Here is a 284,336-nt window from a genome sequence, read left to right on the forward strand (position 1 = left end):
ATTTTAAAGGTCAGCCTAAGTAAACTTAATATAAACAAAAACAAAGAAAGACTACGTGGACTGGATCCAAAAGAACCCTAAGGCAAATTGTCTATTTCCAAATTGCTTTTCCTTTTACCTTTAAGAGATGAAAAACAACATCAGGAGAAATCAACAAAGGCAACGTAGTGAATGTTGCTTAAATTAGAGGCAGTTAAAACTGCAGCATTTTAGGAGGATTACAACGCCCCTGAGAGCTTAACACACTGAAACTTAAGAAGAGCACATTTCTGTATTGTCGTAACAGCAAAGATGTTTTCCTAATGTTTTGAGCTCCCAGTGCCATGGTAATTATTTAAGAAAGAGAGTCCTAAATAACCTTGAGAGTTGAACTTAATCTGCCAGATAGATACATCAACATCAATTAGTTCTTTCTAATTATTAATTTTTTTCCATCAGCACTTTTGGGCAAGATAATTGCTGCCCTTAAGAGCAACCATGTTTAAAAAAGGTTTTGTGCTTCTATAACACCAATCTCCATAAAGATATTGCATAATGGATAATGCTGCAGGATATCTGGAGAGCCTGTATAGAAAGATAGCAGAGTGTCACCCTCACTTTCCCCCCCAGAGCAGTTATTTTGTAGTGGAATATTTAAATGTACTGGCAGCGGCATAAATAAAAACTACACAACCAACTTCAATACTAACGTGCATCCCACACAACATCAAACACAGCTACACAGGTGGATCACATTAACTAGAATGTAAACTAACTTTGAAGTTACTCCATCTTATTAATTTCAAATAAAATCCCACCCACATTTTTCCGTTCTTTGTTTCCTACTGTGATTCACAAGTCCCTGCTCTACTTAAAGGAAGTGCCAATTAGCTGTGTATGTCTTCTTTTAGAGATCTGACAATTACCATGTTAATATGGGCAGGGAAGTAAAGGGAATTCATGAAAACATAGACCAGACAAACCACATCAGCAAAGAGGATCAGAGGCTGTTACTCAAAGCTCACAGACAGGGATAGAGGGATTACAGCCCAGGGTTCGCTGGTTCACCCTCAGGGATATATGGAGGCTCTGGTTAGCGGGGTTTCAAAATTAGCAGTTTGTTTGAACTTAGTAAAAAGGTAAAGCCCATACAGAGAGAGTATATTTGATCAAGGAAAAATGTCTGCTCTATATTATTAGCACCTCTGTTTACCTTCCAGAGACCACACGCACACACCCATGTGTGTTTTCCAACATGGTTTACCTTTTAAATGAATAAATACCTCTTGGACTTTATTGGCCTTTTGGAGAAGGAGTTCTGGGTTTTTTTCTGTGGATGTACCATTCGGTTTGACAGGTGATCCAGCTGCGCAGCACATCATAGCTTGACGACATCACTTAAGATTGACGCTGTGTAACCAAAGCTTTCCCGTTTGGCAGCTTTGGGTCCTTCATCCCTACATCTCTTCCTTACATCATTCTGTCAAATCCCTGCTAAGAATAGCAAACACATAAGCATGTGACACAGGTGAAGAAAATGAGGCATCTGGCATAATTAGAATATATCTAATATAATATCTAATATAATATCTAGGCGAACATTCACAGTATGTCAATGAACTATAGCAAAAAAACAAAACAAAAATCGTCATCACATCCTTCTTGACCCTCTACAATTTGCACAGAACCCCAGTAGCTGTACAAATGAAGCCTTACCCAACTCACTCCCCTCTACTCCACTCCACCCCACCCACTTGGCCACCAGGTGAGAGGCTTATATTAAGCTTGCTAGTTATTGATTATGGCTCAGCATTTAACACAATAGTCCCTTTGGGGTCACTCGCTAAACTGAGTTACCTTGGCCTGTACTCCTCTGACTCAGGAACTTGTGGTAGCTGAAGTATCATCACCTGGATGGGAAGCTTTACCCAACAGGACCGCTTGGCCCTCAGGAAGGCGGGTTACTCAGCTGATAAAACAATCAAGGCCACTCCCCTCAAGTCTGAAAGGCATCAACAATGTAGAACAAGAGCCAAGAGGATTGCTGGGAACCCCAACTCCCAACAACAGATTGTATTCTCTGTTGTTATCAGGGAGACGCTATGGTCTACTGGTGACCAAGACAGAGGAACAGGAGGAGCATCTAGCTCAGACCATTAGACTGTTAAATGAGACAGAGACTTAAGCTCCTCCCCCACTACACCAATATTCAGTCATTGACGTCTCTTATGATTGCACTGTTGTTTATTTTGGTTTATTGTTTATGTTGGTTGTTTCTTTCTTTTTTTCCTCATGCACAGTCAGTTAGGTACATACGTGACTATACTGTGTGCGACAAATAAAGCTTAACCTTAAACTTGTACTGCATTTGGTAGCATTTTGCAGTATGTAAGTGAGTGAGTACACTCTTTGGTCAGTCTGACCCACAGTCCTCTGTGCTACAGCTGCAAGGTCATGTTATGACAAATTGGTATGTCTTAGAGAATACATATTACACACTTTGTAAGGCCAGCGGTACTGAGAACAAAAAGAAGATGTAGTTGCAGAAGTATGAGATTTAGACTTGGGGGTGATAGATGATTGTGAGCTAGTGCAAACAATATTTTTCTGTTGCCTTTCCTATTGTAACATTCCGAATTGATTCCACGTGCAAAGTTTTACTCTCTGAGAGAGATATCTTGTCTTTTTAAGACCTCTAATGAGCCGGAACTACTTAAATCACCTAAATGGGCTTAACATGGGTGTGCATAGAGTTAATTAAAATGTGATTATAAAGTATCAGACAGATAAGGATGATCTATATGCAGAATAGTGGTGATACAGTTTTTATATATCAGCTTTACTATTTAGGGCAGCACAGTGGGGTGGTAGTTAGCACTGTCGCATCACAGCAAGAAGGTCCTGGGTTCAAATCCACCATCTGGCCGGGGCCTTTCTGTGTGTGTGAAGTCTGCATGTTCTGTCTGGGTACTCCAGCTCCCTTCCACAGTCCAAAGACATGCAGTTAGGAGGGCTAGGCTAATTGGTGATTGTATATTTGCCACAGGTGAGATTATGAGTGAAGCTTTAGTATGAGCACTAATATCACACAGGGCAGAAGACAGCTTTGCTGTTGCTCTCTGTAGATTTTACCATGTTGCACCTCGCACCTACTTGGAATTTTCAGTCACTGGTTTCTATTTTCTTATAAATAGACATACCAAATCTGTCTATTTTTTTCCCCAGACATTAGTAATAAAATAAACCTGTGGGCTGTATGTCTGCAGCTCTTCATCAATAACATTCCAATTTCTCATGATGAGAAAAACACCCAAATCTCAGATGGCTTCCACATTGCCTCACTTCTCCTCTTCATAACTTCATTTCACAAGTTCATCCAAATTATTTCCTAGTAAGAGGAGACCGGCTCTGAGGGATGGGAGTAAAAGAGCATTAGTGAAAAAGCATTGGTATCCTCAGACAGATGTCTTCCTTGTGTGCACTTGCCATTGCCTTTTAAGACACTTCAGTCAAAACTCAAACTAGGAAACTAGCAGCAGCCTATTTCCAAACTTGGGTGAAACCTGGGTACAATAACTTTATAGATAATTCCTAAATACCAAAAGTTACTGCCTCACAAATTTTCCAGAGATCTGAAACCATATCTCTAGGCACTGTCTCAAAGGAAAAAGAAAAAATAAAACACAGAGAGCTTCCCAAAGCTTGCAGAAATGGCACAGTTTTCATTAAAGGCTGAACAGAGTTCTGTTGCACTAGAAAATCAAAAAGGAAAAATCCATCATTAATGTCTTCTTGTTACTCAAAAAACACAACTCCTTACAAACACAGCATCCAAAAAAGTGCAAATATTTTCAGGGCCATATAGAGAACCTATACTGCAATACGAGATATATGCAGAGAAGATGTATGAGGAGCGTTCTCTGAGCTCCTATCTAAATTGTCACAACACCGAGGTATTGTTTGGCGTAATCAACTCTGCTATCAACCCTCTGCAGCACAGAAGGCCTCCCAGGAGAAACATGCTGATTCTTCTGTCTGTCTCCAAAAGCTCACGAGTACAGGATTCCAAATGTACTACCATTTTAATTCTATTTTGAATCGCAGCAAACCTATTTTATATGATACATAAATGAAGCACTTCATCCTGAAAAGTTGTTGCAACTGATTTACTTCAGGTGGTCTTGGATATTGTTAAGGCTGAACAGAGAACCAAAATGAAGAATACAGGAAGAAGAAGTAGGGTGTAGCAATAAAGAGCAAGCTATTCACATGTTAAGTTAATACTGAGTCCAGGGGCCAGGAAGAAAGGTTGAAGTTGGCAGCTTATGGATTTACCAATGCAGGACAAGGGAGGGGAAATGGAGCCCAGCGGTGTCAAGCCCAGCCAGAGAAAGACAAGAGAGGGGCAGTCAGAAGAGGGAAATACGTACAAGGAAAGTACAATGAGAGGGCATCAGTAGCTGGACTCAGGCTGGTGAAGATGGATTGTCTACAGTCTGGTAAAGTAGGGAAGTCAGAGACCCGTACGTAAGGCTGGAAAGATTACAGATGATTTGCAGCTGGTTAGCACTTCTCACACACCTGATTCCACTTAGTAGAGACAGCGAGAGTCAAAAATCAACAAGCTTTAGAGCTGGATATTTGTCTCCAGATCAAGTGAAAAATAATACACTTTCCCAGTGAAAAATACCAGACCAGAGGAATGGAAAAGAAAACAGCTATTGTTAGCAGCAAAATTTTCCTCCGGGAACTGCTCCCTGATGCTGGTACTCTGAGTTTATGAGGTAACTTCCTCTGGCATTCTGGTGGTTGTGTGGTAAATGTTCCAAAATACTGCAAAAGTCTATAAGCACTAGAATAGTACCTCTGCAAAACATCACATGACTGCACATGGTGTACCAGCAGCACAAAATCCCATGACGTCTATGATATATTTCTCATGATATTTCGGAGGTTTTTATTTGTAGGTGTGTCAATTCTTACTGCTTTGGGATGACAAAAATCAGCCCTTGTTTCGTTCTCCAGCTAACCTGGAAAATCAGTCATGGTTTCTTTTCATCTCGATGTCTTCGATATCTTGGCGTCTATCTCTTTACACACTCAGAAACGTGTTCCCTTTTTTGGATGCTGTTTTGTTGAACGTCTGCTCTGATTACGAACATTATCCCGCTACTATATACATTTTATGAACTTTCTTTCATTTTGCAGAAGTGGCCCGTGCTATATTTGGTTCATTATCTCTGGGGGGAAAAATGCATTTATCTTTCATTCTTGAGCTCACATAGGTCTAGGCATTCCACTGAAGCTGTTTAGGTGATTTAGTTGTCTGATAATGATATTGTTATGTCTTTCCCCACTTCCTGTATGTCTTAAATGTGCTGTTAAGTTTCTTTGAACTGCCACAGAAGCTCTCAACCACTAATGTCACCCAGGATGATGTGAACATTAGAGTGCGCATTAAGGAAAGTACCACACCACATATACTCACCTCTGTAATGAAGTACAATTTTTAGATTACATAGCTTTAGTTTGGTCATTTTATACTATTTTGTAGATATTTTTCCCTTTCCTGCTTCATAGGCGTATCTTTTTTCCTTCAGTGCCCAAAGAGATACTGCTTCTTTAAATCTCCTAGCCATTCACCTTTAAATATGATACACAGTGTTTCACAAAACATCCACAGATTTCTCTTTTGATTCTTTGGATGGCAGCAACATCTAAGCAGTTACTACTGAAAATGTTGCATTGGTATTAACCACCTAGGAAATCAGTATTTTAATTAATAGTTTCTTATAATGGATCTTGTTAGGTATTTTAGTACCATGGGAGCATTTACTGGATATTGTTTTATAGTGACATTATGCAGGAAAACTCTGTCATTCAATAAGGCCCCTTTGTTTTAGTTATTTTTCTCTTTGACCCAAGAATTGATGTGTGAGAATCACAGGCTGGTACAAGGTTGAAATACCACAGAGATCACTCCCTCAGCTACATTAGTTTCTTAATCTTTTAGACGCCTGTTGAAGGCCAAATGGTTTGTTTCAGATTTCACTAATGAAAGAACTCTTTGTTTTGTGCCTTGAAAATATGTCGCTGAGATAATCACAATTGTAGCTGAACTAATAAACTACACAAAGGATGCTTCTTCACCCAAGGGCAGGAAGACGCTCCCTTATCTTGGTCTGTACTGGTTTAAACTGATAATCTGCTGTCTCATGAATTTTACCCTCTATATAAACTGTTGTACTTGTGAATAAAGTTGAGTCAATTTGGGAAGACAATCTGAAGCAGTCTCTGTTTTCTTGTTCTCCCAAGCTGCTCCCGAGCTCGTACTAACACGCTGAATGGCATGCTTGAATATTACTTGAGAATATATTTGACTGTGTTACAGACTAAGGGACATTCTCTGCTGATAGACGTCCACGCCTCGAAGGAAGTCGATCCACGGATTAGGCCTTGGAAACCGTTTCCTTCAGATCTATTCTTTAATTTTGTGGGATTTTGAATATGGGGCTTTAGTAAGTGAATGAATATATTCTCTTTAGACTGTTTAGCCTGTCCTTTTTTACTCAGTAGGATTCAAATCCAAAAATATGTGAAGGATAATTATCTTTGAGGACAGTGTAACAAGAAAGAGGGGCAAGGTGAAAAATATCCCAGATAATTATCTGAAGGACAGCACTGTGGTCTGAGGGAAAGGACGGTGATAAAGTGTTGCTTTATGTCTCTCAAATGGACTTTATAATTCAGGTGAACTTTAGATCTGCCCTTCATCACCCACACGGTGCATTGAATCATAGTCTTGCTTCTTTGATGGCTGATAATTGGATTGAATTCATTCAATCCAATTCTGTTTGAACAGCTGAGTAGCTTACAGCTGTGGGTAATGAAACAATGGTTTGAAGATATTGTACTCATCATCTTTAATATTTCCTCCATGAAGTAGCTTATATCAATGAATATTTTAAAAAAAAAATGCTTGCTCCTTATAATTTGCTGTTTTTATTAAACAAAGCTGCTCAGAGCATTCATTTTGAAGATTTATTACTACTGTCCTAACTTTCTCATACTAATGCCACCTGGGCAATGCACTGTTGTTACAATATATTGCAGCGGTATTTCATGCCCTGCTTTTTTTCTTTTTAAATTTAAACACTACATATTACATCTTATGCAGGTTTATGGTTCCCTGATGGACTTAAACATTCACCTTCACTGACAATGGATTTCAAATTGTTCCCACGACCGAACATTTGATGGCTTTCAATATACTATAAGCTTCTCCTAGAAATTAAATTGGCAAGACATCAAGGTTTTTTTTTTTTGTTACAAAAGGTGTATTCCACTTATAATGTCAAACATAAAAAATTAAATGAAGCTTAAATTTCATGACAGAATTTCTCTTAAAATATATTACAGTGAAAGAAGGTCATCAATACAGGTTTTCTTTGTCATTTTTGTTCCTTGGCCTGTGTTTTTGTATTCTCTTTCAAGAACATGAAATGTAAATGTATTGCACTGTAGACTGTATTTCACTTTGATGTCCTCCATGATCCTGTCCATATATCATACAGCGCCTAAATCCTGAATTGAGAAACCTGTAAGCTAATTTTTAATTTTTATTGCCCCACAGCTGCTTCATGCCAGCCGTCCATCAATTATGAAGCAGCACAAATTAGATGAGTCACAGCATCTGATACGGTCTGATACCACAAACGCCTACAGCAAGGCCCTTCATATAGAATCAGCAAATACCTCGCAAATCAAACGTTTAATGTGATGTAAAATAGCTCTGTCAGAGAAAAACATAAACTTTTACAGTTTGGTCCTCTGGTGGCCAACAAACTTTGTATTTAAAGCATGTTTTTAGTTTTATTGGAGAAACACTATTCTGTGGAAGTAGATGAAATCACCAGCAAGAGGCTGAACTTCATCGGTTTTCTGATTTACCTTTAAATTCTGTAATGCAAAGTTAACAGCTTGTCATAAAGAGATAGCTCTTCCATGCTGCATATAGTCCCCCAACCATTTATCAGTATAGGCTCTACTGAGAGTTTGTCAGGGCTTCTTTCCAGACTAAATGAGACATCATTATATGTGCCAAAATAAGGGAAAATGTCCATCACATTTCCCCAAACAGCTTGTGCAGCATAATCCAGAAGCTGTAAGCAAACTGTCGGACCATAATTCGTAACTGTCTTTATTTTCCTCCTGAGGAGGATCAGCTATTTGCTAATAGGTGCAACCAGAGCGATACCAAAGAGGGGGAAGCATATCAGAAGGTAATGAAACAAATAATTTGTGGTTCTATGGTAAACGCAGAAGATGCTGTTTGGGGGATTCTGCTGATCATTAAAGCACAGCAGAGGTGTGTGCTCAACTTCCAACTCCTGAGCTACAAATGACACTTTCTTTCCTTGCACAATTTACACATTTACACACCAGTTCATTCATTGCCATCTGATATGGAAGTTAATTAGCAGACTCTCACATGGATGCTTAAGCTGGTGTGATGCTCTGTAGACTGATTTCAAAACGCTGTACTGGCAGGATCTTATATTTAGACTTTTATAGCTTATGTACATGAGTGTAAACAAGTAAAAATGATGGATTGCATTGTTTTTTATAAAGAATCTGACATCCGGTGGAATATCTCACAACTAACAAGGTTAATTAGAAACATGGCTGGGTGTAAAAATCATACAGACGTCAAGTCTTTTAGAAGTAAAGCTAGGAGGGGGGTGCTTCACCAGCCTGTGAATTCAGCGTAAGGAACAATGCAACAATGTGACTGTAATATTATCAAGTAGAAATGGGAAAATGGCAAATAATTCCTTATCTGTGGCACATAATATCATTAAAGGATTAAGAGAATCTGAAAAAAAAATCTCTGCAGGCGAATGCCAAAAACGCTCAAATAAATAAATAAATAATAATAAAAATCTTCACAGCTTCATATCCTGAGGCAGCACTACACTGAAGACTGACAGCTGCGCAGTGGATGCTATCCAATATCTACTGTCAATATTAATTGTATTTGGAATTACTGCCTCAAAGCAAAGAAGGTCCTGGGTTTGAATCCATCTTGCTGGGGTCTTTCTGTCTGGACTTTGCATGTTTTCCTCTCGTCTGTGATTCTGGCTTCCTTCTACAGCTCAAACCCACGCAAAGTGGAGAGGTCCCATTCAGCTTGCTACCACCTGGTACTGGGATGCAGTGACATAATGATAAATCACTATTGCCAAACGATTCCACCATTTTCAGCAACAGGTTTGCTTATTTCAGCAAGGCAATGCCAAATTACATTCTCCACATATAACAGCAGCATGTCTCTGTGGTGAAAGACTTCAAGTCTCAGCTGGCCTGCCTGCAGTCCAGACCCGTCACCCACTGTGATCATTTGATGCATAATGAAACAAAAAGATATGACACAAGCATGCCGTTGAACTGTTGAGAAACTGAAATAGGAAGAATAGGAAAAGATTTCACTTTCAAAACTAGAACACAACTGGCCACCGCAGCTCAGAGCCTTACTGCATGTTGTCAAAAGGAGGGATGATGTAACATAGTAGTAAACAGGCCCCTGTCCTCCCCAAATACCTACCTACCTTCAAATAAGCGTTTTCGTTAAAAAAAAAAAAAAAAAAAAAAAAGGGGGGGGGGGGGGGGGGGGGGCAAAGTCATGATTATTAACATTTAATGTGTTTTTGTAGTCATTTTTGTTGGTTGGTTGCCAGTTTTTTTGTATTGCATTTGCTAAGAAATGAAAAACAGGATCATTTATGGTGGACTTCCTTGCTTGAGGGGTTAAACTCAAAAACTTCAGTTACCTGATCAGAACTATTATATCAAACCAGTCGTTTCATTATGATGAATAGTGACAGTCCGTTTCATTTCCATTAATTCATTGTGGACCTCTTCTTCCATGTCATTACCCTGCACGCACACACATGTGTTTTACTTCAGCTTAATATGCTTGTGATTCACAAGTAAAGCTGTCTGCCTCACTATCAGTACCTAACTGGGTCCCAGCACTTTATTTGATTAATTAATTAATTAATTAATTAATATTTCCATGGAAGTCTATATGATGTCGAGGAAACAAGTGTTGGTATTCAAAGAGTTATTATTACATGGCTGTTCAGCTATTTACATCACTTTTTATTAGTTAAGAATATTTTTTCTCAAATACAAATATAATATAGAATCATAATACCATATAATACAAGGTTAAGAAAATGCATAATGTAAAATTTAAAAAAAACTACTGCTATATTTGTTACAATGCTTTTACAATATGACATATGAAACTATTAGTCTGTTTTCGAGGTTGTGTTCTGCCATCTAGCGGTCACGCTGGGTAGCACAGTGGCGCCTCGCCCTACGTCATATAATAATAAGGAAGTAGTGGCCAGATAAACCGCACTAGTCTAGGTGGAGGTTATTTTGGGACGGTATTCTTCTGTATGTATTGTAAAAAAAATCCCTGTACGATCACACGCGGCTTAAAAAAAGCAGTGATGTGAAGGGTCGGCTCCATCGGCTCATCCCGCTGTAGTTATTTCCCCCAGTGTGCTCTTTCTCTTTCCCTCTTTGTCTTTTATGTGGAGAAGATCGATGGAGAAATACTCACTTGTTAAAGTGATCGGTGAAGGCTCGTTTGGCCGGGCCGTGTTAGTGCGGTGTAAAAGCAGTCAGGAAAAATATGTGGTGAAGGAGATTCAGCTGCCAAAGGTATGTGCAAGGAAAGGAGGGAATGTCCTCACCTGTTTGGAGCAAACGGATCAGTCTGATTCAAATCTTCCCCCGAAACTGTGATGATTATAAAACATTCAAGTAAAATAAGACTTGTTGGAATTCCAGGCGTGATGTTGCAGCCTGGGGTCGGATATGGAAATTTTTTATTTTATTAGAGTTTAGTTTCGTTTTTTGCGCCTTGCTGATAACCTGCCAGATTGCTGCTTACACTGAGACATGGAAGCTGTTTGTTGTCAGCCTGCCTTTGTTTGTTTGTTTTGTTTCGCGCTGTATGGAATACAATCATGTTTGCATTTGCATTTTTATAGAATCAGTCCAAACTGGAGAATTCGAGGAGGGAAGCCATCCTGCTGTCCAGAATGAAACATCCTAATATTGTGGCTTTCAGGGAGGCATTCGAGGGTAATCGTACACACGAATATCACTCGCTTTAAAAGTCATTGCAAACCTTTATGAGCATACAGTTACGATTGTTTGGATTTCAAAATAGCATGTGTGATTGTGTTTGTTTAGCTGATGAACTCCTGTGGATTGTTATGGAGTACTGCAGCGGAGGAGATCTGCTCCAGAGGATTAAGCAACAGAAGTCAAACCAGTTCAGTGTTGATAATGTACGTCCTGACTTCCTGCACTCATGATCACAATTACCCTTCCCTACTTGTGTTTCATTGGGTTTTTAAATTCTTTTTTCAGATCTTGAAGTGGTTCGCTGAAATGTGCGCAGGTGCAAAGCATATCCATGATCAGCGAGTTCTGCACAGAGATCTGAAATCCAAGGTACAGTCACGTCTAGGTTTTCTAGCTTATGCATTTTACTTTGTTCAGGGTACATTAATGAATGTGTCTTCTGGTTCATTCAGGTCAAACCTGCCTTCAACATAGAGAGAAGAATCAGATTTCCTATGTTTGTTCTCTCAGTTCTCTCAGTTTGAACACTCATGTCACTCGGTAGCATTTACTGAACAAATTCAGCTCTGTAATTCCAGATTTCAGCTAAATTACATCTTAAAAAAAGGTATCCATGATCAGCATATTTTAGCCCAGTGTGTAAAAAATATGCAACAGACCTATAGACAGTGACTGTGCTTAGGAGTCACTGCACCTAGTCCTCCGATTACCACTTGGACCACTGTTACCTTCACCCTTCTCATCTTCTTGAGCTCTTCTCTGACCCCGTGCTACTTCTCTAGCTTCTTGTGTTCCTTCTTCCTGATTTTACTGCCATTTTGTCCGTCTGTATCTGGAAGTCCCACAGGATCTTAGCTCGCCCTAGGGGGCGTGTCTGATTTTGACCTCGGAACTTCCAGGCCATATTCGGCACAGATGTTTCTGTATACTATTCAATTTCAATTCAATTTTATTTATATAGCGCCAAATCACAACAAAAGTCGCCTCAAGGCGCTTCATAGATACAGAGAAAAACCCAACAATCATATGACCCCCTATGAGCAAGCACTTTGGCGACAGTGGGAAGGAAAAACTCCCTTTTAACAGGAAGAAACCTCCGGCAGAACCAGGCTCAGGGAGGGGCGGCCATCTGCTGCGACCGGTTGGGGTGAGAGAAGGAAGACAGGATAAAGACATGCTGTGGAAGAGAGACAGAGGTTAATAACAGATATGATTCAATGCAGAGAGGTCTATTAATCAGTGTTGGGTAAGTTACTTTAAAATAGTAACTTAGTTACATTACTAGTTACTTCTCTCAAAAGTAACTCAGTTACTTCAAGTTACTCGTTACTTTCAAAGTAACTAGTTACTAGGGAAAGTAACTTTGGTTTTACTCAGAATTCTCTTGTTAATGTGTTTCTTCCATAACTTTGCCAGTCTTCTAGCTTGCTTACTTGCCACAAGTGCACTGTGCCACCTACCAATAGAAAGGATATGATAACGTGCATATTTCCACGAGAGAAATCCCACGCCTGGACCGTCATTGACTGCTGCCATGATTCTAGCCTACGTCACAGAGTCATGTGCGCCTTTTACATCCAACACAAAAACTGCAGTCGTAGTGCTTTCGATTGTACTCAGAACTCAGAAATTCTGCCTTCTGAATAGGAAGATGTAGGTAACACCAGACTGCAGATGAGCTGCATACAGGGCTGGACTGGGAAAGAAAATTGGCCCGGGTATTTTAACTAGAGACCGGCCCACCATTATAGGAAAAATCATAAAGCCTTTGAATGAAAACAAACACTGTTGTGACAGTGATGTACACTGTTTTGATGGTATATATGCATCAATCTATCAATCGTTTGTTGTAAGATTCATATAATTATTTTTTAAAAGCTAGACATTTTAAATGAGAATAAGAAAGAAAAGTATTTCTTTGTGCCCCCCATTCCCTGTTAATGCCCTACATGCCCCCTTGGCCACACTTTGCTAGATCCGCACCTGCACAGTTACCAGCTGTCAGCTACCTAAAAAAGGATCCTGGGGTTATTTGTCTCTCAGAAACAGTTCATAACTTCCCTTCAACTCATTCATGTCACCTAAAAGGTAAACCTGTTTCTCCATCACCTGCTCAGCTCTGATGATCCAGTAAGGACATCTCCTGGTTTCATCTTCATGTTTCCCTCTCACCAGATAACCAAACCATATCATGACCAGCAGCTTTTTTTTTACAGCTGTGGCTCCAGCAAACATCAGCTGATACTAGAAATTAATATTAAATAAATTCTAACAGCAGCTGATCAAGCTTAAACGTGCTGCTGTTGTTTAGCGCGACATCCGCTGGTTTCCTCTTTCGGCGCAAAGTGGGCGATAAACAAACAAGAGAGCCGATCAGCTGATCATTGATCAGTTTTCATGACTGAAGTAGAAACGGGAGAGGGAGGGGGGAGAATGAGAGAAGAAGAGGCAGCTGTGCAGCGTAAAGACACAGAATAACTCCAGCTTTGTGCCTTTTTCATTGTAGCTGAATTACGGGACAAACTGTTCCTTTTCACCTCAATAAGAAACGCGTAATATTTTCTCTGAATACCAGACGGGACGGCTGGCAACTCTAATAACTTATGAACAAAATAAGGTTCAACATCATTAACTTCATAGCACCACCCAGCTGTGTAGAAACTCCGTCATGCTAGCTAGCACGCAGTACGGAAAAAGTCAGAATAACGAAAATAAACTCCACCTAAGCTTGGTTTATATCTGACCCAGAGAGACTGCAGGTCATAACTTCTTACCTGAAGTTCAGTTCACACTTGGACCGGCGGCCGCCTCGGGTCTCTTTTCCTTCTGCGTCCCTTTTCCTTCATCCACCTGCTGCCTCCACCACTTGCTAATGTTACTGAATCTGTGGAAACTCCGCGATGCCACCACACGAAGTAACGAGTAACGACCCTATCTAAATCCCAGTAACGAGTAACGCGTTCCTGATTTTGGCATAATAACTAGTTACCGTGCTCGTTACCACAATAATAACGTAGTTACTGTAACGCGTTACTTAATAACGCGTTAGTCCCAACACTGCTATTAATACATAGTGAGTGAGAAAGGTGACTGGAAAGGAAAAACTCAATGCATCATGGGAATCCCCCGGCAGCCTACATCTATTGCAGCAGGCTACTAGCATCTTGCACCCTGCTGTTATGTGCTGGATTGTCTCAGAGGCATCTTTACACAGCCTGCACCTGGGGTCTTGCCTGGTGTGATAGACCCCAGCCTCTATGGATCTTGTGCTCAGAGCTTGTTCCTGTGCTGCCATGATTAGTGCCTCTGTGCTGCTTTCAGTCCAGCTTTGTTCAGCCACTTGTAGGACTTCTCGATGTCAGCCACTTCCTCTATCTGCCTCTGGTACATACCGTGCAGGGGCCTATCCTTCCATGGTGGTTCCTCTTCTTCCTCCTTTTCTTGGGTTTCTGCTGCCTGGTATTCACTGAGCACGCGGTGAGTTGGGGCCATCTTCCTGATGTATTTGTGGATGTTCATTGTCTCATCCTGGATTGTGGTACTGACACTAACCATTCCCCGGCCTCCTTCCTTCCGCTTAGCGTATAGCCTCAGGGTGCTGGACTTGGGGTGAATCCTCCATGCATGGTGGGGAGCTTCCTGGTTTTGATGTCAGTGGCTTCTATCTTCTCCTTTGGCCAGGTACCTGCTCACGGGCGGAGCGTAGGTGTTGATAGCCCGGATCTTGTTCTTATTGTTCAGCTGATTTCTCAGGACTTGCCTGACTCTCTGCGGGTACTTCATGGTTGCAGCTTTCCTAGCAGCCTCTTCATGGATAAACATTTGCCTGTGGGATCCCCAGATACTTGTAGCTGTCCTCTATGTCTGCAGTGTTGCCATCTGGTAGTGTGATTCCCTCAATTCTGACTACCTTCCCAGTCTTTGTTACCATCTGAGTACACTTCTCCAGCCCGAATGACATTCCAATGTCATTGCTGTATATCCCGGTGGTGTGGATCAGTGAATTTCATGTCAGGCAAGCACAATTGAATCCAAATTGGAATCATTTTGCTTGGTTGTGTGTTGAATGAAATGAACAAAAATGAAACTGCTGATCCAGATCAGAAACATTACAACCCATCTATGTGATATAATCTCATTTTGCCATAATTGGCTGTACTTATAGCTTGTGTCATGTTAAATCATCACTTATCTTTCATCCTCACCCAGAACATTTTCCTGACCGATAATGGGACAGTCAAGCTTGGAGACTTTGGCTCAGCCTGTATTTTGAACAGGTAAAGAACCTGATGCTGTTCAGCTTTTTAAAGTTAATGTTGAGTTTGTCGATTTTAAATTTGATTGTAAATTTGTTCCAGCTCGAAGGCTTACGCTCATGCATATGTTGGAACTCCGTATTATGTGGCACCAGAAATCTGGGACAATAAGCCGTACAACAATAAGAGGTATGCTACTGTGAGCGTTCGGCTGGATCCTCCGGTTTATATTAAACAATATAAAGATGAAATTATGTTTCTTCTCCATAGATCAGTGTCTGTGCTTAGAAAATGTGTGCCATTGTAACAAGAAATGTTAAAAGCAGAAATGTAAATATACACTCACCAACCACTTCATTAGGTACAGCTTGCTATGACTGGGTTAAAACCCCTTTTACCCTCAGAACTGCTTTAATTCAATAGGAGGGTGGAGGGTTTCTCAAAGTTTTTGTCCATATTAACATTATAGCAACACAGTTGCTGCAGATTTGCCAACTGAACACCTGTGCTGCAAATCTCCTGCTCAGCGTGCTGCTGAACAGGAGATTAGCATGTTTTCATGCTGCTCATGCCAGATTCAGATCATGCCATCCAAATGTGGCAGCAGAAATTGAGACTTGTAAGACCGCACAATATTTTCCTAATCTACAGTGGGGCAAAAAAGTATTTAGTCAGCCACCGATTGTGCAAGTTCCCCCACTTAAAATGATGACAGAGGTCAGTAATTTGCACCAGAGGTACACTTCAACTGTGAGAGACAGAATGTGAAAAAAAAAATCCATGAATTCACATGGTAGGATTTGTAAAGAATTTATTCGTAAATCAAGGTGGAAAATAAGTATTTGGTCACCTCAAACATGGAAAATCTCTGGCTCTCACAGACCTGTAACGTCTTCTGTAAGACGCTTTTCTGTCCCCCACTCGTTACCTGTATGAATGGCACCTGTTTGAACTCATCATCTGTATAAAAGACACCTGTCCACAGCCTCAAACAGTCAGACTCCAAACTCCGCCATGGCCAAGACCAAAGAGCTTTCGAAGGACACCAGGAAAAGTATTGTAGACCTGCACCAGACTGGGAAGAGTGAATCTACAATAGGCAAGCAGCTTGGTGTGAAAAAATCAACTGTGGGAGCAATCATCAGAAAATGGAAGACATACAAGACCACTGATAATCTCCCACGATCTGGGGCTCCACGCAAGATCTCATCCCATGGGGTCAAAATGATCATGAGAACGGTGAGCAAAGATCCCAGAACCACACGGGGGGACCTGGTGAATGACCTGCAGAGAGCTGGGACCAAAGTAACAAAGGTCACCATCAGTAACACACTACAACGGCAGGGAATCAAATCCCGCAGTGCCAGACGTGTTCGGCTGCTGAAGCCAGTGCATGTCCAGGCCCGTCTGAAGTTTGCCAGAGAGCACATGGATGATACAGCAGAGGATTGGGAGAATGTCATGTGGTCAGATGAAACCAAAGTAGAACTTTTTGGTATAAACTCAACTCGTCGTGTTTGGAGGAAGAAGAATACTGAGTTGCATCCCAAGAACACCATACCTACTGTGAAGCATGGGGGTGGAAACATCATGCTATGGGGCTGTTTTTCTGCCAAGGGGACAGGACGACTGACCCGTGTTAAGGACAGAATGAATGGGGCCATGTATCGTGAGATTTTGAGCCAAAACCTCCTTCCATCAGTGAGAACTTTGAAGATGAAACGAGGCTGGGTCTTCCAACATGACAATGATCCAAAACACACCGCCCGGGCAACAAAGGAGTGGCTCCGTAAGAAGCATTTGAAAGTCCTGGAGTGGCCTAGCCAGTCTCCAGACCTCAACCCCATAGAAAATCTGTGGCGGGAGTTGAAAGTCCGTGTTGCTCGGCGACAGCCCCAAAACATCACTGCTCTCGAGAAGATCTGCATGGAGGAATGGGCCAAAATACCAGCTACTGTGTGTGCAAACCTGGTAAAGACCTATAGTAAACGTTTGACCTCTGTTATTGCCAACAAAGGTTATGTTACAAAGTATTGAGTTGTATTTTTGTTATTGACCAAATACTTATTTTCCACCCTAATTTATGAATAAATTCTTTACAAATCCTACCATGTGGATTCATGGATTTTTTTTTCACATTCTGTCTCTCACAGTTGAAGTGTACCTCTGGTGCAAATTACTGACCTCTGTCATCATTTTAGGTGGGAGAACTTGCACAGTCGGTGGCTGACTAAATACTTTTTTGCCCCACTGTATGTTGTTCAATTTTGGTGTGAATTGTGGCCTCGGTTTCCTGTTTTTTGCTGACAAGAGTGGCACTCGGTGTATTTATTCTCCTGCTGTGGCGCAGCATTTTCATGTTCAACATTTTGCACGTTCAGAGATCCTGTTCAGCATACTTTGGTTGTAGTAAGTGATTATTTGATTTACTGTTGCCTTCCTATCAGCTCAAAGCAGTCTGGCCATTCTCCTCTGACCTCTGGCATCAATAAGTCATTCTGACCCAAGGAAATTATGCTTGCTAGATATTTTCTCTTTTTTCTGACTATTCTCTGTAAACCCAGAGGTAGTTGTGTCAGAAAAATCCCAGCAGATCAGCAGTTTTTAAAATATACAGTATAGTCTGTCTGGCGCTAACGTGCCACATTTACATTTAAATCTCCTTTCTTCCCCATTTTGATTCCCGTTTTCAGCAGGCCGTCATGTACCCACTAAAATAGCCGGTGAGTGTATGAATTGACTAAAATGTGCTAACAAGAGTTTCTGGGCATGTTTTCTACATGAATAAAATTTGTGAATACGGATTAATAGTAACTAGATCGATGAGAAAAGAAACAGGAACCTATGCTAGAATAGTCTACAGTTGTGTGCAAAAATTGTTGGCAGTGCTGTCACTGCCCATACTAAATTTTTATTTGTTTGCCAATAAAAATGTTTTGAATCTCACAGAACCCTTGTGTTATTCACAATATCAAAAAAAACATGTAAAAATAATCTAAAGAAAATCTGAAAAATCAACTTTGTGCCATGACTGTACATACAAATAATACATCTGTTTAACCAACTGTGTGGTTTTTATTTTTAAAAAGGGACATGCCAGAACCAAATCTGGTCAAACTATGGTGACAGTAGAGCACCTGCAGAGTGTGTGTACATATTTGTGCGTTTATGCGGAATTACTGTATGTGATAATTATAGTTCATTGGAATGCCTACAGTAGTTATTGAAAGTATGTGTGAAATCTGCACTACAAAAATATCCAGAGATCTTAAAGGACTTGGATCACCAAGTGCTAGCCCTCAAGTGGCCCTCGAGTCTGCCGCTGCACATTTCATTCAGCCACACTTCATGTCGTGTTACGATAGAGCAGGGCAGAATGATACCAAGGGATCATCTCTTTTCAAACCCAACTCTTCTGTTCTTGCCATCATAGCCGACTGAACATTCCTAACACTGACGTATACAGCTAGCATCAAGCACTGTAACACTCACTTGAGTAATACATGAATAACAACTATGTACCAGAACAAAAAGTGACTGAATAAAATGAAGAAATAGCAACATAAAATACTGTCATCCTCTGTAGAGAGACAGTGCAAAGACTAACTAAAAGTTAAGTCATATTCTGGCTTCTTAAAGTGGGACTAAGTCATTAAAACTTTGAGAACCCCCGGCTTAAAGTCTCTCTGCAGGCTTTTTTTCCCTGACAGCATACATTTACATGTTATTTTCAGTCTCTGATTTAGTTTGAGTTCTCTGACTAAAGGGGCTCAGCAGTGATTGTGTAACTCATGCATGGGTTAACCAGTTCTCTCTGACTCTGCCAGTACATGATGAAATGTCTGGTGTGAATGAATAACCATTTCTCCCTTTGTGTGTTCTGCAGTGATGTGTGGTCTCTAGGCTGCGTCCTGTACGAGCTCTGCACCCTGCGACACCCGGTACTCCCTCCTCCACACTTCATGCACAGTGTGGTTTGTTGTGTCTTCACGCTTTTCTCCTGTGTCCAGTTCCAGGCATCCAGCTGGAAGAGTCTGATTCTTAAGGTGTGCCGGGGTGCATACCCTCCCCTCCCCAGTCATCTTCCTTATGAGTTGCAGTACTTGGTCAAGCAGATGTTCAAGACAAACCCGAAAGACAGACCGTCCCTGCACACCATCCTGACCTCTCACAGGGTTTCTAAACTCTTGCGTACACACCTGCCCTCCCAGGGAAAATCAGTATGTTGAACCTGATTTTAGGGCTGCACATTCATCACAGTCACTTGCTGTTTTGACCTAATGGTAGCATGAGAATTTAAACTCTTACGCAACTTTGCCAGCTGTGGTAATCCAATGTGGACCCTTTGTTTGTTCAGATGGCCGCAGAGCTCGTGCTGTGCATTTGATTCAGGGCGGTGTTTTGAATCTTTTACAGGCCTCAGAGAGGGAGGAGCAGGCGAGGCATACAGGTCGATGGAACAGAGAGGAGGGAAAGAATGTGGCTCGTCTTCTGGGAGAGAAGAGTTTAATAAAAACATCAACATCTGAAGGTGGAGTCAAAGCTAACAATGTTATGTTGAAGAAAATGATCTACTGTTGCACTGCTGGCAGGGTTACATTACTGAATTTGTTCTTAAGACTGTATGGTTTGTCATCAAAATATGTCCTAAATAACCCTTTAAATCAGGTATGGACTTATCAAAAAGCTGCTTCGAAAACAGAGACCCCGCCCCTCGAAAGCAGTGGTCTACTGAGCCATCAGACACCGTGCTGCAGGTGTTAGCTAATGCCAGTCTGGTTTCATCTGACAGCGTGACATCAACTGGCTGGACCTTCACAAGTTCTACTCATGAAGGTATGGTAGCAGCAGAATTTCATTTCCTGAAAGGTGCAAAAATAAGCGGCGGAGACTGAAATGCCAAACCAAAGCATTCTGTTGCAGGGGAGCCAGAGGACAGCAGGCAGAGAAGACGATGGGAAAGGAATCCTCCTGAGAGGCTTCTGAGTCTGCTGGAGAAGGCTCAGCTGAGCAAAGCCTCCAGCACCTTCATAATAAACAGAGGTCTGCTGATCTGTGAGCAGACTCTTATCTCAATATAAGCTGTAGATAGCCCAACTGAAATCTTTAATGTGTTCATCATTGTGGTGTTGTTCAGGTGAAGACCCTCTGTTGGGACCACTCTCCCATCCTCAGGGTGATGACACGGATGGGCCCGAACAAGAGCTGGTTATAGACGAGGACCGACTGCAGCCACGCTCTGATGATGAAGACACGTAAGTAACCCTGACATATTGTTGTTTAATATCCCAGCATTAATGCAGAGCATATTAGATGATGTTGTACAGCATCTGGACATAAAGGGAAATAGTTACAGCAGTGTTTTAATTGATTTTAATGTGAACAGGGTGAGAAAAAGACTGAAATGGGAAGGATACTGAATGAAAGTATAGTTCTTAAATTGTGTTGACTTTGTTGGTCCTCTCACTGCAGGGACTTTGAAGAGGAATCTCCATGTGACTGGATGGATGAAGCTGAGAAAATATTTTTGGAACACTAAGACCTTTTTTCCTTCTGAGCCTGTAAAAAAGGAAAGGTTAACTTTTAAATGCTGCAACAACACACTAAAATTTTAACTGTGTTTATTTTTCAGCTTGCTGTCAGAAAACCTTGTGCACATAAAGATGTTTAGAAGTTTTGTGTGCTCTGTTTAATAAGTTGTGTTCGCCTCAGGTTAGCAGTGATAAACATTCCTTGCAATTTGAGGCCACTGGGAAGCTTCTGTTTGGCTTGTTCGGAAAACAGGAAATATTAGAGTCAGAAAGGTTATGTCTCCATGCAGTCGCACCAATTTGAGCCCGCCTGCACCTTTTGAAGTCTGTTTCTTTTGCGATATCAAAAGCAGACTAAACATCTTGTTGCTGTTATATGGCTTTTATTCTTGTGACTAAACAAACCACATATCTGGTATTTTCAGCTGCTTTGTTGTTTTTTCATTTTCTAGTGAGTGCTTACAGGGCCCATCCTTCCTGCACTCTATTTGATTTATGTACCACTAGGTGGAGTTGGAATCCCTTTGGGATCCCATTGTGTGGAATGGGAAACGCTATCGTGTGGTTCAGATCAGGGTAATTAAAGTTTGGTAAAATAAACTAAAAACTAAAATTAGATGTGAAAAAATGTGTTTAGGTAACAAAATAAGATTAAAAACCAGACTTATGGGAAAAGAAAAAAATAACTGAAATGGTTTTGTGAACTTAGAAGACTAACCAGAATAAAATAAAATATGGGAAAATATGTAGAAAATAGCTTTAGTTTCAGACTTTCTTTGTTTGGTAAAATTTGTTATCAGTTCCCCTGATGAGGCTTTGATGGACTTGTCTATTGAGATTTTGTATTCTTATAAGATGTCTGTCAACTGCTTTCATAAAGGGTTTTTTTTTTAATCCCCGTGCTGATTTTCCTCAGTTTACCTCTGACATATGCACTCCATACAATAATACTACTTATCTTAACACTGACCCAAAAAAAAGAAGCAATTTTCAAACAAAACAAAACCCGAACTGAAACAAGCAAACCCACTCTGGATACTAAATCTAAACTGAAGTGAAAACAAAAAGTCAAAAATGAAATAAAAATAAAAACGAATTAGAAAATACAAAATGATAACCATTGTTTCAGATGCGATTAAGCTTCTAATTAGCAGTGGCAGTGAAATAAATCAGTGAGTCCCCATGCTGCATAAAGACGTTATAAATACAAAGGAGCAAGTGGAACATGTTACTGTATTTGGTTTGCCAAATGAGAAGCCTGACGGAATAGGACCAGACAATAGAACAGCCACATGTTTGGCTACAGACAGACTTAACCCAAGCCTTGCCCATTACAGTTTGGGCTGAGCAGGATAGGGATACTACAGCCCGTTGAGTCAACAAAACCACAATGATTCACCAACAGTCACACCAGAGCTGGATTATCCAGCTGCTAAAGTTCTTTCAGTAACTTAGAACTCCTAGTGGCTGACATGAGCGCTCCATGGTATCTTTTACCAGATATCTGCCCACGATGTGTTTCACTGAGGAAGCTCAACCCTTATCACGAGGGCACAATGAATCCCCTCTCCAGTGCTCACAGTTCATCCCCCCCCCCCCTGCTTTTTAGAAATAGAAAAAAAAGCACCTCCATAGCATAGATGTGCATGTTTGGAAAAGATACATGTAATGTGATGTATCATAGCAGAGCTGCAACTTCATCATGGTCTGTGTCCTGCAGATAGAAGGGTCTCCCACCACTGGCCATGATGAACCGGGAAGTGTCTTTATGTATTGGTCTTATAAACTGAGGGGTTGGAGGTGTATGAATTTGTCTAAAAGAGTTTATACTGGCTGTTTGAACTTCTGCCACCTCTGAGAATTTAGGATTAACAGTAATAGCTATAAATATAATATAAGTATTTCCTTATGAACATCCAATATGAGTACAAAGACTGAACTCAGACTGAAACTCAGAGGTTTGCAGCAAATGATCACTTGCTTAGTTTCAGTTTACTTCAGTTTACTGAAACTAAGGTGAGCAAACCTATGACTTCCAGTTAATCTCACATGAGTGATATCACAAAGACAGAGGATGCACGAAGATCAGTGACTAACTAGAAATCAGTCAAGAGGGGAAGCAAAGTTGCAGGAATACTAAGGAGGTGAAGTAAATGTACCGCTCAGTAGTGCAGCAGTGGTAATGCACATAAAGTAAAATTTACAACCAGTGAATTACATGTACAATATTGCTTGGAAAAACATATCTGGAAAATTGAGCTTTGCTATAAGCAAACAAAACTTTCTTCAGTGGAAATAAAAAACATGTTTGGCAGGAACCTGGCCAGGCCTCACACAGGGAAATAATAGCCCAGTTAGTCAAGTATGGACGTGAGGGGAGCAATAATACAGGCATTCATTCAAGGTGTTGGCTAGATCAGAGATTGCATCTTAAATCATGTCTTTTAAAAAAATATCCACAAAGATATCCACAAAAATATCCGAGCCTGATTATGATCAAGTGCAAGCTGCCAATACCACACAAGAGGTTTTAAGGAAGAAGAAAAAAAGTGAAATTGGGCAAGTATCTTGCCTAACTTCCATACATATCAGATTATTATTATTCAGTATTTAAAAGAGGAAGGTAGACTAACACAGGCCCTGAAGCAAGAAATAATGTCTGGGGAAAAGGAGGAACAGCCTTCAAGAAATATGTGAAACACTGCAAAAGGATATAAACAATCCCGAAAAATGTTCACGTTTGAACAATGAAAAGAGCACCTACTTTTGCAGCAACGAGATATGATTCTCTACACTGCATTGAATCACTTGTAAGTTACTGCAGTCTCTTTTCTCATGCCATGTAAGTGTGTCCTCTACCTGCTGTATTCAAATTTCCTTATAAATTATTTCATTTTTTAAAAGTTTCTTGCCAGTATAATTTTTTATAATATTAAAACAAAAATTGCATTTAAAACCAGAGTTTCAAAGAAATCTAAACAATAAAGCATTGTTTGTTTGCAAGTGCCAGGTATACCTGATTTGTCCACCTCATTTAACTACTGGTGCAAAAGGAAATGAACATGAACAGAGGTTTCCTCTTGCAGGAAGGACGTATGTGCTGTCTCCAACAGACATGTCTGCTGTATAAATGTGCCAGAAAAAAAAAGAAATAAAAAAGCTGTTTAAATAAATTGTTCAAAACTCCTGCACTTAAGATTGGGTTTGTGAGGTCATTGTGAAAATAGTGTGTCTGCTGCTGTGACTCAGTGGTTTGACTAAAACATACACCGAGAAGGGCAACTATCTACAGTGATTTCCTATCACTTTTGTAACCTGCCACCTTGGTGCAGTGTGTTTGTGAACATTTGGTGACACCTTTTTTGTTGAAGTATGATCAAAACCACAAGGCCCTAGTTTGTTCCTTGCACGCAAGCTGAGCACCACATATGAAAACATCAGAAAATACCGAGGCGTGCATAGTGATGTAGCATTTCCTTGCTCTCATTCTAATGTACTCACTTTGAAACGTGCTGTTTCCGGTTTTTCATTATATGCTCGGATCTGTAGTGAAGCTGCACTTCTAGCTATTGTTCAGGCCCTAATCTGAGTTCCCTCACCGATTTTCTTCCTGCTCATCCGGGTGACCTGATAGCAAACAATCCAGAAGCACGTATGTCTGTGTAGGTTGTCAGTCATCCAGGTCATGGTCAAGAAAAGCGACTGGACTTCTTTAAGTTTCTTCAAGATATTTCTTAACTCTCATTTGAGAAGCTTCTTCAGTTCCAAGACCAAATCGTTGACCTGTTATTGATAATGTGCCTCATCACATGACCCAAGGTGTGGTGTGGTGTGGTGTCATTATACACATTATCGTCCAGTACCACCCATTCTTATCAAATGATGCACAAAAGACCTTTCATTATGCCTGGTTGGGAGATTGTCCACACTTCGACCCTCAGCTGCTGTCATCACCCTTGATGAAAAATTGACTTCCTATCTGCCGCTGTCCCTTATTCCCCTTTTGTCTCCCTGTTTTTGTGGCCTCCTTTTTGAACACCCCCAGTTTCACTCAGGAAGAGCTGTGCAGATGCAAGATGACCCAGTGATCTCAGTCTGGCTACTGATGCTTAGAAAGGCATTTTCTGATAGATTCCTCTCTCAGTTTTCTTATTCAGAGCAAACTATCAGAGCAAAAACAGTAATAATAATTTGCTGTTTTACTCTTTGTTTGTTTTATATAAATGTAGCAACGTTTCTGCGCTATAGCTAGTGGACATTTGTAGCCTCAGTGCATAGCAGCAGACCATGAAACCTTCTGTCATGACTCACCCAGTAAAGAGGAGTATTGTTTATTCTTCATGGGGAGCCGCTCTTCCTGTTAATAACAAAGCACTTAGGCGCTGCAGTTGGGAGTCTCTTTGCAACTATAAATATGGAAGCTGTCATTGTTATGATTATTTCAAGCCCTTTGCAGTGACCCTCCATTGTCTTTTGCCTGTGTTTTGTAGTGATGTATCAGACAATATGAGACTGGCGTAGCCAAGCAGGGCTTTGTCATGGAGCTGCACAATTCATCAGCTGCTCAAAGTAAAAAGGTCAAGAACAGTTAAATCTGGATCCCGGGTTATGTGAAGTGGGACACTGCTGGCTCCAGGCAGGTTGGAGAGTCATTCGTTGTTATAAATGCTGCTATTGTTCGTAACTTAAACGCCTGTTAACTCCTGATGAGTTGGACCACCTTTAAGTAAGGTCATAGGCTCTGCTGTCTCCTCTCTCATCCTCTCATCAGCCACTGCTAGGCACGTTTGTTCAACCGCTCTTAAATTCGAACATCTATACCAGCCAATCATATGGCAGAAGAACTGTAGGTTTAGGTGTGTAAACGTGGTTTAAATGACCATCTGAAGTTGAAGCTAGCATCTGAATGAGCAAGGAAGGTTATTTAAATTATTTTGAATTTTCAGTTATTTAAATGTGGCATGGTTGCTGGGGCCGGACAGGCTGCTCTGAATATTTTAGAAAATGATGTGGTTTTCCAATTAGAGTTTGGAGAGAATGGTCCAAAATAAACACAAATATATATGCTACCTAAAAATATATAACACTTTTTTATTCTAAGTGCTTTTTATCTAACATTCATACTCCAACAGATGCATCAGAGAGCAACTTGGTGTTAGTATCTTGCCTAGGGATATTTGGCATGCAAACTGAAGCAGCCGAGGATCAAACCACCAACCTCCCAGTTTGTAGATGACATGCTCTACTTCCTGAGCGAAAGCTGACCATGTCCATCCATTTATGGATCACCACAGTGTGCCCATCTTCCGATGACTGCTTCCAGCACAGTCCGTGTCACAAAGCTCAGACCAACTGGTTTGTTGAAGGCAAAAGAGGGGCCGACCCATTATGAGCAAGGTGTCCCTAATACTCACATATTTGCATGTTGCATGTTGCAATCATACATAATGTTTATTATGTGGCTGTTGTTTTGTGCACTGGTCTCCCTTGACAAAAAAGAACAACACTTCTGATATTGCGGAAATAGCACTGTTGAAAAAACACTGTCGAAACAACACCTTCAACAACGCTCTTTTTTTCCACCTCACTGACCTTAACGTTACACTTATGTTTTTGCATACTCTACATCTCTTGAATGAAGCAGCATGTATCACCCACTGCTTAGCCTATATCATGTGACTAACCGAATTGTGAAGATGATTCATTGTGAACACCCACAGTGAAGAGGGCCTCAGACCTATATGTTTGACACTGAATTCGATGAATGAGAAAAATACAAACATTTCTTCAGGCATGAAAAACAACTGATTCCCATAGATTCTCATACACTACTGGACTTTAAAAAATGAATATTATACAAATTACTGACACAACTAAGATACTCTCATTAATCATAGTGATAGAATCACTGTGATCAACAATGGATTTGAATCATATTTGTGTTTTCTTCATAGTTAAGTCTGCAGTTCACAGGGATAGCTTAAAAGGGGAAAAAACTGAGCAGTAATTGCAGCATCATCAGCAAGATTGCAGCCTCTGGTATTTAGTGTTTTTGTTCATTTCATGAACTGCAAAGACACAAATCATACTGATTCAAATATCTTGTCCCAACAGTTCACAAGTCTTTTCATGAAACATTAATAAAGCTTGAAGTTGAATCTGAAGTCAGAATGATTTCCATATAATGCTAGCTGGTGGTGACATACACAGTTTTAGCTAAAACATCTTAAGCTTAGCTTAAGAATGTGCATTCATCTGACTATAGGTAACAATTTTCATTTACCTTTAAATAAGCTTTGGGTTGGCTTTCACATAAAAGTTTTGTTAGCTAAGAAAAACTAAAGTTGGTTTAATGTGTCAAACAGATCCATTCAAGTATGAAAGCACTTCGTGTGAAGTGAAACATTCGTTGCTTTGATTGTGTCAATGTGTGTTATGTAAGTTTAGAATAGTGCAATCTCCTGCACAAATTGGTAAAGAAAGACAGTTAATGGCTAAGCTCTTTTATCAGTCATGTAACTTTGGTGACACATTGCTTGAGTAGTGTTTGCATCAGAGCAAATGTTTTACAATAAGAATGTACTGTTCTGTGTGAGGATTTGCTTAAAAATAGTGGTTGAGATGCATAACAAGAATGCTTCAATGTTTCAGGTTTTCTTGTGTATTTCTTCAGTCTCCACCCATTTCCATAGACAATTTACTTTATTCAAATGATATAAGCCAGCAATGAAGAAGCTAAAGAAAAACTCAGACTAGGCTACTCGTGCAGTGGAAATGTACAACAAGCAGAAATGATCGTGCGCATTATGATGCTTCAGGTCACTATTGTGACCGCTGGAATTATTTTCGTCTCATCTGTCTTTTAGCTTAGGTTAATTGTGTCTCATGTTTCTGAAGCAATGACTATAACCTCAGCAAGATCAATGAGCCTAATTTTCACAATCTGAAGTCAGAATATCTGTTGTCTCCGCAAGATCGCAGCTAAAAAGGGTGTGGAAGCTGTATTTTAAGCTTTCCATGCTAAATTCGATGGGGAACTTGAAATGTTTTTGTATGACAAATGAATCATTGCTAAAAATAATAATAATAATAAAATAAAAAAATAACTCCAACACTTAAACAATAAACCTAACAGGATCTTACTAAGAACTGTAACAATTCTTAGTAATTAAATTTAGCAATTCAGTTCAGCTAAATGTGGAATTGGATAGTGATTTTCTGTGGCTCCAGCACACTAAATTCTGCTGAGGAAGAGAGGGAAGGTATTGTGTGCTCTGAGAGGCTCTGGGGAAATTCCTTATGTGGAACACGGTGACCTCAAAGTTGACCTGTCAGTGTCAGCTTTTATGTGTGGATGTACTGGGGAATGAGCTACAGGGATGTGTTTCGAGAATGCCTACTGAGGTATTTGCAGGGCTATTGATAATAGCAGTGTCATGTGCGTAATGGAACTAAGGTGTAAAAGTTCATGGTGGATTTCAGGTCAGTAAAACTTTTGCAGATCATCTCCTTTTTGCAGCTCTGTTTAGAATTTTGAGTCCTCTCATGGACTGAACCACATAACAAAATTGGTATGGCCCAGATCTGGCCCACACAATGTGCTTACTAAAGGCCCACATACTGCAAAGAATGTGGGCCCTTTAGTGGCCCAGATCTGGTTTGCCAGAGGTGGCCCACACATGGGCCAGCACAAGGGCAGTTGCAGACACACTGGTGGTCCTGTACTGGCCCATGTGTGGACTACCTCTGGCAAACCAGATCTGGGCCACCAAAGGGCCGTCATTCTTTGCGGTATGTGGGCCATGTGTAAGTTGTGTGCAGCCACGGGCCAGTTGCAGACACACTGGTGGCCCTGTGCTGGCCCAGAACAGTTTCAGCTCTGGACCCAGATGTCAGCCTAGTTTGTACCTTAATCAAGTCATGTAATAACAACATGTGCCGGAACATAATAGTGCAAAATAAACATGACGAAACTCTGTTCAGACAGTGAATGGCTGAATTCTTATATAGCGCTTTTTTACTCTCCCGGATTACTCAAAGTGCTCTATATAACATGCCATATTCACCCAATCACACACTTTCTCTAAACTGAGTGCTTCCTAACTACATTCATACACATTCACACTCTTGACATGCAGACTGGAGCAGCATTTGAAACGTTGGCTACCATATCATTATAGTATTGCAACATAGCATTTGAGTCTTCTAACTAAAATAATAAAATAGGAACATAAATAGTGCCATCATTGTCAGACCTGGCCCACGTCTGGTTGACATACACCCTGCCATGACACCAGTCAGTCAGCAGTGCCAGCTTGATGCCGGATTCAGGCCAGACCTGTTTTCTATGAGCCTGGGCAACATACACCAAACCACAAACAATTTATTTTTTAAAAAGCTCACAGATATTAGGACATTCACACCAGTGATGAGCACATGCAATCTTCTTACCACAGCTGTTAGTGTATAGCAGGGCTCTCAATTTCACAAACTTGTGAAAAAAAAAGTAACCATATGCTTCTTAAAAAAATGTTCCAAACTAAATAAACCTGTTACTACAAAAAGCTAAATAAACTAATATATGTTCAATCTATAGAATGTACTATGAAATTCAATAATGTGCTGATAAGTATACATACAGAAGATTAAAGGAAATGAAAGATGCACATGATGAACAAATGACATCACCCACAGGTTTGTGGGCTGTTTTGTTTTTTTTTTAACTTAGACTTCCAGTTTTGCAATGAGAGTACAGTGTGCCAAGTTTGCAAGCTGATTAGTAAGTTGCATCCATAGAATACATGGATGCATGGCACAGATGTGCTCCAGATACCTGCTAATTAGTACCAGTAACTCTAATGAATTAGCTGAGGTGAAGCCTAGCAGACAGCTAAATACCTAGTTAGCGTGCACCTGTCGCTTAGCAGGCCACCTGAATAATGAAAATTTGTTTTATGTCTGCTCTAAATTTGGGCATATGTGCAGTCACTCATTTTGGAGCCTTCCTCAAATAGTAGGCTGAGGAACTAAAGTTTCTTGTATGTGATTGCTTGCTTTATTCGTGAACCGCAGAGGTTGCTTCACTTCACTGACAGAATTTAAAAGGACAGAGCTACTATTATTTTTTAAAATTGTAATGCTTTAGGAAAACTTTGCTTTTTCTAACAGAAAATTATAGTTTGCAACAGTTAAAAAAAAGGATTCAATAACGACATGAAATCATTTTGAATGTCTTTAAGTGCACATTATTATTTGCTATATGGGCACTTTAAAAGTACATACAGTCTTGTGTGTGGCATGGCCCAGTGACCTTTACTTTCTCCCACAAGATAGTCAGTTGCAACAGTAAGCAGTTTCCTTTGGTTAGAAGCTGTAGGTGGGGATTAATGCCTTTACACTGACTGATCAGACATTGCCCGTGCCCCCAGAAGTCACCAGGGGAAGGTCTTCCAGCAAAGGAAACCCAAACTTATCCCATCAAGCAGAACACACCCAGTGTTAATGTCTTGTTTATCGTTCTCAAAGACACTGTAACACCATGTTAGATCAGGCTTAAGACACAAAGGCTGAAAATTGAATGTTTTGTTACAGCTTACATGTATGTGCACTTATTGCATGGGAAAGGGACAAACTTTACTGAGCTTTAGAGGCAGTAGGGTGTGTCCAAGATATTAATCTGTCAGCCCAAACTATGAAATACTTGATTGTCACCAACCAGTCTAAGCAAGTGATTTAATGTTTACAGGAATTTCCAGGTGATTTTGTCAGAATGTTAACCCTTCCCAAAAATGTCTCTTGTCCTGCTGGGACTTGCTTCTGGTCTTACAGGAAATTGAACTGTGGCTTCATTTCTAATGTATTTCAACATTTTTTAAGGGACCATCACACTTCCACCAGCATCTTCCCACACATAGAAACAAAAAAGTAAAGAAATGTAGTAACAGAATTTGCTAACCCTTTCGTATTCTCCCAAAACTCCTGGCATGGTTTTCCCAGTTTGAGCAATAGAGTTTTGTTGTCCATGAATCATCTTGCATCAGGGTTCCTGCCACCTGTACTAATGCAAAACAAGCTGCAACAGGCTGTATTCATTCCTAGAGGTAGACTCATGCAGTCATTAAAGACAAGAACAGTGATGTGACTTGTGCACACGCTTTCAGTTAAATCCAGTCGAATTGTCTCTATTTAATTTCCTGCCTTCATTCCTGAAATATACGGGAGACCAGAATGAACTTTCCTCCCCTAATGAGCCAAATGCTATTTGTGCTGCATGTTTTGCTAGACACCATGGTACCCTGACGAAGGGAGTGTTTTATCAACATGCTGGTCATGCTTTGTTTCATTCCCAAGACGTTACTGCCAAGACATTATTCAACCAAAAGCTGATTTGGACACAGAACTCCTCCAAGGGTTGATAACGCCTGTTTATAGTCCAAGGTGACAAGAGAGTGAAGGAAGATAATTTCTGTCTGGTTATTTAGCCTGCTTGCCTGCCTCCCTGCACACACTGTACTCATTCCACATTTGGTTATTAGTTAAGTGCTGCTTCTGATTTTAGATAAGTGAGTGAAGTTCTTGTGTAGTTATGAGTAACATTCTTTTTTTCAAACCACATCCTGGCAACTCATTAGCTAAAACTTTGCTTTTATTACCATCTCCTTCCCAGGCAGGAAAAATGCCTTGAAGACAAGTAGCCTGGTGCCCACCCCACCTTCTCTTATAATGATGATAATGCCAATTTTCCAAGAAAAAAAGCAAACCAAGATGAGTTTGAAAATATAAAATATGATATATATGGTATATGAGGCTGATTCAGAGAGAATTGTGGGAAACTGGAGTAGATACAACAGGCAGTGTCCATATCACGACAGCGACTTCCTTTTTAAATGTTTCCTGTAAGACATGCAGGGGGGAAAACGGCTGATGATCCTCAACAGAGACCCTCTTTCCTCACATCCATTTAGTCACTGTCATGTGACAACTTCACCCAAATCTCACTACAACCCCACCCAAAAAGCACACACACACACATACACACAGTGAAGCCTCTGTAGGTGTCCGAGCAGAAATGACTCTCAAAACAGACTGAGAGAACATCAACACAGCCCCTTCAGAGGATTATTTTAAAAACAGTTGGATTTCTCACATGGGAACATGAACCTAAAGCTAAAGTGTAGATCCAGACTCATTTTTGTCTCTACTAAGACTTGCAGTTTGACATTAACTGTAATGACCCTGATGCAGGCAGTACAACAGCCCAAACATTGTTGCTGTTTTGTATGACCTTGGACGATACCACTAGTCCTAAATTACTTGTTTACATTATGGTATCTCTACTTTATGGTAAATGTGAAAACTTGTCAAACTTTCTTTGCACGTTACAGTCTAAGACTCAGTGGTACTGCTATTGATGCATTATCTTTGCATCAATGGCATAAGAAACTCACAGGTCACACTGCAGTATGCTTTGATGAATGCTCCCATGCAAAATTACCAGAGCAATCCTGAACAGTTTGTGTTGACAAGCAGTGCCGTGTCTGTGTTTTCTCATCCTGCAGCCTGCTGGGAAGGAGAGGTCAAGCTGATTAGATAACTGCTGTGGAGAGGATCCTGCTGGGATCATGTGAGGGGTTTAATCCCTGACACAGTGACTTTGCACCGGCGTTTGACTTTTTTTCTTATACACAACCCATGAGATTAAGCAGCATACTTAGAAATTTTCAATAAAATGGCAAGTTGCATCAGTCACTGATACAGAAAGACAAAGGTGTGAAGCAATGTGCAAAATGTATGCTTATAAAAATATGAGACGTTTAAATCAGGTTTAAATATGTGACTTCCTGTATGGCTTCCTACATCACTGTTCTATCTGTGCTGACCTTTGCTTCGTCTATCAAGTGCTGTGAAAACCTGATGGTTAGAGTGCATTAGCTAATTACACAACCTTATACAGTCATGCACAGTGACAGATCCATAACGTGCCGTTGTGGTTTTTTGACTGTTACAATGTTGCTCAGTAAGCATGTGGTCATGTGTTCATGATGACGGCCTTCTGCGTAGATACTTGTTTGTCTTCATAACATCCCAGGTTTTTAATCCTGGCCTTGACTCAGTCACATGGCCTCAAAAGCGGAGATGGGGTATGGGGCGTATAAATAAAGTGCAGTCGACTGACCTTCGAATTCAGGCTATGTCAATAAAGTTAGGGGGCTGTGTGCTGGCTGTTCTCACATGCTGTGCGTGCTCCTCGCTCATGTCTTATCAACGGTGCAGTTGCTCACAGCAAGAGTGAGCATGTGTGAAAAATATTTCACAGGCTTTGTATTTACACAAATGTGTGAGCGATTATTTGTTATGCTGCCTGGCTGGTAGAAATGTAATCTCATGTTGAACAAAGACATCCTGATTCACTATACAAATTGCACGATTCTGTGGCAGACCTCTGGGTTGTATTATAGTCACTTTGTGCCCTTGTAGATGAGGAAAATAAAATGTTCCAAGATGATAAAATGTAATCTCTATTTAACTTTAAAAAAGCCTAAATGGCATTCGTTGAACCCCTGTTGATCCTCTTACAGTGTTTAAACATTGATCATTTTGGCACACACAAGCTTTGATGTTCTTAATGCTTCTGAATACAACATTTCCTTGTATTTCTTTTACAAGTTGTTTGGTGACAAATTTTAAGAGTATGTTTTTGTCAGTTAGCAACAAAAACACTTCTTCTTTTTACCGATCTCCAAAAGACTTTCTGCTTCCACAATTGTACAACCTCTTTGCGTGCAAGACTAATCCTCGAAACATGTTTAGCAACAAGAGGTTTTGCTCTGTTTTGCTTGGTGCAGGATGCTACAACAGTTTTTAACTTTTTAGTCACCACTGGAACTGGAACTGGAACTGGAAGTCCGATGTCACGACAGTTAAATGCAAATAAGCGTGTAATGTGCCAGTAACATATTTGTATATTCCGGAGCTGCCACGTTTAACAATACAAACCACAGAAATTTTAGCATTAAGAGCATGTTGTTGATTCAAATGACAAAAAGTTTCAGATGCAATCATTTGTTTTAGGTATTACATAACTTTTATTCATTGCTGTGGCATGAGTGCAGCATGAGGAACTCAGTCAGTGCATTTAAGGTCATTAAAGACATCGAGTCCAAACATGAAATACCAGCCAAACACAACAGGGCGCTTATGTGATCTATCTGTACATTTAAAGAAAAAAAAAGCCCTGCACATTTATAGCTTGATATACCTTTATGTTAATTAAATAGATAACAGTCTAAAGTTAGCACCACAACTTACCACGGAAATGTACAAACGCACAAGCATATGAAGCAGTCAGTTTCATAACTGTCCTGCTGTTCAGTGATCACTTTCCCTTAAACGTCATAGACGACTTTAATTGTGCTTTACATAATTACATTTCACTCCACAGGAAATGAAAATTAGAAAGTAGTAACATTAAAACCACAGTTGTGAAAAAGTTCATATGTTAATACTGCAAAACAGAGGCTGTGAAGACCAGATCCGGACATTTGCCCTGAGACTAAAACAGATAAAGCGCTCAACGAAACAAAAAAACAACAAAAAATCAGATCTGTCTTTTTTTTTAATGGATGGATGAGTTTTATCTTTTACCCTGGACGTAGCGACCCCATTTTCACACTGAAGACTCACCGTGAAAGACTTTAGCTTTTAGATGACTTAGACTACACTGCAGATTGGTGGTGGATTCTGAGTGCAGAGCCTCAGAGAACTTGCTGTCATATTTACAAGTGGTCTGAGACTTCCTCTTGAAGCTATTCTGAATGGTCTCTGAGGTGAAGTAATAAACAATGGGATCAAAGCAGCAGTTGGATACAGCAATGCAGAGGGCTACTGGATAGATGGTTCGAACCACCGACTCCTCATAACAGCCTCCTAAAATTTTAGTACGGACTAGAGCATAGAAAACCAGGTTTACATTGTAGGGGATGAAACAAAAACAGAAAATAGTAAGGTGCACGATTATCATACGCAGGATCTTTTTCTTGTTAATGTTCCCACCACGGCTGATAGTTTGGGGACGGCGCAGAGTCTGTAACACCATGATGGAGCAAAATACGTTGAGTAGCAAGGGGATGAGGAAGCCTACTGTCTCTATGAAAATCACCACTTTAGAGAGGGATGATTTCCACTGCTTGGATGAGAAATTCTCAAAGCAGTAAGTGGCATTTCCTTTTTCATTTGAGGTGGTATCCAACAAGAATCCTGTGGGGATACTGCCTGAAAGCACCAGCACCCATACACCAACACATACTATTTTAGCATTGCGCTTGGTCCTGAGCGTCCTTGAGCGAAAGGGGTGCACAATGGCCAAAAACCTGTCCACGCTAATGCAGGTGAGGAAGAGAATACTGCCATACATGTTGGTGTAGAAAAGTGACACAGACAATTTACAGAGAATCCCTCCAAAAGGCCAGTTCTGGTTGATGAAATAGAAGACCCGTAGCGGCAGGGTGAAGACAAACAGAAGGTCAGACAATACCAAGTTTATCATGTAGGTTGTGGTCTCATTCCTCATTTTCAGAGAGCAGGAGAATATATAGATGGCCACAACGTTGGTGATAAGTCCAACAACAAATACAATGCTGAAGACCGTACTGTATAGTGGATATTTGAACCCATCATTCTTGATGCATGAGTTGGATATTGAAGAGTTGTTGTACATTATCATTATCAGTTTTAAGATTGCAGGGATGGGAAGTGTTTGTTATGCAATAGCTCTTCAGGGAAAGGTATTTCCAGCACGATCAACTGACCATGAATGAATTATGAAGAAGAGAACAGTTCAGTACTGAGAGATGCTCAATCCATTAGAGCAACTTTTTTTTTTTTTTGTTCAACACGGCGGTGCATATTGCTGCATGTTTCCCTCCCTTTTCTGGATGTTATTTCGGGGGTTACCTCAGTTGAAAAGACCCCTCCCAGAGGACAGAGATCCAGGCTGGAGTGTCTTCCCCTCCCCCTGCCCTGTCTCTCGGCCAGACAGCACCCCACAAGTTAGAGGGTTAGCTTTACTTACTCAGATAAATCAGTCACATGAATGTGCCACCTTTTTGCTCTCAAGGTCCCAAATAATCACGAGCTGCTCAATCCACAAAGAGAGAAATGGGAAATCCACATTCAGGTCCATTAGAGAAGTGACCTCATGGCAGGATTCTTGTTCTTTGTCAAAACCCAGCCTTGTGGTTTTGTTCTTCTCAGCTCCGAATCAGTGAAGTCGTCATAAGCTTTCCATCTCCCACATGGTCATGACCACAAATGACCATGGTTCTTTCCAAGCAGAGCTCTGAGCGTGACAATTCAATGTGTTTTTGTCTTCTGTCTGCCCTCAGTTTCTCTTTCCTTTCCCTTCTTTGTTTTACTAACCTAGTTGCTCAACCAGTATCTCTCTCACTCCTCTTCATACAGCCTCGGGGTCTTTTGCTCACCACTCATCACACCACTCAGGCTCGACTACTCCTTTGTACCCGGCAGTTTTTTGCAGTTTGGGTAGAAGAGAGAGAAGCTGTAGTAACTCCTCCCACTGCCTCTGGTCCTCCTACTCCTTTGTCTGCTTTTACAGTCAACCACATAAACAGAAGTGCATTGAGAGGAAACTTAATTTAAAAAATGAGCTCATAGTTACTCTAAAATACTGTCACAGAATTTGAAACACAGATCACTGAAATACATTTAAAAGAAAAGGTTCAAGTTTTTCTCTTGACCCGTTTTTCAGTAAAATGTTAAGCTTGTAATTGCTGAATATTTGTTTTTGTAAAAGCACATAAAAATTTTCATCTATTGAGACAAGAAAAATAGGTAAAATATTTGCTTTCTACAAATGGGTTACATGTTTGGATAATAAAATATGTCACGCTGTACAACATAGGCTACAACATGTCTACAGCTAAAAATACTGCACTTCACCTCCTCTCATCACTACCTACTTTGAAATTGAGTTGGGATGTTGGAAACACTTTTTTTTTTAGCTTAATAAGAGCTATTACTTTTGTTATTGTAACACTTTACTGCTAATATACTTTTTCATTTTAAAAAGGCTTGATTTTATTATTTTTCCCCTCATTAGTTAAGCTGTTAATAACAGCAGGAGGCCAAAAGTGCCTGAGAAGTTCTCTGAAACCCCACAGGGTCTCCACTCATCGGACAGAAAGTATGGGAAAATTCAGCTGTCTTCTTCTTGTTTGTGACGACCTGTGTGGGCAGCTAAAGCTTCTGCTGAAGAACTGATTTTTATTTTCAAAAGGACATTAGTAATGAGGACGAACAGAAAGCTCTCCTTCTGTTCAGCAGGTTTTTTTTCTCCTGCCCCTGTCACTCCATGGACACAACCTTCTCTTCTTGGGGCATTCTGGCTATCCTTTTGCAGTAACTCTCTCCTTGGCAGTCAGTAAAAAACATTGGGGTATGTGTTGTGAATGAAGTAGCTTAGTACGGGGGAATGTGCAATTTAGAACTGTTCTCAGGCAACTTAACCCTTGTATGGTGTTCGGGTCTGTGAGACCCGTGTTCAGTTTTTTTCAAAAGAAAAATTAAACAATTAATTATTTTTTCACGTGTAAATGTGTTGTGTCTTTCCACTCACTCCACTTGATTATAACTGATTTATTTATAACATTTTATATAAAAGAAAAACGAGAAGCACATTAATTCATAAATGTGATCTAACAAAGGTAAAGGGAAAAAATTAACCATGTTTGCTGTTCATATGTCTTGTAATTGGGATGAAGTAAACATCTGTTGAGTAATTTAACATAAAATTGTTTGATAGTGTTAATTTGGAAAGCCAAAACTCTAGCGGGTCCACCAGACCCATGAACACTGGCTGAGTAACAAAAATACGAACACCACACAAGGGTTAAAAGAGTTCTCAGCCCCTTGATCAGGCCTGTGGTGAGCAAATGCTATAAACCCTTTGAGTCTATTTGTGTTGGCTTCTACTGTGTCAAATAGGAAACTGAGTACCTGGTTAGTTTTCCTGCCAGTAAACAAATGCTTGTCTGTGAGATCAAGCAACTGTTTTTCTGCCAGATGTACTCTTTGTAATTCAAAACACTCAGGCAAAGATAAGATAACCTACTTCGCTCGTTACTGTTACCATAACATTTTCCTGATATTACTGACAAAAACATGACCCAGAACCCAAAGATGGTTAATTTAGACTTGAGAGCTACCAAAAATAGTCCAACAAGAGGTTGTTTTATGGCTCAGCGTGCGTCTCTTTGTCAGCCTACCACAAAGCAAACATGATCAAGGCTAGAATGCAATGTGCGAGAAAATAGAAAAACCTGTACTATTGTCTTTCCCTCTCAAAGTTGTTCCATGGAGCACATAAAAACAAGCTCTTCACATGCAAGTATGTGGTCACTAAACAAAAACATGCGCCTGAAATCCCTGGACTGTTAAATTTCTCACAATGCCAGGAAATTGTCTGGCACCCCCAAGGCCAAGTCTTCAAATAAAAGCAGTTTTATGACACGTGTTGTTGTTGTATAATGTGGTCAGGAGTAGCAATGACAACCACATGTTGTAAAAAAAAAAAAAAAAAATTAAATACCACTTGAATTTATTTTTTAACTGTCTATCACATCATGTCACAAGCCTAAAGTCTGTGTGAATCAAAAGATAGAGACTAGGGCTCACTTCAGTGACGTTTAAATATCATTAAATTGCTGTATCATTTTAGAATACATTGAAAACAATGATCCAAATCAGAAAGCCTGGCCACGTTTTAATTCAAAGTCTTTAAAAAATATCTAAAATAACACATTTTGTAAGCCACAAAACTTTGTTTCTGAGTTCCTCAAGATGAAAAGAGAGCAATCCAAAAGAAAATAATGTCTAATGTCTCAGCAAGAGCGCATTCTGATGAGTGGCTAGTCTGAGAGTGAAACGGCTTTCATCTAATTGTGTTCCACTCTCTCTCTGGAAACAGGGACTTTACAAACGCTGTGATGCCATCTACAAGTACGTTAAACCACAGCAGAACTGCAGTGGATATACACAAACCACTGACGCATCCCAGCACAACAAACCTGAACAAGTACACAATCATTCTGTCACATTAAAAACATATTTTTTGAAACTGTTTTAAAACCTTTTTTTCAAGACAAATGTCTTATCAGGCTAAGTGGATGATCAAAGCACGCCCAGAAAGAAGTTTCCCCAGTGCCTGCATGATGTAAGTGAAATATATGGTAATTACAACTTCATTATCATAATCGTCATCTTTTTGGGAAATTTTTTTCTTCCTACGTATGCTGAACCATGCCAGCTTTGATATTAGAATACACAGTTTGCAGTAGGTCTGTGGCAGAATGAAGGGCAGCATGCTCCCCCACGCAGCCTTATCAGCTAAAGCTTTCGTCTACTTTGTAAAACAAGTACTTCCCACCCACCAACCTCTGCCCTCACTGAAACTTAGTGGCCTGTACTGTACTGAAAAAATAAAGTCATTGTAACCCATGTCTTTTTTTTAAGTTAGCAGTCTTTCTAGTGCTAAATTTATAATCTCAAACCGTCAAGCTTTATACATATGCAATATGCAGCAGAATATGAAGTGACAGTGAACAACTTGCATATAAAAGTGTTTGAGGCTTGATTGTTTATCAACCAACCTACAGCTCTTCATTAACCGCTACATGCTGAATCCAGCACAGTGTCACATGCAATCACTGTATGTCCTAAATTTAACTAAACAGTGTTGCATGCAAGAAAACTGCAAGTACGAGTATTAAAGAGATTCAAAAACCAGTATTACTGGGGTCTTGACATTGTATGAACTAAGTAACACTCTCAGCAGTGCACAGAGATTTTATTTGCCATTTTCAATTTTCTGTGTTTTTATTCATTTGCAAACCTCATAGCCATCTCCCATTACTGGGAGGAAGCTGATAAAACCACAGCGTTTAATTTGGCTCATGGTTAAAAAACCCCCAACTCTATTGCAAGCTTGAATAGAACAAGCTATTTTGCATGGCTGAATAGGTATGCAGAGTGGTGTTTGGGTTGTTTCTAGGGCAAAGGCCTGCCTGCATTTCTTTCTTTCTTTTTAAAAACAGGTTTCCCAGATGCTAAGTCACGAGACTTATCAGAAAGTGCTAGCATTCTGCTGCAGCAAGGATTTGATGTACACAAAGTGTGTAATTTTACAACTGTGATGTAAACAAAGTGGGTAGATGAACCAACCACACAAACTGATATTGAAAAAAAGCCCTGTGACAAGTTAAAGAGCTCTATCAAACCAACAGCTTATTCCACTTACAAAATACATCACTGGAGAGACTGCTTTATTTTTTAGCCCCAAGTAGACTATAAGAGGAAAAGTAAACAAACTGTAGATTACCCTTTACTTTGAACTACTGAAAGTAAGTAGTGGAAATGATATTAAGTGCAGGCATCTACTAAGGCACAATTTTGAGGTCCTTCACTTTTTGCTTTTATATAAATCTTTTCTTTCTTCGCTTCATTCCATGTGGTATTCATCTAATCAGAGGGTCATATCATGCCAAAATAATTCAGAAATTAAAATGACATTTAGCCTCAGTAAAGGAGGATTTGTACATGGCACAGGGCCAGTTACTGTTAGCTGTTGCACGTCCTTCCTCATTCTGTGCAAAACCACGTTGAGTAATTGTACATGATGTACAAGTCCTTTGGAAGGTGTAAAGTTAATTCAACACAAATACACACACATGAAAAAAGAAAAGTACCTTTTAGTAATTCCACAACTTAAATGTCATGGATGGAACCTATTAGATATTGGAATTTCCATGAGTGGTTTGGCAGCAGGATCGTGACGCAAAATAATCGTCATACTGACAATCACAGTGATCTTCAAAGCCGTGCGGAAATAAATTGAACATCATTTGTTCTGTAGCCACCAGGTGGGATAAAGTAACTGAACTGGAATCTCTGCCTTTCATCATAACATGTCCTCAAACACATTTTCTGTCAGGTAGAGTTGTGTCAAGATAAAAAAAAAATCAACAAATTCTATTATACTTGATTCTGCCAACTTGTCTGGCATCTTAATTTTGACCACATCCTGTTATTCTGTGGACGGTATATGAAATCTCACTTGATGATATGGTACTAAAGACATACCTTCAGGAAACACGCAGGCACATGTGACGTTAGACTCTCTCTTGCAGGAAGAAGTGAAAATGAGCCTGTTCCGCTTCTTGGTGGAGATGAAGAGCCAAAGTGCACTGCATGTGCGTGTCTTAAAATGTTGATATCATAGCAACCACTTACTGGTTAATGGCACCTGCAATGTTACAACTTTACATGAAGTAACGCATGTTTTATTTTTTAAATTCGTGACTTTCATTTCCATACATTTCACTCTCACCCCCTAAAAACCAAAGAAACAAACAAACAAAACAAAAACACTACTTCATGTCAAATGTTTCTAAAGCATTTGCATGGTAATGACATGACAAGAGCTTTTTAAGAACACCCTCAACAACATATGTTGTTATTTGTTTTAATATGTATTTATAATTGCCATTTTCCTATATTCCCATTAGTGCCAAAGTTAGCAGGTTGCAGCTTGCTTTCCATACAAATTAAAAACATTACCAAAAAGTTCCAAAAAAGAAAACAAAAACAAACAAACATTCCAATCAGCTTGTTTAAGTGATCACATTTAGTTATATCCATTTAAGCAGATTTGGGAATTCCTGATGTAATTATCTGGTAACTGCATTTAAAGACCATGAGGCCCTTTATTAGACTTGAGCTCCAACGAAGTGAGTTGGCACAACTATTTACTATCCAGAGATGCATATTAAAAAAGCAAAAATCTTGTAAAAAGGGAACAGAAGCTTGCTGCCAATATGTTAAGAATAGCAATAATTAAAAAAAACAAAAACACAATTAACAAAAAAATCTGTAAACATACAATGAAATGCAGCTGTAAAAAATCAGCTGCATCTACTGTACAGTGTACACAAGACTCAACACGTTTGTGAAAGTCAAACTTTGTTTCCAGCTGCATAGAGAGGGTTAGTCTGAACAACTGTACAAGTACACATGCAATAGCATGCTCTCTTTTCACTCACTGCTCCTTTTCCTATCAGTCAGCATATGGTGGGAAAAACAACTTTCTACAGCAAAAAAGTGCAAAAGTTAGTGAACACAAATGTCAGACCACAAGTTTGGATGGTATATGAAGAACTGAAGAATAACTGAAACTTTAAAAAAGTGGCAAAATATGTTATGCGAGCTTAACAAATATAATCATAAAGCAGATAAAAACAAAAACAAATGGGGGGGAAACAGGTTGCAGTTTTACATGTGTTTCCCTCATAAAATGCCTCCAAATCCAGAACATTTTAGAATGAAGGCTTCAAAGAAAAGCAGCACAATGTGAAGAGTTCATTTATAGCTGACTTGGTAAATTTTTAGATCCTGTCTATGCTGACCGCAGATAACTTACGACATACTGATTGCATTAGGAACTGTTAAAAGGGCAGCATGATAAAAACGATTCAAATACCAAATCAAACAATTCTATCACAACAGATTACGTTTAGTATGTTCAGCATTTTCAGGTATCCAGTCCAAGCTGATTACTGTGACATGTCCACGTACTGGCTGTCTTGGTAAACCTTGACCAGTGTGGCACATCCTTTTATTCAGCCTCAGCATTGTGTGCTTGTTACAGGACTAGTGGCATAAACCTGTATCTATGTTCCAACCAAGCACCGTGTTTGGGCTAGCTTCAGAAAGGTAACAAAGAAGAATCACTTGGTGAGTGGGGCCTTAAACCATTTACCTCTCAGGTATTTACATCCTTAGTGCCACGTGTTTGAGGCGCTGATCTGCTGGGTGTTTACTTTGGTCTAGAATGGACTCTCGTCACTGAGATTAAACTTTAATGTGCTGAATACATCACAACAGGGGCCCAGTAGTCAGTTTTTGAAGGCCCCGTAGCGACTGGCTTTACTAATGAAGTTCTTGAGCAGGTCGTGATCCATGTCGGCAAAGGCCTGGGTCTGCGTGACAGCCGTTAGGTGGTTGACACAAAACTTGAAGCAGAATTCCTCCAGGTCCTAAAAATGAAGAGGGCTGTCTGGTCAGTGCTGAGGAGTATAACTGACTAGCTACTGTGCACGCCTCCACCACCATGGTGCTTTGACTATGTATCAGGGGCTATAAGCTTACCCGCGCCTCATACTTGACAGCAGCAGAGAGCAGAGTGATGGCGTTTTCTTCAGAAATGCCTCTCTTGATCGTTTCCTGGCACAGCCTCTTCAGTCTTGTTTCTCGGTAGAACGTGGCCAAGTCAAGCAACCCTGCACACACAAAAACAAAAACACACGTGATTGTGTTCGAGATTCTGCACTGACTTGTTGCAGCATTTCCTGGGCTGTAAAGAACTGTGATCCATGTCTATCCTTACCAATAGCGTCCTCTGGTGGCAGGTTTATAGTGTCAGTGTAGAGATACTCCAAGAAGGCTCTGTACACCAAGTATGAGAACTGATGAATTTCTATAGCATCCTGGTCAGATTCATTCAGCAGTGTTCGGAAATGCTCACACCTATCGAGAAAGACAGCAGAAGACTTGTGACAAAAGCACGTTTAACTCAAACTAACTTAATTAATGGACAATCACACTTTATCATGTGCAGGTGACAAAATATAGTCTTATGCCAACAGGAAACTGCATTACCAAATGAAAAAAAGGAAATTAGCAAGAAACTTAAAAAAAAAAGGAGGTTTAAAAAAAAATCCACAATTTTCATACTGAACTAGAAAAAGCAGCTTCAACTTCCAATAATTTATACCATCATACATTACAATGAAAACATGTTTTCTGTTGTAGTGGCAGTTATACTCTGCTGTTGAAATTACTTATTGATAGTTCCTTGAATTCTGCTAGAAGGGTACATGTATGTTTAGTGCATTGCAAGTTAATGTCTTAGCGGGTGAGTCCACATGGTCACAGAATTGGTAGGCATGTGGTTACCAGCATGGAGCCTAGAATTCAGAGACTATACCATGCCTGTTAGTGTTCAACAGCATCTAATCTAAATACCCACCAGTTAAAAACAACCACAAGGGTAGATGGATAGAAGAATAGAAGAAAAATTGTTGTGTTTTTTTGTGTTGTTTTTTTTTTTAACAGATTCTTTTTGACTATGCCTACTAATACAGGCCAAGTGCAATACCTTTTATTCCTTATAAGCGCCTGCATTAATTACCACTAATTACCATTTATCTTTTTATTTGTTTTTTTGCTTCAATTTTCTCCACACTGCAAATCTCTGATGGCTCAAAACAGTGCCTCTACCATTGCTTCTCAGGACACGGTTGAAAAAACAACTGAATCTTCACTCTCTGATGCATCTTAAACATATAATTTGCATGTGATCTTGCGCAAGCAGACAGTTTCCACTGTTGCATATTCGTGTGAGCCAGTGGACTAAGGTTAAAGCTGCAGACAGTCTGGCTCCTTCCTACTGACGGTGCAAAAGAGCAAGGGACTGGAATGCAGATACTCTGTGTTCAAGTGTGGTTATAAAAAGAAACACGGGAAACAATAGGCTTGTCTTTGCTACCCCGTGAGTTTAACAGGAAGATAAGGAAACTGTTTAGCATATGAAGTTTAAATATAGGGAAACCAGCACAAATTAAGTGTTTGTTATATATATTTACACACAAAGATGGCTCATTGTTTTTGCTGCAGTGACTAAATTGGTTGTCTGGATTTTAAAAAATACACCCATGTGACCAAGCTGAAAGTAGAGGTTAGAGAAGCAAAGTGTGCATTCATATATATAATTTTTTTAAACAGTCAGAGTGTGGTGGCCCAACAATAGAAAGGAAGAGCTGCAGACATTGTCTCCATTCCACAGATCATTATGTGCACTCAAAGATAACGATACACTGCATGTTACACCCTTCCAGTCACACACCAGCTGCTCAAAATGCCACAAGACTGGATTAGCTTTTCCAGACTTCCATGGTTAATGAGTCTACATTGTCCTTTTTAAAAAAAAAAGAAAAAAGAATCACCTAAAGGACTCTGAATGTTCTTGTTTTCTGTACCTGATTTTTAGCAGAGCTTTGTGAACATGGATGCACTTCCCATCAACCAAGAACTTCAGATCAGAAATATCTGGACTGTCAAACTCCTTCTTCAAAGACTGGGCAACTGTGAGGTAATCATCACCATCTGGCAAAAAAAAAACAACATAAAATTATTATTACTATTTATTTTATTTTTTGTTAAATACAAGCATTTGGTCTTGGGGTTTTTTTGCTCTTAAAAATAAACATAAATTTGCTAAGCATACATTTAAACAACTTCTCTTTACATTTCAGTTCAAAAGACAGTTCTATGAGGTATTTATATATAGGGAATGAAAATATATTTCTTTAAGGCCACAGGTGACAATAAAATATTACCAACATTAAAAAAATGTCCACCTAAATGCTAAGTCAATATTTAAATTTAGCTCATCACATTAGCTTTCCTAACTGGAGTGTAAAGAAAAAAATGAAGCTATCACAGTTACAGGTTAATGCTCTTCAGTTTGTGTTGAGTTTGTATAAACATTTGTCGCAAATGAAGTGCAAACAGAGTTTCCTGTTTATTTCTCAGACCACTTGCAGGAATGTGTACCTATGGTACACTGATAAATGCCTACTGCATAATTATCTCTAACCAGACACACAAGTAAATGTCAGTGTCAAAAATGTAATAAAAAAATCCTTCAATTATTGTAAAAGTTTGACTTTTGGGATTCTTTTTCAATTTTACAAATACTCTCCAGGCTGGCTATTAAACTATGTGACCTTGGCCTGCACTTCTCTCAGTGCAAGTGGATCCTTAATTTCCTGACTGGCAAACCACAGGTGGTACATGTAAACCACAAAGTCTCATCTGCTTCCTCCTTTCCTGTACTTCCTCTACACCTACGACTGTGTGGCCACTTCGTCAAGTTCCCATAATTTTTTTTTTTTTTTTTTTTGTTTGTTTGGTTGGTTTTTGCTTTGTTTTATTATTTTCTTCAAGCCCTGTGTACAGGAGCTGCATACAAAAAGATATTTTGTGAAAAGGGTTGGCGTAATAAGCAAATGCTTCAGCCAATACCTTTTGATTAGCCTTGTCTCATGCTTTCTTTCTTTATGGTAGATTTTTGTTCTGTTTTCACTGTTTGTTTGTTTGTTTTTTTCACTGTTTTCACTGAGATTTGAATTTGAATGCTAATCAATAAATCAAAATCAAAATCAAATCACCAATTTCGCTGACGAAAGAGCAGTAGCGGACTTGATCTCGAAACAGTGACTCTGCTTGACGGTTAGAGATCAACCACCTAAGTGACTGGTGTAGGGAGAAAAACCTTCAGCTGCAAGTTTGTAAGACCAAGGAGCTAATAGTTGACCCCACAAGGAAACAGCTGAAATGGGCGACAGAGATGGATGCCATTAAGACCACCCTTCCCACAAAAATAACGGGGAGTAACTTTTACTGTTAGGCAATCATGTTGGGTGACATTCTAATGATAAAAAAAATTATATACAGCTGGATAGGCATATAAGTATTTCACTGTGAATTTCTGCGTGTTCGTCAAATAACTTAAAAATGTATGGTCCTATAAAACTCTTACCTACTGAGAGGAGGTGCCACGTGACTGCCGGTGTGGCAAAGCAAGCGAACACATCATCAGTGCTGCTGAAATGTGCGAGATGGGGACTGGCTACAGCCTGACCTCGACACTGACCCCACATCAGAACTTGTCCACTCTGTGTCTTGGCTGCTGACGTGTGACTGGTGTGACATGCAGCCACTTCGACTATCCTACCGAGAAAAATCACAAATCTAGATATACATTTGAACTTAAGACAGAAAAAGGCCCATATGAAAAGTGAACATTTCTCTAATAAAGTTCTTTTACAGTCAACAATCAGTCCCTTACTACTCCGTAGCATAAAACCACAAGTGTAAGAATTTGTACGAGTTTGAGACGTTTGGTTATTCTAGGGATCTGTGACCTATTATGGTAGCAAAGTACTGCTGGTAATTTACAATGGGAACAAAGTAACAAAGTACTAACCTCTCCTTGTCTGTGTTTATAGGAGTGGGGAGCGCTTGGTTACTCTTATTGCCTGTTCCCAACTGCCCGTATGAGTTGGCACCCCAAGCATAAACAAATCCCTCATCTGTCAGTGCCAACGTGTGTGCATATCCACAAGCGACCTGTGTTTGGAAAAAAAGAAAAAAGAGGGTATTTAAGATGCATGCAAACAGAAATAAGTAATCAAAAACAATATTTTGTTAGATTTATCCCTCTTTAAGCTCTTACCTGTACAATGTTTACACCCTGGAGGGCAGCGATTCGGCATGGTGTCTGCTGGTTTCCATTATTGCCCAAGCCTAGCTGTCCATTGCAATTATAGCCCCAACCATAGATCTGGAAACAATGGACGATTTTGGGATATGCACATACCTCGTTATCAATAAGTGTGCGGAACATCACAGTACTTTTATTCTTGGGTTTTTTGTTAAATTAAATCTGAAATTCAGATTCTGATTTTGTGTGTAAAAACAAATGCAATACTATTTTAGGTCTTCTGACAGAGACTGAACGTTAATTTTTTTAAACTATACTGTCTCCACTCATACTCCAGGACCGTTCTTCAAGCTGTCATCATTCAGATCGAGCGTAAACACAAATTCATTTCAGACACTGTTAGAAATCCAATTTGTTTTTCTCTGCTTCATCATGGTTAACATGTATAGATGGGTGTGACCAGTTACCTCTCCGTTGTCCAGTACAGCCATAGAGCAGAGCTGTCCACAGGCTATGTTTACCACAATCTTGTTTTGCAGGCAGCTGCTGACCCGACGCGGTGTCGGCTGGTTGGCAGTAGAACCTGAACCAACTTGTCCAGAGTTGTTGTAACCCCACGCGTACACCTGAACACAAAGATGAATGCTCACCACCCAGAAAAATTCTCAGATTAAACAGAAACAAAGCAAGTAGAGGAAAATTTACCTCTCCATCAGTTGTGAGGGCAATAGTGTGGTGGGAGCCACAGGCCACTTCTGTCACTCTCTTGCTGAGGAGATTAGTGGACACCAGGGCAGGGGTCAGCCCGTGGTTGGTGGTGCCATTTCCGAGTTGGCTGTAGCCATTGTGGCCCCAGGCATACACTTCTCCATCTACACAGCAACAAGTGCAAGTTTATTGATGTTGTCACAGAAGTTAATATTTCATTAAAAGATAAGAAGCAGTCTATTTCACATGATATACTGCAAGTTAAGCAGCCATACTTTTATCAGACATCACAGATATCGATTAAATGCCTTGATTCACTTAGTTTAGTGTTGCATTGACTCAGTATAAATGAAGTACACGAGAACATATCCATAATTAACTTTTTTGCAACTTCTTTTACTGTAAATGCAGATTGAGCAAAGATTTTTCCACATGTAAATAAAAAAACTAAAAAAACCTCAAACTGACTGGCCTCCCTCAGATGATGTGGAGTTAGTTAATCATTACCACATATTACAGGAAAACAGATACCTTTATGTTGCTTTAATCAAAGTTAAAGGTGCAATCAATTATCCAAATAAATAAGCATGCAATAATCACATTGAAAGCAACTCTCAGACATTTTAATTTAATATTCCAAACAGGAATGAGTGAAAATTGAATGTGTATTTGAAATTTAACAGTTTGAATGCATTTTTTAATCGTAATTTAAGTATGCATGCAACCACATCTCTTGGCCAAGAAGTCCACTTTGACCAAAAAGAATCACACTTAAAAAACTAGATACAATATGAAGCCAATGGTGGCACAAAATAAAAATAAAATATCAAATAAAATATGCATTTTGCATGTTTGGACTCATTTGCTTGTGATCTTATTCCTCTGCCTCCTGAAGACATTTCTCCCTGGTGACACACACAGAAAAAAAGGTTTTGGAGCTACATTACCTGCAGTGGCGATAACCACATGTGGCCCCGTTCCATAGCTTAGAGACACAATCTTCTTTCCACACAAGACATCAATCCTGCGTGGCTCAATAGTGCTTTGAAGATCTCCAAGCCCTAAACAGCCGCTACAGTTAGTCCCTAAAGCAAAGACCTGCAAAGAAAAAACATTAAAAATGTCTTTTTTTAAATATATACATTTACAAATAAGAATTACTCGATCATATTTATTGTGCATTTTTTTTTATATCACAAAATGGTGAAGTTGTCTTAATCTAATCTGTCTAAGATGGCAAATTGCAAATTATGATCACCGGTACACTAAAACAAACTAACTAACTACACTTGAAACCAGGCTATAATAATTTGAGACACTGTCTTTCTAAAATTATGACTGAAAAAAAAAAAAAAACGGCAGCAAGCATGCTCATGCTGGGACTGCTGAATGTGATGTACGGCATAATTTAAAGTGAAATCCACCAAAATACAATTTAACGGTACAGTTGGCTGTTCCATAACATCAAACAAATAAGCAAGGGTGGAAAGATTAGGCATGCACTGCACCTTTCCAAAGGCTCAGGCATTAAGCTCATATGGCTAAAGATAGCCTCATTCTATCTGCTTATCCCTGTGCCTGTAACTGCACCTCATATCAAGCAGAGAGCAAGAAGGCCTGGAGCATTTTTATATCCACTTCAAAACAAGAACTACTCAAAAATCAATACAGAGAAATGAATGACTTCTATGCGTGCTTCAGGACAGCTTCACGTAAAGAAGAACAAGAAGGCAACCTTGCTTAAACTCCAAATGTTACCTCATCATTAACTGTGACATAGAGGGCTTCATTTGCAGCACTGCCAAATACACAAGCCTGCCGGATAAGCCGGAGTTCCTCAGGAGGAAGAAGTGCAAACACTGGCCACTTTCCCACGTCCAGCATACTACTCAGCTGTGAAAAAAAGAAAAAACATGGAGAAGCATATGAATCTAACTCACTATGGAATAAAGGAAAGGTTGATTAGATAAACTGAAAAACACAGATAAAAGCAGGAGTATGTTTTCATGTTAAATACTTTGATGGTCTGGTTGTTTAATTGTATTCAAATGGTTATTAAACTGGATAATAGGAACTTTCTGCCCTGTATCATGGAATGCATACATATATGTTAAAGAAAAGATTATTAAATTTCCACCTTTATCATCCCTCTTGAGTGACCAGCAGCATTCAGATTTAGATGGGCAGACAGATTAAAACGTGTACATCTGTTCTGTGACCTTTACTACCACAGAAAGTAAAGTCAAAATTATGTCATCTCTAAAGTCTAACATAATATTTCAAATATAACGGTTTCAATGATTGCACCATTACTCTCTATTATCAAACCACACAGCTGTCTATGGCTGTGTGTTAAATGGAAAACTGCAATCAACAGTAAAACCTACTCGTCTGATCTTCTGTGTATCATTATTTGTGACGCCTATAAAAGATAATTATCTTGTATTGCTAACAATATATTTCAGCTCAGTTTTTATTCACAAAAACAAACAAACACAAAAACCTGTTTTTATTGCCGCGTCTGACAAATTTACAGTGCTGTTGCATTGCCTTGCAGAAATATGAAGTTGCACTTTGCATGAAACCCAGACAACACCTCCTTAAACACACACATACACCACCATGACCACCAGCTGCTGTTGCTGCTGGTAAGATGTCCCATACGTCAAATTAGCAGATACCGAAGACAACACAAACAAGCACCGCAAAACTAAGTGTGTTGGTTTTGATATATAAACTGTCAGCAATGAAACTACTACCTGAAATTATCCCACAAAAACTATCAAGCTAATTAGCGTAAAGAGCGGTGTTGTTGCTGGTACTTCCAAGTGTTGACGTTACCTTCTAGCTAGTGCTTAGTCCGCGAGGTCGTTTTCTGATTTTAAAAAAAAAAAGATACTAAAACATGTCACCCAACATATTTTTCAAATAACTTTGCCGGGGACGTCATGCCGACAAACTGGTGTAGGTCTAGCTTCACGTTAGCTCCTATGGTTGCACTTTGTTGTAGCTAGCTTTAATCGCTACACCACCGCCTGAAAAACATACACACAACACCACACTTCCTGTAGTCACTTGGTGCGTTTACTGAAAATCGGACCTGGGAGCTTCAAGGTTAAATTGGTATTATACAGTAATTAGTGACATCTATTATGCAAGATTAAATAAATCCAATAGTCTTTTATTTGTGAAGTTACATTACTGGTCAATAGACCATAACGACCCAAGACTCACATGGGTTATAAGTTTAATGGAGAATATTTTTGCATGTTGTTTAAACATCTGTGGCATACATTGTATTTATTTATTTAAGAAAAAAAAATATTTCACCCTACTTTTCAGGAGTTGTTGATATACCAATATCAATTTTGTGTGGAACTTTAGGAAACAATTGCTGGTGTGAAACAGATGTGGGTGATACATTTCTGGCTGAGTCGTCCTGTACCATTACAACTACAGGCACAGTTTCAGTATCAATGGAGAGCTAATCTCCTTTAAGTTAAAACAGTAGAATGTAAACAGAATGACACCTGACTCCTGACACACACACAAATACACACACTTGCTTGCCCACACACATCACATATTTGACCCTAACTGACCAATCACGGTCTTTTGACCCATGAAAGGTGCATTTTGTTTAAGTTAGTACAAGCTCATGTTATTGCGTGGTTTGAATTATTTTATTATCCCATCACTCTGTACTCTCAAAACACAAAGGTTCTCATAAGGACCTCCAATCTCCACTCCAAAAATGTGATTCAATTGATAAAATGAGTATTAAATGCTGCAGCTGCCTGAAAAACAAACAAAAAAACAAAAAAAAAAAAAAAAAAACAGATCATTTGAATCAGACAAGAGAGCACCTAAAACAAGAAGTCCTCGGGGAGCTGAAAACCACTGCTTTAGAATTACTGCCTCCAGAAACGATGTCCAACTGCATAATGATGCCCTTGTAAATTTGCTCCCTCTTCATTGTCCGCTTACATTTACTTCCTCATTATGTTTCTCATTACTTTGTATTATATTTTGTGTTCTGCTGCAGTCCTTGATGTTGCTTTTTCATCATGCACTTCTTCTCAAGTCTTAAAATATATGCCCCTTCATCTTCGAGTGTGTGCAGGTGTTTGCATATAACTTTGCTGAGTGTGAGCTTGTTGAGTACAGATTTGAACAACAAGTCTATGTGCATTTCTGAAATCGTAACACTGCATCCCAAGTTACATGTCTTATGTTATTACATTAAAAAAAATAAATACATAAAATAAATGCACGGTGTAAAATAAAATATGTGATGTGTTCGCTGTTCACTGGTTCAGTCCCTGCAATGACACAACTATAATCTGCATATTTCACTGATTACTGCATAATCAGTCTGTCTTAAAGAGTCAAATAAATTTTTGGAAAGAGATGACTCTCCACTGCATATTTCATTGAGAACTATAGCAGACACAATGGGGCATTCCTTTATTAAGTCCAGCAGGTGGAGTCATTGATAACCATCTTGGTGTATATCAGTGGATGGGATAGCACATGTTTTTGCCAAAGATTTAAAGACCGCCTATGCAAGAACGGTGAGTGTGTACATTGTTTCAATAACATCTATATGCATATGATATATAGCATAGTGAAGTTTCGTATGTAGGTAGCTACATTAGGTTGTGTATGATACATTGTCTGTGATGTTTGTGCAATTGTCTGTCTGAGACTTAATATGCAGAAGGGACTAGCACATGAAAGAAGATTTCAGATAGATAGATACTTTTTAATTAAATCAAATTTGGAAGGCACATGAATGAAGGGAATATTACAGTTTCCAGGCAACATGAATTTCTAATAGTGTAAATTTCAAGTAGAAAACAAACCAGGGGGAAAAAAATCAATAAAACAGAACGAACACAAAACAATCAGAAAAACGATCATCTCTTTGATATATACCAATGTATATTTAAAATAAGCTTTTTTGGAGTACACAAATACTACAAAAATATCTTTGTGTTCACTCAAAACGTGTAACAAACCCAAGACTGCACGGTTTACAAGAACCAGTGATCTACACTTTCTTTCTGCTAAAAGCGATATTGTATTTCAAATTGTCTGTGTGTGTCTTGTGTAGGTTTGACATCACTTGTGCCGTTCAGTGTGTAATTTTGAAAGGGTTGTTTTTTTTTCTTTCTCCATACATTCCGTATTGGCTCTCTGGCGTGTAAAATACTGCAGTTCAATCATGCTTGTTAATTTTTAGTACAACTGTGTGCTTCTGGTTACAAACCAGGTAGAAGTAGCAGTGTAGTCTTATATGGAGAACAGCAAGGTGGTCCCTGGACTGACCACGTAGCATTCTTAGATCCCCCCCACCCCCGACTGACTTGGTTGGACGAACCGGTCATAGACACGTCAACCGTAAGGTCTTTCTTAAAGTGATGGAAAAAAAAATAGGTAGGCAAATGAAGTTCATCATAACTGCACCGGATAGTGACCGGGTTCACAACAAACAAAATGAAATATAGTAACATTATTTAGCGTTTATCTTTGCTATCTTGTAAATTAGGATTTGTGATGAATTGCCCGAATACGCATGCGCACTAAGTCGTGTAAGCGATGGCGACATTCCTGCTTTTTATGCGAGGAACAGGGTTGGATGGAAAGTTATCTCGATAAAACTGAGGGTTAGACAAACGTTATCGATACTTTGCATCGTCACAGTCGCTCGCTAGCTACTTCGACCGTTTTAAGGTGCTGTTAACGCGAGCCTGCGTCGTTCATGAGAAGACCGCATACTATCTTGCTAACTGTTAGCTAGGTAGCTTACGCTAGTATGTCACACTTTGCCTTGTCTTGTGTTTGTCTGGGTAGCTAGCAAGTTCTCATCAGCTTCAGGTTCTGCAGAAAGTTGCTGGTCATCCAAGGTTGCTGACGTTAAACATTTCGGGGAAGAGCTGCATAAGACTCATCACTGTGCATCGGCTTGTTCAGCAAGACTGCTGCTCTGCCAACTGACTGGGTGAGTAACGTTAGCTGCGCTTTTGGTAATAAGTCTTGTTTTGCTACAGCGAACAACATTGACGATATCATTTTAAGGAAGTCGAACTAACCTGTAAGGTTATTGTTTGTCAGTACGTTGGCTACAATAAGGCTGCAGTTAGATAACTATTAGCTATGATATAACGCTAAGCACACACACCTGTAGCCAAAGTAAACAGTCTCGGGTGCGAGATAGTTAACCTTGTTAAAGGAGCTAAAAAAAAAAATACCAACCGATACTGTGACATAAAATAGGAGCTTGTGCGTGTAGTTGACCGGCCAGGTAATGTTAAACGAGAGTCAACGACATTGCTACGTCAAATACTTTCAGTCAAAGGATAACCAGCTGTTACCCCGTGTGCAGATGTCTGGTACGAAAATAGTGCTACAGTTAAATTTACGCATTACAGTTGAGAAAAAACCAGCGCTATTAAACAACGACAAGAAATATCATTACCACAATTTTGTGTGGCTGATAATTAAAATGAAAAGCTAGTTCAAATCTTCAAGGTGTTTTCCCGTTTTCTCTAAAACTGCAACTGAAAAACAGCTGGTGTGTCCTTGTCAACTGCTCTGTAGCCACAAACAAATGTGAGGCACAATCAGGGCAACAACAGATGTAACATCTGTTATCTGTTGTTATTTCGATACAGATTTCTTGCAGCGCAACTATAACAGAAGTTACAGCTGTTTTCTAGTCGTAGGTGGTGACTACTGATAGGCTATAGTTCTGAAAGTTTCAGATAACTTTGTTAAAGAAAGAGGAGCAAAAAAGACTGAAGTATACATCTGTTCATATGTTACTGCTGTCACTGCATCTGTTTGATAATCAAAATCATAATGTTCCACTTACCACAATCAAATTTGGAAAATGTGTAATGAACTTTCAGATCATCTTTTCCCATACGAGGGGAAAAAAAAGAAATTTTGACTTTAACTGCGTAAATGGTGGGTGGTCAGAGGAAATATAAAGAATTGCCTGTCATTAGGGATTTCCCTTAGTTGCTTCTCATTTTACTGACCTCCAGGTAGCTGTTGTCACTGTGGTGCTGGCAAGTAATTTACAACTAGAATAAAATTACCAGACAACCTACCAGCTGGTTGCAGTGATTGGCTTGGAGGCCTCAGAGCCACACAAGTCTGGCATTCATCTAAAGCCTGCTAGTGTTACAAAAATTAACCACATGGCAATCTCTCATGGCTGTATAAATGGTTCTGCAGGCCTAGTTCATTGACCATCACACTGTAAACTGACTTTGTTGTTTGGGCTTAAGGAGGGGAGGGACTAAAGCGAACAGATAAGCCAGATCACAGTAAGGTTTAGGCACGCATGCGCCAGAGAGTAATTAAGTTCAAGGACACGTTACATTTCTTTCATGCTGTTCTGTTGCTTTACACGGGAATTTTATTAACCATGTAACGATTGTATACATTTTATTTACAGTTGGGAAATCCTCAGTGTATAACTTTGGTATTTTACTCCCGTGTCAGTGGAGTGTTGAATAAAAAATATTTTTGTTCTGTTTGTTTGTTCTGTATTGTTTTGTTGTTTTCCCTAGAAATTCTCACATGGTCTAACTTTATTATGCATTTTTTGAGTGTTAGAGTTTAGTAATTAATCACTGAATGGTCAGCTTTTGGGTATATTTGTTATGCAAGGGGTTTGTGTTTGCCAATGCAGTATACTGGAGGAGACAGATGAGAAGGGAATCTTTGAAAGAACAGATTAATGGTTTTTCTCTTTGCCATCATCCACTTTCTTTCTCCTCTCTCGTAGTCACTGTGTAAACCCTTCACAGCCCTGGTCTTATCTCAATGCTGATATGTGTCACATGATAAGTCATGTCCAAAACATTATACCATTGTACTTTCTTATCACATTGTGATGCAAATGATTTTAAATTCAATAATAGGCTCATTAGGTTTGTTCTGAATTTGCCTCTTTCCTTCTTTTCTTAACTAGTTAAGGTATTTAACGTCTGAGAAAAAATGGCATGTGGCACATTTAACCACTTTTTAGTATCACTCTTATTCATTTCTGCACCCTGTACCCTGCACATTTTTTTTGCTTTGTGTTGACAAACTATGTGTTATAGTACAGATGTACCGCTTTTGCGTATATCTTGGCTTTTGGTTTGATATTTGATAAAGGTGACTGATAAACGGACTCCTATATACCAGACTTCTGCTATTACTGAGTACTCAAAGTGCTTTTATGGTGCATTCATAGATCAACTGCATGCGTTTGTATTACTCATGTGAATCTGGTCTCATTGGAAGCCTACAAATATTTGCCTGTTATAGCCAATGGTTCAAGGATGACTATTAGGGCTGCTACAAACGATTATTTTGATAGTCAACTAGTCACCGATTATTTTTGCGATTAGTTGACTAATCAGATCATGCATCCATTGGACGTAAAACTTACAGCTTATTGCACCAGCATGCATCTGCTCTTATATAACTATCATTAGCTTACAGCTTTAAGTGTTTAAGCTATGTGCTAACTAAAAATAAAGACAAGATGATAGTTTATTAAATTTAAATGAAATTTGCAGATTGTTTCGGTGAAGTTTAATAAACTCAGCCGTCTGCTCCTTGCTATCTAAAATATAACAGGACACCGGAGTATATTCTCGAGCATCTCACACTTCTGATAATCAGTTGTCTGCTTGACGTTTATTCAGCTGTGTAAAAACTATAACTTTAATCTCAGCCAAACCGATTTACTCAGGAACAAATAAAATACTGAAAAAAGCCAAACAATAACATTTTTAAGTTATCTAAGTGACTTGTATATCATGTTTAACCTGAGTAGCGAAAGACGGCGGTGGGTTTGAAAACGATTTGCCGGGAGTCCGGTGTTCCCACCGGCTATAGTGAGCCTTGAACCCCGGCTAGCTTTCGAGCTGGTGGGTAACAGACTTCTCCGAAAATGTTGGAGCGCTTCTGAAAATATGTGGTGTCTTGATAAACTGAGCAGTTATTTGAAGCTTAAAGAGTCATATTTACATTCTCGCCTGAAAATATGTTAAACATTTATTTTGTGACCCAGAAAGAATAATAAGAGTAATATTAAAACTAACTAGCTGCTGCCATTGTTGGAAACTGAGCAGGGCCGCGCTATGAGTTCTGGGATAGGTTGGGCCACGAAGTATACACCCGACCCATCCTTCAAATCTGGGGAAATGAAGGGCGCATTTGTCAGAGTCTTCGAATTTGGACAGTTTTTGTCGTGTCGCTGTAACGTAATCGTCCTCCAAATGCGGGCACCGGAGGATGCGGCTCCTGAATTTGGACACAGCTACAATACCGGACACAGCTTCTTCTTCTTCTTCGAGGTTTAACGGCAGCTGGCATCCTTGTACATGCAGTGCTGCCATCTTATGTTTCAGTCCGTTATTACACTCTTAAATCCTACTACTTATTCCTGCGTCTTTTGGGATCCTACAAAGCTTCAAACGGCGCGTCGACTATTAAATTAGTCGTCAACGATTTTGATAGTCGACGTAATCGTGACTAGTCGACTAATTGTGGCAGCCCTAATGACCAATAGCTGGAAGCAAGTTACAGTAAGATATTTTAACAGCTTACTACAAAGTTTCTTAAGCCCTCCTTCTTTATAAAACTGAAGTTGAACCATAGAACTCCATTTGCCCTCAAATTCCAATGATAAGCTTATCCACAGTCCTTGAGAGAAGTCCAGCTGATGGTCTTTAGTGACACAGGATGATGCATATTTTTCATCTAATTTTGAAATATTTTAACTTGCATGAATTAGGATTCCTCTCCGTTCGTGTCACCCAGCACAGATTTATTTAAATTTGCTTCATTACATTGTTATTGTATGTATTCACGGTGCACGAAAATGCATAGTAAGAGGTCAACACACACACACACACACACACACACACAAGATATTCCTGATATCTGATTAAAAAGTTATTAAACGAGGAAAAAATCTGACTAGTTGGCTAGTGTGATGTAATTAAGTACTCAGTAAACAGCCAAAATTGAGCCTTTTGAAACGGATGAGGGTCAAATATTGGCTATACAAAGATTGTGTGTATATTTAAAAGCCATTTGAAACTGTTAGTCACATTTTCCAGTAATAAAATTGACTTTTAAATGTCACTGAAATGTGTGGCATTTTGTAACATGCACCAAATTGTACAAACATCATGGCGGATTATTTGTTTGCTGAATGGCTACCATTAACAGTGCCAACATCAGCAGTCACAGACCTAACGTCTTAGAATCAGTAAAGATGTAACTGGCATTGTACATTTAATAAAACAATAATTTCCTTAACCCAATACAATTTCTGGTACAGACTGTTAAGGACAACGTTTAAACATCACATACATAATTTATAAAGCTATTTTGGTCTTTGCACTTTAAGCACTTTGGTGTTCAGCATGTTGAACGCAGACTTGAGGAGGTGGTTATCGACCACCAACCTTGTGTGTGTGTGTATATACAGTTTCAGTGTGAATCATTGAACACTCTCTAATCAAGAGAAAGAAACAATAAAGACTGTAAAAACTTTTTAATTGCACGACATTTTTTACTCTGCATTTAGTCTTGGGTTTAGACAAGATGCCATCCTCAACTCACGCATCAGAGAAATATCTTTCAATAGAGTTTATGTTGCTGGAAGTGAGAAACGATGGATGTATCCAGAAATAAATTAAGCTTTGCACCAAATTGCCACTAGTTCATCTTAAGGCCACTCCTTAGGACATGTCTGTGTCTTAATTTACAAAATGTGTGTCAAGTGTTGTGATTTGACCCACTGTTTTGAGTTAGAGCTTGATTTGATGTCCCTAAACCTCTCAGCAAAGCAAAAATGAGCTTACTGAAAACACACTGAGCCACCATTGGCAAATTTATGCACATAGCAGGTCAAGTAATCAAGCTACCACAATAAACTTGATAAAATACTGCAAAATATTGTTTCTCCTTAGCAAACAGAAGGGAACTGTGTGTCTTTAGAGTAGTCACAGTTTTTGTCAAACGCCCCAAAAGTCAGAATCACTGGTGCTCATGAGAGTAGGTTAAGCAAGCTGTCAGTCGTGACTATCAATGAATGGTTTACATGGAGACATTAGAATATTAGAGTAATGAATATTCTTCATTTTGGACCAGACAGCCAATTCTGTCATTGCAAGGTAGTGTTGTTGTTTTTGTTTGTTTGTTTGTTTGTTTTTTAAATAATTGTCATCCCAAGTCAACTGTAGATGCTAAACTTGGTTGTTTAATGTTTTTTACAATGTGGCCAACATAGGCTATGTCCACACGTACCCGGGTATTTTTGAAAACGCAGATTTTTCTATGCGTTTGCACCTTTCGTCCACACGTAAACGGCATTTTCGGTCCGTTTTCAAAAATACCCGTGTACGTGTGGACGTAGCCATAGTTTAGCCCCTGTGTACATAAAAAAACAAAACAAAAAACAAACAAACAAAAAAAACCATGTCACTAGAAACTCCCGAAATGATCAGTGATAATCTTGACATAATTCAGAATTCAGTTAGTTTGATCTAATAACTAGGGGTGGGCGGTATAAATGATATCCGGTAGAAACGATATAAATTTGGCCAACAGTAGAGATTTTGACTATACCGCTCTACGGCGATAGCGCATGTTGATGGTGTCATCAAGCTGCGCCTGTTTTGGTCGAAAGCATTGCAGTGGCTGCAACATCATCTGCAAATTATGCCAGGCAACAGTCATAGCAAAGAGACGAAGGACTTCTGGAATATGGGGAAAGACAAAAACTGCGCTTCCTCCACTTCCCTACCATTGATTCATTAATGCTGAATTCTCTCGCAGCTGCTCTATTCCCATGTTGTTGCAGTATATTAATGACTAACCTCGTATTGTGGAGGGATTATCTCAGTTTTTCTCCTAACTGAAGTTTGGTCTGCTTACAGCATCCTGCCATGTGATTGCATTTGTCCCTAACCTCATGTTAACTTTGATCGAGTGGAAAAGGTTTAGCGTCCATCTTTCAGCTTCACTGTGCTAATGTTATGCTAACATAGGTGTTTTGCTAGTGATCACGTAGGACATCATTATATACCAGCTAGTCCAACTTCAGTAACCCTACAGAAGTCACTACAGACTCCTGACTACGGTAGCCGTAACGCTCTGGCAATCCATCAAGCGGTGCGGCTTCATAGCTTACCAAAGTCGTACTAAAACATTTTTGACAGATTTCTGCGCGCTGTGTACAACATAAAATTGGTTTGAGGTCAGTAAGCACAACCAGAATTCATACATAAGGCACACTGTCGATTTTTGAGAAAATTAAAGGATATTAAGTGTGCCTTATAGTGTGTAAAATACGTTATACAGAAGAAAAGAATATATATCGCGATATATATCGTTACCGCACATGCTTCAAATTATACTGTGATATGGATTTTAGGCCATATCGCCCAGCTCTACTAATAAGTCTTTAAAAGGTGACTGATGATTTGATTTGATCTAATTTATGAATGTGGGGACCCAGAAGGATCAACCCTGGTCCTTCATGCTTACTACTGTTTCTTCTGAGAAAGTTGCTATGCGTTTTCTGCAAGCTCAAAATTGTCAAGCATCTTGGTAGCTTATAAAGGTACCATGATTTCTTTATAGGCATCCAAAATGCCGGTTTTGATTTCTGTGATGGAGTTGCTTTCGTGACTTGTCAAGTAATGCCGTTGACAGTGGCATGCAGTCTGTTGACATCACATCTTCCGGTCAATTCAGCTTGCCCAGAAAACCCAGCCAAGTAGGTACTAAAAAAGTACTTGTTACCAGTTACTACCACTTAATGCAAGATCGCAAAAACCCAGTCAAGCTGAGTTGAGCCAGGACGAGTAGGTACTAGTGGAAAAGGACTAATAGTGTGTACAGACAGAGAGGAGAAAAAAGCTGCAGCCTGCAGACATTATAGGTAAATGTATTTCTCAGCACAGGCTGAATGACTCCCAAGACTTTAGATGTTGACGTCATAAACCTTTTTGGTACACTTTGTACATTTCCATTGATCACTCTGTCTTCGTTGCAGCAGTACCTCTTCAGTGGTGTGAATGAGGGAGACATGGCAGACCACACGCCACCTCTGGAGTCTGGCCAGCTTCTCAGCCCTGAACTCCCAATCCTGGCCTCACCACCACCCCCAGCCATGGTCAACGGGGAGGGCCCCCAGCAGGTACACTAATTTTTGTCCAGTATTAGTCACACTTACTGACTTAAGTCTGTTGGGCCCAAGTTCATTTCTGACAAAACTGCCTTGGGATTACATTTGAGGAAATTTGTTCTAAATGGTGCTTCTACTTTTATCTGTTGGCATTTAGGTGTTCAGGTGTAGAGCTGCTGTGAGTTTGATTTCATTTCAGGGCTAAAGGTGTTTCTTTGTGTGTGTTGGGAGGATTAGCTATTGTGTAATACTTGAGTCAGAGATATTGATGCCATTGATCGCACTACATAAATGAACTCCATCAGTGAAATTGAGAATTTTTCACTGGTGCACTTAAAGCACTTCTACGCAAGTAGTAACACTGGAGGCAGTGATGGTAATATTTTTGACCAGCATGGCAGAGACGCACTTCTGTGGGATTTTTACAGAATATCTACAGTCCAGCAGTGACTCCTGTGTCATGCAATAATAAATCCAAAAAGTGTTTGAAACCCTACATTTGTAGAGTTATTTACTATGGCTGACTGTTATATTTTATATGAAATTATATTTCTTTTTTTGCTTTTTTTTTTCTTTTTTTAGTAAGAAACTGTTATCAGATGAACTTAGATCCACCTCTTGTCAATTGCAATTTGTTTGAAGGCTTGTTTCAGATGCTAAACAAACTATACCGCTATAGTTCTTACTCAGTTCAGTATTGAAACAGCCAAAATGGGTTTTGCTGTGCTCACTTCATTTGCTCATTGAACAAATTTCACAGGCAAGAGGTGCCACTCCTCTCTCGGTTTTGATAGTTTTGCTATATATGTACAGGAAATGGATTGGACCCCACACCTGCCTCAATCATCTCTTGTCAGCATCAGGGTGAGATTGAGCGGTCCTGACAAGCCTCTGTGATATCCCTGTCATTTTGATGGTCACCAGTCCAATTTGTTTAAGTTTCCCCAACTTCCTGGGGGATGGCAGGGAATCCACAGTGATATCTTTTTGTCACTTCCCCAGTCTTATGCAGTTTGTCCTGATAAGACTTGCTAATATTAGCACTGCCTTACAAACATGCCTTTCTAGCCATTGCCGTCATTTTCCACAGTGGAAAAACCCTCACCTGAATCAGGCTTTGTTCAAACAGAGATCAAATTTTGCTTGCGGTGCTCAGCTATGGGTCTGTTGTCCTCAGGGAATTCGGTTACATTACCATCATCCACAAAGACCTTACCTGATTACCTGAACATGTTCTGTGTCAATGTTTAAACTGTTTAAAAATGTGAGGAAATAAAAAGCCACTTTTTCTGCCTGGTCTACATAATTACACCCCCTGCTCCTTGAAAATCACTTACATGTTACTTGCATATGAAAAACAAATACCAAAAATATGTAATTTTGTTTTGTTTAGTTGTTTAAAAAAAAATCTTACAGAGCCCTGTCAGAAGTTACATTAGAGTAAATGAAAATAAAACATGAATAAAATACAATAATGTAATCTTTACTCTCTGTTCACACACTAGTGGCGACAGAGCTTCCATGCAAGGTGTGGCATGCCATGGGGACTAACTTGGGGGCATGTTGCATGGCCAGGGGTTAACCAAATACCATTCACTACTTTATACAAAAACTGTTGTTTTCCATTTAATGTGACAATTTTATGTTTGGGCAGCACAATAGTGCAGTGCTTACCACAGCAAGGAAGTTCTGGATTTCTACTTCCTGTTCAGCCAGAGCCTTTCTGTGTTGAATTAGCATGTTCTCCCTGTACCGGCACAGTTTTCGCTTATGTACTCCAGGTCATCCACAGTCCTAAGCCATGCATGTTGAGTTGATTGGTGATTCTAAATTGTATGCAAGCAGTTTGTGGTTGTGTACCCTTTGGTAAACCTTATTTGGGTAGGTGGTTTGGAATGTGGATGAAGCTGTTGAAAGATGGCAGCAGAAATCAACATGGCACTTTTTTTTTCTTTTTTTTTTTTCTTTGCTTTCCCTACCATTTTCTTTCTGTTGTCAAAATTGGACCTTGTGTGGTAGTTACTGCTGAGTAACTGCTTTATTAATAGTATATTTAAAAAAACAAACACAATAAAAAAATAGATTTGGGTTGTGGATGAACATTTTTAACCAATAGCTTAAAAAATGACAAACTAAATATTGAGAACACAGTGCTGAAAATAGGAAATGTTCCACAAGGTAACCTTTTGGATAGCATCCATTATGTATGTGTTTTTCAATGAAAGGGTGACAAAACTGGATATTATGCGGCACATTTTCAAGGTCAACCTATTCCATCTATATCTATCATTTTTAGCAATGCTGTATGGGTACATGTCATGCTTGCATGGGTGTGTCATGCTTGCAGTGGGTTTCCTGCTGGTGATGTTCTACTGTTCTTTTTTTCCCTTTGAAGAGCAGATAGTGGTGGTTCACACACACAAAGCACTGTGGCGCCCAGAGCACAGCAACTACATGTAATTTATTTTAACTATGATTAATATCTATTGATTATTTTCAGTCAGTCCATCAATAGTTTCAACTTTTATATCAGTGCCCTCATACAAATTAATTTGTCTGCACACCCACCTTCAGTGTTGGTTTTTTTTTTATGACATTATCTGACCCTAATCTTTGCATTTTCATGTTATTTTTATCTTATTTTTGACCATTTGATAAACACAAATGTCAGAAACATTTAAAGTGCTATTTGTAGTCTTGATTCTTATCATTTTTGTGCTGGTGATTTTATTTTACTATAGTCTAAAATCTCTTTTGTGAGGGACCAAACATGTTTGTAGGTAAGAAAAACCCTTCTGGGGTTATTTGTTGTTGTGTTTTGTTTGTTTTAGTACATTGTGCAGATGACATGTGGCACAGTTTGTGGCCACCTGAAAATAATACTGGCATTTTGCAATATTTCATATAGGGGTTACAACCCATCATTGTTTGAGTGATGCTGTAAATCTAATGTGTGTAGTGTTGTGTCTGAGGAGGTGCATAAATATCATGACAGCTGCAGAGTGAGGAGCAGGAACCACTGGAGGGGTCTGGGCCCTGACAGAATGAGGCAGGACTGAGGTGACAGTGAAGAGGATTCACAGCGATGGCTGACCCCTTTATTTCTGACCTTTAAGTTAGAGAAGCTACAAGAACACTTCTTTCTTTCTTTGTTCTTGTTTTTGTTGTTGTTGTTTAGTTTTTTTTCCCCCTCTTTCGCCGGTCTTGGCTTGGTATTAACGCTCTATTGGACCAATTATTCTGACTCACAGAGGAAGCTGTTGTCTGGAGGTCATTACCTGAGATGATTCTATTTAAGAGATAACTTTGGCTACAGTGTGATTCACTGCTTCTTTCCATTTAAGCCCCCCCCCCCCCCCCCCCCTTTTTTTTTTCTGCTTTTGCCGTTTGGTTTGTAGCTAAATTGGTAACAGATGAATCAGTCTTTCTGTCAATGTTTAAGCCTAGCTAATGGCTTATGTACTTAGCTGTTGGCTGTGCTGATGGATATATGTTCTTTTTCTGTTCATTACTCCTTTTCATTAGACCTGCCATTTAATGTTTCTGTGCTCTTTGTGCTTATGTTCTTGTGTTTTGATGGATTTTAGGTCTGTTCGTAACCTAACAGATTGTAGGGAATTAGTATCAGTCCTTGGTACAGACGTCTTGCTGTGCAGTTTCTGTTAGAAAGCCTGCCAAGGAACCATCCAACCTTTTGGGAAATGTATATAATAGCTGCTTAATTCAAGACAAAGTAGCACATTTGAGAGAAGGCTTTGAAAGAACACTGAATGAAGAAATTGCTTTCACTTGTAGTCTGTGCAGATGCAGTCTTGTCAGTTTTCCATTTTTAACATGAGATGAGCTTTAAACATGAGAAGTCGACTTTGGTCAAGTGTAATACTCAGTATTAAATGGTAGATACAAAAACTGAAGCGGGGACATAGCCATGAGTCTGTGGTCTGCTTGTGGCTGTGTCTCATGCGTGGGCTACTGTTACTGTGGGATAGTGAGACCTCACTCCCAATTCAGCTGTCTCTAGTGTCGGCCAGACACAGGAGACAGGGCCTTGAATATGTGCCTCTCATAAGTTGCCAGAGGGCTTGAGATGTTGTGACAAAAATGCAACCCACTCTGCTTGTCTCCTGGTCAGCCACTGAATCATCTGTGAAGATGAAGGTGAGCCCACTATTTGTCAACTATTGTGAGGGGGTGAACAGTGCGTGACTCAGCAGTGTTTAGGACACTTTCCTCTAAGCTAGTAAGATGAACCACCATCACTGCTGCACCAGTATTCAGAAGAGACACAAGTACTAGTTAAGCATAGGCACAGTATTTCTGAGCTGAGAAAAAATATCCAGTTATCAGTGCAGATGATTTTCCTATTTGCCATTTGTGTATTTTGAAACCAGATACCAGAACAAGGGCTGGATCAGTTTGTAAAAACGTACACTCACCAACTAACATCCTGTAATTGACAAGCCGTTAGCCAAAGGTTAAATAGTAATAAGTTAAAAAGAAAAAAACACGACACTATTGTTTCAACATCACAACCACTAAGCCCCTGTTTTGTTGTGTTGTAATCTTATTTAGTCACTGCTTACCAAATGCCTTCCCTGTAAATTTTTTAAAAACTGCACCCCATTGTCAAATGTGTAGGCTATAAAAAAAAGAAAATATTACTGTGACTTCATAACCCTGGATTAAGTAAAGGTTTGGCCATGTTTTAAGAGACTACAAAGCTTTTGCAATAAACTGGCTGACAGACCTGTGGCATCATTCATCTTCCCCCTGCTACTGATGTGAAGAGACCCACTGCTTGACAGTTACTGCTGGTTGGAAGCTGACTCTTGGTTTTCACTTCACTGTCTACAAGCATTCGCCTTTGCGTCCTTTTTAAGATGCACAGGAAATCAGGCTTTGCCTTTCTGTAACTAGCATTTATTTAGATGTGGTGTTAACAATTTGGTGATAAGTTATATGGAGCTCATTACCTGCTGTGGTTTAAGAGGGCACAAGATGACTGCTGGCAGAGAGTTTGCAGACATCTGCAAGTTTTTGTTCTGCTTGCTTAACAGGTTTTTGATTAATTGCTTTCCTCTAGTTCTAGATTTTCTTGTACTTATGGCGAATGGGCATTGTTGGTGAGCTTCATTCTTTCCACTCTGGCCTTTGCTTTGAAGTATCTGCTGTGTGTGAAGAGCTTTGGCGCACCCTCATGCAGACATACAATGACACTTGACACACATTGCAGTGGTTACTGAAATAATTACAGCATTTTATCAAAACATGCTTTCAAATGCAAAAGCAAATTGCATGTTGACAACTACAGTTGATAAAGGTGTGGTAGGAAGTAATAACTAGATTTGTAGAAAAAAAAAGCTTTTTTGTTATTATGCACTAAAATGCCATAAGTAGTTTTTGTAGCAGAGATTCTGCCCCCTTTTTGACGACACTGAATTTGGCCGTTATGTCAGGGAAATAGGTGAAGCCAATCTTAGTCAATGGCCCCATTCGGAAATATGAAGACAAATCCCTTGGGTGATGTAATATGATACATTGTGCTCTTTAGGTATCTTGAGACAGTATTTTTTTTAAAAACAAAACAAAAAACAACCCAACAACAAAATGCATAAATATGTAGCAGGGTTTCTAAGGTAAATTTAAACTTTTAACTTTGGTTGTTTTTTGTTTTTGGTAGAAATCTAGAAGAAAACATGGGCAGTGGAAAAGAATAACACATGGATTTTAATGTGGCCAAAACTGTGAAACTACCTGGGCTTTCAACTGACCAAATAGTGACCAAGCTAGAAAATCTCAGCTAGGAAACAGACTTTGAGTCCAAGGACTGTTTTGATAGTGGAACAAAGTGCCTTCGCTTTAATGAGAGATTGCTTTGGAAGCAGTACACTCAGCACAGCACTTCACAAGTGTGGGCTATGTGGTAAAGTAGCCAGATGGAAAGTGCTCCTGAGTAGGGGAGAAAAAAAAACAAGCCAAAAGTAACAGGGCTGTGCATTACTTGCCTAGCACTAGTTTCACTGTCAAGCATGGTGGTAGAAGCATGGCAGTGATTTTCCTAAATATGTGATAAGAAAAGATGAGAGCCAGCTATTGAAAATCTCTCTTGACTATCATTATGCTGTTGACATCCTTTTTTTATTTGTAACTATGCACTCATTTCCCAGCCATTGTTGGAATTGGTTGAAAATTGACTCCAAACTATACGCAGCCCAGAACCTTTCCAGAAATGTAACTACATCTCAGAATGACGTAGTAAAGGATTTCCAGGCCCTATAAACATGGCAACTTGATTTCAACAACAAAATGTGCTATATTGTAATTGTGTTGAGCTATTATTGCTTTGCAGTAGCTTCAGTTAAAAAGACTATTTTAAATTTATTAGCTCCAGCTGGATTGAAATGCACATAGAATCTCTGGACAGTAACAGTTGACCCAGTAGTATTTGGAGGTGGAATAAAAGAGTGATGGAAAGATGTAAAACATGTGGGATATGTTAGATTTGTATTGTTGATTGTCATTTATGCTTAGAAATATTTACTTATATATGCTTAGAGTTTTGTAATTAGTTGTAGATTGGTAGAGGTTTTGATCCTTGATAGTCTGCAAACTTTGTGTGTATTGGACAGCACTTTGGGAGCATGAGAGGTCATACCGTGTCTTATTGTTTTATGGTAGGATTAACGTAGTTGCGTCTGTTCTAGTCTGAGTGCTTTTCTGTTTAGATGACCTGCTGGACTTCCTTACCGGGGGGGTCTAGTCTACCCTCTTCCTGACCAAGGATGTTTGACCCTTTGATCAGCAGTCCACACACACACACACACACACACACACACACACACACACGGTACTCTTTGTGTGTATGTAGACGTCATATGTTAATGAACTTATGCATATTCATGTAACCTCAATAAAAGAACAGTGGTACGGGAGAACGGACGAGACCAACTGGAGTCAAGCGGTTGTCCGGTTCTCTCCCGTGCACGAGAAACATGAAGAAGCTTGCCTACTTGTGTCTTGCTTTGCAGTGTAATTATATTGTCTTCAACGTTCCAGCGGATGGGTTCAAGCTACAAACCTATCAGGATATACTGTCATTTATTTTCAGTTGATTATTATTTGTAGGGATGTCATGATACCAGAAATTTAGTACATCGTATGAATAGAATTACATGGTTTTAGTACCAAAGAAAATGATCTTTGCATAGAATTACACTCCTTTATTTAAAAAGTCATTTCAAATCGTTGAGACTATGGCAGTCAGTAATTTAAAATGTTATCATTATATTGTGTTTACCATAGCTGGAGAGTAGCCTAATGTTACAGTTACATAGTGAGAATAGTCAAATCTTCAAGTCAGGCTGTCAAAATAAAAAAGAGGAAGAGAGAAAATCCAAATCAGCTTAAGAAACAAACTGTACTGTAATTTATTTGGGATTTTTGCAAAACGGTGATCCCAACAGTGCACCCATTTAAATAGAATGCATCATTATTTTGCTCTGATAGTACTGCTGGTATAATAGTTAAGTTGATCAGGTATAAATTGCCTTTGTCTGCATATAGAAGTCACTGGTGAATTACTTGAATTTTTTTGTTTTTCTTATTGTCTGCATACCAGCATTTCAGTTCAGTTAGCTAATTGCTCAATTCTTATTATTGGCCAATTAACTTTTTAAATATGTAGATTTTGAAAGGTAAAAGTCTTGAATTCACAAATTTCAAACACCAATTATCCCCTCCACTGAATTGTGAAATATTCATATGTAGTTTGAAAACGACAATAAAAAAAAAAGGTTGTCTGTTTTTTGTGCACTGTAATATAAATATATACTTGTATTTTTTTTTTTAATTGAAGTACAGATTAATATAGGTCAAAACCATTTAAAAGCTATTACTGTATATCATTTTATATAATGACTTAATGCAAAGCTCAAACACCCTGTCAGTCAGTAGTGTTTGGTCAGTATTGATGTGTGTTTAGAAAGGGATGATCTGATATCCTCGTGTTGGTGTTGTTCCCAGACCATCATGAAAATGTTGTTCCAGGTTCAACATTGCAAGTGACCAATCACATTGTTGTGACGTTATTCCTTTGCGCGCCAAGCCATTCGTGCATTTATGAAATTCCAATGTTGCAAGGACAATATCAATTCTGCTTACTGTTTATTAAAGGGTTACGGTTAGGGTTAGGGTCAGGGTCTGTTGATCGGCGGACAGAGGCGGTTTCACGCAGCTTAACTACAGTTTTTTGTTTTACGCCGGTTTTTCCCGAAGTCGCAAAAGTATGACGTCACAACATTCTGATTGGTCACTTGCAATGTTGATCCTGGAACAACATTTAGTATGATGATCTGGGAACAACACCAACACGAGGATATCAGATCAACCGTTTAGAAATATGATGAGGCATAAAGTAGAGAAATGAAAGCTAATTAACTTTGTAAACAAGATGCCAGTGGAAGCTGTTGTGTAAATGAGATGTATGAATCTGTATGACTGACTGTGTGCTTTGGTAATGCTTTGTAGTTGCTCTAATACATATAACAGATTATCCTCTCTAAATTAATGGCACAGAGAAGAAGACGGTTATTTACAACAGTATGAAAACCTCTTTAAATTATTTTATTTTTCAGGGTTTTTTTCCCCCCCCTATCCCCTTATGTAACGTTTCCAGGGTATCCTGGAGGGTGGAGAATCATTAAATTGGTTTGAATCATCATTGCACACGCAAGTGTATGCCATCAGCTGCAGGGAGACTGCGTTAGTTCCTGGCTAGTTCCGACACTGGCAGGATTTTTCCCTGTGTCATTTGGCTCCTGCTTCCTGTCCACCCAGCTGCTATCTCGCATCAACACACAGTAAACAATTAAGAGGAACAAATAGTGAGAAACCTGAACTCTGAGTCACCAACGGCAGAAAAACGTCAGAGCTAACAGCCACAAACACACAGAACAGCCCCATTCTCCTGGGTAATAAAACACAGCAGTGGCCACCTGTGTGACAGCGTGTGCGTACTGATCCTCAATCTCTTTGCATAGGGCTCATACTTGGATGCAGATCTTTATAGCAGTGAGAACAAGATATACTGCTTAACCTTTGGACACACTGGTTATATAAATTTGTGGCAGCTTAACTGAATTGTGTTGTTCCCTGTTGTGAATGTAACTGGGAAACCATTGCACATTACAGTGCTTAGTCATCTGTGTGAAAAGTAACCTTTGCAGCATCCTAGCACTTCTTCAGAGTCTGTCTACTTACAAATAAAGTCATCACGCTGTTGGTCTTTACTGCATCTGGACATTTAATACAGACAGCCAGCTTGGGTTGGAGATGGGCACAGAGGTTTTTGGAGCCAAGCAGTGACGTTGTGGATCTTTCTGCTTTGTTTTTTAAAAATAACTTTCTCCTTAATCTTTGTTGTTCTGCCATTGTCTGTGGTAGCACCTAGGCTGTGCTCAAATTATTAATTAATTCACTTGCACACTCATTCAATCACTATATAGTGTTGGCTGTATTGTAGGCTCACTAGGACATAACTGGAGACAATTGTTTATACATTTCAGACACTACATGTATGTACTGCTGCTGAGATTGTAGACCATGCGCACCTCAAACTTGCAACTAAAAAAGTAAAGTATGATGGAAACTGCAGGTGTAACTGCGTTATTATATAATAATAATAATAATAATACACTAATTATGAAAGAAAATTACCATTTCAAGTTGCAAATTGCAAATATTTCATAAGTAATCTACTTAAGTATGTATCACAAATGTATGTACAGTTTAGACTGAGCATTTAAAGTCTTGAATATGGCTCTCCTGTTTAAATCTGGCACCCAATGGGTGGGTAATATTTACAGTTGTATTTTTGAATGGCAAGACAAAGTTTTTGAATTCCCTGCTTATTTACTGAGTAGTACATTATATGGTCAGGCAGATATAGTCCTGCAAAAGCTTTCAAATTTGGCACGCTGATTGGGGCTAAATCGGGATCTTACAGACTTGGACACCCGTAAATGATCAGAACATAAGGTATTGTATTGTTATTGCTCGGATTTGGGCATCTTCACAGCATTCTTGCGCCATATTTTATTTTCATTCAACATCCCATTTTGAAAAAGCGTCACTGGACCTCTGGTTAACTGCTGAACTGCTTGAACCTGTCATTGCTGTTTGCAGCTATATTTGACAGTAGGATTTTAAGTTAAGCTTTACATCTGAGCTTCCTGGGGATGTAAGAGCTATGTTTGTGCATGACACGTGGCACTATCAAAAGAGGAACTTGTCTTATCTGAAAGTGATTTATCTTTTATGGTGTCGTTCCCCTGCCCCATTCTGCAAAGTCAGTTTATGCATTAAAAATGTTAGATGTAGTTATTCTCAAACTAGTAGTTTTTTTTTTTTTTTTTTTTCTGCTTCTTGTATATGTGGCAGGTTCTAAGGTCTCAAAAAAACGCACCAAATCCATTTGCTTGTTTCACTAATGGCAAGATGATGTTTTCAGTTTTGTTTTATTTTGTTTTAAATTCAGAGGATGATGAAGGATAAATGATTACAGATGAATAAGTAGATTTTGCCTTTTTGCGCTGTAGTGACTCTCCACTTAGTAAGCAGTTGTCCATAATTATTTTGTGTGGACACACAATAATGTCTACAAATTGCATGGTTGAATGACTGCAATATTTTAGATTAAAAAAATTAAAGGCAAGTGAAATCAAGCTGAAGGTTCACTATTCATATTTCACTTTGTGCTTTAGTCCATAACTGCCTGCAGGAAAAGGAAAAAGAATAAAGAAAAAAAAAATCCATAATTCAAAGAGTGTCAGCCTAATGATTATATCCATTTCTTTTTAGTGTGTGTGAACTGCATAAACTAAAGTTTACCTTTTGAAGTGTTTTTTATTTGATTTTGATGTTTTACAGTCTGTGTGATTTTTGTTTTGTGGAAGAGTTTGTTGTACTCTTTGTTCAGCAGTGTCAGTGACGCAGAATATTGGGTAACTTGACATACGCTGATCAAGTGATCAGCACTGTCGCTTTAAGGAACGATCCATTTGGAGTAAATGAGGACAGATGTTAGTAAAGCACTGAGTACTTGCAAGCTGTGTGCGTTGTGTCACTATACAAATAATCTCTCGGTTTTGTTTCATTTTTGCTGCTTTCTGATCTTTAAAGACAGCACAAATGACACGAGGCTGGAATTGTCACAAATGCAGGAGCTCTGCAGTTGAACTCCTACCACCTCATCTCCGCTCAAATTGATCGGAGTATTAAGAGGATGTACGGCATGTTGCTCTGTGAATGGGAGAGAGAGACAGGGAGAGTATGAGGGGGAGGGAGAGAAGGGAGGGCGAGGGAAAGGGACTGTAGCGTAGTCGTATATGTCAGCCTCAGAAGCTGCGTGGGTCGCTCAGCTCCCTCACGCCATTGTTGTTGTTGTTGTGAAAAAGAGAGAACAAAGGACTCCCCATGCTGTGGACCCCTTATACCTTTGCCGGCTCAGCTGTGCCATGATCACACCCTGATGGAATGCTCTTGAAATTAACCATATTAAGGAGCACAGCAGGCGTTAACTGAGCTGGCACGCAGTCAGTCACAGAGTCAAGAAGGGAACTGGAGAGGGAACTGAGGCATCATCTAAAGTCCTCCTTATTTTTGCTCCTGATTTCTTGGGCTCATCTGCCTCCTTTTCCGGAGAGTGGCTACTGCTGATAACGTTTCAATCCCTTCTGTGAAGGTTTGGCGTGGACATCGCTGTGGCTTATTTGTTGAAGGGGTTGCTGTGGATACTGACGGTAGGGAGGCTGCACTAGAGCCAGAGGCGAAAGTGAACAAGCCGCCTGCTGCAGAGAGAGACGCTGTTTGAGCAGATGCGGCTGAACCACGCTAAGCAAGCATGAGATTTATGAACTACTTTGTGTAAATGCTACGTCCAGTGCAAGAGACCGATCTCTATATTACTGCACTCCTCGCATCTTGTCAGTTTCTTCCTGGACTTTATGCAGGAGTTCATGGAAGTGGAGGATGTTAAAAGAAAACATCCAAGCCAGATGTGTTAGCATCGCAGGTCATGTGATTTCTCATGAGGGTTGGGTGAAATGGTGGAGGGTCTGATAGACCCTGGAGCATCTTTTCCTTTCTGTGACTGCGTGAACAGAGACGCTTGAATGAGAAAAAGCAATGCGGGCAACAGTAAGTAGCAGTCAAATCTTTCGCAAGCAAAATTTCCTTTGTTTGATTTTTATTGGCTGGCAGTGAATGTCACAGTATTGATTACAACAGTAATTTCCAGTGTAAAATTAAATGGGGGAGGAAATATCCTACAAAGCATATTTGCTTCAAATCAAAGAGAGTGTAAAACAAACATACACATGCAGCCGTCTCTGAAGTAGCGAGACTTTGATTCACTTAAACCTCCCTTGCCCCTCCCACCACCTCCATCATCTACGCTTGCTGCTGACGCTGCTTGTGTGGGTTTGTATGGACATATGAGGCTCTGTGTGGCAGGCAAAGGGCTCTTTCCTCTCCCTGCTGAGCACATGAATGGGAGCAGTGTCAGAGATGGAGGTGCTGATGATTTCAGTGCTTGAAGCGAACCATAGTCAAAGCCCTTTGCTAGAGGAGTGTAGATTCTATGACAGCGACTTCCACAAGAGTGAGGTAACTAGCTCCCACACACAGTGCCAGGCAACAAAAGCCTAGTTGCGCATGTTTCAGACTTTAAAAAGGCAAGTTAACGGAATAATCAGTTTGTGATCTTGATATTTTCATTTTCTAACCTAAGCTAACCTGTTATTTAATTGAAAGGAGAAAAATAATGATTGTTATAAACTTACAATAACACTTTGGATGCAGCTCTTAAAAGAAAGGTTATATTGTCAGAGACCTTGAAGGTGATTGGAAATGTCTTTACAGACCAAAGTGTGCTTTTTAGTTTGTGCTTTCTTGGTTGTTGTTTTTTTTTGCTTTTTTTTTTTTTTTTTTCCTGGTCTTTTGTAAATGACATAAGCAGTGTGACTCATTGTCGGCTACGTAGCTGTGTCTTTTCTTAATCAACAAATTTGTCTTTCCTGTACATTTGATTTAGCTGTGGCGAGAAACTGTTTTCCAGCAAATTATATTTTATATTATCATATTGGTTTTTGTATTTTTTTTTTTTAATACTTTTTTTTTCTTTTTTACGATTGTGGTTTTTACCTTTTTGACTTTCCTGAATTATACCTTCTTTAGGGTATGAGACGGTTTAATTATTTTAAAGTTATTCATTAAGCATGGCACTTTTGTAGGTCATTCAGTATGCCTTCACTGAAATGAGAGTTTGAAACTCATATTTTTCTGTTTGTCATCTTGTTTGCTTTCTCACAGGTAATCCTGGTGCAAGTAAACCCAGGTGAGGCCTTTACTATTCGACGAGAGGATGGTCAGTTTCAGTGTATCACAGGTAAGAAGAAGCGTTGATCTTTTTAGTCTAAATTTTTATCTGTGTTGTCTAATATGACATAACGTTCAGTTAAGTCAGTCTTAACTTTTTTTTTTTTTTTTTTTTTTACCTCACTGGATGTTTTTCACCCGTCTTTATTCATTAATGCATAGAGACAAAAAAAAAAAAAAAAACGTATTTTCTCAGTTCTGTTTTTTGCCTTTAAAAATTAGTTCATACAATGTCATCTGTTAATCTATTTTTGGAATACAATAGTTTCCCCAGCATTTTAAAGAGATAATTAGGCGTTGTGTTTGACTATGTGTTTTCTGCATAGATAACACGGCAACAGTATTAGATCAAGGTTTAATTTTCATCATAACCTTGTACATATGAATACATATAAAATGTTAAAGCTTCAAACTCATTCATTTGCAGCAGAAATCATCAACAGCTAATGAAAAATAAGGCACCTGCATGACTGTCACTCAACTGAAGAGCCTTTTCTGGCATTTGGTAGAGAAGGCGTGGCTGTCAGATAATCATATTAATCTTCACTCTGCATCACGTTTACAAAGAGAAAATGAAAGTTGAAATGTTTGGATAAACTTAGCCTTGGGAAAACTAGAGACCTAGAGGGGAGTAGGACAAAGGGAGATTAAGTTGAGCCTAAAGTCAAAGTTGGGCTGGTAAATCTGATCATTCTACTTGTATGTTCGTCATTTAAGTCATGGTGGTTGGTAGTGGTACATTTAACTGCTTCATATCTTAAAGCATGCATAATATTTTCCACCGTTACGTATGTAAATGGGGTGGAAAAATTACTATAGGAGGGGTTGTATTGAATTACAGGGTTGCAGTAGTGTTAATAAAGTGCTTGATGAGTGCGTTTTTTTTTTTTTTTTGTTGTTTTTTCTCAGGATATGGTAATCTGATTAACACAGATTCTGTTCTTGTCAGTTATTTCCTTTATGTGGAGTCATTCAGCTTGGTTTTTTCGCCTTGAAAGAGAGGAAGTTGGTGAGGATGCAGTGACGTATTTTTACTGAAAAAATATCAGAATGGTAGTCATGTGTCATAGCTCTCAGCTTGCTCAGTGCCATAATTGCACGTATAGTTTCAGTTACAACAGTGACTAGTTCAAAGAATGGCATATGACAAGATGTTTTTAAGACAAATATCTTTAAACGTGCTTAAAGGACAGATTCTTGTTCTGTAGTATGTGATGTACATGTGGTCATGCAAGCATTATTTAAGTGTGTTTTGTTTACTATAATCATTCCATCTGTCTTTAAAGTTAATAAGAGGCTTCAGCATTCTGAGACTGTTGAATCAAATGGGTATCTTCCAAAGGTACCGTGGTTTAAGTATGAAGTTCTTTATTTTCTTCATCTGGACACTGTTTTCCTTGTCAATATGGCAGCAAGAGGATAACATGAACAATTAGATGCCTACTGAAAAGCACAGTTAGTTTGGAAGGTATTCATTTGACTTGTCAAACTCAGACTGCTGAACGCTCCTATTACGTTTGCTGAACTTTAGAAGAGAGCTTTTTTTTAAAAAAATTTTTATATTTAATCAAAGCCTTCAGACTTTGTCCCTCATCACTTGAATTACACATAAGGAAGAGACCTGTGACCATTGTAAACGGGAGCAGTGATTAAAGCAAGCAAAACCGGTTTTGTGTACTCATACGATCACATGTACTGTTTTTAGAAGACTTAAAAATGAGTGAGCCTATTGTTTAACACAACAAACTAACAAAAAAGATGTTAACAAAATGTGCATTATTTATACGAATCTAGCATGAGAAATGCTTGATTACGCTCAGTTAATATGTAATTTTGTTCTCTTTATATTCTTCTCCCTCATCTCATTAAAAATCCATTGTCCTGATGAATGGTGCATCTGTAATCTATATATCATAATGTTAAAGAAAAATATGGCATAATTACAGTGTTTAGTAGAGGGCTTGGGGCAAAAGATGTTTGAGTAAGATGTGTTACTCATGCTTATTTGTCCTGATGGCATTTCCTTTTCCACAATTGTTGGTGATTACGCTGGCTTTGTGACAGCAACAATAAAGTCTAGCCCTAACGTGTTGCTGACAGTGTGAAGGAGGGGAAAAAAGTGCCAGCGTAGTTGTAGGAGGGAGCGTCGTGGTACCATAATTATAAATGATAAATTGTAGTTGCCCGGAGAAAACATTGATCTGAAAATGATTTGCTTTGTTTATGGCTTGGTACACGGGACATCCTGCCCTGTATTGACATTTCCTCGAGCTCATAGCCACTCTTGCGTTCTCTCTCTCCAATTGTGAATTTGATATGATAAGGAAAAAGATGTTAACATAGTGTGATTAATTTCTGATACCCTTTGTGACCCCATTAAAGGCATTCAGCATTGTAGGACACATTTAATGATTTCCATATAGACTGCTGCTTACTGTCTCATTGTGTCTGGGCCTTTTGTCTATACCATGTGGCATATAGAAATAACTATGAGATGACATGCCCCAGGGATCTATAGTTAAATGACAAAGGAGTTATAGAAAGTGATACTGCCCAGCCAGGAAGCCATAATACAGTGTGCTCACAGCAGGGGCTCTTCTCCCTACTCCTCTCTTCTGAGTTCTCACACCAGTCCCCCATTATGAGCTTAGTAAACCTTCCTAATAGGGAGCAAGCATGCATAGTTTCCATCAGAGGAGAAACAAGGAGCTGAGAGGTGCCACATAGATCAGTGTGACTGCTACTAACTGGCCTGTCACAGGGTGCACTCATCTCTCCGTGACGTGAATAGAGGGATGACTCACCGCTTGCAGTGCAAGGAGGGAGGAAGAAGTGTGTGTGTGTGTGTGTGTGTCTGTTTGTGCTTGCAGGCATGCATGCATGCATGTATGTGCTGGTTGATTGGGTTGTTTTTTGTTTTGTTTTCCCCCTCCCTTGTTTGTTCAGAACAACCCATACAACACAACAATATCTCTGTTCACTTAAGTGTTTAATGTGCACGTGTATGCTTCCATCTTTAACCCTGGTGTGTATGATGGTATCACAAAGCCAAAAGGATCTGGCTTACGCACTTTTTGCTTTATACGACATCATTTTGTGTGCTCATATATTCACATATTTTTAGCAGCTTAATGTGCACAATTTCTGTGTGTTAGGGCATGGCAGCCAGGTTAATAGGAACGCACAGTCTTGTTAAATGTCGTTTATAGAAGGCGTTTGCCTTTTTGCTAAGTTGGAGGCGGGACCTGAGATGATAGAATCTAATTGGAGTGGCCATTTACTGTGCTTGTGTTGGGTAACTTTCTTGCCACAAGGAGAGTGGACATGCCCTCACAGTTTCAGGCCAGCACTCCCTAATTTGGCTTTCTCTTTACCTACTTCTAGATGCCAAATCTAGACGTAGATGAAGAAAGCTGCATCACTGGAATCTGTAGCCACCTGATAAGCTTGGTGACAGATGAGGCAAGTCAGCTTCAGGACCACTAGGTTGATTAGATCCACTTCTTTATGTGATATAGCCTTGCGGTGATTCACCATCACTTTGGATGATTCAGTCGGTGGTTTATGGCATAAAGCTCTGTCTAGTTCTACAGGGCTTATTGAACCTGATAGTGATTTGCCATTTTTTTTCACAAAAAATCAGTCATTTTGGTATTGTGACGGGAAGCAAAAAATAGTGTGCACAGACCTTCATGTTACTGAGCAGACACACACCTTACTCAGTTTGATTATTCAGTCCTTCTGCTTACGTGTCCCTTATCTCCGCTGAGGCTGTCTCACAGCTATGAAACACTTCACTTCACTTCATTTCTGATGATCTGCAGGTGTCTTTAGTCTTTCTTTTTCCCTATTGAAGAAAGTTACATCTATCATATCCTGTGCCTTAAACTGTCTACACTGTATACTATGGTGTAGTCCGTTTTGAGACTGTTTTGATGACAATCTATGTTCAAGAAGTTCTACGAAAATAATTCCTATGATTTGAGTTTTTGGGGTTGAGTTAATTTGATCCACTTCACTTGCAGTATCATCAACTTGAATTTTTTGAGCTTGTTAGTGCATACTAACCTTCAGAAAAACTGTTTCAGATAGGCTACCCTAGAAAACTGTATGTATGTAACCATCACGTTTTTTTTCCCCCCAACAACAGGAAAAAAAAACATTAAATGAGAATTTCAAATATGGATTATACTTTTTCTGTCGCTGCTTAATTTTCCACCACCTCTTTAGGTGTAATTTATACTTCAGTGTTAAATCTATATGGAGTCTATGATGTAATCTACACTAGTGTCTACTGCTGTTGCTGAAATTTAAACTGGTGTGCCTGCACTTAGGCAGTTTGTCTCTTCAAATTAAAGCATTCTCCTCCTGTCTACCTGAAAAAATGGTGGCAGAAGAAGTGGCCGCTGGAAATGTTTAGAATGAAACAATGGTAATGAATGAACCCATCGTAATTGGTGCAACATTGGTCCAACGTTACTCAGTCTTCGACTGAGTAGCTAAGGCCATCATGAAACGGTTGCTGGTGGCACAGGCTACCAGCAACCAGTAGTCAGCCTATTATTTTAACTGGAAATAAACAGAAATTTGGATGAATTGCATCATTTAAAATTAAAACCCATGTGAACAGCTGTAGTTGGACTTCTTTTCATACACAACACCCTTTCCCAAACCACAGCCATCACATATGGTTTACAGGATTGGGCTGCAAACATCAAACACATTAGCACTATTTTTATGCTCATCACCTCCCCCACCTAACTCCAAGGACATGTACACAAACATGTGGATGCAGACAGTTCATTCACAGCTTCTGCAGTGAGTAGCTCTAAGAATGACTGAGCTTGTGAGTCATTCTCCCGCTGCTGCGTTGATACCAAGGGAAAGGGGTAAAGAGGATATGATGGGGGGGGTGTCAACTTAACCCCACCCTCCACCCCCGTTTAGGCAGTTGGGGGATGTCCATAGCAATAAGATGGTTGCATGTCTCTTAAGCTGTTTTTGTGTTTGGGAAATTATCATTTCAGACATCATAACTTTATGTCAGGAAACTGTTTTTAAAGTGGAATCTTTATTTCCTGAACATAGTCAGATAATTCATTATTTACAAAAAAGTGCCCCCTGTAGTCATGGCCCCTCTCTTGTTCTGGTTTAGTCTGGCTTACAGCAGTATAAGCCTCTGATGTTCTGTAATAAGCACAAGCATGAAGGTTACTGACTCCCTCCCTTCCTGTAAACGTCATTCATACCGGTGGGGGCTGCAAGACTCACACAGATGCCTTAACATTTTTAGGATATTCAGATTAACTTTACAAATACCCAAGAAAATGTCTATTTTTTTCTTAAAATGTTCAATTGTTTACAGCTTCCTCAAGTTCTGGTTTGCACAGTTCCCTCTCCTTTTTTTCTCCTCCTCTATCTGGATAGATTGGTGATGGTTGGATGCTAGCAGGCATATTTTGGATCAGCACTGTGTCTGAGGATGGGTGTACACATGCAGCCTTTGTAATCTGATAATAAAATGTTGCGCTTGCTATAAATTACTGCCTTCTTAATTTGATGAAAGATATTTCCCGCCTAAAAGAAAAATGCTATATCATGCAAAAAAGGGAACAATTTGCCACAGTGTCATCACTAAAAATTCAGGTTATGGTTTTAAGTTCTAATTATTACTTTTTGGGATTATTGACAGTTCAGTACTTCCTTTTCCCTTGCTTGGGTGTAATTATTATCCACTGTCAGTAAGTGTTCTTGCATCCCCTGCCTACCCTAACTCTCCTCTTTATTTGCTGATAGAGACAATTTATTAGCTCTAATTAATCAAGCCCACTTCATCTTTATAGGACCACAGTTCATCGTGTTGCCAGTGAGAGCTCATTGAGAGCGCCCATATGAAAATACTGACTGTTGTTCCCTCTGAATGCTTTCCTGGATTTTTACACTTGTCTCTTAACCCAAACAGACTCTATGTAGCTTATCTGCTTCTTTGTAGTCTTCAAATATAATTGAGGGTTCATCGTACATCGGATTAAACCTGACAGTTTGCTTGTATTATAGCAAGCAAATTTTATAATCTATTATTTCAACACCACGTCTGCCAAGTTTTGTATTTTTGCAGCATGCACGTGAAGTTCCGCTTGACTGTTTTTGTTATTGAGCCCCATTTTAAGACAAGCGGAAACAGGTGGGTGCTCAAAGGGCCTCAGCTCATTTTTGTGTATGTGAACATGTATGCGGCCTTTTGAAAAGTCTTTAACTCCTAGAGGAATACTGATACTTTCTTTTTTCTTAATGAGTTTTTCTTTTTTCTGTGGCAACTTCCTCTGGAAGGCTGGCACTCCATGGCCACGTCAGCACAACCAGTGCTTCGGTTGACTCAGGGGGAGGAGGGGGGTGGGGATGTGGCCTTTTTTTTTTCTTTTTTTCTTTTTTTTTTTTTTCTTCAAATAATCTGATCTTTGTCAGCACGCGTGCGTCAGTTTGATGTAAAAAGAGTGGGTGTCTCCCCCTATTTTCCACCCTGCTTCTCACATCGTGGACTTCTATCCTGCCTCTCTTACCTTGTACTTTCTAGCCCATGCACTCCAAGTTGGTAGACACAAAGCTTTTCATTCTGTGTGAACAACGTATAGCATGCTAATGAGATTAATCAGATTTCCTGTTCCTCAGCATCAGAGGCACTAACTAGAATTGCTTTAGGCAGTTGTTAGGCTGATGTGCTGCTTAGTACTGAGTGGCATAACAGATTTTTCTTAAAAGTGAGTAGAGTTCACAATGCAGCCCTTGAACTCCTACTCAAATTATATTGTTAATCTAAAAATCTATGATGGCTGAGCCAGTGTGACTGGCTTCATTCAGACAAAGTCTCCTCATGTTACCTGAATTTTTGTCCTTGCACAGCCTGTGTTCTTAGGCAGGGAAATGACTCACTGCCTGTTTGCCCTTTTGACTTCAGTATAAAAGGCCTATCTTCTGTTTGTCTTATTCAAGAAAGTTTATTAGCAGGGAGCAGGTGCCCTGCAAAATCATGGGCTTACGTAGTTGGGTCTCCTGGAGGCTACTGTTGATGCATTTAGTCTTGGCTCGGTACACTGGGTCAGTGGGGTAAAATTCTTTGTAACCCTTTGTATAGCAAATAATACCAGAAAGGGGATGTGAGTATGATGCAATTCTAAGCTGTCGTACTACTTTTCTTTGTAAAGTGATGCAAACGCGTCATGATCAGCTATAGATTAAAGTTAACATTTCTGTCTACCCATATGGACATTTACCTTCTCTTATCATGTATTCATGACTTTTCTCCCCTCTCACATTTCTCCCACAGCCTGTAGAATAATATACAAGCATAGAAATGATCACATTTACTTCCTTTCCTGATAGCAACAGCAATATCACCAAAGCTGTGCAACATTCACACACGGATTGACCTACACAGATAAAGACTGCTGTGTCAGCTTCGATGGTGCAGCATTACTTTTCTCACAAAACAAAGTTGCTCGACTGCCTCTCAAACATTACCCGCCTCTGTGTTGAGCTGCTGATTACAACTGTGAACTCTGGACCTGTTATTCTGTGTTGAGATTTTATCTGTTTACACTTAACTAAATGCTACTACAGTCTAAAGCAACAGCCTCACAGTTACTGTAATTTGGTCCCGAATGTATTAACGGCAATGCTTCTGTTATTTGGAAGTAATAGTGGTGGAAATATCCAAAACAGGTAGCTGGCAAACTGGCAGCTGTTCCTATTTGTGCTCGTACTTGCTGTTAATCTTCCTTGAGACCTGGAGGCTGGACTTAGTGCTGAAGGAGGGCAGTGCTAAGTGTTAGTGGGAGTGTGGCAGGCTATAGTCCTAGACACGTTAGAATTAGAATAGCTTTTGCCTCTTATTACTCTTTTGACAAAATGAGTGAAAATGCTTAATCAAGCAATCTCTTTTGCTCTCCTCCATGACATATGGCATTGGGGGGCGTTTGTCTTTGGTCTGTAAGAAGAGAAATGTGTGAATGTGCAAACTTGGCTGAGAGGTCTCTTTCTTTCTCCAAGGCTTTTTGCTGAGCTGTCTCTTCTCTGAGCTGAGCTAAGCCGTTGAACTGCCCCCCACAACAGAGCAGGAAACTTTGTTCCTCAGCACTTTTGGAAAGTGGTTTTCTTGCATTTGCCAGGATTTTTAAAAATGTGTTTTGGGCCTTTTTTCTCATAGGTATTAAGAAAATACTTATTGAAAATGCATCTGGTTTAGAAAAACAAATCATATACAGGGATATTCCTCTTACAGAGGTGCAGCTTTAGTTAAAACTGCCTGTGCATGGGAATTTTAAGTAGCTGAATGTGAGAAGTTTTTCTGACTTAGATTTAAGTAAAGTGTGTTTATTATTTCTATAGAAGTTTTAAGGTAAATGGCCGCATTGTTGACTTTACTAATTGAGTGCAGTCTTCTGTAAATAAAGCCCTGACCCTTCAGTTAAAAAATGTAAATTGGGGGCTCTGGCTTAGTTTTGATCACTCATTCATTGCTGCGTGGCATGTCGGAAATGTGCTACATTTGTGGATTGTGGTTCTGGTTTGCCATAGCTGTTGGGCTTGTATTAAACTTAAGCCCCATGTATGACAGTGTTTATCCTGAGGGAAGGTGTTTGATCTTGCGCCTTTCTAACTTCTTCGTAGGTCCTGCTCAGGTTCCCATGATGTCTCCAAATGGTTCAGTGCCTCCAATCTATGTGCCTCCTGGATACATTTCACAGGTAGCCATTCATGCGCTATTTCCATCCCAGTGTTTCTGATTGGCATCTTACCATTCTGAGAGTAGCTTTGATATCTGCTTTCAATGCTATTGTTTTCCCCCCCTTAGATCATAGAAGAGAACGGAGTGCGGCGGGTTCTGGTTTTACCTCAGCAACCAGAGTTCCACCCAGGGGGGCACTCCCCTCTCCACCATCCTCCTCCACCACCCCATGCCCACCTGCCTGCCTTCATCCCACACCCTGCCATGATGCCCCCTCCACATCACCTGTATACAGGCATGGCAGGGGGCGTGGGCGACATGAGCTCCCAGTACATCTCTCAGTACCATCCAGCTCATATTTACCCAGAGCAGGGTGAGTTGGAGTCAGGAGTCCCTGGATATACTGTTATACTTGTTGTGTTGTTTGTTTTTGTATTTGTTCTCAGCACTTTATTTGGATAGGCTGGTTACACACTAATGGCATGAGTCAAGTCTTACTCTTTTAGTTGCTTAATCTAAGAGAATTACTTCACTTTCATCATGTGCATTTGCATGTCCATCTTATAAGAATAATGTTTTTGTGCCACAGTCTCTACAGATTCTCACTCCCAACATGGACGTCCGTCGTTGGTTCACAGAGATGACAGAACTAGCAAAACACATGAACGTCTGCAGAAGAAACTGAAGGAGCGTCAAGGAGGAGGGCAGGTGAAGGACAGCCCTCCCTCGTCACCACAGAAGTCCTGCAACAGTCCCCCAACGGTGGACATTCATAACGGTATTGGAGGGAAAGGGCTGGAGGCAGAGCAGGGGCAACTTAGGCACACAGTGTCCTCTCCTGACAAGCAGACAGGCAAGCGAAAAATTGGAGAGTCAGCAGGTAAGAGTATTAAAGGGTGGAGGTTTATCATAGGTTTTGGGTTTTAGCATGGTATTTGGGAAAACTAATAGCTGGGCAAAGGTGATACTATTTAATCAGTCACGTTTTAATGTGCAGGAAGAATAGTTTCACATTGTGACCTGATGGAGATTGCTACAATGTAGAAACAATCCACTACTAATAATGAAGCATTTAAAAAACCGTTACAATATTTTTCAAGATCCAGTTAGAGAATCATTTTCACAGCTTAGAAATATCTGAATTCCTCACTTGATAGTTTTCTTTAAGTCTTTAAAGCTTAAGGGTAGTAACTAACAGAAGGTTGATCTGTAATCATTAATTTAAAAGAAGTTTGACATTTACAGAGTGATTTTGGTAGTACTGACACATCCTGTTTGTTCAGCACGTAAAAACAGTAGCTATTATTAAAGTATTTTAATAAATTGATTTACTTTTTTCTCTTCTTTCCTCAGTACTTGACAAGGAGGCGCAGGCCCTACAAGCGCTCTTGAGCACCATCAATAAACCAGAGGTTGGTGTTTGCTTCTTTCTTCTTCTTCTTTTTTTTTTTTTTTTTTTTTTTTAAATCTAATTAATGCAGTTTGCATGATTTTATGTGATTCCGTTAACAAAAAATGAAACTGTAATGATGCTACTATGTTGCATCATTAAACATTCTATTAACAACCTCAATGAATTATTACTTAGCATCTTACTAATGGAGTCAGACCTGCTGACTACCATCCATGTGGGGACTTTTATTCCCAATTGTGCCGCAGCATTTATACAAGTACTGAAAGGTTTGGATTTGCTCTGGGTTAAATACATTTTTCCCCTGGCTCTCACATAGTTAGATTATATACATGAGAAAGCCATTTGTTTTGCACCAAAATACATGATTAAATGTTATAGTTGCAAAATTATCTGACTGAAATATTCATACTAGATACTTCTTTTTTTTTTTTAATCCTTTGAAATTGCTATTTTAAAATGGTGTTGGGTTCTCAGCTGCCCAGCAGCTTTGTAGATAAATGAAGACGAGAATGGCTGTTCAATAGCAGCTGGGTCAGAATTAGTAGAACTGCAAATAGAATTTGCTTGACCTTATAAGATAAGATTTGTCACCGTTGGTACCGTCTGAGCTCCTTGTAAAAGTAGCAAAAACAACTCGGTTGGAAATATAATAGATAAAGTTAACAGAATACTGGGGAAGTTCAGCTCTTTGCTGCCATACTGGTCCGTTACTCAACAGAGAGTCAAACTGCGGGAAGGAAAAGGACTAAGGTGGGCCTGCAGGGCAGAGGGGAGGAGGTACAGACTTGACCTGATTGAGTTCTTCCACATATGAATCCCCCCCCCTGCAGAGTAGCTCAACCTATTTTTAAATCTTCTCCAAACAGAATGGAAAAAAAATATCTTAGGGTTGCACAGCACATCCCTGCCAGAAGCTGAAAACCTTTTTCCCAATGCACTGTCAGTTTGCATATTTTGATCCCACACTCTTTTCCACTACCAAGCAATATGTTGGTTTTGGAAAATGCAAGAATAAGAAATGCTTATGTTTTTAAGACTTCTAAGCATGGCTGTTTACCAGCCATAACCAGTTTTGGTTCTGAGTTTTAAGGGTTGTAGGAAATTATTAATTTGACAGTATTTTAAGAGTCTGCAGATACTCTGAAGAAGGAATAACTTGATACTCATCCAATGTACTTTCTTGTGATAGGTGTCAGACATCGAGGCCAGAGGAGCAACAGTGAGCTGGAGTGCGCCCACCAAGCCAGAAAGTGAGAATGACAGCAAGGAGGATGACCCCAGCTTCTCAGAGCCTCTCTGCTATGATGTCTCCATCTCAATTAGTGGTAAAGATGGGAAGTACCAGAGCATGCACTGGTGAGTATAAGAAACATCCACAAGTTTTAACATCAGTTGTCATGACAAATTAAGCATAGACTATGTCCTTATCAAACTCAAAAGGTGTTTTTTTTTTTTTTTTCATTTTCCTTTAATGCAGTGGGGAAGAACTAAGTGCAACTTTAGAACTCCTTCGGCCAGCAACAGACTATCATGTCAGGTTGGTGCAACACTCCACCACCTCTTATTTCAAATCCAGATTTAGTACTCCTAGTAATAATGTATAAACATGTTTTTTTTGTTTGTTTGTGTCATGCCCCCTCCCAGGGTCCAGGCGATGTGTAGCGGTTTACAGGGAAACCCATCAGAGGCTGTGAGCTTCACCACTTTAAGCTGTGAGCCAGATCCTCCCAATCCTCCCAAGAAGATCAGTGGGACCAAGAATTCTCTTTTACTTCAGTGGAAGGTAAAAGAAAAGACTGCCTGATGAAGCCACAGTTTTAAAGCTGGACATTAAGAAGCAGCAAGAATGTATGATATAAAAAAGATTACTAAATATTGAAACTACGATTTCTTTTGTGTTCAGGAATGATAGTAGGTGATAGTAATAAACGATGCACACATATTTGCCCCTTGAGGCGGAATAATGACGAAGAGTTAAGATCCCTGCACTTTCTATGATTACCTGATAATTATAATTACCTTCCCTTCACATTTGTTACCATGCCCCCATCAGTGTTGTACCACTTCTGTGTTTTCATTCAAACTGTTCTATGGTGAGGATTAATGCTAGTGGTTGCACAGACTACTAGTTAGTTGAAATATTAAAAACCTTTTTTTGTTTGCTTTTTTTTTTTTTTTTATCTATAGGCTCCATGTGACAATGGTTCCAAAATTCAAAACTACATACTCCAGTGGGATGAGGTAATTTTTTTTTTTTTTTTTTTTTTTTTTTTATCTCTAAAGAATTGATATTTGTGTTCAACTAGTATTCCAGTTTCTTAAGTGAAACACTTTGTTCATTAAAGGGGAAGGGCACTGGTGTTTATGAACAGTGCTACTATGGACCTCAGAAGCAGTACAAAGTGACCAAGCTTTCTCCAGCTTCACGATACTCTTTCCGCCTTGCAGCCAAAAATGACATGGGTACAAGGTAGGTGCATTAACGTCCTATTATCTCCTGAATGGCACCCTCCCTGTTGTCCGTTATTATATTGCTGTTTCTTCCATCCACTGTCTTCATCCATGTGTGTCTCTCACTGTGTTTCTTCTGTCTCTCTCTCCCATTCTTTCCCATCCACCATCTCTCTCTGCCCTCCCCAGCGAGTTCAGTGAAGTGGTGGACCTGTTCACCTCATGCAGTGTGCCATTGCCACCCTTCCCTCCAGAGCTGGAGATGGCGGGGGTGACCTGGCTGTGTCTGAAGTGGCAGAGGCCTGCTAGCTCTCCAAAGGAGGATGACATCTTTTATATTTTGGAAATGGAGGAGGAAGGCTCGGTATGTCTCCTGCGTAAACCTAAAATCATCTGATCATGTGAGATTGTAGCTCATGTATGAAACAGCAGTATATGCAGACACTGTTTTCTGTAAAATATTATGTTTTTCCCATCCACGTGAAGTGCCTCCCGTTAATGCATACAGGCTTATCTTAGACTGTTGTGTTTCCAGTTGTGTTGCCATCTTGAGTTTGTGAAAGAGTATAAAATATGTACATTTTCCACATTTTGTTGTGCTTAGACTTACCTTAATTCTTTGTCCATTGTGTCCTACTTCCGTTGGTGTTCCTAAGATTCGTTCTGTGCCTAATTGAAATAAATTAATATTAAACAGATGTAACAGTTTGTATTAGGTCTCACAGTTGATGATGTCAGAGTTGGAAAACTAAGCAGTGAGGTCAAAAAAACATGCCCATAGACTTGCAAGAAAGGGTTGACTCAATCCATGGATGAAGGAAAGGATACAAGAACATTTAAACAGTGTTAAGTACTCGAGAGTAGATGGTCTCCATTGAAGGTGGTTTCTCGTGCCTTTTAAAAATAATGGTAAATCCATCCTTAATCCTTAATCACAAGAGTCACAGCTACCGGTTAAAGGTTTAAAGAAAAATTGGAGCAAGAGGGCTTGGTAAGACAGGTAACACAGAAGCCAATTGATTTTTTTTTTCTTTTTTTTTTCTAGGTTAAAAAGTTGACATATTTGTAGCTTTGTTGCTTTTGCCCCTCAAAACGTAGTAGGTGGCGTGAACCAGACGAAAGCTTCCGTAATCCCTGCAGCTATTGCTCCTGCAGACCACTTTGCTTTCTGTGCTACAGTGGTTGTCTTGAAAGCCATTGCTCACCTGGTTGTTTTCCTCCTCCCTTTGTCATTTGTCTTTGTCTCAGGGATATGGCTTCCAGACAAGCTACAACGGTGACGAACTCTCTTTCACCATTAGGAATCTCCACAGGAGCACCAAGTACAAGTTTAGGGTAAGGGAGCCCAAAGACTGACGTTGGTCCTTTTGGTTGTACTTTAATTTGAAATAAATGAAATCATATCTTTTAAATGAAAATATTAAAAGAATGCAGATCATAAATGTAGAACTTCTGAAATTTATGCTCAGGGATGCAGTGAAGCATTCCTGTCCAACTTTTTGGAAAAATGTTGAGGTTAACAAATTCTGAATGAGCATGTATTTATTTGTTTATTTATTTTTAAAGCTTCAATATTTGATATGTTGGCTTGGGAATTATTTGCTGCTTATTATTATTATTATTATTATTATTATTATTATTATTATTATTATTATTATTAATAATAATATCAAGTGTCCCAATGATTTTTGAAAACAAGGTTGTGGAGTGTGTATGGAGAGGAACAGCTTTTAGGCGGGGAAGTTGCTGAGTTCAATGTTGACCCTGTGAGTCATCTGTTTTGCAAGATTCTGCTAGCAAAGCGGTGGGCAGCTGACAACATCAACAGGAAGAGCCAATGAGAACCTAGTTGTGCAAAGTGTTTGAGCTACACAAGTTTTTTGGGCCGGCAGTAATGTTAGAACCTTTGGACAAATAGTTGCCTGTGTCTTCTTCCCTATATATTTTTCTCTTTCACACATTCCCAGATTCCCAGTCTTTCCCATTCTCCCCAACATTATTAGTCTCCTATTTAATTTTTGAATGTTTACTAAAGAGTTTTGAGCTCAGAAAATGGGCAAAGATTAATAATTGGTTGAAATTAAACTGAAGATGTGACGCCTGCTTGAGATGTATGATCCATATCTTTATATAAAATAGTGTGTGTTCAATAAATCTGTAATATTCGTTTTTCTAAATATTTGTAGCGTGTTAGACGTCTTAAATGAGTTTTGTCTAAAACACAGTTCCATATCCTGTAAACGTTGTTTTAGTATTGATTACAGCAATTTGTAAATGCTGTTTAGCCTTGTTTGAGCAGGCCTGAAAGATATAGAGCCCACTTTTAAGAGGTTTACTGTGCCCTGTTAAACTAAACATTTCTCAGAGATGGCATCACCTCAGCTGCGACGTTAGTGAGTTCTTAGCTCGAATCCATCTTTAAAAATATCATTTTTGCCCAGCATTTTCACCGCAGACATCCAGACGTTCAGACATATAAACACCTTCCCAATTTCCCCAAAGCATCTTTGTGGTTGTTTCTACTACACTGGTTGTCCTCAGAAGGAAGTGGTGGGTTTCTGGTTTTGGTGCTAGAGGCAGCAGTGCTGATTGCCAAAACATATAGAAGACATTCTTTTAATTCAGGTGAACTGCTTTTGTGGTATTTCCTTTAAAAAAAAAAAAAAAAGGGAAAAAAGAAAAAGTTGATTACATAAGTTCCTCCATAAGACTGTATTTAACAAGTGTGTCATATTCAGTTTAGCTAAGTAGCTGTACTCCTAAACTGCATTTGCACTAGATCACAGGTGTTCAGTGTGTCTCCCCTCTCATAATAACTGTTATTTTCCTGCAGCAAGTGACAGTAACAGGTGCTATTTTTCTGCCCTGTGTTTCAAGAGCAAGAAATCCAAATTAATTAATAGACTGGTAATAGAATTTATAAGCTTTACTCACATGGCCATACAAATCCACACCACAGCATTGCAAAGCATGAAACTGTCAGAAAAGTATCACATAAACAAGCCGCCATATGGCTAAATGATAGAAATATTCATTAGCCATCTCAAGAAATCCTCAATTCCTCATTTCCAATTTTCCAGCTGCACATTGCGAAGGCAGGCTATGCACTGTGCAGGTTTGTTTGGTACAATTCGTGGATGAACGCTGCTCAGCGTGCTCACAGAGATTTCAATATTATAGCAGAAGCGGCAGAGAAATGCAAATCCCAATAAAGCTTATTGTCTCGTTTCATGATTGCCTTTTGAATTGAGAAGAATAAAACCTGTTTAGACACCACAAGCTCTGCAGAGTCATCTCTCTCATAATGTGCTATTTGCCTGAGGCCATTTTAGTTGCAGGCATACTGTTTACTTTGTCTCATGGATCTGGTTGGTGGTTATTATCAGGGAAAATAATGATCTTTATACACTTGGCCTCATTTACTACCTAGAGGGGAAAAAAGGATTAATTTCCTGATAGGGGTTTATTATTTATTTATTTCTGCATTTCTGCACCTCCTCCAGGTGGCGGCATACAACTCAGAGGGCAAGAGCAACCCTAGCCAGGTGGTCGAGTTCATCACAAAACCAGATATACCTGGCTGTCCCTTCAAGCCTGTCATCAGAGGAAGAGTCCTGCCCAACAGCTTCAAAATGGCCTGGGGTAAGTTTTCTTCTAGTTGCCCTTTTGACTTATTAAAACCTTTCACTCTTCATGTAGTTGACAGCCTGGCAAGTCCAGTTTGCAAGTTCATTTTTCTGACTGAGCTCTGCCTGGACCTATGTGACGGATGACATCCCAGGCTGTCTGTACTATAGATGATTGACAATTCTCTTCTCTTCAGACATAAGCATGAATCCTTCATACGCACACCTCACTGGACAAACACATCCATCACCGCTGTACGTGTCTGTGCTTCCAGATTTCAAAATGCCATTTAAAAAACATGTCTGCAGTTATGAAGATATTTTCAAATGTTTCTGTGCACTAAAATGAGTTTCAGAAGAAAAAACAAGGCAACATCCTTGGCCAATCATGCTTTAACTGAGATTATTCTAATGCCGAAATCAGAAATCAAATTTTGTAGATTCATAGCACACTTTTAAAATGAATTAATATATTTCAGGTGGATAAGTAGTCAACCCTTTTGGGGACATAATGATTTATATAGAAAAATAATTATTTTAATTATGTGCTTGTGTTAAAATTTAGAACCCCCTAAAGATGATGGTGGCTCAGAAATCACTAAGTATGTTGTGGAGCTTTCTGAAGGCACAAGTGGTAAGTTCCTCATGGTGACAGTAATAATTTACAAATTTAATAATATATGATTTCATTTATTGAAATAATTTTAATGTAATTAAAATGGTCTGTGCGTGCGTGTGTGTTTTTTGTTATGTTTTTTCCGCTTAGGCTCACCGTGGGGGCAGGTGTACTCGGGGCCAGCTCTGGAACATGTGTGTGAGGGCTTGAAGCCTGGCTGCTCCTACCAGACGCGAGTTTACTGCATGAGCGAGGGGGGGCAGAGCCCGGTGAGTCATTCAACGTCAGTACACGTGTGCACATGGTTGCGCACATAGCCTTGTGTTTCACCACAGGAATTCAGAGTTTGATGCATCAGTTACATATTTATTTGATTGCAGGGAGAAAAGGGAGGGTAAGATATGGCTGTGGTTTTTTGGGCGTTTTTTGTTTTGTTATGCTTTTTTTGTTTTTGTTTTTTAAATGATTTGCATACACGTGGACTGAGATTACTGTTAGAAACATTAGAAAATGTAACAGACACTTATTTATCTTATAAAAACTTTCAGAATCACACTAGGTGTTAGCCCCTTTTCCTGTTGTTGTTGTTGTTATTATTATTATTATCATTATTATTATTATTTTGGTTATGAGTGATGCATTTCTGAGCTGTTATTCAAAGTGTTGTGAGTAAGCAGACAGTGATGATTTCATTAATTTGACACAAATGATTCTAGATATGTAATCTATTTATGGCAAGTTTTAATAGGAAATTGTCATTCAGTCAGTTGCTTATGTTGGATATTAGACTATGCTTCCTGGTGTGTAAGTACAAGACAAAGCCTGCTAATCGATTAACCCTCCCTGCATGTGTCAGAGAATGTTTTTCTTAATTAGTTCAGTTCACAGACGCTCTTCATTAATTTCTTCATCAGCTGTTTGTGCATGCATTTATTCAAGATGGAGCTGGTAAAGAAACATGAGTCATGGTGGCGAATTCCTGCTTTTTGGTGCAGCGCAATGTGACATAACACTCACATGGGCTTTTTTTTCCCCCTTTGTCACAGAAGTTGAGTGTATAATTCACTTGTGAGGCAGTATGTCTAACTTTACCCATAAAGACAGCGTATTTTTCTGTATGCTCGTGTCCTTTGATCGATGCATTCACATTAGTCTCCTCTCCGGACTGCTGTAGCCTGAGTCGGTCTGATAAGCCGGTGAAAATGACAATCTGTGTCCTGTGTGTTTTGTAAGAGGAGAGAGTAAAGAGTGTGAAATTGTTATTTTCTGTGGGTCTTAATTGGTGTGTTGTCTTTACTTGCAAGCTGTCAGAGACCCTGCAGGTCCAGACTCCCGCAGTGCCCCCGGGGCAATGCCAGCCCCCTCGGTTGGTGGGCAAGCCCAAAGCCAGGGAGGTGCAACTGCGCTGGGGTGAGTCATTCCTCTCCAACTTAGATCTGTGTGGGATGCATCTCTGGCTTCTGTTGATGCATTTATTTGTCTTGTGAACAAACCTCAAAGCACTAATCTTTGATTGTGCAGTTACTATTATTTTGCTGTTTGTGCATTTTAGCTTTGTTTATACACTGTTATTTTTCTTGGACAGTGCTTCTTTTTTTCTCCCAAAGTGTATTGATCTTTATAAATACTTGTTTGTACAAATTTCCTAGGTGTCCCTCAGGTAGACGGAGGAAGCCCGGTTTCTTGCTACAGTATAGAAATGAGCGGGCCACAGTCTGAGGAAAGCAAAGAGGTTTACCAGGGTCCAGAGCTGGACTGTTCTGTAGGAGGGTTAATGCCTGGCAAAACCTATAGTTTCCGGCTCAAGGCAGCAAACAAGGCTGGGGTGAGAGACTAATAATACTGAATAACACTGTAAGGGATTTAATTATTTTTTCCCAGTGTGCTTTGAACAGTCTCAATAAATACATTTTAAAAGTGTAATTTGGAAATTTCTGGTTGTATAAACTAGTTCTGTTCTTTTCATGTGAAAAGTTTGGCCCTCTTTCGGAGCGCTTTGAGGTTACGACTGGCCCCGGGGCCCCTGAGCAGTGCAAAGCTCCCTCCACCACATGCAAGTCCTCCAGCTGTGTTGTTGTGAGCTGGGAGGTAAGACTGGCTGCCCCAAGTAATGTGTTCAAAATTGAGTGTTGTATGCATCATACTCATTCATTTCTTGTTTGGGATCTAGGCCCCTCCTTGTAATGGAGCTCCGGTGACAGAGTTTCGTCTGGAGTGGGGAGCAGCTGAGGGTAGCATGCAGATTTGTTATAGTGGACCAGGCCTCAGTCATGAAATGAAAGGCCTACTGCCTGCAACCAACTACTTCTGCCGGGTGCAAGTGAGTGCTTCATTATTTCTGATTTTATTTCTCGATTTCTAGCCCCCCCCCGCCCCCCCCCCCCCCTTTTTTTTTTCAGTCTTCACCATGGTTAAAATAAAAGTCTAAAGCAGAATTATACATCATCTTTCACTATATAAAGACTATTATGCTATCTTATGACCTTATTTAAGTGTGATATATTCTCTGAGAATCTCATAATAATCCGAAGGACTCCCAGTAAAATGAATAATTTTAACTTTAATTTAATTTGAGAACATAAAGCTGACTAGGCCAGCACAGTAGGAAATATCTGAAACAGTTCTGCATCAGTTCCCTTATCCTTTGAGACACCACTTTCTGCCGGAGTGGAATAGTTCTTTTCAGGTTTTGTTTTTTTTTTTGTTTGTTTTTTTTTGTGCTTTTTTTTTGTGTGTGTTTTTTTTAATGTCAGTACTTGTAATAATTTCTGCAGCGTTACTAAATGTCATCATTTGAGGTTTTCTCCAATTTTGTGGATGTTATCATTTGGATAGTTGTTTGGTGCATTTAATTTTTAGCATATTCTTGACTGAAGAGTAAAATTGTTTACGTTTACATTGGAACTCCATCTTGTGGTCAAACGTTAATGCTGCACAGGTGTTCTTCCACACCACAAGTGGTACTTGATATCAACTTCTTGGGCGCACTCTTGTTTCTTGTTAATAGGCTGTGAACGTGGCTGGTGTGGGTCCCTTCAGCGAGGCAGTGTTTTGCCTGACGCCCTGCACTGTGCCTGCTGCTGTCAGCAACATATACGTGCTCAAAGAGTCTGAGCTGCGAAGTTACGATACTCCAGTGGATGCGGATGAAGAGGAGGAAGAGGAGGAGAGTGAGTCCCGGCCACAGCCGGTCTACTCTCCGTCCACCTGCCTGGGTATTTGCTGGGACCCTCCATGCGATCACGGCTCTGAGATCAATTCCTACCTGATTGACATTGGAGAGCGACAACCTATTGTTGTTGGTCCGGTCACCAAACACGTCATCCAAAATCTACAGCCTGACACCAGCTACAGGTTGGTGCAAGTTTTAAAGGTAGCATCGTAGTTATGCTACACCACTAAGAACTTTCCAGATGTAAGGCAGAAAGAGCAGTTTTTAAATTATGTCTCTGTGCTCATGCGGAATAACATGTGATACAAATTGGACACGCCATGCTTTTAGATTCACTTGGTCTGTGATGCTTTGTTCCAAAAGATGTCAAAGGGGACAACTTGGGCAGATGTAATTGGTTACATCTGTAAACCTTGTCTATTGTGAAGAGGGCTGGCAACTGTTTAGAAAGCAGTTGGGTTCCAGACGAGACATCAAACATTTTTTTGTTGGCTGGATATTTGAATGTGTTTTATTATTCTAAACGAGACAGAAATACTGACAGAGTTCATGGATTAACATTTTAAGAGGGACTGAGATGAATGAATTTGTTGTCAACTTTTAGTGAATTTGTACAGAAAATGTAAAATCAAGGACATAAAGGTCCTCTGGTTGTCACTGCAGTGTTTTACTATACCTTTCCAGCTCTCTGGTGTCATGTCTTCTTCTTCTTCTTCTTCTTCAGGATTCGAATCCAAGCCCTTAATAGCCTGGGAGCAGGCCCCTTTAGTCACACCTTTAAGCTGAAGACAAAGCCCCTGCCCCCACAGCCCCCCCGCTTGGAGTGCACCGCCTTCAGCCACCAGACCCTCAGGCTCAAGTGGGGTGACGGCCCAGCCAAAGCCACCTCAGATGCCCTTCAGTATCAGCTGCACATGGGGGACAAGAATGGCAGGTTAGTCGGTCATTATTCAGGTGGGAGAAAGCGATCTGACAAGAGATAAACCAATAAGAAGGGAGACTGGAGTTTGAGCAAAAGCTGCAGATAACTGTATTCAGGAGGGCGGGGTGATTGAAAATAAAGCAGCAGACAAATTGCGTTGGAAGCTGAAGGAGACAGGAACTGATGATATGCCTTTTGCCACTCTGTAGTTTCAGATAGAGAAGTCACTCATGCCATTTGCTTTTTCTAATATTTATCCTTTGCTCATTAAATCCTTTCTCTTTTTCCATGTTCCTGTCATTGCAGATTTATATCCTTGTATAAAGGACCATGCCACACACACAAAGTCCAGAGGCTTAATGAGTCTACCTCTTACACGTTCCGCATCCAGGCCTTTAATGAGGCGGGCGAAGGGCCCTTCTCCAATGTTTACACATTCACTACCCCACGTTCTCCTCCAGCTCCTCTGAAAGGTACAGTGCCACATTTTTTTCTTTCTGTCCTAAGCATTAAACAGTTCCTACTATCTTTACAGACACTCACTGCTTGACACTGTGTGCTCATCCTTTAACCTGAGGTGACCCAAACTTGACTTGCATTTGAGTTAGACCAAACTGCCAGAGATTCACTCGCCTGCTCTCATCAAAAGTCGTGTAGATCAGCTCTGTGGTCTGGTCTCTGCCAGCCTCTGCAGAGCTTCTTTTGATCCTACGCGTTGAAGTCAGTAATGAGGATGTAGGCTTTATTCTCAGTGCGGCACCTCTTTTGAATCAAGCAGTCATGTGCCAGATTGTCAGTGTTACTCAACACTGCTGGTCTCCCCACACAGTGAAGTGGACTCTCAAATATAGACAGTTTGAATTTAGACAAGCCATTTCAGCATTGAGTTTAACGTCTGATATCACAAAGGCACAAAAGACTAAAATGCTACTTGCCGCTCCATCTCTTCACGCATTACCAGGCCACTTTCAACCAGTCCAGTACAACCACGTATTTTTTGATTGTTTTTGCTCAAATTGCCACCTACCTAAGGAACAGCGTGACTCACAGTTAGGTACTCTGCTAATGGGGGAACAATCACATTAAGTTCTCTAAAATGCACTTTTTTTTTTTTTATCCATCGGCTTGAGTCACTGTTCATATAAAAGCAAGTACTCTTGTATTAAAGCTAGGAGTGTCTGAAGAAGTTCCATTTTCAGAAATCCCCCAAAGCTCGCATTCAAAGTGGGAGTTTACTTCATGTTTGAAAAGTGTTTGGGAACTTTGATGTCTCTTACTATTTTGTCAACAAAGCTACATCCCGTTATTTTGCAGAATATGCATTATGCGGGGTTCACTTCAAATGGTGTTTTGGTTACTTTAATCCAGAGAAGCCTTTTTACACATCTCCATTGCAGTAATGTACCACCCTTCAAAGGGAATCTAAGATAAATAGCAGTTCAGTTTACCTGTGTTTAAATGAAGCCATTTTAGCCTGGATATAACCACCGGTAGCGTTTTAGATGTTGAGTAGCCAGAATTGACCGTGTTTGGACCTGAGGGAGGACTTGGATCAGTTTGCAAAGCAGGCTACTGTTATAAACTGTGCTAATTGCAAACACACATGGCTGCTAACTAGTGTTAAGTAACACACTAATAAAATACCAGATTTTAATCTTCAAAACTCAAGTGCAATTTGTTGCAGACTTCTTGGACAGGCACACAGCAACACTGCATTTATTGATTATTGGTTAGATATTTCACTCACATTAAAGTTGCCATCAAGGGGAAACTGTGTCAGGCTCTAAACATGTATTTAAATGCTCTAAATCTGGCCATTTAACATGGGAGTCCATGTGGATTGACTGCAGTGTTTGATATTTTAGCACTGGCCTAATTTTTTTTGATGCAGAGGGTGTTGCATGTGTGTACCTTTCTAATGCTGTCAGTGATGTTTTGTTGTTTTTTTGTAGTTGGGTTTTTTGTGGGGTTTTTTTTTTTTACATTTCTATTAGTCTATTTTAAAGCAGTTAAATAAGTAGTCGCCTGTATTGCTTGTCTTCATCACAGCTCATTTTTTTCCCTCTTTCATTTCCAACTTCACCCTCCAGCCCCTAAAGTGGAGCGTCTGGATGATAACTCCTGCGAAGTCACGTGGGAGGCCCTGCCGCCTATGAAGGGGGACCCAGTAATCTACAGCTTGCAGTGTATGATAGGAAATTCAGATTTTAAACAGGTACAGATGTTGTCGTGTTAAGGTTTTGTACCCCTCCTTTGTGTTTTATGTCCTTCTGTGTTACCTTCATGTGACCCACCATTCATCACAGTGGCCTTTTTCTATGCAGAGTGGGATACAGATGGATCCCAGGGCCTTGATGCTTTTGCTGTGGCTTTGCAGCACTCTGTATTACTCACCGCTGGCTTTAAATTGCCCGTTATGCAAAGGTCATTGATCCATGAGGTATACCAGGTGTCTAACCCCTGCCACCACATTCATCCCTCTCAATGGCCTGTGGCCATGTTAACATGAAATAATGGTCTCTGCAGGCTTATGCTAATCTCACCACATCGTATATGGCAATTGAATCGGGACGCTGAAATATATGGCTACCATCCCCCTTTGTTTCCCTCTTTGTCAGTCTTGGTGGCTTGGATTCAAAGCCCATATTTAAGAAAGTAATTTTTGTATCACTGCTAGTTTGACATCCAGTATTTAAATAACACTGCTCATATCCTCCTCCTGTAATTTTGTGTGCAATTGTTTTTAATTTTGATTTTATGTGGTGGGCTTAATTAAAGTTTAGGCTTCAAATGAAACGTTTGTTCACTCATTAAAGAGAATCAAAGAAAGTGTCACTACGGCAACCAAGCAGATCAGGTTCACGAGGTCCTCTAAAAACTTGTGGGTGTGTCAGCTGGACAGACGGCTAAGGCAGATGGCTTTCCACGTCTTCCAAGGCGAAAAAACAGGACAAGTCTAATGAAAAGAATCAAAAATACTCTGTCAACTGGAAAAATAATAAAAGTTAAAAGAGATACAAGTGTATTTTCATTATTTCTGTCACTGAAGTTACTCAGAAGCAGTAAGAAAGATGAATTTTCATCTTCATTGTTCAGTACAGCTTCTTGCTTCATGTTTTCTATAATTTTATATACTATTTTTAATCTCTTCCTCTCTCCTGTTCTCAGGCTTACAAAGGCTCTGCCACAACCTTCCATGTTCAGAACCTGCAGCCCAACAGTGACTATCGTTTCCGAGTATGTGCTATCAGGCAGTGCCAGGACGCCCCGGAGCTGAGCGGTCCCTACAGCCCCACGGTGACCCTCTCCTCCCAGCGGAATGATGCGGCGCTGGCCAGCAGCGCGGTCAGCTCAGGATCCAGGATCGGCACAGAGTCCACCCGAGCCAGACAGAGCCTGAGCGACGAGCAGTGCGCTTTCCTCATCCTCATGGTTTTTGCCGTCATCGCCATCCTCATCGCTTTTGTCATCCAATATTTTGTCATTAAATGAGCAGTCTGCACCCCCCAGCTTCAGGGTTATAGCTTTACTCTTCCCTGCCCCTCTGTCTCTCTGTTGTTTTGTATTCTTTATTTTGTACTTACTATTCTCCAGTTTCAACGGAGTAATTGCATTAGCCGAACTGGGGCGCAGCAGGAGGATGGGCGGGTGAGTGGGCGCTAAATGGAAGTTATAAATTGAGGATGTAACGTCTCATTTGGCACCTGTGATACCTTCCTGACTCTCCTTCCTCTGTCTCCCCGCTCCAAGGTTGTGGTATCTGTTGAGTCCAAATGCCTAATCCATCACGATTAGCTTCCTGTGCAAAAGGAACTCAGAAAGCATAGGGATAGGGTTTGCTTTGGGGAAGGGCTGGGGAGAAGTGGCGCATATATATAAAAATGTATAGAAATAGTCATTTATATTTCCATTTAAGTGTCCAGTAAGAAACAGTTTTTTGATAGATGTGTTCCAAAAATAGTCTGTAGGTGTAAACCTATGTGCTATTTGATCCTGGGACCTGGTGGGCCAGTGTTTGCACAGTGAGGTGTGTCCAGATGTGTTTACTGTATGTAGTTAGTGCCACTGCAGTACACGGCTGGGAATGCCTCAGGGCCACACGAAGGGACGTGATTCCCCATGCTGGAGTTTGTTCGAGAAGTCTAGGGAAAGAAGAATCTGAAGAGTTAACCTTGTTCACATTAGTAGGACGTTCATTTAGCACTTTCCAACCTTTTTGATGTTTAAGAATGTTTAAGGATGCAAAAATGACTGGAGAAATGTTAGTATATTTTTGTACAGTGAAGATCTGTAAGTTTGAGGGGGAAAAAAATGCTCAGTATAAAGTTAGAAAACAAAAACCAAACTAACAGTGAATTCTAATTATTTTTACTATCATATAGTTATACTGTAGCTTGTTTTTACAATCATGCAGCTGCTTTACTCTGAGATATTGTTGTTCAGCACAAAAAATGTATGCTTTCTCGTATGTTCTGTTTTATTTCGTTCTCCCCGGTAATTGATTTTGCACCTTAGTGAAAGAAAACCTAGACTGACTGCGTCTTGGTCTTGTGATGCATTTTATAGAACACACTTTGAGATTGTGAAAGCCCTTCATGTGTTTTGGGTGTTTTTAAAAGTTGTTGAATCACATGACATGTCACTGAAACAGCTAATCAGCAAAAATGAAAAAAAAAATAAATAAATAAATAAAAAAAGGATTTAAAAAAAGAAAACCAGAGGGAAAAATATCACAAGTTGTTTCAGAGGCCTTAATTGGAGAGGAAAAAAACTTTGGGAGATTTTTTTTTTTTTTTCTTAATTTCTCTTCAGTTCCTATGGTTTTCTTTTAGTGTTAGAAAACACTACAATGTGTTTCATTTTACTTTTGCAAAATTCATTTGGTGTTTAGTAAACATGTATAATCATGAGAGAAATGGAAAGTAGTTGTATGTATTAAATTTATTTTGGTTTCTGTTTTTTCAAGTCATACATGTGTGAAGTATATTTTTTTATGATATTGAAGTAATATAAGTTAATACTCTCCAGAACATTAAAAGAAGAAAAAAATCCTGTCATGAATCATTGAAAGCTGAAACAAAATGTGTTATGTACTTCCTGTGAATCTAAATTTGCCTTTTCTCTGTGTGTTAAGTATTTCTAACAGGTTGCTAAGCTGAGTTTTCAGTGGTAATCTGGCTGTAGAGTCTAGTGATTGGTTTTGGGCAGATAACTGCTGTTGCAACTTTCAAAATGAAATGCAGGTACCTTGCAAAACATCCTGGATAATTACATGATTTGGTCCTTAAGACATTCTGCAAATGTCTCCTCTTTGTCATTTAAAAAAGAAGAAGAAAAAAGATTCAAAATTCCTATTTTTGATAGCAATTGCAAAGCGTGCCATTTTAACACCTCTTCACCCGGGGGCTTACTACCTTTGGCTGGGGAGATTAACAAAATGCTACAAAAATGAGTAAAATATGCACAAAACAGACCATTTTTATGTAATTTTAATGTTTGCAGTTACCTCATACACCGTACATTCCAAAATGAAAATTTGTTATACTATACATACTACCAGACATATCACTTTACAATGTTCGTTATGGGAAAAATGTATAATCATAGATATGTATCTAAAGTGTATCTGTATAGTCATGATATCTACAAAGGATCCATGCACAATAAAAGATTTATAATTCTTTGTCCTGCTTCAAGTTTGTACATGTGAGTGTTTGATTACCTATTTGTGCACAACATGACTTTGGCAGCACTTGTTTCTGAACGACTGGCTTGTGTTTGAGGGAGGGAAAGAGCACCTCAACACCCTTCTTTATATCTCCTGATGGTTATAAAAATTTGATCAGTAAAGAACTGCTGCTTCTCTGGTGGTAAGGGTGAAAATCTAAATTTCAATGCTGTTCTAGCCACATTCAAAAAAGAAGCAGAATTATGGGAAAAGCTATAAGGGACTATATTTAGATTGCTATACCCTCCTTAGTGGCTGAATAGTGTAGTGGTTAATATATTCACTGGTTAGAGGCCTGGATGACACACCAATCCCTAGGAGGGTTGCATCAGAAAGGACAAAAAGAAAAAAGCCCAAACAAACCTGGATCCATCCACTGTAGCAACACCTTGTGAGTGAGCGATCAGTCGAAATAACAGTTCAGACTCCTCCTTTTGCCTTGAACTGCCTGAATTCTTAGTGGCATCGATCCAACAAAATGCTGGAAACAATCCTCGTGAGATTTTGGCCCATTCTAACATCATCACACAGTTGGTGCAGATTTGTTGGATCTCCTATTTCAATGCATCCCAAAGGAGCTTTATTAAATTGGGGTCTGGTGACTGTGAGGCAATTTGAGTACACTAACTCCTTTTCACATTCACAAAACCAGATTCGGGTTGTTTGAGGTTTGTGACATGGCACATTGTCTCTGTGGAAACAGCCATTAGAAGATTACAGCTACACTGTGGTTATAAAGAAAAGGGTGTGCTCATCAGTGAACCTCTGGTGGGCTGTGGCATTTAAAAGATTCTCACTTGGCACTAAGGAACTCAAAATATGCCACGAAAACATTCCCCACACCATAGCACAAATTCTGACCTGAATGTTGCAGCAGAAACTAAAACGTCACCATTCGATGTTTTTCTAGCCTTTTATCGTCCAGCTTTGTGAGTCTTTGTAAATTGTAGCTTTTCTATTCTTAGCTGCTGTAGCCCATCTCCTTCAAGATGTGACACGCTGTGCATTCAGGGATGTTTTTCTGCATACTTTAGCTGTAGTAAGTGATTATTTGACTTACTGTGGCCTTCCTGTCAGCTAGAAGCAGTCTGGCCATTCTCCTCTGACCTCTGACAAGGCATTTTGCCCAGAGAGCTGCAACTCACTGCTTATACCCTCTTCTCTTTCTTTTATCATCCTCTGTAAACCCCAGACGTAATTGTGTGAGAAAATTCCAGTAGACCAGCAGTTTTTAAAATACAGACCAGCTCATCTGGCGCCAACAATAATGCCACATTTCAACCACTAAAATCACATTTCTCCCCTATTCAGATACTCAGTTTGAACTTTAGCACCTCAGTGCCAAAATGCATTGAGATTGTGGCATGTGATTGGCTGATTAGATGTTAACATCTCTAATGAAATGGTTGGCGACGGTATTTACAGCTAAATATAAAAACAGAAAATATTAAAAAGATTAAAAGATTACAAGTTTATTAACATTCTTCAACGTCCTGATTTTTTTTATGTTTATAATTCTATCGTATAAAACATCATAAAATATAATAATAGGGACACTGAAGCTCAGTGTAGTGTGTGAAGTTGTGGACATGGGGGACTTTTTGTTCTCTGCACAAACCTACCTAAACAATACAACTAAAAATGGCGTAATTAATGAAGGCGAAAGCGTGCTTACTCATCTCGGTTGCCGCATTGTGGACAACATTGGCTGCTGTTGAAAGATGGATTGGAAACCCTTTCAAAACAAGCAAACGAGGCCTCCCTGTGACAGCGCAAACAATGATAGAGGAGAGAGCTTCACACTGACCCTTTCTTAGGTCCGACTGGTTCATCTGGTCATGGGCCAGCTCAGTGTAAACACACAAATACACCCTTGTGTCAGTGTGTCTCTTTTCTGAAAGGTTCGTCGAGTTGTAATGGATGTGGTGGCTGTGAACCAACAGAGCGAAGCAGCGTTGGGATAAATGTTAGCTTGGAAGAAATATCAGAAAACCGGTGTTTCAGGAAGTGAAAGTACCCCTCTGCTCTCATGTCTGCAATTAACTTCTGGAATGTAATTTTCCACAAGAATCAGGACAGTTCAATTCACATAGAGGTAGCAGTTTTCTAATATTCATACTTATCAGCACTCTCCAAAGCCTTGAAACGGTCTCTAAACCTTATGGATTAGTGGGACGTGGAGTCAAGAACTGAGGTCAATACCCTCTGGAGGTCACCCCAAGTTAAACTTTTGATTCTTCTATTAAAAATCCTAACTAAGCAGAAAAGTCAAAGAAGAAAAACCCTTCGCTGTCCCTTCTTCACCTTCGTTGTTGAAGTTTAAGGTTTGTTAGAACAAGCCTGAGATGATACCTAACTCAGAGAAAGATGGGGCTGGTGGACAGCGGAGCAGATAAAGAACATATTTTTCAGTCACTACTTCCAAACAGCTCAGCAAACGCACACTGACTGTCGCATGAATCATTGAATTAAGAGCAATTTTTATATGTTTATGTCTTGTGGGTTTATGTTCAATCCAGAATAATATCATCCTCCGTCTTTTGCCTTTTACCATCATCTGTCCTGTTGTCATTTGATTATAAAGATTACCCAGGCACACACACACAAACAACAGACACCCATGCTGTTACTCCTGGACTCCTGAGGGTGCTGTGGAGGAGGAGCTCCTTTCTTCATCTCTCACAGCTCAACCAGTTATTGAGCACCAGGACAGGCTCTGCCACTTCAATGCAAACCTCCTGCCACCGCTGCTCTCCTTCGGCTCACACAGAACCACAACAGGGACTGCAAAAAGTTTCAACTTTGAAAGATCTCTCCATTTGCGAGGTAACAGCACCAGCAAAAATCTATTTTACACCATTAAGTTTCCTTTTAAGGTTTAATGCATCGTACTAGTTGGTTTGCATGACTTACTATAACCTGCAGTGCTTTATTTATTATGTTGTTTTGCGTAAATCTTGTATTTATTTTTGTTAGAGTTTAGTTTTATATTTTTCATTGACATGTGGTGCAATGCTTGAAATCAGTCTGCATTTTCATTACCATCAAGTGTCGTTGTGGCATTTTTATTATGTGCAGTGAGTTTATTTATGATTTATCCAAATTCAGTATTCATATTATGTCTGCAGTAATGAAAAGTCTACGGCATTTGGTTTGGTTCTTTAATATGTCATTTTTGTCTTGTCAGTGGGTCCCTGAAACCAGATTTTTGATCTTTACTGTGCCAGCACCTAATGAAATTGGCATGCCCTGGTCAAGACCTCATGCTGGTGGAGCAGAGGACATGGACAACATAGATGACCACCACTACGAGGGTTCCCTGTTCCCCACCTCCACCCTCATCCCTGTCACTGTCATCTGCATCCTTATTTTCATTGTCGGGGTGACAGGCAATACCATGACCATCCTCATCATCCAGCGCTTCAAGGACATGAAGACTACCACCAACCTCTATCTATCCAGCATGGCAGTTTCTGACCTCATCATCTTCCTGTGCCTGCCATTTGATCTGTACCGCCTGTGGAAGTATGTGCCCTGGCTTTTTGGGGAAGTCGTGTGCCGCTTATATCACTACATCTTTGAGGGCTGCACTTCGGCCACGATCCTTCACATCACGGCACTGAGCGTCGAACGCTATCTGGCCATCAGCTTCCCCCTCCGAAGCAAGGCGGTGGTGACCAGACGCAGGGTCCAGTACATCATCTTTGCCCTGTGGGGTTTCGCCTTGGTCTCTGCAGCTCCCACGCTCTTCTTGGTAGGGGTCGAGTATGACAACGAAACACACCCAGATTACAACACGGGGCAGTGCAAGCACACCAACTACGCCATCATCTCGGGAAAGCTGCACATCATGCTCTGGGTGTCCACCACATACTTTTTCTGCCCAATGCTCTGCCTCATCTTTCTCTACGGCTCCATCGGGTGCAAGTTATGGAAGAGCAAAAATGACCTGCAAGGCCCCTGTGCACTGGCCCGAGAGAGGCCACACAGACAAACAGTCAAGATCCTGGGTGAGTAAGAACATTTGCATCAATGCAGAAAGTATATATCTCTGGTATGCTGAATCCCAGCAGAGCACGCACATTTTTACAGGTTCTAAAAGTGTCACATTTTGTACATCAGAGAGATTTTTAAGAATTAGACAGCCACCTGTTCCAGCACTGTGACTCAGTCTCACATTTGCCATCTGCAGATAAACGTTTAAATAATAATTATCACTGATTTCGCACAAAACGGTGGCATTTAATGTATTCCATGATCTTCATATTCTGCTTTATCTGCAATAGTATATAAAGGTGTTTGAATTTCAATTACGAAACATGTAAAAATCATTGTCTAGAGCCAACAACAGGGCAAAACAGCCTGAAGTAACTGTCTCCAAATCATTTAAAAACACCTAAATTCATTTAAATGAGACCAGCTCCTTAACTTTTTGTTGATTTTACAGCTGATTACAGGAGGAGGGAGCTGCTCTTTTTTCCAAATTCAGTGTAACCTTTCAGGACAGACAAGAAAACAAAAAAAAACCCAACACTTTTTTCAGGAAGGCATCAGTTTATATCATCAGTCTCCCTTTTTATTGCTGCTGAGGCCAAACAGCAGACACATTGGACAAGTCTGAATTCAGGTTTTCTCCTTTCCTGCACTGCCTTTGCCACAGCATTTGCCGCACATGTCGGTGAACTGATTTAAAAGCCAGTAGTTTCACCTTAAAAATATATCATTTGCTCTTGTTTTACTTCTGTCTTGATCAATAAAAAGCTGGTTCCATGTGTGCTGCTGTTGATACCAGCTGGTTAATTACTCTATTTTGTCTGGAGCTAATCACGTCCTGCCACTGCAAATATATTTGCTTTAATTTGCAGTTCTGGTAGACTGTGCAGGAAACTGTTTTACAGTTAAAGACCCGGGCCAGGCCTGTCCACATTAACTAAATGTTTAATCATGGTGTATGTATTAGGATATAAATGCTGTTCATTAGCTGAGCATACACTGTGCAGAGCTCACGTCATCAAACACAATGCCATTTGTATCCACTGAATCCCAAATTGGACTGTCACCATGAGGGACCTGCATGAATCAGCCTTATTGGAAAATTCCATGCAAGGTTTTTTTTTTCATTTTTTAACATCTCAGGAGTCTCACACTAAATCTACAATTAATGTCTTACATTTATGGATAACTGTCATTGTTAATTTAGGAATATTTAGGCCGATGTGAGCTACATCCGCTTCTATTTTTATTATTGAACAAACAATCACGGTCTTCACAGAAATTGCTCCACCATTACAAGTTTATAGTAATTTATTCTGCAGGGGCTTCGTGATCAATACTGGTGACTCAGTGATTACCTCACCCACTGTTTCTGACTTTGCTCTTTGCTGGATGTGTGGCGTGTTTTCTTCTCGGCAAAGCTTTCTGCTGCATATGCGCTCTAATTGGCCTGCTTACGTAAAAATGTGACTTCATTGTCGGAGCCAATTACAGTCTCCAGTCACTTCAGGGAAGAAGGAGAGAAGCTCTTTTGATTTAGCTGTAATTGCCGCTGGTCATTAACAAATGTCAAGGGTAAGCGTAGACCACAGATCTGAGAATATTTAAAGATCCCGAAAACCAATTTTCTTAATCAGCTTCTCGTTATAAATGAGCTCAACATGAACACAATTTAATTACTCCAAGTAAGTTGGATGCTTTTTTTGCCACACGAGTTTTCTATATTTGTATGTACTATTTCTATTTTGGTCTTCTGAAAAAAAGGCTTTGCTGTAACACGTCAGATATATCAGTGCACCAATCTGAAATGATTGCTGCCATTCATAAAATCTGATCCAACTACTCCCACACAATGAAGCAGAGTAGCTGAGTGTTATGAGAATTTTACTATTTTTAGAACTAAAGATGGGTTTTTTTTCCCCTTTTCCAATCACATATTTAAGTTTTGCTCATTCATTCACAAATATTCAAGGAGTTTATTCATACCTGCTAATATCTTCATGTCTCTTGTGTATTGGGCAGGAATCAGAAAACAAACGGAGGCATATCTGTAAAAATAATTAACTAATAAACACTGAAACTCTCTACCCACCCGGATACCAAAACAGATAATGTGCCAGTGTGCTTTTTTATTGCCTTATTTTTTACTAAAGAAACACTGGATGCATATCTAAAGCAATGTTTTACAACACTCGTCTGGAACGCTCGGTTATGTGCTGAGACTTATGGAGACCCATAATGCTTCAGTAATGTTATGGCAAATCTTATCTGCAGGCAGTCATTAACGCTTGCCTGCGTATTAACCTCATCATCAGGACAAAACAGGAAGTTAGACAGCTGTATATAAATTAGTGTAAAATAAATCAGTATAACATCAACAAAATGTTTTTAACTGGTTTTTAAAGGAGTCCACAGTCAGCTAAAAATAACTGTAATAGGAGACAGTTCCTTAGTGCCAGCGATACCTGTCTGCTTATATAACTTTTATGAAACTAATTTATCCCTCCAAACTTTCTCTCTCAGTGGTGGTGGTGCTGGCCTTCATCATCTGCTGGCTGCCGTACCACATCGGCAGAAACCTTTTCGCCCAGGTGGACGACTACGAAACAGCCATGCTGAGCCAGAACTTCAACATGGCCTCCATGGTTCTCTGCTACCTTAGCGCCTCCATCGACCCCGTCGTCTATAACCTGATGTCTCGGAAGTACAGGGCCGCGGCCAAGCGGCTCTTCCTGCTGCACCAGCGGCCCAGGCAAACCCGCGGTGGCCAGAGACAGCTCTGCGTAATAGATCACATCTCCACCCTGAATGAAAGCCTTACAGGGGTCTGAGAGGAGTCAACACATAATGAGCACTCACAAGCTTGTTTGACTTCACTGCCAGGGGGGAATCTGCAGGTCTCTTTAAAGTTCAGGGGGTTAGGAGTCGAGAAGGCTTGTAGAGGAGAAATGCTCTGTTTTTTTTCCATGGTGGAGGCAGGGGGTGACAGGGCTGAGCGCTCCGCTGCGCTTCAATGCAAAAATCACATTTCTTACTTCTCAATGACATTCTGTTCACGGACACACGATGATGATGTTCTGCCATGTCGCATTATCATTTTTGTCAATTTACAGTCCATTTGCAGTCTTCCTGCCTTAGTCATACGCCCCTCATGCAGAAGTATTTACCTCTGCATTGTGCGCTGCTACACGTTTTTCTAGCTCTTTATTACACACATCATTTCAGCTCACAAGTACCGAGTAATCTCTCTTTGTTAATGACCAATGAAGGTTGCCACATCTGAATGTTCATGTGAAATTTTTAATTGTAGCTAACTATAGTCTGCTGTAAGATTTGTTTAATCAATGGTGAGTAACTGTTATCTTAATAAAAAAACAACAACAAAAAACAACAAAAACACAAAAAATGAAACCTATTAGCTGAGGGCTATTAGATGAGCAGATCTGACATTGTGTATGGAGTGTGTGTGTGTGTGTGTTAATGGAGCATACATTCGATAAAAGCAGATTAGTATGAAAATGGGGCACTTGCTGTCTGTGTGTGTGATACCACCTGAGTCTTGAGGCTTTGGGTCTGTGTACGTGCCGGTCATCACATGTAAGATGACGTGGCTATTATATTAAATGGACCCTGAGTTAGATTTACACTGGCAGGCAATGTCCCCACATCACCATATTCAAAGTAATGGCTGCTCTAAGTGCATTTCAAAGAGGAAAAAAGATATTAGGTTGTCAGCAGTAGCGGAGCTTATTGCTTTTATTGCTTCCACTTGCATAATCTTGGCACATTGTACAATTCTTCTTGGGGTTTTGGATTAGAAATGGCACACTTTTGTACCTCATACTCTGTGGAAAGAAAGGTAATGTCAAAGTTATATATTTCAACCTGAACAATGTCTTAAGCATAAAATAAACCCATTTTTATTCTTAGCTCTGTCTATCATACATCTTGTTCTCTAAAAGGAACTGTCATGATTTTGCCTATGAATCATCGGCCCTCGGTTTGTACAAATACAAAGAGACAGTCGCTGTGGGCTGACTCATCCCCATGACACTTTTTTTTTCAGAGAACCATTCATCTTTTAACCAGAGGAGCTGAAGCTGAACGACCTTATATCGCACAGACCATCGTGCCATCACCTGGGGAAAGATCAACAAGAGGCGCAGCTCCTCTGTCGGTTATTTTCTTTACTGATAATGAAGAGAGTAGATGTGAGTGGTTTGTTTGGAGCTGTCAACACCTCCCTGTGGTGTTCTTTACACCGCCTCAAATCACTCACAGACATATACAATTTCTTTGTTCTGATTCCACTTTTAAGGCTGCGATGTCTACTTCATCAGCAAACCTCGAACATTGTGCAAATATGTAAGTAGGGATTTGTCTGAATGGTTAATACAGAATAATACCTGACATTTCATCTTTAAGTAGAAATTAGATCATATGCTCTAATGGGGTGATATGGTACTATGAGGTCATTAAGATAAGATGGGGCCTGATTATTCAAGACCTTGTATGTGAGGAGGATCAGGATTTTAAAATTGATTCTGGACTTAACACGGAGCCAATATAGGAGAAATATGCTCTCTCTTTCTAGTCCCTGTCAGTACTCTTGCTGTAGCATTTTGGATCAGCTGATGGCTTTTCAGGGGGTTTTTAGGGCATCCTGGTAATAACGAATTACAGCAGCCTAAATGCATTTTTCTGTCTCAAATGGTAAAAGGTAAGGACCAGTAATTTAACAGAACACTCAAGTATATTTTAAACATCTATTTTCAATTTAGAATGACAAATTAAGCTATCATCTATATCTTTGGACTGTCAGAGGAAACCAGAGCAACCCCTGATGAAAGGTAAAACTCGATGTTGCATGCTGTAAGGGGAATCTGCCTCATTTGTAATTTGCAATTTCATGATACCAGTGACAGACAGCATTTAAGGTAGTTTCCACCAGAAGGGGGAGCCAGAATATACTGCTCTTCAGACAGACAGTGTGTGAAAGCTATATGCAATTTCCAGCAATTTCCTGAGATTTAGATGGTTCTAAACTACATAAACAATGTTGTTTGAGTTAAGGGCTCCTGGTTTCCACCTTCGCCCTGTAAGAAATCTTTATCAGCTTCCCTTTTTACCTCATTTCCACAAATTATCAGCAATGCATTCACTTCCTGTTTGGCTCCCTATGCCTACTGACCTTTGCAGGAAAGCTGTGCAAAAATGGAGATTATTTAGGAGCAGGGTCTGCAGGACTAGTCTTTCCACAAAGCCTGCAGGGGCTCATTATCTTTCCTTCTGGCTTTCTTCCTAGGTAGACTGCTCTCTAATGCCATCTCTTTTTCTCCATGCACCTCCCCAAAGAGAAAGCTTTTGCCACCCCAAGCTGGCTGTGAGGTCAATCATCTGTACCCAAAAAATGTTCTCTCTGAAAGCTGCTATAATGGAGAGCCGAGGGAATTTGGTGACCAACAGTATTTGGGGGTGTTAGTCATTTTATCTTGTGTGAACATAAAAGCCTGAAATGGCTCGGGTAATTCAACCATTCACAATCATGTTTTGCTGCCATGACGAGCCAGACGGGTGGCAGTGCTACCCTCGTGCTCTTGTTGTCACAGCTGGGTGACAGTAACACAACAAACACAAATACGACTTTCCCTTTTACAAACCACCAAGCACTCCCACGACGCTTTAATGACAGTGATAACGAACCTTAATTTACTAATCACCTCATCTTCTAAAGCCTTTTGTAAACAGCCACCACTGTGTAATGAGCCATGTTCCATACAGAAGAGTCAATACTCTCCTTCTTTCTACAAATTAGGGTAGTTTCCTGCAATTTAGAGGCTGCAATTTTATAGACTTATGGACTTGATGTCTATTTAAGTGTCTAAAAAGTATTCAACATTTGGTCAACTGAGAGACTTTAGAGCATGGGTGTGAAATATGCCAGAAAATCTAATTCAGCCCACTTTATGGTGCTGCAAAATAGTATCATTTACTTTAACAAACTGCACTGATGTTCCTGGGGCTCAGGGGTTAATGTGGGATTTAGCAGGTGTGATAACCTTAAGATCAGACGGAGCCGTGCAATGTAAGGAAAATAATTATTTAGGAATAAGTCACATACCAGTTTGCTTTGTGAGCTCCAGTAGATTTTTGTGTACATGCTGTGATCAGCTGACCTGTGCTGCTACTCTGACATTTGTGGCTTTAACTAATTAAACAAAATAAAAAAATAGGCCAATATATCAACTATTTCCACCCCCTACACTACTATAAAACTCATATAAAAAGTAGAATTAAGAGGGTGAATCTAATCAGCATCATCTCCTTAAATATAAAGAGATGTCTCCTGCCACCCTTGATGTAACCTAATAATAGCACACTAGATGTAAGTAGTCAAACATAATGCAGTACTTTAAACTCAATCACAATATAGCAAACTAACCAGCCTGTACTAAACTGCACAGCATTTTCATGCAACCTCTGAATTTCTTGTTTTACAAGACATATTGCAAAAACAGTCTGCAACGCATCAGATTCAGTATCTTATTTAAAAATTCGAAGCTGACTCAGAACATTACACGCAAGACTCCTTTACTAAGCATTATTTATCTTTGAAAATAATTTCTCAACTTCCTCTCTTGCTGATTTTTGAGCTGTATGAAAAGTTGCATTAGAAATTAGTTAAAAAAGGTGTAATGTCTAAACAACTACAGATGCTCCTCTTCTGGAGTTAGTTAGATGTTTCAATACTGTGATTGCAACTTGCACTATATCTGGACTATGAACGCATCAAGAGGAGGGGAAGGAAAAGGGATATGCTGAGGATTTGAGTGGTCAAAAAGTGATTGCTGATATTTGTATGTGCTCTTTATGATCTCTTAACATCCTTGTTTAGATTGGTAAATAGCGCATAGACAAAATGAGTTTACAAAGGGGTTATTTTTAAAATAAAGTGAAGTGCTATATAAAGATTTAAAATATCATGTCATGCTTGACCTTTGATTTTCAAGGCCAAAATATTGATCTGAAGGTCAAAGTGATAGTAATGCTATATAGAGCTATTTTATGCCATTGTTTGTTTTGACAATACGCAGGCATATAGGAAATTATATATGTGGATTCTAAATATCACATTATTTTATTGTGACTTTGTTATGTACATTACAGTAACCAGTTCTAATAACAATGAAATGAATGCTGCAAATGTACCATCTCTACATAAATAAGAACTAATAAAATTATTGTACTCAAAGTGATGTCATGCATATTGAAATAGAGTTTCAACAATGCAAATAACAAAAGCCAAACGTGTGAACGAAAACCCAATGAATGTAATACTGTTCCCTTAAAAAGTAGATACTGCCTAAAGAGTGAGCTGCCTCGGTGGAGGTTAGTGTGCTCGGAGTGCTTATTACTCTTTTTGTAAATATAAACAATACCATAACTAATTATGGAAAACTTCTATATATCCCTTGTGCATGATAGTGATGCAGGGACAAGATAAATGATGTTACAGGCTTGTGGGACGAGTTTTGTACAGGCTATAGTGTCACATTACACAGCTTATACGCAACGCATAAATATAAGAAACATTTTCATGTTTATTGTTTAACAATACATGGTTTTAAAAGTACAAATAAAATAATAACTTTAAATAAACTTTCATTTATTTTTCAATTGTTCCATTCTTCTTTATGTCTTTACAGTTAATTTAGAAAGCTCTGCACACCTGAATCAATGACAGATGCATAATTCTAACAATTCTACAACTCGTCAAACTGGATTTTGACTATTTGACAGCTGAACATAAAGATATATCTAAACTCTAAAACCATCTATCCATTACACTTCACAAAAACAGAATGAGTGACAATGGCCATGAGTTTCATATCATGTATCAAATTTTGCATGGCCAAAAAAAAGCGCGAAATTACCATAAAGCATTTACAGTTCAACAGTGTGAACCCTTTGAGTGACTGACCTGTCTTCATTCAGGCCACAGACAGGATAGTAGAGTTACTTCTATATATTTTATAAGACTCCAAATGAGCCAACAGACTAAAAATGAAGTTACTAGATGTGAGTATCTGTGACTTACATTATAGAAAAAAGAAATGGTAATTCTTCGCATTGTCAAGAAAACACAAGATATGCAAACACGTTGAACGAATTACAAATGTCCACATTTAAAGCTAGAAATGACCCCCAAACACCACCCTTTTAATTAAAGATATTAAAATTTGTTTTCAAGTTTGTCACATTGTTCTAATTAGTTGTCAAGTTAACTTTTAGAGACCCTGCAGGATATTTACACCAAATGAAGCAACCATTAAATAGCAATGTGAAAAAGTGCATGTGGTTTAATGAGACATTTGTCAGGATACTGTGGGAGAACCACCTACAGCAAGGAACTGAACTCTACCCAAACATGTTTCTTATGCACAGCAAAAATACATACCACCCACCTGATTACCAGCGCAGCTTAACCACATCAAAATAAAGAAAAACAACACCACATCCGTGACAACGTTGTCTTCAAAATAAAGGCTTTAAATGGGTAATTCTCGCCAATAAAATAGTGCATGTACTCCATTTTCAAGAAAAAACTATATTTATGATCTAAAAGAGTAAATAAATAAGTTTACTCATTTGGCAGATAATCTGCTGCTGTTGTGACGTAAAGGATTGAAATGTACAGTTTGGCTGCCTTGTCACAGCAACTCTTAGCTGCCATGTGGCAAAAGCAAACGATTGTCCCCCAAGATTAAAGCTGTCGCCTTCTGGAACTAAATGGTAAGTTCATTTCTTTGAATAAAACATCTATTAGTATGTCCATAGCAAAATTTATTTTGGGATATCTGCTTCATTTGTAATAGCAGCTGCCCAGGCCCGGCCCTAACCAATCTGGCGCCCTAGGCAAGATTTTAGGTGGCGCCCCCCTACATCGGCAGTGTAGTGTATGTACTCATAAGAAACCGAATAGCTTTGTCTTTGACCTTTTTTTTTTTACTTAAAGAAAGCAAATTCACAATCAGAATAATTAACAAGATAAAAAAATATATGAATAAATAAATGAATACAAAAAATAAAAAATGAATATATGAAATACAATAAATTTTACATACATAAACACAATAAAACGTGTCAACAAGTTGGATAAAAGAAATTAAAAATACAATATAAATAAGGTAACAGGAACACCGCTTGATGCTGCTGCAAAACTGGTGGGTTGTGCTGCTGAGGTGGAGGCAACAGGAAGGCCGCTTGATGCTGCTGCATCATGGCTGGGTTGTGCTGCTGAAGTGGAGGCAGCAGCGGTAGATGTGGTAGATGGCCCAGGGGTGGGATTTAGAAACTTCAACAGTGCATCTGAAGAGAGGAGTATGTGACACCACTGAGTATTAAAGTCTAATAATAAAAACATATGATTCCAGGAATAAAATGAAATGATATAATATAAATGAAAAACCAAAGAGATATATGTATGATGTTAACTCTTATGCAAATTAGATTAGATTCAATTTATTGTCATCATTACAGTGAAATGCTGAATAGCAGAATGCAAAGTAACAGTATAATATCATATGAGAATGTTATGTTATGATTATCTTTGACCGAATCACAGCAGTGCTCATATTAAAAAACAGCATTCCCTCTCATGTGATATTGCTTAATTAACACTAATGATGTGCACTTTAACAACTAGGCTTACAACTATAATATATACAGGGGTGGAAAAGTGACCTGCAGGGTAAACGTTAGCTAACCAGAAGGCAATAACAATGTAAACAAAAAACACCTGCTTAAAAGATGAATACAAATGAGGAATGGTGGGAAAGGTGGGAGTACTGTAATTACCTAACGTTACATTATTATTTTCCATAACAATTTAGCCCCCTCCACAATATTAACTGACGTTAAAACAGTTAACTAGCTATTTATTGATTAGCAATTAGCGAATCATGTAACATTAGCTTAATGCTAAAATTTTAGGTTACTATCACATTCAGACAAATAATTTCATGTAGGCTAACGTTACCTACCTCTGTCTTTTTCTCGTTTCTCCTCCTCTTCTTTTCTCTTTTTTCTTCCCTGGGCACCTGACAGTTTTGGCCGTTTTGACATCTTGTGTTGATTTTTTGATGTGGTGACGTCCAAAAGGAACCATACGGGAAGGGAGGGGGCGCACCGTGCGGGGGGGGGGGGCGTAATGTTGTAACAAATAATATTTCTATTAAATAAGCTTTACTTTGCATTTTAATTAACGTGGGATTATTTTTTGTATTTAGAAATAATAGTACCAACTTTTCTTTTTTTTTCAACATTTGTGGCACTGGCGTGGCGCCCCCTGATGGACGGCGCCCTTAGCATTTGCCTATACGGCCTATGCCACGGACCGGCCCTGCAGCTGCCAAACCTGCAAGACAAAAGTAATTTTGAGTGACGGCAAAGTGCGTTTTATTTTGAAAGGCTTTGGGAAAAGTGGCATTTTCAATCCGACTGACTTGACGGCGTTGAAGGAGCCAAATGCGCGTGAAAGTTGCCCGCTCCTCCCACCTCCATGAGGCTGATTTGGCTCCAGATATAAACACAGAGTTTCTATCTACGAGCTACGCTTCTCCCCGCTCTCACCTTCCTCACAACCCAGCAGTTCGCTCCAAGAGGCCGAAAAGGAGAGAATTACGCAGGAGGGGACGGTCTTTTCCACATTCAACAGGATGGAGGTAGAAACTATATATATGACTCCGAGCGCAGTCGTTATGCAGCCCGTGCTCTGAAGCCAGATGTTTTTAACATTTAATCTGGTTGTGTGTAGAGACTGTGTGGTTGAAATTAAGGCATTGCATCATAGGAGAGTTTATTTGTGCTCAGTATTATTACTGGGATATTTGTGGGGGAACTGGGACTTGTTTGCGCAATGTTTTAACAAATGTTTGACCAATGGTTCATTATGAGCGTGTCCTATGTCTTTACTAAGATGATCATATAGTGTGGTTTGTGATAGCAATCAGCACGTGATAGCAGCGTGATGTGCTTTTAAACTCAGACTCACTTTTTGGATTTTTCTTTTTGTGTGTGTGTGTGTGTGTGTGTGTGTGTGTGTGTGTGTGTGTGTGTGTGTGTGTGTGTGTGTGTGTCTGTCTGTCTGTTTTTGAAGCATAGAGACTAAAGACACACCAATTTTAACCTATTTGGCTCTGTGTGTTTGAGCCTCCGGCTGATATGCTTCAATAACAGGTTTGTGGTCACAATTTAACAACACAACAGCAGTGTAGAGGAAGGAAACGGAACTCTTAGAACATCTTTCACCAGATGCTGTTTTGCCGCGATGGCAAATTTACAGTTCAAACTGCTATTTTATTAATTTTAAGTCTTCTGTAAGGACTTTTGGGGGTTCCTGCCACTTCTCAGAACCCAAACTTTCCTTTACTCACTTGTGCTGAAGCTAAAAGACAGAACACGAGCTCTTCTTTATGGTATAGGAAGTCTGTTCAGTCTTCCCCTGCACTGTGTGCTCACAGGTTCCCGGCCTCCTCCCTGCAAAACAAGCTGTTCCCTCAGACATCATTATTAAGTTTTTTAATCTCATGTGGAAAATAGCAGAAATACCCCTTTTCTCCAACCACAGAAGAAGACGGAGAACAAAACCGATCTCACATTCTTTAGAATTGCTTTCGACTTGTTCACCTTGCGAGTTTATTCGACTTTTTGTGTAGCAAATAGGGACCACCTTCAAATCTTGAAAGATAAGAGCGTTTAACAAACAAGTATTTATGATTTGAAATACTTCCAGTGAAATGAAACTGTTAAAATAAAAAATAATCAAAAACTGAACTTTCATCCTGAAGCAAAGCTTTGATGTGCATTTGATGCATTTTCTGTACCCTCTAAAAAACCCAGTGTGACTTGATTTGGGAGCCTGTGAACAGCATATAGACCCGGATATTCTGCTATTACCTGTCAGCAGTTTCATGGATCTATTGATGACTGAGCTCATTTGGTCTTTCCGCAATTACCACAATTAGTGAAGTGAAATTTGTCATCAAAGTGTCTTTAGCTTAGTTTTGGATGTCACATGCTAATGGTGGCCAATGTGTGGTTCTAGCATAGTCAAAGAATGGGTCACGGTCACAAATGTTGATTTACGTCACCGCCTTCAAGCCAGCCTAAGGAGAAGATTAACACATGGAAGTTCTTAAACTTTGTGTTTCCCTTCTAGGAACTCTAACTGTGTGTTTGTGTGTATGTGCACAAACACCTGAAAATTAGTACTGTATATGCATGTGTGGTGGTTTTCCTCTCATGGAAAAACATCCCCACAGCTGGAGGACAGAGTATTTGAGATCGCATTGCCAACCATATGGCATGCACATTTATTATGTAATCCTAAGTAAAGAGACCAATAACACAGAAACTCAGTCTGTACCAGCCAGACATTTGCTAATGAGTTAGTTTTTCCACTTTTGCATTACAACAACATGTCTTTTTAAATGGTGCTCGCAGCGCTGCAGTCACTGGTACATGTAGTCCATTGTCAAAGGTTGTATACTACAACTACAGACGAAAAGAGTAAAAAAAGAAAGAAAATAAACATGTATATTCCCGATCACCATTAAACTTGGTGACTTTTTTACTTTCACATGCACCTGTGGCTTTATTTAAATTCAGTTTTATTTAACTCGAAATCACAACAACAGTCGCCTCAAGGTGGTTAATGCTGCAAGGTAAAAATGGTACAACGATGCAGAACAAACCCCAACAATTAGACGACTGCCTAAGAGCAAGCACTTGGTGACTGGGAGAAGGAAAAACTCCTTTTTAACAGGAAGAAACTTCTGGCATTATTTATCTAAGCTCATGCTAATTTGCAAACAAAGGTAACAAAGGTTGTTACTCCAAGAATGTGTTGGAAAAATACTTCAGTGGATAGGTAGGAATAAAACTGGGACATGTACTGCTGACATTTCAGCTCAAAAATGGTTGGCAAAAAATAAATGTACTCATGCCTGTGGTAATATACCCTCGGTTTTTATCTGAAAACGGTTTATCTCAAAGATATCACCGTGAAACTTTCCGAGTTAATTACTTTCTCATTTAAAAATGCAAATGAGGTACTATCTCACTAAACATACGCTACACTCATTTGCATAAATGTTAGACAATGTGTGGTAAAATAAACCCATATATGTGTGATTTGGACAGTGTTTTTTTTTTATTTTTTAATTCCTGTTGATGGGCCTTGCCTTGTTTTCCTAACCAGTGCTAATGTGCCATGTTTCAGTACACCGAATGAATGGTCCACTCTGTAGCAAACATAAAACAGACACCTAACTGACCGTGAAACTCAGTGGAATGCAAAACACTAAGATCAAGGAAAGTGGAAGACACTGTGGCCTATCCTCTGAGTCACGGAGTCGTTATGGCTATATCTCCGTTTAAAGCACACACAGTGGGGTGTCTGTTCAATGTTTTGTGACTTTTACAGTTAATAAAATTCACTTATGTTTCCAAAACAGTTTTGAGCATTGTTGGGATGAGTTGGGTGACATTTGGACAAACAGCCAGCATCTTGTAGTTAACTTATGCTTTCTATAGGCTAATTACTTATTACTTATTTTAACTTTATTTTTGTTATACAAAAGCTTTGACTTCCAAAAGGATGTAATCGCAAAATAATTTCATGCAGAATCTTATTGCTCTTTGCAGTTTTTCTTGATTATTTCACAATGCATGCAGTTTCCCTGGGGATAACAGTAACAGGGTGAAAATAAACACTTTTTTGGGGGGGCCTAACTTAACTGTTGTTGACATGAGAGTTGGACTATGCTCATTACAAAAAAGTAACTTGCACTCCTTAAAAATGCTTAGATTCTCTGATAATGTTTGCAGTGCATGTTCCCAGATGAAGATGCAGATGCACTGTATGAATGAGTGCAATGATTATTGTCTGGAGAGGGAGACGAAGATTATTGTCTGCAGACAATAATCATCCTCCTTAGTATGACAATAATCATACTAGGAGTCGGTGGCGGTTCATTCAGCAAGAAGTGAGCTGCAACAATAAAAGATGAGATGATCTAAAAAATCAGAACTGGGTAAATTTATAATATTTTTCACGCCTGAGGGATGCACACAATGTGTTTGGTTGACAAATGGGCTTGATTCTGCAGCTGGCTGAAGCAGTTTAATTGTTCCCATCAGATGTGAAATTGCCCAAGTTTAATTCAAAGTAAGGCATTTTATGTCTCCTTGTGTTGCATATGTCTACTCTCTGCTTTGCTGCTTGAAGTTACTTCTCCACGTCGACCCTCATTATAGCACCTCGAGTCATAGGAGGCTATTTGCACCTTTACGACCGATCAAATGATTCATTAAGCCCCATAATCCTCTAAATGCTTTTGCTGCGTTTTACTGCAACACTTTTGTTCTTTTCCTAAACAATGTTGTTATTTGCAGCCCACACAGACCAAAAGGTTCTGCTATCAGGACGAGACTTCGTCAGAGCTAACAGTTCAAAGCAATGCGTGAAGCAGAGAGATACTGTGTGTGGGGTGGGAACTACAGAAGAGATAACGCAGAGGACACTGATATGTAGAAGCAAAACACGCATGTTGTTTGCCCTTAAAAATTACACCATGAACGCATGCATGTACACCATGAAGAAATCATTGTAATTTGAATGCTGGCAACACAACTTCTGGCCCAGCTTTGTTATTGCAGGCAAGTTCTTGAGATCTTCATCTTGACAGAGCTGACAGGGTACAAGTTATTGCAGTCAAAGCCATTTAAGTTTGTAAAGGCCGGGGGGGCTGTTTGTGCTGTCTTAGACATCTGCAGCTTCTCAAACATGCTGACTTTTCAGCGCAAAGTCTAAAAAATGTGAGGTACGTGCAGAAGGATTTTGAGAACAGTGAGCCAAACAGAGGAAGTGGAAACTACAAAAACACTATCATCATGAGTTTATACATTTCTTACAAATCTCCCTGCAGAACTGTTAACCTATGCTACCTGCACCTCTTCAACCACCCTCTTCTAAATGTGGCATTTAGCCATGCTCTTGATTTCCTTTTTTGGCAGAAAGTAGTGCAAATGCAATAAATGCTGCAAGATGCACATAGTTTGCAATTGCCCTTTTTCCCACATCAACTTTTGCATTTTTCTTAAAAAGGAAAATCTTGCAACCTCTTTAAGATGTTGAATATTTATGATTTCATCATTGTTGCTTTATTATTGAATGTACTGTGTGAAAGGTATTGAGATTTTTAGGTTGTTGTAGCTTGGAAGACACGTGCATCCTGTGGGTTTGGGCATGTACAGTCATGTGAAAAAGAGTTTTCATAGCACTTCATGCAGTCTTGTAAAAATCTATGTAGGCCCAACAATTCAATATCTTTTTTCTGCTGTGGCAAAAATTCAAAGAAATTGTTTTCTGTATGACTTTATCAGTCTCTCGCATCGCTGTGGAGGAATTTCGGCCCACTTTTCTTTACAATGTTCTTTGAGTTTTGTGGTCATTCGTTTATGCACAGCTCTTAACATCACACCAGCGTGTTTCTGTCAGGCTGATGTTTGGCCATTTCATTACAGATTTTCTGGGAAGTTTGAAATGATCATCCTGTTGAATGACCCAGATTCGGTCAACCTTTAGCTGTGTGACATATAGCCTCACATGTGACTCAAGAATACTGCGGTGTACATAGGAGCTGCTGTACGAGTCAATGACAGCAAGATGTTATCTGGCTGCAAAACAAGACCAAATCATCAAAAGTCTTGTGGTTTGTTCAGTTAAACTTAGCAAACCTAAACTGTGCCACCATGTTCTTTTTAGAGACTTTCTACTGCCAGTAAAATTATGATTCAGTTTAAACGTTGTAGCAGGCTGATGTTGGGCTAACCTGTCCACATATACTGTTTGGAAACCTAATCAAATTTTTATAAATTCACTAAATAAGATTTGAAACTATCCTTAGTTAGTGTAGAACACAGGTGACATGTAGATACTACTCGGGTCTCTGTGGTTGTGGTAGTAGGGTAAAGTCAAACTGTAAGGTTTTCAGTTGAAACACAAATGACATCCTGCTGTACAGGGTGGTTGTTTGTTGCACAATCTCCGGTCTGAAAGCCTTAAGTTTGCTTGAAATGATCTAGAAACGCATGCAGTTCAACTCTCATTAGCAGAATATTGTGGTGCCAGGAATGGAGTTAAGAAAATGTTGGGAAGAGGAAGTGGTAGAGTAGTGGAAAAGTGGGAGGATAGATTGAATTCCCAACAGAAAGAAATCATGGGGAAAAAATAATGTTTTATTCACAAGCAGCATATATAATGTCACTGTCTACATCCAGTTTCATACTTATGTGCCACTTCAAATCCCTTTACTCCATCACTACACTATTCAGGCTATTGCCAAAATATGATCGCTATGCCTGAACAGATCCCAGATCCTCTGGCACACTGCAGGTACCATGTAATTAAAGTGACTTCACTGAATGATGTCATCCCGTGACTGTCTGTGTTCTTTAGTCCACAATGTCAACCATCTGATTCACTATGCTGATGGCTTGTCATTGTGCTGTTTGGATCAGAGTGAATGAGAATACCAGAGCCCTGTGAGACTCACTAAAGTTTTCCTGAATAAGTTCAAATGTTTGGGAGCTGTAATCTCTACCATGAGCTGTTCACATATTCTGGTAGCTTTTGTTTCTCAGATTCTTGTTAAACAGTGCATTCCCACATTAACAATTTCTTAATCAAATCGCAGTTAAAGTCACTTGGGATATTGATATTGTTGGTGCATTTATCACATTTGAGAAAAATGTGTTCTGGCCTTCTGGGTATTCTTGGGAAAAATAACTTTATCTGCAGCTTTCTGTTCTCGGGTCATTTGGATTTGTTTTCCTTTTCTCTGGATGCTTATTTAATATTTGTCTCCTCAGTCGACAGTGTTAGGCTGTGTCTGCAGTACCTCCCATTTCCCCGGAGGCTGCAGCAACAAGTGAATGAGTTTGTCCATTTACCTCATCCCTCTGATTCAGGACCTTTTATAACACTAGCACACGTAAGTGAAAACACACAACGGTGGTGCCAGTAATGGGCAGTGGAAAACTGACATATTCAGATGAGGTCTGGTCCAAAAACACATCATGTTTTCCTGGAAATGCAGCTAGCAAGAAAGTGCCTGTCTGTTCTCTCGCCACTTAACATGTGTAGGCAGAAGGGAGCTGCTAACTGTGGTGGTTTTCCCCCTGGCAGAACACGCTGACTTGTGAAAAGTCTGCAGACTCAAACTGAAGCCATTAGGCTTGGTGAACCTATGGAACAAAGTCTTGCTGAACAGCTGTGTGCTGTATTTATCTTCACTTTCACCGATCCACACCCTGAGGCTCGCCAGTTAGACATTATTAGGATTGAGAGTTAAAAGATCCTGCGCCAGACAGCACCTTTATCAGCTCCTTTATGTACATGGCTTCTTGCTCTCAGACAATTGCACAAGCAGATATGTTTAAGATTTACGCAGACTAACATCATGTGCTTCTTCTCTCCTGCCTCTGGAAATGGGAATCACAGGAACGGACAATAACTGGTTTTGTGTGATCTGTGGTCTCTCTGTTCTCCTTCTGCTAGTCATACAGTAAACCTCGTGTCTCCATCCACAGCCTAAAAATTAAGGCACTGGTTAGCAATAACCTTTGTGTCTCTAAGCACAGCCCACAGAGAAAATGTGGAATTCGTAGATAATTTTCTTAGCAATTTCAAAATATCTTTTTAGCGCAGTATATTGATTTTAAAGAAATTGTAGCACCTTAATTTCTCAGTTAGTTATTTAAAGACACTGTTAAACCTCATAGGTAACCATAGAAACGTCTTCCTGATGGCAAACGGGAGTCTCCAGTTTTGGTCCCACTGTTAGTACAATTTTACTTTTTCTAATTTTCTCACTTTATCTATTGATTACTCTAGTAGATAATATCCACATTTTTCCTAAATCTCTTCAGGTGCATTCGTGTTTGACCCCAACCCTGTGACCACCCAGCAGAAGTGATATTTGACTGTTTGCCGTGCTCTTTGTATATCAGGGTGCCCCAACATCACACACTCAGATAAATGAGGATTTAAAGTATTTGATGTGACTGCATCAAATATTTCCGTTCTCACGGGCAGTGTTAACTTGGCAGCAAATTTTGATTTAGTTATAATCATAATTTAGTATCTAAATTCCTTTTTTTTTTTTTTTTTTTTTTTCCCCATTTACTCTAGTTTTAGTTGACTAAATATCGTAACATTATTGTAGACTGGCTAAAACGAAGTGTTACAAAAGTTACAAAGCGTCTTATTTTCCTTAAATCAAAAGTGTAATGCGTCTACTCTTATTATCATCCCATGTGTTGACATTTTATCACGTATTCATGAGAAACAGGGAGCATGGGAGCTTGCCTCCTCCCGCTCCATTTGTCGGCGGCAGATCAAATTCATGTCTAACCTTACGGCACAAGGAGAGTACTTCTGGGTCACTTCCAAACTCGTCCCGCCTTTCTACACAAATTGATGAACTCTGATTGGATTTTGTCTGACCAGAACATTTTCATCTTGTTTTTATATGTCTACGCAAGTGTGAATACATTTTATCATAGTTTTTGTCCTTGTGCATTAGTTTTTATTTAGTTATCGTCAGGGGGAAAAAAGCTTGTTGATAAAAACTATGACTAAAAGAATTAATCAACGAAATTAACACGGCTCATCCATTAAGTAATGTCCCAGCATGACTAAAATGGTGACGTTACATCTCAGGTCAAAACTGGTCACCATATGACCACAAAGACTCAGTTTTATTGATATAGCGCACATTATATTATAAGGTAAATATCCTACAATAATAGAATTCAATGAATGGATTTTGTTTCCAAGTATTATACAGGTTCACTCTGACAAAACCAGACAAATTGAACCTTTTTTTTTTTTTTTTTTTTTTTTTTTTTTTTAAACAAACTAAATCTTAGTGAATCCTCTTACATGGTGTTCTCCGGAAGTATTACAGCAGCCATGATGTTTATCTAAAATCTATTTAAATTGTTACATGGTAAATATGTTACACTGTCATAGATATCCTCTCCTTACAAAGCTGTGGTGTGAGCAGTACATTGTCTACTCAGTGGCTATAGTTCCTGATGTTCTCACTGTCCACTCGATCGATGACTCCCCCCCCCCCCCCCCCCTACTTGATACAGGGGGGGGAACGAAACCTTCTTTGGATAGAAAGCCAAACAAAGACATCTAGACAATGTTTGAGAAGTATATTTCATCAGTGGCTTTCCTTCACACCTTTCAATTTCATATTGTTTTACAAACTCGACTAGATGTCAAAAAGACTGCAAAGCTGGTGGTTGTTCAGTGTGGAGATATTTGCTGGGGTGGGGGCTATAGTGCATATGTCTGCTTATATTATTGCGGTCAGTCATTTACTTAAAGACGATACACTTTACCTCTGATCCATTAAACGCCAGTCTTACTGAAAGCATCAAAATGCAGCTATTGAATGGTAAGAACACTTTTAATTTGTGCAAAAGCGAACCTAAATGAGCTATTTCCAGGAAGCTTTCTTGGATTTAAGCTGGGCCTGGTTTTGTGTGTGTCACACATGGGGCAATCGTGGCTCAAGAGTTGGCAGTTTGTCTTGTAATTGGAGGTTGCCGGTTCGAGCCCCGGCTCCGACAGTCTCGGTCATTGTGTCCTTGGGCAAGAAACTTCACCTGTTGCCTACTGGTGGTGGTCAGAGGGCCTGGTGGTGGTCAGAGGGCCCAGTGGCGTCAGTGTCTGGCAGGCTCGCCTCTGTCAGTGCGCCCCAGGGTGGCTGTGGCTACAATGTAGCTTGCCATCACCAGTGTGTGAATGAGTGGATGACTGGATGTGTAAAGCGCTTTGGGGTCCTTAGGGACTAGTAAAGCGCTATACAAATACAGGCCATTTACCATTTTAGAAGGCATTTCCTTTTTTAGATATGTTCAATTGCCCTGTATGCTAGATTATGGTATGTTTCAGATGTGCTCTAGCATGTCCAGGGACACACTCTCTTAGGAGCCGGGGGGTTACAGAGTAGAGCTGTGATCCAGGAAGCCTACACAGCTCTGGTGCTTTTTCCCAGGCCTAGAGCCCCAGAAATAGTTTGCCCTGCTCATAGTGAAACATAGTTTCCCACTCTTCCACTGAGCTTGGGGTCCCACCAAAGTTAAGCATGTGTAGTAGTGATAACCCACCAGAAGCCTTTTTGTCATCTTGGTGACACAGTTGATGAAGCTATATGTGTTCATGAGCTGAGAGGAAAAAGATTTTTGTCACTGGCGTTGTTAAGATGCACTTCATTTTTCATAAGAGTGCTGACTTTGTATCTGTAAAATGTTGTGAAACTCAAAGCTGATGAGAAACCTAATAAAACCACTGTTTTTACGTCCACAGACAGTATGTCGCATGGTCTTGGGTGTTACCTCAATATATGCAAGACTCTAGTTTTAAAGTAACTGCTGATGTGTTGATAATACACGTCTTGGATATTTTTACATTATGCATGAACAGAATTACATTTATCATCTTATATAAATGCGTATTAAGTGTCATTAAATTCGGGAGTTTTTATGGAGCGTGACATTTATTTTCGTTCCACATGAAGAAGCTCATTAAAGATAAGGGCTTACATAAAAGAAGGATGAAAGAATAATAATGCACCTCCAATTAGTTCTTATGAAGCTGTGCAGATGTTAAATAACTAACACTCCTAGACCCTCTTGACATTTACATATATCAATTTTACTTTTACTTGCTTCTCCATATTTTAATAATTTGTAGTATTTTTCCTGCACATAAGCAGTTTCAATTTTCCAACTGCAATCATGACTTTCTTCACCTAAAACATCAGCGCATAGATATACAAAACAAAGAGTTCCACTTCCTGTCCCCTGCACGTGTTTTGACTTTGTTCTCAAGGAGGCATTTGTTTTTGAAGGACAGGAAATAGTTAAACAATTAGAGGTTACAAAATAATGGCATGACGAGTGGGTGGTCACTTGTAATTATTATTTATCGTGAATGACAAAAGAGATTTCAGGAAAAGGGCTGGCTCTGGATTAGAATGCAGAGAAATGTTACGAGAGGCACTGCGAGGCTCGCTGGTGCCATTACGTATTTGGGTGGAGGGAGCAAGGTGGTGAGGTCATGCTGAGAACAAGGGGGGGGAAGGAAAATAAGGCGTGTGATTAAAATGTGGAATGTGTCTATCTATGAAGCCTGGGAGATCCATGTTTTCATGGGCCACAGTTCAAAATGTGCAAGGCGGGTGAACTGCGAGTGCACACCCAGGAAATGTGACTGGAATCGCAGATGTGAGGAGAGGCACGAGCTTTTTAGTGGTCAATAAAAGTATGATGGTAATGAGATGTAATATGAAAGCCACAAAGAGACAAGGAGGGGTCCCACAAGCAGTGAATATAATGCAAACCATTAAAAGGCTGCATCATGCACTGGAATTTGCACAGTCCTGGCATAACTTCGACTGCCAACTTATGCAAACAAATAGCTCAGCTAATGCACGGTTCCAATACTTGGTATAACATGCACCTAGACCCTGGGAAAAAAACTAGTACTGATGTTGTTTTTCTCAATTTAGATTTAGGTCTGACACAGTCAGCAAACTTATTACTTAAGCCACGGTAGAGTGGAGTTACTGGCCATCAAAGCAAAGTGCGGAGGAGGGATGTTTAGCAATCAGCTTGGGAATAGTGGGAGAGACTGAAAGTAAAGCAGCCAAGAAGTGATAACAGTTTGAAGCAGAGGACAGGTCCCTCCTGTCACAGGCTGCAGCGTGATGTGGAACAGCTGCAGAGACCGAGCGAAAGAGGGGGGGGGGGGGGGGCTCACTTCCTGTGCTTTCTAGATGAGATCCTCTAAGGACCTGACTAAACCGGCACGCTGATGGAGTCTTGTTAAGAAGAAGGAAGTGAAAAACTTCTTTTTTTTTATTTTTTTTTTTTTTTATTTAATCTTAGAACATGATTTGTGTTCTGCTGCCTTCTGCACATGCCATGTTTATTAAAATGGATGATGTTTTAGCTCTGTTTGTTCAGCAAGTTACACCCCTTTGTTACAACATTCAGCTTAGACAAGTAGGGGGGGGTGTAATTAAAAGTGCCTTTCAGTTCCACAGTTTGGTTTCCATGACAAAGTCTTGATGCACTATTATGTTTAAGGTTTTGATTTTTTCATGTTATAGTATATACACACTATATAGAAATATTGCTTAATATTATCATATTATTCACTGTTCTTGTGTCACGATTGTGGAATTGTCATTAACCTTTGAAGTCTGTGTGTGAAATACTAAAACTAATTATTTATTTTTTTTCAGTATATTTAAGTTTTCATACAGTATTTTTCACTTTTTCTCCTTTTTTCTTTCTTTCAGAAGAATTCTCCATCCAAGCCGTCGGTGGCTGAGCTGGCCGGAAAGTTCAAAGGTCATATTCTTCCAATACCCAACTCAAATGGCGAGGTAATGCATTTTATTTGTCCTGTATAACAAAACAAAAGTCTATAAACATGTATGTCCGTGCAGAACATTATTCAAATATATGTGCTTTCTTAAAGGAAGCAGTTAGTGAATCATTGCTCGTTCTCTTCCCTTAAATTTGTAGCCTCGAAGACGACCTCCGTGTTCCCTGAAGTTGCGAAATCAAACGGATGATAACGACGAGTCAGATGTGAGTCACCGCGTTCGTTCATTGACCCGCGTGTTACGTTTGGCTTCTTGAAAGTCCCCAGAAGACAGACTTGGATTTGTTTACTGTGCATGTTCATTGCAGCCTCACAGTTTCAACATAGTGGGTAGTGTAATGTTGATAAATGTGGTATTTTATTATTTGTGTTTTTGGTTTTCTTCTTCTGCCTCAATCATTGGGAAAGGCCTGTTGTTTTTCCTCCCAGTAAAATGACAACATGCCAAACAAACTACGCAAATCTATCATTGAGTTATGGGCCAATAAAAAGCACAACAGAAATGTTACATAAGCATAAAAAACAATAAAAATGTATATTTTGTTAGTAACAAAACTGAAATATGTTTAAATGTATATAACAATTCTTAGCATCTGGTAGGACATATGCCTTAATGGGCTACTTTATAAGAAAAAGCGCCTTAAAGCACAATCAACCAATGCTCTTAGTAAATATTAACTTTTGATAAATATTAGCTTTTAGCAAATATTAGTTGTGAATCCACTGTATGTTTGTCTTTCATTAACTGTGTTCTCTGGCAGAAATCTGCTGTTCCACCAAATCCCATTAAAGTCAAGCTGAAGAACTCTGCCGTCATTGAGAAACTGCAGGTTGGTGCAACACATGGTTCATTGGTGAAGGAGGGGGGGAAAAAGCTGCTAAGCTCACTAATGATGGGTTATTGCAGTGAGTATTCAGGAGTCTGTTTTTTAAAGCATTACTGCCACCCGCTGTTCTGTTTTCACTGGTGCCTGAGCCGCTCACATGCAGGGAGGTAAAAGGGGAGAGGCTTGTGCCTTATGCAGCAATCTGCACAGATTAATGAGCTAATTGGATCACAGACTACAGAGGTTCTGGCGAGGCTTTAACTTGCTACTTGAGTTCCTTTGGTTTGCAATTTCACACGGTGGGCAGCCATGGGACAAAAGGGCTGCCGATTCTCCCTCTTTCTTTTCTCTCCGGTGCAGGTAGGACATCAGTTGGCGGGGTTAATTTGTCGGCTATTTGTAGCACTTTGATTTTTCAAGGACAGACTTATAGCAGTGACATTTTAAAACCGGAATGTTGTAGTTGTACGCAGAGCAATATCAAGTAGGTAGGCCTGTAAAGTAATGAGTTAAATTCAGTTTTCAAAGAACGATGCTCACGTTGTGACTGGAAATATTATTTACACATGTTCAAAGAAATGCTAGAGTTTAGTTTCTGCTTCACCTAATCTCCTTATAAAGCAAGTTCTGTGTTTCAGTAAACTGTTATTCTGGTATGTTTATAAGTTATTGAAGTTTAAAATTCATGGAAGAATTTTAGTATCTTGGCTTCAGGATCTTCCCTCCTGCCCTTCAGGCCAACCTCGCTCTGTCACCCACTGCTCTGCTGCCTTCACCAAAGACTCCAGAGGTGAAACTGCCACAGGCACCGCTGTCCCCCACCATGCCCTGCAGCCGCCTGAGCCCTCTGACTCCCACCCTGCAACCCTCGCATCAATCCAGTGAAGAGGAGGAACCCATCAGCTTCGACAGCCCTCCTGAAGGGACCCCATTGCCAAGCATCAACAAGGTGCTGTGTGCTTCCTCCTTATAGTATAGTTAGGCTACTTTTATCTTATTACTTTGAACTTTCAGAAGGCCAAAATGCACCTTACATGACACCTTTAACTTTCTTTTATGTTTCGTGGTGAATTTTGTGTGACTTTTGTCACAAAATGACCAACATGAGTTGCTGTCACATTGAAGCCCCGTGTTTCTCACGCTAATTGCCGAATAAGCTGTGATACCACAGCCAGGTACATTTCCCCCCCATCCCTACTGACGTGCTTCTCAGTGGGGGTTCTGCAACGTCTGTTTAAACAGGCCGGCCTTGGATAAGCTCAAGCAAGATGCTCCTGTAGTTCATGTGTGCTCCTGCTGGGTGGATTGAGGATGTAATCCCCTTAGCCTAGTTAGAGTCCCTGGGTGTCATTTGTTTGGTGCTGTCACGCATATGCTGATTAAACCTAAACAGTTACTTGCATCATTTAAAGCTGAAAACCTGCACACTCTTACAGATGTAAAATTAATCCTTTTGCTTATTTTTTCCACACAGACCCGCGCACGACTGTCATTTAAAAGGCGACTGCCCACAAGACAGCACAGGAGATCAGCTGGAGAGGAGGCGGAAGGCTTCGGGAGTGGACTGTCCCCATGTGAACTGTGCAGCCCAAAAGAAAATGGGGTCAAGAACCAGGTTTTGGACAGCCCATCAGAGGAAGCTGAATGTAGTCTTAAAGAAGCTGAAAACAAGGAAGGGGACTGTGAAACTGCAAACGCTGAAATGACAAAAAGCGACCACGACAACAGGGAAGACATGGAGCATGAAGCAGAACAAGACCGAAGCTCTGATGCTTCGAAGGAGGAACAGCAGGCTTCAGAGCCTGCCGAGCAGAAAGAAGGTGACATTAGGGCAGAAGAAAGGCAGGGAGAGACACCTCAGGAGGCAGATGAAGGAGGGAAGTGAGAGGGTGTGAATGTTTACATGAAAAATACCAAATATATGAATAAGTTATTCAGTGCTTTTCTGAGAAACTGTTAGAGAAATACTCCTCCTTAAGAGTTATTTTATTCAGGTTTTATCTCTTTATATCAGCTCTTAAGTCCCTCTGTCGCCTACTACTGGCTGATAAGTTAAAAAACAAAACAAAACACTGGAGAGTCATGAGAAGCAGCTGCTTGTGCACATGGAAATGAGTATGGCAGTTAATGCTGTATTCCCTGAGCACAGGAAACATCCATCATGTCGTACCAAGTCTGTAAGACACCTGTTTTATAATTTTCTTTTTTAATGCAAATGTTTCTTTGTCGAAATGTCAAGAGTGCACTTCCATATCAGGAGTACCTGACACATCCGCAGAAGTGTTTAAAGCTACCACGTTGTGGGTTGGTAAGAGGCAAAAATGTATTAGATAGTTCATATATATGTAAGCAGATATATAAATGCTTTGACGTCATACCAAAGTACTTTAAGCAAAGTATGTAATTTTAACTTAGTTGTTTTGTTATTAATGTATGTTGATCTATGCTTGTCTTTTTATTTTGTATACTTCAAAATATAGAAATCACAGTGCTACTGTGAAATCATGCACAGAAATGTTAAGAAAATAAACTGCTTCTTTCTTACATAACGAATACCTTTATGTTTTGTTTTTTCTTTTCCTTTTGTTGGATCGTCATGTATCAGTGAATATACCACATCCAAAGAAAACTGTTTTCCAAGGAATACAGGAGGGTCTTGAGTTGTTTTTAGCCAAAAAGTCAGAGTTTATATTAAGACACTGTCATTAATAAAGGGAAACTGTACTATTGACCAAATGCAGAATTGCCCCTATATAGCGCTCTTACAATTTCTATTTAGAATTCATGTCAGTAATGTTAATGTGTGTAAACTGTTGACTAATAGTGTCATTGCACCAATTAACATGAGACAAACTGCTTCTTGGCGATTAGCATTAGTCCGTGAAGTTAATGTAATTTTCTGCATTGGCTTTCTCTATTTTCAGCTTGAACAAAGCTCAGAATAAATGGAAAACAAAAGCCAGAGGATACTCCTTTAAGCATTAACAAATACCAAGAATGTCATCTGACATGTCTAAAAAAAAAAAAAAAAGCTCCTTTATTGACACAAAAGGCGTGACTTATACTCACCGGACACTTTCACTTAGATTAGGTGCATCTTATTATCTTCTTATCTTATTATTTTAGCTTTGTGTCATGGTGTAACTCTGAATACTTTGGTTGTGAGGGGTGGAGTGGCCTTGATATGGCCTGCACCTCACTGGATATTTTTTATCTTTGGACCAAAAGACAGCTTATCTGGCACAAACAACCATGCCGCGTTCAAAGTCACTTTAAATCATATTTCTTCCCTATTCTCATGCTCAGCTTAATCTTCAGCATGTACCTTGTCCATGTCTAACAACACTGAGTTGCTAACAAGTGTACATAAGAATGCGTATGTCGGCCTCTGGTGGTAATCCGGAAGAGGTTACAGTAATTCCTAAACCTGTTTCAGCAGTGGAATAAAACTTATCTTCAATGTGTAAATATCTCGTTTATTTGTATCGACCGTTTTTGAAGTCGTTGTTCAATTCAAATCACAATAATAGAAACAACAACAACAAAAAAACAGCTTTCTGAAAGGTCATAAGTTCACATGATCCGAACCACTGATAAACTGAACCACTCCTGCAAGGACAGAGTAAATATATGGGTCATCAAGAGATAAACCAAACAATAAACGTTATGTGGAGCCATGCTTTGGTTAAGCAAATACTTACGTATCATAAAAAGCACTCGAGCGCATAGCTGCCAACAGATTGAAGAATACTGAAAAAAATCACGTGGGCTGCAAAGAAAAGCATAAACAGCAGTGCTTACGGGTACATCTGCATTATATCTAACTCTGTAACGTAATTCAACAGAGAAGCTGCTTATCAATCACGCATTGGTGTGCCGCTGGCCAGCTGTTATAACGTCATGAGTCCTTCCAATGTTTCCTCCCAAGTTTCGAAGTCGCACCGCCTCTCCGCTCCACCGAAACTTCAAGACTCACCTGTCAGACTTGAGAAGGACACGCAGGGAAGGAAGATTTCGTGGCTCGTCTGAAGAAAAGCTTTCCCAGAAGCTGTCTTGAGTAACGATGTGAAGTCACTGACTGGTGTTATTCAGGAACTGTTAATATACTTTGAGAATCTCAGCTGGGACGTTAATGTCACCGCGGTCAGCTTGTATTTATTACCATTAAAAGTTGAGGCGCATAGGCACTTCCGGGTTGGAAAGAATCTTGCCCAGGATCACCATGGTTGATATTCAGATGGAAATGTTGAAATCCCAAGATGAATTCGATGGAGCACCGGTTTCACGTGCTCATGGGGTGAGTAAATGGTATAAATATGTGAAATTCTGTTTAATGGCATTCTTATTTTGAATAATAGCGTTATTGGTCATGATATTTTATGAAATACTGTCTGTATGTTTAATCACCTTGTAATAAGTCCTCCAGCCCTCTCTGTGCGAATAGAAAGTAAAACAAAATGCTCCTTCTTTCCTGTATACTCTACTCTGTAATACTACTAAAATTATACTAACGTCTTATGTAGACGGACGAGTTAATTATGTATTTTCATACTGTGTGTATGAAGAGCAGGAATGCATTAACAGCATGAAATGAAGGAGCCCACATGCTCCTCCTGTGTGCTTGAGGGTGTAACATGGCTTAGGATTCCAGTCATAATACAGACTCAATTCTTGAGCAACTTTGTTTTCACTCATTGATGTGAAAGTTTAGTTTAAAGGATCAAAAACCAGTTTTTGAAATCCAATGAAAAGTAGCTTCAAAACAAAAGTAATTCTATTCAAGTGCTTTTAAATGTGAGGAAAATATGACCCAAACTCACAGCTCAACACAGTATTGAGTCATCACTTCACTTCTTTATATTGTGCTTCCAAGGAACTGGATTTTCTTGTATTTCTTAACTTTCTCGAGCAGTACTTCTCCACATTTTCTGAAGGTCTTTCAAAGTATTCTTTGGACATTGGCTGCTTTTCCACTCATTTTCAATCCAGTCCTTCTGCCTAACTAATTTAAGAGATTTTTGGGGGGTTAACACTGACCTATGAATCATTCAAGCATAGAAAAGGCAACTAACTCAAGGGATGAACCAGTGTTTTCTCTACAGATAACATATTTAAAGACAACAACAATTTTAAACTGCATCTTGTGCTTCTAGCAGCCTGTCACTAAAACACACTCTATGAAAAATGCCAACAATAACACAGTTTAACAGGCATGAAATAGTACAAGGTGATTCTGAAAGAGCTGTTAACTGAAAACATGGAATATCTCAGCATGATGTGCAGGGTGTCCTTATTAAATTGAGGAAACTGGGAAAGTGGAGGACAATCAAGAAACAGCAGGCATAAAAACTACCTACAGCAGATTATTATTATCTTAAAGTCACGTCCTTAAGAAATGAATACAGAAAAGTCCAATTTTGATCCACCATGCAATACTATCTGGAAACTGTCTTGCAGTGGCTTCATTTTTCAGCGTGACCGTTATCCCAAACACTCTGGTACCTGGATAGAAAACACACACACAATGGAATACTGTCAGTCATGGACTGGCCTCCCTGGAGTATGGACCTCACCATTATTAAAGCAGGGTAGGATTAAACAAAGGCAGCCAACATCCAAAGAATAGTCCTGAACATCCTTCAAGAAGCCTGGAGATCTATTCCTTTAAAGAAATGGGAAGAAAGCATCCTAAGAGAGTTGTGACAAAGATTTAAGGTGGCCATACCAAATATTGATTTTCAAGCTTTTACAAATTTGTAAAAACTCTGTTCTTCCCTTATGTACTCCATGTTCTTTCTATTCTTACTCATGTTTCAATAAATCACTGCACCTTTGTCCCATTTTTCTTGTAAAATTAAAAAAAGAGGGAGCTGGCTCAAGAATTGTGGTATCTTTTATAAATATCCCCAAATTTTTCACCCTCTAGGGGACATGTGTTACATATGGTGATGCCAACACGAATTCCAGTCCAACCGAAGCAGAGAGTCTCCTGCAACCCGTAAGCAGTTTTCACTAAAGTTGTGCTCTATTTATTTTAAACTATTATTTTATTCTCTATTACACAATGAGAACTACATATTTTTGAGTATGACCTTTCTATTTTTTGAGCAGAAGACAAAAGCAACCGTAGAAGGAAAAGAAACCTCTCACTTTCCCTTCTTGACTTCTATATTTAGTGAAGGAAGTGAGCAAAGTGATGATGCCATCTTTTTTTGTGTCCTGCTAGAGAAATGGTACTAATGGAGTGCAGACATCTTCATGTGATGTAGAGTCTCAAAAATCTGGAAAGGTATGAAAGGGGCTTTTTTTTTCTTGGGTATTACCTCTTGTGGTTTGGAATAAAGAGGCATTATTTTTTGGTATTTGTCCCAGTTTTTTATGTTTTCATCTTAATTTAATTAAAATGAATTTTGATCTTTTGTTTTTTTATGTGAATGACAGAAAAAATGAATATGTGTATTCTGAATTGGTGCATGTTGGGAAAAGGTTTGAGTGCCTGTATATTAACTGACTAGAAATCTAAGTTAATGACAAACCTGCTGCCTTGTAAAGTGTATTCCATTTCATTATTTATATTATCTTCTAGGACTGCACTAAGCGTGGGATAAAGAAAGAGCTAAATGAGAAAGTCTTCTGGGAAATTAGATTATGGATGGTCATAATATTCATCCTCATTGTCATCATTGCAGTGATTTTTACTTCACTGGCTATATGTGCAGGTAAGGTTATGTTTTTTTTACTTGTTAGTGCTACGTTGTGGCGCATTCATTAAGATGGAAATGAATGAAATTTAAAAAAATATAATTTATGTTATGTGAAAGCATGAATATTGCAGGGAGCTACAATGCAGCATTTTTAACTATTCGAATTTTTCACTCACTGATTTCTCTTTGGGCAGCGATCCATCAGGATGAGGATGACATATTTGACCCTTCATCGTTTGCAGTCATTCAGAATTTCCGTGGGAGCTTCCAGATGCCAAACCAGGTCTTCACAGACGAACTCGCCACCAATTCCTCCAATAAAAGCCAAACACTGGCTACAGAACTAGGAACAAAGGTTGGACCACTTATAACTTATATTTTATAAACGATGTACTTGATCTGTTCGTGTTAGCTGGTTGTATTTAGAACTTGCTACATACTCTGTATGGACAAAATCACTGGGCCATCTACAGATGACACCTGCTCGGCTATGGAAACCCATACTGTGATGATCCTGGAGTGCAGTTTTTGATTTAATGTTAAGGTCAAGGAAGGTTTTGGAACTTTGCATTTAGTCAGAAGAACATCGGCGCCTCAGCAGTCGGTGACCCTACTCTGCAACGTTACCACCGGTATCTGTGGTCTACCCCTCTGTGGCTGAGTTGCGGTTCCTAAAAACTGTTTTAAGAAGTAAATTATGGATGGTCACTCTAAGTGGTATTAACTACGTTAATACCACTTAGAGTTAAATGTGGAAATTAAACTTTAAGAGTTAAGGGAGGGGAATAAATTTCACAAACTGGCTTGTTGCAACTGCATCCTATTACAGCACTACGCTTTTTAGAACAACTCATTGTTTTACAAATATCTATAAAGGCAGACTCTCAAGTGCTGGATTTTTCTGCACTTGTGGCAATGAGACTGAAAACACCTAAATTCAAAGATTAGGAGATCTGGCCCAATTCGTTTGTCCTTATAGTGAATGTACAAAATATCTTTTACAGTGGCTATATTAGATTTACTGGCAAACAGTGTAGCATTGGCTTTTGCAACCATGGTGCTTAGCTGGTGTATACACGGCGCAGTCCACGTGCCCTTGTTATATAAGGCAATTCAAGGATAGTTAATAGCTACGTTGTAAAAGAGGGTAATGTCATAGAAGATGTGCCGATGTCTGCACACTGATAGTAGCAAAATGAGCCAAAGTTTCATGGTATTCAGCTCAGTAGTTTTCTGTGCAATCCACCTGCAATGCACCAAAGAAACGAAACAGATGAATGACAACATTCCAGTTCAGGTTACAGCATGTTTTTAAGATAAACACAGTGATTGTTATTGTTTCATTCACTATGAATAGTGGAGTAACGATCCCCCCCCCCCACGGGCGCACACACACACACACACACACAAAAAAAGAAAGAGCAGTATTGTCCTGCAGGTTTTAGATCTCACCTTGGGTCAACACACCTGAATCACATGATTAGTTCATTACCAGGCCTCTGGAGAACTTCAGGACATGTTCAGGAGGTAATTTAGCCATTTAAATCAGCTGTGTTGGTTCAAGGACACATCTAAAACCTGCAGGGACACCGGCCCTCGAGTTGGAGTTGCCCACCCCTGGTTTACACAAAACCCCAAAAACCTGTGTGTGCGCTTTATGCTTTCATCTTCTTCTGAAATTTTAATGTAAAAGCAATTAGCATTAAAATTGAGCTGAGAGAAAGGTAGGTAGGGGAGTGCCAGGCAAAACAATTTCCTGCTAATGCTTTCTCTTGCATGCTTTGTTCTGCCCCACCCAGCTCTCTGACCTCTTCAAAACCTCATATGCACTGGGGCGATACTTCATCAACGCAGAGATACGCGCTTTCAGGTAAATACGCGTCACACTCAGAATTTATGAACTGTGTATTTCGGTGAAACCACTGAATTTTGTGCGTTAAACTTCAGAAATGTTTAATCCTCCCCCGCAGGAACGGTTCAGTCATTGCTGACTACAAGCTGACATTTCACATGCCTGAAGAGGAGAAGGATCAGCTGAGGAATTTTACTCTGAGCAGGGAGATGGTGTACAACGTGTTCAGACAGTTTCTTTATGACCAGGAATCTGAATCGGACCCAATGTTCATTGACCCAGCTTCCCTAAAAATGGTTTTAGGAAACTGAGGACAAGAAGTTTACAGCGAGACCAGAAAACCAGTTCTTGGTTTCTTTTTAGTTTTTATGAGCCACTAAACATCCGTGATGTCACGTCGATGTCATTGTTTTCTCATGAGTCTGCATATGAGACGTCTTTACCACAGGAGGCTACATGACCATTGTTGCGCCACCCCGCAAGTAATGGTAGTCATGTGTGTGTTTGTGTGTGGGATATTTTTTTAAGGTTAAAATATAACCTATAGTCAAACTCACAAAAAATGGAAAACAAACACAAAAAACATATTTTTATTGAAAGAAATACATTGAGATATTGTACTTAAGATTTCACTGTGTTTTACTGTTCATAGTTTACTGCATTTACATGTCAGTTCTTTAAGTTCCTCGACTCTCACTGTGATATTTGTACATAAGAAAACTGGTGTATATTTGTAATGGAAGTATTGAATTTATCTGTGCTGTTATTTTTGGGCTTTGCGACTTCATTTGCAAAGCCCTAAAACACAATTCAATCAACAGTTTAATAGGAAATGAACAGGAAAATGAGTCATTTGCTTATTATTACATAAAGGCTGCGCATCCCTTATAAACTGTGCACTCTATACACAAATTGTTTTGTGTACTATAGCACGAGAACAGTTTTATTGGGCAAGCAAATAGTTGGGACCCTGTTTTCCCCTTCACTGTTTGTTTTGGTAGTTGAACACTAGGGGGAGCATTTTCCACCGGACAGTTGAGGGATTTTGTCTCTCTTGATTCCTTTCTCTGGCTCAGTTTGCAGAGAACGGGAATTCACATTGTAAATACTACAGAGCAGGGAGCAGGTTATTGCAACGGTTTTGGCAACAGTTTATGTTGTATGTTTTTAATTTATTTTTTGGCTACTGTGTCAGTGATTATGTCTGTATGTCTAAGATGACAGCTGTAATAAATGTTTGTATTTCGAAGGATAGTTGCTCCACACCAGACATTCAGTTCTCTTCACTTTAACTTGTTGAATTTCCAAGAATGTGTTTCCCAAATAAAGATATTACAGTCATTCCTTTAAAAGGCTAACCCCTTTTTACAACTGATGCAATAATGCAAATACTTATATGTGATTTAACAACTGTGGTGTTGCTTCCATGGAACTTACATTGCATCATTTACACAGCTGCACATTTCACTAAAACAAATTTTACGTCAGCAATTTTCTCAAACGACAAAAGAGACTTCCCGAGAAAAGGAAGTATTATGTATTACACGAATTACTAATAACACTATATGGAAAGAAATGCTGAGTTTTATTTCTTGTTCTTCTTTTTCCTAGCGGGGAAATACAGTTTTACATGTTCACAAACAGCCATCCTGCATGACAGTCACATGGTGGTCAAAAGGTTAAGTTTAAACAGCAGCGCATCTGTGGGATCCAAAACCTTTCAACAGCTGGACATAAAACCACACCGCCCTGTTTGCTCTTTGAAATTCCCAAATATTGCAGATATTGGCACATTTTTGTTGAGACGGAATTTATTGATCCAGACTGGACAACTTTGCTCTGTGCTGTATTTAGAGTCGCGGAGGGGATTTTTTTTCTCTAAGTAAACATTTTACTAAATATGCTGGCAGCAGTGATAGCTCATGGGCACCATTCTGGCTGTCTATGTCTAACAGGTAGCAACTGCATGTCTTGCTTGTAGTAAAGGAGCTTTTTCTTCTGAATGCTATTTTAAGAATCAGTAATCATCCAAAGCCAGATTTACTCTAACAGGCACGCTGAGCTTTGATAGCCTTGTTTTGTTTTTTACTTCATGGTAGATCAGAGACCAGTCACAGAGTTCAGTGACAGGTCAACAGTGCTCGAAGAACGCGTATAATGTGTGTGCAACATTTTTCTGTATTCTTAAAAACTCAGATCATGCTGAGATTAAATTCACATGGAAAATGCATCATTATTAAACTTATGCTTGAAGAAGTCTAGCTGACTGATGATTAAAAATATCAGTCTTGGCAAAGGCAGCTCCTTTTTGCTCGCCATTGTTAGAAATGCAAGCACAATTAGCCTATAAGCGTCAAACACTGGGGTGGCAGAAAGCCATAGAAATGACAAGATTTGATTATTCACGACTTGTAGGAGAAAATCCCAAAATCAAAGTTATTAGGAGTCAGGAAAACGTACATTCATATGCATACATATTTGGCATAAATAATACCAAACTTTGGGACGGGACAGGCTTGACTGACAGACACCTAAATAGAGAGAGTTACAGTAATCAAGACGTGAGGAAATAAAGGCGTCGATAAGGTTTCCAGATCTTTAGATGACAAGATAGATAACATATATTTTTATTATAGGCTTTTAGTAACACAGTACCTAAAGATACAATTTCAAATCATTTTTTGCTAAATTTTCTGATATATGTAGACACAACATGGGTTCATCCCTAGTATTTGGTGCTTTATTTAATACTTGAATTATTCATAGATGGCCGTCAAATGGCTTAACGAACCAAAAACAAACCCATTCTCCGAAAATTATGCTCTATGCTTTCTCTGAAAGTGACCCCTGCAGGAAGTTCCTTTGTGCCAATGGAAACTAGTTCAATCAAAGAGCACACGCTTTGCCCTGACGTTTTAGCGAGATTCTCTGCTTATCCTATTAAAGGGTTATGTCTCCTTTTAGTTGCCTCAAGACACATAAAGCTTAAGGAGGTTGTTGTTACTCAGAGCTCAGAGTAGGTGCTACACTTTCCTCTGTGGATTCACTTTTATCAGCAGCTCTCTACGGGTTTTTGGACAAAAGTCCCAATCATCTGGAGTGAAAATGGGTGCCCACGGCTCCAACCTGGATGATATCCTGGAGGAGGACATGCACCACTGGTACACAAAGTTCATGAGGGAATCTCCTTCGGGGCTCATCACGCTCTTTGAGCTGAAGACAATGCTCGAAATGAACGGTATGACAGAGGAGGCCAGCAGTTATGTGGACCAGGTCTTCGTCACCTTTGACATGGATGGGGTATGAAAACATTTAATATTGGAGGATATGAACTGGGTGGAAGAAACACATGAAGAATACCAGGAAACTTGAAGTATAGAGTAATGCAGATCAGGGGGGACCAGTTTTGCAAATAGTTCAATGGTGTCTTTATCAGTATGTAATACTGTAGAATGCATCAATTATTATGAAGATCTCAGATTTTCTTTTCTACAAGAGTTCAAAAGAAAATACATTTTATGCTCTGAATCATTTAGTTTGTTCCAACTTAAAGGATAAAAAGTTATAAGTATTAAATTTAGTGTCTCTAAATATCTGATATAGCTTAGTTTGAAATTAGCTGCACTTGTAGCCCTTGTTTGCAAAGATAAAAAACTTAATTATTTAATTCAGAATTTGGTAATTATTCTTTGAAGTAAACAAGTTTTGCTTTTTCAGTAAATGATCTGAGATTTACACTCCTTTCCCTTTTTTATTTTACAGGATGGCTACATAGACTTTGTTGAATATATTGCAGGCATTAGTTTATTATTGAAAGGAGAAATAAATCAGAAGCTAAAGTGGTACTTCAAGCTCTTTGATCAGGATGGAAATGGAAAAATTGACAAGGATGAACTGGAAACTATATTTAAGGTAGAGTATGCCTTCTCTGAAATCTTCCTAATCAGATTTCTGCATCCAAAGTAGTGAGCTTCTCAGAATTCTCTGAATGGTGCCTTGAAGATTAACTCTGGAAGCGCACATAAGTAGCCACAGCACCTAAATCCAACGGCTTCCTAATTCACCTCTGTTTTCAATTTGGCTGATTCTTAACTCCTGACTAAAGCCATACAATGATCACCTTGTTTACATGACTCTCTTTTAGGCCATTCAAGACATCACCAGAAGCTACAACATCCCTCCAGAAGAGATTGTGCATCTTATATATGAGAAGATTGATGTCAACGGAGAAGGTAACAAACGCATGATTGTGTATAAAGGGTATCAAGAATGAAACCAGTGATAAAAGGCTTTTGTCACCGTGACCAGAGTGAAATGAATACAAAGCATGAGTAAACATTCTGATAGTTGTGAAATGTTCTGCTTTGTGATTTATTTCCATAAAATCACAGCTTTAAATGCACAGAGTGCCACTTCTCTCTCTCTCAGGTGAGCTGACGCTGGAAGAGTTCATCAGTGGAGCAAGGGAGCACCCTGACATCATGGATATGCTCACTAAGATGATGGATCTAACTCATGTCTTGGAAATTATTGTCAAGGGTCAACGGAGGAAAGCTCTGAACTGAGTCAGTAAACAACAAGCCGAAGAACTGACATCACCCAGACTTTAAAGACTGTATGGACTTGACGATGCACAGAGTCCCACCTCAGACTGCAAAAACCCAAACTGACAGAGCAGGAGCACACAAATATCTCTCTGCATATCACCAGATAACATGCAGAATGAAGCAACAGAATGAAGCAGATAACTTCCTCAACTCTGTTAACCTGTATGTGCCCTCAGAGTCATTGTACAGTTTACTTTTTAATTTTTTTAAAAACACTTTACCAATTGTGGCGAGGCTTGGTGAAAAAAAGAAGAAGTAAAACTGCTTTTAGGGTCTCATCATGGGCCCAGCAGAGTGTGCAAAGTAAGGTTAAAAGAATCACTTTTATTTAATTTATAAGGAGCTAATTTCTGACTAATGATTCTAAAGACTCCTAAAACAAATGGTCAGTTTCTGAATAGTTACAGCATAAACAGAGTATTGGGGTATTTACAGTCTAGTCTACAACACTCGCAGGGACTGTTGGTAGTTTTGTGTTGACGAGTTTGTAAAATCTGAAAGAAAAGTCCATTATTGGTTAAAAACACTAATGGACACTAAAATATTTGTGATTATGTACAAAAAATACGAAGTTTTAAAATATCTTCCAATTAAGGTTGCCTTAAAATCAGTACATTTGTTTATTTTTTTAATAACCCCCTACACTAGCAAAGGATTCTTTGGTTTTTACCAAAGATCCAGGCATAGACATGACAGATTCCATTTTGCAAAACCTGCAATAATTTCCTTTAATCAATGAAGTAACTTTAAGAGTAACATGCAAAGTTTACCACATTGTTGTTGCGTCAACCAGCTTCAAATAGAGAATTAGGAAAATAGATAAAAATAAGATATATAGATTAGAAAAGCTAAAAACTGAGGAAACAAACAAGCACAGTTATTTAATAAGATGCAGCATTTAGAGGTATTGTTTCATTTTTACTGCTTGACAACTGAACCAGCTCAAGGATGCCACCTTGTGAGAAAAAGATGAAGAACTAGTGCATGTTAGTGTGGTGAGACTGATGGTGTAATTCAGCAATGCCAGCTGTTGTATCACTCACATTTCAAAATAAAATGAAAAGAAAGCCAAATGCTGATTATTTGAATATCCTGATTATTATTTATTAAAAAGAGTATTCTTTTTTTTTTTAATCCCACCTGATAACCTAAAGTTATAGTATGCTTTCAACATTGATTTATCTTTGTGAGAGAACCAAAACACATGTTCAGGCACCACACTCAATTCTGCCAACTGGCTGCAAAGCTTTCAGTTCCACTTGAGCAGGAAAAACCCAGAATCTGTGGAATATATTTAGCAATCATGCAGTTTCTAAGGGGAACCAGGCCCTAACAGAACCATTTATTCTTGCATTCCTTCATTTTAAATCAACAGAAAGCTAGATTTTGTTTTTAAGATGTATTAGTCTTTGTGTTTCACAGAAACTATTGGGAAAGAAACAGAAAAGTAATGGTTTAAAGCCTCTAAAACAGCCTTCAGAACCATACCAGAATAATCCAGGGTTCTTTATTTTGGGCCTATTGTACCTTCATAAACTCATTTTGTACTTGGAAATCAAAGCATGACATTCCTTTATACTTTCAACATTAATCATTAACCACACAGAGCATTAGCAGGTTCATTTCAGTACACACTGCCCCCACTATTTTGAACTGGGTGGTGTAAATCAAATAAAGATAAGGGTTTGACTCCACATAACTCTCGGCCTCTTTCTAAATGTATCGGATGATGCAGTTACACAACTGCACTGTTCAACCCACCTTGGTTCATCATATAAACTCGCATCTCACAGCGCTGCAGTGCACACTGCTTCCACTTGTTTGCCACGACAGCAAGTAAACAACTGACCACATCCAGCGGGAACCATGCAGTCTGCCGACGCCAAATTCAAGAGAAACAGCCTGTTCCTGGCTCTGAGACGATACAGCTCAGCCGTCAGTGAAATGGAGCAGACCATTCTTCTGCCAAGCCTGCTGAGAGACATGCCCTCAGACGAGGTGTGGGACTGTGAAGCTGCAGAAGAGACCTGCAAAGACCTGTTCAGCAACTACTTGATGCTCAAAGCCATACGGACCACAGTGGAGAGTGGCCTAATTCGCCTGGACGATCACAAGGCCAAAAACAACATAGCACTAAACAAGACCCTGGAGCCTCTCTTGGACACAGATCCTGAAGCCCTCTTCCACTTCCACGTGAGAGGACTGTTTTCTGTGATGAGTGACCTCACCAAGAAGACGCAGACTCTCACTGAGAAATACATGGACATTATTGGGATAGCAAATTAGTCACAAAACCTAAGATATGTGGACATCTGTTTTTAAGAGAGTCATCTAAGACACCCAACCATTGCAAATGTCTGAAATGTTTACATTCAGTGACCCCAGACAAACCTAATGAATAAGGAATAAATATACATTGTCAAAATTAATCAATTGTGTCTCTTAATTTGCTTTTGTAATGATCTCTTTTTAAATTTCGTGATAAGTATTTTTGGTCCTATCGCCCTGCTCTAATCCCTTTTATATAAACAAACACCACAAGAAAGATGACCTGTTAAAGAATATCAGAGTTTCCTACGTTTGTAAAGAATTCAACTTTTTGTTTTCACTTATAAAGTCAGTCACAAAATTGAGTTTGTGGGTTGAGTTTATTCTTTTTATTTACATATCTATATTTCAAACAATATATGACAGAATGCTCTCACAAAAAGGCTGCTCAACACAGGCGGCAACTGTGAATGTTTCCTCTCTCCGCAGCCACTGATGCTTAGCGCACAGGATGGAAAGGCTCAACAATCTCAGCAAAGGTCTTTTGCTCTGGTAAGATAAAAGAAACCAAAAGCAACAATTTGATTACAAACATACATGACCCAACGTTTCATAAGATTTAATCGGAGTAAATGTCCTACAGCACTGCACAGTCTAATTTCTTCCCCCGTGGCATTTCTCAATCAAAACAATAACATCAAGCCTAGTTTGATGGCACCGGAAAGTAGTGTGGGATCATGGGAGCTGTAACTATCAGCATCAATGCTACTGAAAATCTGATGTGACTCAGAAAGAAGCCATTTTCACAGGCGAGGTAATCTTTACTTTTTGTTACATTTATTTAATTTGCAATAAATTTGCATCACCCCGTAACATTACTGTATGGATAAGCTTGGTGGCCATCAAATATAAAGTTGATTTTCCACTGACAGGTGACTGAAATATTAGAAATAAGATTATGGATTTCTCAAGCTTTGAACATTTTGAACACATTTCAATTATGTAGATACACATTCTAAAGGTACAGCATTATTTTTCTTGCTTTCAGGCAATCTGGGATTTGAATTTGTAACAGGGTACATATTACATACTTAAACGCTAAAGAAACTATTTCACAACTACACTGCACAGGATTTAACATCATCCAAAGACAACAAACAAACAAAAAATAATCCGATGTGGTGTGTGCATAAACATAATTCCCACCTGTGTGGTGCTGAGCCTGTTCTGTGTTGGTGTTTTTTGAAAACAAGGACATGTATGAAAATAGATTATTATGTATAATTTAATTTGAAAGAAAATCATGAAAGCTACATCAGCTGAAGAACGGTGAATGGTGGCCCACTCACAAAGCACAAATTCTGCATTGGCTGTGGCTGTACTACTAATCGGGAGGTTGGTGGTTTGATCCCTGATTCTTCGGCTCTGAATGTCAAAGTATCCTTGGGCGAGAAACTTGCCTTCTGATGCATCCACTTAAGTGTGTGTGAATGTTAGTTTAAAAGCTCTTTTTTCAATGAAAAAAAAGGGTTTCATATAATAAAGAATAGGTAGTGTTGGGCTCTTGTGTCTTCGGTTAGAGCAAAGACATAAAAATGAACTTACCCTTTGGTACAAATTTTTCCGGGTGGAGTTTGATATACTCATTCATGTCTCGATCGAGTCTAGCATAAGTATAATTTTCATATTTGGTAACATGGTAGCCAATGAACCAGCCAATGGTTGCCAGCAGAAACTGTCGATGAACACCTTAAAGAGAAAACATGGAAAACGATGCAACATTTATTGATCAGATATAACTAGCATACAGCAAACTAAAGTAGATATATTTGCAAGATACTTCAAAGCACAATAATAAAATCTTACTGTGGTTATGAGAAACCAAAAGCTTGCACATTATAAGGTTTTCTCTTAAAAAAAATAGGATTGCAAAAAATGCAAACAAAAGCAAATTGAATTAATAGGTGGAGGCTTACACTTTAGCTTACTGCACCTAGCTTTTTGACAGCGCATTTTATATCAACACTTCATAGCTAGATATTACCAAAACAAAGACGACAGGAAACACAAAACAAAACCCAATGTGGCACAACCAATGTTAATACTACTTTCTTTTTCAGATAGGGAGAAACAATAACGACAAAATTTAACGCTAGACTTCTTTAAAAAAAAAATTAACAAACGAACATTTAGTTTTCAGTTTTGTTTATTTTGTTTAGTTAGATTTCAGAATCAGAATACTTTATTAATCCCCAAGGAAATTATGCATGTATTTTTGTTCAATTTAAAACTTTATTTTAATCATCCTCTGTGTCATGTGCTGGATAATGAAAGATCTTGTTTTTATGGTGTCCAAATTTCTTAACTGTTTTTGATATTTATCGCTATTTTAATGCTAAAGGAAACGTAAATACGCTGCGACCACTGTGGACAGCTCACAACCAGTTACTAATCTGAGAGAACATTTATTTACTAAATACTCGGATTTCTTTTTTAAAATTAAGTGTTTCATATGCTTGAAAGGAAAGCGTCCGTTCGTGCACCAGTCTGAAAGACAGGTAAAATGCTAACCTGATTTCACTGGCGGCCTGTGGTTGATTGCGTTGTGCAGCACGGCGGAGACCCAGCCTACACCCGCCAGCCACAGTGAATTCCTGTTCACGAGCCCAGGAGGAGGCAGAGACTTCCCCTCTTCTGGAATAAAGCCCATGGCGAGAAATGTGCCCCTTAGTTCAGACCTTATTTAATAATTTCCGAGATACCTACTACTACTATTCATCGGCTATCACCTCTCGTAGGAAGTCAAGGGCACGGCGTGCAACCGAACTACTGGTCCGGGCGCAACCAACGACTAGCGCTTGAGTTCCGCATTATTTGTTTCCTAGCAACAAAAGCCCATGAGTCACAGTAGGCCAAAGTCTTTGTAAATAAAATGTGCCACATAGTTAATATTACAGTTCAGTCCGCTTCAAAATATTTACTACATTAATGTGTACGTTAGCATCATATATAGAAATATCATAAAATACATCTTAATGGGAAAATAGATTAATGGAATCAGAAAAACAAAAGAGAAAAAATTAAACAATAATAAAAAAACAACATAGTCCGTATTCAGCTTAAGGTAATAACCGAGGAGGACACGTGCTTTTAATATACTAATGTTGTAGAAACTGCAAAACTCTGTAGCTTTGTACTTTCACTCTTTTGTTTATCATTGCTCTGTGTGAGTTTCCCTGTTAGAATTATAATCTATAAAACTGCAGTGTCCACGTAGTATAAATACTAGAAGCTCTGTAGAATGGAACAAAATTGCAGCATGAGAGAGAGAGATCAAAAATATTAATATCTAAAATTCCCTCCGAGTTTCTTTCCCATGAATTCTGCTGCATCCACCCAGAACAACCAGTGGAAAAATAGAAAAATGCTTTCCTTTCCAGCCCACGGATGTCTGCATCCGTTTGAATGTTTGAAGCTTCACTGGGAAAAGACACACTCCATCAAGTACTTTTCTGAATGCAGTGAGTACATGTAACGCGTTACTTTGCATGTGAACTGATGACATCATTGAGGGCAGCCCCCCCCCCCCTCCCTCATCGTCTCTCTATCAGACGGGCTGCTGCTGCTGAGCTCCTGAGGATACACAGCCCTGCCCAGCAGCGGCTTTGCCCATTTGAAGAGGTGACCTATGCATGCCAAGTAGTTCTAAGTCCGGGGATATCCCCGTGTTTTTGGTAAGTATGAATTATCTCTTGACTCGGTGCGGAGGGCAGACTTTGATTTTTTTTCCTTGCTGCATCTGCAGATAAAATGGCCAGAATCACACGCTGTAGCCGCTAGTTGCTACCGTTGCTAGCTTCGACCGAATGGCTTTCAACTCAGATTAAAAATGAAGGATAATTAGCCAGAAGTATAAAGCTACTTCAGATTACGAAATGTGCGAGATGCTGCAGTTTTTTTTCCTTACCTTTCAGGGCATAAGATGTTGGTGAAGATGTGATTGCGACACGGAAAGAAGTGTTTCAAATCACTACAAGAAAGGGTTAAATTATTCCTTCAAAATCTTCTTCTCTGTACCAGCATTGTCAATCAGAGATTCACATCTTCCTGCAAGCAACAGTTTGTTTCCTTAAAATGTTGTTTTTACAGCGATATGTTCGGTTCCTCCGCACGTAAAGGCCCGGTTCTCCATTCTAGCGTAGGGGCACACATAGAAACGCATTGCAGAATTTAAACTTGTGCTATATTATCATTGTTTACATACATTTCAGATCACGCCCTGTTTTGTGGGCATCGACCAAAGTAACTCTTGCATCTTTGCGTTTTGTGCTTTGTGCAGGTTGTATTGTTTGAATCTCCATGTCTCCATGCAAGTGATGCACGGCCCCAAAAAACGGGAGCTAAAAAGAAAACAAAAGATATCAAATATCTAAAATGAGATCTTGTGGAGGAGTGAAACATAAATGTTTGCTATTTTCTTAAGTGCACTGTCTGAAACACATGTGTCATATGCTTACCAAAAATGCCAGTTTTCCTACAGTGATCTAAACTATTCCATTGAAATGAGACTGGACAAACTAAGCTTATATTTAATTGAGAAAGACACATTTTACGCTTTCCAGTGTAACATTTCACAGCTATTTTAGTGAATAAGTACCATGGCCAGCTGGTATAAGGAAACATCTAACAGAAGCTTTCAAGTGGCAAATTCTTAAAAACAATTAAAGTTGCAGATAACTTTAAAATGCTATCATCTGCAGCATAGTGGAAAAGTAAGATTCAGATAATCTGGAGGGGCAAGGTTAGCATTGAATGATGGTGATATGGTTCCATGCATGGGCTCAGGAAAACTTTCATTTACTGAGGCAAAGTGGAAAGCTGTTCTTTGGTCAGGCAAATCAAATTTTAAATTATCTTTTGAAGTCATAAGTCCCGTGACTTTTGGCCTAAACTGGACGTGGATCAGCCAGAATCTTGGGATTCTCAATAATACTTAGAGGCTTTGGTCCAGTATCTGCCATAACACTTTTTTTTTCTTTGGTCAGGGAATATGTTTCTTACTTCAGCAAGAAAATAACAAGCCACATTCTACACGTATAACACCATAGCTTTATAAAAGAGTCTGGGTGCTTAACTGGCCTGCATGTGGCCTGTGCACGACATCTAAAAATATGTACAACATTAATGAAATGAAAAGCATCTAACTCTTGAGCAGCTGAAATCGAAAATATAGCTCAATAGGAAAATATTTTGCTTTAAAAAGCTGCAGCAGGTATGCTCCTAAGTTCTCAGCTGCTTGCAGAATCTTGTTAAAGAGAGAGATGATCCTGCCACTGCCCTGTTTAAAATTTGTGTATTTACAGAAAAGCTATAAAGCTTCTTAGTTGTGTCATTTGATAGGTAGGCCCAGTTGTTTTCTGTGGAAATAGGATTATAGTTAGTGAAAAGGAAATGTCTCTCTGTGATACATTTTTTTCAGTGCAATTAGTGTCGGGTATAATTCCGCTAATGAGCACAATATGAATTCAGATCACACACTGAAGGGCACAGCTTACTCACCCAAGCTTATTCAGCTCAAATTTTACTTGTTGTCTGAGCCCTGATGGTTACACAACAGTTTTTAGTGTCATCAGCATCTTTGGTGTGTGTGTCTCATGACTTTATGTCTGTGGCTTGGAGCACATGGGGAAAAATGTTAGCAATTTTACAGTTATAGCGTTAGCGCTTCACCTCTGTCTTTTCTCCTTGTCTTTATTTTCTAGTTTAGTATGAGCATGGAAGATTATGACTACCTGTTCAAAATAGTTCTGATAGGAAATGCTGGAGTTGGGAAGACATGTCTCGTCCGGCGCTTTACTCAGGTTCGTATGCTGTCTGTGTGTCTGAGTCTGTAGCTATTGAATTACACAGTACAGAAGTGTTAAATTATAAGTTTTGCTTGTAATTGTAGGGCCTTTTCCCACCTGGACAAGGGGCTACTATTGGAGTAGATTTCATGATTAAGACTGTGGAAATCAAAGGGGAGAAGGTCAAGGTGCGCCAATGTTACATTTTTGTTTGCATTTATGTTTTGTAGCAGTTTGGACAGTTGCCTATATTCTTGACAATATTATGTTTTCCAGCTACAAATATGGGACACAGCTGGACAGGAGAGATTTCGCTCCATTACTCAGAGTTATTACCGTAGTGCCAACGCCCTCATTCTTACGTATGACATTACCTGTGAGGACTCCTTCAGGTGCCTTCCAGAGTGGCTGAGGGAGATCGAGCAGTATGCCAACAACCAAGTGGTGACTATATTAGTCGGTAAGAACTTTGTTTTGTACTTGAATAACTCATGCTTATCTTTGTCATCAGCATTGTTTGGTAAGATTTATTTATTTTTATTCTTGTCATTTTGAGAACGCAGTCTTCTCAAATGCATCCCACACATGCTCGCATGCACATATCCCTCCCCATTCTCATCTGTCTCATTAAACACCCACTACTGTTTAGTCAGACTGCAACAAGCCAGACTTGTGGTTTGTTTTTGTTTAGTTTTGTTTCCCCTGTTGTTGACAAATGGACATTGTATGTTTATTTTAGGTAATAAAATAGATCTGGCAGAGAAGAGAGAGGTCCTCAGGCAGAGGGCTGAAGACTTTGCCGAGGCTCAGAGCATGCTGTACCTGGAGACGTCAGCCAAAGAGTCTGACAACGTTGAGAAACTTTTTCTCGACCTGGCCTGCGAGCTCATTCGAGAGGCGAAGCAGAACAAGCTGGATAACAGTGACACTGCCCCGATGCCTGGAGAGGGTAAAACCATCAGTTACTTGAGCTGCTGCAACATCAATTAGAGAAAGCTCAGCCATGGGGCCGTTTTAACAGAGTAGCCATTGACTGTAGAGGTTAGATGACTGATCCCCAATGCCTCCGTCCCACTAAGATGGCATAAAGCCACATCTTAGTCTGGTCATTTCTAGTCCCATGCCTTTTTTAAGCTGTACAATGGAATTTATTACCTTAGTTTGGCCTTCCAGGACCGAGCATTTTAAGATGCTGCCATTATGGAGAACGTTTTTCCTCAGTGCAACAGGATGTAAAGTGTTTCCCTGATACAGCCGAGAATCTGAGTAAAGTTCAGTTTTATGATCCTCACGGTGAAATGGCAGGATTGTTGTTTTGGTTTTTTTTTCCTTTTGGGATTTTAGAATCCATTTTCATCAAATCAGTTTTCACCAGCAGTATTAAAATGAGTGAAAAGCTTTGCCAGGTATTTTGTTACAGATCCCACATAGTTTACAAAAGAATAATGAATCATTGGAGGTGATAGGTTAATGGTAACAATGTGTTTACATACAGTACATCTCATCGATTAACAGGTTTGATTAAATTGTAAACAAAAACGTTGCAAAAATGACCCTAAAATCTGTTGCACAATCGTTTATTGTCCACTGCAGTTTCTTCTGCTCTGAGATTTGTGTACAATTTGTGTAACTTTTATAATTTTACTTCTGAATCATTGTTTGCACCTGTTGTTACATACTGTGAAATATTAGTTCCCAATATATGATTTTACCTGCTGCTAAAATGTGTTTGTCAAATAAAATAAACTGAAAAACACGTATAAATGCTACAGTATTCTGTGACGCCATTATTATTATTATTATTATTATTATTATTTTAGTATACTTGCAGTGCTTGTGATTAGTCCGTTTATTTAGTATGACGCAATTGGAAAGGCCATCATCAGCAGACTTTGTCAGCCGTTTATTTAAATTAGATTTTTTTTTTTTTTTTTTTGGTCATGTTTTTCTTACCCATAGGCGTAAATATTTCTGCCTCTGTTGTTGCTGCCTAGCCATGAAATTATTTGAAGGGTTATGTTAATGTAGTTTTGTATTACGTGTTGTATTTCATATGCTTTTATTGTAAAATTTTCTCAATTGTTGAGCATGGTTAACCATTTTTTTTGTAGTGTTTAAATTTATCTTTCCTATATTTGCCATAACTGTAAAGTACTGTATTGCACAATGCCATATACTGCACACTTATTTTTATTATAACATGTTGTCTTTTATTGTACAGTAGTACAATTTAGCACTTTGCTTTTATAATTTTGTATTTTTCCATAATCCCTTTGTAAAACTAGCGAGCATTTTGTTTTGCCTTTAACAGCAGTTGCTTATAACTAATCCCTTGCATCTTCCTGTGAAGTCTCTATGGGAAATACAAAGGAAACACCATTGGGATGTTGTGCTTCTTTTCCTTTATGTGTACAAAATGATCCCTGGAATATTCTGTATAACATTAAACCTCTAAATACTCTTAAGATGTGTTTTTATGTTGTTTTTCATGAACATTTTATTTTGAAAATTTCACCGGAAGGTTGGTGGACCAGTGCAGGGAGAAACCGACAGCTAGCTAAAACAACAGGTTGTAGTAGTTACTGCAACGTTTCTGTCTAGTAGGCAATTACTTTCCAGTACGTGTGGTACAGTCTTCACTGTGAATATATGTATTTAAATTTTCGTTAGAGCGTGAGACATTTTGATTAGTCAAGCCCATGCTTTGTGACGTGTTTCCGATCATTTCACTACTTAAGAGTAATACACCCCAACGAAAAGAATTGACAAAGTTGATTCTGTTCATCTGGACATATCGTTTTCAGTAGGAGAATGTTTTGTTACTCATTCAAGTAACTTCTCTATCTCAGGTTAATATAGTTTTCTCCAACCTTATTGTCTTTGATCAATGGTCATAACAATTCGCATATTAAACTGACCTGAGCCCATTGGTTTTCAGTGGTGCTAGTTTTAAACACCCTCGCTGCAGGAAGGAGCGCTTTCGCAGATCATTCATCCCAACAGCAGTTAGACTCTATAACTCCTCAATCACGATGTCATAAGTCACTGGACACTGTGAACATCCACGGTCACCACTTCATGCATAATGGACCTTCCATGACCTTCCAAGCTATATAGTTTATGTCTTCCATATTTCCAACTATATCCATAATCACATACTGTGTATGCTACCATTATATATAGTGTATTATCTTACTTTTTTTTTTTCATTGATTGTACTTATTTGTATTTTTGTATTTTCTTCATATATCTGTACCTGAGCTGAGGTGACGCAAAAAATTTCCCATTGTGGGATCAATAAAGTCTTATCTTATCTTATCTTTAGTGATTATGCAAATGTACTGTTTATAAGGTTGGAGAAGCCTGCATTTAGCTGAGACTAAAGAAGTCACTTAATTGAATAATGAAATGTTTCTACGTCCAGATGCACAGAATCAACTTTTAGGGATTTTCTTACCTGGATGATTGAGCGTGCATCAAGACGTTAAAGAATTTAAATGTATCTTTCATTACTAGTGCTGAAATTCTTAGTTTTAACTTTCGACCGGAAGTTCAACTTAAGGTCGGGACATTATGACGAAGCACGGCCGGAAGTAGCCATCAATGTAGCGTAACTTTGAGGACGTAACGAGTACTTTGCCACTATTACAGTAATTAATATTTCTTCAGAAATTGGAATAACTATAGGTAGTCAAGCGCATAATTTTGTGACGTATTTCCGGCAATTTCACACGGTACTTAAGCGTGCCTAGTGCGGAATCATCATCATGTTTGACTTAATTAGCCGCATTATGTTTGGCAGGTATCTGAAACGCTCTCTTAAGAGAGAAAATATACGTAGTATTATTACTAGAATGTTTCTAGTGTAAATTCCGTATACTGAAAACTATACTAAACTATACTATACGTATACTAAAACCATCAGCCGCTGAGTGACCAACTAGAACTCAAACTCCCACCAGCCATTGCGAACTGTCTACAGTAGGAACCATCTGCTGTCTGCTCCATAAACACAAGACATCGAGCTGACTGCAGCTAAATCAAACTTATTAAAAACATTTTTTAGACTTTGAACCTGATGTTTCCCGCCCATCTCCGGACAGCCTCAAGTCTGATGCTAAATTTAGGACACGAGCTGCACAGCAACACCTCTCTGGATCTGCTGACAGGGTAGTCTCACTTCCTTTCTTTATCGGGACAAGTCTTCCTCAATTATCCCACTGCAGGCACAGACACACAGCTCATGGAACCCCGTTAATCATGCGCTGAAGACCAGTTTGTTGTGCGCTGAGTGTGACAGTTACAGCAATGAGGACTGGAGAGAAGGTTTTGGACAGAGCCGCAGCTACCTGCATCCTAACGTTGTGTTTTGTCTGTTTACACGTGACCGCTCTCAAAACGCAACTTTTTACCAGGCTGGGTGGGCTGCCTTACTCCACTGAGCCTCCAGTCAGCTATAAAACATTTTACTTTGATCAGAAGGTGAGTTTAAATTGATCAAAATGTACCTTTTGTCTTATTTTATACCTATTTGTCCAATTTTACACTGTTGTGTTCCTCTTTCACTTCTTTATCTTTCACTTCCCCATGAAATACACAAATTGTGCCTTATTGGGAGTGGATTTAATGGTGCAAAAGAGAAATGATCCCACTGCTTTGTAGATAAAGCAAAGTTTTCTAAAAACAAACAAACAAACAACCTCATCAAATGATGCTTACTCTCATTGACCACCTTTTTATGCCACTACAGTATGTTACTTGATTGTTTAGTGTGCAAATAATCGTACCACTTGCTCTTTCTAAAATTCCCACTGCACTTAATTCTATAAGGTCCATGTGTTGTGTTTGCAGACAATAGGTGTTTTCATCTGGCTTCCTGTAGTGAAGGGAAAACCAAATCACAATTGGCTCTGTTCCTGCCAGCAGATCTGTAACTATCCTTCCTGGCTCCCTGCCTAAAGAGGTCTCTAGGGCTCAGTGAATGTGAAACATTTTACCTCAGGGGGGGTTGAAAGATCTTCACTCAGCTTTTACATGTTCCCACTATTTACTTTATAGAGATTAAGGTTACATTTAGCAGGTATGCAGTGCTACACAACAATCATCAGGTTGCTTGTCTCATTCTCCTGCCCTTGTAGTCAGGCTATGGAAGCTAAACCTCTGAATAGTATTGGACAATTTGGTGCTCTGATTAGTCAGAATCATTATGACTTGTTCGCTATTGACCATAAAACAAATACTTTGATACACTGATTATTAGATGCTACACAAACGTAATACAAATTATAATTGTTTCATATGTGCTTACCCCTATTTAATGAGGTTATATTTACAATAGGATGACAGTTAGTTAAACCCATTCCAAAACCCATATAAGAAAGTTACAATACTGATAAAAGTTTTGAGTGTTGTGGCAATTTTTAAATACGTAAGAAAAAATGGCCATGGCTAGGCTCTCAGATGTGACTGTTTGCTTTATAATATAGTAAATTAAATCCTCTTTTTATGAATTGCTAAAAACATAGGAAAGTAGTGATGTCACTTTATTCTTTAGGGAATTGTTACAGTGAACATTAGTGTGGGTATTTTTAATATTTAATAAAACAATGAACCAACCAGTTAGCCAAGAACATGATCTACATGTAGACTAAGAAGAAAATTTGTAGATGTATTAATAAGTAGTAGGTACACACTGTAAATAATGTGTCTGTGCTAAAGAGTGTTTGGGTTAGAGGACAATGCTCCACACCTGGTCCCACCCACAGCATCCTGTGTAATCAGCCGAGCTGACAAGAAGATAAGGGCCATTTCCTCCTTTCTGACACCCACTGTCCCGTCTGATGTGGGTTATTTAGCCAAGCAACAAGAGATTGTATGCTTCTTCTGGACAAATAGGAGAAATGAAATCCGTTTACTGTAAACCACTTTTTAGTACTAGCAGCTAGTCTCTTTTAGCACAAAAGAAACATCAAGAAACAAGAAACAAGCCATGCTGATTTTTATTCCCTTTTCTTTGAAACTTGATGTGAAGAGAGCACCAGCATTCATCATCAGGAAATCCTCTGGACTGCAGTCTGCTGTTAGACAATGAATGGAAATGTCATTTAGCATCCTTTTGATGAACCTTAGCGGAGCTTGTTCTTAAGTTGTTTCCCTCATGTCTCCATTTGCCGGACAACAGATGCAGCCTCCTGTCTTGTCAAGTTGTTAACATAGCGATCTCATAGATGTGCGGCACATGGTTTGAATTTTAATTCAAAAAAACAAGTTGCTGCTTGGTCGCACCACATGGTGGCACTACTTACCAGGGTGGGGTTCTCTTATGAAACCAGTCTCATAGGCTTTGTGATGTGCATACTGAGTGGGTGCAATTGATACAGTACTCACCAGGGGTTCTTTTGGTCTTAATATATACAGCCACTTTAGTTTTGCCATTTAGAGAGCAGTTCTTTATGGGGGTTTTTCTGCATTACATGAGATTGACATGTAACTTTTATAAAAGAAAAGCAGGAATAAATGAAAACTCACAAGGTAACTCAAATGCTTTTACCAAAAAAGTCTAACATTACACTTCAGTTGCACAATACTACTGACTACTACCTTCCTGCCAAGCTGCTGAACTTTTCCTTTAAACTAACTGTCTCATGATCCCCTCACACTTAAAGCACTGCCAAGTGTGAAGGAGTCGTGGGTTGAATGAACACATTGTGGCCCCAGAATCTTTTTGCTGTCATTGGCTCATAAAATTGCTGCCTGCTTTGTATCCAACGAGGAGGGAACAGAGCGAGAACGAGGGGAAAAACAAAACCGAAACATTTTGTATGTAAGAATGGGGGGCTGTTTAAAGGGTTGGACGACTCAGTAGCCTCATGGGGCCGTCTTCTCTGTGAAGTTGTTGGTTTCTTTCTGCCTTTGTTTAATAAAGAATACAGGAAATATGGTTGAAAGGAGAAGATATCCCAGAATCCCTGAGGTTTTATGAAAGGATATTTCAGAGCTCATCTTAAGTGGAACTAATGCAGCATCGCTTAAAGTGGCTCCAGCATTTTTAAATACAAATTGGGGCTAATTACCCCAGAATCCAACCTCAGAGCTGTCATTTCCAAACATCATAGCTGGCACACAGCCAGGTATCCAGTGATTACACCTACCCCAAAGCAGGCTCTGCTCACTGGACTGCATCCCCATCATTTTAGTCTGATGACAAGTGTGACCAATCCCCCAAAGGTTTTCTTTTGCCAGTTTGTGGATCAAATTACCAATTTAAAACCACTTTGAATGCTAATCACTATTTTCATATTTTCCTAGTTTCCGTCTATACCTCATGGTGCTCTTTTCAAGATGCTTCTCGCACAGTTGCCAAGTACAGATGCTTGTGATTATCTTATTTGTGATTGTGATTATTTTATTTGCTTTCTTTTTAAAATTGTCACAGATTGACCATTTTGGATTCCTTGAGGATGGCACCTTCAAACAGAGATACCTTCTGTCTGACAAATACTGGCAGCAGCCTGGAGGACCTATTTTGTTCTATACTGGAAATGAAGGCGACATAACCTGGTTCTGCAACAACACTGTAAATACCCAGGTGTTCTCTAGTGTATTTGCGTTGCGCATAATCCTCAGTCTAATTCAGCACCTGTTGTTTTCTCTTTAGGGCTTCATGTGGGAAATTGCGGAGGAGTTAGGTGCCATGCTGGTTTTTGCAGAACATCGTTACTATGGAGAGTCCCTGCCATTTGGACAAGACTCTTACAGTGTAAGCGAATCTGCAGAGTCACGCGCGCACTAAGTCTAATTAAAATCTGATTAAATATGTAAGGTTGCATAATTTTTCTCCTTTCAGGGCTCTAAGCCAATAATTTCAATACAGCATTAACAAGAATTGAAGTAGATAATTCTGCAGTCACAAACACATTTTTTTCTAAAAACTGGGGTATGAGCTGAAACAAATTCTCATATCCAGTGCTGGCACTTCATTTTGAACATTACTTCAGTTGTTATTTGTTTGCATTTGCAGGACAGCAAACATCTCAACTACCTGACCTCAGAGCAAGCCCTAGCAGATTTTGCAGTACTAATTCAGAACCTTAAGGGTACTCTACCTGGTGCTCAGCACAGCCCCGTCATCGCTGTTGGAGGATCCTATGGAGGAATGCTCTCTGCCTGGTTCAGGATGAAATACCCCCATGTAGTTGTTGGGTAAGATGTTATTTCTGTTATTAGGAAACATTAAATAAAAATTTGATTCAGTACCCAATACATCATATGAATGTTAACTGTGGCGTTGTTTCAACCTATCAGAGGAAGGTAAAGGGAGAATTCTTTAGACAGAGTGCATGTTCAATGGGTTTTGCCTTCATCTCCCAAATGTCTAACACCAGATGTTTATTTGAGCTAGCATGATTAATCTGTGCAGTCTGCTGTGTGTAAGACATTAGGCAGCAGAGCCTGACTTATCATTCTTTTGACTTCTTTACCTTTTTGTAATTGCCATTTTCCCCCAGCAAACATATTCACAAATACAGTGAAGACTGAATATTAAGGATGAGTGTGAATATGCAGTTTGAGTCATTTGGAAGAAGAAAAAAAAAAGATTTTGCTTCCTCTTCTATTTCAGAGCGCTGGCATCCTCTGCACCAATATGGCAGTTCCCTGGTATGGTGCCATGTGGAGACTTTTACAAAACAGTAACACAAGACTTTGCCAAAAGTGGCATTAACTGCGATGCAAACATCAGAAAGTCGTGGAAGGCTGTAAATAATGTTTCTTCCTCAGGTAAGTTGCTGTCAGAAATATCCAAACATCCATTTTCTTCAACCCAGTTAAGGGTCGTGGGTGTGCTAGAGCCTTTTCCAGCTGTCATAGGGTCAGAGGTTTGGCTACACCCTGGACATGTCACTACTCTGTCGTAGGGCTGTCACAGAGAGAGATGGCTATTTGCACACCTACAGTACTCACACCTACAATCAATTTAGAATCACCAGTTAACCCCATGCATGTTTCTGGACTGGGGGAGAAAGCTGGAATATCTAGAAACAACCCGGGCACCACACAAGAAGACCTAGCCTGGATTTGAACCAAAACCTTCTTGCTGTGACGCGACAGTGTTAACCGCAACCCCACAATGTCAACACTGAAACCCTGTTCCTGCGCTTATCCAGCCATATATGATTTAATATATTAAATTGGGGGCAGCACGGTGGCACGGTGGTTAGCACTGTTGCCGCACAGCAAGAAGGTCCTGAGTTCAATTCCAACATCAGGCCGGGGTCTTTCTGTGTGGAGTTTGCATGTTCTCCCCGTGTTTGCGTGGGTTCTCTCCGGGTACTCCGGCTTCCTCCCACCGTCCAAAGACATGCAGCTTGTGGGGATAGGTTAATTGGGTAATCCAAATTGTCACTAGGTGTGAATGTGCGAATGAATGTGAGTGCGAATGGTTGTCTGTCCCTGTGTGTTGGCCCTGCGACAGACTGGCGACCTGTCCAGGGTGTACCCCGCCTCTCGCCCTATGACAGCTGGGATAGGCTCCAGCGCCCCCCGCGACCCTGAAAAGGACAAGCGGAAGCGAATGGAATATATTAAATTGGTATGTTACATTTTTTGATGAATGGATTTTAGTGGTCAGATAGTTTATTGACGAGACTTTCCAAAGGAGAAAACATGAAGGTTAATAAACAGGCACTGGTTCTCATCTACTATTCTTTTGTGGAAGGGGCTTCTAACTTCCTGCATGCTTGGTATGGTTCACTGTTGTTAGATTTTGTTGTTAGTATTTCTAGCTCAAGGCTAAATCAATTATGATAGTGGAAGCATGAAAGTGTTCAGATAGCCTGTTATTTGTCATTTTCATCTGAAATGGATTTTGGAGAAAATATTCTGAATAAATGTTTTTTTGTTCAGTGATTCAGAAACAGCAGACAGATGGATGATGGTTGGTCTATTGTGTGAATTTTGGCTGCCGTTTTTTTTTCTTCTTTTTTTTCTTATATCAGTCCCCAAGCAAATGTCTCACTGACTGAAAACACTTTGAGTTCCACCGAAAATGATTTTTTAAGTGGTTACGTTTACCTCACAGCTATGAATGCAGTGCTGCGAAAAAGTATGTACCCCCTTCCTGATTTCGCTCTCTCTAAGTTAGGTTTAATATTTGCCCCCTAAATCTAATAACTGGTTGTGTCACCATTGGCAGCAAGGACTACAATCACACTTTTGTGATAACTTACAGGAGGAATTTTGGTCCACTCTTCTGTGAAGAATTGTTTTAATTCAGCAACACTGGAGGATTTTTAAAGTCACGCCAAAGCATCTCAATTGGATTTTGACTGGCCCTTCAGAGGTGGACTCACTGGTGTAATTTGGACTATTGTCCTGCTCCATAACCTGAGTGTGCTTGAGCTTCAGGACGTGAACCAATGGCTGCACATTCTCCTTTAGGATTTTCTGGTAGAAAGCGAAATTCATAGTTCATCTGGCAGGACTTGGTGAGGCTAGTGAAATTGAACAGCGTGCCAGAAAATGTAATTAATGACAGTTATTTTGTGATTTTACATAAGGCCTGGTAGGTTTATAGCTTCATAGCTGTTCATAGCTTTTTATTCCCTTAAGAATTTAAATCATCACTTAAAAATTAAATGTATTATTTACTAAGGTTATCTTTGTCTAGTATTTGTTTGACGATCTGAAACATTTATTGTAACAAATACACAAAGACCTAAGAAATCAGGAAGGGGACGTGGCAGCACCACAGACCACGCCCCACCACAGGGGGCAAATACTTCTTCACAGTACGGTATGATAATGAGGCTTTTTGTGCCTATTTTAAATAATATTTGACTACATGAGTCTCCAATCTGTCAAGTAAACCAAGATTTGACTTTAAACTGATGGATATTTTCTTAGATATTTTGTCTCATTTTAGTATACGCCAGTGTCGTTAATGCAGTAGTGAAATGAACAGTATCATTCACATTAGAAGAGTTATTGAGCTAATGCCGTAATTGTCTGTGAAGGTTCTCAGTCAGAGTTATTGAGATTTTTTTTCTCTGTTTACTCAAGCGTCCGGTCTTCAGTGGCTGTCAGAAGAATTCAGTTTGTGTGCCCCTCTTAAAAACAAAAATGATGTCCTCACCTTCAAGAGTTGGCTTCAAGAGACCTGGGTGAATCTGGCAATGGTGGACTACCCATATGAAGCTAATTTCCTCCAGCCGCTGCCTCGCTGGCCCATCCAGGTAAAAGCACCCTCCTGTAAAACACTCTGAGATCCAAATTAGTATTCTAGTTATCACTATTTAAATTTGTCACAAAATTAAATAAAGGCTTTGGTTAAGCTCTATATTATCTATCCCTTTATATGACAAATGGTTTTTACTTTATTGCACCTTTGAATTGTGTTTGTCTTTGGTTAAGCGCCTAATTTAGCCCAACAGCCTGCCCTTAATTGAAATGAATGTGCGATTCAGCCGATTGTGATACAAGTGTTTGTTGTGGTCTTCCAGGCTTTTGTTTACAACAGCTGTCAAGTAACTTCATTAATATTCATAAGGATCTTGTTTCTTTTAGATTTAAAGTATTCTTTAGATGAGCAGCTACAAGTAAGCCGCTATTCTTTTCTTCTGTCGCACCAATAGTGCTTTCATTTGCACACTCCGTCAGATCTCTGAGGTGTTCCTGTTAGGACGCTCACATGGCACTACAGAAAGAGGTCATTTGCCCAGTGCAGCTCGTGAGGCCATTGAACAAAAGTTCACTGGTCCCCTTTAAATGGGGTTGTAAAAAATACTTAACAAGACTCTTGATGGGGAAGAATAATTGCTTTAACAGTAAGAAAAATGCATCGTATTTATTTATTTATTTAATCTCGCAGTGTTGTTGACATGACAAAAAAATGCCATTTGTTTTAATGTAAAAGAGCTTGTGACATTACAGCGGCTGTTTTCCCGAGGCTGATTGACTTGAGTGAAGTGTATTCTACCAGTCACCTTGGCACGTCACGTGTATAAACCAAGCTCCACTGCTGACCCCCGACTCTGTGTTTGCGGCGGTTCATACCCTTGGGAGTGGTCCGCGCATACTTCTCTTGTGGGGCATTTTTCGTTATTTACCATTTGGCCAATGAATAGACTGTGAAGCATCATTGTAGGTGAAATAAACACTAAATGGCCATTTGGAGTTGTTTTGGCTCTTTGCCTTTAATGTATGCGACCCCTATGGGTGGTTTAAGCGGTTTAGGCAGTGGGTGCAAAGAGGAGCTTTTTTAATGACAAAGCTAATGTGATTATCTGAGTGAGTGTGAGAACGGGGTATTGAGGGCTTAGAGGAGGGAAATCTGTTGGCAGAGATGAATGTATAAGCCTAATCCTATCTGAAAAGTAAGGAGAAGATGCTTTAGAGCTATTGCGGTGTTTTTTTTTTTCACAATATAAATCTTTGGTTGGACATGTCTGTGGCCCTCCTCATCCATCGACCACCAACTCCTCCCCAGCCTGCAGACAAAGGCCTTAGTAACAGACTCCACACTAGTGCAGCTCCCCTCCAACCTCCAACCAAGAAAGCCCACTTTCTCTGCTGCACAAAGAGTCCAGAACAACAGCCAACTCTACTGCTGCAACCATAACAACACAAAGTGCGATCAGACAAGAGCTAAAGCTAAAATATTGATCATTCACGCTATTAATTCTGAAAGCCAACCTATGGTCACACCAAAAATAGTTTAGGACAGCAAAACCTTTACATTTTAAGTTCTTGAGATCATTGGCTTTAAGTAAATGGATTTTTTCCCCACTAGTGCCAAGATTAGAACAATAAATTCAAGTTCATTCTGGGGAATTTCATATGCAAATCAGGCGCCACCACTTTTTATGTGGAAAAACACTTTATGGGCTACAAGAAAGCAATCTTTAGTCCTGTAAACAACTTGGATGTGCTGATGGGTTTTTTTGGGGTGTTTTTTAAGAAGCTTTTATGGTGTAATGTAATTAATTGTGTTCTTGTTTGGCTTTTTTAACATGTTTTAAGGTGGTGTGCAAGTACCTCAGCTTCGATTCTACTGTGTCTGACTACCAGCTGCTGCAAGGTGTTGCCCAAGCAGCAAAGGTTTACTATAACTACACCGGAAGCTCTCCCTGTCTAAACACATCACAGACAGCAACCAGCAGCCTTGGCTACCTCGGCTGGTTTTACCAGGTGCATAAAACAGCGCGGGATTCAGTCATGTTATGCTGAATAAATCTGTGCACACGGGTGTGAGTGGGCAGCTTTTCCTGTCACAATGAATATGTATTCAATCCCTTGTCCCCAGGCCTGCACAGAGATGGTGATGCCCATGTGCACAGATGGCGTGCAGGACATGTTTGAACCAGAGGAGTGGAACTTCCAGGCCTTCTCTGATGAGTGCAAAGCCATGTTTGGTATCAGGCCACGGGCTGACTGGGCAGGCACTGTCTACGGGGGGAAAGAGATCTCCTCTCACAGCAACATCATCTTCAGGTAAACATTGCTTTTAAAATACCAGATTTAGGGATTTCTTGAGATTTCGGGATTTGTCTAGGGATGCAAAAGTAAGTTAATCAGAATCAGAATCAGAATCAGAATACTTTATTGATCCCTGGGGGAAATTATTTTTTGTTACAGTGCTCCATTTTAAACCAACATTAAGACAAGACAGACAATACGCTAACTAAGAATAGTACAATATATACATATATATACATACATACATACATAAGTCACTTATAAATAAATATTTGGAAAAGAAAGTGCAGATTCTGACTGCCTTGTATTGCAGGTAAGTCCACATGTGGGTAGCCACGCAGGGAAGATACATGTTAAACCTAAATGGCTCTGAAAAAATATATATATGTCAGTCTTTAATCCCAGCACTGACAGATAAGACTGCCCACTGGTTCAGTCACTTCAAAGTATTCTTGTGCATTCACAGAATTATCAGATATTAGAGTACAAAGACACTTTAATGTGTCCATGGCAGAAAATTCCTGGCTTAACTATTTCTAGCTATCAACATTGTTTCTGCTTTCACATTTCAGTAATGGAGGACTCGATCCATGGTCATCTGGTGGAGTGACTTCCAACATCTCACATTCTCTGGTTTCCATTATGATTCCCGATGGAGCCCACCACTTAGACCTCCGCTACAGCAATGACCTTGATCCACCTTCAGTCCGTGCTGCCCGGGCGTTAGAGGTGAAGTATTTTCAGGAGTGGATCAAGAAGGCTAAAAAGACACATAGAGCTGCACCAACCGGCTAGTCTCCAAAAGCAGCACAGTTCTACCCAACGAGGATATTCATGATGTCCAAGATTTAGCTTTAAATTGTGCGACACGTTTTTGATTGTTTTGTGGGGTATTTTCTCGGTGCTTTATCTATCACGATGCCAAAGTTTGTTTTTTCTCTGACCAATTTAGAAACACTCCGCTTCTTTGGGTCAAACATTAAAATCTGAAGGGCTTGATGACAAAATGTACTGATGTTGCTGCAAAAACAATTGACCTGTTTGTCATGTACAAACTGTTGAAAATAAAGCTGCAGGGTAAATACATTTTGGTTCTTTATTTCTGCAATCGCATTATCATCCTAATCATCAAAAAGCTGCATCATTCTCATTTTGTCTTTCATGTAAAGTTTTCTAAAAATAATTTCCTCTTTTGGAATTTATTGCAAGTTTATTGCAAATTTAGAGTTTCTGTTTGTTTGTTTTTTGTCACGCTTGTCAGTTAGCTGTGGTTATTATTCAGGCATCTCTTAAAGTTATTGTAATATGCAGATTAAAAAGTCTCAGAGGAAAATTTTGGCACCAAATACAAAGGCAATGCATTTTTGAAGGCTTTCACTGCACTTGGTGTAATATGAAGCTTAATCTGTTTGCTGTTCACAGGAGGACACTGCCTTCCATGCATTTTATCATTTTCTCAATACGCTTGAATTCCCAAATAACACTGCTTCTAATGAAACCGATTAAAAAGCTCCAGGTTTACTGTCGTCTAAGCCTTCATATTATGTTTTGAGCACTTACAGATGTGCTGTTGCCGAGCACACCCTTTGTCATATTTTAGATAGACTGGGGACTTTAACTTTCATTTCCAGCTCTCAAGAACAATTGCACGTGCTTGAGATTTAATAAAAACCCAATCGGAGGAGGCCAATAAAGTGAGTGGTGGGAGATTATTGCAGTTTTGCCTGCTGACCTTACCCCTGCAGACCAACCTGTGGGATTCCCCTCGACACGCATTAATTCACTGGCTGCCATTAAAGCACTAAATTGTGGCACCAAGGCAGCCTGTAGACTCTGGTTTGTCCCCCCTGCAAGTAATATTATTAATACAATTCCTGTGGTGCCAGAGTAGTTGAGAAAGGTTGATGGAAGGTTAAGAGTGAGGCGGTGAGTAGTTGCAGGAATCAGTTGGGATCCCAAGAAGCTTTCTGTAGTTCTGTGAACTGGCTTTTTACTTTCTTCTTTTTTTTTTAAAATGTCAAGATAAAAGACTCAAATGTCATGAAAGAACTAAGACTAAACTCCACCGCCGCTAATGAAAACATGTCATCCTGCTTTGTAATTTTCTTTGAACTACTCTCTCCAATACTTTTTTTTTTTTAAACCTCTTCTTTTAAAGCAGAAGCCCCTGACATGACATGACCTTGTGATGCAGATGGGAAACATGTCCTGGACTGGTATGTGGGTTGATTTTCAACCAGGAGACACAAAGCCTGACTTTTCAGTGTTTTGTCACAGGCTTGACTGAATTTCAGACGCCTCGGTAGAAAGAAACATGGCTAAACATGGGGGAGGATGGGGTCTCGGCCACTAAATGCTCTCCTTAAACCTTTCTCAGGACTTTGAGGGGTCATTAATTTTGCCAGCATTTTCTACGTCTCTGACACTGGCCATCAATCAGAGCTGTTTTAAGTATTCAGTCAACCCCAAATTCTGACTATGTCCCTGCTCAGACAGGGACCACACACCAGTAGGAAGAGATTAAGCCTGTGCATGTCACATCACGTTGTAGTGAGCAGCTCACTCCCTTGGGGTTGGGTGCTGCTGAATAAGTAAATTCCCAGAAGCCCAGAGGGTGTGGTGGTAATGTTTAACAATATCTCAGCAATACGGAACAACTTGTGTGTTTTAGGAAATTTATCTTCCTCCCGTATTAAAGTTCAGTGGTTTAATAATTTGTCTCTAAATCTTGGTATATTAAAGGACACACACACACACACGCGCACACACACACACACACACACACACACACACACACACACACACACACACACACAACTTTTTGAGCTGCTCTGCTCCAGCCCCATCCCCTCTCACCCTCTCAGCCTTTATTCAACAATAGAAACTTGTTTCCGGGATCTGTGCGTCAGGCTCTGTCATGTGAATGACCCACCAGCACAAAAGCCAAGACCCCCCGACTTGGAAAAAAAGGGGGATATAGCTGCCATGACTGTGATGATGTCACTTTGCCAAAACTGTGCCGTTAGCAAAGAGAGGAGACAAAATCGGTTTGGGCAGGCATTAAAAGCCCCTGCACTGAATGCATGTGATGCCCTGATAAGGCTGCAGCTGTTTCCCCCCTGTTTTTAAGATAAATGTAAACTTTTTTGGACATTTATTTTGAAAGATTTATGGAAACGGATGAAATTGCTCATGCACTTCACAAGTTCTTGTTTTTTTTCACATAGTTGGCAGTTGTATAACAAGTAAGATAGTCTTTGTTTTGTATCCACCTGCTGTTCTAATATTTTTTTCTTCTTGATTTGTGTTGTGTGGCTACAGATAATTAGTGCTATCAGTATCACTGGCCCTTTTCTCCCTGGAATTACCATAAGAAAGAATTTGCCACCACTTTAGACTTTTTCATGTCTCAAAAACCCTAATGAGTCACCGCTTCACCTCAAATGGATCTTCTGAAAGAGGAAGGATCTTCACTTGTTACCTTTTCAGTTATGCGCCTCAGCATCACTTCAAATGATTAATGAAGCTTTAAAGTGATTCAAGGATGTGCCAGATAGAAACTGCTGCATTGCCTTGTAAACCGAAATACTGAAAAATATAAGCAGGGTGAAAAAGTGGCTGCCAATTTGATCACTCCAAAAAAAAAAATAAATTCCACTTAAATTCTGATAAGTGCTGGCAACTTAACAATCTGGCTCTTGGACACATCCTCCATTGTATTCACTGCTGGCCAAGAAACTTCCTGTAAATACGTTATTGTTTACAACAGAAGTTTCATACCCAGGATTTCTTAAGGTCAACATTTCTTCTGGCACACTAAGCCTGAACTGCACTTTATTCCCCTTTAATTTAACAGCTCCGGCAGCTTTTCTAGTTAAATCGACTGTTCATTATTGAGACCCATTTTACGAAGGGGCTGTGAGGTGCAATTTAATGAATCTCTGGCACAAAGCTCCCTTTCAGTGCTGCGCGAAGAATAGAGGCTATTTAGACCCTGTAGGGCTTTATGTCAAAGGCAGCCCATAATAGTTGTCAGGCCAGGGCAGAAATTCCCACTGGCCTGGGAATGCACTAGAAATCAACTTTTGCCATGAGCAGATTAAGACACAAGCAAGCAGTTGGGAAGATTCTCCCATATAGTGGCATCTGTTTAGACGCTTAGATTTTCCCACAGACAAAAAACCCCCCCAAAACTTTCCCTGTACTGTAATGTTGTGATGTGCTAGCTGTTTGTCCCTGTGCCTAAATGAAAATTAAGATTATAAATACATTTTTATTTGGGTATCCACACAGGAAACAAAAATATTAGTATATTTTTCCTTTTTTATTTTAGTGTTTGGAGAAAGACGAGAGGAACGTGTGAACAATGGTGTCGGCTAGTTGAGGATTTGAAAGTTATTTACATTTTTTCTTTGTTTGGGGGGGTTTAAGCGTAGTTTGTTTGATAGTCATGAACGTAACAAAGGAGGATATGGTTGTTTAAGTCTAACAGAGATCATTTTGTATTACATTTCTGCCTCCGTACTCTATCCACCATGTTTTTTTCCCCTTCTCACTGTAACAGTAATATCCTCGAGTTTCATGAAAGCTTTTTTGGTTCAGAGCACACACAAACAGTTAAACTAGAGGGGGAGAGTTCTGACAGAGGTTATTGTCCTCGGCTCAGCAGGGAATTTCAGACAAATCCCTCTTAGATGCAGGTGGTCGGGCACAAGCAAAGAGTTAAGTCCAGCGGTCCCATTGCCCCTCCTCTTTGATGTTCTGACATCATTTGTCCAGCCCCCCGAAAGATCTCCTTACTTTCCTCAGAGCGCGTCACTTCTACTCTGGAATGTTTACAGGAACTTCATGAGCAGCATCAGGACCAAGTTTTTATCAGAGGAAAAAGGGCATGCTGTGAAGAAATTTTGGGTTCAAGGATCACAGTGGATGCCACAGGTGTAGCTGCTGGGCTCAACAGAGTAATGGCTGTTCAGACTGCAATCATGAACCCTCAGTTCATGAATTTCTGCTTCCCTGGCTCTGTGATGGAGTATGATGTGGAAAAAAGTCTTGATGGAAGTCTCCTGGGTGAGACAGAAAATGATGAGGACTACAAAGAGACGACGAGGGATTTGTTGAGTTTCATAGACTCAGCCTCCAGCAATATCAAGCTAGCTCTGGACAAGCCAGTGAAATCTAAAAGGAAAGTCAACCACCGGAAGTATCTGCAAAAGCAGATCAAAAGGTGCACTGGCATTATAACACCAGGAAATGCTGCAGAGGCCCCAGTAAAAAGACAGGGTTCTCCACTGACTCAGCCAAGCACTTTGCAGAGCAAAACTCTACCTAAGCGTGATGGTGTTCAGGCCAACTTGCAGAGCAAAAGCTTGGCAGCTCTCTTCAGCCCTGTGAAGGATATAAGGGGTGAAAAACCCAAGAAACCACCGCTGAGGCATCGCAACCTGCCCCCTTCTTTCTTTACCGAGCCTGCTAATTGCTCCAAAGTCAGTTCAACATCTGGAATGACGCTGAAGGACTTGGAGCGAGGCAATCCAGAGGCTACAGAGTTCTTTGAGCTCTTGGGGCCCGATTACTGCAACATGGTCAGCGATCAGGATATTTATCAAGGCATGCCTCTCCGGGTGCAGCCAGAGTTGGGAGGGCCAGATCCAGCTTCCTACGATACTCATCATTTAGTTGGTGGCCTCCTCTACTCGGAACCCTGGACTAGCTGCTCAGGACCCTCTAAAAAAGTAGGGGAGAGTATGCGTACAGGCCCAGCCCAGCCTCCTGTCTACTGTCAGTCTGAGGGTGCTACGGGGCCCATAGAAGACAATGCGCTGTGCACTTTAGCCTTTCCAAACTTCTTCGCAGACTGCCCTATACCTCAGGTCACCTACGATTTAACTGGTGGTTATAACAGGGCTAATTATTCATCTCTATGAGAGGCTGACAATTCTTTTGGCTTATAATATGCAGATAATTATGTTTAACAGTAGTTTATCATATCAGGTTTGTTGTGAAAGCAGTGTTGCAACTGGAAAACACGTAGTATCATCCCTACTCAACAAAGTGTGTCATGCAATTACTTCCGGGAAAAAAAGTAACTGGATACCAAGTGCTTCTTTCACTCATAGTTTTTCCACTTGTGATAAAAAGCTTCACACATGTATATGATTGCGTCTCTCTCAGGCAATTTATATTGCAATCGATGAAAATGCATTTGATTCTGGCTATGTTGTTGCTTTAGTTAAGTTGTCCACTTGAGAATGTGCAAATCAGACTACAGATTATAACATTTATATATTTTACAAAAATAATCACACAAGCAGCACAAATACTTGTTGGTTTAGTCCACAAAGCATCTCTTTTTGTTTGTTTTTTATATATCATAGGACTGTTTGACAAAACAAATGGAGCACTTTTCCTGCTAGTAACATTTCTGTGCAGCAACATAAAAGGGACTACTAATTTTAATTTTAATTTTCAAACAGTAATGTCTGATGCCGTGTTTGCTTGATGAAGTTTTATAGCTCTGAAGTTATTTTCAGCTGGAAGAATTTCACTTGTGCCCTTTTGTCTGTGGAAAAGCCTTTAATGTATCTAGCTATTGTAATAAGAGGAAATAAAGCTGGCCTTTATTACTGTGTCTGGTTGTGCTCATTGTGGAAGGCGAGGTTTAATTATCATGAAGAAATGAGGATACAAAGCAGAAAACGTCCATGACTGAAGATGTATGTTTGTAAAATATAACAGAGTTAATCTGTATAAAAATACACACACTTTGCTGCATGGTGCATTTTTACAATTCTTCTGGGGCAGATGCTTGGAAAAACTATGTGCTACATTTTGTTGACAGAAAATAATAAAACCTATGAAAAGCTTCACTTTACCTTTGTGATTTTGAAGTTAACACAATTACTAAACATGTAACATTGATTACTTTGCACTACCACTGCACTGGAACATTAGGTGGAAAAATATCTAAATATTGTCATTTTGCCCATATGTTTAGTTCAAGTTGACTGGCGATTTAATCTTGAAACCCTTTAAAGCATAACCTTTGCAAAGGAGGTCTCTGGAGATTTGAATGCCAGAATCCTCTTAATGGTATACAGCTTTAACCCCCTCTGCTGGCTGCTAAAGGTTCATTCATTTGCATTCTAACATCGAACCTCATCCCGGCCCAGACATTTGTCTTGAAGTATCACCCTAGAGTCTGCATGAAATGACAGGGGTTGAAAAAAAACAAACAAGATTTAATATGAAATTGTGTCATGAAAAATGGTGACTTCGAGGGTCCTGTAAACCATAGCGGAACTCTAGGGTCTGCAAACCTGAGCGTTCTTTAATAGAACTTGAACATCCTTGTTGTTCTGGGGTCACAAATACTAGAGACAGAACTGCAATTACTCAAGATTGTTTTCGAGGACCCAATAAAAGTTTTGCCGTGACATTGAGGCATTTCAGTGCAAGGCGAGAGATGAATTTGAAGTCAAGGAAAGTTCTTAAACTTTTTTCTTTACTCATTTTGCCCCCATATTTTTTAAGCACAATTACTGATTTATTTTTACTTCAGTAACCATGCACAATCTGTCTCAGCTCTGGTCTCTGTCACACTCTTTACATGTACACACATGTAAAAGATATTCACCTCTTGGCAGCTTAGATCGAGTACAAGGTTTGGACACAATTAACCCCAGTTTACTGACCACAGTGGACTCATTTTTTCAATTTTCAAAATCAAAAATATGTCTTCGGTCTGTAAGCAGGTATTTAGCAATTGCGCTAGATGGCAGTATTGTTCTGTTGAAAACCCAGTGTCCACCACTCCCATCCAGACACCAATGATATATGGCATTATGAATGTAATTCTAGCCTCTTATGCTGAGTTGTTCTGCACACACCTGCTCATAAAATGAATCTGTCATGATTTAGTAAGCTGCACTGGAATGAATAGTTGTAAAGTAATTTTTTAATTTCTTGGTCTTTTTTCATTTTTGGTTTAAAAGAATCCTCACTCACCACCAATAAGATGCTGTAAGCATAAACAATTATGGTGCATATATCCATTGTAATGCACCCTCTGCTATGAAGCTAACATTGTCTGCCAGTCTTTTGTTTTACCTCCTGCCAGTTAGGTTTATTGGAAACTGGTCAACATTACCCCCTGCCATATGTGGGGAAAAACAATATCTGGCAACTTGCAATACAGCAAACTATGCTCACAGAAGGCATATGGATTTTCTGTCTCTGAGTTAACATCAACTGATACATTCAGATTAGACCCCGCTGATGATGGAGCCACTGCTGAAAGCCTCGCTTTCATTTGTGGCACACAGGAGTACCAATGTTTGTCAAAGGGATTAACAAGATCTGTGTTAGTTCTGACCTGAATACCAAGAGGCAGATATCTTGGTAAACGAAATAACAATCAGCAGATTACCTAGCATGGCGTGTGAGGTCCTTTGATGCAAAAAGGAAAAACAAAAATACAGGAGCTCATAATGTCAAGTGCATGCACACATATGAACTCAACAGAATCTGTATTGAAGAAAACCCTACTGCAGAAGTTCAATTTCCAGTGTGCACAATAACGTCTGTGCAACACTGGAAATTAAGAATCTACTTCCATGTTTGCCCTCTCACTGACCTTTCACAGCTTGTCTTCGTGTCTTGTTAACACCACAAGGCTGAAAGCACTGTGGAAGATGATATTCACGAGCCTTTTTTACCCCTCTCCATGACAACTTTTGTCACTCACAGAATAACCATTGCATGTTTACAACTGAGGGCAAATAAATACTGTAATAGTAAGACTTTCCATGTAGGTTGCTGAAGCATCACCGTTATCTTAAAATAATTTTAAGTTTTACAAATTATGTTAAAAAAAATGCTAGATGAAATTAACTGAGAATCGCTCCTCGTATCAGGTTATACCCTATTTGCTTGTAAATATTACATATTTATTTGACATTTCTCTCAAATGCAAAGTACTATATCTTTAAAAGCCCCTCTATATTTCAATGTCAACAAGTGCCTTTCTATTACCAGTACAGAGAGCCACTGATGTATTCATTCTTCCAAAGATTTCCTTTCTAAGTCTTCAAATAGATCTTTTGCCTGCAACAAACTGAACTTTGAATCCTTAAATTTGGAAATGCTATTTTATCACAAAGCATGTTGTAGGCTGCTTCCCATCTTTTCAAGGGCATCATGCTGCAAGTTCTTTAAGGATTGTAAACAAGGTCAGTGCTGAGAGATCTCTTCACAGTACGCCCTGCAGTTCTCACATCTTATTTTGCAAGTGCTCAACCGGCGGGAGCAGTTAGAATTACAATCAGAAACAGGTTTACGTACACATACGAGGAGTGTCAATCAAGAAATAGAGGGTAACTAGTGTTTATGCAAATAAAAACAAATGAATATATATCTACCGAAAAGACAAGTGATCAGTTAACATTCATTTTAACTCATGGGAAATCCCTGCCTGACCCCCTTTTTGTCCATGTTGTAAGATTAAACAAAACAGTGGTTTGCTTTCAGCACAGTATATTTATTTCCATATGCATGTCATGTCTCACCGCTTTCCATTTAAGTCTGCATTCATTTTCAGTAGCTCTGACGCACTGTTTTCTACCTCGAGGGTGTTGTGGGTATGCTTGCTTACATCTCTGTGTTTTTGTCAGTGTGATAACAATTGCAAGCTGTGCAGCTGACAAAAGTCCTGGCTAGATTAAAGACAATACTGCCTCAAAATTCTTCATCGCCAGCAGATGCTACTCATATTGAAAGACAAAACTCTCACACTGATAAATATCAATCAAAAATCAACTCCCTGCTCAGATGACAGATTTTGATATCTGCTGCTGCTGTTTTGACCTTTCACTTAAAACCTGGGCTGTCAAGAGGCTGCAGAAAAGCTAAATGATAGCGTCACTTTAGTAAATGCAATTATGGCTTGGTGTTTTTTCTCATGTCTTAATAATTAACACAGAATAAACACAAAATATTGCACTACTGATTAACTCCATATATACACACACACACATACACGTCTATGTGCGTGTGTGTTACTTGTTGAGTCCCTTTCACATTGAACAACCCATCCATCCATCTAAGTCGGGTCACGCTTGGGGGAGCTAAGTATCCATAGCATGTTTTAGCCAAGCAATTTCCTCAGGTTTCCCCACTCATAGTTGGTCACGCTCCATCAGAGTCACAGCTAGAGATTTTGTGGCTCTTGACAACAGCTAAACAGAAGCTTTAATACAATGAATATCCTGGGTATTTTCCAAGGGCCTGTCCAGCTCTTGGCCCCCTGAATTATTCAAGGTATGTGTTTGTGGTCAGTAAACACTTACTGATGTCACCCTTGTTGCGTCAGTTTCTGCTCCTGTATTTCAGTCACTATTAAAAGCAAAGGATGACAGGTTGAAAGAAAAAAGAAAAAACAGATGTGGATGTACTTTAGATTTTTTACTAACTGGATATCAAGAAAACCTTCTTGACGTTGTCCTACCACATACTCTGCTTGATGGGTCAAGACTCATCAGTTTTACTTCTGCGCCAAATCTTTGACAATGTGAATAACAGCACCACATTGTTATTTTATAACCCAAACTGGGCAAATGCTCCCTGCTGTGTACTAGCTTCCCAAACTTTCTTAATTTCCTGTCTTTGATAATTGCAAACGGGAGAAGCAGCAGGGTGTAACTGCTGGGCTACTCCAACACCACCTCAGGAGACACGGTCATTAGCCATTTCCAAATACGCCAAACACATTTTGACAGGTTTGGCATATTCCCGTAGCCATCTCATCATTTTCCTCCGGGTAAAAAGCATGCCCATGCACCGTTAACAGGAATAAACGCAAAGTTTGATAACTGCTGTAATTGCTCTTAATGAGGAGAAATACAGACTCCTTTATAAACTAAATAAAACATTCACTTGAAATTGATGTACGATTGCTCCGAATGACTTCAAAGACAGACAGCAGGGCAGCAGCTAGAATAAAGATAGCTTCAAACGTACAAACAATTAGCTATGTTGCTTTTAAAACAGCTGTCCAAAGCAACTAGACTCTGTGTGTTGCCTCACCCGAGTGTTCCCAGATAAAACAAATCACAATTGGTTATTTATTTATTTGTCTGTTTGTTTTATTTCTCTGATGTTCTCCAGCACTGTGCGGCAGAGGTTGGTGTTAACTGTATGAAAATGAATTGAGGTGGCAGTCGATGTTCAGTAGCTCTGTGTAAATAAAATTCCATGTAGATACAGCAACGGCATGAGCTGTGAAGTGTCTTTACTAACATTGTTTACTTGATGGGCTGGCTCTACATGTTCTGTTACTTCCTAACAAAGGGGAAAAGACAAGCAAAACAGAAACAACACTGTTTAAACTAATGTTAATGAAACATTTTCATGCTTAATTATCGTCTTTTGGGGCAATTTGAGATCCAGACATCAGCACAAAGCAGGAGTGACAAACCGATTTGGCACAATGACCAATATCTGGTGGTCAAAATGTGATTACAGCTATAAAGTTATTTAGTAATAGTAGGTAATTCCTCTGTGGCCTTGTTATTAATACTCAGAGCTTCTCAGCAATAAAAAGACCACTCGTTATAATTGGCACAATTGCAAAATTAACAGAATTAGCTGTGAGACTCTGCAAGTTGTCACTTACCCTGCAGCCATGTTCAGTTTTTACTCTGAAATGCAGTCCATTTGTGCTTGTGTCCAACACCTTAGAGCACAGAACAAAGAAAAAACAACAACTGTGTTTTCTTCCATTATTATCCCTTTACTGGCTTTAAGTAGCAGATTTGAAAAACAAGGTTGTTGCATAACACCTCTGTTGAAGGCTGGATATGTATAACCCTCTGTGGTAATGCAATGTAGCCAAGTCTGTCATTGCACAAGGCACGATAACACTTCTTCGTGCAAATTCTGCTTGTCTTCATGCAAAGTGCGAACGTGAGTAACATTCTCACCTCAAAATAGATGTTACTTTGTGAAATCATCAAAACTGACTGCCAACAAGGCCCACAGAGCTGTTCAGTTATTGAGTTGTAGCGTGTCTAACTGCCTCGGAGAAATAATCTCTCCAACTTATGACTCTTAACATCCTCTAAAAGAAAATTTCTCTCTGGCTACTGTCATGTGAAAATGGTCAAAGATGTTAGGTTGAGAGTACATTGTTTGGGCTCCCTGTATCACACTGAGGACATGATCTGATCTGCAGATATAAATGATATGCCTATCATCCTAAGGAGAGCAAGTTGTATTATACCACCTGCACATCCCCTGAGAAGCATAATAATCTTTAAAAGCAGAGACAATCCCATTACCTGTCACAGATTTATTCCCTCATAATTGCCAGAGCCTTCCCTTTGGGAGGAATAGGGGGTGAAGGACAGCAGACTCACTGATACCAGACTTATCTTCGGGAAAAATCTAGGGGACATCTATTTTAGTCTTGTCATTCCCATAGCATCGTTTGGCTGTTCTCAAAACCTTGAAAAAGGATTTTTGGTATAAAACAGTGCTGCAATAACACCCATGCATCGAAACCTGATGCTGAAGACCAGCAAACCTCAAGACTTTATACTTTCAACAGTCACCACACTACAGCTGGTAATATCGGTTGTTGATCTTTAATTTAATATTATCCTGCATATAGTAAGAGTCAGTACATTAGCCCTTTCATGCATAGTGGACACTACAGTGGACAGCTATTCAAAGGCTGTTTCCTTGTATTTGTGTCATTGTTGATGGTATACTTGCACATAAACCAGGAGGATGTGTCATTCCACACCCTGCCACCCACTGGTGGTTTAATGTTACTATAGATGTATGATGTGTGTCATTGTAATTATTGTTATTTAACCCTGTCATGCATGAATTATGGCAACCTCAATCAGGATTTTTTTTTCTTCAGTATTTTTTTCATCTGTTCATGCCTAAAGATGAATAAAAATACTTAAGAAAAAATCCTGATTGAGGTTGTCATAATTCATGCATGAAGGGGTAAGCCTAAAACTTAAAAAATGTAAAGGCTTAATTCCCTGGACAATACAAAGTTTACAATCTTTGTATGTCCGTTTGTTATTAAATGCAACATCCATGAAATTTGATAACAAGTTGGACAACAGGCCAAGAAAAAAATAGTTTTTGTACAGAGCAAGGCATTAGACCTGATTAATCTGTTAAATTTACATCAAAAAAGATTCTTTTTTTTTTTTTAATGGAAAAAATACAATATAAAGTGTTAAATGAGTGCTAAAATGACATGTAATGTTGGTAATGACTATCTATCTACCAGTTGCCATTTAATGGCTATCCAGCTACCAAATTATCCATTTAGTCAACCATTCACTGGGAGCAGGCTGAGCAAATTTTGTCTTGACTAAGCAGATGTGGTTAACAAAGGCAGTCAAAGCAAATCACTTTTGTTCACACTTTTCAAGATCAGCAATAGAAAAGAAAAAAAGCACCTCTGTGAGCTGACCTGAGAGACTCTCTGTCACCAAAGATCACACGGTCCGTACAGTTGTTTGTTCTGCTCCTGCTGCTCCGTTTGTTCAGCTTTATCTCCAAGCCAACCCAATTACAGAGCATCAAAATACCTTGGGTCTTCTTGTCCACTAAATGGCTCCGAGTTTTTCTTTCTTCCCTTGACAAAAAAAAGAAAGAAAGAAAGAAAATAAATAAACAAGGCACGAATCAACTGAAGCAAAAAGGTACTGCAAGCTGGTGAAAACTCAACATAATCATCAAAAGCCTCCAGTACTTGTACGCTTTATAGCGGGTTCTGTCTTTTTCACAACAATGCAAATGTGTTAAATTAACGAATCAATTGACAGTATTGTAGTAGCATAAATCATTCAGAACCAGCCAGCATAAATCATATTCCAGCTCGTTATTGTTCTTTCATGTTATGACAGATTCTCTATCTCTCTCCTGCTCTCTCTCTCTTTTTCTTTGAGCCCCTCATTTGTTTAGATGATCTGACTAATGTCCAAGAAATTGTTCTGTCCAGGCGTGTGCTTGGCTGAGCGGACTGTTTGCTTGTCTGGTATTTGTTGTGCATCTGGGTGCAGGTAGAGCGCTGCAATTCTGTGAGTGATGGCACGCCCCTGTTTTTAATGAACTGTTTATCTGCTGTTTGGTTGCTGGAAATGTTTGATGTTTGCCCATGGAGAGACAGTGACGGCGAGAGAGAGAGCGAGAGCGAGAACTCCTTCTTGTGACACGTTGTTGTGTCTCATTTGAAATCCGCACATTTCTGTAAACTTTAAAAGTGCAATGAAAGATGAAAGCGGAATTAGCTCAAATAATTTATAGGATTTATAAGAAGTTGCAGGGTATCAAATGTTGTTTCAATTTCCTTTGTGATCTCCCTCGTAAGATCTTTCATCTTTTGGTATGACGCATAACAGTTCCTTCAGGAAAGTACGATCAAATTTACCGATCCTTCAGGAAAAATCAGGTCACTGCAACAGCCACAAATATGGTAGTAATAGGATATTTCCAGTCTAGTGGTGAAGTACATAATTTACACTGTTAAACACATTTCAGAAATTAGGCAATTTAGCCCAACAATTTAGAAGCAAACATTTTAAAAAAAAAAAAGAAAGAAAAAAAAAAGCTCTGAATAATGAGTTTGAGTGTGTTTTTGTAATTTGGGCATGTGTTACAGCTGCAGGAAAGATTTCACTTTTCTTGACCATTGTGAGTAGATATTTTACTCCAACTGAAAGTGAATGGTTTAGTAGAGACTGAAGTTACACAACAAGCTTTTATGATATTGGGGACTATAATGTCCATCTGCTTAGGCCCTGCTTTAAAATCAAATCTTTAAATGAAGCTTAAACAGCTGTTGTTGTGAAGTGCGCCTGATGCAATAAATTTTTCATCCAAAAACACAAGGAATAGATTATTCCTTATTAGCAAGTTGGCCAAAGTCATTCCTATAAGTTAGTTTTCCATCAATTCTGACAACATTTAGATATCCAATAAGGTTCTGTAGATATTTTGCTCTGTTTGCATCATATGAAAGTAACAATGTGTCTTCCAGTACTCAGTAACATTTACCCAATCACTATTTCCATGCAGTCAGTGATAAAGCAATGAAATTATAAAGACACCATGCCTCTTTATGTCCTTGTTCACGTTTGTGATATGGTAATGTATGTATATCAAGGGTCCATTAGCATCTCTGTCCCATGAGATATGTCTGCATCTACTGATTGTATTTCTGGGGCCAGAGAATTCATATAGACAAGCTGAAATTTTTTTCTCTTATTTTCCCTCGTCTGGTAAATTGTTCCATTAGCCTTCCGCCGAAAAATAATTCTAGGCTTTCCAAATGCCAGCCTATTCTCCAGCGATATCAATAATTATTACTAGTTTCCGACAACACAATTACATGTTGGAAAGACGTGCTTCTAAGTGCTCTGTGCTGTGGAATACAGATCGCAAGAGAATCTATTTTGTCTGTGACGCTTGTGTCTCTCTGTGTGTCTATGTGTGTGAAAAAATAAAATTAACAGCATTTATCTTATTTCTGTTTTCAGCAGAAAAATCTAACAAGTAGAATTTCTTCCCATGCAGGAATGCATGTGCATGATCACATCCTCTCAGAAGTTTGCAAATATCTCAAACTTTCACTGAAACCGTGCTGGCTTGCATCTCCAAAGCAGATGTTTGTAATAGGTGAAATCCTCTCGAGCAGCTGCATTCAATACTGGTTCATTGACCATACAAAGACAAATGACTAACAGCTGTTTGACTAGCTGCACTCACATTCTCTACAGGTGAATTTTCATGTTTTACTGTATTCCTCTTCTTTGTTGTACACTCTACTATTTAACCCCCACAATATGCTCACTCAGAGTACACAAACCAACAAGATTAGCTGTATGTTATTATACCTGTTATTACTCTTTGTCTGTGTGGAGCTTTCACGTTTTCCCTTTTCTCAGTTTTCGTCTGTGTGCCCTGACTGCCCTGATTGGCATAAATGTAGGGGCGGGAATGTTGATTGTCTGTCTCTTCAGCAGTGTTGGTCAAGTTACTTGAAAAAAATAATCAGTAACTAAATACTGATTACTTCCCCCCAAAAGTAATCCCGTTACTTTACTGATCACTTATTTTCAAAAGTAATTAGTTACTTAGTTACTTAGTTACTTTTTAAAAACAAGATTTACAACCTGAATAGGTGATAAAGTGATAGATCTTTCAGCCCAATTCTACTTTTTCTGCATAATCCATCATACAAAATGTAATCAAATGGAAAAGTCTCTTTTTTTAAACTTGTTTTATCAGTTTTAATCTTTTAACTTTATGCATCAAGCAAAAATTAAATTATATGCAACATTCTCTGACTTGAAGAAATTTGTTTAACATTTAAACCTATTTTCTGCACATTCCAGCACATAAAATAAAATATTTTTTGTGTTTACACTCACTCTTTCAAATAGATGCAAGTAAAACACAGAAGAAAATAAATAAAGTCAAAGACTAGAGGTCCTTTTGCTCTATTTTCACCTGTAAAGCAGGAGCGGGGTAGGCAGAGGTTTACCCTGGTGCAGGTGTGCCGCGGTCAGTGGAAGAATCCGCGAGTTTCTCTGTGAATTTCCAATTACGTCGTTGCGCACTCGGTGCTTGTTTAGGGGTTTTTTTCTCTGTAAAAAGAAGTTTTCTTCCCACGCACAACGGACACTAATGTTTTTGTCACTTTTTATGGAATCAAACTCAAAGTAAGGACAGTACTTCCACGCTTTAAACGCTGCACGCTCATACTCTCTCCCGCACTCATTATATTATCCATTGTTGATCTGCACACAGCTGTTGTCACGAAAGTCACACTCGCTTACGTCCTTGTCATGAGACATTCTCGCAAAAAAAAAAAAATCACGGTTTTAGTAATGCAGTAACACAGCGTTCCTACGGGAAAGTAACGGTAATCTAATTACCGTTTTGCAATAGTAATCCCTTTCTTTACTCGTTACTTGAAAAAAGTAATCAGATTACAGTAACACGTTACAAGTAACGCTCTGCTCTTCAGCCCTGCAATAGCCTGGTGATTGATTCAGGGTGTACACTACCAACTGACCAATATCAGCTGGGATAGATGGTAGCCCCTCATAACCCACTGCAGGATAAAGCGAGTATAACTTAGTGGGTCATCCCACTGTTTTACCTCTTGCTCTAATGCCTGCACTCTATAAAAATGGTACAATTATGCACAGCTTTGTAGCTTATGCAAAGCCAACTACTTCACATGAACCTGTGCACTAGGTTCAAGGTGTGATGATTGGCTGTAAAAGTAAATGTAAGGATTGATTTGCATGCGCAGCAGCATAATGATGGATTCATCAATAAACCTCCAACCCCAACCTGTTAATGAGTCAAATATTTAATCAAATTGGAGCTCCAATCAATAGATTCTGATCCTCAACACGAGGACTCATTAATGTGTTCTATTGACATTAACACCGAAATGCAAATCTGCATACAAACAATGCCACATTCACGCTTCGGTCGAGATCTACCTGCTGGTTTCCAAGTGAAATATTCACATGCAGAGCAATGCATTTTACAAAACATACAACTGCAAAAGTCATTCTCTTAATGGAGAACAGTTGATTTTTTTATTTTTATCTACATGATAGCAGTCTTTTTTATAGTAATCTCTTCTCATTAAGCACTCTACAGCATTTTAGCTTCATGTAAGCTCTAATTCTATCAATCAGGACAAATATCATCAGTATGAGTGTAGTCTTCTGTGACCTTTTCAGACTGCGTTATGATAGTGAACACAGTGAGAAGGTCAGCGTGTGTCCTCTTTGTTCAGAGGAGGAAGCATAGCACAGTGTGAGCTGCTCTAATTTAAGATATTAGAGCGAAAGCTGAGGAATGTGTCAATGCAGAAAAGCTGACATAAACGAGCACACAGCAGAGAGTCCAAAGTGGCATATTTATCGAGCATTTTCACCTATCGCGAGTTAGTTGAGGCGCACAGGTGTGAGTTATACTGTAAATGTGAAAGAATTATTGTACTGCATTGTCTGATCTGTGGGCAGACTGCAAATAAATAAATAAATAAAACACAATCTATTAATATTTCTTATTGTGGAAATCTGCTTGTTCTGAGCTGGCATAAGTCACAAAAGATAAAGCGATTATCATGTCTCAGGTATTGTGACCGATTTAGTTCAACTAATTGAACTCATAAGTTTAATGTAAGACTTTATCATTTCTTGGCTTAAAGCAAACAAATGGAAAATATGTATATTTATAACATTTCCGGGTAAACAACATGGTAAATAATTTACTGAGAATTTGTGCTTTCTTCTTTAAAACAAACCACCTCATTAATAGGCTAAACACTTACTCCAACAGAAATTTTTCTGACTCCCCAACTGAACTCTAACACCAAATTATGAGTTCTTTCTGCCTTCATAAATATATATTTGCCCACAGCATCTCTATCTACGGAACAAACTGAGAGCTCTGACTCACCTAAGCTACTTAATTCTAGTCAGGTAAGGCTGAACTTAAAACAACCCCAGCTTTGACTTTATTAATTAATTTCCTGGGGACTTTTTATTGATTGCAAAACAGTGGCTGAATAGAGCTGCTGGTGTATGTTAAGGGTAAATATAATACAAATATGAAGAGAAGAGCCGTAGGCTGCTGAAACGAATTTCAATTTGTCTGTCTATCGCTGATAGACGCAGAAACAAAGTGGCGTAACAGCTCAAGGTAAAAAGGACTGCATGATGGTTTATGTTTACAATGTTTGTTGTTATAAACTAGGCAGTATGTCCCAATGTGAATTAAAAGAAGTGGAGGAAAACTACTTGCCAGGGGACGAGTCTTTTAAACAGTTTAACAAAATAATGCATAGGAACCAGTTCAGGAATGATTGAAATGTCTTTCAGTATTAAGGGAAAAAAACTGGAGCATTAAAGAAACATCCTAAATTAACCTAATGGCCCAGGCCACTTGCATTGCTCTTAAAATTGGGGCATATTTGCAACATAACCTTCAAGTAATGCAACATTTTCTCATAACGTCTCCGTTTTTTTGGAAATCTTATCACACCGCAGAAAGAAAAACTCCAACGTGTTTTGGATCCACATAATTAAAAAGCACTAATGGTGGAGCAGATTTATTTCATGTCTTTGTTTTCAGCTGGAGCTAGATGTCGAGAAGAAGGAAGCTTGAAAGGGAATCCTTTACTGTTTCTATTAATAAAATCCTGAAGGAGGGAGAAAGAGCCTGAAACTGGGTGATGAGCAGCCTAATAAAGAAAGATGGATTTCAGGTTCGAGTACTTTTCCTGATCTTCAGGAGAAGAATAATGAGTTTCTTTGTTTGACAGTTGGTTAACAGAGTGGATTTGTGCAATCCCTTTGTTCTTTTTCTATCTATTTAAAGTAGTTTGAACTCTAGTTTCTTAAAGGTTGTTGAATTTAGGAATCTGGAAATATGTTTGTCTTAAATATGTTAATTAGTGCAGCTTGAATTAGCCTAGCTATGCATATTTAATTTACAGTGAATACTGGGTGACACTGTTAGTTATACTTCAGTATATTATTATTCCAGCATAGTTTTATTCCAGTAAAGCCAGCCAACTAACAGCCATCTACTGTCCACAAACCCTGTGAGATTTGTCTCCTTCAATCTTTGCGTCTTTACTTGAAATAGAACAGAATAGAATATTGATAATTGTACATGTACAACAAAATTATAGTGGCAGCCAGCATTATAATGATGCTGACGACTTACCTTTTATTAATCGGATAATTTCCATCTGAGCAACGGTTAAACTACTGCAGAGAACTCTTTCTCTTTAAATGTATCTCTCATCTCATTACAAAGCTTTTTGCCCAACTATGTGTATTGCAAACATTTAATAAATGAGGCAAAATATTTCATAATTATGAATGAAACTAAAACGAGTTTTACACTACAGCCAGGTGTGACATCAAATTTAAAGCTCTACTGAAAGCCATTTTTATGCAGCAAAGAACATAACAATCTAGAACTAACATTACATTAAAATGCAGTCTATCACCGCCACCGCTTTTATACCATCGGCAGCGGGACACCATCTGTTGGCCAGTAGATGCTTTTGTACCACTTTCGTGTGACCTCGGCAGTGTGGCGCGTTCATTTAACCACTTCACTGTTCACAGCGAGTCACTTTTTACATCACCCTTTGCTGCATGTTAAATTCATGCTATTCAGGAATAATCACACAACACTTCAGTGCAAAATGTGACATTTAACATATAGTGAACTGTGGACACACTGCGCAGCTGCCATTCATGGATAAAGGAGAATAACTACACTGTGGTGGGTGTATTCTGGCTGGCAGGCAGGCAAGGTCAAAGGTGAGGCTGAACATACTTTACTGTTATAAACACATTTTTACCTGAGGAAACAGTTTACTTTTTAAACTAGAATAAATATTTGAATTCCACTACTGTTTTAGCTGATTTGGAAGTAAAATGCTGTTATGTTGGTAAATGTCAGTTTTATAAAGAGGATATTTTCCAAATGATAACACCAGGGAGCTCTTTGTTGTGGCACATCCTGTACTTGAAGTTGTGATATTTGCACATTGACTGTCTCGTATGTGTAGGTGTTATCATGACATTTAATGTTTCCAGAACAAAGCACAAATAGTGATAACAGAATAGGACAAAAGGGCTTTTTTGCACATAATGCTTACTTACTTTTTAATTTTGTAATTAACATACATGAATCTTAAGCTCATCTTAATCGAATTGTGTTGGGTTTTAATTAAGGACTATTTTAAAACTACAATGGGATTCGCTGGTATCACTCCTTGTCTGATAAATGCAAGGAGGGCAGGGGAAATGAACATACCTCTCCCTGAATTAAATAGATTCGGAGAGATGCTTGAAGATGAAACGGTAAATTAATAACAATGAAAGGCTGAACCGTATTACAGAAATGTACTGTGTCAGTTGGTTGACATGCAATGAAAAACAAAATAAAAACCAATACACATGGCCTTGTCCTTCTAGGATTTTCCCTGATCCCTTTCTCTCATATCTTCTTGCCTCGCTTGATGCTCCATCTGTTATGATTGATAGAAATTACACAGCTATAGTTGACAGAGAACAATTCCACTGCATATCCACAGAAAAGATAATAACAGGAAAGGTGCTTTTGCCACACAGATTTAAATCAAAGCGGCAGGCCAAGAGTTCGTCTGCTCAAGAAGGTGAAAACAATATCAGAGGTGAATAGTTTCACTTGGAATAATTCTCCAAATGCACATGACATTACACTTTAATGAAGCTCATGTCTATGAATGTAATCTCTGTGATAACCGTGCCATGCAGGCTGTATTAGACGCACTGTAATGCATTGGTACTGCTTTGCCACAGAGGCTGTGCATGTGAGGGACACACTGTGTAATATCATCTCAATGTCATCCCAGAGATTATTGTGAAATAGCTTTGGAGTTACTGATGGAGCTGAAAGCGTGAACTAATAATAGCACGAACAAATAATGCTTCATCAACTGAGAGGATGACAAAGAATGATCAAGGGAACAGCCTCTGAGGTGCAGCTTTAAATGGGTGGGTGGGGGGGTGGGTGGGGTCCACGCTCAGATACTCATTACGTTATTAGAGATAATCAGTTTGTGGTTTTCAAAGTATTGTTTTGTGATGAAGCGTTGGAGTTTACTATTTTTGGTAAGCTCACATTCCCTCCACATGCTCTGTCAACTATTACTCAGGTGGTAATTTCATGTGATTTTTGCAGAACTTGAAATTGCCTCTGGAGGGAACTTGTTACATTCAATCAAAGGTGTTTGCATGGGATTAGAGCACAGATATAGCTCGCTAGCCAGTGTATGATTGCAACCACACCTTCACTCAAAGTACAGGGCCTTGTGGCTCAGCTGGGTTCTGCTCTGCGTGGCACTGTCAAACGCAGGTTGTTTTATTGTGTAGTTCTTTTCAAATCAATACTTCATAAAACTTACGCATACCAAATGAGCAAAAGTACATTATATCGTGACTATATGGCTGAATGATTCTTTCAGCCATGCCAAAACCATACCCAGTCCCAAAGAACTGACCAATAATTCACAATGGTAAGACTGAAGTAAATTATATGAGTAAACGTATTTATATGTATTCTGTGCTTCAGCAGAGTAGACATCCTCATGTTAATATTCAAATTCTTAACAACACGTTATACTCCACGTCCAAATAGGGGTGCAAAGGTGTAAATGCCAAAAGTCGTGGCGGTGTTTCTGTCGAGGTTTTGCTGTTTCACAGGCTGGCTGGCCCCTGGTCAGAGGCGCCCTTGTATTCTGAAGAGCACACAGAACTCAAGGTCTGCTGGTCCTTCCATGCTTTGCTGCTTCCTGCTGCAGGGAATGGGAGATGCTTTATCACGATGATGAAGACCGCTTTGCTGTCTGCCCAGCACCAAGCCATCTCTATTTGATAAGAAAATGTTTTGGGTTTGTTTTTTTTGTCTGTAATCAACATGCAAAAATGATCCTCTGTGCAAAGACTTTATGCAATACTAAATGTAGGACAAAAAAATTAAATGGTAATGCACTGTACGGCTTCTTCTAGTAATACAGCATTGATAACTTTGCGATGGTACATTTTTATTTTTAAAAAATGGATATCCCTGACTATTTGACTTTTCAGAGTTTCATTCAGTATTTATGTTTCCTCGTGGTGGTGAAAACAACTTCCAGTGAAGAATAACCTCATAGAGGGAAAATGGTAGACTCAATTTGCAGCCTTATCCCTTGTCATTTTATTTTATTTTATTTTTTCTTACATTTACTGTTATAGTTTATCACAGATACAATAATGTGCTGAGAGTTGTTTTACAATATGTCAAGTATCGCAGAATTGCTATATCCTGATATTATTGTTGATTATTTTGTGATTCTCGCACAAATAAACTGCTTGTTCTTGTATTCAATTAGACTTATTTTGTTGCAGTGTTTAGCATATCATGAGGTTGTTGAGGCATATTATAAAAATCTACCTTAAAGTGTTCTTAAAGGCTATTAAATGGCATTCACATAATACGAAAGCTTGTAGTCACTTTGGCTTCAGCAGCTGCAGGGGCTCACTGTATGTGTCACAATGGGAGCAGACGTACACTTTGTTGTTAACGCAGTGAAGCAGATGTGATTCTAAAGCTCCCCAAAGGAGAAAGCAAACTGAAAACAGAGGACCCAAAGGATCTGGGGGGAAAAAAACCAATGAATCACGCAATTGTTGCATACATTCTTCTTTTTTCAGATATATATGTCACCAGTGGGCTCAGTGGGTTCAGCACAATCAGTCTTGCTCAGTCTTTGTTTGTTTTTTCTGTGAAATTTAAAAACTCTGAACATATGGGTGCAGGTTTTCCTCTTTTTTGTCCAAAAACTTTCCAAGTAACACTCTTAGAATAAAAGAAACAGCAAAATGAAATATTACTGCAAAATATTTATGCATTTTAGATGTGCAAAGAATATGCATAAACCCAGTGCAGTGTTTTTAACTGTCAACTTGTCTGAGTTTTTAATATAATCCAATCACAAATCATGTAATATGTATCTCCATTATCAAAATTATTGGGAGCAGATGTAATATTAAAGTTTTCCATTATGCTAAGAAATTTGAGTTTATCCATTTCCAACAGCCTTTTGAAGCTTTTAGAAAAGGACAATATTACTTTCATCTGACTTTTGTAATATTCCAAAATGAAACTTGTATTGTTTTGCTGTATTGTACTTGTACTTCAAAAGGGATTGGAAAAACTTGTCTCAGCAAACAGTGATAATAATGTTTGCACAATCAGGAACAGAGAGAAAGAGAGGGGCTGTGTGTGTGTGTATCTGTCTGTCATGACCTGCTCACAGTAGCTCTTTTGCTTATTGATTTTGTCAAAAAAATCTCTTCGGTTTCTGTCCCTTTTCTAGTCCCTTGTCGCTGATCGCACTGATATCCGTCTGTCTGCTTCTTTTAGACCTTCCCAGGCAGCTGGTGCTCTGTATGCTTTACATTTGTAGTAGCATAATGATCGCAGATCTGTGTATCATTACAATATGACACTTGTCCATATGCCAGTGATTAATGTAAAACAGCTGCATTTCACAATGAAGCATATTTCCTCCCACAGTCATTAAACCAAACTATAGCAGCCATCACTTTTCAAATGCAGTTTCAACACATCTACCGGTTCAAGGTTCGTTTACTTAAATCCACGATGGCATAATTAAATCTGTTTGTTTATCAATGCACTGTGCTGCCCATGCTATTCACACTGGACTTGCCCTGGTAAACACACCTACTGTGCATCTTGAACAGAGACACTTGCATAACTGAATTATAATGTTGCGCTTAGATCTCATGCTCTCAGTAAACGATTCACTTGCATGTTGCCTTGATACTCTCTAAACAATGTGATGTGTCTAATTACAGCTCAATTATCTGAATTATCAATGTAGAAAATGTGAAAATCCTATGTTGGTTTTAAACACCCCTCTTGGAGCTTGGCATTTCTGTCACGATCGCAGCTTTGTAATTGAATGGGTTTTGTCTGCACATGGATCATTGCTTTCAGCTGATTAAGGAATGATAGGAAAGACTATATAAATCAAAGACAACCAACCCAACTAATTAGCTGTCCTAGCCATTACATCTACTAACAACTGCTGGAGGAGGTTTCTCTTACATAATCAACTTCTTTATTGGATTGTTTCGCTGCATCTTGTAATGGATCACATTTGAGAATAAGCCAGCTGAGCATAGTAGGAGAGAAAAGGCACATTGTGTCATTAAATTCCCTGTAATGCCATATTTGAGTGACATATAAATACAGGGAGCCTTTTAGCAGTGCTGTAGGCCAAAACAAACTTTGAGCTTTTTTATTTAAAAAAACCTACCAGTTCCCAAGGGCAAACAGGGCACCGGGTCATTTCAATTACTGAGTCTGGTGAAGCACTTTGGTTTGATTATAATTTGTCTTTATATCAATTAATAAACCTTGACAGCAAAACTACATCAAGGTACAAACTAAATGTATGAAGGACATGCTTTTGCTTAATGATTTAATTATGGAATTATACAGTGACATTTTACGAATGCAAAACAACTCCATTCACCCATGTGAGCAACACTGAGGACACAGCGCCTGAGAGATAATCCTCCAACTGCAATAAAATCTGTGACAATTGCCCATGTTGAGCAAAGAGTGTGCCATCAAAAAGCTTCACCTTCAGACTGGGACTATTATGTTTCTCCTGATATGGGGCTGATGCTAATCAGTGTGGATTGTATTTTACGCCTCAAGGCAGGAAAATGTGCTGATGAGGGTCCCTACAATAAATGAACCATATCACCTAATGGCATCTTGGCCCACCTTGTGACTTACTGAAAAAGCTCCTGCTAAATGTCACAGGCAGGCAGAATGCACGTGTGAGATAATTAGAGAGAAGCGAGTGATCCACAGATTGATTGGTCAGTCAAAATTATTGCTGATAGCAAACTCACAGGTCTCTTGGACACACAGTCATAGGTTTCAAATACCACACTGGTTTTTAAGCAAAACTATAATCACTACAACTATCAGCACTGACCTCAAAAACCCCAAGAAACCCCAAGAAATGATCCTGCATATGTTTCGTACTTGTGGCACTAAAACTTTCCTCTATATAGCTCTGAACACAATATGTGTTCCACATTGCCTCAAAGAAGCAAATCAAAAGCCTTAGCCACTCTTTCTTTAGTATATCTGGAGTATTTCAAAATTTGAATCACAGATTGTGAGGGTGACAAATTGATAACAGTCAGTAACCCGTTAATAGGTTTACACAGCAATTTCCCACTAATTAACCCTCCAGGGTGAATGCAAATTTGCACCTAAAATGAAGCAATTTTTGGCTCTGTTGTTATCAACTTTACCTCCCAATATTCAGATTATCACTCCAACGAAGTACCTCGAGGTGTCTGTAGTACATGTGCATGTGTATGTCTTCAGGGAAGAATGGGTACGGCTAAGAAGACAATCAGTCCTCGTGAGGAATGGCAGACCTGAAATGTAAGTAAACCCAGTAAACGTCCAGATGCTGGGAAGAAGTGAGAACCATGGCTCATTATATCAGAGTGGCTCATTATATCAGAAGAAGGGAGTCCATCGGCCTTTCTCTGTTGGCTCTCTCACTCATTTAAACCAGAAGCACTTTTTCTTTGAGATGTTCTTCCATCAGGGAGACCGGCCAGTTGGGACAGTTCCCAAATCATTATAAACATGAAAAAAAAAATTAACATAGCATTCAGAATAGGACCATAGGGAGGGAGCTATGGTATTAGAGAAAGGAAAACAGTTTCCTGTAAGCAGCAGATTATGAAAACATTAAGCAACAATTACCGTAATGAGAGTTATTGAAGCGGCAAGGTAGCACACAAGCTGTGTGCATCTGGTTACCGCATCTGGCTGCAGTGGTGGAGCATCCAAAGGGGCAGGAGTAAAGGCGTTCATTTGTTATGGCCATTTCTTTCCTGTGGATCGAGAAACGACGTGCCAGTAATTGTCATATACTGAAAATGATCTCACAGGCTGCACATTGATGCACGCACTGCTATGGACACTAAGTGCACTGTCAGAAATTCTAAAGATGTCATTTCGGATAAATCGAGGGAATGGCTTTCAGTTGGCAATTTGTCTCCCTCCTTCTGTGTTAAGAAATGAGCACAAGAGAGGTATTGAAATAGATATAAACTGCAGATAAGATTTCCTTTTTTATTTTGGCTCTGCACAAGGCACAGATGTTATTATTTAAACAATGCGGCCATCTAACTTTGTTTGAAGCAGAATGTCTAATGCTTGAAAGCTATCTTAATTGGAAACACGGAGAGGAAGGTTTGTACAGCGCATGCTTAGTTTTAATAAACATGCTTATCGCTCCTATCATCACAAGCATTTTAGAGTCTCCCATGCATTTGACCATAGGAGCAGTGAATCCCACTTTTAAATGGCAAATACTGAACTGACAATATAATCATTTAAAGTATTAAGATAAAGATGTAAACAATTTAATCTCCCTCTTTAACTGTTTTTTCTAACCCGAGTCCTGCCATGAGGCTCTCCTGAATGGTCCTGACCCACATTTGATTGATCAATAAGTCTAAAATCACGTGCAATGATACGTGCATCACATTGTAGGTTACCCACATTACCAGTAAATATATAGAGCATATGCAGACCCCGTCTAATACGACAAACTGCACGGTGAAAGTAATGATCACAATAAACTGACATTTTGTGTTTCATTATTTTGCGTTGCATTCATCCAGCCTTCCTGGTTTGTCACTGGCAATTTAGTGTACAATGCTGAATCCTGCCCTCAGTGCACCCAGCAGCCCATTTAATCAGGGAGTAGGATTAAGGCTGAGCAGCCCTGCACCAGACAAGACGTACAGTAACATGACTCTCTACTAGGGACTCAAGATGGATGGGTTGGGCTATAGTCTGGATGGAACGCCTCCATTGGGCTGTTTGGCCTGGTGGAGCCCATCAATCAGAGCAGCACCAGAGGTCTAAACTGAGGCTGTGTAATGATGCGAACAGCATGTGGCCAAGCCATCCCTGGCTGCTCAGGTGTAAGGGTCCGCCCTGTCCAGCAGTCCTCTCAGCTCCTTCGCCACTATCATCCATCAAATATAGGCCATATTCACACAACGCAACAGATTCTAGTAGGTCTGGAAAGAGAGCTTTGAATAAAGTGGAGTTGTAAAAGACATTTTTAAGCAGAAGATTTTTTGATGTGTTTTTAGTCTATTTTTGTTTTAATGTTTTATTATTCAAACTTTTGAAAGCCTCGTAGTCGTATACAAACCACAGCATTACCCCGGTATCCTTTGTAGCAGCTTGTTTTGGGGACCTCATTCATGCGAGATTGGGCTGCATGATGCTTGGTAAGCACCGTGTTTGTATTTCCAGCTTTTCAAATGGAAAGCAGTGCAGAAGTGAAGACCAGACAGATCACTTTTCCTTAATAGCAGCTTTACAGGAAGTTGCCATTAGCCAATTTTATGTGCCCCATACTTAAGGCTGTGTAGATGCCTCAATCTTTCTATAATGTTCATTAAAGGACATATTTTATTGCACATTATGTGCTTTACATCCCTCACACAAACATATTATGCTCCTGGATGAAGGTGGCCTTATGAGTGCTATAAAACAGGCCTCATGAATATGAGCGTAAAAGCTGCTGCTCAGTCTGGACTCGAAGTGCGAAGGGAAGGTCATTTGGTAGAAAGCATGCACTGCAAAAATGTATGCTTATAAAAATGTCTCTGGTAGAGTTTCCAAGCTGCTAAAATACATCTGCTGCAGCCTAATGGACTTCTTTTCCCTCACTGGAAGCCGGCTTGGGTTTCAGTATGTTATGGGACTGAATTAAAGCAAAGCCATTCTTTGCTGAAGGATTTGTTTCATGCTGCCATGAGGTGGGCAACACCTTGCCCCCCAATGGCCCCCAAATTCCATTATGAGACAAATATTGCAATTATTTGTGGTTTCATTGCCATCATAAATTGAGAGAGCTTGTGGGTCATCAAGGTAAATGAGCACTGGCAAGTAGGATATGAATCCTGCTTTTGTCTTCAGCTTGTCATTACACAACTGCGTGCAGGACCTTTTGGTATTTGTATTTCCATGAACGTGATATTGACGGATGTTAAATCAGCTAAGCTTTTTCCATTTTTCTTAAGTAATCACTGTTGAATGATTTTCCAAGAAGCCAGTGTGTGTGAACTGCTGATAATTGCTTTATGTTCTGTACTGATGATTACTAAGGCATGGAGGCATAGCAATTCCTGATTAAAACCTCAAATTGGATTTCAAAACTAGGATCTGAGGTGTGAGGAGGGGATTAATACAATGCATTAATATGGATTTTAAATTCTGTTCTTTCTCCTGAATTTCAGCAAATCATTAAGAAGTATGCACTTAAAGGGTTTATTAATTTGATATTGATTGTTTCATTTACATGAGGAGGGATTTCACACTTTTCTAAAATTGAATCGCTAATATCCCCCCAAATCCTTATAAGCCTATAAACCCCAGAGAAAGAATATTTCCTGGTATACTTGTAGCACCTCCAGAGCCTTTCCCCCCCTTTCCATGTCACATCTTGTTATCTCATCCATGTTTGGGCATCTAATCAGTGAGACCTTTCCAAGTGAACTTCATAATTAAAGAATGCATTATTATTATGACTTTAATTACACAACTATGTAACTTTGTTTTAATTAAAAACACCCTTCCCCAATGGGAGCACGGTTTGAATGGCTTTTGTGGGCCAGAGTGTAAAAGCAATTTCTTAGCCTGCATGAGCACAATTATCACAAAGTTCACCTAAAGAACTCCATGACCTTGAAATAAGTGAATGACAATGGTGGTCAATTCTCTCTACCTATCAAAGCATGCAAATTGCAAAATTTTATGCTCCGTTACTACTTGTAGTCTCCTTACAGCGTTTCACATTTCCTTTACTGTGTCCACAAAAAAGAGCTCATGGTTCCTGTAATCAGGGGGTTAATAGCAGCTTTTCATAAAGGCTGCTGAGGGTGAACGTCCTTTTTGGAAAGAGAGGGGCAATGTCTAGTGATTATTAAGATGTGTTGCCAAGGCATAATGGGGTTCCAGCACATTACATACACCTCTCCATGTCATTGGGTTTTGTCAGGCATAAAAACAGTCATTTTACTAATATGAACAAACCATTCTTCATTGCCATGGTAATGATTGGGAAACTGAGTGCAGTCCAGTCAAGTCATTACTATGTCATGGATGACCAGTCTCATTTGATAGAACACCATAGATGGCACTGTTGCACTGCTGACAGGCTGACTGACAGCACGTTGATGCACCAGTCAGAGAGCCCAGATTGTGCTGTCACTCTAAATCTGTGCATTTACCAAAAAGCTGTTAACTACCAATACGGCGAAGCTTCCTCTTAAAAAAAGTAAACAGCCTATTTGGTTTTACGCAATAGATCGGAATCGTGCAATTTTGCAGTGAAAGAATATGTGGAATTTTAATGCCGTGTAATGATAAAGCACACATTTTGCCGATCTGGAAGACTAAAATATTAATTTCCTGTGAAGCTTCAGGTGCTTGTTTGCTGTGAATTATACACAGGAATATGATTTGTCATTCACCTTGACAAGCCTATTTTCTGCCCTGTCATTCCATCTGTGCAAGTTCAGCATAGCTATTTGAATTCCTTCATTATAATATGCTGCTTGTGTTGATGGTCAGTTCAGTCTTTTTTCTATTTAAATTTCAACATGTACAATTTTCCTCAATAAAAAAAAGCAAAAACAAACATTTTTTTATTTTCTCATCAGAACTCACATCGTCATATTTTTTCCTGGAAAAAACCCCGACAACATAGTTTTTCATGATATTTTTAAAAATATATGAACGGTTGCAGGTCCTTGTGATAATAATTTCCATTATATGAGAACTATGGGTTTAGATCTGCACAATAACAAAGGCATGTGAACAAGGTTTTGATCTGAATTTCTAAAAGCTGTAGCGCACTTCAACAAGCTATGTACTGAGGCAGGCAACCTGTACATGGCAGGCCACACAGACCTTCACCAGTACTCTGGGCCTGTCTGGTGGCTCTCCAATTTAACGAAGTGATGTTTTAATGAGGCTGGATCCAAGGGACACCGGTGCTGTTCTCATTCAAGGTCCCTGCTGAAAAAAAAAAAGAACACCTGGCACTGAATACATGAATGCTATAACAACATGCTATAGCTTGCTCACAGAAAATATCACTGCATTATCCTCATCAGTGTGTTCCATCTGCATCACATATTAAATGCCACATTGAACTGAATCATTAGATACAATGATGGTAACACTGGACTTGTCAGTTTCAAAACAGAAAATTAAATATTGATGTTATGACATTCAGAATTATGCAATGAAAACATCGAGCTACCATCCCTTGCAGTGTGATTGATAAGGATTACCTCTACAGCACAGCCATAACAAGCATATCAAGCAGGAGACTTGGCTCCAGTGCTTTGGCTCCTTTTAGAGTATCTCTCCACTCTGATGTGCACGATCACACAGAAGTGTGATGTGTTCAGAGATCAAGGATGGTCATAGTCATACACAGTGAGACTGGCCTCATTAGGGCCAGAAAGTTCTAGTTTTGAGACTTTAACCATGCCACAAAGGGTCTATGAATCCTTTTCTGAATCACATTTGCTGGGGCAAAGCACCACCTTACAAACACCAGTGTTACTTTGGTAGGATGTTCTCTGCTACGATTAGGTACTGACCTGAGGTACCATTATAAAGATTTAATCATTTACTGAGAGGAGACAAGAATCATTTGGCTTAAAGTATGATTTCTGATGTCTTTTTTTAAGGTCCACCAATCATGGGTGCCACCAAGGTGAGGGGCGAGGAAGGACTACTGGCCATTTTCCTGCATATACAACTTTTTTTCATTCGTATTGTGTCATTTTGTATATCCTTCATGATTTCCCATTGTCACCCCCTCCCATCTGCTACGCCCCAACACTTCTTCTTCTGTTTCTGGTGTGACCCCCCCACTATTCTTAGTGGCCCCAATAAGGCCATCCCTATATAAAAAGTTTTGGAGGCAATAGTGCCATCAATTTGATTGGCCAGGGGGTAAATGGACTTATTCTTATATAGCACTTTTCTACTCTCCCGGAGTCCTTAAAGCACTGTATACAGCATTTCTTAGTGCTTCCTAACTACCATTCATATTCCGATGAACGCATCGGAGAGCAATTTGGGGTTAGTATCTTGCCCAAGGATACTTGGCATGCAGACTGGAGGAGCCACGGATTGAACCACCAACCTTCGGATCAGTAGATGACCTGCTCTACCTCCTGAGCTACAGCCACCCCCGAATGTATGTTGGTGAGCCTCCATCCATCCATTCGCTTCCGCTTATCCTTTTTCAGGGTCGCGGGGGGCGCTGGAGCCTATCCCAGCTGTCATAGGGCGAGAGGCGGGGTACACCCTGGACAGGTCGCCAGTCTGTCGCAGGGCCAACATACAGGGACAGACAACCATTCGTACTCACTTTCATTCGCACATTCACACCTAGTGACAATTTGGGTTATCCAATTAACCTATCCCCACTAAGTGCATGTCTTTGGACAGTGGGAGGAAGCCGGAGTACCCGGAGGGAACCCACGCAAACACGGGGAGAACATGCAAACTCCACACAGAAAGACCCCGGCCTGATGTTGGAATTGAACTCAGGACCTTCTTGCTGTGCGGCAACAGTGCTAACCACCGTGCCACCGTGGTGAGCCTGTGTTTTGAATTTTGACTGGGTGGTGGTTAGCGCTGACTGGCGAACTGTCCACTGTATGGCCTAGTTTGCCCTATGACAGCTGGGATAGGCTCCAGCAACCCTGAATTGGACAATAAAATAAATGGATGGATTATTATTGTTATTATTTAGAATTCAAAATTACCCTCATTTTATTTATTTTTGCCTCCTGTTGTATCCCGTGTGGGGTTCTAAACTTCGATGCGCTGTGACAATGATACCGACTCCCATATTTAGCCATCTTAATAGAATGGAAATTCATCAGCACATTACTTCAGACTGTCATGTAGAAAACAGCTTGAAGTGCATTGCAATGAGAGTGGAGATCGTAACCTTAATAGACTGTAGGCTATTACTGAATTATCATTAAAAACACATCACTGAACTGAACTGCCTTCGAGTGACAGGAAGCTGAACCCTTTCAGCCATACTTCACATTGTTTATGTTGTCGAGATGCTTTCAACTTTGCAGATATGCAAATTTCTGGCTGTGGCTCTTTAGTTTGTTTTCCTTAAGAGCTTGTTAATTAACGAAAACTTGAAGAAAAACAATTGGGCGGCTTAGATCTAAGAGCATGTCAAAGCTAATAGGCTTTTTATATTTTACATATGCAAAGATGAATCATTAATATCAGCATTGTTTTTGTGTAGACTCCTTCCATCACATCCACAGGTAAGTGTTTTTATTTTTCCATTGAAAATAAAATGAGCTTGACATTCCTCCTCATTTTGATGAGAGAAACACAAATATGGGTTTGTTCTGTAATGATGTCAACGATTAGCAGTAGATCAAAATGCAGCCTGGATGATAATAAAAGTTAAAAATTGTAATGTGAGGTCATAGAAATCATGCCTTCCTTCGATAGATTAAGAAAATGCTGCTGCTGTTTGGGGAAAAGATTAAAAAGAATGGATTTTTCAAATGTATTTTTAGATGGTTAGAGGATCCTGTCAGTGCCTTCAAAACAGCTGTGAGTGTTTTTAAAAGACATCTTTGAAAGATCATTGTGGATTTACCTTTGAAGAAAGCAGATGTGTGGTATTAGTTAGCTATGTGGGACTCCACACGAGGAAGGATAAAATCTGAGATGCTCAAACACTGGATAGCTTAACAGTAATTCTTCAACAGAATTTTTCGCCAACCTCTTGAAATAACACAACAAATTATTTCAATGTGGTCTGTATTTTATCATGTAGCAGCATATACATGCATTTTAGTTAAGTACAACAAAGCAACTGCTCTTTATCCTGATGTCTATGTGTTGTTATATTTTGCTTTATGTAGGTCAGGCTGATTTCAAGTCTAGGATCCAAGGTTAAGCAGTCAGGGGACATGAGACTCGAATGAATAATGTTTTTTCTTGGGTGAGTTTCTGGCATTCAAATGCCTCTGCATGCCCTACAATGTCACTGTAGTCATAACTTGAACAAGGACATTTTAGCTGTATGTAACAGAATAATCACAATCACAATAATTCTTTGTGTTATTGATTCAACAAGGTGCTTTAAGCATTCCCAAAAGTGTCTGACTTATTGTCATGTTAAAGAAACCACTGGTATGGTGAATTATCCTTCTATAAGCAGTCTTCAGGAGATAAGTAAAGTGTGGTCATGAAAGGATGAACACAGTCAGCAGCAATACTCAGGTAGGCTGTGTGATGTTCAGTTGGTACTACAGGGTCCAAAGTGTACAAAGAAAATATCACCCACACCATTACACCACTAATAACTGCCAGAAGCCCTGATAGAAGGCAGGATGGAGCCATGCATTCATGTCTGACACCATCTGAATGTTTTGCAGCAGAAGTCGAGAGTCATCAGAGTTTATGTAGCAACAAGAACCAATTTTAAAATCAAAGAGTGTCTTGTGACACAAATGATATCCTGGAGAGACCTGTCACAAGATAGAGGCACCTTTGGCTTTTCCAATTAATATGTTACACTTCTTCCTTCACTGGAACAAAATGCTACCAGTGATTAATTAATGTTCTCAAAATCTCTCTGATATGAATATGTGCATTTTCATAATACATAATTGAAAACTCTGAAGAAGAGGGACTCTTATTTTTCCATCCTTTCAATCTAGCAGACACAAGTCTGACAGGCTGATGAAATGGAGAGATTGACTTCTCCTCTGCTACTCAGATTTGCGATGCTCTTTAATGTCAGCAATGGATTGCACAGCCTTATGAAATGTTGGTGGTCATTTTAGTACAAAACAGAAATAATCAATTGTATTCTTTCCTTTTTCATTAATTTGAGGAGATTTCAAATGTCTTTCTCTAAAGTGGGGGAACAGAAGTTAATCAAATATAGTGGGATTGAAAATATCAATCATCTGGTCTCTTCAAGGGTCCATGCTGACTGCCAGAGCACATGTCGTCATCCATTTTCAGCCAATTCACTTGATGAATAAACAGCTCGGCTGAGTGTTTGGCACCCATTATACATTTACATAAATCTAATTTCAGCAGGTGAAATATTCAAAGATCACCTTTACCCCAAGACAGCTTTCACTCCAGATGACACAGCCATCTCCACAGAATACTTATCAAAGCAAGCTAAAGGGGAGGCAGGATTTGTTTGATTCACCTGTGTTAATTACGTATTACAAAGGTATGTTAAAATCTATAATGACAAGGTGTGGGACACATTTAAGATTTTAAGCAGTGATTAACATTATTTCCTAAGACAAAGAAGACCGTGCTGTGATTGTGTACATTTGTCACATTGCTACAAAGGAATTGGATGTGAATTTTGTTTTCCAGACTTTCATGAATAGCATTTTAAGATTAAAGGATGATTTGTTTTGCTTAAGGTTATTCTTGCCTATAGGCGATAGATTTCATTGGTAAATTTGGATTGAACTTTTTAAGTTTGGTCCGTGTTAATATTTTAGCATTGATATTGGGAGACCTGTTGGAAGATTTTTAGGCTGCTTTAAGCTGCAAATAACAGAGTTAAGCGCTGTGAGGCGATTGAAGGCTATCTCAAAGTTAAGGGGAAATCATGAAAAACAATAGAAAGCATTCAAGACAAAGTCACACTCGATTTGGTGTGGGAGCTCTGTTCACTGAAATGAGACCACTCATGAAAGCAAGCACAGGGCTGTATTAGGTGGTAAAAAATGATGCTACCTTTATTTTCACTGTATCACTATGAGCATTATGAACACCAGCTGCTTCAAAAATGAATACAGGTGGGTGGGTGGATGGGGGAAAAGCTATAGGTCTGAAGTTCAGACAGAAGCAATCAAAGGAAGACTACTGAAAAGACTGTTAGATGGATCCTCTCTTTTCATACACTTGAGACTGATATAAAAAGACAGTGAGCTTAGCAATGTAATATCGAATGGTTGTGCATGGTTCTTGATATTTTTCCAACAACAGGACTTGTTTTTAGCTACACATGTTGTAACGCTTCCAACATAAAGCACATCCAGAGACTTTTTAACGAGCTACCTGTCAGATGATCAAAACCTGTTCCACGGGGCAATTTTGCATGCTGTCTTCAGGATAACTGATTTTCTTTTTAGTGCAACTGCTGGGCTGATATTAATTTTAACTTTACTGAACGTGCTTACATCAATGAATATTTACAAGTTATGATAACAGTCACAAGCCATGAATTGCAACAGCGATAAAAATGACTCTGTGAAATGACTGATACAGTAATGCTAGGACAGCATCGCCCTTAATTAACACCAGACAATCTGCTTTCTGATGGGGTTTGCATCATGTGGAATATTGTAAATCTTCACTTTGTGCATTAACTCTACTGGAGCTCTGTATTCATCTTAGGTTCTTTTTATTACATGGCTGATTGACCATGACAGATCCTCTAGCTCTAGATTATTTTGCTATGAGATGAAGCTGACATTTTGTAAGGCTCTGTAATAAGTTCCCACAGAGGTTTTTCAGGCTTCTGATTCAACTTTAGCATCACTGCTTCTGATAAATGAAAAGAAATGTCCTCAATCTCAAAGCCACCTCAAAGCCCGAATGTGGTCAGTTTTGTAGATCGCATGCGAGTCTGCACTTTAGGATTGGCTTGTTTTAAATTTAGTGCTTGTTTTGAGGCAGTGAGTGGCTTTAAGGCACAAACTGGAGACTCAAATTGCCATTTTGAAAGTGACAAGGTGCTGATTTGCCCGCCTGGCACTGAGCGATTGGACATCACTGTTGACAAATGGGCAGTGGAACAAAACTGGCAGGATGCAGGGGAAGACAAAATGCCTTCAGCCAAAGTTTTTTTCTACTATCTGTTATCACAGCTGGACAACAGCTAGTTAAAATTCCTAAATTTACTGAGTATAATCATTTTGCTGCCAACTGTTTCTGTGTCAACCATACTGTGGCAAATATTTACATACTGTATTGTTATTGGATATTCAGACTGTGGTCTTTTTTAGTTAGTCACATGAAATAATAATGGAATTTTAACGACAATCACATTTTTAATGTTACTTTTGATGGCTGAAAAAAAAACACACTTTTAATTCTACGGTATGATATCAGCAGCTGAACCAGCTGTTTTGTATGATAAATTGAACAGCAGTTATATAATATTCAGCCACAATGTTAAAACCCTGTCTAATATCATGTGTCCTCCTTACTCTGCAAAAATAGCTCTGACCGTTTGGTGCATGGACCTCAGGTGTTGTACTGTGGCATCTAGCACTAAGATGTAGAAGCAGATCATTTATGGCCTGTGGGTTTTGGGGTGGGTCCTTCTCAGAGTACAGTACATGTATTTTGTTACATGTCAAAATAACATCCAAATAAATGCCAGCATCTATTTTTTAACCAGCTAAACATTTCACTGTAATCAGATGAAAGGTGTTGAATGTTATTAACTTGAATATAATGGTATTAAGAATGGATCCAGAGGCTTTTTATAATTCTCTGTAGCTGGTATATACTTTATGACTGACTGTAGGACTGCCAGACAAGCTGAAATGCTGCCTGTGGGTGTGAAGACTGTACTGTCTGAGGAAAGGAGAGCAGACCTGAGTGGGTCAGTGGATGCCAATATAAGACAGTTGTAAAGGGATTACAGAGGAAGTGATGAGATGCAGATTGCAGTCATTTCTGCAGCACTGCTGTAATGCAAATTGGAAAGAGCAATGCATTGAATTTCTAGTTCTGCCATGTAATACATGAAAAATCAATTTTACAATTACCATTTCTTAAAAGGAGCTTGAGAAAGCCAAGGCTCATTTGCCAAAGCTGCTGTATGTACAACCACAACGTGGTTGATGCCTGTCATGGTGGTAAGCCCCCCCCCACACACACACACACACACACTCCCCCAACCCAACCATATGGTTTAAACCTGAGATGCTTTCATACAAAAGGAATCCTGTTTAGCTTAGTTGGCGTGAGACTCTGGAGACAGCTAACAGATAACGACAAGCCAACTGAAGTGTGGCCCTAGCAGTAGAAACCTGGGTGCAGAAGGAGATTGGTGAGGCCATTAAGCAAGGCTTTCAGTCAGCCTTGAGGAAATTATGACAAACCATGAGGTAATTTAGGAAAGGGGAGCAACTTCCCTTTCACACTGTATATAGTGGAGATGGAGTGTGGCTCATCTGAAATAAGGATATAATTTGGCAGTGGAAAGAACACTCAGCCATCACTGTTGCTGAGGTCACTGAAGTAGTCAAAAAGCTCTCAGATGGCCAGGTCCGTGGGGTGAATGTAATTCTTATTCTTATAGTTCTTGAAAATCTAGGGCTGGATTTGTTGACACGTGGCACTGCGTGGTCTGCACAGTGTTTTGCGATTTTAGAGGGCTCACACTCCTCAGTTTGCTCAGGAAGGTGTATGCCAGGATGCTGGAGAAGAGAGTTCTGTCACGATCAGCATTTTGGTTTTAGTTTGTTATGTTTAAGTCCTTTAGGTTTTCTAAGTTCGTTCTATCATGCCTAGGTTGTCATTATAGTTCTTTGTTTGTTAGTTTCCCTCTGTGTTTTCTACCCCTGTATTAAGTCTCCCCTGTCCTATGTGTTTCATGTCTGCATGTCATTTGTTGTCAAGTTAATGTTGTCATGTCTGTCTCATTGTGTTTCCTGTTTTATTTTGAAGAGGTCATGTGTTCCTGTGTTCATTGTGTTTAGTTTTACTCTTCTACTGCATGTCATTATGTTCATTTGTGTCAGCTGTTTTTCCCCATGTGTTTCCACTTCCCCTGATCACCTCCTGTGTGCTTTTAGTCTGTGTTCATTCATGCCTTGTCCAACCGTCTGCTATCCTACCTTGAGTCCATGTTCCTGGGTTTTGGTATGTTTAGCGCACCCAGTTTAGGTTATGATTTAGTTTTTCTTTGCTAAAATCAGCCTTCAATAAACGGCTTGTTTTCAGTTAATATTAAGTCTTTTTATTTTGCGTGTACGCACTTGGGTCCACCCTCTCCATAGTCTGCCTCTGCCAGACTGTGACAAGTTCAGATCCACTTCAGATCCATGAGGAGCAATTTGATTTTTGTCCTCACCAAGGAAAATTGGGCCAGTTCTTTATCTTCTCGAGGTTGTGTGAGAGTATATGGTCAACATGTGTTTTGAGGACTTTAAGAAGACATTTGACCATATCACTCTGGGCATACTGTTGGGGAAGCTGTTCAGGAGTATGGAGTCGGTGGCTAGCCCATTGCTACAGGCCATTTAGTCCCTGTACAACCATATCAAGAGCAGTAAATCGAACCTGTTTGATTTACTGGATGTGTTTTGCTTCTTACCAAGGTAGACCAAATCATGCATCACTAGCAATACGACACAATACTTGGTTTTTAATTCAGTTGTCTGCGCATAGCTTATTTAGCAAGTCAGAAATACACAACAGTGGCATCACAGATTACATTTTACTACTGTTTTTGTTAACTGCCAATATCTTGGATTGTTAACTTGTAGTTGGTGGGACAGCTCCAAGTTTTTGAGTCAGAAATCTGAGTTAAAGCAGCATTTCAGACGAACATTCAGACTTGGACTTCTGAAGTTCCAACTGCTGCCTTAAGCCGCAATACACTGCAAATATCTCAGGGTCTTGTTTACAGGTGACGTAAGAGTGGAATGGGAGACTGACAAAGTAATTTGTGCAGCGTCTGCACTGATGTGGATGCTGTACTGGTATGCTGTGATAAAGAGAGAGTTGATTCTGAAAGCAAGCTGTCAATCTACTTTCCTACCCTTACCTTTGGCTATGAGCTCTGGGTAGTGACCACAAGGAATCTGAATGAATGAATACATACAGTAGAAAATAGGCTATATCATGGCTGGGCTTGATTGGTGAGCTTCATCATTCAGGAGTAAAGCTGTTACTCCTCTGCATTAAAAAGAGCCAGCTGAAGTGGTTCATGCATCTGATTATAATGCCTCCTGGATGTCCCCTAGGCAGTAGCAAACACTGCTTGCTACTGATTACACAAATCTAAATCTATTTTACCTTGTGTCCCTCTCAATTAACAATAACTTGAGGTGGACAAGCTGAGAGGTCAGCAGATTTTTTTTCTTTCCTTGGTGGTTTGCGCATGCACATTGTGGATAAACGTGTGTTGGCTGGGTCTGGTCTTTCATGGTGAATTGATTAGAGACCAGCACAAGGTAAGCTTCTGCAGGCTCTGCTTTCACTGCTATTAGATCAGTTATGAGCTAGGCTTTGTATGGAAACGCAGCTAGCATTAGCAACTGGACTGGCTTCAGTAATTTATCATTGTGACAGATGAATTTGTTCTTGCTAACCACCTTGGCCATGTGCGATTTGGAGAAGATGGAGTTTAAAAAAATCTGTTTAAAATTCCTTTAGTACAGCAAGGAAAAGTCTGATGATGGAGAGCGGATGGCAGCTCTGACTATGTCTGGTCTAATGAAGCAGGCTAGTTGACCAGATGCAGGCTCAGCAGTCCTTTCAGATTGGCATCTGTGAGTTTAACCAGCTATTTTGCCAACTTTCCACCTTCATTTTCCAATCATATTTTAACCCCTATTGTAGATATTTTAACTCAGCTAATTCATCAATTTTTTTTTAAAATTTTGAAATATGTGGTCCTCACAGGATAGCCACAAACATATGATTAAGGTATTTAAAATGAGCTGAACCTTAAACATATACAGCAGCAATATTAATCCAATGAACACATTAATGATTTCTGCAGAATAACATATTTTTACTTTTGATACTTTATGCACAATTTTCCAATAATACAGTTTTATGGATGACCTGGAGGAGCCCAGGAGAGTGAGATCTGGGAGTCTCTGCTTAGACTGTTGCCCTCACAACCCTAACCCCGATAAGCGGCATAAAGGATGAATGGATGGATTTCTTAAAATGTAGCATAACTAATCTGCACTTCCCTGTTTTTAGATAGAGGTTATATTGCAAATACACGTATCTCTGCAAATACTTTTGAACAAATGAAGGCTGAATCAGGTGGGTAGGCCCACCAGATATGACTTTGGCAGACAGTGTTGTATATCACAGCATCCTGTTGAGAGCTAATGCATAATTCAGTCCCTGTAGTGCAAGTCAGAATCAGAGTAGAACAGCCATTCACACTCATTCGATCTGATCAGATCCTGGTTCCTACCTGGAATTTTCGAAACAAATTCTTCCAACAGAACATGACTAGGTAACCCTCACTGGATATATATTCTGAAGGCTCATCTTGAGTGGTAATGCATTCCTGTGTATGCCTGTCTGCCTCTGCTCTTGCAAGAGTAATCCCTTGAAAAAGAAAGGAGAAAATATGATTTCATATTGATTTCAATGTAAAACATACCAGGGGAAACGGGAACAGCATGAGTTTTAGAATTGGTATTTGTTAGTGGTATAGAGAAAGGAGACTAACAAACAATTAATGAAATAACAATGTTAAATGCGTTACAGGGCTGTGAAAGTCATTGTTGTCCTGTTGACAAATAATAAGCCCCTGGAACCCCTGCTTTAAATCTAGTGACATTAGGTGATCTTGACCAGCAGCAGCTCATCTTAAACTTTTGAGCATGTGATGGCGTAACTGCTCACACCTCACATTAGGTGAGAGGTGAGGAACCAATTACCTGGAGATATGTCTTGGGGCCAAAAATATCATTGTCAGCTTGTCACAATGTGAGAAATAGGATGGAAAAAAAAGAGAACAGTGACAAATCGCAAGGTAACATGACAGATTGTGTTATCTTGAGTTTTCTCCCCAGAGTTGAAAAGATCATTCGTTGGACCCATAACTATGGTCATCAGTAGTACAAGATTGCTGCTTCTGTTAAATTGTTTTGATCACTGCGTTGCATTGTGAAGAGTCATCTTACTTGATTAAAACAAGAAAGGAAGCAGCTTTTTGCTTAAGAGAACCAAAACACAGTGGATCTATGTTTGGTGACTTCATGTTATGATGACTCTTCACAACACACGGTAGTCTTTATTAACCCTGTAAAGCCTGAAACACAAAATAATTGATGTAGAAAAACTCATGCATCACAAAAACGGATGTATCAAATATAGTACACTTGGCCTTACAGGGTTAAACCAGTACTTACTTACTTCTACTTGGAAACAGTGTTGGTAAATTCCATCCTTCCATCCAGTCTCTGCCGATTATCCTCATCAGTGTCATGGGGGGACTGGAGCCTATTCAAGGTACCATAGGGCGAGAGGCAGGGTACAGCCTGGAAAGATTGCCAGTCTGTCTTGTGACCTATTTTTCAGTCAGATTTTGTTGTTGTTAAGGTTTTGGCTCAGTGTCTGCTGAGGGAAACTTGTATCAGTGCCTCACTACTTGGTTTACTTCACTCCCTGGAAACCCTGATCTCACCTTGAACTTGAGCACTTGTCATGTACTCTGGATCTCACTCTGCTTTGTCAACAGTGCAACTTGAAATTCATTCTGGAGAACACCAAAAAGTTGTGTGGCAAATTGTGAGGCAAACCAGGCCAGCAGAGTGACAACTGTGCTGCTGTTGCCAAAAATACCTTTTCAAATTGCTCTGAGCAGGCAAAATATGGCACAGGCCACAATTCAGGTTGTTTTTCCTCTCAGTTTGTTGTGGAAGAACTTGGCAATAACAGTCTAAAAGTGTTGGAACTGTGGGGAAAAATAAAAATAACATCTATAAGCTCTGATACTGTGGACTCATCCTCTGGAAACTCCTGTTTGTTCTTCTGGTTATGGTCAGTGACCCAGCTCTCATCACACGTGATAGACCTTGCATAACAGTCTCCGTAGGGCCCACTGTGATTTCTACCTTTGTGGATGTTTTGTCTTTTGCTTGTTCTCCTATCTTAGGTACCAACGACTGCTGCTGACTCTACTCAGCAACTGGGCCAGGGATAAGGTAAGAGAGTCCCATTGTCAAAGTGCACCATATCTGTCGCGTTTAGTGTCATTATTAAAACAAGAACCTATTCTTTACATCCTGTCTCCTTGTTTCCTTTTTCAACTCAGATACTTTTGTTGTTATTTCTTCACATCCCCAGGAATTTTATGTTCCTGAGGAACATAAAACCTTGACATGAATTTTAAATCCGTTTGAAACTGAAGTTGATTTGTATCAAGTTTCACACTGATACATTTACTTCTCAACCACTTACACTCTTGCAAGTGGCCAAAAGGGGACTATCAGGGTGCAATTTAACCACACTGAAGAAATAAAAGCAGTGCAGCGCTGCATGAGGAGCTGGCTTTGAGGAGGCCGGTGGCCATATTTAAATTAGCTATTTGTTTTGTCTTTGTGGGCTGGGGTTTCAGGATTTGTAATCAGTGCTCATGTTGTTAGCTGTTTTGTGCTGGACAGGTTTTTGGAGTTAATTTGCTGTTGCAACATAAAAAATACTTAGTGATTAGACAGAATGAACACTGTAATTCTGCAGAGTAGAATGCTTAATACACTGAAAGAAGAACTTTGTCTGATTTTATTGGAAGCTGGTAGGAGTTACCAAGTTGTCATGAAGCTTGATAGGAGGAAACGGGGAAAGACCAATTTCAAGTCTAATAAAAGAGCAACGTTTTTCCTTGAGTTTCACTACTGTGCTGTTCAGTTATCATGCAGAAAGGAGTTTTTGTGGCAGAAGAAGCAGAGATATCAATCTCTCTGCTGACAGTAGCTTTAGTAGACCAATACAGACACACAACTTAATACAGTTTGAGAAAGGGACATGACTCTTACCTTTTTTTTCTCCTAGAAAATTTGATCTCTTGCTCTCATATCCTTATCGCTATCACTTTTACTATTACTCTCCAACTTACACATAACACTCAAAGCTAAAGAAAAAAAGTTCACAGGTGTGGGAAATGTGTAAAATCACTACCACTATGAAGCACAGGCTTAGGAACACTGAGTAAAAGAAAAAAACTGCATAGCCAAAACAAATGACAAAATAACTCCTGAAATTCACTGAATAACACAGAATAGTGATAAATAACCACACCACTGTTTTTGAACGAAAACTTATTTTTATACAAGGATGGCGAGAAAGCGGGTCAACGAGACATGGATGTCTGTTTGATAAATCAGTTGCCATGGAGTCTATTAATTCAGTATCTTGCTGAGTCTGACTTATATCAGGTGATTTATTTTGTTCTATTTTATAAAATAGATGTAATGCATTTCTGCTAATACATGTGTACGGCAGATATGGTTGTGAAACTTAAAAACAAACCATCCCAGTAGAAGGCTTATGTCAATGGCCAAGTTACAGTCTGCATGGCCTCGGTGAATGTTGAAAGTGGTTGCAACTCCCGCAGGCCCTTTTTTATCACTGTCGGTGTATTTAAAATGGGCCCTGCAGTAAAGGAAAAAGATGACTTCACAGCTGCGTAACAGTGTGTACAATCAGTGTAAGAAGTAAGGATCTCTGGTTACCATTTCATTTTCACAGGACATAAACTGATAACAACAGCTGAGACTGACAGCGGGATTTATATCCAGACACTGATATATACATCATTCTGTATCAGCTTTCCTTAAAACGGAGCAGACAGATATGTGTCTGCAGCTGTGTAAAATCCACAAGAGGTGCACTCGTATTCTTGAGGAGAGGACAGTACTATAAAAGGCATTATAGTTCACATCTCTATGACACATGAGATGAAGCAAAATCAGAGCCATCCTGAGACAGGTGTAACATATATTTAGTCAGTTAGCACCAGCTCTCGTCTCTGTTTCAGTATTAATACAATGTTAATGGTGACATTAAGGTAGTGTCAGGAAATATTTACTCTTGTCTTACATTGATACTGTGATTGTGTTGATGAGACTGAACTGTTACTCCATTTCTTCATATAGCCTAATTAGTTACTGTCGTCAAACTCAGTAAGGAAAAAAGTGCCTTGAAAACAGCAGAGTGTATCCCTGTATTTATCCAAATTGTATTTAGCCAATATAGTAATTGTTTCATGCCATTTAGCGTGAATAAGGATTGCAATAATCATTTTGAGTAATCCATGTACAGCAAATGCAAGGACCAAAACAGTGAGAATCACCTTCTTTTCCTTGTGATTTCACTCTGCGAGCCAACAGATCCAGTTTCACCGAGAATCTGTTGGATTGATTTAATAGTTAGTGAATGAGCAAACTCAGCAAGGAGGCACGATAAATCATTTTTATATGTAAAAATTGATAGGGGGGCTCAGTTCCCCAGGTTATGAGTTAAAACTCTCTGGTTGGCCGGTGCTTTTCTGTGTGGAGATTGCTGCTGCATGGATTTTCTTTCTCTCTTATGCTCCTCCTACAGCCAAATGATAGGAGATCATAAATTGTCCAAGTGTGGATGTGAGTGTAAATAGGTGTCTGTCTTTGCATGTTAGCCCTGTGATAGACTAGAAATCCGTCCAGGGTGTACCATGACTCTCACCCGATGTCTGCTGGGATAGGATACCTCCCCTCTGTGACGCTATGGAAAGCGATGAAGAGAATGGATATATGTAGCAATGGATCCTGAAATGAGAGGATTTACACCTTTAAAGTTGTGCTTTTACTATTTTCCCTCTCAGCATCTGTGAGCAATGATTTAATTCTTAATTAATGCTTTTACTTTTGCATTTAATTCATACATTCTATATTGTAAAAGGTTGCTCTTGTTGAACAAAAGATCAAGGTAATAAATTTGAATAAATTTGAATTTACATTTGAAAGCCTGGTTTAAAAACTAAAGATGCAGGGAAAATAACCAATGGGATTTATGTGAAAAATAATGTCATTAGCTCCAAGAAACCGACCCCAGGCTAAGATAAGTGTACATGTAGTTAGTTAGCAGTATTTTAGAGGAGCTGTGAAGGAGCAGAAGTGCACATCATGGAATCATATCACTTCATTTGTATGAACATTTACAGAGCCACGATCTGTAGCCAGTGTCACTTGATCACTTCCTGCACTTGGCTAATGCAAATGTAAAAGGGTTTGTTTTTTTTTTGCAGCTCTGCGTGATGACTGTGAAACATTATTCTGTATTAAATCCTTTTAAGTGCACAAAGAATTCAGAAGGGGAAATGCAGAATTTTGAGTTGGATGAATTTAGGCAGCAAAATTTTTCATTCTTTTTTTTCCTCTGTGCTTTTACGAAGAACACTAAAGCTACTCACCATGATTAATATTAACTACAGAGGGGGAGAAACTGCACATTCAAGTAGTCATCTGCATTTGCTAAAAGTGCTGCACTGCATTAAGTAGCGTCTCCTGCTTTTAAAGCAAGTTGTGCAAGAGCACTTCTCTCCTCTGGCTGTATTAAACGAACAGACTTTTGGTTGTTGTGGAAAATAATGAGTGCTTTGAGGCAGACGTGTTTTATCATGCAGTAGGAGACCTGTAGATGTTAAAGAAACTATCTCTCTATCAGTCTTGGTCATTGTCCTGTCAGAGTACATTTTTGAGTTTACCAAACTGGGGGTTTGTCTGGCAGTGCTGACATGGCCTTTGTTCTGTGGACCGCTATATCAAAACGAGCAGGGGGTAGAGTAATGCAGCTCCCTGAGAGGTAAGCCTTTTAACCTCGGCACAATAAAGTGAGGCATCACAATTCAAAGGGCCGCTCTACAGTCTGTACACAGTAATCTGTTCAGTCATGCGTCACTGTCACCCACATTCTCTATGCCATCACATTTCTGTCTTGTTGTAAATACTTCAATCACAGCATGTCTCCCCTTGAGGAATAGCACTTTCTTGAACCAAAACGGAGGCCAAGGCAGTTTCACATTCCAGCCAACACCTCATCCATCAGATTGAGCAATAATGGCACCTTCTGTGTCCTTATTAAGAACAGTTTTCATAAGACACAGGGGACACGACTTTGTGAACAACAACAGTGTATCAATCAATACACATCAGCGCATCTTTAAAATCTTCATGTGGAAGCAGGGCCAAGCTGGAAATACTTTCATGTGTGCTGCGTATGTTCTGGCATCTTCTTTATTTGTGAAAAATGGAAACATAGGAAAAAGCAGTATCACGGTTGGATACAAATGTATCTAATGTAAAATAACTGGAACCCTTAGATTCTTCCTGTATTGTGGTTCAGTTTTATTATATAAGGTTCTGCCTGGCAGGTTAAATACATTATCATTCGACTCTTGTGTCGGACACAGAGCTACAGATGAATGGCTTTACATATTCTGAAAGGTCACACGCTGTGAGAAAGCTACACTTTTAAAGGACAAATACAATTATTTGCATAGTTGCACTTAACAAGTATAGGAAAGAGACTTTATCAGTCCTAAGTTGGCAGTACGAGAAATGCATACAGAGGGTTTTTATAATATCAACACAATCAGATGTTCAGTCTCATTATTTAGAGCGCAAAACAAAGACATTCCTCCCACTTCACTGCTCAGTACCGAAAACATAAAACTGAAATATCGTCCTCAGAGAAGAATGGAAGGGACCATATACAATGAGCAGTGTTAAAAGAGAGACAGACGAGTATTTCCTTTTTGTTTGCAGCAATACACGTGTGAGAAAATCAGGATATTGTGTTTTGCAATAATGGAGACACTTGAGTTTTTGATTTTTATTGCTGTGGCTGATGTTGCATTGATTATGATCTTGGATATTAGAAGATCTGTGATAAATGTGCACAAAGAGCCTTATTTTGTTTTAAAGTAAAGCTGATATGGCTTTATTCCAACAAAACATATAATCTCCAAGATTATAAAACAGTTCATTTTGACTCCAGATTTCACACCTTATATGATGCCGTTGAGAATATAGTTGCATACAAATGTCTGAGAGGACAAAAAAAAGTTGTAGCAATTTTATATGCAAAAGTTCAACGGTCAACTTCATGGCAACATCTTTATGTTCTGCCAAAGTCCTTTTTTGGCCATTACTCAAAGCCATAACTAAAGAGCAGAAGGGGAGATTGTGACCATATTTCATTTTGCGTCTCATAGTGAATTGGGACACTAATAAAATCTGCCACTAAATCTGTCTGTCATCTGGACAGACATGAATATAAACTGCAACTTAAATGCTTGGCAGAGTTATACAACCACAAAGTAATAACTCATGGTTTTACTCATAATTCTTACAAATAGGGGTGTGTTTTTTATATTGTCACTGTTTTCCTAAAGTTTTTTAATATAAAGTGCAGCATTCGCTTAGAGATTTGCAGTATATACCAGCATGATGAATCTTAACCTGTTATGTATCATACTACTAGATACTTCATTCAAGCAGAGGTCTTTACAGATCAAGAGTGGGCGTTCCAGACTCAAGTGGCTGCTTCTTCACTGCTGCACACGGTTGGTTAAGGTAAGCGTTGGGGGGCAAGGTAAGTGTTCTTCAGATACTGCTTATCATCTTCAGAGGGGTAAGCTGCAAACAAAGAAGCAGTGATAAATCTCAGGTTGAACATGTTACTCACTGGCATAGCAGCTTCACCATTCGCCAGATATGTCTGGTCACACAGTTGTTAGAAGTGATTTTACCCATGGGTGTTGCTGCCTTGCATTATGCTAAATAGTTAATCCAGTCACTGCACCGCATGTGTCGTAAGGCCTGCTCTTGTTGTGGAAATCATTTCAGAGTCAGTGGTACGAAACAACAGAAATATTCTCATATAAATGTAATTTACCTGCTGAACTTGTAAGAGATTAGAGAATGGTTAGTGTAGCTTGAAATAAGTCGTAGATGTTCCTTCGCAATATGAGAATGTGTTATGACTTGATGCAGTTACGGTTCCAGTTTGCTGTTTGAGCCTGTGGTTGTTAGCCATCATATGCTTTCACTTTTTCATTTGCAAGAGTGGTCAGATTAAAGCGTACAGGTCACCTTGAGTAACAGAACAAGCAGCAAATACAAACAATGCCTTACCTCAGATGCCATTTTAATAAGATTTTAAACTATAAAAAGCTTCTTTCGCTTGTCGCTTTAACCTTATGCAAAGTTTATTCAGTTCTCAGCAGCTCTGTAATCATAGGCATTGGTAAAACTGTATACAGACCTATGCTTTAATACCCAGTGATGCTTATCTTCATGCACTAATGAGTTAATATTTACACAAAACAAATCTCTAAGCTCAGGGTTTAAATAAGTGTTTTTTTCCTGTTTATCACAATAACATGAAGTGATGGTTTCCATTAAAAACCTGATAATTAATCCACATAAATAATACAGGCGGTTTCAGGTCAATAATGCATTACCTCAATCACACTTGATAATCATGCATAGTCACAACTTGAGGGCCCGTTTCTCTCCCCCGCAGCAGTTAAGTCACTTTTCATTTTCCCCTGGGATTAAGCGGTTGGCAGCTTTATTTACATTAAATATTCTGGACCAGTGCACCACAGACTTTATAACACACATTTTCCTTCTTTACATGCTTTTGGTCTTTAGTGGGTAAATAAGAAAGACTTTGCTCCTAAGGCCACCAGGGAAGTCAGACAAAAAAATTGAGCTAATTAAAATAGGTAATCAGCACTTTCTGTTTGGAAAATGAATTATTGTTTGTTTGTTTACACTTCAGGGAACTCTTTCTACAAAAAGATAAAGTTCTTTATCCATAGCAAAATCTGAGCTTAAATACAATTAGGAGGGAAAGCTCACTTGTGCCTGTTAAGTCAGTTTTGTTTTTGTTTGTCTTTTTTTTAATGCTGCAGCTGAGACAAAATATTTACCTGCCTCCAAAAAGTTAGGATCCTGTGATTTGTGCGCCATTTAAAAATGACATATAATCAATAACATCTAAGTTGTTTACTTTTTATATCATAAAACTGATGCTAGCGACATATTCAAAAAAAAAAGGAGCAGGGACATGTTCACAGCTGTGTTGTATCGCCTCTTATTTAAATGTTTCATCGACTTATATTAAGAGATATCAGTTTTGTGATGAAGGTAAAACATTAATTGTTTTATATGTGCACAAACTCATTAACTGTTTCAAGGCTGGTATGAAAGAGAGACAGCAGATGATCTTAGTTGTGCTTCCTTGGACAAAATTTGATTAAAGAGGGTCCCCGTACTCTGTTAATATCCTCTTTGACTGATAGCTTGTGCAGCAGACAGCAGCTTAGTAAGCCAAAGCCTCTTATTTTCCTGTGAATTCCTCGCTCTAGAATTGATAACCTGCATTAAAATTCGTTAGACTGCTAACAATGTGAAAATTTGCATAAATTAGTTGATTTCTTTTCATTTATGTTTGACCAGCAATGCCTGTTGGAATGCTCAGGCATAGCTGAAAACATTTGCATTTGCATTCTGGGATTCATTGCACAAAATATGTGCCGTAGGCTAACTGCTAGGTATAAATATTGAACAGCTGTAGATAAGGACCATAATGCAAGCCATATTTTATAAATACATGAAGGGTATATGTGTACATTTTATTTTGTATATTTGTTCAAGTGTGGGTTGACACCAGTGTTTAAAGATGACAAATTACTTTTCACAGTCTTTTGCAAGAATGCTAACTGTGTTGTATGTTTAATAATAAAGCAGACAAGCAGGTCAAAGAAAATGACAGCAGGAATGTCTTAATTCCAGTGAATCAGCTTTAAAATAAAGCTCTGCACTTGCATACATTGTGAGTTTGGGTGGTGTATTGATTGACACTGTTACTCCACGCTTGGATGCCCATTGGCATCTGAGAGAAGTGGCAGAGCTGTGGACGATGAGTTGTGGAACAGTTCAAAAAACAAAACCTAAAAGCAGCTTTGTTTTTAAAATAAAATAATGGAACATAACTTGTATCATTTCCTGTTGGTATGATCAGGGGAGCTTGACCCTTCACTGAGCTATTTAAAATTTCACAAGCAATTCAGCTGAAAGGGTTGCTGTGACCTTGCTGCAACCATTGAGGTTCATTTTGTTATACTGATGTTATCAGCCTTGTGCTAATATTTATATAAGATGAGATATGAATCCTATTGTGGATCTAACAGTTACAGATCTATTTAAAAGCCTGATTCTAATCTATAAGCCTCAGAGAGTTAAAAGGAGGTCTTCATTTTAGACAACTGTTTTGAGGCTATCAGTGTAAATTCATCTTAAAGTTTGTTTATTTTTATCCGGCGTAAGTGTTAGGGAACGTGAGCCAGGCAGAGATGTCACACTGCTTTTATTGAATGACTAAACACTAAAGTCAAATCACCATACGCAGGAAAATGCCATTGTATACTTAATGCTCAGTTCTCCTCACCGCAGATGCCAATAAGCATTCTTCCATTTCAGTCCTCGATTGATCTTCCATTTTTCATTATTGCAGTGAGAAAAAAATTCCCTCTGACAAATCGATTTCAAGATATTTAGTGTTCAAGTTTCTCTTGTAGGTGGTCTTGTTTAAGTGGTTACATGAAAATGGGCAAAACAAAGCAAAAAAACAGGAGATATTTTCAGAGAAAGGACAGCCCAGTATGCAATAGAAGTTCACTTGTATGACATGGCAGTTGCATGACATGTACCCAAGACAACCAGTCCTCCAGGATGTCACAGAGACGCATGATATTATGTGACAGGACTTAATGATATATTAAGAACCAGTGAAATGATGTCTTCTAGCTCACACCACTGACATATTACTGACACATGCAGCAGTCCAGTGGAGATACTCCAAGATACTGATGATACTCCAAGTTTTGTAATGCTGGATTTCTGATCTGATCCCTCTCTTAATCGTGTATATTTTTATAAAACACGTGCTACTTTAGAGACCTTATTTTACGATGCCTTATATAAAATTAGCTGCAGCACAAAGATAGCTTTGAGTTTGTGCAATGAATAAATGTCCATATCAAACACATGTCTACGCATAACATTCACCCTAGTATTTTTAGACGTTACGTTTAATAATTCTGTAATTTTGTACATCACACATCGTAATTTCTGTTTGCAGTAAGCATGCAAATCTGGTTTGCCTCTGTGTTTGTTTATGTATCAATTCCCGTAAAGATAACCTGGTAAATTTATTCAGTTTTATTTTAAAAATGTGTTTTCTTTCTTACCCTATAGTGTATATTGGCCACACTTGAAGAGTGTTTCTCATTACTTCTACTGCAGCAGTAATTGAAGCAAGTAGCGCTGCTGTTCACTTTGGGTGGTGCTGTTATTTATTTATGTTATTTAAGGGAAGCAGGCTGAAGGACACATAACATCCTTTGAGATTAGCTTTTGTTGTTGTACAAGTAGAACTAGCTAGACTCTTGCAGCACAGAGAGATGCTGAACTACTTAGTCATCATTTGGCATTTTAAGGTTCTGTAATGCTGCATTAAGTTAATTTTTATTTTTTATTTATGAATCACTCTGGCTCTTTCAAATATTTACTTGTATGAACCTTTGAAGTGTTCATTACAGTGGCAGCAGAATGTTGATATTGATTTTACTGACTGCTATTCCTTACATGGCTATATATTTTAAAAGCAAACAAGATTCCGAATGCAATATAAAACCATAATTCTGCACCGTACTTGTATGATGTTTCTACATTCAGACAGTATCTGCATTTATTGTACTGTAAATATTTCAGTATTCCTGAAAGTAGAGACACTCTTAGCCACTTCTCGCTGCATTTCGCACATTCAAGATTTCCTCTTAGCTTTTTTATTGGCTACCATTAGATCAAGTTGCAATGTAAATTCATTGCAGCAACATCTTGAGGTCATTTGAGCAGCTGCTTATGTAAAGTGAAAAGGGACCCTGCTGATGCAATAAGTATTTACTGAAGCACAGAAGCACTAACTAAATTTCCTCTCTGCTGGAGATGCAATATGTAACAGTTGTCATTTCCAATTACTCAGACTGAGTAGGTGGCAGGTGATTGACCCTGTAAACATATTTTGTGCCTGAAGACGTGTGAAACCAGCCAAAAACAACGATAATGGACAGCCTGTAGAGGTCTGCCTTTGTCTCCGATGCTTCTGCTGCATTGTGCATCTGTGTTTGTGCAGTGCATAGTTGTTACTTGTACTCAAATGATCTCGCTGGAAATGGAGAGATATTTCTTAGTTAGATGTTGTTATTTTTTTTTTCTAAAAAAAATATCAATCCTAGCCAATCATATATTTGAGATGCCTGAGGTCCCTTGGGAACCCACAGTAATCTGAGCGCTAAGAGTAATAATATTAGTAAGTGTGAAAATGTTTGTGCATGCAGTCCTGATTAACATATGGCGGAGATGAATCATGGAACCAAAAACAGTTTATTTTTTTGGCAATGATAAACAGAGTATGCCTTTTCTGGCAGTGAACCACTAGGTTTTGTTTTGTGCTTTTAGAAACTAGAAACTGCAGTTTGTTTTTATAATGTCATAGATTTCAGGGTGTATTTCTGCAGACTAAACCAGAGAATTTAGGAAATTAATTTCTAATAAAAAAACGAAAGATTTGTTTTCAAATAATGGCCTCATCGGATCATGAGAAATTTCACTGCTACTGTGTGTGAAGCAGTCTGTAACCATTAAAAAATAAACTGTATTTGTAAAGGAGGGATACAAGGAGGTCACGACGTAGTAAAAGCACATAATTTATTAATATCATTTATTGTTTCATGTGAGACGCTTGTCAGAGTTACAGGTGTCAGATCGTTTGTCATTTAGTTATACAACTGCTCCTATTTTGCACAGTGTTTAGTGCACTATATATTTATGAAGGTGACCTTTACTAAAGAAAATGTCTAATTGTGTTTTTCTCATCCACTCTTATAGTCTCTGACAGGTCGGTCAAGGCACATACTATGTGTAGATGTGAGCGTATATATCAGACATGCTCTTTTTCTGTCCATCTCTAAAAAAAACCCAAAACAAATAAAAAAATATTAATCTTATTTTTCAAAATTAAATATTATAGGATCCTCATTAGGAGGGCGAAATGCATTTGTAGGTGCTGCGCTAATCTCTAATTTCCTGGATCGGATTTGGTGAGTCAAAAAAAAAAATCAACAAAAAGCTACAGTTATTTATTCCTTTGTGCTCAGACCGGAGCTCTCCTCATAGATAATTTATCAATGCTAGTGCTTTGGCATCAGCTAAGAGTTGTGTATGTGTGCAGAGCAGTAAACGAGTGCATTCTCAGATACTATTGGCTTTCACACCGTGAAGTTTCCTGATGGCTATCAGGAAACTTTGCGCTTTAATTGATTTGGATCAATTACAGCTGACTCCTGGTTGTCATCAAGAAGAAAAGATCAATATTCTAGCTCAAGCCAAGAGAGGTCAAAAGCATTGTGCATGTAAACTGTCCTGCATATGTGAAGTATGGCCTTGTAGATGTTAGTTATTTTCTTGTCAGGCCAAAACTTAACAAGCTGTAACTTCTTTTACACACTTTTGGCAGCATTCTTCAGAGATAGAGCAGCTATATCCTTAATACAGGAACAAATCTCTAGTGTTTTCAATCAGTTTGCAATGTTTTTGTTTTTTTTGTTTTTTTTTAAAAAAGCACGTCATTGAAACTGATTACATAAAAGAACCTTTTCATTTTTGTGGTTTTCTAAACATATGCTTTGTTTTACTTGTTACATCCTTATTTCAAGTTTAATAGCAGACTGTACAGAAATAGGTGCTGGCAGATATTCCTTAATTACCTTAATTAACAACACTCATTAGAGTGATGACTTAAGATGTCAAACATCTACCAACATTGATTGAGCTCTAGCAACTAACAGAAAATTAACAGTTGTAAAAATAGAATCTTGGAAGCTTTAGCCTACGGTTTAAGATGAAGGATTATGCAAAATTATTTCTTTAGTTAGGGTCACATAGAGTCAGCACTATTCAAAGGATCAAATCCATTCACTATAGGCCATTCTGATGGAAAACGAGTGTGCTAAATATGACCTTGAATTGAGTTCCATGCTTTGTAAAGGCAGTGTTTGTGCTCAGTATAAACATCTTAAAGTTTAAAACCCATGAAACAGTGTCTCGAGTTCAATGGGATTAACATATTACTGATCCTCACTGCTGGGATTCTTGTAGGGGGGGTTATATTGTTGCCATTTTATATTTTGCAACATGAATGCATTTAGACAGGAACAACACAATATATTCATTCACCATTTTATATATCATCTATTAAAAACAGAGTAAAAAACAAATGGCAGAGCACGAATTGAGATATTGCAAATAACAATGACTATTGTTTTTTTTGTAGCACTTGGATGTATTTTTACAAACAGTTGGGCCGTCGCAGTTCTGCTATCTCAACATTGTAGGACCCTGAAGTTGATTACAGTACAGCCAATGTGACAATTGTGTTGCTTTTAATTGCTAATTCTTTAAAGTCTAAACTATGGATTTTAGTTGTGGTGCACAAAACTTGTATAGTGATGACAGTAATATTAGCTTTTAGTGTTTATTTTACTGACCCACAGTTGATGCAGGTGTGGTTTGGTTTCTTTTGGGTGGTCTCCAGATGCAAAATCTTGACAATAAAGGTACATAGTGTTTGTGATCTAAAATTGATAAGCAAGCAAGCAGAAAATGGGCAACAATAAAAAGAATTTGAAATTTGCTGGCGTCCATGCTTTTCATTTGACACTGTGCACCATGTCCTCAGCAGGGACTTTGGAGTTACCAGAAAAAAATTCCTGAAAATATTCATTGCTGTTATGAGTTTGAAAAGTGTTTCTGCTCAAGTTATTTTTCGTGCCCTTAGCCAGATGTGTGAATTCTGAAGTGGTACAAGAGTCGAATTATTCTGTTTTGCTTCTTTTTCCAGTGCATATTTCAGTGTAATGGTGTAAGTTTGCTACAGTCAGTGCAGTACTTTATCATAACCAATTTGCAAATCGTTGCAGTGTTGGTGTATTTTTCTTTTTTTTAAGGAAAGAAACAAGCTAAGAACAGGCAATGAAAATCAACCTACTCGCTGCCTTAGTTAGAAAAATAGGTACTCCAGTGGGTGCTGGAGAGACTGTGGGACTGAAAGAGCAAATCATTACTGTGTATTTTGGGAATGTCATTGGAAGGGTTAGCTGCTGGAGGACAATCACAGACAGCATGGAAGAAGTTTTCAAAATGAGTTTTCTAATCAGATATTTTTTGGACTATAGGACACAGCCTATAGGCTTTTCCAAATAACAACAATTCTGGTTTCTGTTAAAAATCAAACATAAAAAGATTGTCAAGGACCACTTGCATATTTAGACTGGTTTATTGTGATGCTTGGTATTTTGTTATAATTGGGAAAAAATTGATTTGTGATTTTCCCACTTAAGGAACACATTGACAAACGCTGCACCAGAGTAACTGAGTAATTTAAGCGGTGTAGACTGGATTTCAGATAAAAGAGTATGTGTTGAAGTATAGTTACTTTGTACCAGGTAAAGTACCACGTATCTGCTATACAGTATTCTGCATTATGTAAGTGTTCTGCTTTTCTTTCTTTTGTCAGCTCTCTTTTTCTGTTTTTTAAGCTCTAAACGTCTGCAATGCTATGTCCTAGAAAAGTTGGACTTTTCTATAATAAGAAAGAAAACATCTTTTAAATGGTCCTTTTAGGTGCTGCTAGAGTGCATCAGATCATCAGTCCTCTTCAGTCACATCAACCTCTGTCGTCTTTCACTCAATCCGTGAATCTTCTCTGTGGTCTTCTTCTTTTCCTCATGGCTGGCAGCTCCATCTTCAGCATCCTTTGTCCAATATACCCACTATGCCTCCTCTGCACATGTCCAGACCATCTCATACTTGCCTCTCTAACTTTGTCTGCTCCTCTGATATTCTTATTTCTGATCTTGTCTAACTCCCACTAAAAATCAACATCTTCAACTCTGCTTGACAGCTTGGCCTGCTTTATTTTTTGTCAATGCTACCATTTTCAATCAAATACATAACAGGCTTTACTACTATGTTGTAAATCTTCCCTTTGTCTCTTGCTGCCATCCTTTTGTCACAAATTATGCCGACACCTGTCTACACTCAATCATGCTTTGACTCTCTTCCTTACTTCTGTCTGTGGTGCATGTATATGCACCACAGACACACATATGTCTGTCTTGCTTATACTACTTTCATTCCTCTTCTCTCCATAGCATTACTCCACCTTTCCAGGCTCTCTTCCACCTGCTCCCTACTCTTACTCTCTCACTGCAGATCACAGCATTATTTCTGAACATGAATGTCAACCCATTCATCATCATCCTCTTCCTTTGAATACTTTCCATCCCTCCTTATTCCATCACCAAGTGTTCTTGCCTTCTTTCCTTTTTTCTTACAGTACATCAAATGGCTTCCTGGGAGATTCCCTCAGCACTACATTTGTACTTTTCCAGTCATCCAGTCACTCTTCTCTGCCACTCAGAACCTGTTTCAACCTAAACTGTATGCAACAGTCTTCCTTCTTTAATTTCCACCACTTAATCTTTATCTGTGCCTTCATTATTTCCTCTCCACGATGTCATCCTACAGACTACCATGCAGTGCTTCCTCACTACATTCTCCCTGACACCACCTTGCAAACTCTTATCTTATTTAGATTGCAACTTCTGCATAAGAAATAGTCCACCCGTGTGTTGACTCATGCATCAACCCATGTTCCTCCCTCTTTTTGAAGTATGTGTTCAACACAGCCTTTTCCAACCTTTTTGCAAAATCCACTTTGATCTGCCCTTCCAATTTCTCTCCCTAACACTATACCTACCGAACACCTCCTCATCACCTCTGTTCCCTTCACCCAGATGTCCACTGAAGTCTGCTCCAATCACCACCTTCTCCCCCTGAGAACACTCTCGATCACTTTATCCAACAGAGTTTCTCTGTCTTTTCCAACTGACTTCTGGCTTGTGGTGCATATATGCTGACAACATTCAATATCACATCTTTGATTTCCTGTTTCAAACTCATTATCTTGCCTGACACTCTCTCTTCAGCTCCACAACACTGTTCGCATACAGTTTGAATCCATCTCCAGTGCTCCTGGCTTTGCTTCCCTTCCACCTGGTCTCTTGCACACACTTTTCTTCTCTCTTCCATATCAGCTTTCTCTCTTTGCCAGTCATTGCCCCTATATAATAAGTCCCTACACTTACCTCCACATTCCTGCCTTTGTTTCGCTCTTGCAGCCTTGTAAGACACCTTCCCCCTTTCTTCTTCCTTTGTCTTTGGCCAATAGTAGCACAGTTTCCACTGGCACAGTTTTGACCAACAGAGGTAGTTGTTAACCTGAGCCTAAACCAATCCAGTATGGAAATTTCCCTCCTTGGTAGAAGTACAACAAGTATACTGCCTGTTACCCTTCCTCACTCTGGCTGGAATTACAATGCAATCCAAATATCTTCAAGTAAGAATAGTAATAGAAAAAACTTTAAGTGGTCTCCATTTTGTACTTGCCCGTGAAAACAATTCCTCTTGGGAAAAAAGTAACTTGATATTGAAATGTGAGGTCATACTGCAAGGTCAGTCATTATTTTTTTGCCTCTACTGCTTCACTAAAAGTATATATATTCTACTTAATAAATTAAAAGTTCAAATGAGTCAAGCTGAAGACTGCACAGGCATTATTACAAATCTGAGTGCAGAAATGTTAGTCAGCGCTGTTGTGCTACTGATAGAAATGCATAACAATGCAACATTGCAATTGTTTAAAAGGTCAGACCATTGAACCACCAGATGAAAAATATCTACTATCTCGCTAAGATACTGTTAACCAGAATTCAAATACAGCTACAATCTTCACTGACAGTTTACTGAGCCAGTATGGACACACATTGTTTCTAGAGCAGTCAACATAATGATAAGACGACAAACTCTTAATGTCTAATTTAGAAATCTTAAATTGGTCTTGAACCGTGAGATGAGTTCCCTCATGATGACCAGATAATTGCCATTAAAAGTATTGTCAAAGACTCTGCATCAAATTACACTGCAACACAATGACCTTTTCCAAAAGTGATAAATCATATTTTTTGCCCTGCTGTGCCAAATGCATTTTAAGTGAGTTGAAGAGACATATTGTAAGTTTGCATGATCATTTCAGTTTAGGTAACCGTTACGAATTTAGCAAATGAGTAGCTTCCTCACATTTACAACTGAAATACTTGACTGAAACCTCCATTTAAAGTGATTGCACCAAGGACAAGGGAGAAAATAGGCTGCTATATCAGCTATCCAGTCACTCCAGAGCCTTTCACACAGCCTCTGCAAATTATAGTAGGCTCATTCCATGATTTTTCTGCAACAGATAAAAAATAAATATGACAAAGGTTCTGTTTTCAAGGCCGCAGGCAGCAACAGAATTTAAAGTTGCTAAATTTCACAAGTTGAATTCTACCTCCTCATACTGCTGGATGTGAAACAGGGGATGCGATTGTGAGTTTTCAAAGCACAGGAGAAAGAATTTCTATTAACAATTATATGAGATAAAAATTAAAAGTAGTTTCTATGTCTATGTCTACAAGATGATGATAATAATTAAATGGTCTATTAATGTGAGCTTTAGAAAATCTTCATGATGTTTAAAATCAGTTACATTAGGTCTTAGACCCCCAAAGATGTGAACAATTATTTCTATAGTGCTTTATAGCCCATTGCAACTCATTGTTTTGAATTTGCTTTTGAACACAGTGGCACTTTTGCTGCTAATGAGAAGGGGATATCCCTTAGGACTTGGTGGAGACCAAAAACAGAGCTAAATTGGGGTGAATACTAGACTTAATATTCCAACTAGAATAGAATATGATAAGCAACACAAATTCAAATGAATCCTAATCTTCCTCTGTATCTGCTGGACTTACAGTCATGTATGAGAGGCTTAGCAAAGCTGCATAGGATCCTTTTGTAAAGCAGTGTTACCTTTCACTGAAAATGTGTTTAAGTAGCAAATGTTACTCTTATCACATTGATTCATTGAACACAGTGTAAATTGCTGTTCTTGAAAGCACTGCCTTACACTCTAATTAGTGCATGTATAGAGGTGACAGGCTCCTGAACTGGTATGCAAGTGATAAAGTACACTAAGTGGTGCATATGGCTGAGACACAATGCTAAACAATATAAAATAACTTTCTTTTTCTTCAAGCACAGAAAAACATCTCACATTAAGTACTAAAAAGAAGTTTTTGAAGGTTGTGTGCTCAGAATTGTGCTTGATTGTTTTTCAGTTCACCTTAGAAGAGAATTTTGTCAGTTAGATCTTGAACTGTTATAGTCTTTGTGCTCATTTAATGACAGAGACGACTTTATTAATCCTGTTCCCTGTAGTATGATCTGAGCGGTGGGACAACACATGTGGTTGTGCTAAAGTAAGACCTATATAAACCTTTATTTTTTAGCTAGGTCTTAGTTTCTTTCTCTTTGTTCCTCTTTTCCCTGATCCAAGTTTCCAATCAGCCTGAAACACCTGTTGAATTACAGCAAACTTATAAAGCTGTGAAAATGCTTCTTTTTTAAAAACAAATTTGGCACTTGGCATTGGTTAGATATCACCAAGGCATCTAACACGAGGGCAATATTCTATTATTTATCTGTTGCACATTGCTGGTTTTGCTGTTTTGATATACAGCAGCAACATCTGTGCAGCTGGCTCTAACAAAAATTTGGTTCTAATTAAAAGTAATCACCTTTAGCTGACTGGTAAATGGACCACCCAGCAAACTCTGGGGCTAGGCACTTAACTACACGATGGGGCTGCCAATTTGGCCGTCACAGATGAGTTTTCGGGATTGGCACAATGGCAGGGTTATTATAAAGCCTCACTGGCCCATACTCTGAGAGGGCTGGTGAACCCATGTTTAACTGCAGTCCTTTGCATCTGACCTGGTTGGAGACAATGTGAATATCATTTGAAATTTTTTACTTCTTTTTTCTTTTTTGGCAGTGTGAAAATAACTATTTTGGGTGAGTCAAGAATAGACTAGGTTGGATAATGCGAGCAGGCCCCTGAAAAAAAAACTGTCTACCCTTAGCTGCAGCATTTTCTTCTCATTATAAACTGGTTATTACTGCAAATTTGAAGTCCAGCTTTGTTATAATTATTTCCTTGGTTTTATCATTTTCATTTTGTCCAAGGTAGTTGATAATTGGTCATTTATACACAACAGATGCCATTCTTCTTTTGCAAAATGTTTTTGCTGTTTCAAAGTCTTATTAATTTTTGAATTCTCTACACTGTAGGTTAACCTTGTTTTCGTAGTAGGTGATTGTTCTTATTTTGTCATATGATATAACCTCCAGATTTATAGAAAGAATGAACTATGAGTGCATTCGAGCATTCATTATATCCCAGAACACAAATCCCACTTGGTATTATTATTAAAGTGGCATGTTAACAATCTGTTGCTGTTAATATCATCTGCAACCTTGTGAGACTTCAGTCCTCCCACACAGTGTTACTTTTCAGCCTCAGTTTTGCCCATTCTCTTCTGTTCGATGCTCATAATGTACAATGAAGTTCAGCAATGTCTGAGCAATGACCACAAACATACTGCAAAAGAAACCCTGGAAGTTTTTTTTTTTTTTTGAGGGTGAAAAAGTATCAAATTCTGCAGTGGCTGAGTCATTCACAAAATTTCATACATTTTATTTTTTGAAGATGGAACTAAAGACAGAATGACAAGCCAACAACAGCTAAAGACAGCTGCAGTAAAGGAAAAACAATCCTTGATGTTAACAACTTCCAACAGTCAAGGATTCTTGACAATGTATTAAAACATCTATGATTATATCAGTTGGTCCAATTATATTGGAGCCCCTGAAAATTGGGGGAAAATGGCTGTAATTATCGCAATATTTTTGTTCATCTACTAAAGCTGAGACTCTGCTCTTCAGCTGTAACTTGTTTTATTTTAAATCTATTGAGGTGGCATATAAAAACCAATATTCTGACATTTGGGTCCGTGTCCAAACATTTGTCGACATAACTGTATTTCCTGTGCACTCGTTCGTGTGTTCAATGATTCTCAACACCTGGCTAGCAACGTGGTATTAGTCAGTGAAGTTATCCCTACACAATTACAAAGATATCTTTTATTTTTGTTGTAAAAATAGATTAAACGTTAAACGTGCATTTACTTTATCCATCTATTTTTGTAAGCACTTATCCATTTCAGGGTTTTGGGGGGCTGGACTCCAAAGGCAGAATTACGATGCTGAGGCGTCGACGTGGGCAAAGGGAGTAACTGGTCAATTCACTTCCACAGACAGTATAAAGCATGGATGTCAGAAATATGAAGCCAATGCAGCGGGACATGCAGATGGCCATAGCAGTTGTTGCAAAAGTCTCATGGTTGTATGGAAACCCAAAAAGTGAAAAAACACTTGACCTCTAGAAGCACTTTCCTCCTGAGCTTATAAGCTCAGTTCCATCTTTTGAGTCATACTGAATAATATTTTGAAAGTCTATTTAGTAAATCCTGGTGGTATCATTATAATTATTATAATTGTTCAATTAGCTCACAAGTTGTAAATGAGTTTTTTGCAAACAATATTGTGACACCTGTGGATACTTTTCATTGTTTTTAACACTTATTTCACTTCAGCTTTTCATATGTTGTAACATCATGTTTCTCTGTGGCTGTTTATAGAATGAACAGGAGCACAAGCAAGACAAGCCCACAGACCCCCTGTTCTTGGCACTTGCTGCCTGGTGACAGTAAAGAACCACAACATGTACAAGACATGTGTCATTATATAGATAGGTCACCTGTGTATCAGAGAGCCAGCACACAGAGACAAACTAACATTCACGCCACTCACATTCACACCTACAGCCAGTATGGAATCATCAATTACCCCAACATGCATGTCTTTGCACTGTTTGAAGAAGCTGGATACTTGGAGAGAACCCAGTTGTCATATAGAGAACATGCAGAGAAAAGCCCCATATGCATATGATTCTAAGCCAAGACCAGTTTTCTCTGAGGCAACAGTACTAACCACTGCATCACCTATATTCAGTCCACTAATCTAGTATTTTTGCTCAGCATCAAAGCTAAATATACCACCACATGTTTCATGAAGCCTTTCCCTACTGTGTCAGGCAGCACACTGAGGGAAGAAAATGGAGGCAGGAACAAAGAATGATTTTTTTTTTCTGTCACTAATATTGATCAGACACACTATGAGAGATTAGCTGCGAATATACCCAAATTGTCTATTGAGTGGATAGTTTCCTTTTGCGAATATATAAGTGAGCTTATTTTTTAAGTATTATTTATAGCCATTTTTTGATAACTTGCTTGCTTGCACATCTACAGGCAAAAATCATTTTTTTCTTATTCTTACTTCACTGGGGTGTCACGCTGCAGAATAATATATGTGCAGAGTTTGTTTTTAAAGCCATTTGCTGAAGGGGGAAAGATTCTGTGTTCAGCTTAAATTGTGCAGTTTACATATGCACTTAGAAGTAGAAGTATTCCAGACTTTTAACATATTAATAGACCATGCATTTTTCCAATTCAGTTTCTACAGAAAACGTAATTTATCCAGACAGTCATTAATTAATTAATCATTCGATCAGGTTAATCTTCCTTTTATTCAATTTCATGTCGAATGTATAGTTTTAAAATGACATGAAAGCATTATTACCTTGCAGAAAACTTGTATTGATGTGGGAAGTCTTGGTGCCTTCATGCCACAAACTTATTCAGTTAAATTAAGAAATGTACTCTAATAACTGAAAAAAATTAGTCATAAAAGTTTTTATTATTTAAAAAACTCTGAATTTGATGTTTCAGTCTTTAATTAAACACTTATTTCTACCGTTGTCATGCAGGGAGTTTGATAGGTATTTTTATACCATAAACTTTGAATACTCAGTTTTTGATATTTGTGAATGTTACTGTCTGTTTGAAAATGGTGACATTTGGAGGTTCTAATTTTGTCGGCAGTATCAGTTTCTCTGTAGCACTGAAAAGATTTCTGGGTTCTCAAACAGAGCTTTTTAATACCTGCGTGAAATAAATGAAGCATGCAAAGCATTCACTATATTAGATCTGCAAAAATAGATTAACAATATAACAATAAACCTTAAGTTAGAACCAGATTATTCTTTCTGATTCTACTGTATTTCATATTCATGCAGGAGATGAAATGTTAACTCAAATATTTACCCAAGTTATTATTTTTTATATGATGTGTATTATATGACAGCCAGCATATTAATTATTAATGAAAGTTACAATTTTCTGTCCACTAAAAGTAATTTTACGGAGATGTATCATTAAAAAAGAGGCAAAGTGGGAATATCTGCGGCAATAGAGTCAAAAAAAATTCAAGATGAGTCTGAATGCTCGTTATCTCCACCTAGAGCAGAGGCCCTTTTATAGTATCTTACTTCACAACCTACACATAAAGCTCACACGAGGAAGGAACACAAACTTTCAAAATAAAAACGAGAGGAGTGACTCAGAAAGATACAAGCAAAGAAGAAAAAAAATACAAATTAAAATGGTTCGCAAATTTTTGTGTTGGGCAGAATAATGATGAAGAAAACACGTGCATAATTATAAGTAGCTCTGTGCTATTTGTACATGTGTGTTTTGTGTTTATATAAATAGATCAAGAAGCAAAAGAAGGAATATATACATAAATCATGCATTTCCCCACTGTGGGCACTGTGAAGCTCAGATCAAGTGTAAACTCCTGTTTCATCTGGATTTATGTTTGGATATCAAAAGACACCAAAGTTCTGCTGTGACTTTTGATTCTACATGGCATTATAGGCTGTGATCACACAGTTTTGCTAACCTGTAAATCTCTGAAACAAGATATTTTTGCCAGCGGTAACTTAAGCCAAGCATAATGGATTTATCTGCACTCTTTACAGTAACTTGTGCCACCTACTGTAAACACTGTTTTTCTTAAACAGCCCTCTTCCCTTGCAAAACAAAATGTTCCTTTGGTTTGGTCAGAGTATATTCATATCCTTAGTAAAAAAAAAAAAAAAAAAGAATTAGCTGGAGGACTTTTGGAGGCTAATTGTGTGATTATTTTCCACAGCCAAAGTTCAAATACCAATTTGTACATTCTGAACCACTTTAAAGCTTATATAGGTGTTGAACATACATGCTTAACATTTAGGAAGTTGTTAAAACTCACTAACAACAGGTAAAAAAAATAACTGAACAGCCTTGCTGTAACCATTCCAGAAAGTTTACCTCAGTCTTCTTTGGTAAAATAATATACGGCACATGGTTTTATTCTGTGTTCATGGAAGTAATTATACGGATAATCATCCCTCAAAGACAGACCATGGAAAGAGACATGAAAACAATTCCTCTGGTTTTATGTTACCCTTTGCCCGGTAAAACCCTCTGCTAGGTCACAGGCATGGACTACTAATAGCCACACACAGTGCTGTGTCGTAATTCATCTTGAAGTTATCAGAGATCTGAGATAGCTTCGGGAAAAAAAAGAAAAACCCAGAATCTATGAATAAACATTTCCAGTCTGGGAGCATTATCGATTAACAGTTCAAAACAATACTCCCTGTTATGAAATGGGCTACACTGTACTCTACTATTATAATCTTTAATGTTGCATGAGCATATATTAACTGAGACTCAATTTCCAACAATAGCTGTTTTTCAACTAAAGCTGTAAATGGTAACAAGTCACATCCAAAAAACAAAGCAAAGAAGGAATCCTGTTGTTCTGCAGCATGAAGCGCTGGAGCTCATGCAGCTGAGACATTAACAGATCAAATCCAGAACTGAAGCTTCAAAGGATCTTGTGATGTCAAAGATAAACACTGTGGGGTTTTGTTTTTTGAATAGTTCATAACCTTTATTGTAAACAATTTTCTCAAGGAAAGTGGAGAGGCATGTTTAAAATGCCATATGAAATGACTTTTTCCACATCACTTTGTATACGGATAACAAAAAGTGACACAAGCTAGTACCTGTGTTCTGCTGCCTGTCACTGAATCCAGTTGTCATTGGGACAAAGACACATTGCAGAAATATTATTTTCTATCTCTACTCCCTGTGTAAACCCTAAAAGTGCTTCAAAATTTATTGCCTCGCCAGCCAAGACCAAACAGGTCTGTTCTTATTTTTGCCAAAAAGAACCAGCTCGTAATGAGATTAGATTCCCCAGCTTTGGAAGACATCTTGAGTTTCATTTTTATTTATCAATCATGCATGAGGTCACTCAGATAAGACCAAGGTCAGCAAGGCTCCCTGTCAGAGCAACTCCCATTAATACTACTACACTGATTTGTCTCTCACACTTGTGTCAGCCACGCACCACCTCTCTGCAGTGGCTGCACAGTGTGAAGCTGAGACTGTCAACGTTTAAAACAGGCCATTATGCGACATACATCATTAGATGCATATAACAGGATCTTTTGATGTTGACCAAATATTAATACTATATTGTGGTTACATGTTGTTTGGTTAAAATGAAAGAAGGGACACAACAAATGTCGACTCTATTTTCAGATTTTTAGTTTAAAGAACATGTTTGTCATGGAGTGCATTATAGTGTAATGCAGTGTGGAGTGTAATATATTGGTAGGCATCATGGTTTTTTAAGATGGAAGAGAAAGAATAAGTGAGGAACTAGACAAGGAAAACCAGATCGTTGTCCAGATTTAGGAACTGTTGGCTTGGCCCAAATTCTCACGTTTGAAATTTCTATTCCACGAGGAACTTTCCTATCCATGTCACACCCGAAGAGCCTGTCCAAATAGATTGTAATGTCTGCGTATGTTTAAAATATGCACTTACTTGTAGATTAATGTCATGAGAGTGGCAGCAAAGATTGCAAATGTAATAAGAACTCTGGATTTAGACTCAACACAATACACTGAGATCTCCTGCCTGTGGCTTTGAAATATGTCACATGCACAGACACTAAATAACTCAGACTAGTCGTGCAGAACAAGATATGCTTAAGGCAGCACTGTCTGAATTAAGAAGTAGGACAACCCCGACTACATTACAATTGACTATATATGGCATCAATATGATTGATTTGTTTATCTGCTGATCTAGTAGTATTAGGGGAGTACTGGAAATATACACAGAGTGCTTTAAATTGGTGCTAATACATGAAAAACTGTGTGAAAGCACACATCTCTGTTCATATGATGGGAAAATGATTTGCACTGTTATGCAACAATGTTATGCTTATATGCAGCGATGTCTATCTGTGCTGTCATTTTAAACCTGGCCGGTGTTTGTGGGATGACTTTTTGAGATATTTCTGTTATGTATAATGAACTTTTTTTTTACTGGCACTTTGAGTTCACTCTGTGACAGTGTTGAATAGAGTATCAGAGTTGAATAAAGTTTCAAAGATGAGGGACATCAATTGTGAGCAAGGCCTGTCTCCAACCTTACTGAAGCAATTTCACCACCCACCTGAAAATCCCACTTCTGTTTTCCTGAGGGCTGGAAGGCTTTGCCCGCCATCCATTTCTACACTTCCAAGGCTGTCAGTATCTCTACTATTCCTCTTTCCCTCATGTTCCTTCTCTTCCTCTGTATTTGTCTCTCCCTCCATCTCTCCCCCACCTCTTACCTCTGGTATATGTGCTCTGGATACCGATGGTGATTATCGTAAACCAGGGGAAGCAGAAAATCTTAAGATGGATTTTTGTTTCACATAAGATTAGCTATGGAGGGTCCAACACTAAGGAGTTGCTCCTCAGTGGCTAACAAATTCAAATTCAAATTTTATTTGTCACACACACACAACCATACACAGTATGACATGGGGGTGAAATGCTTGTAGCTGTACAATGCCCGACCATTAAATGACAGAAGAAAAGTTTTACAATATTTACAATTTACTACAAAAATTTACAAATTAACTTAGGAATTTACAGTAAAGAATGTGCAAATAGCAGAAGAGATTATAAAGATAAGGATTATAAATTATAGGAATTATAGGATTATAGGAAATGTGTGGTGGTGCGTGTGGTGACGTGTGTGAGAGTCCAGTCTTATAGTGACGTGTTGGGAGAGTCCAGTCCTACACCTGGTTCAGGCCCCGAATAGCCTGGGGGAAGAAGCTCCTCCTCATTCTCTCTGTTTTGGCCTTAAGGGAGCGGAAGCGCTTCCCAGACCTCAACAGTGAGAAGAGTCCATTGTTGGGATGGGAGAGGTCCATCATAATCTTCCTAGCTTTGGACTTGCACCGCTTGGTGTAGATGGACAGCAGGTCAGGGAGCTCTGATTGAATGATGCGTTCTGCCGAGCGCACCACCCTTTGCAGATCTCGTCTATCCTGCTTGGTGCTGTTCCCAAACCAGGTGCAGATGTTTGACGTCAGGACGCTCTCGATGGTGCAGGAGTAGAAGTTCTTGAGCACCTTCAGTGGCAGATGGAAGTCTCTAAGTCTTCTGAGGAAGAAGAGACGCTGACGGGCTTTCTTAACCAGGGTGTTGATGTGACAGGACCATGACAGGTCCTGAGTGATGTGGACACCCAGGTATCGGAAACTGTCCACTCTCTCCACTGGCGTGCCACTGATGATGAGGGGTTTGTAATTCCTCGCCTGCTTTGTAGTGAAGTCCACGATCAGCTCCTTAGTCTTGCTGATGTTTAGGAGGAGGTTATTCTCCTGGCACCAGGTCTCCAGGTTCCTAATCTCCTCCAGGTAGGCCGTCTCGATGTTGTCGGAGATCAGGCCCACAACAGCAGTGTCGTCAGCAAACTTGACAATGGAGGTGGTGTCGGATGTGGCTACACAGTCATAAGTGTACAGTGAGTACAGCAGGGGGCTTAAAACACAGCCCTGAGGCACTCCAGTGCTGAGTGAGATGGAGGGGGAGACTTGTTTTCCTACCCTCACTGATTGGGGTCTGTCTGTGAGGAAGTTGAGGATCCACTGACACAGTGATGAGCTGAGTCCTAGATCCGTCAACTTGGTGAAAAGCTTAGAGGGAATTATTGTGTTGAATGCTGAACTGTAGTCCACGAACAGCATCCTAACATAATTCCCTCTGCCAGTGTCCAGGTGACTCAGGGATGTGTGGAGCAGGTGAGATATGGCATAGTCTGTGGAACGATTAGTCCGGTAAGCAAACTGAAGTGAGTCGATGGTGGGAGGAAGTGAAGAAGTGATGTGATCTCTCATCAGTCTTTCAAAACACTTCATCACAATTGAAGTCAGTGCTACTGGACGGTAGTCATTGTGGCAAGCGGGCTGTTGTTTCTTTGGAACAGGGACAATAATGGACCGTTTGAAGCACGTGGGAACCACAGCTTGGGCCAGGGAGAGGTTGAAGATCTCCGTGAACACCGGTGCTAGTTGATCAGCGCAGGCTCTAAGGACCCGGCCAGGGATTGCATCTAGTCCTGCTGCCTTCCTGGTGTTCACCCTCCTGAAGGTGTTCCTCACGGCATGCTCTGTGATGACAAATGCATTTTCTTCACTGGTGCACTCCGAGCGCGCACAGCCGTTTGTTGTTTTAATTGCTGCGGCGTCGAAGCGAGCATAAAACGTGTTCAGCTCATCAGCCAGTGAAGCATCTGCATTCATCATTGAAGAAGCTGGTCGTTTATAGTCCGTTATAGTCCGCAGTCCTTTCCACAGGCTCCTAGAGTCGCACTGTCGTAGCTGTGACTCTAGTTTTTCCCCGTAGCTCCGCTTTGCCTTTCGGACCGCGCTGCGCACGTTGTAGGACGCAGCCTTGTATAGGTCCATATTACCGGAGACAAGCCCTTCATTGTAGGCAGCGGTGCGTGATCTCAGAGCGTCGCGGATGTTTTTATCCACCCACGGCTTCTGGTTGGGAAACGTTCGGATGATAGTTCTTTCTGCTGTGTCGTCCGCTAGTTTCCCGATAAATCCCACAACCGCTTCCGTAAACATGTTGATGTCATCAGAGCTGCGCCGAAACATGTCCCAGTCTGCGTCATCCAGTGCGTCCTGCAGCGCGGCCACCGATTGGTCCGTCCAGCGAGCGACCTCCCTCCTGATTGGTGGTTGCTGCTTTAGCCTTTGTTTGTAAGCAGGTATGAGGAAGATGGCGGAATGGTCCGATTTTCCAAATGCCGGCAGGGGCTGAGCCTTGTAACAGTTCTTGAACGGGGTGTAGCAGTGGTCTAATGTCCTCGTGCCCCGGGTGGGGCAGTTGATGTGCTGGTGAAGGTTGTGAAATGTCCGTTTGAGATTCACTCTGTTAAAATCTCCCATAACAATGAGTGCGGCATCTCGGTGAAGTGTTTGTTGATGTGTGAGAGCCTCATGTAGCTCACATAAGGCAGTGTCCGAGTCCGCGTGAGGCGGAATGTAAACAGTGCAGGCAATGACCGCAGTGAATTCCCGAGGGAGATAGAAAGGGCGACACTTAACGATCAAAAGCTCCAGATTGGGCGAGCAAGAGCGTGTGAGTGGGGAGATGTTTGTGCTGTCGCACCATCTGTTGTTCACCATCAAACACACTCCACCACCTCTTTTCTTCCCCGACTCCATTGTCCTGTCCATGCGGTAAACCGAAAAGAACCCCGTCGGCTGCACGGCGTGGTCTGGTATCGCTGGGTTCAGCCAAGTCTCGGTGAAGCAGAGGAGGTTGCAGTCCCGAATGTCTCTCTGGAACTTGATTCTGGCTCTGAGGTCATCAAGCTTGTTCTCGATGGATTGAACATTGGCTAGCAGGATACTGGGCATGGGTGCGCGGTGTGCGCGAGCCCGTAGCCTGTTCCTGATGCCGGCTCTTTTACCTCGAGGCCGTCGCTTAGGGTCGCGTCCTTTGTTCTCTCTCAGGATCTCCTTTGGCCAGGTTGGGTCCGGAGTTAAACATGGTGAAATGTTCGTGTACTGCAGACCAATAGAAACCAAAGTGTCTCTACTGTAGCGGATTTGTGTGTTTTGCATGATGCCCATGCAAGATTATCGCAGATATAGCAAAAAGTGACGAAAAACTGCAAAAACTGGAGAAGTTAGGGCAGAGCATCCAGCACGGCAGCCGACCTCACCGGCGCCATTTTGTACCAGCAGCATCACCTCTGTAAAATTACCCACAAATGAATGTAATTATATAGAAAATATTATGCAAATATCAAGTACTTGCTCAAGTAAAATTTTACAATTTGACACATGTGAACCTCTAGCAATCAATTTTCTTAACATCGTCATTCTCCTAAACACGAATTGCCTTTCATGTTGTCATTTCAAGTAACCTCTGGCTTACAACTCCTGACAGAAATATGCAAATTTTGCATTAATTCACATCATTTCATGGATGTCCCCTTTGCTTCTGGACCTTTAACAGGCTGTTTAAATAGAAGTCCTTAAATGTTGGCAAACAATAGATCATCAAGACAAAGGGTGAAAATCCATTTTCTGTCCCTTAATTACATTTTGCCTCAGTGCTCATATATTTATTTCTCCTTCTTTGCTCAGTGCATGTCTGTTTGGTCAGTTTAATAACCAATGCCTCTCCCTGAACCTGCACGGAAGCAAAGCACTGAATATATTCCCAAAGATCTATTTTGCATGGAAAATAATAAAAAACTAGTGCTATGGGTTTTTCACATTTAATTTGCCTTTTAACTCTCTGAAGAGTTCAGTAATGCACTTACCAAAAAGAGCACTTAATGCCATGATTTTCACAGACAAGTATGTGTGTAGTATTTTGTCATCTCCGTTGATCAGAGGAGAGTTAAAAGGTTTGTGGCGCTCGCTATGAACATCTTGATGAAAATGAACTCGATATGTGAGTAATTTTCTGTTTCAAGGGACCCAGTGACAGTTTTTCATTCAGTCTCTTTCCTTTGGCCTACCAGTCTGCTTCTATGTCCATTTTCCATCTGCCTAATGTAGCCTTTCAATTTGTGAATGCCAAAATAGTCTGCTGACAACTGATCAGGTTGAGAGCTTGCTTGTATCCAAAGTAATGCATCGCCAGGATGCTTCACCAGAGGCCAGCTGCTAACACCAGCTTTTGTGGTGATTTACCCTCAATTCTTAGCCTCTGCAAATAATATTAGTTATTGTTGTGCGTCATGATTAATGGTGGTGCCTCAAATGTCCTGCTGCTCTCAGCGATTCATTTAACTATCATTCTGTGATTTTTTTTTTTTTTTTTTTTTTTTTTTTTTTTTTTTCTTTCCTCTGTTAGATTTGTCTGATGCTGACTTGGTCTAACCACAACCATCAGACTTCCCAGTGTTTTAATTAGACTATTGCTTGGGAAGAGTCTGGCTGGTTATCTAACGAGGTGATGAATTGGATTATATCTCAATGTGAGGTTGAAAGGGAGAAAGATTGTAATGATAAAAAGTCAGTAGAGTTCAGTTAAATCATTAAAACGTCCCCTAGACAGTGTAGGTTTAATGACACACACACATTAGTTTCTACAGTATATCACATATTACCTTATTTATTTTTTTCATATAGTCTTTTTTTGGGCTAAGGTCTGACATTTGCTGATAAATCAGTGCAACTCTTTATTTGTATAACATATACTGAAACAAGTAGAAAAATGTTATGACACAGCAATATGTTGTGTTTCCTCTGTTGCTATTAATTAAGCTGAGATGTTGGTTATTAGCAGTGACACTTTATTGCAAATGATTTTATCAAATTATCAAAACACATTTAATTTATTTCTATTCTGGGTTATAGTGTTTTTTTATCATTATTATTATTTTTTCTTTTTTTTATTAGAATATCTTTCATAAAACTTCCTCTGTTTGGTGATTTAAGGAGCTAACAGAGGCTTTACTCCACTGATATTTCCCTCTAGTCAAAGATTATTTGTGTTCCACAGAGGTAGATTTAAACCATCTTAAATCAGACCATTTATTATTACAGCTGTTGGGTAGGTGCAGGTTGGAAAGGTCTGTCTCCACTGCAATGTTTTCTCAGCTGCTCGCTCTGCATTACACACGTCTCCCCAGGCAGTGGACAAGCAGGACCTACTCCCCCATGTCAGGATGAGCCCCTGGCTTCCACCCGCGGGAACAACCTGAATGCAGGCAGCTTATTAAGCTGCTTTAAAGGATGTTGTATTTTCTGTCCGAGGCTAAATTCTTCTGCACTCTCCTCGCGAGTTTGCTAACCTCACTACTGACACAATTTGTTGGGTAGAGTCACCCTCCTCATGAGAGTTTGACCTTAACATACCTTTTCCCCCGTCTTCTATCTGTTGGAGAAAATGTATTTACGGGATTGTTCTTCAGAGAAGCGAGAACAAGAACAAGCTTGTGTAATGGAGATAGTTTTGCTTTACTGTTTGTGGTTCTTCTGTATTCTTTAAATTATAGGTTAAAGAATGCGGCAATACCCTGTTTTCAGTGACAACTCCTCATGTTTCTCCATTTTTTTCCTAGTGCCAGAACTCCATTTAGATTAGCTGCCCAGTGGAAGAGATACTTTGTATCATTGTGTAAGGTAATATCATCCATGGCATGGTAATATTATGCATTTATAGAGTATCTTGAATTTTGCAGTCATTCAGCAGGTTTTCACAATTCACTTATCTGCTTTTAAAAACGGGCACAGGCTCTTATCACATGAAGACTATTTTACCAGTGTAATTGGTTACAGCTTGAACAATTTTTGAAAGTAAAATTTGGAGCTCATATTATGAGGAAGTAATTTACACCTTAAGGAAATATCCTTTCAAAACGATACCGTAATGCTTTCATCAATATCACACAGCTTTAATATTTGCAGAACCTGACAGAAAAGGCTTAAAAACACAGCAGTGAATGCTCCTGACAGAAGGACACCCTGAGAATGGCTGTAATCACTCCACTAAAGGGGAATAGGCTGTGTCTCTAAGAAGAAGACATGACCATCTGAAACCTTGTAGACTGTTGGCAGAGAGTGATCACTGAAGTCTTCAACCAAGGTCAGACCCCAGTGTTTAGTGGTAAGGATTCTGTGCTTCATTTTTGTGTTTAAGGTGGGATATTTCCTTGTGCAATTTAAATGTTACAATGTGTTGACACAAAAAAGGAAGCAGGAAAAACAGTTTTTAGCAAACTATGACCCTGCATCAGAGAAAATACTCTACAATCTGCTGCTTTGTAAAGTTGTCCCAAGAACTGAGGTGGTTTTTATAGCACAATAAACAGGCTGAAAAAAAAAAGTTCCAGAATATATTAGCAGAGAATGACAGCTGACAGATGATTTCTCACCTGAAATCACCAATACACAGTTTGAGTGTCAACGGCATACTGATAAGCCTGCAATTTTCCACACTCATTCTCCTGCAATGATAAAAAATTAGTCTGCATTTCTATTTGCAACATATCTCAGAACTGACATATCTTAAAAAACTCAAATGCATTCTGTGGCTCGCTTTGACTTTGTTCATAGATGGCTGAGAAAATGGTTCATAGAGTTTTCCAGGGGAAAGAAATTGTAAACTCAGTGAAACGATTTACAAAAGATTGCTACGCGAGACGTGCATTGTGTTAATGCTTTGAAGAGCCAGTCAATCCTTTAAAATGGGTCTACACGAATGGCAGGAAGTGTAACTTTTAATGCCAAGCAAGGATTGGGATAAAGGACTTCAACACTGCAAATTAAAACACGAAAGCAAAATCCTGTCTATTAAAAACAACATCCTGTCCTGATACTGTCTTCAGTTTCACTTGATATCTGTAAAACACTAGGTCAAAATGTCAAATCTAATCATTTTCAGGTCCAAACACATGTATTTTTCTTCGTACACACTGAACCTGAGACAGATTGCCTCATTTCAGATTCATAAAATTCTGGTTGACATGTGGTGGGACCTTTGAGCCTTAGAAATTGCATGCTATTAAATGATGGAACAGTGTCTTCTTTACACATATATACAATCACATGCCCTTGTAAACCAGATTATTAACGTTTGTGTCACAGTGGCTGCTGACACCTAAGCTCATATTGTCCCTTCAACCGATTTCTGTGCTGGCCGTACACCATGACCCATGTCATTTACTCAGACTTTTATAGTATGTTTTTCAATACAGGCAGCCTCATCTGGAGCCAAAGGATCAATTCAGACATTAATGTTATGAGCATGACATAAACTATGATATGCAACGTTGTAGAAAAGGCAAACTCGCCCACAATAAACGGCATGTTTCAAATTCACTATTACAGTTTATATATATATTGTAAGATAACAACATGCTGATTCAGTTTGCAATGAAGTCCTGATTTTAGTTCATCTGTGCCCGTCATTACAAGCAACTCGTCATAATGAGAGCAGAGGTCAAACACATTTAATTTTTTATTATAGCAGACACCGTGGAGGTACTGAAGAGGGGGATGTAATTTCAGTGCAGTTCAGAGAGCAACCCAACCTCTGATCCAGTGCTTAAGTTTATTACTATGGCAGTCACACGACCCAGTACTATAAGAGATCATTATCCTGTGTTATTCTAGTAGTGCTGAAAATGATTTTTGTTTTGTTACAGAACCCTGATTCAATGAGTTGGGAGTTGCTTCATTATGTTATTATTCTGCCTTTGCATTCGTTTTTACACAGACAGTGAACAAAAGGTCCCAGTGGCTTTAGAATAGCACATCGGAAAGAGATCTGACTGGGAAAATGAATGTTTTGTAAAGTAATTACTATACGTGCGGACTAATTTATTCTTCATATATTTCCAAGAGACTGGGTGAATACTGTTTGCCCTTGCCCATTTTTATTCCAGTAGCATTAGCGACAAGTACAGTAAGAACGGCTGAGAGCAGTAGTCCTAATAAATGCCGGTTATGACACTAGTAGTAATATTTAATGTTTTATTAACTGCTGAACCACACAAAAAGAATGCTGTGACCATTTTCCAGCATGAACAGTATAACTTGGCGTTCTTTAGGGATAGCAATGTGACTGCGTTACTCAAACCGAAGAGCTTTTCAATAATCTCTTGACTCTGAGACACCTCATCCCCTTGTGGAAGATGCACGTACTATACAATGCCACGGTGTAGTACTAGCTCGAGATTGATCAGATGTGTGGATCCATTGCTGGGACAGTCTGTGTAATAAGGTGGTGTCCATGGTATGTCATGTAAGCTTCCAGTCATTATCTTCCAGCCAGTACAGAAGCACCTCACTGTAACCCAAGTGGCTCTTTTGACCTGAGGCACTCAGCTTGCCAGTGCCCAGCTCCCTCTTTGAAATTAGTCACTCTCTGACAGGTGAGGATGGATGCCTGTGATCCTGGCCAGATTCATATGCTTTTTCACCCCCATCTATCATCACCCACAGCTCCTTTTGACTCAAACTCCCTACTGCACCATTTTATTTCTGTTACAGGCTTTTTCTTCTCTCTCTGGACACAATTTGATCATCACTGATTTTTACACATGAGGTAATAAACCACCCAAATGTCCATGTGCATTGATATTTTCCATCTTTATCATTTACTTTAGATTTCTTCTGTTTGCTTATTTACCTTCTGTCCAAGCCAAGCCACATATAACTTGTGTGGTAAGAGTTAGAAAAGATCAAAGTAAACTTTGCAGTCCTCCACAATAGTATAACACCATAGCTGTATTTCACCCAGCACCTTCACCAATTTCTAACTGTGTGGGAGACAGATTGTCTGTCTGAGTGAACTGCCACACTTTATAAGCCAAGTAGGTTCTGAACTCCCTACTATGATATGAAAAGTGTGTTTTGCTTTGTGGTCTACACTATAAGCACATTTATGGTGTGTGTGTGTGGGTGTACTTGAGCGCACACAACTGTGAATGTGAGTAGGAGTAAAATAAATCAAAAGCAATCTGACTAATCAGTCACTTTTTACTTTTATTAATGAGATGTGTTTTTAAGTAGCTGAGATGGATCTGCAATATTTTGGCTCAGCACTCAGCACAATGTTCATGGTGCATTTTCGCTCCCACCTATGGCAACATTGCTCTTTTGAGATTTACTGTGTGTGGGCAGATTGTAAAGAATTGAGTGTTTCACACCCTCTGAAAGGAGTGTTTTTCTCTCAAAATATTTGTAATTAATCATGTCATATAATAATAAGAGAACAACTTACAAATAAGACAACAGCTTCTGCAATGTCAACATATGTACACTTTATTCTTTATACTATATCGAATCCTCCTATTTTATGCAGTTCACTTATAATAATTACAACACAAAGGAACATCACAGTAGTCAGCTGAATTTGACAGCAGTTACAATGGATTTCACCAGACTTTTCCGCCATTTGTTCATTTGATCAGTATGTTTAACCCTCATAATTTCACCAAATGCGTCTAACATCCTTCTTTCAGTTCTTCGAGGCAACTGTTGACTGCGGGGAAAGATGCATGTGTTGCCTGGTACATGTTCACTGGACAACTGTTCATCTGGTGAATTTTTCAGTCTCAGAGGATACACTGTGGGTAGCACTTTAGGGTGTAAGGCGCAAATATAAAACATATGAGGCACTGAAGTCATGCTTTGGGATATGACTGCAAAACCTCAGCTCAAATTACATGCTAATGAAGTGTGCCACCATTAAACAGAACAGATTGCTTCCTATTTCACCAAAGGGTGTATAGAAAAAGCATTTTGTTTAATTCACTTGCAGGGGAAATGACTCAAAATGCTGCTTTATAGCACAAAGAAATCCACCGGAGCTGCCTTATTTTTAATCACCTGGTCTAATAAGGCAGCCGTGGTAAAAAGAGAGTGAAGAAAACTAACTCTTTGACTTACAGAAGATACAGATTTGAGATCATCCTCTTCCTTCTGTCCTGTTTAGCGCTAGGTTCCCTGTATCTTCGACCAATATTAACTTGATCAAAAGACAGTGGCTGGCCTCGGAGCAAACTAATACGCTCATTAACATTGGCAAGGGTGCCTGGAAGCAGTTCATGTGCATTAATGAAGTAAAGAACTGAGCCAAACAATCGCACCCAGCTAGCTTTGGAATGCACAGCCAGCCACACGCGGGGCTCCCTAATGACCTCCGGGGACCAGGAGGCATACAGTGCTGCCAGGGCCAACCTGAGAAGAGGCATCAAGACTGCCAAGCAGCAGCACAGGAGGCGTATCGAGGCCAGGTTTGAGAACAACACAAACCCAAGGCAGGTCTGGGAGGGCATCAGGGCTATCACGGACTACAAAAGAAGAACACCATCACCCTCAGCCGACAGTTCTACTCTGGCTGAGGATCTAAATCTCTTTTATGCCCGTTTTGACAGGGAGAACACCGACCCTGTCCTGTCCCCTCTCCCCTCAACCGACCCTGCTCCGGTCCTGAGCACTCATGAGCTGAGGCGTGTGTTCCGGAGCATTAACACCAGGAAGGCGGCCGGGCCGGATGGAGTGCTGGGCCGGGTGCTAAAAGACTGTGCTGCGGACCTGGCGGACGTCTTCACCTCTATATATAACACCTCGTTGTCCTGTTCACTGGTACCATCCTGTTTCAAAGCAGCAACCATCGTTCCCATCCCAAAACAGTCAAATGTCACATGTCTGAACGATTTCAGACCTGTGGCACTCACCCCCATTCCCGCCAAATGCCTGGAGAGACTGGTCATTAAACACATCAGAGCTGCTTTTCCACCATCCCTGGACTCGCACCAGTTTGCATACAGGGAGAACCGGTCAACCGAGGATGCGATCGCCACAGTGCTGCACACATTACTGAAGCACTTGGAACACAGGAACACCTATGCACGGCTCCTCTTTGTAGACTACAGCTCGGCTTTTAATACCATCCGGCCATACAAACTCCGTCCCAAACTCCACCAACTGGGACTTAACTCCTCTCTGTGCAACTGGATTGTGGACTTCCTCACTAACCGTAGACAGAGTGTCAGAGTGGGTAAGAACACCTCTTCCACCCTTGTGGTCAACACCGGTGCCCCTCAGGGGTGTGTTCTGAGCCCTCTGCTATACACTCTCTTCACCCATGACTGTATTTCCTCCTGCGCGTCCAATCTCATTGTTAAGTTTGCAGATGACACTACAGTGCTCGGACTTATATCCAACAATGATGAGACAAACTATAGGACAGAGGTGCAACAACTAGAGTCATGGTGCCACGACAATAACTTGGTCTTAAACACCAAAAAGACCAAGGAGATCATTGTAGATTTCCGGAAGAGGGGTCATAACAACCATCTGCCTCTCTTCATTGGCAGTGAGGCGGTGGAGAGGGTGAGCAGTTTTAAATTCTTGGGGGTAACTGTGACCGAGGACCTGTCCTGGGGCAACCATATCACCTCAGTTGTACGGAAGGCCCAACAGCGCCTCTACTACCTGAGGAGACTGCGGAGCGCACACATTCCCAGATCTCTGATGTTGAACTTCTACAACTGTGCCATCAGCAGCGTTCTGACGTATGGATTTCTAGTGTGGTTCCCCAGCTGCACCAAGGCCGATCAGCAAGCACTCCAGCGGGTGGTGAAAGAAGCTGGCAGAATTATTGGAACAAGTCTGCCAGAGATCAGTAATATCTTCCCCACTCGCTGTCTGAGGAGGGTGCACAGTATCCTGCGGGACCAACATCACCCTGCGCGCCACCTTTTCCATCTGCTGCCCTCAGGGAGAAGGTACAGGTCTATACAGGCCAGAACATCCAGACTGGCCAACAGCCTGTATCCACAGGCTGTGAGGCTCCTGAACTCTCTGCCCCCCTCTCACGGACAATAACCATATCCAACTTCTTAATAGCAATGAACTGGTCTGCATTGGTGCATCATATCTTTATTCTCTTCCCCCTCCTGCCCCCCCCCCCCCCCCTCTTTCTTAAATAGATAACTATCATATCTGATATCATATCTCACAGTACAATAATATTGAATGGGTTGCATTGTTGTATTTTGTCATGTTTCTCAGGTCTTTGTCTGAATTTCTACGAACATTATTGCTAAGGATTGTCTTATTGCATTGGAGTCACACTGGGTTAAATATGTACACTTGGGTTTTAAGGGGTATTTATTATTTTCTTCTTTTTTTTTTTGGGTTGTATGGAAGCCCCAAACGCAATTTCATTGTTCTTGACAATGACAATAAATAAATAAATACTAAAAAAAAATACCTGAGGATCTGAACTTGGGCAGAATTCAATAGGCTGTTGTAAAATGGCTTTGTTCAACAGCTCTGTACTGTTATCATGTATAGCTTATGGTGCTTTTGTAAATCCTGTGAATAATGTTCAACTGCCCCAAGTCGGATTTTATTTTAAAATGCGAACAAATGAAAATAGAGCAGCCTCCCCTAACTACATGTTGTTCCACTTGCAATGCTAGAAAACACTGAAAGAAAAAGGAAAAAGAAAACCATTTTCTCTGCATATTTAGATATGCTACCCCAGGGATATGTTTAATTTCCATGGATGAATTGCCCCTCACAATTTTACTTCCTAAAACTGACTCACTGAAGCAAATGAGTTTTCACTCTTTTTCTTGGGGACAAGAGGTCATTTCATTACATTTTCTATCAACACCAAGTATATGCTGTGTTTTATATTCCGTAGCCAAGATTATTTGAATTGATTGACCACTGACATTTTGCTGTTGTTCTCTGTGATGCAAATTTTAACGGCAGGAGTTGGCAAAGGGCATTATTTTCAAAGTATTCACATCTGCCTCCTCCAGTAGGGGTGTAGCTACAGGGCCATAGCTTGCCACATGACAATTTCAAAGATGACATTTTATCAAGACCATCTTCAGTTGTGAGTACGGGTGAGTGCAGACAGCATTCAGGTCAATTGTTTCCTGTGTCCATATGGGCTGCAAGGTGTGCACACTGCCATGCAATTGTAGTCTCCCTCTCCTTTTATTCCATTACTTCCCTGGTTCTTTCATGCATACACACACAGAGAGAAAAAATATGGTATGAACAAGGCAGATTGTGGCAAAGAAGCAATGTGAACATACTCCCACAGCATATCGTATAGGACATAATATGCCTTTATTGGTCTAATTGGAGAAAAACACCTTTCTCTACTATTACAAATGACCTATTTTGAGATGGAGATTTCTTTAACACTGAAAGCAGTCCTACAGAATGGTGAGTAGAACTATATCAAGGAAATTAAACTTGATGGGTAAATTAAAATGAAGAAAAAATATCCATCAACTAACAAAAAATACACAATTGAACTGCATGCTTCTGTCATCTATTGCTGCTAACCAGCCTGCAGGGCCTTGTTAGTCAGCAGCTTCACCTAAGTGCAAGCAGGATGCAACCCAATTTGGCAGACACAGTGCACTAAATTAGATGGCTTCCTTTTTAAACTAATGTTGCTGCAACCAACAAGTTGCATTTGAACTCTACAATAGAAGAGGGTGAACCAAAGGATGAGTTTGGTTTTAAGAGGTTGACCTTTTTGGAAGAGGTTGTCATGCATTTGAAAAAGGCAGTGTTGGTCCAAAATCAAAATCAGAAAGCAGAATGGTGCTTCCCTAAGCATCATGACCTTTGGTAGCCGCTCCATCAGCTGCTCGTCACCTCAGACTCATCTATCAGGCACAGCGCTCTCTCAGAAAACTCACAGGTGCTGCCCTGGATGGGGTCACATGACATGTCGGGTCATCTCACATAATCTTGGCTGGAGGCGATGAGCGAGTGGGCAGAAACACAGTCCTCACCGGTCTATGGTAAATAGAAGAGTTCTTACAGCGGTGTTAATTGGCACAGAGGCAAAATCATGATACCAGCTGCTCTATAAAGGAAAATGGCACTTTCTGTCAATCTCTCATTAGTTTTCACAGGAACATTTGACTCATTAGAGTATTTGACCTTGATGCAGCAAATCTGAAGTATAAAGTCATACATACTTTCAGCCAGTCTCAAAGTTTTCATATAAATATCAGTCTTGCTCTATACCTTGCTTTGACACTTGCATTTAAAAGCTAAAACTGAACCACAGAAGAATACAACGTATTGTCACTGTGGATTTTCTAGTGCACCCCACAGTCTATAATGGTTGTCACAGAAAGGATTTCGCATTAATTTGCATTGGATCTAATAATAAAATAATCTCCTCAACTCCGTACAGAATGAAGCTTAATGACAGAACACTTATCTAATTCCTTAATGTATGCCATTGAATTGCAGACTGCATTATGGTGGGTTGAAGTGGTGGCAATGTCGTTCAATGAACATTCAGCATCTGTATTCAGAATACAAGGGAACAAGGGAACAAGCAACAGGCAGCAAGGTAAGACAACCTCCCTGGACAATTAAAGAATAAACTATTTATGGGGATTTCTAGCAAAGATTCATTTTGGATTTTTGTCATGTTATAAATGTAGCATTTACAGGTTAATATTATTATTTTGCAAAAATCAAAACTCTTCAAAGTTAAAAAAAACAAACAGTCATTTTAAAATCCCAGTGAGTTTTCTGAAAATATTACTGTTTTTAAATGACTCAAAATGCAATTTGTTAATATCAAACTTTCGTCACATTGTCACATTTTTGATTGGTAATACCTTTGCTGAATCGTTGCATTCAAAACATTTAATGTTACTGTGTATGTCTAAATGGTGACATGTTATTCACAGTTTAAAAACCTTACAAGCAAGTCTTATTATTGCATTATCTTAAAGTCACACACAGTGAATTCTTAGAAGTCTTACACGATCTGCTAACATCTCAGATGATAATGAGCCACTTAACAAAGGACAGAGGTTCTTAATGGATAGTTTTGGTTGGAATTCAAGAATTTGCTGACAGTTGTGACAATTAGCAATGACCCCTCACAGTTTGGAAGAAGAAAGTTATAAAAGGGAGCAGGTTGCAGTGATAAAATTATACTCACAATCTGCTACACACTCACACATGCCAAATTGTGTGGCTTTGTTTTTTTTGGGGGGGGGGGGATACTGCATATTTATAGTAGCACAGGCAGAAAAAGTCACTGACTGCAGTTACTAGGACCATTTGTAAAACAGATTAACTAGCAAACACAAGTGCAAAAACAGTAAATGTAATTTTTTTTAAAACAACTCAAATATAGCTAAAAGCTTCCTTGTAACACTATGATATTATTATTGACATTTAATTTTCGTTAGTACAAGCTGAATAACACAAACTTTGCAAAAGGTATTTCAAAGAATTAAAGCAAAGGCAGAAGACACATTGAGGCTCATATGAATTTCATGGGATATTTTCTAGCTGAATGCTTTATGAGAATAACTGAGCCTGCCAGATATAGACTGGCTCTAAGAAGCTATGTTCAGGCTGTTCTAGTCAAGAATATAATAACGTACCTGTGTGTGTAAAGCTCAAATACAAAATTGGCATGTTAAAAATTCAAAAACAAAAGGAAGAAGTGAGACAGTGCAATCCGTAAAAAGCTTAGTTGAATAAATGTTTACCACTTTAAACTAAAGAAATGAAAACCAATACATTAAAAGCACAGTGAAATGTTCTCATAAAGGAGTTAAACACAGTAAAAGCAATAACATGGAAAAAAAAAATCAAGTTCATTTAAACATTAAAAAGCAATAAACTACTTAGAGTTTGTAGATAAAATAGCAGTGTTTGAATCTATTGATTCCAGCTAGTGGAAGTCAAAGCCAGCTATTTAATGATAGAAAGTGAAACTTTTGATAAAAGAGATGGGGATAATCGGATTGCATGCATTTAGCTTAGTTATATAGCTGTTTTTGGTGAGATGCTATATGTAGATTTCTGCCTTAGAACTCAAAAATGACAATGATCAAGGGTTTTCTTTTTTTCTTTTTCTTTTTTTCACAATTGAGGGATTAATAATCCTTTAGGTGTAAAGTGCAAAGCTTGGTTTGTTGAGTTTAGTGTTTTGTGATGTTTACTGATGCGGTGTTGAATACCCCGTGATTATTGAAAACATGCTTTTGGATTTAGAAGCAAAAAGCAGTCAGTGAAATCGTCTACAAGGTCTTGGAGGACCTCAGTAATGTTTGAAACATGTTGCTACATGGTTTGGTTATACTGACATAGTTTTTCCAAATGTTTGGATCACAAACCTGAAATTTGCAACTGATCTGTGGCCTTGGTGGATTATAAAATATAATCTGGAGAGTTCAACTATAAACAGAGGCATGACCTTTTATGATGAATGCTGAATATTTAGAGCAAAGTTATTTCAAACTAAAGCATTTCAGTATAATTACGTTATTTTGTCGCATGTACTTAAAAAGAATTTTATAATAGAAAATACTTACACTTATCTTCAAGTATAAGCAAAGAATCATGCAGTGCATTGCAAAGTGCTTACATGCAAATGTATGCTACTTAGTTGCATTACAGAAATATGAAAACAAGGGCAAATTATCATTGGTGGGTGATCAAAATTGAAATAAAAATGTCATAACATTAAACAATTATGATAACAGGTATTATTATGTTATGATTAGAAAAAAAAAACAGGGTTGCTATTCAATTATCTAGTGCGACTCATGTCTTATATCAGCACTGTATTTTTAGAATGCATCTGTTCTTATAATGCATACCGTGTCTGCGATCTGAGGCATCATAACCCATATGTTGGGCTGTGACTCAAATCAGCCCCTGTAAAAGTAATGATGGGCTGTTCGTGACACGCATGAACACTCTGTTTTGCGCCACACTCATTTACAAGTGAGCAGCTCAGCTCGCCTCTGTGCCAGTCATAACTCAGCCATTTTGTGAGGGACAGTGCAGTGGATGAGGTCACACCGCAGCCGCTGCTCGCTGGCTGATAATAGCTGACAGCTCTGAGTGGACTCCAGAGTGGGATCCACGCAAAACATGCTGATTACAATCGTATTCAGACCATACACCGTGATCTGATCAAGAGCCTCTTCTCTGCATCTGAAAGAGGCGGCACTCTGCTTGGAGATTGTCTCCTTCAATTGTTTTGATCAATTGCAGATGACTCAACAAGGCTCCAGTTTTCTTCAACAATTGAAGGAAATTGGATAACCGAAAAAAATAAAAAATATTGCTCCGCTACTTATGGTTTATGACGACATTCGTCTGTGTTCACCCTTGTATGAGATGTGTGTAATATATTGCAACGTAAGCCTACTTTATAATTCATCAGCTGCACAGCATCCAACACATGTGCATGCATTAGGGCATCAGCTGCCAACACTTTCCAAATAGCTTGTCTCTGAAGGTGTCTGTGGTGACATGTTGCAACTATTTTATGCTTAGGATAACATATTAATAACTGTAGAGGCGAGCTAGCTTAGGCAATGACTTAATGCACTGCTGAATTGGTAAATTGACCCTAGACCCTGACACCACACTTCAGCTCATAATGAGACAGCAGTCAGGGCACTGAGCTTCAGCTTGATTTTGACAGACATGCAGTCGTTATCGCTGTTGGTCACCACTAATCATATGCCTCCATGGAATAGAGGGTCAGGACACCAGAATGACACAGTTTCAAGGTCAAAACTTGCCTTTCTTGCATTTCTGTTTCACATGAATAAGCCAGCTAGTGTGCTGATCGCATCAAACATACTGTGACAACAGGAGACATAAGGTGAAATATTCTGCAGCTTTAAACATAAATAAATGGGATAAAAGTGCTTCAGTTAGAATAGTGTGTCCAACGGCAATGACTCCTTGACACTTAAGGGTTTTGGGGTATGTCACAACCCACGTAACTGTGTGATGCAGCTGAGAACTTCCCACTAAAATAACAATTTGCTGCCTCATATCATTCAGCTGCTACTTCTTAATTTAGTATTACCTCTAATTACAGAGCTCCGTCACATTCAACTTGACATGGATACCCTGTGGGAAAACATAACTGACAGCTGAAAATATGTAGGAAGGTTCAGTCGTGTAATGCTTTTCGTGGACACATCTTAAATATGTTTAATGTTGGGCGTTCTAAAATTCTCACGTTAACGGCACTGAAATTACAGAAAACAACTCAGACCCATGTATACTGCATAATGCAAATCATGACTAAATATATTTGTGTATGAAGGGCAAAGCTAAAGCACATAAATGTGCTCTCAATTATTAAAGATTGAAGTAGGAAAAATTGATAATTTGGTTTGTGTCTTCAATCAAAAAGCTGTCAAATGCTTCCTGAGGGTGAAAGCAAACAATCAGTAACAGCTAAAGTCACAACTGTTGTCTTGATTTTTCGTTAGTTTCTTATTTTTTCTTTCACCTCTATGACCATTACTGACTCTAGACCCTCTGAGGAACAGTCAGATTTAAAATGATTGCCAGCTTTTCCCTGTTGCCATGTCCTCAAGACTTTCGCACAACCATTTCACATTATTGGCATTCACTGCAGTGATCTTCTCATCTGCATGGTGGCAGCCCTACTGCCAGCACAAGGACAAGAAATTGGACCTCAGTAGGGAGCTAAATGTGCCTTCAATCTCAACAATCCTTTTAATCTTTCATCAATCATGTGGAAGCAGTTCAGAGCCCTGATCCTATTACAGTTTGAGGGAAATAGCTTCGAACTGACAAGCATGAGAACTGCAGTGAAAGTTTGCCGCACGAGAAAGTTGTGATTGAAGCTGGGTTTGGCTCGGTAATTTGACGACAAAATCCTCAAACTGGTTTGCTAAAATTGAAAGCAAACAAACTGGGAGTGGTAATTCGCTTGATGTCAACAAAGTGATCTTGAAAGACCATCAAAAATGGGAAAAGGTTCTAAAAATTGTTTTCTTTACTCGCTCTGAAAGTGGCAATCACAATGCAATAAGGACTATTGAAATGCAAGCCTGAAACATGGTTTGAATTTAGAAAGTCTGCGGGCCACGTTGCTCTTAAGTGGCCAATTTAGGAATAAAACTAAAGAATAACGACAGGTTCATCACACTCTAAAGTTGCTCTGATGGTAATTTAGAAAACATTTTAGGTCCAAATGTGCACCCAAATCAAGACCAGTGAACTGGAAAAGTGATTTAGAGCAAATAACTGTGTTCTTACACAGAGATGGTGTTGCTATATCGCAGTAAATTCCAACTCACATACTTGTTGCCCCAGGTTTGTATAGCAGAACGTAACTCAGAAACGTAACTCTATATATATATATATATATATATATATATATATATATATATATATAACCTTACCAATTCAATCAGTGCTATAAAATCCAAATCTAATTAGTATTTAGTGGTTGCAACAACAAACATTTTGTATATCTTCCTAATAAGCTTAAATAGTAAGCAGTCACACACTGATGCTACTTTTAGTACATCACAACTTTAAAAGTGAAGGAAGCCGAGATTTTTGATTGTGACACAAAAAGAAATGTAGGAACAGATTTTACCATCCTCTCTTTTTCATAATATATGAAAACTCTTTTTACTGAATTTTAAAAATTGAATGTTGGATTATCTGTGCAGCTGTTGTGTTTTAGTGCCATCATTACATGTGTGCATGTGACATCTTTATACTACTAATATTGTACAGTAGCTTTCTTTCCTATAAACTCTAAAGTTGTCTGTGAAGGGTTCAGGAATCAGAGCTGGGAGTTTGTGCCATTACGTTTTTGTATTTGATTGCTTATTTTCCAGCCCGACAAGAGGGCATATCACCCTGTAATATGAAAAACAAAGTAATCCCACAATTTTTCTACCTATTTTCTAAATTATAATAATTATTTTATGATAATGAGCTTTATGCTTTGAACCAAAGTATGTCAGATTGTTCAGTTTTGTTTTCCCTGACTTTTACCAAAATAAAAAGGTTCATTGAACAACTGATGATCAAAAAATAATTTTTAAAGGGAGTTTTGACTGGTAATGGGTGGCATTGGGGGCATCGCTTCAAAGTCAGAGTTTATTGTCTAGTGTTTTTTGTAGTATGTTTGTGTGACACTGATGCCCTGTGAGTCTGAATGTAAAAGAGACACGTTTATGGGTAATTTGGGGTTTAAATTCAGCAAGCTGAAAATGCCGTAAGTCTGTTAATTGCTAACTTTTTCTACGGTTGCACTAAAGCTTCTGAATATTAAAATTAGAACTAATTTATACCTGGTGGTTGACACTGAGGATTTAGAAAGATGGCTAAAACATTCAAGTTCAGAGAAGTTTAGGTTATGACTATATGCTGCCTCATATTCTCCTCAAAAGAGAATAAAACCAAATTAGCTCAACAGAGGGCCACTGTTTTAGTGCAAAGTATTTACTAATTAGTCACTTACTGTGAGTGTAAATAAAATGAAATGATTGAATCTAAACAGCCTTCCACCACATTGACTGTGATGGAAGCCTTGTCTTTACAAACCACTGTTTTCATTTAGCTTTGTTGGGTTTTTTTTTTTATATATAGAAAAAGGGCTTTGGTCCAATTAAAAGGATTTCTTGAATATTTTGTGATTTATGTGTTCTGCTGTGACTGATAAGATGCTTTATAACAGCATTACAGCATGCAAGAATAGTGGAGAACCGCACATACCACGTGGCTGTGTTTTCTAATGATTCCCTTTGTTCATTAGAAGAAAAGTAGGAAAGTAAGAGGACAGCATAGCCCAACATTCCCTAATTAGGAGTTTTATGGGGCATATAATTTGAGTCACAGCACTGAGCCTTAATTCAAAAACTAACATATTTTTCTCTTTGATATTACAAGAATGCACTGCTGGAGACTGAACATTCACAAGCTTATATGACAACCAAGTGATTAGCAAAGGGACTGAAATCAGTTGTTGTGCAATTGATTAATAACAGCGCCAAATGCTATATGGTTTTAAACAGTCCAGAATTTCTGTTGTTAAAAGAGATCAACTGAGTTATTGATCTCATATTTCACAAGCCCACTATCTAATGGCAGCAATGAGATATGGATTTTCCATAAGATATTTATTTATTTATTTACCGCATTCTGTCTCCAACCACATGCGCAGCATGTTCTAATTATAACACAGATTATGAGAGTCGACAGCCATTAACATTCACGTTGCATGACTGTCACTCCTCTGAACAGGTATTGCCAGAGGTGGGACCAAGTCATTGTTTTGCAAGTCTCAAGTAAGTCTCAAGTCTTTATCCTCAAGTCTCAAGTCAAGTCTCAAGTAATGTCAGGCAAGTCAGAGTCGAGTCTCAAGTCACTGGTGTAAAAGTCCGAGTCAAGTCACAAGTCTGAAACTTTGAATTTCAAGTCCTTTCGAGTCTTTAAAAAAAACAAAACGAAAAAATAATGTTGCAGTTATGCTAAATGTAAATATTAGACCATGTAATTTTAAAATCTGTGTTTTTCTCAACACATGACAAAATAGTGAACTTAGAAAATATACACAAATTGTGAAATTGCACCTCTTTAAAATGCAGCTCAATTAAACTTAGCTCCAAGAATAATTTTCACCGACAGTTCTGAGATAAGCTGCATGTTATTCTTGGATGCGGTTGTAGGACCGGCTTTAAAATCGCATGACAAAAATATCATACACATTAAAAAAACTGTATCACCAACGTAGCCTGGACAACATTTGCTAGTTAGATGAAGTCAGCTATCTCATCTTAGCATATTTATATGCATATTTATAATTATACGGTTCTTGGAGTGAGTGCATACACTCATGAAGTTTAGTAACTTCAGGTCACTGCAACAAGCCCAGGTACAGTTTACCGACGGATGGGTACAGGACCTTGAAATGCACCGTGTAGAACGAAAGACCATCGTACGTATCATAAGTTTACCAGTCTCACAAATCGTCATCATAAATACACATTCCTTAACCGTTTATTAATAGGACCTTTGAGCTCAACGGTAATTAATTAGTAGTGGAAATAATTTCTGGTAGCATCACAGAAATGTAGCAGTGACAATAATATTGTATGCTGTAATCGTACTGGGCAATTAGTGATACAAAAAACAACTGTTTTATCCTGTGAATAAAAGTATATGTTCTTGTCAATGTACCATAATAACAGAAGCGAAACGCAATATTGTGTCAGGACAATTCACTATTTATGCACAATAAATAAAGGAGCATAGCGCGACCATTTCTGGCCAGACTTGCTTGTAACCTATATCACTAATTATGTTATGAAAATGAGGTATTAACTACTAAAAAACACTGACCTTCGTGTAAATGCTTGGAGCAGACTAACCTGTGAGCTGGAGTGTTCTGGGACGTTATATTTGGTCTTTGAATGGCTGCAATCCAGGCCATCCGTCGCGTCTTTGTTACTTCAGAAACATGGCTTGAACAATTTCTCTTCAACGACGTAATCCGATAACAACCGATCTCTTTACCCGTCGGCTTCCCGTGGCTGTCATGCGACCGGCTATTGCAGTTAATAATACAACAGCTTCTTGACATTTTTGTGTTTCTTTTTATTGCTGTATAACTGATTTTAATTGAAAGCCTGCGTGCGCTAGTACCGCTTGCCACGAGTTCCCAGAATCCTTTGCGGTTCTACCCGAGAATGACGTCACATTTTCAATCTCTATATAATATGCATGTTAAATTTTATATTTGGGGTAAAATATCAAGTCTTTTCAAGTAAACCGGTTCAAGTCCAATTCAAGTCCCAAGTCATTGGTGTAAAAGTCCAAGTCAAGTCACAAGTCTGAGAACATTTTTTCAAGTCAAGTCTAAAGTCATAAAATTAATGACTCGAGTCTGACTCGAGTCCAAGTCATGTGACTCGAGTCCACACCTCTGGGTATTGCTATCTCCATCTGTAGTTAAGATAAGCTGCATAGCTGTGATAATAAATTCTTCATTGCAAAGGAATATATTCTCTGTTTTGTATAAATGTGAATTTTATTTCACAAGAACCAGTCTAGTATGTTAGATATGTACATTTAATTTATCTTAGTCTAAAGAAAATTGCATTTTCACATGATCAGTTGTATTCTGTATCCTATATTTTTTATTTGTGTTATTTTTATTTGTGCATGTAAGCATTTATTTATTTGCTGCTGGTGTAACCCAGTTTTGCCAAAGATCATTAGTCATGTGTTTGATGCATATATTAGTCATATCACAGTGAATGCTCACATTCCACGTGAAAGTTTAAAGTATTGCAGTCAGCACATGTGCAAGTAATTCTACTGAGCTAAAAGATCTGGCTTCACACCGCTCCAATCACTTGAGACAATTTTTCATCTTCTTAGAGCTGTGGTTTTCAAGAACAGCTAATCAGAAGCAAGTGTGCATAAAGGGGGAGGGGCTAAAGCAGCTATTTTCAGGCAAAGTTGTTAACAAACAGTTGTTTAAAAATTGATTGATTGATTGAATCTTTATTTTGAACATGTTGAAAAAGTATTAAAAAAATAGAATTAAAAGAGACAAATGAACAAAGCAAACAAAAGGAAAACGAGCAACCACAATTCCAAATAACGTCCATGTTCAAAAAGGAGCAGGAAGAAGCATAAGCTTATTTAATCCCACCCCTTTTCCACTATCTAGTATCAATAGACTACAGAAATACCTCCTTGCAATACCTCCAAGCAGTTAAAAGCAATATAGTCACATGTCTGGCAATGTGGCACATGTAAGTGTGGTACTGGGTATCTTTTAGCTCAGATTTTGGTCTCCACCAACTCCTGGTAGAGATACTTCCTCTTTATTTACTCTACCAAATCTCTGTTAAGATCATCACTTCACTGATCTGCCTGCCTGTTGTTACGAGCGTGTCTTGTCCATTTGATTTTTAAAAAGTTTGTTTCCCATGAATTTTATGTTACAAAAGCAATGAGCATTAACCAAAACAAACATAGTATATCACGAAGGTCAAATCATGGAGCTCGAACAACATGGATTGGGTGTCTGATGTATACAGTGTGCCATCAATTTTGTGTGACGGTTGAGTAAAGGCTACCACTGTGAGCCGTCAGTTTCTTTTTTTTACACATGAAGCGGCATGAAAATCAATGTAATGACCACTGAATTACAGCCTATCGCATGCAAACATGAGCCTGAATGCAGCATCTCAAACTGAAACTGGCACTTTTCCTCCTGTTGCCTGGGTCAACGGCAAATCTCACATTCCCACAATGACACAAACCACAATACCAGGCTGGTCTTCAGTTTTACATTTGAAAGCATATTTAACTTTTCACTCATCCATTCACAGCCCATGAGCAGTAAGACTCTGAGCCTGGCCAAGATTAGCTTTTGGCAGACAATGCAGTGAATTAAAGGCCACACATGGCCCCTCTCTTGTTCTCTGGGTGACCAAACACACTTCCAGGGCCAGGAACTCTTGACCAGTCTTTTTAACCAAGGAGGAGAAACTAGGAATTTGAGATAAGTATGGGGCAGCGGATTTAGGATCAGAACCTGGCCAGACAAAAGTTTTGTCAGATGAAACAAGACAGATGGTCTCCTCGTTAACCTACCAAACTCTAGTGTCAGCGGTTTCAGCACAGGTTGAGGGAAACACCCTCATTCTCAAATGTTGCAATATTGAGCTGTACAACTTTATTAGTACATTTTAGGTTGCATTTACTAATGAAAGCCCATTTTAAACATCGTAGTTTTGACTTTATTGGAAACAATTCAGCTTTATCATATCAGCAGCAATTGCGACTTAACACAAAATCTACCATTTACCTTTAAATCGCAACTTAATGTTTCTTTATTCCCATTCCATTGATTTTACGAGTAGTAGGCAACCTTATTTAATGTTTCATCGACTATATTTGTAATGGTTAAGCATCTCCCTCCAAAATAAAACACTACACATGGACATTTTGAGTAACAGTAACTGGCACCCTGCACACATATGGAAGGGCGCACTTGCAGTGTGCAACACTAATTCTGGTTAATTATGACCTTTATAATTATTAAAAACGATGCGCTTTGACCAAAACTTAATAGGAGGACATCATTCACGTCTAACTTATTAAGTCCTAATTATGTTTCGGAAGTCTCCTTTAAAATTGTTATCTATCGAATATGTTTCTTAGGTTTTCCGTGTCTGGTGGAGAATAGGATGAAACACAATGTGTTGAATGTAAATAACATTAGGACAACCCCCCCCCCCCCCCTGTAGGGTTATTACTAGAGCGATTTTCCGCGGAGAAAAACGGGCAGATATAGCGCCAGTAGCCCATACCGAAGGGGGCGACCACGTACAGTCGCTCACTCATCTATTCTCCAAACTCGTAATTGTAAATCGTGAGGGACCACGCAGCTTGCCATTCCCCAGCACGTCGGCTGGCGTGTCACCTTATCTCCCACTCTGTGTTCGGGGACTGTTTAACATATTTCTCCCTAAGGATTTTGAAGGCGTTCAATTAGGGCTGTGCATGTAAATGGGCATCTTGGACGGCTGCCTTTCTCGTCCATGTGTGCTGCTTCTCTGAGAGCACTGTAAGCAGCTGCAGCAACAGCAGCGGCACCTTGGAAGAGCAGGAGGAGGAGGATTTCTTTCAGCCGTACCGTGTCGTGCACAGTGGAAATACTCCGGTTACTATCAAAACGAAAGGGAGGGAAGAAGAAGACGGCGGCGAAGTAGAAGCATAAGAGCTTTTGGGGGAGCAATCCAGACTGAAATAGTGAATTGTCAACGGGACAGGCCTGCTTCGTTGGATGTGTCTTCAGAATGGTAAGGTTTATTTTACTGATTTTTGTGTGTGTGCCTGTGTTGCAGAAAACAGGGTCAGCGGCACACAAACATCATGCAGCAGCGGAGCAAAAACGGACAACTAACGCACGGAGCCGCGATCACTTCCACTACAGACGTGTGTTGTTTTTGAACATAGCGTTTGATTGTGCTGGCTCTTTGTAAATCTGCCCGCTTTGCTTTGCACGTTAAGAAGAGCGAGCGAGAGATTAACGGGGGCTTCGTGAGCGGTGCAGCACGGTAGGTTTACCTGCTCCTCGGTTTTAGCAGCCCAAAGGGTCTGCAGACCGCCTTAACATCGCGCTGTGTAGATCTGACATCGAGCAAAAGGATCAAAAAGTCCATACTTGCTTTTCCTGGCAGGCTGAGGATTAGGAATGGCTGCAGCGTGTCCTAAATGATGTGAGGTAGGCACATAAATAAGGATGTGGAAGGACTGAATTTAGGTAGATGAAAATACTGTGATGTATGACTGTAAGCCTAACCTTGTGTTGTACAGTGACTGCCTCTAAGAGTAGGCTGCGACATTACATTATGTTACAAGTCATTTATTTATTTATTTGTTGTGAAAATCATGGGGCAAATGAATGGGTTTGAAGTGTCTGGGACCCCCCCCACACACACACACCTTGTCTTTTTTAAAATACAGGTGGGTCCATATTCAACTTTGCAGGAGCCTTATAGTGGAGTAGCAGTACCAGCCTAGTGAATTGTGTCGGCAGCTTTTAAATGAAGCATGAAGCAAGGCCCAGGGAATACTGCATAGCTGATTTACTGCAGCATAATAATAGTAATAATATTAATAACTAATAATATTAATACAGGGCGTACTTTGGTCTTTATACACACACACACACACACATACATATATATATAGATATAAGTGACAATATAACTGTAACACAACATCACTGTAAATTTAATACTGTTTCACTCTGACTTTTTATAAAATCTTTTTAAGTTTCCAAAGTCGAGCCCTCCAAGCTGGGTTATCACACAGGGTCACAATCGAACCAACTGAATTAACTAAGGTGAATAAATAAATCCCCTTATTTAAATTAATGCAGCATACAAACATTTGCGAGTGAAGGGCACTCAGACTCGGCAAGTTGTGAGGCTAACACACACACACACACACACACACACACACACACACACACACACACACACACACACACACATATATATATATATATATATATATATATATATATATATATATATATATATAAGTGACAATATAACTGTAACACAACATCACTGTAAATTTAATACTGTTTCACTCTGACTTTTTATAAAATCTTTTTAAGTTTCCAAAGTCGAGCCCTCCAAGCTGGGTTATCACACAGGGTCACAATCGAACCAACTGAATTAACTAAGGTGAATAAATAAATCCCCTTATTTAAATTAATGCAGCATACAAACATTTGCGAGTGAAGGGCACTCAGACTTGGCAAGTTGTGAGGCTAACACACACACACACACTTCTGAGAATAGTATGCTGCTCGTAGATTTTTGGCCTCGTGCTACATCACGGTGATAGATTTTGTCGAGTTGCTAATGATGTCTAACTAGAAATAAAGTCATACCAAAGAATTGTGTAAAAAAAAAAAAAAAATTAACACAAAACAAACTGATAACAAACAGATTAGAATGCATTTGTCATGCATTTGAATAATCAACAATTTGCCACTCAGTCACATAGTCTTATAAGTAGTAGTTGGTTCTAAAAAGTGAAGTTTCTCTGTCAGAGGGAACATTTTTAAGAATGTTTATAAACTGAGAAAAGGTACTGCAGTGTTTCTTGTCTCTGCTGATAGTCCAGCTTTTCTCAAGACTTGCTTTAGTCAACCAGAACATTAAGAAACTACTCTGTGTACGTGGCGAGATTACACAGAACAGAACTCACAAGTGACATTGGTAGTAGCGGGATGAGTGACCTCTGATATGAGAGGTTAAAGCCAGGGGAATCCAGGGGCCCTCTGTCCTCTATGGCAAGTGTTTGGAGTGAACATCAAATGAGAAGTCTGAAGTTGTTAGGTCCCGTCGAGGTTAACCTTTGTAGAACAGGGCTGCATTCTCTCAGTTGTCTTTGTCGTGCTGATGAGCTCTGAGAAGCAGTCTCAGCACTAGTTCTCTGCATTATAAGAGGGGGAACAGCCCTCCCTTTGTGGTCACAAATGAAAAATCTGTTGCATGTCTTTTTGCCTTAGTTGTCATTTTATTGTGAACTGAATGCGCAGCTATTCTCCAAGGGACAGATGGCTGAAAGAAAGATGACATCAAAGTTGCGGTTGGACCTTGTTATATTCTATAACCGATTGTTATGTTTGAACTAATGTTGGCAGTGTTCGGGGGCAGAAGGATGACAGAGAGGAAACAATGAAATGGTTCATTCCCCATGGAGTTTTCCAGGGGGGATATTGTGTATTTCAAGTAATAATTGTTGTAGGAACTGTACCATCATCTAGGGAGCAAAAATGATAGCATGTTTGGGTGAAGAGTACGTCCTCTTTGATCAGTGGGAAGAGCACGACGATAGGCAGGATGTGACATCAGGTAAATGCTGTATTCCTGTCCATTTAAATAATGGATCCATCATTTAAATGGACAGGAATACAGCATTTACCTGTTTTGCTCGACTAAAAACCTTAAATTGATCAGGGTGTCAATAAAGTCAAAACTACTATCTGTGATACGTTTCTTGTATACTATCTCTTAGTTTTTTCTGCTAATTTATACAGTGTGTGATCCACATGCTTTTTCATCTTAGAAGCTCTGAGTGCAACAAAGGCAGAGGTGAATTATCTAGTGTGGAGCATTATGTTTAGTTGAAGCTGCAGTCTGTCATGCTGTGATTTATCACATATAGAGCTAATGGCTAGCTGTCACGATTACACGACATGAAAGCTAAGCAATACGTGCACACTTTTCTCACTCAAGCGTGCCCACACAAACGCACACGCGCACAAACACCTCTTTTTTTTTTCCCTAATGTTGACACGCCAGCTCCAGACTTTGCGTGACAAGTCGAGGACACTGTAAAAATCAAAAGCATGTGGTGCTACCGAATGACCAGCTAATCAAGCATAGCAGTTCTTTCTGGAAAATCAGACCTCCTTAGTACTACTAATAACACTAGATCAGGTCTTTTGTGAATTTTATGCTGAATCATTCTAATTGGACGTGCACAAAACTGAAGTAAAAGAGCAGGGACTTGTCAACCTGACTTTAAAAATAGAACTCTTTTTTTTTTTTCCGAGGCAGTCTGTTTTAGTGCTTTTAGAAAGCTTCATGGGGTTTGTTGTGAGTTGGTAAATCAACAAAAATGTGAAGTGACAAGTGCCTGAAAAAACTGAAAAAGCTAAGGACTTTTTAAACAAAAGAGGCTGAAAATTGCAATGCAGAGCAGTTCGCAGTTGAATTCACCTTGGTGGTTTCGGTTCCTTGAAAAAACATACCTCAAGAAGTTAACTTTGATGCTGTATTGCTGCTGTGCCGCCTGCACTGGGGCCCATTTCACTAGGTAAACAAAGAGAAATCCAAAAGTCCCAGATAAAAAAAAAAAAAAAGAGAGGTTCTTTTTTTAATTTAATATTATTCTCTTACAGATTTATTAATGAAGGGAAATATGAACAAACAAACATTTGATCTCACGTCAGGTGTGCTGAAATCCTTTTTTTGTTTGAATGTGTGTTGCAGTTTATGGCATCATTTAAAAAAAGAAGTGGAATCTTACACCTGTATGGGGCTTTGAAAGTCAGAATCACTCAAAGTATTCGAGGAGTGAGATTGAGGGTGAAATTATTCACTTGAGCCCCCGGACACAGGATAGTATTTCTCCTCTTGGGAACACGGCAACAGACTCCCCTTTGTGTCCGACATTTCATAGTATGCGTGTAGCAATTTTTTAAGATGACTCTCGCTGCTGCAGAAGCTAATGACAACTTGCAGGTGTTGTACTGATTATCCTTACAAATTCTACTTTGATATATGCTTGTCTGCTCAGTGGCACAACAGAGCACTAGCCTGTTTTTCTTACGCTATACTACGTTATCCTCCCATATCTGATTTCATTTTAGATAGAAAAGAAGAAAAATCAAAGTAAAGTGGTTAGTTGAACTAAGGGCACATTTATAGTGATAGCCATAGTTCATGCATTAATCATCGTTTATGGCTTAAAACCAGCCGTTCTGTTGTGCAGAGACTATTTTGTATATTTTTTAAGTGAAATTTCTTACCAGTTGCTGTTATTTTATGTGTTGTTGTTGGATATAACGTTATTGTCTATGCCACTGATTTGATTTGAAAAGGATGAAGAAAAAAATAGACTTTGTTAAAGAAATGTAACATCATTGGCAGCGGCTGTTTCTTTCTTGCCACTGGCTACTTGTTGGTCTGTTTCCTGCTTCTGCAAATGACATGTTCAGATCACCAGTTCGTGTACAGTAAACACCTTGGGCAGGCTCATGATTATAACCACAGGGTGTCTGAATGTAATAGCTAAAGTCATTAACTTAGCACCAGAGTATATCCTTTTATTTTAATTAGAGACAAATCAAAGGAAGGTTGAACGAGACCTCTCCTTCAAACTTAAACTACACCCTGAATAAATAATAGCTGCCAAAAATCAACATTCTCCTTTTTAATTGCATTAGATGCTTATAAAAGAAGTGTCAGAATTTCAGCTCTCTCACGAAGCACAAATTAAAATTTCAAATGTTTACTTTAGGCCAGAATTACAGAGAGCTAAAGCGAACAAACAAAAAAGAAATAGATAAAACAAAACAGCAGCTATGTTCTCAAAAAAATGTAAAATTATTTTACATCGATTGAGAATATTTGAATCAGTTCCAGTGGTCATTTTTTGCATTTTTATAGATATCAGCTGCCCTTTCTACTCTCTCGTATCAAAAACCTTACAAAACGCCTGTTTCCTATTGTTCACTCACAGTTTCACTTCTACTTTAGGTTACAGGTAATGGCTTTGTTTGTAACTCCAAACGGTCGCAGCACAGGGCCGCCCCTTCCTGAGCCTGGTTCTGCCGGAGGTTTCTTCCTCTTAAAAGGGAGTTTTTCCTTCCCACTGTCGCCAAAGTGCTTGCTCATAGGGGGTCATATGATTGTTGTGTTTTTCTCTGTATGCATTATTGTAGGGTCTGCCTTACAAAATAAAGCACCTTGAGGTGACTGTTGTTGTGATTTGGCATTGTATAAATAAATAAATTGTATTGAATTGAATTGAACATGTGTGCATACAACATACAACCAGATTTTGTAAGTCACCACAGTGCCTCAACTACTTGTATTCTGTCATTTTATAACCTTTTCTTGTGTTTATCTAAAAATGCAGATGTAATACTGTGGCAGTTTCTGCCTATGGATAGAAAATAGTATTAAATATTTTATAATTTATCAATATATTCTATTAGAATAAATATTATCTTGACAACACTTCATTGCTTAAAAAAAATTGTAAATGCTATTAGAAACTTAGTTCTAGAGTAATTCCAATTATTAGTACTGCCCAGGATTTAGAAGTTAGAACTTTGAAATACATAAATCTCGAACATCTTAGTCTGCTTTGTTATCCTATTTTCTTTTTCACAAATTAGAGGGAAGCAAGCATAAGCATGGCTTAAACCGACAGGACCTCATTCCCACATTTAAATATGGTTCTGGACAAGTAATGGGACGAATGACCATCTCAGTAGGGTCATTAGATCTGATGGTTGCCTTGCATGGTTGTTAACAGCCAAATAATATGAGGCCATTTTAGAGGACCAGGTGCACTTAGTGCAAACACTGTTCTCTGAGCTTATCTCCATATTCTCAGATGATAATGCCCCCAGCGTATTCGGCAGCTTCTTGAACGCCAGGATATAGTCAGGTAGTTTCATGATAATTTCTCACTTGTCCTTTTTTAAGAATGTCAAATTTAACAGTTAAAGAAAGGTTGTTGGTGCTCACAGGATCTTTGCCAGTTAACAGTTGCAAAATGTGGTTGTACCAAAAATATGCTGTCATTTTAAACAGTTCATCTTTATATTTATATTATTATTATTATTATTATTTATAGTTGTATTGTTCAGTACTTTGGTCTACCAGGTGTGTTTTTAAAGTGCTATATAAATAAATGATGATGATGATGATGATTTCACTGTTATTTAAATACAGCTAAATCACAACAACAGTTGCCTTTAACTACTTTATACTATAAGGTAAAGACATTACAGTATCACAGAGAAAAAACCCCAACAATCATTCGATCCCCTATGAGCAGGCTTGTGCAACAATAGCAAGGAAAAACTATCTTTTAATAGGAAGAAAGTTAGGCTCAGGCAGGGGCAGGCATTTGCCTTGACCTGTTTTGGGTGTGGGGAAAGAGAAGAGAAAAAGGAGACGGGACAAATACACATACAGATTTTTTTTTTCCTATTAACCATCTACGTCTTTTCCAGGAAGATAGCGGTCAAAACTGCAATTTTTTTTTTTTTTTAATGAATGTTATTTTTTTTCTTGACTAGAATTGCAGTATAATCTAATAGAAATATAGAGTTAGATCACACATGAGGCAAAAATCTGAATTCTAACATGCTTAGATTTTTTCACGAAAGCATTCAATTACTCACTTGTACCCAATACAATGCTAGTTTGTGCCTTGCATGTTATATTGTTCTAATCCACGGGTTCCCCTGAGTTTTTACTCTTGAAGTTGATATGAGTACACTTATTTTGACTAATTATGTTAGGCTAAATGATTATTTGCTGTATGTCAACAAGGTTAACCATGACTTGAAGTACTACAGCTGGTATAGCCTACATTTGTCTTCAAGCAGGAATTGGGAAATAAATTCCCCTGGGTCTCTTGTCACCCAAAGCGTATGCAGAGCTGCATGTCCACAGCTCAGCTGTTTTCTTGAAGGTTTAGATGCACTACATAAACCAAAACCAAATCTTGGTAAGGCTCAATAATAATCACTCTATTGAGACCAGTGAAATAGCTTTGGTTTTAAGTTGAATTTCCTCAAATATTTGAAAAAAATATATTAAAGCAAATGCAAAACAAAATGGACCATTGAGGCAGCAAATTAAGCAAACTGAGATGGTCCACAGCCTAAAATGTGTCATAAATTGAATGTCAAAGTGGAAATTATCAAGCAGTTTGGTCTAAAAGAGCAGATTTGACATCCCTGGCCTTCCAAACCTTTGTTTGATTGCCCATCATGCACTAAAAAAAAAAACTACACTGATGGAGAAAAATGGAGGCTGACCATTTCAAACTGCTCTCAACTACTGCTCACAGACTTACTCTGCCCAACTGTCGGGTCAATGTGTTTTACACCACTTGAGTTAAATGCAGTGCAGCAATTTGCCCCACTCACATTGTTGCGTGTATATGCTGTGGCCTGCTACAGCTATGGACAGTAGATGAAAAAGCTAGTAATGTGATGACTGAACCTCAGCTCATGTTGAACTTGAGAAAGTGACAGGAATTACAACATGTCCTTGCAGTGTTTGAAAGTCGCATTATGAGGGTGATTTAGCTGGCAGGCGTCACGTTCCTTGCATCTATCACACTAACAAAGTGGCATCTTATATTTTCTGTGTCTTCGAATCCTCCCATCAGAACAGCGTCCCTTGTGGCATTTCATCATGACCAGGATAATCTTATGCAAGATAGTGAAACAGCAGTTAATTTGCAGGTAATTAAACCCTAGTGATTTGCAGTTGAAAAAGCAGCATATACAATAAGAAGTCAATATGGCTATATAATGTTATGAATAATAATAGGACCACAGCAATGCCAGTACCGTACTTTTATTTGAATCACTGCACGGATTTATAGGGGGTGCTGACACAGAGCTCTGAAAATCGAAAAATGAGTTCATGTCCTTACTGTATTAGTTTGGTTTTTCAGAAGCGCCATCCACCCAAGTCCAAACACCCTTTGCTTTGTGTAACTGTCCCAGGCTCATGTTACATGGTGCAAGAAAGAACAGCATTGCTGAAGGCAAAGATGTGATGCCAGTTTATTAAAGTAACCACCCTGTCTCCTCTTCTAAAAATTACTATGCCATCCAATGAAACTCAATTCTCAGACACATTTTGAGGGAAGCATATTTTGTCTAAGCCTTAGTACCTTTCTAATACAAATAAATCTCATCTTTAAATAACTTAAAACATTTACATTTTGACAGTAGTCTGCGTGAGGAGTGGTTCAGTAATAACCTACATTAAGTTTAACTCTCATGTTGGGTTGTTGGTTCTTAGTCCCTTTTTTAAGTTTAGGCTAGAATTAGTCATCAAAACCACGTGTTTAGGTCAACAAAAAGATAATGGTTTTGGTTAAAATAGACTTTTTCACAGCATCAACTTTTTTTGGAAGCTTCTCCTCCCTTTTCCAGGTTTCCAGGGTTACATGTCCCGCTCAGCTAATGTAGGTGTAAGATTAGGTAAGCAAGAACATCAATTGCACTGATATGTTGATTACACGCATATTTATGAAATGTCGCAAACCATACATTTCGTGAGAATTGAAGCGCAAGTGAGAAGACAGTTTAATGTATGGGAATAACCTGCTGTGACAGGTGGTAGCAGGCCTTGTTACTACCCTGATTTAAAAATTGGAGACTGCAGATTGTGTCTGGTCTGGAACAAACATGGCTGTTATTTAGTCAATGCTCAGCAGAGATGTTTTTACCAAACTGTAGTGCCTGAAAACAGATCTGAATGTTTTCTAATTTTGTAAATGTAGTAAGTATTTGAACTTTTTGTTTGTTTGAGATTAATGAAATCTACTCATGAAAGGCTGGATTACAGTGTTTAGTTGTGACAATGGTTAGCAGGTTGTTGGGCAACAAAACATACATGCTATATTATATTATATCTTAACTTATGTTGCTTAAATTTGGCTTGAGATTGATTAAGGTCTTAGTAGGCATCGTGATTACTTGGGAGTTTAAAGTTTTACTCTGCAGTGCTACAGACTGTTTGTAAGATTTAACTTCAAAGTGCTTGACTTCAGTCCTGAATCCCTCTCTAATCTCACACTAATTTGTTGCTTTTAGTTTAAGCTATGATTGCTGTGACAGAGACATTTTTAGAGGATGTGATTTAGGACTACATGAAAGGGAAGATGCAGGACATTTAGAAGCTTATCATACTCCTGACTGATTAAGCCTTTTTAAAAGAAATTAAAAACATTTTCAGATCAGAGTGTTTTTATAAGGTTGGCATCCACTTGCTGTCAGCATCTGTTAGTACTTTGTCTTCTGAATTATATGTCCAAGACTTTATATGCTTCTAAAATGTAGAAAGCGCTAATATGAACTGTTCAATTCTTGTACTGTATGTATTTGGCTATTAGCATAGGGATTTGCATGTTTGTGTGTATGTGTGTTTGTGTTTGGCAGGGGGTCTCTTTTTACTTTAATATAGGATTATAATATTTAAGTGTCATATGGATAAGAGCCTAAAAGTATGTTAATTCAGCTCATGGATAAGAAGAGCACTGTGGGCTTTACTGCCAGCTGCTACCTGAACGCAGTTTTATTTACCTTTGTATGCCTGGGCAACGCTTACCATGGGGTAATATAGTCTGCCTGTAGCCATCAGTAGAGCTCTGGAAACATTTATTTAGGGAAAGGACTGGTGAAATTATCTTTTCATTTCTTTGAGTCTTACTAATCCAACTAATCTGATGTTGTTTCAGGAAGGAAACAATCCCCTTTGATTTTGATTTTTGTCTTTGCGAGTGTCACTTGGTGTCAAGGTTCCTCTTTGTAGCTACTGAAGTTTAACTACATGGGAAGATTTTCTGTGCCATAAAGTTCTTGGTCCAAACTTCTGACTGAAAACTGGTTGAAACTGGCTGCTTATATCTGAGTCATCAAAGTCCTGTCAACAGCACTTTCTTTCATCACCCAGTCAGACATCATCGTGACATCTGTGACATAACATTATGATTGTTTGAAAAAAAAAAAAGAACCCAGTCCATTTTTAAAATTTTCCTTCCAAACTGAATTCAGATTCCACAGATTTGCAAGTTATTTTTAAATCCAATGGCACTAAAAGTCTTTGTTCCTTCAGAAAACTGGCATTTTTGAAACCTGCTGCATATTGCACCTGCATTGGGGGGATTTCAGGGGCAGGGAAGTGTGGAAAAGAAGTTGTCAATATATTTTGCAAGTGTTAGGCAGCAAAGTGGAGTGATAGCTCTCAAGGGGGATGGCCTTAAGCTGTTATTCTATAAATATTAATAAAGCCCACTAGCCTGCCTGGAAGGAAGCTAGCAGTTTGCTCAAGTCACAGACAGGGCTTCAATGTGACAAGTTGTGAAAAGAGTGACGAGATGGCAAGGAAGTGGTAAGATGACATTTAGTGACAGGCCTCATTGTTCAAAAATGAAACGTCATCACTAAAAATGGAAGCTAAGTTTGCTGACCTGTCCCATGCAAAATTCAAATAGAGAAAACAATACAGGTGTGAGTTTTATTTACTTTACATTAACCAACAAAATACATAAATCACTGTAAGAAGCTTTGTAAACATTGATTGACATGTGTTTATGTGATCACCTACAAGCTGCATTAGCCATTGTGATTGCAAACATATTTTCACAGTGGACTACTTGACACAAACACATGTTTTACTAATGTGACTTGTTACCCTGTGTCTGACTTATGTTCATGAAAGTGTCTGCAATCTGGTTATTGTGTATTTTTATTGTTATCGGAGCACTTGAAACTTACAGTGGCCTGTTTATCCACATGGCTGCCTAACTGGAAGAATAATGGAACCAACAATGTAGACAAGAATAGAAGATTTTGGCTGCTGCTGACATTGCTCTGCCAAGATGCACTTGTTGTATGCAGCAAAGACTAAGCAGCAACACAGTGCTTTGGCATGCTCGTAGATGCAAAGCATTTGCTTTGTTTGTATTTCTTTCACGAGCTACAGTAGCCTACATGCAGATGTTGTTTTATTGAGAGTTTAGAACAACAGAGGCGAAAATTAAACCATGAAAGTGATATTGATAGGCATAAAAAGGAATATAGAGGAGTATACACATATAGTGTGTTCGTGTGTGTGTTATTTAAACGGTTGTTTTCCCCCCAAGCACTTTATCTAAATGCTGTTTTGACACTGAATAATAAAATATCACTTTTACATTAATAAGAAATATATATATATTGTGATATAATGTGTCTTTCTATTAATCGGCACATCAGTTTTTCCCATACTATGGCACATCATTGTTATTGAATCAAGTGACATTGTTAATGACCTGTAACTGCACCATTTCCTTTATGAATAGGACATGTTTTAATCTAAATTAAACTATTGCATATACGTACATGACTTCAATATGGCAACAGCTATGACCATTACGCAATAGCATCATTCTGCAGGCTTATGCTTAACCACAGTATTTGTGTTAATGGCGTTTCACACTAGTGAGGAGATAATTCCTGTGTGCCAAGGTGTAAATTTGAGCAGCTTTGATTTTAAGCACTTTAACATTCAAGATGAGGGTGTAATTTAGTTGACAAAAAGCTTTATTGTCAACTTATTTAATTCCTGTATGAAAATCTGGTTTTTAATATGGCTTGGCTATTATAAAATTGCTTATCTTTCTCAGTAATTATGACCTATCTGGAAGAAGTCATTTTTTATGATGCACTCAGGGTCAACATTGTATCATACAAAATTGTGTTGCACTAATTATATAAGCAATCATCAAAGTAGACTAGTAAATGAGCAAATTTGACTAGACCTGCTAGTTTGAAGTTCTTTTCAAATAATCAACCAAAGCTGTGATATTTAAGACCTTGGGGAATACTTACCTTGCCAAGTTGTCTAGGCAAGCAAATCCAAATCCTATACAGGAGCACATATAGTACTTACCATGTAGCCCTTAATACTCTACTGGAGTAGGCGTGCATAGTGATTACAGAACATACAGTAGAACCTTTACGATCTGTTTCGTACTTCAGTGTATTTGTTTTTTTATTGAGTCAAGATAAAAATGTAGATTTTTTTTGTATTGTCTTGCAAAAATATCTAATTGTACTGTATATATAGTGTATAAATAGGCCGACAGGACTCAACCCATTTACAGCACATTTGTGGAACTAAGCAGTTTGTGTACAAGTAAACTATGTTCAAACTGAATGGACATTCTGTCTTTTCTAAGAACTCTTGCAAATCCTCTATTGGCAGATGCTCATGTGGCTGGGTCCACATACTGTGTCAGTCACAAAGCAACCATAATGACAGTGCAGACATTGCAATGTGATTGTTTTCATTAAAAGGGCTGCGAGCTGCTCAATTTGGTAATGCTGTTTGTCCGAAACATGTACCCTCTGTAACTACAAACAGTTTTTTTTGGTGAAGTGTTTCTCTCACTTATTCTTTGTTGTATTTATTGATTTAGCAATGAATGTACTAAAATATCAATTTTGGATGCTTTTAAAAAAAGTCAGCACTCCACAGTTTATCATTTTCAGCTTTACAACAAAAGCTTTGTAGTGATTCTCCAGTGGAGGGCTTTTATTTTGAAGCCCTTAGGCTTTTACAGTATTTCATGACAACTCAATCAGTAGGTTGAATTGTCATAAATCGGAACATTCGCTATTATCTGTTTAACTGGAACTGTAGGGACAAAACAAATTCAAAAGGACATTGACTCCCACGTTACTCTGGAGCAGAAGTAAATAATCAGATTATTAATTAGATAAAGATGTTGTGCCAATCTATACCCCGTGATGCTCACACAACGCGTCATGGCGTGATAGTTTTCCCAAGCCGGGATCATTATGTGACATCATGGTGGTCACCCCCTACTGTGAGGATGCAGTGTAAATAGAACTTAGTGTGGCATGCAGTGTTGTGGCTGTGAAAAAATCCCCCCAGCAACATTAAGCCTGCACATAGTCAACCTCATTGAAACTTAAGCTGCCAACTTTTGATGTGGATGAGATGATTTACATTCATGCATAGTTAGCTGGAAGCAACAGAGCTTAGAGTCAAATGTCAAACTCAAAATGCATTAGATTTATGTTACCTTTTGCCTTTTTGAAAACCATACATTTTCATTTTTATTTCATTAAAAAACTGAAATATTATTTGTCAGTTATGCTTAGAAAAAGAAAAACAATGCAAAAACACTTTCCATACTTTATTTTTACATATTCATATACAGGCGTCTATGTAAACCTGTGAAAGACTAAGTACATGCTTACTGCTTCCTGTTGTATTTGAATAAACTACAAGACTTCTGGAACGATGTCTTTTGGAAAGACAAGAGCAAAGTGGAGACGTTTGGCACCACCAAACACAGTATATCAGCACAAACACCGCATAGCAACTGTCAAACACAATGGTGGAGGAGTGATTCTTTGTGCTTTTTGCACAGCCACAGGACCTTGGCACCTTGCAGCTATCGAGTCGACCATGAACTCAAAGTATCAAAGCATTCTAGAATCAAACATGAGGGAATCTTTCCAACAGCTAAAGCTTGGCCCAAACTGGATAACGCTACAGGACGATGATCCCAAACACACCAGCAAATCGGAAAAAGAAGAGAGTCGAGGTGTGGCCCACTAAAAGTCAAGATATCAACGGCTGAAATACTGTGACAGAACCTTAAGAGAGCTGTGCTTATAATGTAATGAATGCTTGTAAACCTCAATAAGAGGTAAAGAAGAGTGGGTTAAAATTATTCCACAATGATGTGAGGCTCTGATGCAAACATAAAGGAAATGATTACTTCAAGAAATTGCTTCTAAAGGTGGTTCTACATGCTATTGAATCGCAGTGTACTTACCTTTTCAAAGTACTGCACAGAGTCCTATGAAAACCTTTTTCCATTGACTGTATGTGCACACAGAGGAGTCTTGTGTAGCAGTCGTCAACATTTCTATTGTTGAAACTATTAAATAAGAAATTCACAACCACTTTACAAGGAAGATAATATTTTGTTTGGGTGACTGAACTCATTTTTCCCTCGCAGAGATCCCTGCATCATACACATACACTCCATTTGCTGTTAAGTATTTTCTTGGAGAAAAATCTGTTGCACAATAGGACTTTATGTTAACCAGTTAAAAAGTTTAAAGCAATAGTATGTTTCAAAAAAATACATTTGAGAACATATCATGACAGATGCATTGCAATAGTATGCGGTTGCAGAGTTTCTGCCAGTATTCAGGTAGACTTAGATGAAAGCTGTTTGACTCAAAAGCTTTGCTTCTGGATTTATTTTTAGAAATTGGACTTTTGCGCAGCATATGGAAACACGGTTCTTGGATTATGCTGTATCATAAGCTGTGGATCAGAGTGACGTCTGTTTAAATGTGCCTTTTGTATGCAGAATCACTAGTCACTCAGGTTAAGTGATACCTCACCTGAAATCTTTTAAGTGTGAAATCACTGCATCAAAAGTAACAGCAGCTGTGGTTAGTCAACAAATGTTTTTGTATTTGTGCTGTCATTTTATTGCATGGCTCTTGGAACATTGTGAAGACACTGCACCCACTTGTGATATTGCTTTTCAAGAAAAGAAAGAAACTTTCACCATCACTGGTATGTCGGGTTTTGAGTATTGTTTTACAGTTACACGTATTTCTTTGTACATATAACTATTAGTAGACATAAGTTATGTTCAAAATTGCTGCTGCAATTCCTGCTGAAGGAAGTCACTGGTCATAAAAATCGTTTGATGGTCCTGTGCACCGACACATGACCTTTTACACCGACACATGACCTTTTACACAATAATGCAATGTGTTCTTGGATCAGAGAGCTTATTCCTAATTTCACAGCCAGCTTGCATTTTCAGAAATCCTATTTGCAGGCTAAAGTATTTTGCTGTCATTTTTATATGTAGTACATGTGCACTGCTGAATAAGTAATGGGGGTTGCCACAGCATGCATGCATTAACACTGTAGATCAACAGAGTTGCTCAATGCACTTCAAACCCACTAACTCTACTGAGTGCCCTCACAGCCTCTTCCAGTTCGAAATCATCTGCTTTAAAACGGCAGAAAGTATTTTTATGTAAAAATACATGCACCCTATCAGCCTAAATCATAAAGTGGCACTGCAAAATAGAAGAACCCCAAGCACTCTCTCACTCTGGTAAAAAAGAGATGGCAGACCCAGAAGCTGTGAGTGAAAATGAGTGATATGTGTGCACAGTTTCCTGATGTCACTTTATGAATGTTCCTGTAAGATTCTTGCAGTTTTAAAAAAAATTCTATCAGCCTACAAAACTACTGGTTTAGAGGTGATGCCGTTTGTGCATATGCTCTGGTATAACATGATAGATTATATATGATGAAGCTTATTGATCTAAAGTGACACCCATGTTGCACCATTCTTATCTTAAAGCTGTTGGTAAAGTCACCCCTTACTTAGCTGCTCCTGGCTGTGGGGTGTTCCAGCTGAACAACAAGCTTTGGAAGCTGTCTGCTCCCAAAACATGTTCACTAGACATTGATCTAGAACTGTGTTGCCAAAATGTCACATTGCAAGTATAAGTGTTAACATAAGCCACACGGTGCGCAATTCCTGTGACATGTACTGCTTGTTTGGAATTGGTTTAATTAGGGCTGTGCGATATGACCAAAATCTAATATCCCGATATTAAGACATCTATCGTCCGATAATGCTTTAAATCACAAAAATCCAACATTTTCTGTAAATTCTGTGAAGCGACGCAGCTCGACTTGCGTGAAGTGTTTCCAGCTGTGCGTCACGTACCTGGAGTCGAGTGTTTTAACTGATGCATGAAACGATACATTTTTAGACATAGGTTGTAACAGCCGCCGTTTTCTTTGTGAGTATTTATTACACGGCGTGCTGCGGGGAAAAGCCTGTTCTAACGTTTGAGTCTAAGGTTTATTTTTTTACCACCTGACGGCTCTTTTTTGCTTCTCATCCGTAAACACTCTGCATCTTTCTCATGATTCAGTTTATTTTGAAAAGTCTCAACAGGATCTTGAGCTTTATTGTGAAAGGTTTATGTGGAAAATAAACAAGCGGACACGCGGTGGTTTTACCGGTTGTTGCTAACATACAAAGCATAAAAACAAGCGCTTGTCTGTCTGTAGTGTGGTTATATTAAATATAAGAGAAAGACAGAATTTTAAGAAATTAATATAGCCACTACAGTGACCATCAAAACGATGAAAAAATATTGCCGTAAACAGTTTATTTTGCGACACCACGAAACAAACGATAGCATAAAATGAAACGATAGACGTTTTTATATCGTCATCTGATATATATCATTATATCGAACAGCCCGAGGTTTAATGTTAGGAAACTAAATAATCTGAATGTCCTCAATTTTGTCCTTTAATTTCTAAGTATTTAAGAAAAAGTGATCTGCTTTAATCAGTAGTAAAAGAGAGCTGGCAACTCTCTGTCTCTCCCTCTTGCCCACTGTGCCACCCACACAATGCCTTGTGTCTGTATTGCTCAGTTTCTCTTTGTTCAATGCAGTGTTGTGTAAAATGACAACTTGGTGAAAATGCTCACTTGATTTTTGGGCTTATTTTAAAGCAGAGGGATTTGCATTCCTCTTTTTTCCTTTTATATTTTTTCCCTTTTTTTCCTTTTTTAATTATACTCATGGACCAACCAACCAGTAGTTTGATGAATCTGCTATTCCACGATTACCACAACTACGCCCAGTTATCATCACTATCCACGATACGGTAGCATCACAGTTCTTATACATCCGATTTAATCAGCTCTTCTCTTAATTAATCTGCCTTTATGATTTCCACTTCAAATGTAAAACAAGTGTCAATAACACAAACATAATTTTGCACGTTTTAACCAGTGATGAATTTAATGCATGTTATTTTAATATTTTATCGTCGCTTCTTCCTAAGCGCTTTTGATCACTTTACAAAAATTAGCGTGCATTCAGTATAATATTTTAATTAATGCATTCAGTATTATGTTTTAATTAATGCATAATTTCTCTGTGAAACTGTGTTTTTATTGTTGCAGCTGAGCTGTTAATTGATTGTATGCTGCAGTCACCCAAGGTCAGTCTCTTTTAGAAGTCTTAAAACATGGCAGACTCCCAGAAACAATAAAGACCAGATGGTGCTAAAACATGTAAATTTCTCACAAAGACGTGTTGGTCACAACACTATATGGATGCTCTTCTAAAGAGTGCACTGAAGAAATATGTGCTAATAAAATGTGGAAAGTGCAAAAGAGTGTGAGATGAGGACAAAAATGAAAACGCTCAGCTCAAAGTGCAACTTCTGTGCAGACTAATGTTGGTGTGAGTCAGACCTTTAGTTCCCTTTATTTTCTTCTCAGCCTTCTCAGCCGCTTTATTAAGAGGAGTGCTATATGTGCCTGAATAGTTTTGCATGTGTTTGAACACACAGAGGAGCTTATGTGATTTAGATCATGACTGGGAACGGTCCTGGTATGCTGAGTTAGAAGAAAGTCATAGTAAAAATGAAACCGCTGTTGTGTAGAACACAAGTTGACCTATAGCAGCAATTATTTATTGTTGTCATCTGGCAGGCTCATAACTCCTAGTTCAGTGATTTATTTTTATTTGTTAACGTCGGTTCAAGGACTGGGCTGTGAACAGTGTTGCAGAAAGTTTTCACCAATTTTAAATAACTTGAAAAGAAAATGATTAACAAGGCTGTTATGAAAAGAATACAGTGGTCTGGCCATCGCAAGTTTAAAACCGAGCAGATCATGGCTCTCAACTCAGTGAGTTCTCATATGAATAGTTGTTGGATATTTTAGACAAATCACTTGTCTGAAACCATAAATAAGCTATGTTGAACCATAATTGCAATCTGCTCATATGAAAATTTCTCATGTGTTTATTTTCATGGTAAATAGTCTACACTAGTTTTGTTTTGTTGTCATGGTTGGTTCTTTTCTATGTGGTGACTACAAGAAAATACATGTATTGTAATACACACTATATAGGAAGACCCAGTCTTTTTTTTTATATACACAATAAACTGCACATACCTGCGTATCACCGAACCCACAAGTAGTTCTTTACAGACAAATACTTTACTGTGCAAACGGTTTGAGCCTTCCCTTATTTCTTTATATTTTGCCTGGAAAATAGAAAATAGCCGCAGCGATTTAATACAGTATATAATGCAAAAGGTGACTTTCTACAATTCTAATGAGCTTGAAAGTCAGTATTCTGGATGGCCATACATAGCCTGAATGCAAATATTAGTTGTATCTCTTAGGTCCTGTGTCAGGACTTTGCTGGATTTTTTTTCCTGCAGTTTTCCAGTTTTCTTATTTTATTTTTAAGAACACATTGCACATATGCCAACTTTTCACCTCGTTGATGCAAAATGCTGTTCTTTTTCTGTCAAACTCTGTTATCTGTGCCATTTTTCATAGATTCAACTAAACAGACTGGAGCCAATTATGCATTTTTGTGGCAGGCTTATAGTACCAACGTTTACGCATGAATAATTTCCAGGTCAGTGTTAAATGGCTTAACAAACTGAAACTGAAAATCAGCTAATGTTGAAAAAAGAAAAGAAAAAAAAAAAACTAAGTCAGAAAGAAATGAAGAGTAGTTCTAGACTTTTGCACAATACTGTACAATTTTTAAATTATTCCGGAGTTGATATGACATAGAAAACATCTACCATTCATTGTTAGGTCTTTTTAAGCACTTGCCTCCTCTAATATCCTGTTCAGCAACCGTCAGCACCACAGGGCTAAATCTATTTGGGTTGACCCCTGTCTTGCATGCATATAATAAAAATGCCATAGCATATTCCTTGTGTGAATGGCATTTTCATGCTCTGAGCATGTTTTGTTTACAAGAACATCAACTGGGGCAGAATCTGTAAACAACGTATCTGGTGAGACTTTTTGTTCTTGATACGTATGAGAGATATACATATAAATATGAAAATGCTGCTGTGTTTGCATTTACAGCATTTAAAAGCTCTACAAGGTTTTTACAACCAGGTTGTGTATTTGGCAGGGGGAAGGTAGCACCATACCACCTTTTTTCTGTTTGCATATGAATGAGAAAATAACTGGCTGCCCTTCTGATTGCATTTTATGTTTCGTTTTATTTGGATGGTCGTTCACTGTACTGCGCTACAAAATATATTTTCTGATGACTTTGAAGTATTTTCTTTTTAACGTTCTGACTCTTGGGACAGATTTGTTTCTACTGTTTCTTTTGTATCATTGTATCATTCACGTACAATAATTATGTTTAGCTTCGTACATTTGGCAGCTATCTGGGAATGGTGAAATACATTGTGCTTTTGCAAATGTAGCAGTCTGCCTCCTTGAGTACTGAACTTGGGTCATGACTGATTAGTAATGCCTCATCTATCCTTGAATCGTTTAAAGTACCATTAGCATGTTTTGAAATGTAACATTTATTATTGCATTCATCATCAAGGGATTGCGGAGATGAACAATCTAATTCTAGTACAAGGTATCTCTTCATTTATTAATTCAGTTTCTGGTTCCTGACAAATAAAGCAATAGGTTAACAAGTTTTAGTTCATTTAAACTAAGTAATAAAATAATTACCTAATGTTCTATTTACTTTTTTATAGATTGGTTCTATGTTGCCTAGAGCCAGTGTCTACATACAGCTGTATTAAATTTCAAGAAAATAACAGAAATTTGATAAATAAAAAGTTCTCAAATGTTTTTTAATCTCAACACAAAAATCAAAGCACATGAATGCAGTGGATTTAAAGTCATTTCCAAAGATGCCAAGGAATTAGCAGTGAGTGATATTTAAATGTTAGTCTTAGACATTTAAGTTATACAATGAGTATTTTCCAGTCAGTTAAAAGCAGCAAAGGAGAAGAAAGAGAAGTATAAACTCTAGGATTTTCTCCTGTGTCATGGAGTGGTGAAACACCAGCCAATGAGGATTTGAAGGAAAAACCCTGCTTGTTTCAGAACTTGTTAAACACAGAGATGGTGTTAACATGCTTTGTTCCAGCACCACTGCACTACCCCCACCTACACACACACACACACACACACACACACACACACACACACACACACACACACACACACACACACACACACACACACACACACACACACACCTCCTCCACTACTATATCCAAACACACCCCTTTTCAAAGTTGAGTAAACCTGCAGAGAAGCAGTGAAGGGAGCTTGGCCCTGATTTCAGTGCTGTGGAGGAGCCAGGGGGCCCAGGGGACACTCAGGTTACCAGCATCGAATCCTGCAGTATTAGCAGGGCACAGTGAAATAACAGCCTGCCGTCTGGAATCTATGCTAAAGCCATCCTAGCCTTGGAGCGTTCAATCACACTGACCTCAATTAAGTGTTATTTGTTCAGTATTTTTATTCACTTCTTCCTTTGCCTGCAGATCTTTCTGTCCTGCGTTGTAATGTATTCCCTAACTGTGTCACATCCTGAGCAGAGAGTTTATGTTTTTCATGCAGGTCTTCTATTTGCATGAGCTTTCCCATTAAACTTTAAGCAGGTCCACCTCAGAAGAGGCTTCAGGAGAGAGCACCATGAGTGCAAAGGAATAAGCCTGGTCTTTGTGTGAAAGACATGCTGCATGGTATCCTTGGTAAGAGTGGGGTTTTTGGGTGAGGGCTCATGCTCATGACTCTACATGGTCTTTCTTGACCCCACTTAAAAGGGGGCATGATGAGTGCTCTTGAGCAGGTCTTTTCTCTTTTCAGCCTTTATGGTACTCACTTTCTGCATTCAGAAGGGAAAGTTTTATTGTGATGTCCGTCATCAGTTTGGTATGGACAAAGTTTATTTCCGATGTTCTCTAAAACACATTTAAGTATTCCGTTATTGTTAGATGCCGAGTGTATTAGATTTATTTTTAAGTGTAAACATAAAATAAAATTACCTTTTGTCTGTCTTCTGTGAAGTGCAGATTATAATTTTCAACCCCAGCATGCCAATATTTTCTTTCCTCAATTTGTTTCATTTAACTTGCGACACAACCTAAAAGAATAAAAAAACGATCTCTTAAAATTAGATTTTTTTTTTTTTGTCTTTTAAGGTTTTCATTCAATGTAAAATAATTTAAAAACAGGTTTTGTTTAACCAATAATGCTTATCATGATGTCAAATCATTAGGGTGTTATTTTGTTTATTCTAGATATTTAATTGGTACTGGATTGTTATTTATTCTGACCTGTTTTAGTTCTTGACATTTGCTTGACTGGTGAATTGAGTCAGCCTGAGTTATGGATTGCACTTGAAATGGAGCCAAGCGAGTACATGTGTTTTGAAACACAACTTGGAACTGTATTAAAGTTAGTCACTACTCTGAAATGAATATAAAACCTTTGGGTCTTCGGTACTCAAATTCCATGGCTACATTTCTCTTTCAGTTACTGCTCTTTCAGAAAAGCCAGTTTTAATCGCACCTAACAATTCACAAATTGGATGTGGTCTGACTGGCAGCAGTGGTTGGACACCCTTCAAACTAGGGTGAGGTTGGCAGTATTTTGAGAGACATGCCCACAGGAAAGGTGCCATACTGCTTTTTTTATACTGATGCTACTGAAAGTAGCCTTTAATTAGAATCTATGATTTATTTGGACTTTTCACTATGTTTGGATTAAATCTTTGAAACTATGTAGCAAATATAATGTTACACATCAGAGTTATTGAGTCATTTTCAAGTGAGAACCCAAGTAGAGTGCAAAGTCCGTTTTGCTGCTGATTATCGGGACCTGGCAACACCAGAAATCAGATCAAATACTTCTGTGTACTGCAGTCAGAATTATCAAGGAATGCATTAGCATGGGGAGCGCAGCCTTGGATAACTGGTGATTAATCCCGTCCACATTGGGCATCAAGTAATTTAAATGACATATTTAACATTGCAAAAGTTTCTATCACTGTGCCTAACTTTTCAGTAAGATTTTATCATTCAAGAGTCATACATCTTTGCTTTTCAGGTTTGATGCATTCTCACTCATAAAAATTTCATTTTGACTCCAGAGGTCTTTTTCCTTGATGCATGCAAAATATGCAAAAAGTGGGAAAGAAAGAGAAAGAGGAGGAAGAAATGATACTGCTATCCTAACAGCAGAAAGTTAAAGCAGTGGGAGTTATTGTAGCCCATAAAAGACAATTGGCATTTTATTCAGAATAAAGTATTAGTCTCCGTTTTTATTTTATTTTTGTTTATTCTTTTACAAAGGATGTGTTTTCTTTAGTGTCTATCACCTGTGCCACATTCAGGAATTCCAAAAAGAAACGAGAGGTGTATGAAGCCTCTCTTTCTTATCTCTATTTACTTTTTGTGATGAGTGAGCTCTGGTCAAAAATTGCCTGGTGCCGTGTGCCATGCTGTCAACATGTCACAGTACTGGCTGCATGCCAGAGATGCCAAGCAGGTACAGACTGCGCAGTGGGCATTTTGAATTGTCTGCTAAATATCCCCTGCCATCAGTGATAGACATCAATAGCAAAGTATGTCCTTAAAGGCCAAGAGACACATCCCAGAGGAATTCCCAAACAGGTGACACAGGGAACACTGCAGATGGCCTCTGAGCATGCTGCTATTTTTAGTGTACTTTTGCATAGATTTTCTGACTGAAGCGCAGGACATTATAACTACCCACCAAAGGTAGCATGCTGAAAAATAATGTGCAAGCATCAGTGAAGACCAAACCTTGATACATTACAATAATAATACATTTTATTTGAGGGCGCCTTCCTAAAGCCCAAGGTCACCTCACAAAGAGAAAAAGATATCAATAAAACAGTAGATTAAACTAGATTAAAATAATAATTCTCATAATAAATAATATTCTTAACCAATCATGTACACAGATTCTGCCAGCCTACATTTTGGTAGCTTTACAATAACTTAATATCCAAGTCTGGAAGCAGTGCACCCCTGTATCCATTTGGTTAATAGATCCATTAAGCAGCATGGTGTGAGCCGAGTGCGGCTACTGTGTGGAGCGCAGGCTGACGTGTTAATTCTGGGTAATTTATTACCCTGGGTGTCGACGGGCACGGCGCTTCTGACAGATTCTGTCTCACTGGGATCACCTCAGCCTGGCTTCCATGGGCATTGCCTGCTTAGCAGTGACTTCAGCATGGGGTGCTCACATCCGCTGATGCAAGTATGATGTAAAACCCTTTAGTGCAGGAAAACAACAGTGAAGATGCACATAGTGTGGCATTATATCAGACTGGCTCTCTTTGAAGATAGAAGGCTAAAAGCACACCTGTGGGGAGAGAGATGGTAATCAAATGTACTCCGAATGTTATAGGCACTTGCTGGCTCTCATATGGTTTTATTTATGGAAGTATCCTTTTCTGTCTAGGGCCGAGCTGTTATTAAATTACAAACGCTGATTGTGGCCTAGAGCTGTAGTGATCAATCCTAATTTACTCGGAGAATTAAATTTATATATAAGAGGATGCAGTGCCCTGGCCTGATAGATGAAAGGGCATTTCCCTCTTATGCGCAAACAATCAAAATGGCTTAAAAAAGAGACAATACATATGGGATTTTGATTTTTGTTGTTGTTGTTTTAATAACATATAACACAGGGCTTTCGCTGGAGAATAAAAGCTGCTTTAAGGACTGATAATAGATAAGCCAAAAAAGAAAATGCACAGGCGTTTGTGCGTGAGGGTTTTTTGCAGGCCTCAGCACTGTCTAATGTTCAGCCGGTGGGATCAGAGAGTGCAAACCTCTGGTGCCTTAGAGGCAGAGAAAGGGGATTGTGCAGGTCAACACAGCACTGCCAAACTACCCTTCAGCCATTTCATGTTATAATCAGTTGAGGGCAAATCAACATATGCAAATTCTTAGTGCCCTAAGAAAATCCTCTTAGAATTTTTGTCTGCACCGAGAGGATGGAAGAATGGATTTCTTTCTTCATGATCAATGTTATTAGAGATTTCTTTTTTTTAATGCAATTTTGCAATGCTCTGTTTTCAGCTCTAGAAAATGGGTGCTTTCTGTTTACAGTAGGCCACTGCAGCAGCCACGCCTTTTAAAACATTGCATCTTTATAGCCGGAGCTGTCATCCGGTCGATGATGAAGCTACAGGGTGATTAGCCCCACCCAGAGGCTGCTGAGATGGGAGATGTGGGAGGTGTGTGGTTGTCAAAGCAGGGCTTGTGGAGATGACTCAGTTAAGCACGTAAGATCATTGCCATGCAGGAACCCTTCGTCTAGCTTTGCTGCGTGTGCTGATTTTTTACTGTTGATATTGAACAGCTGCAGATTTAGTTGTCTCAACACGGTCGTGTATGCTTCTTGTTGTGCATCAGGTTATGGCGTGCGTCTCATGTTCTCGAGCTGATTCATTTTGCAAAGTGCAGCTAAGATCTTTATTATTGCTGTTGTGAAGAAACCTAATGACTGCAGTTTATGTGATTGATTGATGCTTTTATTATATACAGCACCTTCTAAGGTTCAGTATTGTACTTTGATCAAAGATGAGAATGCATCTGCATATAATGCATATAAATCCTTGCATAAATAGACTAAAACTATTAGTTTTTGGGCTGCTAACACTGAAATTCAGCTTTGCAGAGCCACTACACTGCCTATGATGGGATTTTTTTTTCATAAGGAAAAAAAGAAAAAACCCCAAAAAAAGTCCTCTAAGTTATATTCAGATATACAGACTCCTGTAGTGACAGTGGTGACAGCAAGACATTGCTAAGTCTGTGATGTTTGCAGTGCAGTTCTTTGTCCGGTCCCTACATGAGTTATCATGAGGAAATCTCTGGACCCCAGTGTGGAAAGATTGTAATTGGTATCCAGCAGTACAAGAGCACTGCCTCACACTCTGCTTGCGGGGAGTTCTTCCACTCCTTAAGAGCAACATGGTGGCCATTTATTAACCTCGTCTCCAACAACCTGTCACAGAGTAAAAAACAGAGCAGGGTATTTTCAACGTGCAGCTTGATGCTGGGATTGCACTTTGAAGAAAAATATGGGTTAGATGATCTGATTACTAGTGGATGGCTCTAAATGCTCCAATTATAGACAACAGGCTGGAGCTACTTTTATGAAGAAACTTAAGTTACATTTGACAGTGTGCTCTATATTGTGTACTACAGGCTTTCTTTGAGCCCTGCACAAGGAGATATGTATTGGCACAGTTACAGGAGACTTGAAGTCCAAATAGAAATGATCACTTGAGACAAATTTGGATGCAGTTTTTCTTTTGTTTTTGTATTACATTTTTTTGCTCTTTGTTGTATGTTGTATGTGCATAGATGGGGCAATAATCGACATGTCTATTTGCACTCAGGTTTCTGTGTTTAGAAAAAAAATGTTACTTAATAGGCAGATAAAATACACTGGCCAGCTAATGTATTTTACACTTACATGAGTGTGGTGCGTTGCTAAACATTATTCGTGCACCCTTTTTGGATTCAGTAACTGTAGGATCATAAAGGTGTGATCAAATCTGACTCATTTTGTAAATATTAGATTTCCAAGAAACAGGATACATTTTTTTATTATTATTTTTCAGGAGCACATAAGCCCCCTGATTTTTATGCTTTTGCACTCTTTCAAATGACATACTTTGGTAGTTAAATGGTACACTAATAAAGTGCTGGGAATAAGTTGAAAACATTAGCGTTCAGAGACTTTTTTGCACTGTATGTTAAGTAGCAGCATCAGTTGAATTACTCCTGAGGCCAATTCAAAGACAGCTCTGTATAGAAAAATATTTTTGGAACAAGACAAGTCATGCTGAGGTAAATGTCTAGAAGAGTAAAATACACTTTTGAGATGCCAAGACATATATTTAGGTATTCTGAGATCAAGGAAAGCAGAAAACTTACTGGTGTTAGCAACCTGCCAAGTTCATTTAAGCAAAACAACAGAAAACTGTTAATCAGGCCTGCTGATATTAAGACAGCATTTATCAAACCACTTTATAAAAATGAATTGCTCTTGTCTGCAGTGCAGACTGCTAAAATTACTAGAAATATAGCTACATATTTAACTTTCTCAGTTAAAACAGACAAAAACAAATTAAAACATTTCAGATGGCTAATTTCAGACATTTTGAAATTTCATCAAATGTTGCCAGCCGCTGTTGCAAATAACAGGAGACCTGCAATAGCCAGAAAGCTTAGGTCACCTGAAAGATGTTTGTTGATTGTATTGCAACGGGATTTTGTGGCTCAGCCACTGTTGGAAAGACTGAGTCATGCAAGCTGATCTTGGAAAAATCAACACAAGAATCCCCCATCCCCATCATAATAATAACAAAACTTCACAACCTTTTTTGAGTAGCAGCTGGCAGTCTAGTTTTATTTTAATCTGCTTGTACTGCAAAATATACAGTACATCTCTGAGATTTCTGGAGTTAATCTAAATATATTGCAGTTAAATAGTTTTTAGGTAGGGTATATGAGTAGTTCCAAATAAACAGTTTTTAGAAATACAATTATTACTTAATAGATTTTACTTTTTAATTTTTCTATTTGCAGTATTTGAAGGCGGTCAGCAGCAGATATCGAATGTGTTCTCCTCTCTGAACCGCGTTATGACACACACATAGTCTCCACGCATTGAAGAAGGGTGTTTTTGTAATTCCGATGAATCACTCCTTAAAGCAGGAACTAGCACTACACAATATTTGTGTTCAGTGCATCATTTATTTGTAGCATTTCAGCCCCATAGACCTTCCTCTGGCTAAAGCTGCAAATTCTCAAATATTTTTAAGAATAAATATCAACGACGTTTACAGTAAGTTGATTATTGCTTTGCTGGTATTAGCTTTGGTTTCACTTCAGGCCAAACTATAAATCATTCAGGTCTAGCCTTTGCAGGGTAATGAGCATTAGTCCGCAGACTAATGAGAGACAGGTCACCACCGGAGCACTTCAGCCTAGTGGAGAGGTTCTCTTTCAAACCTGGGTGAACTCCACATTTATTTGCTGTCTCGCTTTTTCTTCGGGACAGCAAACCTTACCAAAACATATTATTTCCTGTCTTCCCATTAATTCCTAACATGTGTATGTACAGAACTCTGAATCAATCTTCGCATTCTGTATTTTGCCAAGGCCAGCAGTGTATATCAGTGGTGTAAAGTGAATAAATAGACTGCTTCTCTCTGTTATTTACCGGGCTGGTTTAAAAGCATTATTCCATTGCCTGCTCCTTCTGTCAGGGCTAAACCTTGAATTGCTTAGAGTGATTAGTAGCAGGGAGCGTGCTGCAGCACTGGTCCCAGACTACTTTTGTTTATGTAAAGGCTTTTACGCATTCTGTTTAATGCGCTGGTGGGGCTCGCTTTTGATCCCGGAAGGAGGCGGCTGTTGAGATACCTCCCCACCACCACTATGCCCCCTCTCCTCCGCAGCTTGTATTAGCACTACTGAATTCAGATCTGTTTGGCAGGCCATTCAGCCCCCTGACCCCATCTACCCAGCTCTTTTTTCCTCTATTGAAAACACACCTTTCTGTTGGCTGAGGAGGCTTTTCTATAGAGTCTAAGCATGTGAAAATTTTCCAGAAAAGAAATAAATGGAGCCTGCATGGAGCACTTCTTCCTTTCAATAGACCTTGTAGACAGTGTTACTGATACCTGCCCAATTTTCCTCTGAGCTGCACTATGAGCTGCTTGTAGGTGTAGATGTTTGTCTGCAGTGTTGTGAGCTTTCTGTCACAGATTATTTGACTATGTGACTTGATAAGTAAAAGTTTTTCACCTGATCTCTTATGTATACATTGCTTTAGCCTGATAACTTTAAAGGGGGAAATAGTTGCAGT

General features: G+C 39.1%; 13 protein-coding genes across 17 annotated transcripts; 10 read left to right on the forward strand and 3 right to left on the reverse strand.

Annotated features, from left to right (window-relative positions):
- Positions 1 to 10,581: 10,581 nt before the first annotated feature.
- On the forward strand, positions 10,582 to 20,992 carry nek3 (NIMA related kinase 3). Of its 2 annotated transcripts, none has more exons than XM_085370861.1 (13): positions 10,582 to 10,713; positions 11,046 to 11,139; positions 11,251 to 11,348; positions 11,431 to 11,514; positions 15,355 to 15,422; positions 15,504 to 15,590; positions 19,288 to 19,342; positions 19,412 to 19,621; positions 19,818 to 19,932; positions 20,070 to 20,237; positions 20,325 to 20,444; positions 20,539 to 20,656; positions 20,874 to 20,992. In XM_085370861.1, the coding sequence occupies exons 1-13, from the start codon at positions 10,582 to 10,584 to the stop codon at positions 20,938 to 20,940; spliced, it is 1,416 nt and encodes a 471-aa protein (XP_085226987.1). In that variant the 3' UTR covers positions 20,941 to 20,992. The 2 variants fall into 2 exon arrangements, with proteins under 2 accessions (XP_085226987.1, XP_085226988.1); XM_085370862.1 differs by having other exon boundaries at positions 10,597 to 10,713; positions 19,827 to 19,932; positions 20,070 to 20,194; positions 20,312 to 20,444.
- A 13,043-nt stretch (positions 20,993 to 34,035) lies between these two features.
- On the reverse strand, positions 34,036 to 36,451 carry lpar6a (lysophosphatidic acid receptor 6a). Its single transcript, XM_085370653.1, has one exon. It carries the CDS (start codon positions 35,652 to 35,654, stop codon positions 34,599 to 34,601), a length of 1,056 nt encoding a protein of 351 aa, XP_085226779.1. The 5' UTR covers positions 35,655 to 36,451; the 3' UTR covers positions 34,036 to 34,598.
- A 5,522-nt stretch (positions 36,452 to 41,973) lies between these two features.
- Positions 41,974 to 51,034, reverse strand: rcbtb2 (regulator of chromosome condensation (RCC1) and BTB (POZ) domain containing protein 2). Its single transcript, XM_085370073.1, has 12 exons — positions 50,838 to 51,034; positions 49,755 to 49,889; positions 48,944 to 49,094; positions 47,994 to 48,160; positions 47,756 to 47,914; positions 47,301 to 47,408; positions 47,052 to 47,194; positions 46,605 to 46,795; positions 45,040 to 45,166; positions 43,389 to 43,528; positions 43,151 to 43,281; positions 41,974 to 43,038 (listed from the first exon to the last, which is right to left on the reverse strand). The coding sequence occupies exons 2-12, from the start codon at positions 49,878 to 49,880 to the stop codon at positions 42,898 to 42,900; spliced, it is 1,584 nt and encodes a 527-aa protein (XP_085226199.1). The 5' UTR covers positions 49,881 to 49,889; positions 50,838 to 51,034; the 3' UTR covers positions 41,974 to 42,897.
- Positions 51,035 to 53,503: 2,469 nt separating this feature from the next.
- On the forward strand, positions 53,504 to 100,307 carry fndc3a (fibronectin type III domain containing 3A). Of its 3 annotated transcripts, none has more exons than XM_085370947.1 (26): positions 53,504 to 54,000; positions 61,078 to 61,221; positions 74,578 to 74,653; positions 83,311 to 83,387; positions 83,495 to 83,741; positions 83,958 to 84,248; positions 84,722 to 84,780; positions 85,972 to 86,138; positions 86,260 to 86,319; positions 86,427 to 86,565; positions 86,970 to 87,023; positions 87,128 to 87,252; positions 87,423 to 87,597; positions 88,482 to 88,568; positions 90,737 to 90,875; positions 91,425 to 91,493; positions 91,626 to 91,744; positions 92,780 to 92,885; positions 93,125 to 93,300; positions 93,450 to 93,563; positions 93,646 to 93,795; positions 94,483 to 94,829; positions 95,372 to 95,581; positions 95,876 to 96,042; positions 97,660 to 97,784; positions 98,738 to 100,307. In XM_085370947.1, exons 2-26 carry the CDS (start codon positions 61,111 to 61,113, stop codon positions 99,059 to 99,061), a joined length of 3,714 nt encoding a protein of 1,237 aa, XP_085227073.1. In that variant the 5' UTR covers positions 53,504 to 54,000; positions 61,078 to 61,110; the 3' UTR covers positions 99,062 to 100,307. The 3 variants fall into 3 exon arrangements, with proteins under 3 accessions (XP_085227073.1, XP_085227075.1, XP_085227074.1); XM_085370949.1 differs by having other exon boundaries at positions 83,958 to 84,146; XM_085370948.1 differs by having other exon boundaries at positions 61,081 to 61,221.
- Positions 100,308 to 104,541: 4,234 nt separating this feature from the next.
- On the forward strand, positions 104,542 to 108,121 carry mlnr (motilin receptor). Its single transcript, XM_085370544.1, has 2 exons — positions 104,542 to 105,307; positions 107,814 to 108,121. The coding sequence occupies exons 1-2, from the start codon at positions 104,542 to 104,544 to the stop codon at positions 108,119 to 108,121; spliced, it is 1,074 nt and encodes a 357-aa protein (XP_085226670.1).
- Positions 108,122 to 115,899: 7,778 nt separating this feature from the next.
- Positions 115,900 to 131,025, forward strand: LOC146619250 (capZ-interacting protein). The gene is made up of 6 exons (XM_085371021.1): positions 115,900 to 116,014; positions 127,739 to 127,825; positions 127,968 to 128,033; positions 128,589 to 128,657; positions 129,391 to 129,603; positions 130,129 to 131,025. The coding sequence occupies exons 1-6, from the start codon at positions 116,009 to 116,011 to the stop codon at positions 130,537 to 130,539; spliced, it is 852 nt and encodes a 283-aa protein (XP_085227147.1). The 5' UTR covers positions 115,900 to 116,008; the 3' UTR covers positions 130,540 to 131,025.
- A 1,851-nt stretch (positions 131,026 to 132,876) lies between these two features.
- On the forward strand, positions 132,877 to 137,537 carry c15h3orf52 (chromosome 15 C3orf52 homolog). The gene is made up of 7 exons (XM_085371594.1): positions 132,877 to 132,951; positions 134,581 to 134,652; positions 134,881 to 134,943; positions 135,241 to 135,373; positions 135,553 to 135,713; positions 137,158 to 137,228; positions 137,329 to 137,537. Exons 1-7 carry the CDS (start codon positions 132,877 to 132,879, stop codon positions 137,519 to 137,521), a joined length of 768 nt encoding a protein of 255 aa, XP_085227720.1. The 3' UTR covers positions 137,522 to 137,537.
- Positions 137,538 to 140,315: 2,778 nt separating this feature from the next.
- On the forward strand, positions 140,316 to 141,775 carry guca1c (guanylate cyclase activator 1C). The gene is made up of 4 exons (XM_085370678.1): positions 140,316 to 140,510; positions 140,973 to 141,122; positions 141,355 to 141,442; positions 141,639 to 141,775. The coding sequence occupies exons 1-4, from the start codon at positions 140,316 to 140,318 to the stop codon at positions 141,773 to 141,775; spliced, it is 570 nt and encodes a 189-aa protein (XP_085226804.1).
- A 1,885-nt stretch (positions 141,776 to 143,660) lies between these two features.
- thrsp (thyroid hormone responsive) lies at positions 143,661 to 144,406 on the forward strand. The gene has a single exon (XM_085370534.1). It carries the CDS (start codon positions 143,684 to 143,686, stop codon positions 144,101 to 144,103), a length of 420 nt encoding a protein of 139 aa, XP_085226660.1. The 5' UTR covers positions 143,661 to 143,683; the 3' UTR covers positions 144,104 to 144,406.
- Positions 144,407 to 144,433: 27 nt separating this feature from the next.
- Positions 144,434 to 146,922, reverse strand: ndufc2 (NADH:ubiquinone oxidoreductase subunit C2). Its single transcript, XM_085370535.1, has 3 exons — positions 146,657 to 146,922; positions 145,691 to 145,834; positions 144,434 to 144,634 (listed from the first exon to the last, which is right to left on the reverse strand). The coding sequence occupies exons 1-3, from the start codon at positions 146,793 to 146,795 to the stop codon at positions 144,585 to 144,587; spliced, it is 333 nt and encodes a 110-aa protein (XP_085226661.1). The 5' UTR covers positions 146,796 to 146,922; the 3' UTR covers positions 144,434 to 144,584.
- A 794-nt stretch (positions 146,923 to 147,716) lies between these two features.
- Positions 147,717 to 151,480, forward strand: rab30 (RAB30, member RAS oncogene family). Of its 2 annotated transcripts, none has more exons than XM_085370017.1 (5): positions 147,717 to 147,819; positions 149,848 to 149,946; positions 150,036 to 150,119; positions 150,208 to 150,391; positions 150,671 to 151,480. In XM_085370017.1, exons 1-5 carry the CDS (start codon positions 147,778 to 147,780, stop codon positions 150,919 to 150,921), a joined length of 660 nt encoding a protein of 219 aa, XP_085226143.1. In that variant the 5' UTR covers positions 147,717 to 147,777; the 3' UTR covers positions 150,922 to 151,480. The 2 variants fall into 2 exon arrangements, with proteins under 2 accessions (XP_085226143.1, XP_085226144.1); XM_085370018.1 differs by having other exon boundaries at positions 147,797 to 147,819; positions 149,853 to 149,946.
- A 2,442-nt stretch (positions 151,481 to 153,922) lies between these two features.
- Positions 153,923 to 164,477, forward strand: prcp (prolylcarboxypeptidase (angiotensinase C)). Its single transcript, XM_085370866.1, has 9 exons — positions 153,923 to 154,413; positions 157,367 to 157,507; positions 157,589 to 157,690; positions 157,952 to 158,133; positions 158,552 to 158,709; positions 160,990 to 161,162; positions 162,949 to 163,116; positions 163,232 to 163,419; positions 163,977 to 164,477. Exons 1-9 carry the CDS (start codon positions 154,240 to 154,242, stop codon positions 164,197 to 164,199), a joined length of 1,509 nt encoding a protein of 502 aa, XP_085226992.1. The 5' UTR covers positions 153,923 to 154,239; the 3' UTR covers positions 164,200 to 164,477.
- A 3,876-nt stretch (positions 164,478 to 168,353) lies between these two features.
- Positions 168,354 to 169,331, forward strand: fam181b (family with sequence similarity 181 member B). The gene has a single exon (XM_085371753.1). It carries the CDS (start codon positions 168,369 to 168,371, stop codon positions 169,329 to 169,331), a length of 963 nt encoding a protein of 320 aa, XP_085227879.1. The 5' UTR covers positions 168,354 to 168,368.
- The last annotated feature ends 115,005 nt before the right edge of the window (positions 169,332 to 284,336 follow it).

The sequence above is a fragment of the Diplotaxodon limnothrissa genome, linkage group LG14, assembly GCF_057381915.1.
Source record: "Diplotaxodon limnothrissa isolate DT_005_m linkage group LG14, D_limnothrissa_male_GT1.1, whole genome shotgun sequence".
Classification (NCBI taxonomy): Eukaryota; Metazoa; Chordata; class Actinopteri; order Cichliformes; family Cichlidae; genus Diplotaxodon; species Diplotaxodon limnothrissa.

Coding starts and splice junctions, on each gene's coding strand:
- nek3 (XM_085370861.1), top strand. CDS start 10,582: ATGTGGAGAAGATCGATGGAGAAATACTCACTTGTTAAAGTGATCGGT. Junction 19,622..19,817: donor TGCCCTCCCAGGGAAAATCA/GTATGTTGAACC, acceptor AATCTTTTACAG/GCCTCAGAGAGGGAGGAGCA. Junction 19,933..20,069: donor AAAAACATCAACATCTGAAG/GTGGAGTCAAAG, acceptor CCTTTAAATCAG/GTATGGACTTATCAAAAAGC.
- lpar6a (XM_085370653.1), bottom strand. CDS start 35,654: ATGATAATGTACAACAACTCTTCAATATCCAACTCATGCATCAAGAAT.
- rcbtb2 (XM_085370073.1), bottom strand. CDS start 49,880: ATGCTGGACGTGGGAAAGTGGCCAGTGTTTGCACTTCTTCCTCCTGAG. Junction 47,409..47,755: donor CTGTACTGGACAACGGAGAG/GTAACTGGTCAC, acceptor CATTGTTTCCAG/ATCTATGGTTGGGGCTATAA. Junction 43,529..45,039: donor AAAGCTCTGCTAAAAATCAG/GTACAGAAAACA, acceptor CTTTCTCGATAG/GTGTGAGCATTTCCGAACAC.
- fndc3a (XM_085370947.1), top strand. CDS start 61,111: ATGGCAGACCACACGCCACCTCTGGAGTCTGGCCAGCTTCTCAGCCCT. Junction 87,253..87,422: donor AAAAATGACATGGGTACAAG/GTAGGTGCATTA, acceptor TGCCCTCCCCAG/CGAGTTCAGTGAAGTGGTGG. Junction 88,569..90,736: donor GCACCAAGTACAAGTTTAGG/GTAAGGGAGCCC, acceptor CACCTCCTCCAG/GTGGCGGCATACAACTCAGA.
- mlnr (XM_085370544.1), top strand. CDS start 104,542: ATGCCCTGGTCAAGACCTCATGCTGGTGGAGCAGAGGACATGGACAAC. Junction 105,308..107,813: donor ACAAACAGTCAAGATCCTGG/GTGAGTAAGAAC, acceptor TTTCTCTCTCAG/TGGTGGTGGTGCTGGCCTTC.
- LOC146619250 (XM_085371021.1), top strand. Junction 127,826..127,967: donor TACCCAACTCAAATGGCGAG/GTAATGCATTTT, acceptor TTAAATTTGTAG/CCTCGAAGACGACCTCCGTG. Junction 128,658..129,390: donor CCGTCATTGAGAAACTGCAG/GTTGGTGCAACA, acceptor CCTGCCCTTCAG/GCCAACCTCGCTCTGTCACC.
- c15h3orf52 (XM_085371594.1), top strand. CDS start 132,877: ATGGTTGATATTCAGATGGAAATGTTGAAATCCCAAGATGAATTCGAT. Junction 134,653..134,880: donor CAGAGAGTCTCCTGCAACCC/GTAAGCAGTTTT, acceptor GTGTCCTGCTAG/AGAAATGGTACTAATGGAGT. Junction 137,229..137,328: donor GCAGAGATACGCGCTTTCAG/GTAAATACGCGT, acceptor CCTCCCCCGCAG/GAACGGTTCAGTCATTGCTG.
- guca1c (XM_085370678.1), top strand. CDS start 140,316: ATGGGTGCCCACGGCTCCAACCTGGATGATATCCTGGAGGAGGACATG. Junction 140,511..140,972: donor TCACCTTTGACATGGATGGG/GTATGAAAACAT, acceptor TTTATTTTACAG/GATGGCTACATAGACTTTGT. Junction 141,443..141,638: donor GATTGATGTCAACGGAGAAG/GTAACAAACGCA, acceptor TCTCTCTCTCAG/GTGAGCTGACGCTGGAAGAG.
- thrsp (XM_085370534.1), top strand. CDS start 143,684: ATGCAGTCTGCCGACGCCAAATTCAAGAGAAACAGCCTGTTCCTGGCT.
- ndufc2 (XM_085370535.1), bottom strand. CDS start 146,795: ATGGGCTTTATTCCAGAAGAGGGGAAGTCTCTGCCTCCTCCTGGGCTC. Junction 145,835..146,656: donor CAGGCCGCCAGTGAAATCAG/GTTAGCATTTTA, acceptor TTTCTCTTTAAG/GTGTTCATCGACAGTTTCTG. Junction 144,635..145,690: donor GGAAAAATTTGTACCAAAGG/GTAAGTTCATTT, acceptor TTATCTTACCAG/AGCAAAAGACCTTTGCTGAG.
- rab30 (XM_085370017.1), top strand. CDS start 147,778: ATGCCAAGTAGTTCTAAGTCCGGGGATATCCCCGTGTTTTTG. Junction 147,820..149,847: donor GGGATATCCCCGTGTTTTTG/GTAAGTATGAAT, acceptor TTTATTTTCTAG/TTTAGTATGAGCATGGAAGA. Junction 150,392..150,670: donor AGTGGTGACTATATTAGTCG/GTAAGAACTTTG, acceptor TGTTTATTTTAG/GTAATAAAATAGATCTGGCA.
- prcp (XM_085370866.1), top strand. CDS start 154,240: ATGAGGACTGGAGAGAAGGTTTTGGACAGAGCCGCAGCTACCTGCATC. Junction 163,117..163,231: donor ACCTCGGCTGGTTTTACCAG/GTGCATAAAACA, acceptor CCTTGTCCCCAG/GCCTGCACAGAGATGGTGAT. Junction 163,420..163,976: donor CACAGCAACATCATCTTCAG/GTAAACATTGCT, acceptor TTCACATTTCAG/TAATGGAGGACTCGATCCAT.
- fam181b (XM_085371753.1), top strand. CDS start 168,369: ATGGCTGTTCAGACTGCAATCATGAACCCTCAGTTCATGAATTTCTGC.